Source organism: Neofelis nebulosa, chromosome 16 (assembly GCF_028018385.1).
Source record: "Neofelis nebulosa isolate mNeoNeb1 chromosome 16, mNeoNeb1.pri, whole genome shotgun sequence".
Classification (NCBI taxonomy): Eukaryota; Metazoa; Chordata; class Mammalia; order Carnivora; family Felidae; genus Neofelis; species Neofelis nebulosa.
Window position 1 is genome coordinate 30,048,833 of NC_080797.1, and position 260,262 is coordinate 30,309,094.

The 260,262-nt window shown below is 40.5% G+C and overlaps 2 protein-coding genes and 1 pseudogene across 11 annotated transcripts; 1 reads left to right on the top strand and 2 right to left on the bottom strand.

Moving 5' to 3' along the window:
- Positions 1–316: 316 nt before the first annotated feature.
- On the bottom strand, positions 317–185,823 carry EFCAB13 (EF-hand calcium binding domain 13). 9 transcript variants are annotated; one of them, XM_058702937.1, is made up of 41 exons: positions 185,714–185,823; positions 177,981–178,090; positions 173,471–173,631; positions 158,073–158,187; positions 155,425–155,555; positions 154,547–154,629; positions 152,324–152,467; positions 143,001–143,075; positions 137,839–137,982; positions 131,252–131,323; positions 124,708–125,202; positions 122,539–122,661; positions 121,225–121,296; positions 115,428–115,571; positions 111,777–111,851; positions 94,142–94,285; positions 92,443–92,514; positions 89,279–89,422; positions 88,634–88,705; positions 84,821–84,970; positions 83,253–83,303; positions 79,476–79,619; positions 77,630–77,701; positions 73,783–73,926; positions 69,836–69,907; positions 63,383–63,526; positions 62,981–63,049; positions 59,171–59,311; positions 55,136–55,207; positions 54,111–54,254; positions 53,570–53,641; positions 49,405–49,548; positions 41,316–41,387; positions 31,797–31,940; positions 30,838–30,909; positions 28,089–28,232; positions 18,572–18,634; positions 16,500–16,553; positions 12,933–13,037; positions 1,060–1,161; positions 317–394 (listed from the first exon to the last, which is right to left on the bottom strand). In XM_058702937.1, the coding sequence occupies exons 2-41, from the start codon at positions 178,008–178,010 to the stop codon at positions 330–332; spliced, it is 4,536 nt and encodes a 1,511-aa protein (XP_058558920.1). In that variant the 5' UTR covers positions 178,011–178,090; positions 185,714–185,823; the 3' UTR covers positions 317–329. The 9 variants fall into 9 exon arrangements, with proteins under 9 accessions (XP_058558920.1, XP_058558922.1, XP_058558921.1 ...); XM_058702939.1 differs by lacking the exon at positions 185,714–185,823 and adding an exon at positions 185,251–185,493 and having other exon boundaries at positions 173,471–173,627; positions 178,004–178,090; XM_058702938.1 differs by lacking the exon at positions 185,714–185,823 and adding an exon at positions 185,251–185,493 and having other exon boundaries at positions 124,708–125,199.
- On the top strand, positions 109,483–109,609 carry LOC131498684 (U4 spliceosomal RNA; annotated as a pseudogene).
- Positions 185,824–191,962: 6,139 nt separating the features above from the next.
- Positions 191,963–247,637, bottom strand: ITGB3 (integrin subunit beta 3). 2 transcript variants are annotated; one of them, XM_058705712.1, is made up of 15 exons: positions 247,481–247,636; positions 229,939–230,024; positions 222,236–222,431; positions 220,858–221,110; positions 219,142–219,304; positions 218,348–218,509; positions 215,681–215,776; positions 215,166–215,255; positions 214,321–214,460; positions 212,454–212,878; positions 205,795–206,017; positions 204,527–204,627; positions 202,259–202,378; positions 196,436–196,602; positions 191,963–195,102 (listed from the first exon to the last, which is right to left on the bottom strand). In XM_058705712.1, exons 1-15 carry the CDS (start codon positions 247,545–247,547, stop codon positions 195,037–195,039), a joined length of 2,355 nt encoding a protein of 784 aa, XP_058561695.1. In that variant the 5' UTR covers positions 247,548–247,636; the 3' UTR covers positions 191,963–195,036. The 2 variants fall into 2 exon arrangements, with proteins under 2 accessions (XP_058561695.1, XP_058561696.1); XM_058705713.1 differs by lacking the exons at positions 191,963–195,102; positions 196,436–196,602 and adding an exon at positions 198,904–199,109 and having other exon boundaries at positions 247,481–247,637.
- Positions 247,638–260,262: the final 12,625 nt, after the last annotated feature.

A 260,262-nucleotide genomic window follows, 5' to 3' on the forward strand; every position in this document is an offset into this window, starting at 1 on the left:
AATTTTAGCAGCAAAACTGCAAACATAATAGTTTTTTTTTATATAAACATTTATACAAGGAGATTCAGTTTGGTCACTGTATTTCAAGATATACTATCTTAAATTTTTATAGCTCGGCCTAAATTTTATTATTTCCATATCAAAAATCTAGGTAAACCTAAATATTTAGAACACCTTTTAAAAACAAGACAGAAAATTATTTAATCAGTATGAACATATGTGTGTATTAAAACTAATCGTGGAAATATATATGAGAATGGCAGGGGGCAATATTTAATAAGAAAAAAAGCAAAACACAAGAGTCTCAATCTGACATCTTTATTTGAATCTCACTCACCTTTTACATCTGCACAATTCAGCAAACTAGTCTTATATATTCTTCTACTAGCTGTAGCTGCAAGAAACACATAATTTAGGTCATAGAGAAAATATCTAGACATGCTAAAACAATATCAAATATCCAAGTTCAGAAATATACAGCATAAAATAATTTGCTCCTAAAATTTACCTAGTATCTTCTAGAAATAATAAAACAAAAAATGTAAACGAAATTCTTAATATGGTAAATCAATTCTTTAGCACCTGAGACAATTATTAATATTTACCAGGCCAAAGAAAAAACACTTCCTTATGTTGTATTTTTTCTGAGTCCACATTTGTACCCCTCTACTAGTAAGTATAGTTCTACATCTCTCCTCGTCCTCTTTTTTCCTAGAGGTCTTAACCCAAGGCATCTCAATGGAAGGAAAAATAACTATCAATATTCCTTAGTCCAGATGGCAAGATTGATGATTGATGAGCCTTTTGATTTAGACATATTTTTAAATGGTAATTTATGTATTCCTAAATATTAAAAATAATTATCTTTAGAATTATGGATATTTTTAACTCTAACTTCTAAGTGATCTAGAATAAACATGGAGATTTGGATTATAAAAAATTTTTAGGCTATAATTCTAATTCCCTCAAGATTCTACCTGATACTTGCAATGGATGAACAACTCCCTGAATGACCAAATTAACTCTCTTGAAGACTATTCTGATATTTGAAATGCCCACCATTAATTGGAAGTAATTTCTTTAGCTCCGAATGCTCTGGTGAGGACTCTATCCCCATATTTTGCAAGACATTTTCCAGGTCACTGAGGTCAACTTCTCCTCCTGCAGAACAAAAGAAGTAGAGAAAGATGACATTTTTAAAAATAGCATAATTTCCAATTATTAAAGAGAAATAAAGCATAATGATACCTGCTAAAAAATAAGCAGTCAGTTACAGACACAAAATGAACAGTGTTTCTTTAACACTGGTAAAAGAGATGCTCCCATAATAATGGTTATAAAGTAATATTTCACAATTGAATAAGGTTCATATAATTTAAAAATTATTAGAATAATAAAGATGATCGGTACAAATAACTTAATATAGGGTATGGAAATTAAGCTAGAAATCAATAGCAAAAGCTACTAGGAAACTCCCCTAACTTTGGAAACTGAAGAATGCCTCTCTAAATAAATCATGTGTCAAAAAAATAAACCATACTGGAAGTTAGAATATTTTGAATTGAGTAAAAATAATAATATTACATATTAAAACTTGTAGGATATGGTATGGTTGTGCTGAGGGAAATTCACAGCCTTAAATGCATGTAATAGAAAAGATGAAAAGATCAATAACCCAAGGTTCTATCTTAAAAAGTTAGGAAAGAACAGCAAATTAAACCCCTCAAAAGGAGAAGAAAAGTTCTAAGGACAAAAGCAGAAACTACTGAAATGAAAAGCAAACTTTAAATAAAATCAATACAGCCAAATGTTGGGTTTTGGAAAGACCAACAAAAGTGATACATACCTGCACTAAGACTGACAAAGGAAAAAAAGAGAGAAAGCACAAAGAATAAATATTTCTAATGACAAAAAGGACATTACTAAGAATAGCCAAGAAGAGTTTAAAGAAGTAAATAAAATTGGGAGGATTTATGCTTCAGATATCAAGACATATTAAATCTACATTAAAATAGTAGGTGTACTGGTGCAAGGACCAGCAAATAGACCAAAGAACAAAAAGAATAAAAAGTCCAGATATAGCAACACATTTATTATCTTCGATTTATGAAAAAGCTAGCCTTACATTAAAGTAGGGAAAGGATCACCTTGTCAATAAATGGTGAATATCCATTTAGAAGAAAAAGGGACCCTTATCCCACATCATATAGAAAAATCAATTGAGTGGATTATAGATCTAAATGTGAAAGGAAAATAATAAAGCTCCCAGAAGATAAAATAGGAGACGTTTTCATGACCACGGTGTATGGAAGGATTTCTTCAACAGGCTCCCAAACATTCTAACTATAAAAGAAAAAAGGTTGACTAATTCAACTACGTGTCAAAGAGAAACTTATGTTCATCAGAAGATAAAATACAAGAGGAGACACCACATAGCACTGCCAATGCCCCTGCGGAGAAGCTGAGATAACCACCGAATTTGAAATATTTAAAGTGGATACAAAATTGTTTCAGTAATGCAGACAATTAAGTGCGTTGTTGTGGGTGACGGTGCTGTTGGTAAAACATGTCTCCTGATATCCTACACAACAAACACATTTCCAAGGATGTACCTACTCTTGGTGACAACTATGCAGTCACCATTATGATCGATAGGGGGCCATACACTCTTGGACTTTCTGATACTGAGGGGCAAGAGGACTATGACAGATTACAACTGCCAAGTTATTCTACAAACGTATTTCAATGTATCTACAAATACATTTCTACAAATGTATTCCAGTCTGTTATTCAGTGAACTCTGCCTCCTCATTCGAAAATGTGAAGGAAATGTGGGTGCCTGAGATAACTTACCACTGTCCCAAGACTCCTTTCTTGCTTGTTGGGACCCAAATTGATCTTAAAGATGACTCCTCTACGATTGAGAAACTAAGAACAAAGAGAAGTCTATCCCTCCAGAGATTGCTGAAATGATGTGAAAAGCTGGCCCATGACCTGAAGGTTGTCAAATATGTGGCGGGTTCTGCACTCACAGAAAGGCCTAAAGAATGTATGTGACGAGGCAATATTGGCTGGCCTGGAGCCTCCAGAACCAAAGGAGAGCTGCTGCTATGAACAACTCTCCAGAGCCCTTTCTGCACTGCTGGTGTCAGCATTGTACTAAAAGCAATGTTAAACTAAAGATGAAAAATTAAAATTCATTTCTGCAATAATGACAAGTGCCTTGCACCTACAAACATGCACTTGTGTGAGACAAGGCCCATAGGTATGATTCCCTTCCCCTTCTCAATATTAGTTAATTCAGTAATTGTGTATTGTCAGAAAGTGATTAGTACTAGGTTTTTATCTTGTTGTTTCAAAAATATTTTTTTTGTTGTTTAAAAGCAAGGCATGCTTGTGATGACTCTGTAATCGACGAATTTGGGTTGTTAAATCTACTCCCAGGCTCCATCCACTCTCGAGTTGCAAATATTTATGTACCCAACATGAAAGCAGCCAAATACATAAAGCAACTATTAATAGATATGTAAAGGAAGAAATTGATAGCAATGAACTAACAGTAAAGGACTTTAACATCCCACTTATACCAAATATATAAAGCAACTATTATTCTGGAGAATAATCTGGGAAATCCAGTTTTTTCTTTTACCTTTATTGGGGGGGGGAGGAGAGAGTATGTGGGGAATTTGTTTTTATTTAGTCATGTTTTTTACATTCATTGGCCACTGGACAGCTCTTAGGAGGAAGAGGATGGACTGACTCCACATTCCATTTCCTAGATCAAGTTTAGAACACTTGTCCCCCACCTGGTGCTCTCAGGAAGGAGTATAGTAAATGCCTCATTTAATAACATACTCATAGTTAAAAGTTGCCTTTTCTCTCCACCCATGAGTAGGTCCAGTACTTGATGATATTCCTGAGAGTAGGGAGAACCTGTCTGGCCCCTCCTCTTTTCTAGGGTGTACTCTATATGTGACTGTGACTTTCAGGGAAATTTGATTGTCATATGCTATTTTTTTGACATTACTTTCTAACTTCTTTCACTGATAAATGAAGAAAAGTGTTTTGGGGGGTATTTTGAAATACATCCAATGGATTGAGTGTGTAATTAAAAAACATTTTTCCCTATCAAAAAAAAGAAGATAAAATATAAGTGAAAAGTCAAACTATACAGCAAGATATTTATAATTTATATAACCTGCAAGGGACTTGTATCTAGAGTACATTAAAAAAAACCAAACAGGTAAAAGATAAATGAAAAATGCAATATGAATTTCTGGGAAAGATGGCAAAGTAGGAGGATCCTAAGCTCATTTGTCTCATGGATACCCCTCGATACACCCGTATCAGTGTAACCAACCCAGAAAACAACCTGAAGACTGTCAGAACAGACCCTCCACAGTTAATTGAAGAGAAGAGGCCACAATGAAAAGAATGGGAGGAATAATGGAGATGTGGTTAGAACCAGACCCCCAGGAAAACCAACCACAGATGTGAGGGATGCCACGGAAAAGGGAGAGGAAGAGATCTCCTACCAGGCACCCCAGACATGGGTGACCTGCACTGTAAAGACAAACCCCCATAATATTTGTCTTTGAAAGACAGAGGGGCTTAACTTTTTTTTTTTTTAACTTTTACAATCACTGGAGCTTAACACCTAGAATTTTATTTTATTTTATTTTATTTTTTTTTTAAATTTTTTTTTTTCAACGTTTTTTATTTATTTTTTTTGGGACAGAGAGAGACAGAGCATGAACGGGGGAGGGGCAGAGAGAGAGGGAGACACAGAATCGGAAACAGGCTCCAGGCTCCGAGCCATCAGCCCAGAGCCCGACGCGGGGCTCGAACTCACGGACCGCGAGATCGTGACCTGGCTGAAGTCGGACGCTCAACCGACTGCGCCACCCAGGCGCCCCAACACCTAGAATTTTAAAAATCAGTTGGCTTGGCTCTGGGAGAGCTGGAGGGCAAGAGGAAACAGTCTCCATCCTTAAAGAGACAGCATAACAAACAGCCCTGCAGGGATACAGCATAGAAGCGGCAGTTTGAAAAGTGGCTGGGATATTGAGAAAGGAGATTTATTTACTAATCTCAGAACTTCTCCTGGAAGGGCAGGGATTTTTAGGAGACTTCTCCAAGAATAAAAGACCTGGCAGGCACCATTTCTCTCCCCTACCCCCACCCTAATCCAGATACCCAGACAGCTGCAGGAACCAGCTGGAACACTTGCCATGTAGCTTGCTAACACTGCTTCACCCACCCCTGCATTCTCCTGCAGGCTGCCCCCTCCAACCATCCCCACTGGGCAGGAGTCCATCCAAAGCAGCACTAGATGCCTCTCATTTTGTAAGCAGCAGGCAGCTCCAACACTGTCCAGGACCACTCCCAAGTGACTCTTGCCCTGGGAGAGGGAATATAATCACACACATCAGTTTGACTATATTCCCAGCTCTGGGATGGGTACAGACCTCTGACTGCCAGCTCTACCCACCAACGAAGAATCTCACAGCGGGCAGCAGAAAGTGAGCACCCTGAAGTTTGGTGCAACCACAGTTATGGCAAATGGGGTGAGGGCAGGCATCTGGTCTGACCCAACTCAAGCCCAAGGTGGCCCCAGACTGACCCTTTAACATCACAGGGACCAAACCTTGTCCACAACAGGCAAAGAAGGCCATTGCAGATGACAACTGATGGCAAACATGACTCAACAATCACAGCCCTAGGGCATGCAACACCCAGAGAAGACACCTGAAATGCTAGTTTTTGGTGAACAGGGGACATTACACAACAGGACACTACAGGGCCTCTTCTTCATAAGACTGCTTTTTTCAAGATCAGGGACATAGCTGACTTTCCCAATACATAGAAACAGACACAGGGAGTTAGACAAAATGAAACTGCGGCTTATGTCCCAAATGAAAGAACAGGTCAAAATCACAGCAAAAGAGCTAAATGAAACAGAGATAAGCAATATACCCAATAGAGAATTCAAAGTAATCGTCATGAAGATACTTACTGGATGTGAGAAAAGAGTAGAGGATCATAGTGAGAAATTCAACAAAGATATTAGAAAATATAAAAAAAGAACCAGAGATGAAGAACTCATTAACTAAAATTAAAAACACACTAGAGTGAATAAATAGTAGATAGAGGAAGCAAAAGAACAGATCATTACTGAAAGAACAGTAATGGAAAGCAACTAAGCTGAAAAGGAAAGAGTAAAAGAACAATATAAAATGAGAATAGAGAACTCAGTGACACCATCAAATGTAGTAACATTAGCATTATAGGGATCCCAGAAGGAGAAGAGAGAGAAAAGCGGCCAGAAAAGTTTGTTAGAAGAAATAATAGCTGAAAAATTCCCTAATGTGGAGAAGGAGACAAATCAAGATTCAGAAGACTCTGAGTCCCCAACAAAATAAACCCAAGGAAGTCTACACCAAGACACATAATAATTAAAATGGCAAAAAATAGTGGTAAAGAGAGAACTTTAAAAGCAGCAAGAGAAAAAAGTTATATGCAAGGGAAACTCCTTAAGTCTATCCGCTGATTTTTCAGAAGAAACTTTGCAGTCCAGAAGGGAGTGGTATGATATATTCAAAGTGCTGAAAGAAAAAAACCTGCAACCAAGAATACCCTATCCAGTAAGGCTATCATTCAGAATAGAAGGAGAGATAGAGTTTCCCAGACAAACAAAAGTAAAAGGCATTCCTCACCATTAAACCAGTCTTACAAGAAATGTTAAGAGGGATTCTTTGGAAAGGAAAGGCCATAATCAGGAGCAAGCAAATTAGGAAAGGAAAAAAATTCACGGGGGCATACAAACATAACCAAAGTGGTAGATCAATCACTTATAAAACCAGTATGGAAGTTAAAACATAAAAGCAGTAAAATCAATTATAGCTATAGAAATCAGTCAAGGAATTCACAAAATAAAAGGAAGTAAAATATGAAATCATACATATAAAATGTGTGTGTGTGTGTGGGGGGGTGAAATTTAGTGCTTTTAGAATGGGTTCAAACTTAAGCAACCAGTACCTAATATAGGCTGCTATATGCATAGGATATTATATATAAACCTGATGGCAACCACAAATAAAAAAACGTGTAATAGATACGCAAAAAACAAAAGAAAAAGATATCAAAGCATATCACTAAAGGCCATCAAACCACAACGGAAGAAAGCAAGAGAAGAAAGGAACAAAGAAGAACTACAAAAGCCACCAAAAGCTACTAGAACCGATAAATGAAATCAGCCAAGTTACAGGGTACAAAATCAATATACAGAAATCTGTTCCATTTCTACACGTTAATAATGAAGTAGCAGAAAGAGAAATTAAGAAAACAATCCCATTTTCAATTGCACTAAAAATAATAAAATATTTAGGAGTAAATTCAACCACAGAGGTGAAAGACCCATACATTGAAAACTATAAAATATTGATGAAAACATTTGAAGATGACATAAACAAATGGAAAGATATTCCATGCTCATGAAGTAGAAGAACAAATATTGTTAAAATGTCCATAGTATGCAAAGCAATCTACAGATTTAATGAATTCTCTATCAAAATACCAGTAACAACTATAACAAATAGTCCTAAAATTTATATGGAACCTCAGAAACCCCAAACAGCCAAAACAATCTTGAAAAAGAAGAACAAAGTGGGTGGTATCACAATTACAGATTTCAAGTTATACTACAAAGTGATAGCAATCAAAACAATATAGTACTGGTATAAAAGCAGACATATAGATCAACAGAAAAGGGTAGAAAGCATATAAAGCATATTTAGGCATATAATCCACAATTATATGGTCAATTAATCTTTGACAAAAGATTATACAATGGGAAAAAGACAATCTCTTCAACAAATGGTGCTGGGAAAACTGGACAGCTACATATAACAGAATGAAACTGGACCACTTTACACCCCACACCAAGGTATACTAAAATGGATTAAAGACCTAAATAGGAGACTTAATACTATAAAAATCTAGAAAAGAGCACAGGCAGTAATTTCTCTGACATCGGCTGTAGCAACATTTTTTCTAGATATGTCTCCTGAGGCAAGGGGAATAAAAGCAAAAATAAACTATTGGAATGCCATCAAAATAAAAACTTCTGCATAGCAAAGGAAATAATCAACAAAATTAGAAGACAACCTATTGAATGGGAGAAGATATTTGCAAATGATGTATCTGATAAAGAGTTAGTATCAAAATGTATAAAGAACTTACACCAAGTCAACATCAAAAAAACCCCAAATAAACCAATTAAAAAATGGGCAGAAGACACAAGCAGACATTTCTTCAAAGAAGACATACAGATGACCAACAGACATGTGAAAACAAGCTCAATATCACCTATCATCAGGGATACACAAATCAAAACTACAATGAGATATCACCTCACACCGGTCAGGATAGCTAAAATCAAAAACACAAGAAACAACAAGTGTTGGTGAGGATGTGGAAAAAAAGGAACTCTCGTGCACTGTTGGTGGGAATGCAAAGTGGTGCAGCCACTGTGGAAGACATTATGGAGAGTCCTCAAAAAAATTAAAAATAGACTACCCTATGATCCAGTAATCACATTACTGGGTATTTATCCAAAGAATACAAAAACACTAATTCAGAAGGATATGTGCACCTCTATGTTTATTGCAGCATTATTTACAATAACCATACCATAGAAGCAGCCCAAGTGTCCATCAGCTGATGAATGGATAAAGAAGATGTAGTGTGTGTGTGTGTGTGTGTGTGTGTGTGTGTGTATACACATACATACACACATACACATACATATATATATATATATATATATATATATATATATACATACATACACATACCTATGTATATATATATATATAATGGGTATATGGTATATATATATATATGTATATATATATAATGGAATATATATATATAATGGAAATTATATATATAATGGAATATATATAATGGAATATATATATAATGGAATATATATGTAATGGAATATTATTCAGCCATAAAAAGAATGAAATCTTGCCATTTGCAACAACATGGATGGAGCTAGAGACTATAATGCTAAGTGAAATAAGTCAATCAGAGAAAGACAAATATCAAAGGATTTCACTCATATGTGGAATTTAAGAAATAAACAAACAAAGAGAAAAAAAAAAGAGTGAGAGAAACTAAGGAACAGACTCTGAAGTACAGAGAACACACCGATGGTTACCAGGAGGCAGATGGGTGGGTGGGTTGGGGGATGAGTGAAGTAGGTAATGAGGATTGAAGAGTACACTTAGCTGATGAGCACTGAGTAATGTATAGAGCTGTTGAATAATGTATAGCTGTCACTAGAATGTACACCTGAAACTAATATAACACCTTATGATAAATATACTTGAATTTAAAAAACAAATAAAAAATGTTTTAAAAATTCAGTATGTAGAACACAGACATCCAAGCAAATAGGCAACAGACATGAAAGGAGCTTTATCATAGAGGTATCCAAATAACCAGTAAACATGAATGCTCAACATCATTAATCATTAGGGAAATCCAAAAATAACAGTGGGATACCACAGCATGCTCACCAGAATGGCTACAACGGAGAAGAGAGATAATAGCAAGTATTAGCAAGGATGTAAAGCAATTGTTGATGTGTCAAATGGTACAAATGCTTTAGAAAATGGATTGACAGTATCTAATCAAGTACACACAATCCCATCTTACAACAAAGAAATTTCATTTCTAGGTGGATGGCCTAGAATTGTGCACATATGTTCACCAAAAGGCATATACAAGAATATTCATAGCAATATGTTCTTCATAACTGCTCCAAACTAGAAATGTCCTGTGATGGTAGACTGGATACATATCTTGTGGTATACTGATGCAGTGGAATATCGCATGGCAATTCAGGTACAACGAGCTAGTCAGAAATCATTTTACCTACTAGCGCACATTCTCTAAAGATCTCCTTGACTGTAATTTGGTAGACTGTACAATATGCAGCAATGAAAATTAACAAACTGCCGCTACATGCAACAATGTGGACAAATCTCAGAGAATAAGATGTAATACAATGTTACATGAAAGAAGTCAGACATCATGGAACACAGATCAGATGACTGCATTTATACAAATTTCAAAAGCGGGTGAAACTAATCTGTGGTCCTAGAATACAGGATGCAGTTACCTCCAGAGAGTCCAGAGGACATGACTGTGAAGTGGTATAGTGGATCTTCTGTATTATTGATAATGTATTTCTTCATCCAGGTGATAGATAAATATGTATGTTCACTTTGTAATAATTCTTAAGCTGGACACATTATACAATGTAGTAATTACGTGTTTCATACTTCAGTAAAATATTTATCACAGGAAAAAATATAATTTAGTGTAGACTTGGGATCTCATATTTATAGTAATTTCTCACTGACCTGTAATAACTTGTACTGAATCTATCAATGTTTTTAGATCATTCTTCCCTTTAGCTAAAAAATACAAAGCAGTCTCTTTAAAAAATTATAAAATAAGAAACCAGAAATAAGCTGAATTTCATTATTCCACATCACCATTTGGGCTCACTTGAATTGCTTAATTCTTAGTTTTATGACATTGATTCTATGTTACTTTTTTAAATTTTTTTTAATGTTTTAATTTATTTTCCTTTGAGACAGAGAGAGACAGAGTATGAGCAGGGGAGGGGCAAAGAGAGGGAGACACAGAATCCAAAGCAGGCTCCAGGTTCTGAGCTGTCAGCACAGAGCCTGACGCAGGGCTCGAACTCACGGACTGTGAGATCATGACCTGAGCTGAAGTCGGACGCTTAACCGACTGAGCCACCCAGGTGCCCCAAGACATTGATTCTATTTTAGTAAGCTGGCCTTTGACCCTTGAACCATAAAGTCTGGCCCATGGAAAAATATGCTTTTACTCAGCTATTTTAGTCCTTATAAACAGGATAGAAAATACCGTCCATGCAAGTTAATTCTCTAAAGGCCCTCAATTCTGGTAATGCTATGACTCTTAAGTATGAGTCTCTAGTGAAGAAAAGTCTATTTTCATCTCTGGTTTATTGCTAATATACTCTGATTCTCCCTGTTGCTCAGAATTGCTGCAAATGATTACAATGTACTAGAAGTAAGTATTAGTGGCCCAACCAAAGGCAGTTTTTGTTTTCCTTAGGAATCATTCACTTTTTCGCTCATTTACTCTATCATCTCTCACTCAACATTTATAGGGTGCTTACTTATAGGCCAGACACTCTGCTAGGTACTAGATACAGAATAACCTTTTCTATTCTAAGGTCACATTAAAGTGACAAGACAGGCAAAGAAGCATACATTTACACAATGTGGCAATTATAATGAAAAATGTATGCAGTTATTGTGGAAACACAGAGAAGAGACATCTAATGGAGCCTGGGTATTTAAAGAACTTACTAGAAAAAGTGCCCTCAACTCTAATAAGCAATGGTGAGGAGTAGGTCAAACAAAGGGGAAGGGGAAACTCTGAATAGCGGGGAAAGTATAAACAAAATAAAGATGCAACAAAAAGCATGATATATGTATGCTTGGAATAAAAGTTCAATGTTAGTGAGGGTAAAATACTAGATTGGACAGATAAGGCCAACCCAGATAATGAAAGAACTTGTTTGCCATAAAAAGGACTTGAGACATTCCCAAGTACCAAACTGAAAGCCATTAAAGGATTTTAAATTGGTGCAGAATGTCATCAGATTTGCATCTTATATGGATCACTCTAATGTCCAATATTTTGTGGAAGCCTTGTAGTAGCTGAAGTGAGGAATGAAAGGACCTAAAATAGGGCAGTGGTAGCAGGGAATGAGAGAAACTGATGGACTTACATATGGGATTTTTTCCAATGGTTTATTATGAAAATTTGTAAACATATAGCAAAGTTGAAGGAACTGTGCAATAAACACCCATATGCCCACCATCTGATTCTACTATTTAACATTTTACTATACTTGGCTTGTCACATATCCACCCATCTACCCATCTGTGTGCAGTAATTTTTAAATTTAGGTTTATATAAAGGTAAAACTTACAAAATTAGGTGACAGATAATCCAGATCGTGGTTGACAGGAATTGGGGGAATCAAAAATGAATTCCATATATCTAGCTTAGGTGAATAGATGGATAGGGAGAGCACAAATGAGATTGAGAATACAGGACTAGGAGACTGGACAGGAAAATACTGAATTCAGTTCTAAATTCTAAATTCAGTTCAGTTGAGAAAAAGAAGCGTCCCACGGAATATCCAAGTAGAAATGTCTAGCAGGCATTTGGATACACCAGTCTGAAGCTGTATAGAAACACAGATTTACAGTCATAAGCATGTAGATGATAGGTTGAACAAAAGACAGTGATGAGATTACCCAGGTAGAGTATGCAAAATGAAAATCAAAAAATGAGAAGATCCAGGTTAGGAGGAAAAAAACACAGAAGCCAAAGGAGAATAATTTCAAGAAGGTGAGAATTATCACCGATACAAAAGACAGTAGAAAGCTCCAATAAAAAGTGAATAATGTCTAATGCAACTAGCAAATGGCAGGTTACTGGTGCCCAGAGAGAACTTTCAGTAGTATTATGGGGCTGTGTCAGAAGAGAGGAATGATGGGAAATGTGAGAAGGGTACACAGTGGGCTTGCATTTATTTCCTTTTCCGTCGTTTAACTGTGCTTCCTCAACATTCCCAGATGTGAAAGATGGTCTTGGAATCAATCTAGTCAAGTGCTTTGTATTCTATATACATTCAGAAAATGGAAGACAGGATTAGTTCTTGTTCTAGAACTACATTTTTCCCGAAGATTTTACATCACAAAATTAATCTGGTTTCAGAATAACTCTTACATAGACCCTCGAGACCAAATTTTCCTGAAAGACTTTTTATATCTAAAATGAGTCACCATAAAGTGGAAGTTTTCTTTTCATCTCTCCAGAATCTTCTTTGGTGAGTTCAAAGCCCATGTTCCCTAGTATCTTGTCCAGGTCTCTGACAGCTACTGTCTCTCCTTAGGGAAAGAGAAAAAAATATGAAAATGCCTACTAATGCTGAAATGTCCCATATATTTTACCCATTCATTATACACTTGGCAGAAATATGCAAGATCCATGGAACATGTTTCAGTTTAAGGCAGAGCTTCAATATGGTTAGAAGTAAGCTCACTTCTCTTAAACCTTTTTGGAAAAATAACCATATACCCCATAAACTTCTAAAGGAACAGAATTACTTTCCAGTGTATAATTTTTATGAAAGAAACAGGCAGGGGGCGCCTGGGTGGCTCCGTCAGTTAAGTGTCCGACTTCAGCTCAGGTCATGATCTCACAGTTCCTGGGTTCAAGCCCCACATCTAGTTCTGTGCTGACGGCTCAGAGCCTTGAGCCTGCTTCAGATTCTGTCTGTCTGTATGTCTCTCTCTCTCTCTCTCTCTCTCTCTCTCTCTCTCTCTCTCTCTGTCCCTCCCCCACTCATGCTCTGTCTCTGTCTCTCAAAAGAAACTAAATGTTAAAAATTTTAAGAAAAATAAATAGGCAGTTCCAGTGAAATGAGAAAATCACCATGGTTGGAGTGAGAACACAAGGGTTGAATATTGTTCTCTACTATTTATTATCTACTGGAACTTAGGTAAATAACCTAACTTTGAGTCCTAGTTTTCTGTTGTATGAAACAAAGATGAGACTATCTCGCAGAGCTTCTGTGGAGATAAAATAACACTTATGAAAAGATTTAGAACTCTGTCAGGTATGTAGCAGACGTTTGATATGTTTTTTTTTTTTTTACATTTATTTATTTTTTAGAGACAGAGCGAGACAGAGCAAAGCGGGGGAGGGGCAGAGAGCGAAGGAGACACAGAATCTGAAGCAGGCAAGCATTCAGCACAGAGCCCAACGTGGGGCTCGAACCCACGAACAGGGAGATCATGACCTGAGCTGAAGTCGGTCACCTAACCAACTGAGCCACCCAGGCGCCCCGCGTGATACATTTTAATAACTACATCTAAGCCAAAGTAGCATTTTTTTTTTTAGCTCTAACTAGATTCATTGCCTGTGCTAACCAAAATCACAGAATAATTACATTCTTATTCTGCGTTTCACAATTAACCTGCAATAATAAATTCTGTCTCTTGTCTTGGAAAATTTGTTAAAATTCATATCAATAAGATCAATATAAAAGCCCCAAAGAAAACAACCTACCAAGATAAAATAATTTCAATTATATTGAATCCATATGTTGGAGAGTATCAGGATTCTTTATCACATGATTAGGAAATAAGACAATAAGTGATACATTGCGAGTGGTTTGTTGATTCATCATCAATCTCACCTTGGAAAGGTAAGATTTCATAATGATACAGCTTCCTGTTAGCTAAAGACAAGGCAAAATTCAAATCACAGAGAAAGAGAAATGGAATTCATAAAACTGCTTAAGTTTCATAAAGAAACACTTTTCTGATTTGGCTTATACATCTGGAATACCTATCTCCATAATAATATAAAAGCTAGGTCAAAATCTTTTCCCCTTGAAGCAGCTGTGAGTGACATCCTGCCATGTTGAAACATGTGGTACAGGTATGACATTGTAAATTGTACTCATGTATTTTTCTTTTTCATATTCCTTTTCTTCCATAAAACTTTTCTATTCAGCCATAGAATTTATATAACTCAGAGGAAAGAGGGTTTTTTTTTTTAATTTTCAAAAGCTACTTTTTATAAAGCAAACCTGAAAATCTAACATTTCGTTTTACTGTGAACCAGAGGGTTGAAAGGGAAAAAAAAAAATGACACAAGGAAGCTCCCTTTCCTCCTTCTTCCCGTATCCTGTTTGGTAAGAAGAGGAGGGGAGAAGTCCGTTAACTACCTGAAGAGAGTGGGTGAGGGGAGGAGAAACAGTTTCACATCTGAAACTGGTATCACACTGTATGTTAACTAACTGGAATTTAAACAAAAACTTAAAAAATAGAGTTAACCTAGTTTCTTCCGGTTTAAAATAAAAAGTTCCTTTTTGGTTGACCTAGTTTATTTTGGGAAATTCTCAGTTTTTCAAACCTTTCCACACTTCCGCTCTGAGAGGCCTCCTCATAGTATCAGGGAAAGCTTGGGGGTCCTGCTGCCCGTAAAGGAGGGCGGCCAGACCTTGGGTTGCCCTCTGGATTCTCGATAGCCTCTTCAACAAAATCCACACTTCATGAGTCCTGACATCTCCTGCTGAAGCTGATGGCCTGAGAAACTTGTGGTCTGTGTCGTTGTGGTCTGTGTCATTGTTGTTTTGTTTTTTAGCAAAGTCAAGGTTCTTTGGTCCTTCCTTCACTAACTTGGTTGGCTAAGCCCTAGCATTCTCTGGTGATGAGGTCCTCTGTGTCTCAGTCAAGTATTCTATTAGTCCCCAGACCATACTGTCTACTCCATAGCCTCTGGAGGGATCACCTCTCCCTTTGACTTGGTGTCCCATGGCAGACCCACTGACCTCCATCTCTGAGAAACCTTCTACATTGCTTACTGGGAGTACGTGGGAAAACTGGATATCCTTCATACCACACAAAGCCAAAGGGGGCAAAGCGGTGGCCTGTTTCCAGCCCTCCCTCTGCCTAAGAACACCATACCGCAATATCTATTCTGGTGAAAATGGCATCCTGTCTGGACACTCAGTGAGGTGGTGACATCCCAGAGTTCCAAACAGGAAGCACGACAAAAGGTCTCCTTGGTTTTTTCTATACCCTCACTCCCATCCCATCAACACATCTAGAGTTTTTCTTCTATCTTACCTCCTATCAGGGTTTGATTAGAAAGAAGGGTTGAGGGTAGAGATGATGGGGGTGTGCAGCAGGCAGCAAGAACACTTAAACCTTCTTTTGAGAGAGAGAGAGAGAGAGAGAGATATCTTTATCTCTATTTCTCCCCCCAGTTGCACTTTCTTAAACCATAGATTCATAAATACAGAGAACAAACTGTTGGTTGTCAGAGGAAAGGGGAGTGGGGGGGATACATGAAATAGGTGAACAGAGTCACAAAGATGAAAAGTACAGCATAGGGAATATAGTCAGTAATATCATAATAACGTTGCATGATGACAGATGGTAACGACATTTACCATGGTGAGCAGTTAGTTAAGTAGATAATTATTGAACCACTACATTGCACACCTGAAACTAGTATAACGTTGTATGTCAACTATACTTCAACAATTTAAAAAATATTGCTGAGAATACTCTTGCAAAAATATGTTTTAAAAGCATTACTATCTCAGGTGCGCCTGGGTGGCTCAGTTGGTTAAGTGTCTGACTTCAGCTAAGGTCATGATCTCATGGTTCGTGGGTGTGAGCCCTGCATCTGGCTCTGTGCTAACAGCTCAGAGCTTGGAGCCTGCTTCTGATTCTGTGTCTCCCCATCTCTCTGCCCCTCCCCCCCTCGCAAATCAATAAAACATTAAAAAAAGTTTAAAGCATTGCTCTCTCAGTTTTATATCAACTTCTTACCTGTAACAGTTTCAGCTTTATTCATTAGTTTATTAGGTTCAACTCTTCCATCAGCTGTAAAATGAGGTAAAAATTACAGAGATCATAATGAGATGCAAACACATGAAATTCTTAACTGTGAAACAGCATAAGAAATCAACAATTTCCCATGATTTTTACTACAACTGTATTTCTCTCCCCCCCACCCCCACCCATGCCTTCATATTCTTTTCTATGCTCCACCCCACCAGGTACATAACCCCACACACCAGTATTTCCATTCAGAATGCTTTTATTACCTGCCCTGGTCTATAAAGTCCATGTTAGGACTATTTCACCTCTATTCCCACTTCTCTGCAAACTAGGGGGTCTGGGACATGAGCAGTCATCTCCCCTGTATAATTCTATTTTTACAGACTGATTCATTTAGTCCTGTTTCCTTCACATCCAGTTCCCTGTCGATGTCAGTTAGGCCCTTCGTCTTTCATGCTCCCCTTGCCTGTGGAACCCTGTCTGGTCCTAGCTATGGTTCCCATTGCTCGCTCATCACCCTCCTTGGTCAATCTCATGACTGTCCCAGGTATGATCATATCACCAAAAGGGGGGAGGCAAGATAAGGGCTTTTTATCACATTTTGATTTTTTTTAACATTTATTCATTTTTGAGAGACAGAGAGACAGAGCGTGAGAGGGGGAGGGGCAGAGAGAGAGGGAGACAGAATCCGAAGCAGGCTCCAGGCTCTGAGCTGTCAGCACAGAGCCCGAAGCGGGGCTCAAACTCACCGACCGCCAGGTCATGAACTGAGCTGAAGTCGGACACTAAACCGGCTGAGCCATGCAGGTGCCCGCCACATTTTGTAATCATATAAAAATAGTAGATAAATTGCTTAATGGTTAGGTTGTTCCACAACTTTCAACATTTTGATATTTTTTTAATCAGATTTCCAAGTTAAAGGATTTGTCAGTGTTGCCTTAAATAACAGTAATGCACGTTACCCTATGCATAAAATGTTCTTAGATTTATAAAGTTGAAACTCCTGCCTTTTAATATTGTAAAAAACACAAACTTGTATCTTGTAAATTTTTTCCTGCATTGAGCTATTTAATAGCAGTGTAATACAGCTGTATTTATTCTATAGCAATCCTTTTCTTCAGAAGCTGATTCTTCATCATGTCTTGATTCTGTTTTCAAAGTGCAGAATAGTATTTCAAAAGGAGAAAGGAGGAAAAATTGAAAAAAAAAGTTTAAAGAACAGAATGTTGTGTGCCAGGCCTTTCTTGGTGGATTGGACTGGGTATACATGGTAACGGTGGCAGTTTAGGGTGCTACCCCGCTCCCAAAGTTCGAGCCCTTCGTCGGGCTCGGTGCTGACAGCTCAGAGCCTGGAGCCTGCTTTGGGTTCTGTGTCTCCCTCTCTTTCTGCTCCTTCCCCGTTCATGCTCTGTCTCTCTCTCTGTCTCTCAAAAATAGAAAACATTAAAATTTGTTTTAAATAATAAAAAGAATATTGTGAGATCTTAATGATGCTTTTTGAATCAGTGATACAGAGGAAAGGTTGCCAAAGTATTCCTAGAAACGTAAGTTTGGATCTAAAGTACTAACATAGCAAATACATTTCCATCTTTCTTCCACACCTCCCAAATGGAACTTTTGGAAACCATAAAATTTATTCTCAAGGAGGAGAGCCTAAAGCATAACACTTAAGGTAATTTTTTTTTTTTTTTTTTTTTTGGGACAGAGAGAGACAGAGCACAAACGGGGGAGGGGCAGAGAGAGAGGGAGACACAGAATCGGAAACAGGCTCTAGGCTCCGAGCCATCAGCCCAGAGCCCGACGCGGGGCTCGAACTCACGGACCGCGAGATCGTGACCTGGCTGAAGTCGGACGCTTAACCGACTGCGCCACCCAGGCGCCCCTTAAGGTAATTTTTTTATTATTTTTATCATTTTCTATGGTTCTTTCTATAAGAATTTTATATCTAAGAAGTTTACATTAATAAAAAGACTTCTCACAACATGGAACCATGTGAACGATGTCTATGTAAATGTCACCTTCAACTGACAGGTGCTTCAGAATCTTACAAAATTCTTTACCTGACATCTCCATCTTCATGTTTCCTAGAAAAGTGTCTAAGTTGCTGTCATCAACCTTACTTCCTAGGAGAAAAATAGGAGCTGTAAAAGCTATGAGAATGGGAAATGCTAATAGTTTTCAATTTCAGAAAAATACTTCCTATTATCTTCACATCGCTATATTCCATTTCAGTGTGAAAAGAAGAGTCTTTTGACATGTATTCAGATGCACACTTTCAGTTCTTCTATCAGAAATAGAAACATGTTCTTTTGATCATTTTAAAGAGAATATGGCTATAAGCACAGGAACATTTAACCCAGTACAGCCCATATAATATTAGACAAGAAGTGTTACTGGCTGATGTTGAGGGAACAGTTAGGAGCCACTATGTAAAATGTGGTAGGGGCACCTGGGTGGCTCAGTCGGTTGAGCGTCCGACTTCGGCTCAGGCCATGATCTCACGGTCTGTAAGTTCGAGCCCTGTGTCGGGCTCTGTGCTGACAGCTCAGAGCCTGGAGCCCGCTTTGGATTCTGTGTCTCCCTGTCTCTCTGACCCTCCCCCGTTCATGCTCTGTCTCTCTCTGTCTCAAAAAAATAAATAAACATTAAAAAAATGTGGTAAATAAGGAGTCATGTAGCCATAGAATGGGGAATCAATTTTCTTTTTTTTTTTTTTATTATTTTTATTTATTTATTTATTTATTTATTTATTTATTTATTAATATATGAAATTTACTGTCAAATTGGTTTTCCATACAACACCCAGTGCTCATCCCAAAAGGTGCCCTCCTCAATACCCATCACCCACCCTGCCCTCCCTCCCACCCCCCATCAACCCTCAGTTTGTTCTCAGTTTTTAACAGTCTCTTATGCTTTGGCTCTCTCCCACTCTAACCTCTTTTTTTTTTTTTTCCCTTCCCCTCCCCCATGGGTTTCTGTTACGTTTCTCAGGATCCACATAAGAGTGAAACCATATGGTATCTGTCTTTCTCTGTATGGCTTATTTCACTTAGCATCACACTCTCCAGTTCCATCCACGTTGCTACAAAAGGCCATATTTCATTCTTTCTCATTGCCACGTAGTATTCCATTGTGTATATAAACCACAATTTCTTTATCCATTCATCAGTTGATGGACATTTAGGCTCTTTCCATAATTTGGCGATTGTTGAGAGTGCTGCTATAAACATTGGGGTACAAGTGCCCCTATGCATCAGTACTCCTGTATCCCTTGGATAAATTCCTAGCAGTGCTATTGCTGGGTCATAGGGTAGGTCTATTTTTAATTTTTTGAGGAACCTCCACACTGCTTTCCAGAGCGGCTGCACCAATTTGCATTCCCACCAACAGTGCAAGAGGGTTCCCGTCTCTCCACATCCTCTCCAGCATCTATAGTCTCCTGATTTCTTCATTTTGGCCACTCTGACTGGCGTGAGGTGGTATCTGAGTGTGGTTTTGATTTGTATTTCCCTGATGAGGAGCGACGTTGAACATCTTTTCATGTGCCTGTTGGCCATCCGGATGTCTTCTTTAGAGAAGTGTCTATTCATGTTTTCTGCCCATTTCTTCACTGGGTTATTTGTTTTTCGGGTGTGGAGTTTGATGAGCTCTTTATAGATTTTGGATACTAGCCCTTTGTCCGATGTGTCATTTGCAAATATCTTTTCCCATTCCGTTGGTTGCCTTTTAGTTTTGTTGGTTGTTTCCTTTGCTGTGCAGAAGCTTTTTATCTTCATAAGGTCCCAGTAATTCACTTTTGCTTTTAATTCCCTTGCCTTTGGGGATGTGCCGAGTAAGAGATTGCTACGGCTGAGGTCAGAGAGGTCTTTTCCTGCTTTCTCCTCTAAGGTTTTGATGGTTTCCTGTCTCACATTCAGGTCCTTTATCCATTTTGAGTTTATTTTTGTGAATGGTGTGAGAAAGTGGTCTAGTTTCAACCTTCTGCATGTTGCTGTCCAGTTCTCCCAGCACCATTTGTTAAAGAGACTGTCTTTTTTCCATTGGGTGTTCTTTCCTGCTTTGTCAAAAATGAGTTGGCCATACGTTTGTGGGTCTAGTTCTGGGGTTTCTATTCGATTCCATTGGTCTATGTGTCTGTTTTTATGCCAATACCATGCTGTCTTGATGATGACAGCTTTGTAGTAGAGGCTAAAGTCTGGGATTGTGATGCCTCCTGCTTTGGTCTTCTTCTTCAAAATTACTTTGGCTATTCGGGGCCTTTTGTGGTTCCATATGAATTTTAGGATGGCTTGTTCTAGTTTCGAGAAGAATGCTGGTGCAATTTTGATTGGGATTGCATTGAATGTGTAGATAGCTTTGGGTAGTATTGACATTTTGACAATATTTATTCTTCCGATCCATGAGCAGGGAATGTCTTTCCATTTCTTTATATCTTCTTCAATTACCTGCATAAGCTTTCTATAGTTTTCAGCATACAGATCTTTTACATCTTTGGTTAGATTTATTCCTAGGTATTTTATGCTTCTTGGTGCAATTGTGAATGGGATCAGTTTCTTTATTTGTCTCTCTGTTGCTTCATTGTTAGTGTATAAGAATGCAACTGATTTCTGTACATTGATTTTGTATCTGGCAACTTTGCTGAATTCATGTATCAGTTCTAGCAGACTTTTGGTGGAGTCTATCGGATTTTCCATGTATAATATCATGTCATCTGCAAAAAGCGAAAGCTTGACTTCATCTTTGCCAATTTGGATGCCTTTGATTTCCTTTTGTTGTCTGATTGCTGATGCTAGAACTTCCAGCACTATATTAAACAACAGCGGTGAGAGTGGGCATCCCTGTCGTGTTCCTGATCTCAGGGAAAAAGCTCTCAGTTTTTCCCCATTGAGGATGATGTTAGCTGTGGGCTTTTCATAAATGGCTTTTATGATCTTTAAGTATGTTCCTTCTATCCCGACTTTCTCAAGGGTTTTTATTAAGAAAGGGTGCTGGATTTTGTCAAAGGCCTTTTCTGCATCGATTGACAGGATCATATGGTTCTTCTCTTTTTTTTTGTTAATGTGATGTATCACGTTGATCGATTTGCGAATGTTGAACCAGCCCTGCATCCCAGGAATGAATCCCACTTGATCATGGTGAATAATTCTTTTTATATGCTGTTGAATTCGATTTGCTAGTATCTTATTGAGAATTTTTGCATCCATATTCATCAGGGATATTGGCCTGTAGTTCTCTTTTTTTACTGGGTCTCTGTCTGGTTTAGGAATCAAAGTAATACTGGCTTCATAGAATGAGTCTGGAAGTTTTCCTTCCCTTTCTATTTCTTGGAATAGCTTGAGAAGGATAGGTATTATCTCTGCTTTAAACGTCTGATAGAACTCCCCTGGGAAGCCATCTGGTCCTGGACTCTTATTTGTTGGGAGATTTTTGATAACCGATTCAATTTCTTCGCTGGTTATGGGTCTGTTCAAGCTTTCTATTTCCTCCTGATTGAGTTTTGGAAGAGTGTGGGTGTTTAGGAATTTGTCCATTTCTTCCAGGTTGTCCAATTTGTTGGCATATAATTTTTCATAGTATTCCCTGATAATTGTTTGTATCTCTGAGGGATTGGTTGTAATAATTCCATTTTCATTCATGATTTTATCTATTTGGGTCATCTCCCTTTTCTTTTTGAGAAGCCTGGCTAGAGGTTTGTCAATTTTGTTTATTTTTTCAAAAAACCAACTCTTGGTTTCGTTGATCTGCTCTACAGTTTTTTTAGATTCTATATTGTTTATTTCTGCTCTGATCTTTATTATTTCTCTTCTTCTGCTGGGTTTAGGCTGCCTTTGCTGTTCTGCCTCTATTTCCTTTAGGTGTGCTGTTAGATTTTGTATTTGGGATTTTTCTTGTTTCTTGAGATAGGCCTGGATTGCAATGTATTTTCCTCTCAGGACTGCCTTCGCTGCGTCCCAAAGCGTTTGGATTGTTGTATTTTCATTTTTGTTTGTTTCCATATATTTTTTAATTTCTTCTCTAATTGCCTGGTTGACCCACTCATTCGTTAGTAGGGTGTTCTTTAACCTCCATGCTTTTGGAGGTTTTCCAGACTTTTTCCTGTGGTTGATTTCAAGCTTCATAGCATTATGGTCTGAAAGTATGCATGGTATAATTTCAATTCTTGTAAACTTATGAAGGGCTGTTTTGTGACCCAGTATATGATCTATCTTGGAGAATGTTCCATGTGCACTCGAGAAGAAAGTATATTCTGTTGCTTTGGGATGCAGAGTTCTAAATATATCTGTCAAGTCCATCTGATCCAATGTATCATTCAGGGCCCTTGTTTCTTTATTGACTGTGTGTCTAGATGATCTATCCATTTCTGTAAGTGGTGTGTTAAAGTCCCCTGCAATGACCACATTCTTATCAATAAGGTTGCTTATGTTTATGAGTAACTGTTTTATATATCTGGGGGCTCCGGTATTTGGCGCATAGACATTTATAATTGTTAGCTCTTCCTGATGGATAGACCCTGTAATTATTATATAATGCCCTTCTTCATCTCTTGTTACAGCCTTTAATTTAAAGTCTAGTTTGTCTGATAGAAGTATGGCTACTCCAGCTTTCTTTTGGCTTCCAGTAGCATGATAAATAGTTCTCCATCCCCTCACTCTCAATCTAAAGGTGTCCTCAGATCTCAAATGAGTCTCTTGTAGACAGCAAATAGATGGGTCTTGTTTTTTTATCCATTCTGATACCCTATGTCTTTTGGTTGGCGCATTTAATCCATTTACATTCAGTGTTATTATAGAAAGATACGGGTTTAGAGTCATTGTGATGTCTGTATGTTTTATGCTTGTAGTGATGTCTCTGGTACTTTGTCTCACAGGATCCCCCTTAGGATCTCTTGTAGGGCTGGTTTCGTGGTGACAAATTCCTTCAGTTTTTGTTTGTTTGGGAAGACCTTTATCTCTCCTTCTATTCTAAATGACAGACTTGCTGGATAAAGGATTCTCGGCTGCATATTTTTTCTGTTTAGCACACTGAAGATATCGTGCCAAGCCTTTCTGGCCTGCCAAGTTTCAAAGGAGAGATCAGTCACGAGTCTTATAGGTCTCCCTTTATATGTGAGGGCATGTTTATCCCTTGCTGCTTTCAGAATTTTCTCTTTATCCTTGTATTTTGCCAGTTTCACTATGATATGTCGTGCAGAAGATCGATTCAAGTTACGTCTGAAGGGAGTTCTCTGTGCCTCTTGGATTTCAATGCCTTTTTCCTTCCCCAGTTCAGGGAAGTTCTCAGCTATAATTTCTTCAAGTACCCCTTCAGCACCTTTCCCTCTCTCTTCCTCCTCTGGGATACCAATTATGCGTATATTATTTCTTTTTAGTGTATCACTTAGTTCTCTAATTTTCCCCTCATACTCCTGGATTTTTTTATCTCTCTTTCTTTCAGCTTCCTCTTTCTCCATAACTTTATCTTCTAGTTCACCTATTCTCTCCTCTGCCTCTTCAATCCGAGCCGTCGTGGTTTCCATTTTGTTTTGCATTTCATTTAAAGCGTTTTTCAGCTCCTCGTGACTGTTCCTTAGTCCCTTGATCTCTGTGGCAAGAGATTCTCTGCTGTCCTGTATACTGTTTTCAAGCCCAGCGATTAATTTTATGACTATTATTCTAAATTCACTTTCTGTTATATTATTTAAATCCTTTTTGATCAGTTCATTAGCTGTTGTTATTTCCTGGAGATTCTTCTGAGGGGAATTCTTCCGTTTGGTCATTTTGGACAGTCCCTGGAGTGGTGAGGACCCGCAGGGCACTTCCCCCGTGCTGTGGTGTATAACTGGAGTTGGTGGGCGGGGCCGCAGTCCGACCTGATGTCTGCCCCCAGCCCACCGCTGGGGCCACAGTCAGACTGGTGTGTGCCTTCTCCTCCCCTCTCCTAGGGGCGGGATTCACTGTGGGGTGGTGTGGCCCGTCTGGTCTACTTGCACACTGCCAGGCTTGTGGTGCTGGGGAGCTGGCGTATTAGCTGGGGTGGGTAGGCAAGGTGCACGGGGGCGGGAGGGGCCGGCTTAGCTCGCTTCTCCTTAGGTGATCCACTTCAGGAGGGGCCCTGTGGCAGCGGGAGGGAGTCAGATCCGCTGCCGGAGGTTTGGCTCCGCAGAAGCACAGAGTTGGGTGTTTGCGCGGAGCGAGCAAGTTCCCTGGCAGGAACTGGTTCTCTTTGGGATTTTGGCTGGGGGATGGGCGGGGGAGATGGCGCTGGCGAGCGCCTTTGTTCCCCGCCAAGCTGAGCTCTGCCGTCCGGGGGCTCAGCAGCTCTCCCTCCCTTTGTCCTCCAGCCTTCCCGCTTTCTGAGCAGAGCTGTTAACTTCTGACCTCCCAGACGCTAAGTCGCGCTTGCTGTCGGAACACAGTCCGTCCGGCCCCTCCGCTTTTGCCAGCCCGACTCGGGGGCTCTGCTTGGCCGGCGAGCCGCCCCTCCGCCCCGGCTCCCTCCCGCCAGTCCGTGGAGCGCGCACCGCCTCGCCGCCCTTCCTACCCTCTTCCGTGGGCCTCTCGTCTGCGCTTGGCTCCGGAGACTCCGTTCTGCTAATCCTCTGGCGGTTTTCTGGGTTCTTTAGGCAGGTGTAGGTGGAATCTAAGTGATCAGCAGGACGCGCGGTGAGCCCAGCGTCCTCCTACGCCGCCATCTTCCGGAACTCCCGGGAATCATTTTCAGCCTGTACTCAGAGGAAAAAGTGATTTCTCTTCCAAAATGATACATTCGGGGGCGCCTGGGTGGCGCAGTCGGTTAAGCGTCCGACTTCAGCCAGGTCACGATCTCGCGGTCCGTGAGTTCGAGCCCCGCGTCAGGCTCTGGGCTGATGGCTCGGAGCCTGGAGCCTGTTTCCAATTCTGTGTCTCCCTCTCTCTCTGCCCCTCCCCCGTTCATGCTCTGTCTCTCTCTGTCCCAAAAATAAATAAAAAACGTTGAAAAAATAAATAAATAAAAACAAAATGATACATTCGGTATTCTCTGCCAGCCAATTCATCAGGAAGATATAACAATCATAAATGCAGATGAGCCAAATTAGAGAGTCTAAATAGTATATAACAGAACTGACAAAATTTCATGGAGAAATAGAAAATACAACAATCATAATTAGAAATGTGAGCATCAAAAACACATGAGAAAAAGGTAGTAAATAACAAACAAGGCCAACATGGTTAATAGTGCTTAAATATTAAGTTTAGATCTGAAACTTTTTGGAAGCTAAGGCATAAAGGGGAACTCGGGTTATTACCTACACAAAGAAGCACACTGGTCTTTGGAAGAGAGATTTTTTTTTTCTGATATTAAATTTCAAGGAGTGCCTGGGTGTCTCAGTCAGTTAAGCATCCAGCTCTTGATTTCAGCTCAGATCAGGATCTCATGGTCAATTGTGGGATGGAGAGCCACATCAGGCTTCATGATGGAGCCTACTTAAGATTCTTTCTCCCTCTCCCTCAGCCCCTCCCCTGCTGGTGAGCACACCTGCCCTGTCTCTCTCTAAAAAATCAATCAATCAATCAATCAATCATCTAAATTTCAAGACACTTTTCATCACTAAATAATCTAATGGGCAACATCTTCTGAAGATATAGTGACACTCTTGATATGGCCATTTTTAACACCAGTTCCCAAAAGCAGTTGATATATACTATTAGGAAGTTGTCTCAAAAAAGGCATTTCTAGGGACAACAGAGTGGCTCAATCAATTAAGCATCCGACTCTTGATCTCAGCTCAGGTCTGGATCCCAGGCATCTCTACAAAACATCTCTTCATAAATATTTTTTTGCTTATCAAAGCTACATATATGTGCTTATCCAAAAGTAGGTGGACATGGTCAAAGAAGTAAACCTTGAATTTCTGCAACCATAGAGGGCACTTAAAAATGGACGATATGAAGTGGTTTGAATGTGTGTATAATTTTGGCTTGGTGTCAGAGATATTCTTCTCACTTAAACGTGCAAAATGTAAATCATTCCTTCCTTTTCAGCACCATCGTGGCAAGAAAGGGCAGCTTATCAGAGAATTCAGAGGCCTAAGGTTACAGAAATACTATGCAAACCCAAAGAAGAAAAGGGTCCTTAACATTATAATTGACAAACATTGTGCTAAAATTAAACTTTGAATTAGTGTATAAAGAGAAACTAGGGGCAAAAACATGGAGCCCATACAAAGAAATAACCAAAGAAAACAACGTTGAAATAACAAAAGATGGGGCGCCTGGGTGGCTCAGTCGGTTAAGCGGCTGACTTCAGCTCAGGTCATGATCTCGCGGTCCGTGAGCTCGAGCCCCGTGTCGGGCTCTGGGCTGACCGCTCAGAGCCTGGAGCCTGTTTCAGATTCTGTGTCTCCCTCTCTCTCTGATCCTCCCCCGTTCATGCTCTGTCTCTCTCTGTCTCAAAAATAAATAAACGTTAAAAAAAATTAAAAAAAAAAAGAGAAAAAAAAGAAATAACAAAAGAAAAAAAAACAAACCTGAAGAAAAATTCTCCTAACAGTAACAAAGATTTTCACTCATTTCTTACAGAAGAATTATTGTAAATCAATATCAGGAACCCACTATTTATCATTTTAATATGTCTCACACAATTACACTTGAGTTAAAGTAGAGTAACTTGCAAACAGTGTAATTCTAAGTGCTGGTTTAGTCATTTTAATTAATGTGATTTTTTTCTTCACAAGGTCCTCAGTGGAAAGATAACTGCAGTTAAGACTCTGGTCTCAGACTAGGCAGAAGAGGTAACTAGAGCTCTCTAAAGGGCATGTTCTCATGTGCTACACACACATTTGACATGTGTGGAGTAAAGATACTAGACAATTATGCCAGTGGTAAATCAGTTTAAGACCATCTCAAAATCTAGCTAGGGTTTTCCCAAGAGATCTATAACCTACATATCATTAGCTATCTCCATTCAACTGAGAATTCTTACTTTCAGGTAGAAATGAAAATCCTGAATTGACTAAATTGCCAATGAACCCTTCTAAATTCACTTTCCCATCTTCTGAAAGAAAAAATGCATGTCAGAGAACAAGGAATATGAACAGAGATTGGCAACTGTAATTGCTATACTGAAAAACGTCTGATATTTTGTAGATTCCATCAAAAAGACAGACTCATGCGTATCATTCAGACACATACCCTCCTACCGTATAGATCCTCCTCTGTATGATGCTACTTAAAATAAGTAGAACCCTTGGGGCGCCTGGGTGGCGCAGTCGGTTGAGTGTCCGACTTCAGCCAGGTCACGATCTCGCGGTCCGTGAGTTCAAGCCCCGCGTCAGGCTCTGGGCTGATGGCTCGGAGCCTGGAGCCTGTTTCCGCTTCTGTGTCTCCCTCTCTCTCTGCCCCTCCCCCGTTCATGCTCTGTCTCTCTCTGTCCCAAAAATAAATAAAAAACGTTGAAAAAAAAATTTTTTTAAAAAAATAAGTAGAACCCAAGTGGGTAGTTGGTAGAAAAGAGCTCGGATAATCCATGAAGTGGATAAACCCTTTAAGGATTCTTGAAAAGTTCAAACACATGCATGTCAGCTAAGATAAAGGATACCTAGAAATGTTAAATGCTCACCCGTGATAGCCACATTCTTCAGGGATCTTTGAATCGCATCTTGGGGTAATGGAACTCCTATATTTTTCATCATGGAGTCTAGATCATCAGGAGTGACCTCATCTTTCCTAATGGCAGCCAAAGTTTTCAAGGGGCCTTCTTTTTCTATATTCAAAAAAATATGCAGTATACGAAGTTAAAAAATATGCAATATTCAGTGGGTCCTGAGTGACAATAATTACTACTAGTAGTACTACTACTGCTATTTCTACCACTTATTAAGTATTCAGCTTAGTGCTTGCTAAGCACTATGCTAAGTGCTTTATACACACCATCCCATTTTATCATTTAAAAAAAATTTTAGAATGTTTATTTACTTTTGAGAGAGACAGAGACAGAGTGAGAGTGGGGGAGGGGCTGAGAAAGAAGGAGACGCAGAATCTAAAGCAGGCTCCAGGCCCTGAGTTGTCAGCACAGAGCCCTAGGCGGGGCTTGAACCCACAAACCGCGAGATCATGACCTGAGCTGAAGTCGGATGCTTAACTGACTGAGCCACCCAGGCACCCCTCCACCATCCCATTTTAATACAAAGATTCTGTGAGGTTGTTACCAATATTTCCCTTATTTAACAGATAAGGAAACCTAGCCTTAGAGAGGCTAGTCTGTCTAAGCATACACAGTTATTAAATGTAAAGCCAAGTGTGAAGTGCAGGCTATCTGATTTCATAGAACGTTTAGGCGCTAGGCTAAACAGGGCATTGTAAATATTTAATTTGAGATTGAGGAATGATTACATATAAAGGAATCTCAGGACATCCGCTTATACTCATCTCTGGCATATCAGAGGCTGGGAATTCCATTAAAGCTAGGATAACTAAGCATAAAAGTAATTCTAGCAATTCTCTTGCCAAAAATTAGATAACCAGCCATAGTTTGATGTGACTATTCTTAATTTTTTTCATTCAGTGGATACTTGGATATATCCAACACATACATACAAAAAGTCCCCCAAATAATGGAAGGATCAGCACTGCTATCAATACCAAAAAAAGGTAACATTCATTTCTGAAAGTATCATGGTTCAATTGTTCAAGTAAGAAAACAAATTTTAAATGTATTATGATAAACACTATCATATCATAAACATTAATCCTGTAAGAGATTTGCTTATAAACCACATACCTAGGAGAGTTTTATAGATCCCATTCAGAAAACCAGAGATTAAGGACAAAATATTTTGTCAGTTGAAAAAACATACCATTTTGGTTACATCCTAAACACCTACAATCTAGGGAATAATTTCATTTTTGTAGCTACCTAAATTAGGCCTTCTGAATTTTGTTCAGTTTCAATCTTGGGAATTAAAATTTAGAGGAAATTAAGCCATTTCAATTAATCTCAAGAACAAAGGCTCCAAGGAGACCCAGAAGTTCCACAGATATCACAGATATCTCACAGTTGGAGATGTCAATTAAATGAACACATTAAAACCAGATTACATTCAATGCCTCATGGCTAAGGCAGTGGAATAATGAGAAGAATACCTCTTACAAAATATGGAGGAAGCTTGTATGTTTCAACATATTCCTACATGTTTCAATAGTTAATCTTCTCATGATAAAATCCCATTTTTATGAACATATAATAGGATAAAAAAAGAAAAGGTAACATTGATTTTTTTTTTTTTTAGTACAGCTGACACACAATGTTACATTAGTTCCAGGTATACAACTTAGTAATTTGACAAGTTTATACATTATGCTCTGTTCACCACAAGGGTAACCACCATCTGTCCCATTACATCACTATTACAATATCATTGACTGTATTCTTTATGCTGTGCCTTTTATTCCTGTGACTTATTCATTTCATAACTGGAGGCCTGTATCTCCCTCTCACCTTCACCCTTTTTGTCCAACCCTCAAGACCCTCCCTTCTGGCAACCACGAAGTTGTTTCTGTATTTATAGGTCTGATTCTGCTATTTGCTTATTTATTTATTTGTTGTTTGTTTGGCTTTATTTATTTATTTATTTATTTATTTATTTATTTATTTATAATTCTTTGTATTTTTAAGTGAACTCTACACCCAATTTGGGTCTTTTTTTTTTTTTAACATTTATTTATTTTTGAGACAGAGAGAGAGCATGAACAGGGGAGGGTCAGAGAAAGAGGGAGACACAGAATCTGAAACAGGCTCCAGGCTCTGAGCTGTCAGCACAGAGCCCGACGCGGGGCTCGAACCCACGGACCGTGAGATCATGACCTGAGCCAAAGTCGGACGCTTAACCGACTGAGCCACCCAGGCGCTCCCCCAATTTGGGTCTTGAACTTAAAAGCTTGAGATCAAGAGTCACATGCTCTACCAACTAAGCCAGCTAGGTGCCCCTGTTTGGCTTTTTTTTAGATTCCACTTATAATTTGAATCATATGGCATTCATCTTTCTCTGTCTGATTTATTCCACTTAGCATAATACCCTCTAGGTCCATCTATGTTGTCTCAAATGGCATGATCTCATCCTTTTTATGGTTTCATTATTCATTCAGCTCTTAACACTTAGTTAATCCCTTTTGAGTGATGGAAAAATACTATAAGTTCATAAAATTTAAGTCAAGAAAAGGTCAGGACTAGGATCCCTTACTGATTCATCATCCAGAGTACATTTGTTATATACATGATGTGCTTCAGCATTAGAAAACTGCACAAATGCATATAATCAAAACTAAAGGATTCCACTCAAAATTTTCATTGTTAAAAAATTCTCACTTACTTTGAACTTTTGTAAAATATGGTATTTTCATTAACTGAGTCAGGAAATCTTTTAAGTTCACTTTCCCCTCATCTGAAAATGAAACATCAAGAAATGAATGGTCTTTAACCCAAAGATACAAAGGGATGAGGTCAAAAGATATGCATGCTTACCAAATCTTCAGAACCAAGTTAGTCCTGTTTTCTAACTCTGATTCTGCTAAACACACCTCAGACTATAAAAAGGAACATGATTATGATAACTCTTGCAGTCTTTTTTGCTGTAGAGCCAATGAGTGTTTTATGAATTTTACATATATTTTAACCACTTGGGACCATTGTTTTTTAGTATGTGACATTCTCTGAATTTTTCAGCATTACAAGTCCTACTACCACTAACTATGTTACAAGGAAGAAGATATTCCCTACAAGTACCATAAACCAAACCCCAACCGAAATACCTAATGGAGACTATATATATACTTATAAGCAAAGATATATTAGTAAAGGAAGTGTGCATCTTTTGTTTTTTATTGGCCATGTATTTGGAACTGAAGAAGAAAAAAAGTACCCCTTTGCTTTGCATGTAAGTTAAACCTCCCACTGGCAGGATTCCAAAAACACCACTGTAGCCCTTTGAGGACTGTGGGGAAACCAAACTGGTAAGTGTGTGTCACCACACTAAGGCTTGGCCCTGCATTTCAGGGGCTTGAGAGAGCTGCACAGCTCCTGTCCAATAAAAACGTATGATTCAAACCTCAGGAGGCAAAGCAATGGGATGAAGACAGGAAGATTATACATCCCTAGGATAATTCACTATGAGAATAATCCAAAGCAAATTCTCACCCAAGCCTAATAGGGAAAATCTAATGTTGTTGAACTCACTGCATTTGATTCCTAATCAATCAGCTCTGTGGGTTTATGAGTGAAAGTAAACACAAGTGTGATATGTAATAAATGACTCAGAAAAGAAATACTTACTATCAAGAGAAATGGATGTAAGCATCTCCTGCAATTCTTCCTCTGGCAAATAAATCCCCAAGCCTTTCAGTATAGGTTTTATATCATCAACAACAACTTTTTCATTGGTGACTTTGTTTAAGGCCTTTGCAAGGTCATTAACCTCTATCAAGAGAAAATACTTTCAGTTTAGATGCAAATTCTAAACAATTAGCTTAAACTATGATTCAAAAAACTAATATAGATACCTAGCATTTTTTTTAAGCATTCACCTTAAATACTCTCTCGAGGTACATACACATCTAACTCTCATTTTATACCTACAAAATAGATCACTTATAGGGCAAACTCGTAGTAGAAATTAAGCCTTGATATCTGTCTCCTTCTGTCCATCTATCTTTGCCTCTCAAGTTTCTTACATCCTTTCTGTATGTGTCCAGGGATCTCTCTGCTGCCCCTAGTCACTGCCACCTCAAATCTGCCTCTTTCCCGTTCCTTTATTAAACTTAATTTGTCTTATACTGATTCTCTTGTACTTAGAGCTGAGAACCTTGGTATACACAAGTAACAGCTAATTAATCTGCTGATAGAATTGTTATTGTTTTTAATATATGAAATTTATTGTCAAATTGGTTTCCATACAACACCCAGTGCTCATCCCAAAAGATGCCCTCTTCAATACCCATCACCCACCCTCCCCTCCCTCCCATCCCCCATCAACCTAGAATTGTTATTTTTTAAATAATTTTTTAAATAATTTATTTTAAAAAATTTAATATTTTTAAATAATTTTTTAATAATTTAACAGTAATAATTGTTAACAGAAGAGAGAGCTTTGCTTCCCCCTCCATGTCAGTTTCCTTCTTATTTAATAACAATACTTTAATAGTGGCCTAAGATAGGTAATACAAAAGAATGTCTTAATGATAGTAATTTCTGATGCTGTGAAAGATCCTAGAGAGCTTTTTTTTTAGAGGTTAACTATCCTTCCTATCACTTTAAGTAGTGATGTATTCTGTCTAGGAAAAACCCGTATTTATTCTCTAATAGTATATAATCAATCTGAATTTAGCACTTTGGAATATGGATTTATAACTTCTGACTGTGATGACTGTACTTCCTAGGTACAAAATGTGCTGACACTGCCTTTGTATTCAGGTAAAACTTTTCTGCCTAGAAATAGACGCCTAAAAATATGATAGCTATAAGGTAGTTAGTAATTCCATTATGTATTTGGGGAAAGACAAACTCAGCCATATTATACTTTGCAATGTTATAAAGTAGGTATTTTATCATTCAGATTTTGTGCATTCCCAAATCTATCCCACATCTTTCTACTTTATTCCTCACAGACATCTAAGTCATTCTCACATGTTTTCTTTGGGCAGGCTAGCCTCCTCATCTAGAATATACATCTAAATTCTCTCCCCAGCCCAGCAACCAGTTCAAGCTCCATCTGCTCCTTTAGGCTTCCCCAGATTATCATAGTTCGTTCTGATATACCATTATATATAACAATGGCATAATATCAGTATATATAAGATGTATTCTTCTCATTATACTTAAATTCTTGTAGCTCTTATGGCTGGTGCCACATGATCTAGTATACAATCTTCTAAATGTCTTTTTTCTCTAATCTCACCATAATCTCCCTTGTGAGCACAAGACCCTTGTGCTATAATACTTCTACAATCTCTACTATGCATACCAAATAGACTCACTAATTGTTACTTGATTATTGACTATTTAATGTATTTTCTCCTCTGCTCCCTTAATGTTTCCATTCCTCTATCCTATTGTCATGCCTACCTACTATTCTACTTCCCTCCATTCTGTATTACTGAGCTTCCCAAATGAGTAATTTAGTATTTCTTGCCCCTATTTCATCACCCAGTCTCTATTTTAAGCTCCCATAGCTCTCTTGGAACAATACTACTTTACATTTGACACTTTTTATAACTTATGGGATACTTCTATATTAGTTCTTTTGACAGCCACAAAAAAATCTTATGAAATATATAGGACATGTACTATTATCTATAGTTCAGCACATATAGCTGTATTTTATATTTAGATGAAGTGATTTGTCCAAGATCATGAGGAAGAAAACATTAGACTACAGGTCAAACATTCTGATGCAGAGCACAATGCTTCTGCTATTACAAAGAACAGCAAATAACCTCTCAATCCCCTTCTTTGTCAGATCTAATAATCTTAGCCTTCACTGTCCTCTGTACAATTTGGGTAGCTGACTACCTGCCCTCACGTCTTAATTAGCCTCCTTCCTTCAAATCACAGAATTAGTACACGCCATGCCACGTGCTTAATGATTTACATTTTAACGGTGTTTGGTCTTAATACTCTTTAATATCAAGTTTCATTTCATTTAGCAATGTATTTTCAACATTTTCCCTTGTCAGCATATTATTCTAGGAGTATTATTTTTAAATGACCACATAGTATTCCACTGCATCCTATCTTTCTAAACCAAAATTCAGTGGAATCTTAATAATGAACCCTCTTAGAATTTTCTTTCAGAAGAATTGGCCCAATTTACACAAACACGTAGGTAGTGAAAAAAAAAAGCCATTCATTTCACCACATCCTTTCCAACTTCTATTTCCTCCTTATTCTCTTCTTATTCTTCTGGAAGAACTTTAAGATCATGCTGTCAATCATTTCCTCCAACACCTTCCCACAAAAACATCTCTTCAGGAATTATATTACATTTATCAATTAAAGAGAAGTGACTTATGTATGATATGCGACATCTATCCATAAAATGGTAAAATCTTTCTCATTTTACCTACCACAATCTTTCTCATTTTACCTTAGGGGGATTAGCATTAACTCAAAGATTGATAAAACAATCAAAGTAATGAAATTGACTAAACAGATTAAGAATCTAGGCTAGAAGGTCTTGGTCATTGCTTTTTCTTCTCTATATTATCTCTGAGATTTATTTCTCCTGATTGTTATCCAGCTGTTACCTCCATGAGGCAATTACATGGCCAAATTACATCTCCAGCTTTTCTCATGTGCCTATTTCTCTGGATAGTCTCTGAGGTACCATCATTGCTACTAACTTGAAATAAATATACTTTCAACTAGATTCATTCCTTCATTAACCTAAGTTGGAACCCATGGTTCTGTTTTCATTTGTTTCTCTCTAAACCCAGACACCACAGTTTTTTCCCCTTTTAGCATATCTCTTTCATTCATTTTTCCTTACTAGTCCATACTGAGGACCCTATTCAGGTCCTCACCTCCCCAGGCCTGTATTATTTCCAAATTTTTCTAAATACCATTAAATACCACTCTTTCCCTCTCTCAATCCAATCTCCACACTGCAACGGGAGTGACTAAATTGATCATATCACTGTGTTGTTTAAAATCATTTCATTGGGGGCATCTGGGTGGCTCAGTCAGTTAAGCCTCTGACTTCGGTTCAGGTTATAATCTCGTGGTCCGCAAGTTCGAGCCCCATATTGGCCTCTGTACTGACAGCTCAGAGCCTGGAGCCTGTTCAGATTGTGCCTTCCTCTCTCTCTGCCCCTCCCCTTCTTACTCTCTCTCTCTTTCAAAACTAAACATTAAAAAAAATAAAATAAAAACACTTCATTGGTTTCCATTATATTTTGAATTTGATTCAAATTCCTTACCTTTATTTTTTTTTCAATATATGAAATTTATTGTCAAATTGGTTTGCATACAACACCCAGTGCTCATTCCAAAAGGTGCCCTCCTCAATACCCATCACCCACCCTCCCCTCCCTTCCACCCCCCATCAACCCTCAGTTTGTTCTCAGTTTTTAACAGTCTCTTATGCTTTCACTAGACTTCAGCCAGAAAGGCCTTTCAGTTTCTTAAACATATGTGTTATTTCCTACCCTGGAACCATTCACAGCTTCTTCCTCTTGTCTGAAAGACACTTCTGCCAACTCTTCCAGCAGCTGATTCCTTCTAATCCTGTAGGTTTCAGCCTAAATGTCACATGTCAGAACATGCTTCTCTGGCCATCCTATTTAAATTAAGTCACTGCACCTTAACGCTCTACCTCCTCCTTGTACATTTTCTCCTTAACATTTAGCACAATTTGTAGTTATTTACTTGCTCATCTGTCTTTCTTCAGTGAATTCTCTGGGGTCAGAGACCAGTATTTACCCATCTTGGTTACCAGCATAGTGTCACTCATTTGCTGACTGAATGGATTAAATAAATGATCTTCCTGCTTCTAGTGGCTCCTTAGTCCAATCCACTGTTAAATCAATCTTTAGAGACAGCTTAGTACCTGACACTCTCTTGCCCAAAGACTATAGTGAGACCTGTTTTGAGCAAAACATTTAATATCTCCTCCAATGTAGACCTACCAACTATCTCTCATTTCATATCTTTCAAATCCTACTTACACCTCTGATCTTTTCTTCCCTTTTAAATCTCTAGGTGTCAATGTTTTTTGGCTTTCCCTCTACCTATCAAGCAAGATGCTACCCTTCCTTCACAGTTCCTCCATTTTTTTCATAGGAATCTAATCTTCACCTAAACTCTTTTTTTTTTTAATTTTTTTTTTTAACGTTTTTATTTTTGAGACAGAGAGAGACAGAGCATGAACGGGGGAGGGGCAGAGAGAGAGGGAGACACAGAATCTGAAGCAGGCTCCAGGCTCTGAGCCATCAGGCCAGAGCCCGACGCGGGGCTCGAACTCACGGACCGCGAGATCGTGACCTGAGCTGAAGTTGGCCGCTTAACCGACTGAGCCACCCAGGTGCCCCATTCACTTAAACTCTTAAAATAATATGCATCACTAATTTGCCCTTACAGAATACTAGTTATATTTTATGTAAATGACCTATTTTTTCATCTAGATTTTAAGATTTCTCATGGCCTACTTTATGCATATTTTTGTGTTCAATATATGTGTGCTAATCATGATAATATTATTCGGTAAGTTATAGCATTAAATGAATTTTGAAACTGAACCATTAACCTATAATACAGTAAAAGAAATAGCTGCATATGGAGTCCAACACTTGCTGTGGGGTCTTAGGTAAGGTACAATTTCCTCGAACTTTACTTTTCTCTTTCTTTATTGTAAGATTTCTACTGAACAGGATAGTCATAAAGAATAGTTAAAAAATAAATTATGTGAGGGGCGTCTGGGTGGCTCAGTTGGTTAAGCGTCCAACCTCGGCTGAGGTTATGATTTCACGACGATTTGTGAATTTGTGATTTCAAGCTCTGCATCAGGCTCTGTGCTGATAGCTCAGAGCCTGGAGACTGCTTTGGATTCTATGTCCCTCTCTCTGTCCCTCCTCTGCTCATAGTCTCTGTCCCTCTCAATATAAATATATATTTTTTAAAAAAGAATAATTATTAAAAAATAAATTATGTGAAAGTACTTGGTAAAACATCAAACACTATGCAAAAATATTTGCCAACCATTAATGATATTATTTGAAACGAAAGAAAATAAAGTATACCTTTAGAGACTATGAAATAAAACTATGTACTTTTGACCCTAAGATACTTTTAATACTAAAAATAAGAGTTAAAGAAGAGTTTTGGTAAGTTCATAAAACATTAGGCAATTAACTCATTTTTTTTCAATATATGATTTTTTGTCAAATTGGTTTCCATACAACACCCAGTGCTCATCCCAAAAGGTGCCCTCCTCAATACCCATCACCCACCCTCCCCTCCCTCCCACCCCCCATCAACCCTCAGTTTGTTCTCAGTTTTTAACAGTCTCTTATGCTTTGGCTCTCTCCCACTCTAAGCTTTTTTTTTTTTTCCTTCCCCTCCCCCATGGGTTTCTGTTACGTTTCTCAGGATCCACATAAGAGTGAAACCATATGGTATCTGTCTTTCTCTGTATGGCTTATTTCACTTAGCATCACACTCTCCAGTTCCATCCACGTTGCTACAAAGGGCCATATTTCGTTCTTTCTCATTGTCATGTAGTATTCCATTGTGTATATAAACCACAATTTCTTTCTCCATTCATCAGTTGATGGACATTTAGGCTCTTTCCATAATTTGGCTATTGTTGAGAGTGCTGCTATCAACATTGGGGTACAAGTGCCCCTATGCATCAGTACTCCTGTATCCCTTGGGTAAATTCCTAGCAGTGCTAATGCTGGGTCATAGGGTAGGTCTATTTTTAATTCTGAGGAACCTCCACACTGCTTTCCAGAGTGGCTGCACCAATTTGCATTCCTACCAACAGTGCAAGAGGGTTCCCGTTTCTCCACATCCTCTCCAGCATCTATAGTCTCCTGATTTCTTCATTTTGGCCACTCTGACTGGCGTGAGGTGATATCTGAGTGTGGTTTTGATTTGTATTTCCCTGATAAGGAGTGACGTTGAGCATCTTTTCATGTGCCTGTTGGCCATCCGGATGTCTTCTTTAGAGAAGTGTCTATTCATGTTTTCTGCCCATTTCTTCACTGGGTTACTTGTTTTTCGGGTGTGGAGTTTGGTGAGCTCTTTATAGATTTTGGATACTAGCCCTTTGTCCAATATGTCATTTGCAAATATCTTTTCCCATTCCGTTGGTTGCCTTTTAGTTTTGTTGGTTGTTTCCTTTGGTGTGCAGAAGCTTTTTATCTTCATAAGGTCCCAGTAGTTCATTTTTGCTTTTAATTCCCTTGGCTTTAGGCATGTGTCGAGTAAGAGTTTGCTATGGCTGAGGTCAGAGAGTTTTTTCTGCTTTCTCCTCTAGGGTTTTGATGGTTTCCTGTCTCACATTCAGGCCCTTTATCCATTTTGAGTTTATTTTTGTGAATGGTGTGAGAAAGTGGTCTTGTTTCATTCTTCTGCATGTTTCTGTCCAGTTCTCCCAGCACCATTTGTTAAAGAGACTTTTTTCCATTGGATGTTCTTTCCTGCTTTGTCAAAGATGAGTTGGCCATACGTTTATGGTTCTAGTTCTGGGGTTTCTATTCTATTCCATTGGTCTATGTGTCTGTTTTTGTGCCAATACCATGCTGTCTTGATGATTATAGCTTTGTAGTAGAGGCTAAAGTCTGGGATTGTGATGCCTCCTGCTTTGGTCTTCTTCAAAATTACTTTGGCTATTCGGGGCCTTTTGTGGTTCCATATGAATGTTAGAACTGCTTGTTCTAGTTTCGAGAAGAATGCTGGTGCAATTTTGATTGGGATTGCATTGAAAGTGTAGATAGCTTTGGGTAGTATTGACATTTTGACAATATTTATTCTTCCAATCCATGAGCAGGGAATGTCTTTCCATTTCTTTATATCTTCTTCAATTACCTTCATAAGCTTTCTATAGTTTTCAGCATACAGATCTTTTACATCTTTGGTTAGATTTATTCCTAGGTATGATGCATAGGGGCACTTGTACCCCAATGTTTATAGCAGCACTCTCAACAATAGCCAAATTATGGAAAGAGCCTAAATGTCCATCAACTGATGAATGGAGAAAGAAATTGTGGTTTATATACACAATGGAATACTACATGACAATGAGAAAAAATGAAATATGGCCTTTTGTAGCAACGTGGATGGAACTGGAGAGTGTGATGCTAAGTGAAATAAGCCATACAGAGAAAGACAGATACCATATAGTTTCACTCTTATGTGGATCCTGAGAAACGTAACAGAAACCCATGGGGGAGGGGAAGGAAAAAAAAAAAAAAAGAGGTTAGAGTGGGAGAGAGCCAAAGCATAAGAGACTGTTAAAAACTGAGAACAAACTGAGGGTTGATGGGGGGTGGGAGGGAGGGGAGGGTGGGTGGGTGATGGGTATTGAGGAGGGCACCTTTTGGGATGAGCACTGGGTGTTGTATGGAAACCAATTTGACAGTAAATTTCATATATTAAAAAAATAAATTAAAAAAAAAAGATTTATTCCTAGGTATTTTATGCTTCTTGGTGAAATTCAATTAACTCATTTTTAAAGTGAGTTAGATATTTTCAAAATTATACTCAAAAGTTAGATAATTCACACAGGGCATCCATCATGTGACGCTGCAAAATGTTTCTTGGTACCACAATCGAAAAGACAAAGATTCAAGTTGGAAGGATCACTGATCCCAATAAGTTAAATATATGAAGTTCCAAAGGGTGTCTGGGTGGCACAGTCAGTTGAGCGTCTGACTTTGGTTCAGGTCATGATCTCACGGTTCGTGAGTTCAAGCCCCATGTCGGGCTCTGTGCTGCCAGCTCAGAGCCTGGAGCCTGCTTCAGATTCTGTGTCTCCCTCTCTCTCTCTGCCCCTCCCCTGCTCACACTCTGCCTCTCTCTCTTTCCAAAATAAATAAACAAAAAAATTTTTTAAAAATAAAAATAAATTAAAAGAATAAATTTCCATCAGAATGAGAATTCACATGTTCTCTATGCAACTATAACAGGGAATAAGAAAGGCCTTTATATTCTGATATGAACAAATATCCAAAATATATTACTGTATTAAAAAATCAAGGATACAGAACAATGTACATATCATGCTCTCACGTAAAAAGTGAGGGAGGGATATATATATATATATATATATATATATATATATATATATATATACATATATATATATATATTCATACATATATATACATACATATATTCATATTTTCTTGAATGATCTAAGTACTTCCTGCCTCAAAAATAAATAAAACATTAACAAAAAATTAAAAAAAAAAGAAACTAGTTACTTATTAGTTACTGGGGAAAAGGAATAGGAACTGAATAGACCAGGCAAGAAGATTTTCATTGTGTATCTTTTTTTTTTTTTAAACATTTATTTTTGAGACAGAGAGAGACAGAGCATGAACGGGGGAGGGTCACAGAGAGAGGGAGACACAGAATCTGAAACAGGCTCCAGGCTCTGAGGTGTCGGCACAGAGCCCAACGCGGGGCTCGAACTCACAGACCACGAGATCGTGACCTGAGCCGAAGTCGGACGCTTAACCGACCAAGCCACCCAGGTGCCCCGCATTGTGTATCTTTAAATACTTTTTTACTTATTTTTACTTAAAAAATTTTTTTTAATGTTTTATTTTTATTTTTGAGACGGAGAGAGACAGAGCATGAGCAGGGGAGGGGCAGAGAGAGAGGGAGACACAGAATCCAAAGCAGGCTCCAGGCTCTGAGCTGTCAGCACAGAGCCTGATGCTGGGCTTGAACCCATGAATTGTGAGATCATGACCTGAGCCAAAGTCGGACGCTTAACCGACTGAGCCACCCAGGCACCCCAATACTTTTTTATTTATGATCTGTGTGAATGTATTACCTAATCAAAAACCTTAAATTTAGTAAAACATTTTTAGGGTCATGTATTTTTGGCAACCTTGTTAGAAGATATATTATTTGCTTCAATTACAAACTTGTAATGTTTCAAACTAGACTTACATGAACACAGGAAGCTCACCTTCATCTGAATACCCAAAATACTGAACGTATACCATTCATTTAATCTTGTAGCATATTAGTTATATGTTGATGTAAGTAGTCCATCACTTTTCAACAACTAGCTAAAAGTTTCCTATATTCTAACTGTGTTCAAAACTTCCTAATTATTCTCACCTCTAAAATCTCGAAAACGCTTAATGCTCTTCAGTGCTAAAAGGGCAGTCTTTAGAGAAGAATCTCCCTTTTCTGCGAAGACAAAAACAGAACAAAGAAAAATTAGTAGATTCAAGAAACATAAAGTACTTCCACAGTGAGCTAAATCGGTTCTCTTGCTGCCCCTTAAAGCATCTTATGGTTTTCTAGCTACGTAAACTTTTGTCCTGAATGCAATCTACAGTCTGCCTATTTAAATCCTATTCATGTCAAAACCAGCTCCTAAGTCTAGATTTCTAAAAAGCCTTCTGTTGAACCTAGATGATACCCTCTAACCACTACTCTTTCCTTTTCCTTTCCTTCCCAAACTATTTTCTGGAAAGAAATGTTCTTATTCATCATAATCATATTGTCATTCACACATCAAACTGGTCTTATCTAGCTTCCACCCTCTCAAAACTGCTTTTACCAAGTTCACCCATTAACTATTTATTGCCAAATCAATGAATACTTTTTTTTGGTCTTATTTAATACTTTCCTCTTTCATTCCCAAATTAATGAATACTTCTTAATTTGTTGGTCTTATCTAATACTTTCCTCCTTCAAACTCTTTTTTCTCTTTGTTTTGTTGCTATAGCTTTCTTTTGGTTTCTCTCCTACCGTTCGTTCTAGTTGCTTCCTGTTACGTCCTTTATAAACTATTCTTTCTCCACCGTTACTTAAATGTTAGCATTTCAATGTCCTTGGCCCTCTTCTTGTTGCACTCTATAAACCATTCCTGAATCCTCTTGTAACTACAAACTGTATGTTGCTGACTCTCAAGTTTCTATTTCTAGGCTAGACCATTGTCTACTGCACATCTTCAACTCCGTGTCCACTCCTTGCCCTCAAACACAGTATTTCCTTTTTGTGTGATATATTGAATGTGGTTCAATGAATTCAATGTGTGATATATTGAATGTGATTCAATGAATTCAGTGAATTCAAATGAACTGATGATTTTATTTCCATGCAAATAACAACTCTTTGGGACAGATCAGATACATTTTTTTACTCCCATATTGCTAAATTTTAATTTGATCAGTTCTATATTTATCCCCCTGTGGCAGCTGGAGCACTGACAGTAGACGGAAACTTTCCTCATTCCAGTCTATCAAGGAAAATCTGCAGTTAAAAACTTTGATCAGCAGGCATTCAGAGAATGGTAGGTGGCAAATAAAGATCCTAGTGGATTATTCTAATTGCATTTTGTTTTACCTTCATAACTTAAGAAGCTGTAAGAAAAGAGAGAGGACAACTTTCTGTGTGTGTGTTTTTTTAATATAATTTATTGTCAAGTTAGCTAACATTCAATGTATACAGTGTACTCTTGGCTTCAGGAGTAGAATCCATGATTCATCGCTTACATACAACAACATACAGTGCTCATCCCAATAAGTGCCCTCCTCAATGCCCATCACCCACTTTCCCCTGATCCCCACACCCCCATAAATCCTTAGTTTGTTCTGTGTATTTAAGAGTCTCTTATGGTTTGCCACCCTCTCTGTTTGAAACTACTTTTTCCCTTTCCCTTCCCCTATGATCTCTTGTTAAATTTCTCAAATTCCACGTGTGAGTGTACACATATATCTCTCTTTCCTTGACTGACTTATTTCACTTAGCATAATACCCTCCAGTTCCATCCACGTTGTTGCAAATGGCCAGATTTCATTCGTTTTCATTACCGAGTAGTATTCCACTGTATATATAAACCACATCTTCTTTATCCATTCATCAGTTGATGGACATTTGGGCTATTTCCATAATTTGGTTATTGTTGATAGTGCTGCTGTAAACATTGGGGTACATTTGCCCCTATGAATCAGCACTCCTGTATCCTTTGGATAAATTCCTAGTAGTGCTATTGCTGGGTCGTAGGGTATTCTGCTTTTAATTTTTTGAGGAACCTCCACACTGTTTTCCAGAGAGGCTGCACCAGTTTTCATTCCCACCAACAGTGCAAGAGAGTTCCCATTTCTCCACATCCTCACCCACATCTGTTGTTTCCTGAGTCATTAGTTTTAGCCACTCTGACCTGTGTGAGGTGGTATCTCAGTGTGGTTTTGATTTATATTTCTCTGATGATGAGTGATGTTGAGCATCTTTTCATGTGTCTGTTGGCCATCTGGATGTCTTCTTTGGAAACGTGTCTGTTTGTGTCTTTTGCCTGTTTCTTCACAGGATTATTTGTTTTTCATGTGTTGAGTTTGGTAACTTCTTTATAGATTTTGGATACTAGCCCTTTATCCAGTATGTCACTTGCAAATATCTTCTCCCATTCCATCAGTTGCCTTTCAGTTTTGTTGATTGTATCCTTTGCTGTACAGAAGCTTTTTATTTTGATGAGGTCCCAATAGTTCATTTTTGATTTTATTTCCCTTGCTTTTGGAACTCTCATCACTGTTATTTAACAGAGTGTTGGAAGTCCTAGCTCAAGCAATCAGACAACAAAATGAAATAAAAGGCACCCACGTTGGCTAAGAAGAAGTCAAACTTTCACTTTTTGCAGATGACATGATACTCTACGTGGAAAACCCGAAAAACTCCACCAAAAAGCTGCTAGAACTGATACATGAATTCAGTAAAGTCACAGGATATAAAATCAATGTACAGAAATTGGTTGCATTTCTATACACCAATAATGAAACAATAGAAAGAGAAAACAAGAAATCAATCCCATTTACAATTGCACCAAGAACCATAAAATACCTAGTAATAAACCTAACCAAAGATGTAAAAGATCTATATGCTGAAAACTACAGAAAACTTGTGAAAGAACTTGAAGAAGACACAAAGAAGTACATTCCATGCTCATGGATTGGAAAAACAAATATTGTTAAAATGTCGATACTACCCAAAGCAATCTACACATTCAAGGCAATCCCAATCAAAATTGCACCAGCATTCTTCTCAGTGCTAGAGCAAACAATGTTTCAATTTGGAGGGAACCACACAAGACCCTGAATAGCCAAAGTAATGTTGAACAGGAAAACCAAAGCAGGAGGCATCACAATCCCAGACTTCAGGCTCTACTACAAAGCTGTAAACATCAAGACAGTATGGTACTGGCACAAAAACAGACACATAGACCAATGGAATAGAATACAGAACCTAGAATTGGGCCCCCAAGTGTATAGCCAACTAATCTTTGACGAAGCAGGAAAGAGTATCCAATGGAAAAAAGACAGTCTCTTTAGCCAATGGTGCTGGGAGAACTGGACAGTAACATGCAGAAGAATGAAACTGGACCACTCTCTCACACCATACACAAAAATAAACTCAAAGCGGGTGAAAGACCTAAATGTGAGCCAGGAAACCATCAAAACCATAGAGGAGAAAACAGGCAACAACCTGTTTAACCTCAACCGCAGCAACTTCTTACTCGACATGGCTCTGAACTTTCTGTGGTTTTGACAGTTGTATTTACATCCTTCTTTAATGAACACTGTACGAAGTTTTCACAGACTCTAAGTATGAATCTAGTTTGAAGTGTCTAGTGTTAATTTGCACAATGGATGCAGAGAAAAAAGAACTAGGATAATTGGATGCGCTAGATATATAAAAGTATTGACTAATGTTATTACAAATTATTTTTATGATATTCTCTTATTTATTTTCACCACTTTCTTTACTGGTGTATTACTTTATATTGAAGACAGAAGAGGTAAACACAAAATTTAAATAAAAGAATGAAAAATTAAGATGAGGCAAAATTAGGTCTAAAACAAGCAATAACTGGATTAATTTGCATCTTCTTTTTAAAACAAAATCATTTTATTATAAATCAACCCCCCCATCTCAGTTTAAACTGTTATTTTGGGTTTTATAACATATATCTGAAAGGAATTAGTTTTCACATATTAATTGGTTAAAAGAATGAGCATTTCTGAGAAGTCAGTTTTAATGTAAACCAATGACTATTTGTCGAACATTTTCTTACTTTTTAAACAATTGAAAACAAGAAACTTGAAGATTCATCTAGGGGGCAAACTTTAAAAATGACCACCTACCCAGTGGTAGTGTAGTTCCTATTAATTTTTTTATGTTTTTATTTTATTTCTGAGAGAGAGAGAGAGAGAGAGAGAAAGGGGCAGAGAGATAGGGAGACACAGAATTCAAAGCAGGCTCCAGGCTCTGAGCTGTCAGCACAGAGCCCGACACGGGGCTCGAACTCACGAATGGTGAGATCATGGTCTGAGCTGAAGTCTGATGCTGAGCCTCCCAGGCACCCCTCCTGTTAAATTTTTTTAAAGCAATATGTACATATTGTATATTCAGAAATATGCAAGTACTTATATTTTTCCCGTTAGCTGGAAGAACCTGCAAAATAAATGAGATACTGTGATGTAGGTCAAAGTAAGTAGTGGAAACCCAAACAAAAACATATGTTTCTCATTTGATCTTTCTACCTACCTCACATTGTATTATGGCTGTAAATATTTAACCTGTTCTCCCCACAGAATACTTTTAATTTGCTTACAGTTTAAGTATTCATTTTTCATCAGTAACCAAATGCTCAAAATGTATCCTCTCCTCATAATTCTCACGGAAATTTCTCCAAAATAATATCACTTTTCTCAAACAGTTATAAAGCAAAATTGTCTCAATGATGCTAAACATGGCATGTTATTGAAATGTAAAAGGCTTCCCCATCTAACTGAATGAATTAAGAAAAGCTTCAAGGAGGTTACATTTTTACTGACTTGGCGGCATATTTGAAGGTTGACAGAAAGACTCATACGGAAAACGTATATAAGTGAGTATGATGCGTTCTGGAAACTATAAGTAGTTTTTTAATTTTGGATTTAGTTTAAATTATTCTATTTGTGTCTATTAAGTGTCTTGAGACCTTACAAAAGTGTGTCAGAAAGTTTGTGGGCAAAGGTTAATCTTAACAGGTCCAGTAACGGGAACTAGATTTAAAAAGACCTTGTGCATTTCGTGAAGGAATTTAGGTTTGTCTATTCTCATTTCAATCTCTTCCCTCCATCATGCCCTTCATCAAACACAATATATCCTAAGCTGAACTCATCTTTGCACTAAAGCCTCCTCCTATATTCCCCAGCTTATTAAAATGCATCACTTGGGTGCCTGGATGACTCGCTTAAGTGACCGACTCTTGATCTTGGCTCAGGTCATGATCTGATGGTTCGTAAGTTTGAGCCCCACATCAGCTCTGCGCTGAGAGGATGGAGCCTGCTTGGGATTCTCTCTTTCCTTCTCTTTCTGCCCCTAGCCAGCTCACACTCTTTCTCTCAAAAATAAATCAATACACTTAAAAAAAAAAAAAAAGACATCACCATGAAATGTCTCCCAAACCAGAAGTCTGTTAATCATTCTCAATTCCTCTCTCTTTTCCTTCCCTAACTTAACCAAACAATGAAGAAGTTCTGCCTCCTAGAATTCATATCTGTTCCCTTCTTCCCATCCCTGGAGCCAATGCCTTATATCAACACTCATTACTTTTAACCCGAATTCTTGCATGCCTTCTAAAATGTGTCCTTGCTTCCAATCTTGCCCCCCTCTGCTCTTTCTTAACACTGCTATCATAATGCCCATTACAAAGTGCAAAATTAGTCATGTCACTTTTCAAATTTGACTTCTTCAATGACTCCCTAGAGTCTTCAAGATAAAATTCAAACTCTGTTGCTCAGAGAACAACAAAGATAAAAACAAAACCCTTCTGGATCTGCTCTTGACTATATGGCAACTTCATTTCTTTCTTTTCCCACTCCTTCCACCACTATGCACCATCAAGTTGATAGTCAAACATCAACCTGACCTGTAAAGCTTGTTAAACACACACACACACACACACACACACACACACACACACACACACACACCTTGGCCATGATTCAGATATTCTGGGTTTTTAACAAATTCCTAGGTAGTTCTGATGTAAATCAGTCTGAGATCCAATGCTGTAAGTCCTTCTGGACTACTTAGAGTTCCTTGGCTTCTCCATGAGCTTTGTTCTTCTGTACTTTGTACATACTGAACATTCCTTCCTAACTCCTTTCAGCCCCTTTCCCTGCACCCGCAATTCTTGGCTAGTTCCTACTCATATTTCAAAACTCAACTCCAACAGCATCTCCTCCAAACAGCCTCTCTGACTACCCTGTCCAACCCTGTGTGGGTTAGGTACCTATTGTATACGTTCCCATAACACTCTGTTTACCTCTGTCGTGGTATTTAACAATTGGAATTCGCGTTGTTTGTCATCTTGACAGACTGTAAGCTCTTTTATCTTTATATACTTAGTGTCTAGCAAGCAACAGTGCTTAATAAACTTTCGTTGAATGAATGAAATAGCTCACCTCTGAACTCTCATACAACTCAGTATCATCACTTGTGGAGGAAAAACCTCAGTCCTCCTCCTGTGTTTCTTCTTTACTCTCACTCTACGGCCACACTTACAGCACTCTGACACCAGATATGTGGGGGGTTTTCTCCCACCAAGCAATCCTATGCAACACCAACTGAGTGTCATACAATTTAACACAATTCTGACACTATCTACCTAGAGATGGCATCAGGTCTCACAAGTTAAGGGCTCAGTCCCATGAGACTGCTCCCCCTCCACTGCAGATGCCAATCACAAGTAGTAGGTCCCCAGGTTACCTACAACGTCTGTCCAACTTGGCTACAAATTGGAGGTTCCCATGACTTTCTCTCCCTTGGACTCAATTATTTCCTAAAATAGTTCACAGAACTCAGGGAAATACTTAAAATTCATCAGTTTATTAAAGGATATGATAAAATATACAAATTAACAGCCAGATGAAGAGATACATAGGGTCTGGGAGGTCTGGGAGCATCCCAAGCACGGCAGCTCTGTCCCTGTGGAGTTGGGCCAGTTATCTTTCTGGTATGTAAATGTGTTCACCAACCTGGAAACTCCTCAAACCCCATACTATTGGGATTTTATGGAGACCTCCTCACATAGGTATAATCAATGATTCACTCCATTTCCAGACCCTCTCCCTTTTCTGAAGAATGGGGGTGGGGGACAGAGCTGAAAATTCCAAAGTTCCAATCATGGCTTATCCTTATGGTGACCAGTCCCCACCTAGAAACCAGAAGCCTTCCCAGAATCACCTATTAGAACAAAAGATGCCCCTAGAGTTCTCATCACTTAGGGATTTGCCAGTGTTTTAGGAGCTCCGTGCCAGGAATGGGGTTGAAGGGCAAATATATATTTCTTATTATAAATCACAACACATCACATCACTATGTCCCTGGCTATTATTCAAGTACTGCCATATACCATTGTAAATTCACTAAACTTTTATCTCTTATATTGTTATATACCCTTTTGTTATTTACAGCTTGCCTCACCAACTAGACTGAAAGCTTCCTATGAATATTTTATATTTACTTGATTATCTGACACATTACATGACCCCTTACATATAAAAGACACTCAGGATCAGGTCTGTCCCTAGCCATGGAGGCCAGGCACTGCCTAACACTGAAGGGTGCTGTTTACAAGCACCCATAAGTTGTGCTGTACAGTGGCTCCAGTCAATATGATTAATGAAACAATGCTTAAGCCCATTTAATAATGGAATAAAGAAAATACTTCTGGGAACTGAATTTAAATGAATAAAAGAACCACATAATAATTGGCAAAATTTGAAAATTATACATTGTTTTCTCTGAAACCTCTTAGGATTCACATTCAATTAATCTCCTCCCACAAATGTCTCCTGCAGAGGGGAGAAAGTCCTCCCTCAGTCTCTTCCTGGCTCAGAGCAGTTTCCCTTCAGCACAGCTTTCACAGAGAATGACCTTGCCTTCCCTGAAGATGCTAAAAACATACACAAAAATACACTCTGATGGAATCAACACAGGATACTTCATGGGTCGTAAAAAATCTTATTAATCTTATTCAAAGATTTTTCTGTCAAGATAAATCTGTGATCTCAGTAGACACGCTCTCTTAGAGTACTTTTTCTATTAGGATAATAAAGAAAAAAATTATTGGGGAGTGATGAATGGAGGATAGGGAAGGGGAATGGAAAATTTGCTATCACTGTATTTGGAAAGTCAACGTAGTTATATATACCATCAATATCAAGCGTTTTCACTAACATCTGGTGTTCTTCAGGCTTTACAGAAACATTGAGGTCATCAAAAGCATCTTTCAAGTCACCAATCTGAATTCTGTTGCAGTTCATCAAGTTGACAGTTTGGAGGGCAGTACATAAACCTGAAAACACAGGGGGATTCTATAGGTCATATATTTCAATTAATATTATCATTATGATTCCAAAATTAATAAGCCAAACATCCCTTTATTCCAAGCATATTTCCCTGAGATGTTCAGTTATTTTTGTCTCAAACTAAAAAAACTAAGATGACTCAGTTTTGTTTTTGTTTTTTAACTTAACTGCCTTACCAATGAGTTACACAAATCATCATACACTCAAGGTATCAGCTTCTCAAAAGTTAAAATAGGCCATTGCATCTTTTAGGGAAATGTTTCATTGTTATATCCATGAGACAGAATTTGGGGCTTACCTCTGTCTATATGAAATAGCCCAAATTTCAGAGTATAAAAATATTAGTCCTGAATTTTCTTCTGCTTATTTTGCTACTGCTTTCATTTTTTGCATATTCTTCATAACTTTCACTCTATTATTAGAAGTCCGCCAAGGAGTGTGGGAGTATTAAGGTGCCCCATTCCCAGCTCTTATCTAAAACCTCTAGGGATTTTCCCTTCTAAATGGGGTCCTTAGGATTAGAGCCAAGCCTCTGTCTGCCTTTTCAATGACTCACACAAATCATGGTACATTCAAGGCCACTGTTTGGATTATAATCTCTAGTTTATCTAAGAGAATATTTAAAAGGAGGCAAAGTACTGGTACTCAAAAGAATTGCAGGAAAGAGTTGTACTATTTAGTAAGACATTATTAGATACGACATTTTCCAACAAATCCTAATTCATGAGTGCCTTATTTCTCCAATAAATCCCAGCAGGTTTTTTTTGTAGAAATCACAAACTGATTCTAAAATCCACATGGCAGTGTAAAAGTCCTAGAATAGTCAAAACAACTTTTTTTTTTACATTTTTTTAATGTTTATTTTTGAGAGAGAGAGAGCGCGAGAGAGCGAGCGAGCAAGCAGGGGAGGGGCAGGGAGAGAGGGAGACACAGAATCCGAAGCAGGCTCCAGGCTCTGAGCTGTCAGCACAGAGCCTGACATGGGGCTCAAACCCACGAACCATGAGATCATGACCTGAGCTGAAGTCGGACGTTCAACTGACTGAGCCACCCAGGTGCCCCAGTCAAAACAACTTTTTTTTTTTAATTTTTTTTTTTTAATGTTTATTTATTTTTGAGACAGAGAGAGACAGAGCATGAATGGGGGAGGGGCAGAGAGAGAGGGAGACACAGAATCCGAAACAGGCTCCAGGCTCCGAGCCATCAGCCCAGAGCCCGACGCGGGGCTCGAACTCACGGACTGCAAGATGGTGACCTGAGCCAAAGTCGGAGGCTTAACCGACTGAGCCACCCAGGCGCCCCAAAACAACTTTTTAAAAGTAGAACAAAGTTAGAGGGCCAATACTACCTGAATGGTTTCAATGTTTACTGCAAAGCAACAGGAGTCAGACAATGTGGTTTGTGTAAAAACTGACAAAGATTAATAGAACAGAAGAGAGAATCCAGGAAATAAATATATATGTATATTTATATGATTTGTTACAAAACTACAAAGGAATTTCAGTATAGAAAGTATAGAGAAAATACAATCTTTTCAACAGTGGTGCTGGAACAAATGAAGGTCCATATGCAAAAACAAAACAAAACAAAAAGGAACTCTGATCCATACTTTATTCCACATATAAAGATTAACTCAAAATAGATCACAGAGCTAAAATACAAAACCAGAGGTGCCAGGGTGGCTCAGTAAGTTAAGCATCCGACTTCAGCTCAGGTCATGATCTCCCCGTGAGTTTGAGCCCCGCCTCAGGCTCTGTGCTGATAGCTCAGAGCCTGGAGTCTTGCTTTGGATTCTGTCGCCCTCTCTCTCTGCCCCTCCCCCACTTGTGCTTTCTCTCTCTCTCTCTCTCTCTCTCTCTCAAAAATAAATAAAAATATTTAAAAAAATATTTTTTAATGCAAAACCAAAACCCATAATACTTTTAGAAGAAAACATAATAAAACATTTGTAACCTTGGGTGAAGCAAAGATTTCATACATGTGACACCAAAAGCACAATATATAAAAGAAAAAAAAACTAATTAACTGGACTTCATCAAAATTAAAACTAATGCTCTTCTAAAGACACTTAAGAAAATGAAGACACTCAGAGAAAAATGTGCTCAGTAGAAGACTCGGTGAAAATATTTGCTAAGTATATATCTCATAAAGGACATGTATCCAGAATACAAACAGAAATACAAAAAAACCCATCCAACTTTATTTTTATTTTTTTTAACGTTTATTTATTTTTGAGACAGAGAGAGACAGAGCATGAACGGGGGAGGGTCAGAGAGAGAGAGGGAGACACAGAATCCGAAACAGGCTCCAGGTTCTGAGCTGTCAGCACAGAGCCTGACGCGGGGCTTGAATTCACGAACCGTGAGATCATGACCTGAGCCGAGTCGGACGCTTAACCGACTGAGCCACCCAAGTGCCCCAAAACCCATCCAACTTTTTAATTTTTTTTAACGTTTATTTATTTTTGAGACAGAGAGAGACAGAGCATGAATGGGGGAGGGGCAGAGAGAGAGGGAGACACAGAACTGGAAGCAGGCTCCAGGCTCCGAGCCATCAGCCCAGAGCCCAACGCAGGGCTCGAACTCACGGGCCGTGAGATCGTGACCTGAGCTGAAGTCAGACGCTTAACTGACTGAGCCACCCAGGCGCCCCCCCATCCAACATTAAAAACGGGCAAAAGATCTGTACAGACACTTTATAAAGATACACAGATGACAAATAAGCACATGAGAAGATGCTCAACATCATTAATCAGTGAGGAAACACAAATTAAAACCACAATGAGATACTACTACACACTTATTAGAATGATTAAAATTAAAAAGACTGACTCCACCAAGCACTCCCAAGGATATGGAAGAATTGGACCTCTTCATACACTGCTGGTGGAAATGCAAAATGGTGTGGCCACTCTGGAAACCAGTTGGCAGTTTCTTAAAAAGTTAAACATACACCTACCATGTGAACCAGCCAATCTTTGGTAACTACTCAAGAGAAAGGAAAGCATATACTCATACAATGAATTGTACACAACTGTTCATAACAGCTTTATTTATAAGAGCCCCAAACTGGAAATAGCCTAATGAGCCTCACCAGGTAAGTAGATAAACTTCAGTGTATCAGCAAAATGGAGTTCTATGCCAGTAATAAATGACAATGAACTGCTGATACATCCTACGTGGACGAATCTCAAAATAATTATGCTGAATGAAAGCATCTAGCAAAAAAGAATATACCCATTTTATAAAAGTCTGGTAAATGCCAATGGATCTATACTGGCAAAAAGCAGATCAGTGGTTGCCTACGGATGAGGAAGAGGATGGGAAAAAGGCAGGAGAGATTACAAAGGAGCATGAGGCAGTTTTGTGGGTCAGGGATGTGTTCATTACCTTGATTGTGATGACAGGTTTATAGGTGCGTGCATATGTCAAACTGTGTACTTTTAATTATAAAAATATACTGTTGCATCCACACAACTCCTGAAACAGAATGCTACAGGCACCAGTGACAGTCACAACAAAGTTTATTACAATGAGAGGCAAGGCCGACCGATAGGGACCAACACTCTTGATAAGAGTGCTGCCCCGAACAGCCGGGGGACAGAGTTTTTATAACCGATCACATCGTTTTATCATCACCTGGGAACAGAACAAAGAAACAGGTTCCAGATGAGTTAGAAACAGTTGCCTAATGAGGTGTTTACTTTAGACTTTCTGCCTCTAAGTTGCAACCAGTGGATCTCCTTGACCCTGCCTCTGATGCTCTTTTCTTTGAACTTTTGTTTCCTTAAGTGGTGAAGCCTAATTTACAAGGGTATGAGGCGTAGTTTACCAGAGCAAAGCAAGGCTGTTATCTCTTAACCTTCAGTGTCAACACAAAGCTGTTATTTTTCAAGCTAAGCATTAGCTCTACACTACAATTTAACCCTTACAATACAGCTTTTGAATATCATTTATAGCTCACAATACTGTTTAATAATAACAAAAGGCAATGGGAAATATGACCCACCTTCAAATTCAGGAGCTGGCTTATTTGTGTTCAAAGCCTCCAAAATTTGTTTGAGACTTACTTCACTATTTTCTAAAAAGTAACGTATAAGGATTATAAAATGGCAAGGTGTCAATGTTAATAATCATCATTAAAATAACCATGACAGGGAATGGTGTGTGTGTGTGGCGGGGGGTGGGGTGGGGGTGGGGGGGGACAAATTTTGTTAATGTCTGAAAATTAGCCAGATAAAAACTAATCAATTTAAAATAATTTTACCACGAATCTATTCCCTTAAAACAAGAAAAAATTCTAACTGTATTATTTGTCTTAATTAAATATTGATGTATACATTTTACAAATGTGATGCCAGACAGAGGGTAACTCTTAAAAATATTTCCAAGAGTAAAAAAATATTAATTTTAATTTGTTCTCAGTATGCCTACATTCTCATTATGTTTCTAAGACCTAGTTTATCTAAAACATACATATATAAAACATATCCCAAGCACACAGTAAAACTAGGACTTCAACAGAGATTGTTCTTTTAAAAAGGACTCACCATCAATAGATGCTTGACCCAGAATTTCCTGGAACGTCTTGTTGCTTAATAGAATTCTAGCCTTCCGGAGTTGGGACCTCAGCTCATTTATAGGCATCTTATCATTTCTGATCTTATCAAGAGTTGTAATCTCTTTAAATAAATCTGTAAACATGTCAAGAATAGAGAACTGATGAGGAAGTTGAGGCAAAGCCCTTTTTTAGACTTAACACCCTAACCTGCACAGAGTAGATGTATTACAAAAGGAATTCTGAGTTAGAGGGCTTTCAAAACATGTCAGTGGGCTCTGTTTTCAGAAGTCACTTAAACAATAAGCAAAATTTAACATACCCCTAGCCAGCTAAAAGTTGAGTTTCTGCAACATTTTGTAGAAGTTTGCTTTTATTTATTAACTATTTCTCCTCAAAGGTTTTTCTACTACATGCTCCAGTCTTTCATAGACTGTAAAGCATTTCAAGAACAGCTTGATAATAAATAGCTCTTAGAATGAAGTCAAATATCAAAAATAGAACCCAGCTAGTTGGCAAAAGGAAAACTGAAAAATATAAATCTGTTATGCACTGAAAAACAGTCACACCCTATCCTAGGCATTAGAAAGCCTCTCTTTCTTGCTAGCCTACCTACTAGTATTAAATGCAGTAAATCCTTTTTTGTGTGTGTACTTTTTTTTAATGTTTCAGTATAGGTGAGAAAAAGAAGCTTATGGAAATTATTGGAGGTGAGAGAAAATTGTATTAGATTCACCAGGGGAGAAAATGTGTACCTTATACTGGAGCATATACTGAGACAAACTTTTTTGCTTTAAGAAAGCATATTCTAGGAATGTAATTCTAAATAATTCATTATAGTCAAAGCACAGATTAAATATGATAAGGAATAAGAAAGCAGTTTATAACATCTTGATACAGCAAAGAAAACTTAAGGAATTAAAAATACAGGGGAAAACAAACTATATTTTAGAAAAAGAATATCATTGAATGATCTTAGAAATTTACTTTTAATTTTCATTCTTTTACTATACTTACTATTGAATGGTGTTGATGGTTTAGGTGAATTAATGAAAACATCAATTACATCTTTTAAGATCTTTTTACTTTCTGCAAAGTTAAGAAATAAAATGGAATTTAAATAGATTTTAAGCTCATTAAAGCAGGGATCTGGTATTGTTTCAATTTCATTCAGCTTTCAAACTTCTGTGACCATAATGCATGGTAAGAAATACACTTAGATTATGAGCATGTGCGTGTGCGCACACACACACACACGTACACACACACAAACAGGGAATGCAAGGAAACACAATCTGGGAATTGCAAGGTACAGTTACGATTCAGACCTCCCCATCCCCTGCCCCGAGGCAGGTCATAAGACACTCATGTGAGAGATGCCCTTGCTATACCCAGAGGGAGGGTGCATCCTTATCTCTGAAGACTGAGGGTTGGAGGGACACCAAGAAGAATCTGAACGAACAGACCTTACTAAGTTTCCCCTGGTTTACCACCCTCAGCTCATCTCATTTTGTCCTATCACAGTTTTCTACCACTTTCCACACTTCATCAAAGCTAACACCAAAACATTCAGCTTTAACAACTCCTTATGAATATTCCCCTTTCGTGTAAAATTTATATTAAATTTGAATGCTTTTCTCTTGTTGATCTGTCTCTTGTTACAGAGCTCCAGCTGGGAACCTAGAAGGGCAGAAGGAAAAGATTGTTTTCCCACTCCTACAGAAGCCTGCTTCAGGGGTCATAGGCTGGTAGCCCACAGACTGAATATAGCTGAGAGTCAGTCATGTTCATTGTCCTAGGGAGTGGTGGGGTTTTCTTTCCATTTGAATTTAACTATCTTCATCTAGGACACATGCTCTCAAGTTACCTTACAGTCCACACCCCTTCCTTTTGTCTTATAACCAACTCATTTTATTAATTTTGCATTACGTGCCTGGCTACCACAGGCATTTGAGTTAGCGGACTCTGCAGAGCCTGATTCAAAAGTTACCCTTCTCTATTGAAGTCTATTGTAATTTATCTAAATGGCAAATATTGGAGCTATGGCACTATACCTCTTGAAGTGGCAGGATAATTTGACCCATCTTTCCTATTCAAAGCAGTTAGCTTGGCCTTAAATATTTCCTCACTCCTGAGATTTTTGTAGACTGAGAGTTTTGGTAGGGACTGTGTTTGCAAAAACCTAGAGTCATTGAAGAAAATATGCCAAATGCCTAAATAGAGAGGAAGAGTTTGTCTGGAGACAGAGACAGAAGGAAAGAGAGGGACAGGGAGGGGTTGAGAGACTAGAGGTTTGATGGGAAAGAGTGAGAATTACCCTGTGGGAGCTTCCCTTCACACACATGCAGGATTACCACAGGCTCCAACAACAAAGCATCAGTAGAAACACAATGCAAGGAAGTTTTAAAAGCTCTTCCTCTGTCTCCCACATTATGGTGTGACTTTGGAATGGGAGAGGGTGCCAGTAATCAACCACCCTGCCCCCAGGGTCTGATTTAATTTAATTGAAAGAAAAAAATGATTTCAATTTCTGGTATTTAGTAGCTAGATATCTGGATCAGCCCTCCTACTAAAAACAACTAAAAATTCTAAATAAAATTATTGCTATAAAAAAAAATCTTGGGGCGCCAGGGTGGCTCAGTCGGTTAAGCGTCCGACTCCGGCTCAGGTCATGATCTCACAGTCCGTGAGTTCGAGCCCCGCGTCGGGCTCTGTGCCGACAGCTTGGAGTCTGGAGCCTGTTTCAGATTCTGTGTCTCCCTCTCTCTTTCTGACCCTCCCCGACTCATGCTCTGTCTCTCTCTGTCTCAAAAATAAATGTTAAAAAAAAATTTTTTTTTAAATCTTGAATTCATCAATGTGCTGCCAAGAAAGTAAGAAATTCCCAGACCAAACAACTGACGAAAGGCTGTAATCCAGAAACACGGCGACTGTTTTTACCCAAAGAGTGTTTGCCAAAGACAAAACAAAAACAAAACAAAATTGGATGAATTTTAGTTTGTAGTTTCAAAGGCTCAGACAAAGCCTAAGTTCCTCCCAAAGTGGAGGGGAACGTGGGGTGGTTATCCTCAATTTACAAAAATGTTTCTCTAGATTTCAAGACCCAGAAAAAAATATCAAGAATAAGAAAAAGTTCCTCCTTTATAGATAATTTGACTTTTCTCTCTAGCTACCTTTAAGATTTTTCTTTTTCTTTGGTATGTCACAGTTTCATCATGATAACCCTATGTATGGATTTCCTTTCATCTTATGTGGGATTCACTGGAATTCTTGTATTGGTAGGTTTAGGTCTTTCTCATTCTGGAAAATTCTCAGCTATAGTTCTCCAAATATTTTCTCTGCAACCACTCTGTCTCTTCTCTCCTGTGTGGATATATATCACATCTTTTCATTCTTTCTTTTTCTAGCTTTACTGAGATATAACTGACATGTAACATTATATTAGTTATAACTAATATATAACGTAATCAGATACACATATATATTTCAAACTGATTGCCATAATAAGTAGACCTCTTCATTCTGCCTTCCTTTTAGCTTCTTCTTCTTCTTCTTTTTAATGTTTATTTATTTGGGGGAGAGAGAGAGTAGGAGATGTGCAGAGAGGGAGACAGAGGATCTGAAGAGGGCTCCATGCTTACAGCAGTGAGCCCAATGCAGGGCTCTAACTCACAAACCACAAGATCATGACCTGAGCAGAAATCTGATACTCAATCAACTGAGCCACCCCAGCGCCACTAACCTCTTTCCTATATTCCAACTCTGTCTTTCTATGCTGCATTCTGTATAATTTCTTCAAACTCCTTTGCACTTCATATTTCTCTCTTCACCTATGTTTAATCTGCTAATATTGTTGTCTGCTAATTAATTTTAATTATTATATTTTTAATTTCTTTAAGTCCTGTTTCTTTCTTTTCAAATTTTAGTTTCCCTTACATGTTTTCAAATTTATCTTTTTTTAGAAGAGTACAGAAAGAGTGAAATTAAAAGAATAGAAAATACATATATATCCAAAAATATACTGTATTGCATATTTGCAGGTTGCTCAGAGAGTAAATCTTAAAATTTCTCAACATAAGAAAAAAACCCTTTTTTTAACTATGCATGGTGATGTGTTAACTAGATCTATCGTTGTGATCATTTCATTCTATATGTGAAATATATATACAAAATGTCACAAAATCAATGGTAGAGAAGAAAATGATACAGATGAAAACATAAATTGAGGAAACAATAAACACACACGATAGAGAGGATCGGAAAGCCAGGAATTAGTTAAGAGTTATTAAAATTGATAAACCACTAGCATAAATGACCTACAAAGAAAAAAGATGGGGTGCCTGGCTGGCTCAGTCGTTAAGCGTCTGACTTCGGCTCAGGTCATAATCTCGTGGTCCATGAGTCTGAGCCCCGCGTCAGGCTCTGTGCTGACACCTTAGAGCCTGGAGCCTGCTTCAGACTCTGTGTTCCCTCTCTCTGACCCTCCTCCACTCTCTCTCCCTCAAAAATAAATAAAAACATTTTTTAAAATCTTTAAAAAAGAAGTATCTGATTTTATTTATTTTTTAAAATGTTTGAAAACATCTTTTTAAACATTTTTTAATGGTTATTTATGTTTGAGAGGAAGAGAGAGAGGGAGAGAACAGGGGAAGGGCAGAGAGCAGAGAGAGAGAGAATCCCAGGCAGGCTCCGTCTGTCAGTGCAGAGCACTGTGAGATCGTGATCTCAAACCGTGAGATCATGACCTGAGCCAAAATCAAGAGTTGGACGCTTAACTGACTGAGCCACCCAGGCGCCCCAAGAAGTATCAGATTTTAAAACATGGATAAAACCAGTACTTGTTTCTACTAGTCTTCTCCAAATAAAGAAGAGTATCCACACACTTTCCAAAAGGGTTACAACAATTCTCAGTAACCAATTTATAAACATAGCAGTCCCATAACAATCTTCCTAAACCTATGGTATTAGTATTCTTAAAAAAAAAAAAAAAATGAGCCAGCATAAACACGTATAGTCTAAACAGGAAAACTGAGAGGTAACTCAAGAACTCACCATCTGTTTCAGAGTTCAGTAACACCTCAGGTTTTTCTTCATTTAAAGGTTTCTCCAGGCCCTCCAATGCAGATAAAAGGTCTTTAACTTCAACTTTCCTATCAAAGACACTATCAACAACGTTACATGCATCTTCTATTCCTAAACAGAGACATGACAAAATACAAAGATATCTAGTTGGTCAGTCTATACAGAGAAGCACATAACAACTTGATTTGGGTGAGATGTATTCATTTTCTAGAATACCCAGTCTTGAGAGATTTTGCCTCTCTGAAATATTCTCCAAACTGAAAGCTCTACAACATTTATAGGTTTACAATGCTTATATCAGAAAACAAGACACACTGAAATAGTTTACCTTACTAGTTCAACACAGGAAGCTAAACAAAACAACAAAATACCAAAATTATCTCTAAGAAAATAGTGCCATGATGGGGAAACAAAAGGGGGCACTTGGGTGGCTCAGTCAGTTAAGTGTCTGACTTTGGCTCAGGTCTTGATCTCACGGTTTGTGAGCTCGAGCCCCACATCAGGCTCTGTGCTGTCAGCGCAGAGCCAGCTTCAGATCTTCTGGCACTCTCTCTCTCTGCCCCTTCCCTACTCATGCTCGCTCACTCTCTCTCTCTCAAAAATAAATAAACAAACATTAAAAAAAGGCAGCCCTTTCTGTCTTTAAACATTTGGAAAGAATGACAGTCTTGTTGATGACATGCCAATAATTTGTTGTTTTACTAACTTAAGTGTTATTCATTTACATCTTTTAATCTCCCTTGTATCCAAGTTACAACTGTCTTATTATGTCCTCCCTATTTTTTCCCCTTCATCATACTTCCTAAAGAGTTCTTTATTAGTCTTTTGAAAGAAACAACTTTTGGTTATATGGATAAGTGTGTGTGTGTGTGTGTGTGTGTGTGTGCGCGTGTGTGTGCGTGTGCGTGTGTGTGTGTGTTCTATTTCACTAACTTCAACTTTCCACGTTGTTAGCTCCTGACTAGCACTTTTCAGGGGGATTGTACTGCTCTTTTGTTGTTTATGCTGCTGGTTAGCTCTGTAAACTGAGCGCTTAAGATAAATTGTTCTGGAGGCGCCTGGGTGCCTCAGTCGGTTAAGCGTCCCACTCTTCATTTTGGCCCAGGTCATGATCATGTCAGCTGCGCTGACATCAAGGTGCCTGCTTGGGATTCTGTCTCTCCTTCTCTCTCTCTGCTCTTCCCCCCCGTCATACGCACTCTCTCTCCGAAAATAAATAAACTTAAAAAAAGATAAATTATTTTTGATATTTCTTGTTTTCTAATAAAAGCATTTAATGCTATAAAATATCCTGTAAGATTGTTTTGGTCACACTCTACACGATTTGATACATAGTGCTTTCACTGTCATCATTTCTTCAACGTTTTTTTTTTTTTTTTTTAATTTATTTTTGGGACAGAGAGAGACAGAGCATGAACGGGGGAGGGGCAGAGAGAGAGGGAGACACAGAATCGGAAACAGGCTCCAGGCTCCGAGCCATCAGCCCAGAGCCTGACGCGGGGCTCGAACTCACGGACCGTGAGATCGTGACCTAGCTGAAGCCGGACGCTTAACCGACTGCGCCACCCAGGCGCCCCTCACTGTCATCATTTCTAAAATCTTTCAGGTTTCTTTTATTCTTCCACCAAGGAATTACTTACAAGGCAATTTGTTTTTCATCTTAAAAGCAACACTTTTCCTTTCTTTCACAAATAATTTTAATGTCACAACATCATGGTCAGACTATGTGGTCTGAATGACTTCTGATTTTTAGAATTCACTGAAATTTTTATTTGTGGCTTAAATACACCATCAATTTTTGTGGATATTCCATAAGTATTTGAAAAGAATGTGTATGTTTTTAGGATACAGAGTACTCTAATCTGTTTCTGAAGTCAACTTTGTTAATATTGTCACTTCAATCTCAATCTCTTTCTCAATTTCTTTCAATCCGTCTATTTCAATCTTATCTTTCTATTTAGAATTCAGTGTTTACCTGGAAATAGATATAAATATGGTTGTGTTTTATGGGCATTAGTAGAAATCCAACTTATATAAAGCATTCTTTGTTATACACGTATTCCATTTTTTCCTTTCTTCATGGAACCGTATTATTACTGAGGTCTCTCTCTGGTGCAAATGTAAATCTAGTTTACTGTTATGACGTGTATGTATGGACCATATTTTATTCAACCATTTCCCAAATCATGGACTCATAGATTGTTTTCATTTCTTCCCTCCCATAATGTTGCGGGGAGCATCCCTGTACATGTCTCTACAAGAAACTTCTCTGGGCTATTTATCTGAGAATAGAATTATTGGATCATAAGAAATATGCATACTGAATTTGACAAGTACTGCTAGATTGCAATCTGGAATGCTGTACCATTTTACCTACTCACTAACAATTTGTGAGTATTGCCAACTCTCTTTATACACATATTTAGCTATGTGGGTTTCTCCTCCTGTATACTAAGTCTTATATCCTTACTTATTTTTCCAATTGATTTCTTTCTTTCTACTGCTGATTTGCAGAATTCCCTTATATTTGAGATATTAATTTGTTGTTAGTTATCTTGTAATTATCTTCTTCCAGTCTGTTACATGTTTTAGAGTCCTTCATTTACCAGAAATCCTTAATTTTGATGTAATCAAATCCTTTTTTACCCCACGGTTGTGCTTTTGGGGAGTAACATCTTTAAGAAGGCATCCATAACCACAAGGCACAATAGTTTTTCTTACATTTTCTTCCAACAGCTTTATAGTTTAATCTTTGAGATCCATTTTAACATTCATTGGATTCTTTAAAGGTTATTTTTGTATATGGTATGACATAGGGATTCTACTTCATTTTCTCTGCATTGTAAGACAATTTTCTCAAATCAGAAGCCAAATAATACATCTTTTCCCCCACTAACTGATGATGTCATTTCTATCACATTCCGAGTTCCCATTAATAGAAGTCTCTACTGGGTTCCATATTGTGATGCACTGGTCTATTTTCACAGGTCTATATTAAAACAGCATTATGCTATGTACTAACATGTGACAAAGCAAGATCTTTATCTTTTTTTTCCCAAAAGGGTCTTAGCTATTCATAGATCTATAATCTTCTATAATGAATATAGCATTAATTTGTCAAGGTTCCCACCAAACTTATCCTGAGATAGTGAGTGGAACTGCATTCCAAGTACAGATTATTTAGAGAGAATCCACTTATTTCAATACTTCTTTTTAAAACCCCAGTTTTAGGACTACAATTCTCAATCTCAATGTCTGTGGTCCAAGGCTGTTTTAGTGTCCCCATGATAGAACTGTGCTGAAATTTCAAAACAAACCGAAAAAAGTTCAGCATTTAGCCAATGTTTTTCGCAAGGAGATAGAGAGCAAATGTAAAAATATATATATATGAAGAAATAAATAAGAAAGATAAGAATACAGAGGGGAAAAGTCATTAGATGTGATTTAAAAAACCAAACCTGATTACTTTGATTATAAGATGGATAACCCCATCAGCATTAGTAAGGACAAAAGAAAGAATATAGCAATAAAACACATGACAAGGAAGAAAGAGAGACAACAGAAATTTTTTTAAATAATTCAAGAATATTACAGTATGAAAGATATGCATCTATGTGTGAAAACCTAGAGTTTACAACATCAACTGAGTTTAAATGAGAAAATGCATAAAAGGGGGATTTGGTAGAGTATATATAAAGTCTATATACACACATACCTATACATACACCACCCCCCAAAAATGAAGTTTCTGTTCATATGCATTTTGAATTTCATACTTACTGTGGCACTCGATAAATTCATCACTGTTGTTCAATTCTCTGATGAAATCCTTAAAACTCGCCACTTCATCTTTTTTTAAAAAAGAAAAAAAGAAAGAATTTAGGTATTATTGTAAAAAGGACCATTTGATGTTATAACACCAGAGCTATAAACACAAAAATAATGGAGAGAACTGGTAATCCTATTGTGACACATGTGATATGCAGAATAGACCTAAAATAAAGCTGTCAGAGATGCACTTTGAACATCAATTCCTCTGATAAAAACCCATAAATTGATAGACAATAAACAACTTTTAATTTCTCTTTTAAAAGATATATGGCAGTATATTTCCTTTGGCATTTAGAGTGAAACTTCTGAAATACACAAAATTTGTTATTTTAAATTGAAGTAATTACTCACCATTAGGATTAGTGTTATCCAAAGTCTCCTTTATTTTATCATCTGTTAGATAGATTCCAATGGCATTTAAATTTTGCTGAAGTACAGGAATGTCTTTAAGTTCATTTTTGTAAATGTTGATGTTGTAAAATTGATTTTTATTTCCTGGGAAGAGATAATCACCTTCAGTTAGAAAGGAATTTTCATGTTTCTCCTTTATATTTTAATTTTTTTTTAATGTTTATTTATTTTTGACAAAGAGAGAGAGAAAGACAGAGCATGAGCTGGGGAGGGGCAGAGACAGAGGGAGACACAGAATCTGAAGCAGGCTCCAGGCTCTGAGCTGTCAGCACAGAGCCTGACACGGGGCTCGAACTCACAGACCGCGAGATCATGACCTGAGTTGAAGTCAGACGCTCAGCCGACTGAGCCACCCAGACACCTGTCTCCTTTATATTTAAAAAAAAGTGGGGAAAAAATCTCCCAAGATATAAAATTATACTTAAGAGAAAAGGCAGTATTTGTATTTATTTATGTACCTAAAATAATTTAAAATAGGTGACAATAGGTACACATAAATGTATAAATATAAGGAAACTGGGGGAAAGAAACAGAAGAGCAGCAAAAATAAGACAAAAGAGAGCAACAGATAAAGTACATTTCATAAGGTCATATACATTAAATTTTGCAACAATATCAAATGTGTATGCATCTAACAAGAGCCTTCCAAATATAGCAAAAACTTGCAGAATTAAAGGGAGGAATGCATGAACCCATAATCAGAACTGCAGATTTGAAAATCTTGCACTTAGTAATTAATAGAACAACTAGAATAAACATCAGGAAGAATTAAGGGCGCCTGGGTGGCTCAGTCAGTTAAGTGTCTGACTTTGGCTTAGGTCACGATCTCACAGTTCATGAGTTAGAGCCCTGTGTTGGGCTCTGTGCTGACAGCTCAGAGCCTGGAGCCTGCTTTGGATTCTGTGTTTCCCTCTCTCTCTGCCCTTCCCCTGCTCGTTCTCTTTCTCTCTCTCTCTCTCTCCCTCTCTCTCTCAAAAATAAATATTAAAACAAAAAAAATTTTAATGTTTAAAAAAAATCAGAAATTAGAATATCCAACAAAACTAGCAAACAATCTAACCAAATGATATTTACAGAACACTACCCAACAACTACAGAATATACATTCTTTCAAGTGCACATGGAATATTCACCTAGGTAGACCACATGCTAGTCTTTAAACCAAATCTTAATGAATTTAAAAGAATTTAAATTGTACGAAATAAATTCTCTGACCAAGGTGTATTAAGTTAGAAATCAGTAACAGGATCCCTAGCACATGTCCAAATATTTGGAAATTAAATAATATAGTTCTTTAATTTTTTTAATGTTTATTTATTTTTGAGAGACAGAGAGAGGCAGAGCGTGGGTGGGAGAGGGGCAGACAGAGAGGGAGACACAGAATCCGAAGCAGGCTCCAGGCTCTGAGCCGTCAGCACAGAGCCTGACACGAGGCTCCAACCCAGGAACCATGAGATCATGACCTGAGCCGAAGTCGGACACTTAACCAACTGAGCCACCCAGGTGCCCCTAAATAGTACATTTCTAAATAACTCATGTTTCAAATGAGATATCACAAGGTAAATTAGAAAATATTTTAAATAAGTGATTATCAAATCACAACATATAAAATTTTGTGAGATGCTGTGAAAGTGCTCAGAGGGAAATTTGTAGTTTTAAATGCTGGAAAGGTATAAAATCAGTAGTACAAAAAGCAGCGGTATGAAATTCTTTTTTCTTAATGTTTATTTTTGAAAGAGAGAGAGAGAGAGAGCATGAGCATGAGTAGGGGAGGGGCAGAGAGAGATGGAGACACAGAATCCAAGGCAGACTCCAGGCTGGCACGGGGCTTGAACCCATGAACCGTGAGATCATGACCTGAGCCAAAGTCGGACGCCTAACCGACTAAGTCATGCAGGCACCCCTGAAACTCCTTTTTAAAAAATTCTTTTTTATAGTTGTATAATACTCTACTGTACATAAAAACTAAAGTTTATTCAACTAACCTCCAATGTTTACACATTAAGTATTTTCATTATTTTGCCATCTCAAATAATTCTGTAATGAATAATCTTATGTATCTATATTTTCACATTGTTGGAAGGTATCTTCATGGAAAATTCCTAGAAGCAGGATTGCTGGGTCCAAAGGTAAAGGCATATGTAGTTTTGTTAGACATTGCCAAATTCCCTCCATTAGACTGGTAGCATGTTAAATGCCCACCAGCTATAGGTAAACGTCTTTTTCTCTACAACCTAACAGAGTATGCTGTGAAGGTTTTCAATTTTTGCCAATCTAATGGGTGAGAAATTGTATCTCCATTTAAATTTGCATATTTCTTATTATGAGTAAAATCAAACATCTCTTAATATGTTCATAAGCCATTTAAGATCTTTTTTATGATTTATATATCCATGACTTTTGCCCATTTTTCTATTTTTCTTCTGTGATATACATTATAGTTTCTACCATATTGTTATTTGTTCTTTGACTTTACCTATGATATTGTATTAATAGATAAAATTGTTTTTTTTTTAATTTTTTCCAAGATGGATCTCAGAGAGCTTACTGCCTATGTTTTTTCCTAGATTTTTTTTAAACGTTAAAAAAATTTTTTTTAACATTTTTCATTTGTTTTTGTGAGACAGAGAGAGAGAGAGAGAGAGCATGAGCCAGGGAGGGGAGGAGAGAGAGGGAGACACAGAATCCGAAGCAGGCTCCAGGCTCCGAGCTGTCAGCACAGAGCCCGACGCCCACAGACCGCGAGATCATGACCTGAGCCAAGCCAGACACTTACCTGAGTCACCCAGGCGCTCCTCTTCCAGGAGTTTTATGGTTTCAGGTCTTACAAGAGCAAGTATTTAATCATAGTCTAAGATAGGAATCCAGTTTCATTCTTTTGCATGTGGTTGTCTAGTTTTCCCAACACCACTTATTGAAGAATCTGTCCTTTCCCCACTATATATTCTTGCCTCGTTTGTCATAAATGAATTGACCGTATATGCAAGGGTTTATTTCTGAGCTCTCTGTTCTGTTCCACTGATGTCTGTTTTTATGCCAATATCATAGAGTTTTGATTACTATACTTTTGTAATAAAGTTTGGAATCAGAAAGTATGATGGCTCCAGCTTTATGGCTCCATACAAATTTTAGGATTGTTTGTTCTAAGTGTGAAAAATGCCATTGGAATTTTGATAGGGATTGCATTGAGCCCATATATCGCTTTGGGTAGTATGGACATTTTAACATTATTAATTCTTTGACTCCACAAGCATGGAATATCTTTCCATTCATTTGCATCATCTTCAATTTCTTTCTTCAATGTCTTATAGTTTTCAGTGTACAGGTCTTTCACCTCCTTGGTTAAATTTATTCTTAGGTATTTTATTCTTTTCAATGCAATTGTAATGGGATAGTTTTCTTAATTTCTTTCTGATAGTTTATTAGCAAATAGAAATGCAACTGGCTTTTCTATTTGATTTCATATGGTGCAACTTTACTGAATTTATTAGTTCTAACAGTTTTTTTTTTTAATAGGGCCTTTAGGGTTTTCTACATATAATGTTGTGTTATCTGCAAATAGTAACAGTTTTACTTCTTTCTTTCCAATTTGGATGACTTTTGTTTCCTTTTCTTGCCTAATTGTTCTCAGTAGGACTTCCAATACTATGAATACAAGTTGAGTGAAAGTAGTGAGAAAAATTACGGCATAGGGAATATAGTCAATAACACTGTAATAACATTTTATTGTGACAGATGATAACTACACTTATCATGGTGAGAAGTGAGCAATACATAGAATTATTGAACCACTATGTTGTATGCCTGAAACTAATATAACATTTTATGTAAACTATATTTTAGCAAACAAAACAAAACAAAAAAACTGGCAAGAATAGGCATCCTTGTCTTGTTCCTGATCTTAGAAGAAAAGCTTTCAGTTTTTCCCCATTGAGCATATATGTGGCCTTTCATATATGGCCTTCATTAAGCTGAGGTATGTTTCTTCTGTACACACTTTGTTGAGAGGTTTTTTTTAATCATAAATGGATGTTATCTATCATAAATTGATGTTTGGCAGTTTCTATCAATTTAAATATATATCCCAGCAATCCCATTTCTAGGTATTCAACTAGGAGAAATGAAAATATATGTCCACACAAATACCTGTACATAAATATTTATAGAAGCTTCACTCATAATCACCAAAACCCAGGAGACTTCAATAGTTTATCAATTGGTAAATATACAAACATTACATTCATGTAATGGAATAATACTCATCAATAAAAATAAACACACTGCATGCAAAAAGTTGATGAATGTAAAGTATAATATGCTATGTGAAAGAAGCCAGACTCAAATGAGCTTCATATGTTATGATTCCATTTACATGACATCCTAGAAAAGGCAAAACTTTAGAGTCAAAGAATAGATCAGGGGTCACCAGGAATGAGGGTTAGCGAAATGGATGGGCTACAAAAGGACACAAAGAAACTTCTGTGGTGATACAGTCTATGTGCTGTTTAGTAATGGTTACATGACATTATTTTTAAGAATTCAGGGGCGCCTGGGTGGCGCAGTCGGTTAAGTGTCCGACTTCAGCCAGGTCACGATCTCGCGGTCCGTGAGTTCGAGCCCCGCGTCAGGCTCTGGGCTGATGGCTCGGAGCCTGGAGCCTGTTTCCGATTCTGTGTCTCCCTCTCTCTCTGCCCCTGCCCCGTTCATGCTTTGTCTCTCTCTGTCCCAAAAATAAAATAAAAAAAACGTTGAAAAAAAAAAAGAATTCAAAAAACGATATACCTAAAAAAAGGTGAATTTTACTACATGCAAGTTATACTGCAATAAATATAAATTTGCTCCTCAAAAATATAGTCAAGAGAGTAGTTGAGAATACATAAAAACAGAAAAGATAGGTATAAAATCCACTTTGCTAGGTTGGTCAAAAGTTTTAAAGTTGTCTTCTTTTCATTTTTCAATTTTTTATTTAAATTCTAGTTAGTTAACATATAGTGTACTATTGGTTTCAGTAGAATTTAGTGATTCATCACTTACATATGACACCTAGTGTTCAACGTAACAAATGCCCTCCTTAATACCCATCATCCTTTTAGCCCATCCCCTGCCCACCTACCTCCATCAACCCTCAGTTTGTTCACTATAGTTAAGACTCTTTATATGGTTTGCTTCTCTCTCTTTCCCCCACCTTCCCCTATGTTCATCCGTTTTGTTTCTTAAATTCCACATGTGTGAAATCATAGGTATTTGTCTTTCTCTGCCTGACTTATCTCACTTAGCATAATCCAGTCTGGTTCCATCCACATTGTTGCAAATGGCAAGATTTCATTCTTTTGATGGCTGAGTAATATTCCATTACATATACATATACATACACCATAACTTCTTTATTCATTCATCAATCCATGGACATTTGGGTTTTCCCCATAATTTGGCAATTGTTGACAATGCTGCTATAAACATCAGGGTGCATGTGGCCCTTCAAATTAGTATTTGTATACCTTTTGTGTAAATACCTAGTAGTGAAATTGCTGGGTCATGGGGTAGTTCTATTTTTAACTTTTTGAGGAAACTCCATATTGTCTTCCACAGTGACTGCACCAATTTGCATTCTAATAATTATTTTCTCATTGTTTATAATATTCTAATAAATTCAGGTCAGATATACCTAGTGAATAATCTCAGAGAACAGTATATAATCTAATATTTTTCTAGCACTATCAAAGTAAAACCACCCATAACTTTGAGTTTGGGGTAAACTTAGCAGTCTTTGCCATATAATTCAAACACAAGTTATATAAACTAATACTGTATTGTTTTATCTTTTAAAAAATTTAATGTTTGTTTATTTTTGAGAAAGAGAGAGACAGGGAAACCGAGAGCGAGTGGGGGAGGAGCAGTGAGGGAGGGAGACACAGAATCCGAAGCAGGCTCCAGGCTCTGAGCTGTCAGCAGAGACCCTGATGGGGGGCTCCAACTCACAGACCACAAGATCATGACCTGAGCCGAAGTCTGACGCTTAAACAACTGAGCCACCAAGGTGCCCCTATATTGTTTTATCTTTATATTGTTTCTTACTTACCTGTGCTTTATCTAATCCTGTGTGTTTTTTAAAAGATTTTGTTTGTTTGTTTGTTTGCTATTTTAGGGAGAGAGAGAGCACAAGCTGGGGAGAAGGATGAAGGGAGAGAGGAAATCTTAAGCAGGCTTCATACTCAGCGCGAATGGATGCAGGTTGAGCCCATGACCCTGGAATCATGACCTGAGCCGAAGTCAAGAGTCAGTTGCTCAACCAACTGAGTGATGCAGACGCCCCAATCCTGTGTTGTTTTAACATGAAAACCACTGCCTGTCCTTCCACACGGAGCCAGTAGATACATATTAAGTGGAACTCACCTGAGGCTTTAGGCATGTTCAATGTATCACAGAACTTAATAAAAAATTCTTCAAAGGTAACCTTGCCATTTTCTGTAATGCAAAGTAAAATGTAGATGAAGGAATTACTGCTTCTGAATTAATCTGTCAGCAGTTAATAGTCAAGTTATAACAAAGGTGAAAAGCCCGGGGGTCAGCCTGTACTGTTCCTTCTTCCTTAACTTCTGCATACATATGATTATCAATTTCTGTTCAATTATTTCCAAATACTTCTTGAATATATCACTATATTAGTTAATGCCTATGCTATTACAATAGCATTGCTAAAAATCTATCGCATCAGTCTCATTTCTCTCCATTTATTTTAAACAATGCAGCAAGAGAGGTCTTTCTCTTTAAAAAAAAATCTGGTTACTCCTCTGAATAAAACCCTTCAGTAGCTCCTACTTGTCCAAAAACTACCAAAGCAAAACAAAACAAACACATGGTGGGCAGGCAAAGAGGCTATAGGCCAATATTCCTTACAAATGTGTTAACATCTAAGTGAAATTCTAGAAAATAGGGTTTAGCAGTATAAGCAGAAACTAAAGTTCTAGATACCTTTAGGACATGCATTTTCACTGAGGGTGATAGGCTTTCAGGAAGGAAAACAGGTTCTTGGAGGGGAAAAAAATCTTAGCCATTACAATGGTTTGTGGCCACAATACATAAGCAAATATTTATTTTTGGCATTAAACATTCATAGCGTGTGGGATGGTGAAAAAAGACAAAAATGTCTAAAAAGTCTCCTTAGGGGAGTGATATATTTTTTTAAAGGTTAAGAAACACTACTTTTAGGATAATGGTAACCACCTAAATTTACTCTGGAGAAATCTAAGAAAAAGGCTTAGAAATCCATAGGACCAAAGATGGCATCTTGATGTGGAACTCAGTGCATAGGATTTGGTGGTGAAGGAAAAGAAAGAAGCAGTTAAAGATGAAGTCCCTACTAAACAGTATCAAAATGTCAGAAGGCTCACTACCCCCACCTCCCACCCTCTGCCCCAAAGGTGCCATTAAAGTAAACGGACTTCACTTACTTCAGTAGAAACTGAAGACAGAGCTCCACACTGAATGTGCCGCCCAACACCCTCAACTCTTTCAACAAATCAGGATAGAAATGGACAAAGGAAGATTTGAGATGGGAGCCAACAACTCAGAAAATAGATTGTGTAGAAAGACCAAGTCAGCTCCAAAATAAAGACTCAAGTAAAGTAAAGGTACACAAGGTGGAATGGATGTGACAAACTATAGTAAGGGACATAAAGGATAGACATGAAAAGAACCAAAAGGGGGGGAAAAAAAAGGAGGGGGAGAGAGAAAAGGAAGAAAAAAAAAGACCAATGCAAAAAAAAAAAAAAAAGTAGAAAAGTTTACAGTAGAAGTGACAGAGCCCAGAAATAAACCCCCCATATGCTCAACTAATATTTGACGAGGCAGCCAAGAACATTCAATGGAGAAAGGATGGTCTCTTCAACAAATGGTGTTGGGAAACTGAATAACCACTTGGGATACTCCCCAAAATTACCTCAAAATGAATTAAAGATTTAATTGTAAGATCTGATACTGTAAAGAAAACATAAGGAAACAGCTTTCAGACATTGGTCTTGGCAATGATTTTTTGGACATGACACCAAAAGCACAAACAACAAAAGCAGAAATCAACAAGTAGAACTAGATCCAACTTAAGATTTTTCTTTTTTTTAATGTTTATTTATTTGTGAGAGAGAAAGACACAGAGCATGAGCAGGGAGGGGCAGAGAGAGAGGGAGACACAGAAACTGAAGCAAGCTCCAAGCCGTCAGCACAGAGCCCGACATGGTGCTTGAACTCAAGAATCATGAGATCAAGACCTGAAGTCGAAAGCTTAACTGGCTGTAGTCGGACGCTTAACCGACTGAGCCACCCAGGCACCCCAGAACTACATTCAACTTAAAAACTTTTGTACAGCAAAAGAAACAATCGGCAAAATGAAAAGGCAACCTACAGAATGAGAGAAAATATTTGCAAACCATATATCTGATAAAGGATTATTATCCAAAATATATAACAAAGAATTCACACAGCTCAATAACAAACAAGCAAATGAACTATTTTAAAAATGGGCAGAGCAATAGAATAGGCATTTTCCCAAAGAAGACATCCAAATGACCAACAGGTGCATGAAATGGTGTTCAACATCACTAACCATCAGGGAAATACAAATCATAACCACAATGAGATATTGCTCAAACCTGTTAGAATGGCTATTATCAGGAAGACCGGAGATCAGGATTTGTGATGATGTGGAGAATGGGAACCCTCATACACTGTTGGTGGCAATGTAAATTGGTGCAGCCACTATGGACAATAGTATAGAAATTCCCCTCAAAATTAAAAATAGAACTACAATATGAACCATCAATTCCCCTTATAAGTGTATATTCAAAGGAAACGAAAACAGGATCTTGAAGACATACTCCTGTGTCTATTTCAGCATTATTCACAATGGCTAAAATATGGAAACAATCTAAGTGCTCATCAACAGATGAATAAACAGAGGTAGTGTGAAAATATACAACAGAATATTTTTCAGCCATGAGAAAGAGAGAAATCCTGTCATTTGCAACAAGATGGTAGGATCTTGAAGTCCTTATGCTTAGAGGAGATAAGCCAAAGACAAATGTTGTATATATCGCTAATATGTGGAATCTAAAAAAGCCGATCTCACAGAAAGAGAGTAGAATGGTGGTTACCAAGGACTTAGGGAGTGGGGTGATTGGAGAGATACTGTTAAAAAGTACAAATTTGCAGTTAAAATGAATAAATTCTGGAAATCTAATGCTGTGCTGATCTAATACTGTATGACATAATTGAAAGTTGCTAAGAGACTAGATCTTAAATGTTCTCACCACAAAAAAAGAAATTGTGATAATTACGTGATGTGATAGAGGTGTTAGATAACATTACAGTGATAATTATATTGCAATATATAAATGTATCAAATCAACACATTGGACACCCTAAACTTACATAATGTTATTATATGCCCATTATATCTCAATTTTACAAAAAGGAAAAGAAAAACTCTGTGGAGGTGGAGTGGGGGGAAAAAAAAGCTCTAAGTCACTAATATTGAGGATGAAAATGAAGGTATCATTACAGATGAAGCAGAAATCAAAAAAGATAAAAAGCAGATGTCAAGGACAACTTTATCCAATACATTTGAAAAGTCAGATGAAATGGACAAATTCCTATAAAGACACAGCCTGCCAAAATTGACAGGAAAATAGAAATATTTTCTTGGTAATACCATACAATTTCAGAAATTAAATCAATAATCCAGAATTTTTCCATAAATAAAACTCTAGGCCCATAAGGCTTCACCTGTGAGTTCTGCTTAACATTTGAGGAAGAAAAAAATCTCTTACAGAGAATAGGAAAGTAAAGAATATTCCCCAACTCTTTTGAAAACGTAGCAAAAATGATATTCAACAATACCAGTCATTAAAATAACGCAGTTATTTTGTACATTTATAAACATCTGCTTCCCTGAGCCAATGCCGCAGGCAACACCCCCTGAGGTATTCCTGGATATCAGCATAGTTTACCTTCCAAAGGGTTAACACGTGGCGAAGGGCCTCACGGACTCTGTTGTACTCTGTGCATGGCATTCTGATTGAATACTGCCCGTGCCAGTCAGTTCACAAAGTGACCTCATCTCCCAAGTACCACCACCCACAGGGATAAAGTAGGCCCAGACTCACCCATCTGTTCAGTTTCACAGAGCTCAGGCTTGGCACACTATGGTGGCACTGGTGCTCACCAGTCATCTCACTGCAGCGCCCCCCCCCCAGGGTGCCCTCCATTGCTGTATATCCCATCCATACATCTCCCATCCCCACTGGTAGATGATGGCCTTTACAACTAGATGCATTCAGACTACTAACCATGTTCAGGTCCATGTCTTAATACTTCATCAAGTAAAACATTAGCTGCATGAAAGTCATTGTTCATCAATAATGCCTTGAGGCTAGAGACATCAATTAGATCATTCTGGAGAATTTGAATAGTAATGAAGAGTAGCTGTGTAACTGAGAAAAAAAAAAGAGCAAAAACATGCTTCAACAGCAGAAATAAGAGTACATTGTTCACTTTCACTTAATGGGCTTGAGTTGCATAAAAGAACTTTACATGAAATTACTAGTAGTTTTAAAAACCATTGTGTATTATAACAGCTAGCAGTTACTGAACACTAAGTGCTGGAGACTCTTCTGAGTACTTCTACTTTACCTATTTAAGTCTATTATTACCTATAATAATTCCAAGATAGGCATTATTATCCCCATTTTTCAGATGAAGGAATTGAGGTGAGATTTAAAAATTTTTTTTAATGTTTATTTATTTTTGAGAGAGAGAGAGAGACAGACAGACAGACAGACAGACAGACCATGAGCAGGGAAGGGTCAGAGAGAGACAAAGATGCAGAATCCGAAGCAGGCTCCGGGTTCTGAGCTGTCAGCACAGACTCCAACGTGGGGCTCAAACTCACTAACCACGAAATCATGACCTGAGCTGAAGTTGGGCGCTTAACCAACTGAGCCACCCAGGCGCCCCGAGGTTTGTGAGATTAAGTGATTTACTAAAGAATATACTGGTATTAAGTGGCAGGGCCAGGATTCAAATCCAGGCACGATATTTCCAAAGCCCATGCTCTTAACTACTGTGCCTTTCAAGTAGACGTATGTAACTGGTCAACCATGATGCCTACAGCTACATAATACTTCATATGTGGACCCTGAAATAATTGTGAAGCATTACAAAGAAGTTTACATCAGAACTTTATTGCCTTATTTCACTTAAAGTTATGTTACAGAGACAGAAGAAGAAGAAGAAGAAGAAGAAGAAGAAGAAGAAGAAGAAGAAGAAGAAGAAGAAGGAGGAGGTGCTGTTTCTGTAAGTCGTGCTCTTTATATTTATCTTATAGCCCCACAAATCTTGACAGCCTTGGTCACTTTCCAATGCCTTCAAACAGTTGTGGTTGTTGATGCTGTTTAATTTAGTCCACATTTTACCAGCTGTTCTCAGCAGGAGGGTTGGTTTCACATAAGCTACTCCATCATAGTCAGAAGTAGAACCAGGTAACTCAAGCTTTATAGGTAAATTTGATGCCCTGCTCTGGTTGAAAATTACTGTTTAGGTTATTACTTTACTACAAAGCTATAGTGATTAAGACCATGTGGCATAAGAATAAATAAAAATCAATGGAATGGAACTGGGAGTCTAGAAATAAATCCATACATTTCTGATCAATTGATTTTTTACAAGGATGGCAAAACCATTTATTTAAGGGGGAAAAGAATGATCTTGTCAACAAATGATGCTGGGGTAACTGGCTATCTGCATGCAAAAGAATTAAAGTGGACTCCCATCTCACACCACATACAAACATTAACTCAAAATGAATCAAAGATTGAAATTAAAAGGCTAAAACTATAAAATTCTTAGAAGAAAACATTAGTATAAATCTTAATGATCTTGGATTATGTTTAGACATGATATCAAAAGAAGTGACAAAAGAAAATATAAACTGGATTTCACCCAATTTAAAAACATTTGTGCTTCAGAGGACACCACCAAGAAAGAGAAAAGACCCATAAAATTGGAGAAAAGATTTGCAAATCATCTATCTGATAAAGCTATAGTATCCAGGATATAAGAACCCTAACAACGTGACAAATAACCCAATTTTAAAATAAGCAAAGGGTACATATCTCTAAATGGCCAGTAAACACATGTAAAGATGTTCAAAGTTATTAGCCATCAGGGAAATGCAAAACAAAACCACGGTGAGATACTTGTGAGACTAGGCTAGAATAAAAAAGACAGACAATGTAACAAGTACTGACAAGGATTTAAAAACTTTTTTTAAATTTTTTTAATGTTTTTATTTATTTTTGAGACAGAGACAGAGCATGAACGGGGGAGGGGCAGAGAGAGAGGGAGACACAGAATCGGAAGCAGGCTCCAGGCTCTGAGCCATCAGCCCAGAGCCCGACGCGGGGCTTGAACTCACGGACCACGAGATCGTGACCTGAGCCGAAGTCGGACACTTAACGACTGAGCCACCCAGGCGCCCCAGTACTGACAAGGATTTAAAGAAATGTACAATGCTGTTGGGAATGTAAAATGGGGCAGTTGCTTTGGAAAACATTCCAGCAGCTCCTCAAGTTGAATGTAAAGTTACCACGTGACCCAGCAGTTCCATTCCTAGGTAGGTACCTGAGAGAAATGTAAATGTACGTCCACACAAAAACCTGTACTCAAAAAAATGTACACATGTTCATAGCAGCATCATTCTTAGTGGCCAAAAAAGGGAAACAACCCAAATGTCTATGAACTGATAAATGGCCAAAGAAAATGTGGTATAACCACAGAATATTATTCTACCACGAAAAGGAATAAAGTACTCATTTATGTTATAATACAGGTGAACCTTAAAAACAGTATGCTGGGGCACCTGGGTGGCTCAGTCGGTTGAGCGGCCGACTTCAGGTCATGATCTCATGGTTTCGTGGGTTCGAGCCCCACATCATGCTGACAGCTCAGAGCCTGGAGCCTGTTTCAGATTCTGTGTCTCCCTCTCTCTCTGACCCTCCCCCGTTCATGCTGTCTCTCCCTGTCTCAAAAATAAACATTAAAAAAAAAAATTAAAAAAAAAAGGATGAGATTTTATGGTATGTGATTTATATCTCAGTAAAAATGTACATTTGATAAGTAGTGCCATTGATTATAAAGGTGTTCTAATTTTAGAGATACTCAAACGTGAAGAAAAAAAGACATTTGTTTCCCCAACGCATTTAGAAATACATTGTTGGCAGGGGTGTCTGCATTTGCGGAGAGTTCTTTGGTAGGTGTTCTCTGTAGACATGGGGGTTTAGGGAAAGATGCTGGTGTTGAAATGGTTTCCCTAATTTCAAGGAGCACGAGAGGAACTTTGGGGACAAAGACCAAGCAATTGTCTTTATGCAGCAGGGGCAAAATGATGTGGTTAGGCCACAGAAATGACATGGCTGTAAGAATGATACAGGGATTAATGGCCCAAACATTTAAAGAAACTAGATAGATGAAGCTAAGATTTCTATGAATGAAATCAATGGCCAGTCCATTTGGGTAAACCTGAAAACTCCAAAGGCCATGGGGCGCCTGGGTGGCGCAGTCGGTTGAGCGTCCGACTTCAGCCAGGTCACGATCTCGCGGTCCGTGAGTTCGAGCCCCGCGTCAGGCTCTGGGCTGATGGCTCAGAGCCTGGAGCCTGTTTCCGCTTCTGTGTCTCCCTCTCTCTCTGCCCCTCCCCCGTTCATGCTCTGTCTCTCTCTGTCCCAAAAATAAATTAAAAAAAAAAAAAAAAAAAAAAAGAAAACTCCAAAGGCCTGTCTTGAGACAGCACAGAGGGTAGTGGTCCCTCACCCAATTTCCACACCTGATTTAATTCATAGATCCAGAACCCCCTGAGTGAAGAAAAATTTATCCCCTCTTGAGGAAGGACTTTATATTAACAGCAAAGGTATTTACTGTGTATCTTCTTCAACCCTGTTTTATTTCTTTTCCCTCCTTTATAACTTTGCCCCATTTTCACTTGTTTTTTTTTTATATCGCATAAGCTGCTTGAAATCCTTTTTGAAACTATAGAGACTACAAATTAAACACTTGAAATCCATTTAGTGATTTTTTTTAAATGTGATTTCATTATCTTTATTTTACAGTCACTTCTTTAAACTGGAAGTATTCACTTACCTACGGACTCTCTGAAAGGTGGACTTCCTTTAATTCTTTCAAAGAAATCTTTTAAATTCACCTCATTATTATCTGGAAATATCAAAATCAAGCATATTGTCATTAAAACCCTGATACTCAGTCAGTACACAAAATAAAGGCTCTGATTAACAATACCTAAAATCTCATTCTACCTTATTTTCTCTCTCAACTGGCTGAAACTATTTCAATGTAATTTTTCATACTTTCAGGAACCACACCCATTGATCAGTTAATGATATTAATAGTTCACTTTTTTTGACTTCTTACTCAAAAGTAAGAACTTAAAATAACTTTTGAGTTCCTTATGTACACTAAGTATCCTTTTATGATGCTTCACATTTATTAACTAAAATATGCACAAGAATTCTATAACATGCTTGATGTGCCTATCCTTAAAAGATGAAAGCAAAGAGAAATTAAATAACTTGTCTAGGTCACAAGAGCCAGAAAGTGCTCGAGGCTATATTTGAACTAAGGCAGTCTAAGGCCAGAGGTGACAATGTTAACTATCGGGGGACACACACACACACACACAGAGGAAATAAAATGCAGTAATGTAACCACAGCAGAAAATATAGGGCTATACCTACAACGAAAAGACTTTAACTTATAACAAAATGGCAAGCTGGGTAGCACAGGAATGATTACAAATTCCTAAAGATGCTGTGTGAAATACTTTATTCTATAAATACATTATCAAGTTGTATGAAAAGGAAATAATAAAACGTTAAGTGGGCACAGAGATCCAGAGGGGAAAACCAAGTGAATACTAAGCCTACAGCTATTTGGGGATACATATTAGATCCAAAAGCAGCAAGGTGCTTGATTTAAATGTTCATGCATATTCATAAAAGAAAACTTGGGTCCTGCTACACGGAGAGTTTGAATTTAGATACCAAATGAAACTGGGATGCTTAAAGAATTTCAATCCAGTGAAAGGGAGGTTAAAATATTATATTCACTGGCCCATGTAAACACCAAGGTGACCTAAATCTTCCCAATTTTGAGAGGCAGTGGGTAAAAAAGATCACCTGTGAAAAATCTCCTGCATCTCATGTGGGCTTAGGGTCTAAATTTATACCACTCTCATGTATGAAAAACCCCAGGTCAAAACATAAAAATTGATTGAAGTCAATAATAATCTATGGCAAAAGCAATAACCAAACAATGCTGGGGAGGTACTCTTAAACCTAAGACATGCTCATGGGATTCCCATAGAAAAAACAAGCTGGTTAAGATAAACCCCAAATAAAAAGCCACCTAAAACTGGTAAAACTCACCAGCTTCTAGAAGTATTCCTACACGATTTGACACTTAAGAGTGGATGTAAATAGGAAAGGAGATCAAGTTCACAATACATGAAGTCAAAGATGGAAAACAAAGATAAATATGTGACCACTTGGAAACAATGATCAAGACTAAATAATTATTCTTCTGAGATGTAATGAAACTTTGGGTATTTCCTTTGGTTAAAAAAGCAGAATGGGACAAGCAAAATAAAAGGTGAAAGTGGGTCTCCTCTGAAGAAAGACTGCAGATCAAAATGAAGCTGCTGATGTCATGTCTTTGTTTTATTACATAATGGTATTTTCCCACCCATGCTTACAAGAAATGAATGCTAATTATCTAAATAAGCATATGTAGAGTATGAACAGATAGATATGGTCAGTAAATAAATTAGCAGACTATTTTGGCTCTAATTTATATCAACCTAAGCCTCACTGCGACTGCCTTTAGCATTTTACCTCCATATAAAACACTCTAAAACTGGTTCCTATAAACAGGGAAAAATTAGCAGAATCTCAAGCCAAAAAAAAATGCTCACCACTGATGTCACAATATTTAAGGGCTTCACTGACGTCCTCCTCAGCTAAATTAACATTCAAACTTTTCAGGGCATGCTCCAAGTTACGTATGCCAATCTTGCCATTATCAACACTTGTCAAGATATAAGCAGCTTCTTTAAATGCTACAAAGATAAATAAATATATATAAGATACTATTATTTTAAAAAATGCAAAATAGTTTGTCCAGAGTCCACTATAGGTGAACTCTCAATTTAAGTATATATATTTAACTAAAATCGCTGCAGAAAAAAAGCAAAGTATTTTCTACTTGTAACTGACAACCTATTTATTTCAAGCAGCATTTAAAAAAATTAAGGGCGCCTAGGTGGCTCAGTCGGTTAGGCATCCAACTTCAGCTCAGGTCATGATCTCATGGTTCCTGGGTTTAAGCCCCGCATTGGGCTCTGGGCTAAAAACTCAGAGCCTAGAGCCTGCTTCAGATTCTGTGTGTCTCTCTCTGCCCCTCTTCCACTTGTTCTCTCTCTCTCTCTCTGTCTCTCTGTCTCTTAAAACTAAACATTTTAAGAAAAGAAAAAATTAAACCAAAAAATTATATGCAGAATATGATGGGTTACCTGAATCCACTCATCCATTAAATACTGAGTAAGCTGTGACCCTTTCTTAAATAATAGTAATGTCCTGTACATGTAGATCTAAAGACTTCTATCAACTGATGAAATAAACGCAAAAAAAAATGCTAAAATTTGAGATTAAAGCTCTTGATCTCCAGGGCCACTACCAGTCTATATTGTGCTTTTGTGTGAATTGAAAAAAGGCACCCCTCTCTATGTATCAGTTACAAAGAGGCATACATTCCTCTAGGTAGCTGCAGTCTAGCATTGGTGGTCCCAGCCTGGAGAGCACAGTGGAATGTAGAATGCATTTCAGTCTCTACTTGTACCCTCTCAACCAGGCATCTTTGTGCAAGCACAACCCATACAACCAAATGTAGTCCTGTTGATACCACACCAATTTAAAATATAAAACATGATCATTACTGGGAGTTTCAATTTTTTGTCAATACCATTTCTCACCCCATTTCTCTCTCAACCCCAAAATGAAGTTGTCATGTATGTTTCCACAGTCCGGAAATCGTTGCATTATACTAACAGATCTAAACCTTCAGTTGGAAGGAATACCATAATACCATTTTAGACCTATATTCATCTTTACTAACATTTATTTTATAGCTACTAAGACCAACAATGAAAATTTCAGCCCTCTTAAAGAGTTTCCTTTAAATTCCTTGAAGACAGGGACTGAATTTGTCATGTCTGTAAATAAAATTATAATACATTATATAGTTGGTACTATGAGAAAAATGTGTGCCAGATATGAGCACTAAGCACTCAGATATAAAGCACTGAGACAGTTCACCTAACCTATAACTCTGAAAAGTCTTATGGGTTGAGGAGTGATGTTTGAGCTGAGTTTGGGGGAAAAAATGTGAATTTGTTTGACAGAAAATATACAGAAAGGAAACAGCACATGCAAATATATGGAACCAAAAGCACATGGAAGATATGGAACCAATTTAAATTATAATAAGTAATATGGTTACAGAATAAATACAAATGCAGAAGTGATGAGAGATGAGGCTAATGAGATAAGAAGACAGATTTATTGTCATTCTTTAATTCCATAAATATTCACAATTATATAAGTCAATAATATAAAAGATTTGAAACAATGCCTAGCACAGTAAATATCATCTAATATTAGCTATTAAATTAGCTATTAATAAGGGGCTTCTGAAAGCCAAAATTGTGCTAGGTTCTGGAGAAACAATGCTAGGACTTGTAGCAAAATGGAAACATGGTTCTTGGCCCAATGATGCTTCCAGGCACGTAAGAAAAAGAATCATTAGCCAAACAATCAAAAATATGACTAGAAAACAACCAGATTTTAACATGGGCAGAAGACCTAAATAGACATTTTTCTGAAGAAGACATACAGATGGCCAACAGACACACGAAAAGATATTCATCACCATCTCAGGGAAATGCAAATCAAAATAACAATGAGATATCACCTTACACGTGTCAGAATGACTAAAATCAAAAACATAAGAAGTAACAAGTGCTGGCGAGGACGTGGAGAAAAAGCAGCCCTTGTGCAATGTTGGTGGAATGTAAATTGGTACAGCTGATGTGGAAACAGTATGGAGGTTACTCAAAAAGTAAAAACAGAAATACTATTTGACCCAATAATTCCACTACTGGGTATTTACCCAAAGAGAACAAAAACACTAATTCAAAAAGGTATATGCACCCCTATATGTTTATTGCAGCATTATTTACAACAGCCATGATGTGGAAGTATCTCAACTATCTATCAATAGGTGAATGAATAAAGATGTGGTATATTATGGAATTTGACAAAACCATGGAAAAGAATGAGATTTTTTTTGCCATTTGCAACAACATGGATGGACCTAGAGGGTATCATACTAAGTGAAATATGTCAGACTGAGAAAGACAAACACCATATGATTGCACTCATATGTGGAATCTAAAAAACAAATAAAAAAAAGAAAAGCAAAATCAGACCTATAAATACAGGAACAAACTGATGGTGGCCGGAGAGAAAGGGGGATAATGGGTAAAATGGGTAAAGGAGAGTAGGAGATACAGGTTTCCAGGAATGTAATGACTATGTCATGGGAATAAAAGGCACAGGAAAGGGAATATAGTCAGTGATATTGTAATATTGTTGTATGGTGACAAATAGCTATGTTTGTGGTGAGCATAGCAAAATGTATAGAGAATCACTACACCTGAAACGAATATAACATTGTGTGCCCACCGTACTCAAATAAAAAAAGTTTAATGAGAAATTATATTATTTTGGTCTTAATGAATTAAGATAATTCAAAGTTCTCTAATATTTTTGCTACTTTTTTTCCTAAGTAAGCTCTACACCCAACATGGGGCTTGAACTCATGACCCTGAGGTCAAGAGTTGCATGTTCTACCAACTGAACCAGTCAGATGCTCCTACTTTTGTCACTTTATAAGCTAAAATATATTGAGCATTTCTAGTGTCATTTAAAAAAATATTAATGGGTATTTATAGTATGAAGTAAATGCTATGAAAAAGACATAGTTTAATGAAAGCTTATAATAAAAGAAGCTGACCTCGACTAGCAGATAATGACAGGCTCCCTAGAGGAAATTGACATTCATTCAATTTTTTTTTTAATGTCTATTTTTGAGACAGAGAAGGAGACACAGAATCTGAAGCAGGCTCCATGCTCTGAGCTGTCAGCACAAAGCTCAGCACAGGGCTCAGACTCACACACTACGACATCATGACCTGAGCCAAAGTGAGACACTTAACCAACTGAGTCACCCAGGCACCCCAACACTCATTTGAAAGATGAGTAAACATTAACTAGGCAAAGAGTGTCAGGGAAAACTATTCCAGGGAACAAAATACGCAAAAGCTTTGTAGTTGGATTTCTAAGGAAATGAAAGAAAGCCAATGTACTTGAAAATGCAGAAAGCAAGGGTAATGGTACAAAATTATGCCAGAGAGCTAGGACATGCAGGATTTTGATCTTTAACAATAATGGAAAATGTTTAAAGAGTTGAAAATAGGGGGACATCACACAATCAGATTACTTTTTTGAAAAAAAAAATTACTCTGGCTGGAGTGGGAAGAATGGACTAGGAATCCATTGGCACCTGGCAATGATCCTAAAAAATAACTCTTTCATAGGGAATGCTTTCTTGTATACATATATAAAGTCCTTACCATCTGCTGTTGGTAGTTTCAGATTTGAAGACAAAGCCTCTTTCCTAAAGTCTGCAAATTTAAATAGAGAGATTATGCCATAAGGAACGGCATCCTGATTTTACCCAGTTTGGAAGAAAACCAATGGATAAATTACATACTTCATTTCTCAATAACATTTAGCATTGACCATCCCCTTCTTCTCAAAATCCTCCACTAGCTTCCAGAATAACGTTCTCTACTCATCTTCCTCTTACTTCTTAGACTCCATGGATTCGTCAAGCTCCACCAAGCTTCTTAAATGTGGCTCAGATTCTAATGTTACAAATGCTTCCTTTATCCCTAAGAGAACAGCTTAATCCCCAGGCTCATATATTCAATAACATGTTTAATTATTAGTCTGAATTGTCCTTCTTTAGTCCTGCCTGCCTACCTATCTATCTAATTCTGGAGCTTTTCCTAAGGACAAGGTGCAGTTATACCCTTCATCCTATACATTTTCTACACAAATGAAAATTGATACAGAGATCTATTTGAGGGACAAGTGATAGAAACAAAATATGTCCATTTGCATAGATGGACCACATCGCAGTTAGAGAGTTTAGAATAACTCACAACTAGTACAGGTATTACCTTGAAGCAAAAGGAGGTTAGAATCAAGATACATTATATTTACATTAATTTTTAAAATGTGATCTAAGCAGGATTAAAAAAATATAACTAACCTATTAAAAAGTACTTTCAAAATAGTAGGTTTGGCACTTTTACAAGATAACTCTAAAACAGAATTTCTCAACCTGAGCAAAATTACATTTGGGGCCAGCTAATTATGTGGGGGAGTGCTGTCCTATACATTATAGGGTGGTTAGTAGCATCCCTCACCTCTACTCACCAGATCCCAGCATTCCTCCCCCATCAGTTTTGACAATCGAAACTGTCTTTGCAGATTGCCAGTTTTCCCTGAGACACAGATCTGATCTCATTTTTTAGCTGAAGTTAAATTTAAAGGCAGGAGATGGCTTTCCAAGTATTGATAAAATCCATCTGGGTATATCCCAGATAAGAATATGGATGGATCAGGTAAATTCTTTGTAAATAGAGCAAATAGCCAGATCAACACTTACACAGAATGTTATATAGACCAATGGTTTAATTGTTCAACAATAACTTGTATTTTTCAAAGAGCCTCTCACCTAAAAGAAAAAGAAAGCTAGACAACTATTAGGACCTCTCTAAAATTCATAAAAGGAAAGGGATTAACTTTGAAATGAAATTACTCTAGAAATAAACATTTTAAAGCCATATGACAACATATATAAATACTTTCAGACCAAGTTTACAATGCAGTCCAAGAGATCATCCAGGAATTTGATATTGTAATAACTAAATCTCCGTGAATATAGAATATAAGATATATCTCTAAATCTGATCTGTAGTAAATTGCATTTCAATACATTTACAGTAGTATTTAGGAACTAAGTATTAAGATTTAATTAAGTAAGTATTTGGTAAAATATTTTAAAACCTTGGATAAAATTTTAGAAGAAATTTTTATTACAAGTTGCTGGTTATCTGCTCAATCAACTCACCATCGAGCAAGGAATCATCCAGTACTTCTTGAAAACTATTATCAGTGAAATAAATTCTATTGGTGTTTCCAAGTACATCTGCATAGTTGTCCTTGCCAGACTGATCACTTTCCTCCATACATTCCAATGTACCGATGATGTCATTCAATGCTACAAACACAGAGAATATACATGCAACATGTAATTCAGTCCACGGATCTAAATTTTTGGAACATAACAGTAAAACTGATGGATTCTTCCAGTTTTGCACTGTCCAAAATGGCAGCCACTACCCACATGTGGCCATTTAAAAAGGTAGAGCAATCCATTCTCCATTATAGTTTTCTATAGCCCCTTATCTTTATTCTTAAAATTATTTTGTTAAAACTCCGGGTTCTGCGTGGGCTATTCCTTTATGAACAAAAAAGTATGCCAAAGTTTCTCTAGTTATTCTATTAACGAGCTCACCATTTCATAAAAAATACCATCCATTCGTCACAACTGCTCCCAAACTCCAATCCTTCCCTTTCAACTTTCTTTCCCTACACCCCTTGCTCTTGTCAGCTCACTTTACCCAATTTAGAGAATCAGCAAAGCCTATTATGTTTAGCATGATAATATCAAACATCTGAACTAGGAAATCCATGACTGACCACCCCCCCCCTTAATTAAAACAAACAAACAAAAACCTCTTCACATTTCTAAAGTACATGTCTAAAAAAATAATCTTTCAGAATTCATTAAGAGAAATATATAATAAATTACTTTAAAATTAGCTAATTTATGTGAAAGTATAATTTAATATATTATGTTGTTCCATGAGTTAGTCATTAGTCATTGGTAAGAAGTTTCAAAAATAGGCCATGTGAGGAATGGTTGAAGGGAAATCTGAGTCCAGAGAAAAGATGATTCAACATAAAAGAAAGAAAATATAAGAGCTCTCCTCCCATCCCTGGAGGGCTACTGACAGGGGGAAGAGTCCAAATGTTAAGTTTGGGAATGGAATTATAAGGCAGGATTTCCATCAAATATGTGGAACAATTGACTAGTTCTACAGCTGTCCAAAAATTATGGAATGGGCTGCTTCAAAAAGTCATAAGGATTTCCAAGACAAACAGGAGGATGAGTGTACATTACGATTAGCCTGTCCCTGAAACCCACTAATGTGGTTTTTTTTAATTTTTTTTTAATGTTTATTTCTGAGACAGAGAGAGACAGAGCATGAGTGGGGGAGGGGCAGAGAGAGAGGGAGACCCAGAATCTGAAGCAGGCTCCAGGCTCTGAGCTGTCAGCACAGAGCCCGATGCAGGGCTCGAACTCACAGACCGCGAGATCATGACCTGAGCCAAAGTCGGACGCTCAACCAACTGAGCCACCCAGGCGCCCCTAATGTGGTTTTTAAATAAACATGTAAAAATCGAAAAAACTCCATATCTAATTAACACAGAAACTATCAAATCCTCTACTATAGACCTCATTCTCTGACCACAGTAAACTAAAAATAAACAACAAAGAGAGGACAATAATGAAATTCAAATTTAAAATTTTTAAATTCATTTAAAATTTTTCAAATAATTGCTTTAAAATTTAAGGTTTTTCTCTTAAGCAACTCTTACATCAAGGAGAAAATCAAAATACAACTGAATATACTTAGAAAAAAACAAGAATAAAGACTTTGATAAACCAAAGTCTTACCGAAAATTGATAGTCTTAAACATTTATTTCTCAGTAAGAAGAAAAAAGTAAGTTCATAATTTAAACAACTTAGAAAAACTACAAAATGGACAAAAGGGAACACAATAGGACATCCTAAAGATAAAAGCAGAATTTTTTTTACTACAAATAGAAACACTAAAGATAAATCTAAGATGTAGAGTTTTAAAAAGCGAGATAATTAAAAGATCTGCTAGGAAATCTAGAAGAAGATATATATATCTTCTTTTGTGTGTGTGTGTGTGTGTGTATATATATGTATATATATATATATGTATATATATACACATATATGTATATATATACACACACAAATATATATACACAAATATATATACGTATTTGTATGTATATATATTTACATATATATATACATAGGCCACACACAAATATATATACATATTTAAGAATGAGAAAATAACCAGATACAAAAAAATCAAAAGAATTATCACTGCATAGGATTGTACTAATATTCCCAAAAAACACTTGAATAAAATAAATTTCCTAGGAGAATAAAAATTACCAAAACTGACAAAATAATACAGAGGATGGCAATAAGCAGTCCACCAAAATCAAAGTCAAAGATGAATAATAAACTAGAAAAAAATGGCAATAGACAAGACAGAACATTAATGTCCCTTATATATAAAGAGCTATTTATAAATTCATATGAAAAAGACAATCTAATTAAAATAAAAGCAAAGCATATTCGACAATCATATGAAAAATGTTTTACCTCACTAGTCATTAAAGACATGCATATTAAAACAATAATAGAATTCTTTTACCAGCAGAATTTTCAATAAATAATATCCATTACTGATAAAAGTGTGAATTTTTACAAACTTTTTGGAGGATAATTAAGCAGTAGCTGTTAACATCTCACATCTGCATATATTTCAGTCTAGCAGTGTGACTTCTGAGGATTTTATCCCCCAGGAGAACTTTATGCACATATATACATACAACAATGCTCATCAAAATGTTTCAGTGGTGAAAAATTGGCAAATTTTCAGATTTTTAATTGGCAAATATCATCAAAAGTGTTGTGGATAAAATGACAGTACATCCCCCAAATGGAATATTATTGCAGTCTTTAAAAAGAATGAGGTTGTAAAAAAAAAAAAAAAAAAAAAAGAATGAGGTTGTTTATGATACAATGGAACATGGAACAATATCTAAGATACACTGTTAATTTCTTTAAAACTGCAAGTCGTGGAATATTATGGACATGGTAATTTTATTTAAAATTTTTTTTTAACGTTTATTTATTTTTGAGACAGAGAGAGACAGAGCATGAACGGGGGAGGGGCAGAGAGAGAGGGAGACAGAATCGGAAGCAGTCTCCAGGCTCTGAGCCATCAGCCTGGAGCCCGACGCGGGGCTCGAACTCACGGACCGCGAGATCGTGACCCGGGCTGAAGTCGGACGCTTAACCGACTGAGCCACCCAGGCGCCCCCATGGTAATTTCATTTTAATTAATTATTAATTAATTTATTGATTTATTTAGAGAACAAGCAGGGGCAGAGAGAGAAGGAAACAGAGGATCTGAAGTGGGCTCTGTGCTGACAGCAGAGAGCCCAATGTGGGGCTTGAACTCACAAACCATGAGATCATAACCTGAGCCAAAATCAGACATTTAACCAACTGAGCCACCCAAGTGCGCCTAATTTTTAAATAATATCAGAATACACAAATATTCATAGATTCAAATAAAAAAGGCTAAAGGGATATTTACCACACTTTAACAGGGATATTTCCAGAAGGTGACATTACATGAGCCTTGCACTTTATATCTCTTACATTTCTGGTAACTAAATTTTTTTATAACAGTTTCAAAATTACCATTATTATATAATAAAATGTCCTTACTTTAGCTATTGGAAAACATTATAACCTTGTGATTTTCCCAATCTTTTCCATTCAAATACAAATTCTTAAATGAAAAACAAATGTAATCAAGTTTGCCATAACTGGAAGAGTTCAAATGTAGATGAAACAAACATTTGGCACAGATACTACAAAGAAGATCTGAGCACCAAATATAATGTTTGGCTACGTGACTTCTGAATGAGTCCTGTGTTGTTTGCCATTCAACAGTTTTACCATAAAGTTCTTACCAACAAAAGTGGAAAATTTCTGAGTGTCCTTCAAAGCCTTCATACAGTCTTTAACATTCACCATGTTGTCATCTGTAAGAGAGAGAGGGGTGGGGAACAGACAAGAATCCTGGAAAACGTAATATTAAAAAGCTCATATGAAAATCAAAACCAGCATACAATTTCTTTACTTTACATACAAGATACTTGGGATTCATTTTCACCCACTGTGCCTTGCAATTAACCTTACAAGATTGTAGATATACTAGTTCTGATTCTACCTGTAAGGCAACTAACCTACTAAGAAAGTTGTAAGTCCAATAACTTTACTTGGTACAAACCAGCAAAGCTAGGTTTTCTATTCACAGAGCTGGAATTTCCAAACTATGTGTTAGTCACTAAATCAAGATCTATCTAAAGAGAGTGGATACCAATGAGCCCACTCCCCCACAAAATTTCTACCTGCTTGCTAAGAGTATTCTCATTAACTGTAAAAAAGGACTGTAAAAGAAAGTCTCCTCTTTAAGGACATTTACAGCAAAACAAGCAAATACCTATAGATATTAGCTCAAAGGAGCCCTATTCGCTTGAACAAAAACCTTGCACACTTTCTTCAGCTACTCCTACCCAAAACAAAAAAATGGATAATAATATTTAAATGCTTACCAGAAACAAGACCTGACTGAAGAATTTTCTCTACCTCTTCTTCAGGTGACTTAATCCCAATATTGCCTAGAAAGCTCTCCAAGTTCTTCCCAGATATCATGTCACCTTCAAGCCCATCAAGAGCTAAGACAATGTCTTGTAACTCTAGAAACAGAAAAAAGTGATTCGGTAATTGAACTAACCTCTGACTTAAAAAAACAACAGTAGCCATCACTCAAGACTTTTGTCAGTGGTAGTCCATGATTTATGATCACCTCTTGAATAAGAAATCTCAGTGAAGAATCCAGCCCTCAGGAAATTCTAAGTCCAGCAAAACAATATGCTTGGTCTGCCATGTTTCTTTGGTGCTAATATAAAATTGGCACAACCAAAATGGTTGCTATGGCTGAATTTTTCACAGCAATGACACAAAGTAGTTATTTTACACTAGAGCTCTAATGGTAGCAAACAAAATTAACTCATCCTGGTGGAAGTGAAATAGATTTCAGAATCATGAGAAATGTAAAATTGTAAACACAAGTATCACAAAGACTCACTCACCTTTTCTTTTCAATTCTACCAAGATCCAGTTGTACTCTGGCATCTGGAATTTTGCTTTATTTCCAGCCCTTTCAAAGGAGGCAGTGTTAAGTACATTCAAATCCTGGCTCCAGGATTTGTGACCTGAAACTATCTGACCTTGAGCAAATTATTACTATTTAACCCCTCTATCAAATTCATTAGTCTTATATCTAAAATAATTTAATAATACTATCTACCTCACACAGTTAATATGGAGATTAAATATATGATGTATGAAAAACACTTAAAACATTAGGTATATAGCAAACACTAAGTGTCATATTAATAGCAATAAAGTTACTATTATTATTATTATTATTATTAAGCCATCAGGAATAGCTGCAAACAGTAATCACAGCTTCTTAGTACCTTCGATCCCGCTTCACTTTCTGTCCCCCTAACATCTCAGCGAGGCAACTGCAAATGACAGTCACCTAAAAACCTGTTATCAGCTCTGCTTGTTTTACCTAAAGCTTGGTTCCCTTTAAAATATGGTTTCTTTGCACAGACACCTTAAGAGGAGTCTGCTCATCCTCCCATGCTCCACATAGGACCAGGAAGCAGAGAAACACTCCTAAGATTCTGTTGTCTGGCTAATTTAGTTCCACCTTCAATCAAACCTATCCCTCCCCTGAGATTCGGGCCTGTCATTGACCTACACTACCCTCCGGACACCATCATCTACTGACTTTCTGATCACTCTTTCACCTTCTTGGAGGATCTTTGGTCACCCTGCTCATAATCCTCCCTCAGCCCCATTTCCCATTATCATCTGATGACAATAAGAATGACCTTGACCTCTCAACTCCAAAAACTTTCACTTCCTTTCCAAAGTCATCCAAATCAATGGCTATCCTTAATCCTCATCAGTACCTAGAACTGCCTGCCCAACCTCTAAAATCTTCAACTACAAGATCAGACACTGACCATAATCCCTTAAAACTGTGTGTATACTGAAGGAAAGCATAGAACTTGATCCACAATATGCCTATTTTCTCAGCCCCTCCAACTTTGTCAACAAATAGTCCAGGCACAGTGAACTTACCTTATCAGTCAGTAATGAAGGGAACATTCTGAGCATATGACAGTCAACCTTGCAAGCAGACTTTTCTAAAAAGAGCAGTTTCAAGCCTGCTATGTTAACACTTTTCTTCCAGGGTGGCCCTTCCTAACTCTTCCCTGTAATTATTGGCCTTTTCTTGCACTGGCTGACAGATTCCAGTGTCAACCCCCAATCATTATGACCAGCTCCCAGATTCAGGTACCTAAACTACACCTTTCTCCTTTTTCACTGTTCTCCTTTCTCAATGGTTTAGTTTCCATTTTTTTTCCTTCCTCCACATAAAAAGTTACCTGGCCTGAATACCAGTCTTTCTGAACTCTGTTTTCTGATTTCAAAATTAACTACCATTTACCAAGTATATAGTATGTGCCTAATAATTAGATTATGTGCTTTGTATGTGTTTTTGCAGTTGATCCTGACAACTCTAGGAGAAACGTGATTTTATTAGCTTCCTTGTTTTAAAGATGAGGAAACCAGAATGACCTACAGAGACTACCCAGCTGGTAAGTCAAAAATCCACAAACCACTGTGTATCAAACTCCATAGCCCATGTTCTTTTCTACCTGTATGCATTGTTTCCTATAGCACAGCTAATCTATTTCACTATACTATATTGATGCTAATTATGTTATGTGACCCAGGTAACATATTTATATGTCAACAGGGAATTATTAAGTACTTTTCTTAACCTAAAAGAGAAACAATGATGTTAAAAATTTTATACCAGGGCAGAGTGGTTATGAAAAATCTGAAAAGTATCTATCTACTTCTTTACACCCAGAAATGACTCCGCTTCTGTTTTCCTAAACATATACCTATGTTGTTATTCTTCTCCTGACAGCGCTCATTGACCAAATAGTCATTTGAATGTTATTCAAATAGATTACCAGTGATAATTAAGTTTTAAACTTATTTTCCCAATAGAAAAGTACACAAACTCCATGAGTATGATCTCCATTGGTTTTAGGTCTATGATTTTAACTTTTAAGCAAAAATGGAAGTCAAGTGGTAGGAAATAGCCATGGTACCAAAATGCACATGGCCACTCTTGTATGTTAACAAAATCCAAAGAAAGGAACATGAGGAATGTCTACTAAAGGAAGAGGTAGAAGATTTCTTAGAAATTCTATAATATATAAGCCTTTACACAGGGTAGAGTCCTAAGTCTGAGGCTAAAAATGGTATAGAAAATTTTCATATCTGAAAAATTGTAAAGCTAGTATCTGACTTTACATAAAGTCCAGAACAAAACACACACACACACACACACACACACACACACACACACACACACACAAATAACAACAACAAAAAGGAATTTAAAATAGGTTTACACAGGCCCCATTCCAGAAAAAGGCTTTTTTCTTTCATCATGGATGCTGCCAACTTTTAATCAAAATCAAGTTTTGCCTGCCTTAAAACAGATCAATGCCAACATGGTAAGCAGAAATTAACAGAACTAGAAATTCTAAAAAACAAAACACAAAGACATCCATTCAATAAAAGTAAATTTAACAGTCACAAATAATTTACTAGTTACCTTTTAACCTGGAGGCATCACGAATATCCTTTACCACTTGTCCAAATTCTTCTATTTGTACTTCATCATCTTCTGCAAGAAAAACATTTTTTTAAGTTTATTTATTTATTTTGGGGTGGGGGAGGGGAAGAGAGAGAGGGAGAGAGAGAATCCCAAGCAGGCTCCATCCTGTCAGCACAGAGCCAGACAAGGGGCTCAAGTCCACAACTGTGAGATCATGACCTGAGCTGAAATCAAGAGTTGGACAGTTAACTGATTGAGCCATTCAGGCACACCCCCACCCCACACCCCCCCCCCAGCCTTTTTCCTTTTTTAACATACACCATGGTCAAAAAGAGGATCCTAGGTCAGGAATGCTTACGTTCTTTCTCACGTTTCTAAAACTCTGTTGAAATACTTAAGCAGTTCACTTGGTCATTTCCCCCACTTTATTCAGAGAAACTCAACTTTTATGATTTATATATTGAGGGACTCTGTAAGATTTCATTTAGAAGAAAAGGATTCTACTGCTTTACCAGCACCAAATATAAATACAAAACCAAAAATAACAAGGTTCAAAACTTTGCAAACCACTGCATTAAAATAAGGATTAAATCACATTGTACTGAAGGTCCAATAAAAGGTCTCAGCAAAAGAGAGAGAAAAAAAATCGCTATTATCAGGTAGTATCATATTTTCATCAACCCTCCTCATCTCAAATATGTTAATAAACAAAACAACCAACACACTTAAAGTTCAAAATTACCAGTCTCACTTAAACAGGAGCTTAATGAAGAAAAAGGGGTAAGTAATCCTCACAGGGAAAGACAGTTCTTTGACAAAGACCGTAGACAGCATGCTCTTGTTACGAGGCTAGTTTTGCATAAACATTTCACATAAAAGAGTATAATAGTACATTTGTAACTTCAAGGTATGAAAAATACGAAGGAGTGGAAATGTTCACCTGTGGTTGTGTACTACCTGTCTCCTACATGCAGAACATCAGCAGTAAATGATAGTCTTATTTGAAAAACTGTAGAGGTGCCTGGGTGGCTCAGTTGGTTAAGCTTCCGACTTCGGCTCAGGTCATGATCTCATGGTTCATGAGTTTGAGGCCCGCAACGGGCTCTGTGCTGACAGCCCAGACCCTGGAACCTGCTTCTGATTCTATGTCTCCTTCTCTCTCTGCCCCGCCCCCCGCTCCTGCTCTGTCTCTCTCTGTCTCTCTCTCTCTCAGAAATAAATGCTAAAAAAAATTTTTTTAAGAAAAATTATAGTCCACGGTCTTTGTTTTACTTTGTAAACTCATTTTTGTTTGGTGTGAATCTTTTTTTACTTGCTAACTTAGTAGTGGTGCTGGCCACCACGAAGTCTATTTTACAGTATGGATATCTGAAGTCATGTTAATAAAAAAACAGGAATAGATCTCTTAACATTTCCTAACAGTCCCCTCTGTGTTCACGGGATATGCCATTTTCCAGTTGCATGTTACACAAGTTGAAAGTAATCAATGCATATTTGATCAATTTAGAGTAACAATAAATTAGATATTAACATTTTTTCTGTTGGACAACCAAACAATCTGAGATTTCTTTATATTTTCTAAGTGTATATATTGGCATATCAACCAAGTACAAGATACAAGGGGAAAAAAAAAGATTGACAAAAGGCAGACCCACAGTCTTATATATCTTTTAATTGTACTATTTGGAATACTTACCATCCACTGTTGTTAATTTCAGCGCAGCTAGGAATTCATTTTTTTTCAAGTTACTATTCAAGTTAGACAGAGTGGTCCACAGGTGAGAAATCTTCATCTTCCCTTTGCTGAGATTATGGAGGTTTTCAATAGCATCAGGCAATACTGAAAGGTAGATCACACACAAGTTCTACAACACCCTTGTCCAAGAAGTTAGTACAGTTAAACTATTACCTGGAACTGTCAGGAATTAAGGTTTTTATGGCTAAGAAGAATAACAAATACGTTATAAATGATTGCCAATTTTCAAATATTAAAACACAATAAAATATTGAACACCAAAATTAGTGTTTCTTTGAGGATTCTGAAATATTTCAAGAACTTATAGTGACCCACTGCTGAATAACCAATATAAAGAGTCATCTTCATTGACTTATAGATTTACAGAAGTCTGAATTCATAAACAACTCCAACTGATTAAACCATGAATTAAACCATGAAACCAAAATAGCTTTTGCTCTACATCTCCCCCGAACATTGTTCCCTGGATCTTACTTTCTCTTCAATCTACTACTGCAGACCATGGAAAGAAATTTTGTGGGGTTTTTTGTTTTGTTTTTGTTTTGTTTTTAATTCCAATGGAAAACCTTTGGAAGGTTTAAGGGGCAGGGAGTGAAATTATCTCATTACCAATGTGTAAAAGGATCACTCTACTACTGTATAGAGAACAGACTCTCTGGAAGATCAAGCAGTTAGGAAGCTAGTTCAGAGAAAAAGAGGACAGTGGCTTCAGCAAGGGTAACAGTGATGAGAACAAGAAGTGGACAAACATAGGATGTGTTTGGAGAATAAAACTGAAAGTATTTAAAAAAAATTTTTTTTAATTTGTTTAAGATTTTATTTTTAAGCAATCTCTACACCTGATTGTGGGGCTCAAACTTACAACCCAGAGATTAAAAGTCGCTCGCTTTATCAACTGCACCAGCCAGGTGCCCCAAGACTGAGAGTATTTAGTGAAGAATTGAATGAGAAGCTGGGGCCATGAAGAACTCCTAGGTTTAGAACTTAGCAGCTGAGTGGACAGTGGTGTTGAAAACTGAGGTAAGAGAGCCTAGGGAAAGAATAAGATCGTTGGACAGCAAGAATTCTTCTTTATACATATTAAGTATGAGATACATGGGGAGTCAAAAGAACAGCAATATTATTTAAAGCAATAAGATGATTCGGGAAGAGGCTTAGAGAATGGGACTCAGAATGGATCCTGGGATCATGGTAATATAAAATCCAGTCAGAAAAGAAGGAGCCAGAAAACAAGACCAAAAAAGAGCTAGGTCTACAATGGAATATTATTCCGTTATGAGAAAGAAGGAAATCCTGACATTAGGGACAAAAGAGTGACAAGCACTATGCTTGGTAAGATAAATCAGAGAAAGACAAATACTATAAGGTCTCACATCTGAAAAAGCAGAACTCAGAAACAGAGTAGAATGGTGGTTACCAGGAAATTAGGAAGAGGCTGGTCAAGGGTACTAATTTACAATTAGAAGATGAATAAGTTCTGGGCATCTAAGGCACAGCATTGTGATTATAGTTAGCAATACTATATTATATACTTGAATGTTGCTAAGAGAATAAATCTTGGTGTTCTCACCACAAAAAAAGAAATGATCATTATGTGATGTGATGATGCTGTTAGTTAACACTATGGTGGTAATCGTATTGCAATATATAAGTGTATCAAATCAACACTTTGTACACCTTAAATTCACACAATGTTATATGCCAATTATATCTCAATTTTAAAGAAAAAAAAGGAAGAGCCAATAAGGTGGGGAAAAAATGAGATGACGGTGTCACAGAAAACATAAGGAGAAGAATTTTGAAGAATAAACATATTAAATTAAAAATAATGGTTGAATCATTATGCTGCACACCTGAAACTAATGTAATACTGTATGTTAATTACACTTGAGTTAAAAAAAAAACTATAGAGGTAAACAAGATGAAAATAGAAAATTGGCAAATGGAGTTAACAAAGTGAGATTTAACTTTTGTAAAAAGCTAAGGTGGAATGTCAAGGTCAAAAACCTGAATGAGTGGGTTTTTTTAAGTTTATTTTATTTCTATTTTGAGAGAGACAGAGAGAATGAGAGCAGGGAAGGGACAGAGAGACAGTGGGAGACAGAGAGACAGCAGGCTCCATGCTGTCAGTCAGCACAGAGCCCAACATAGGGCTTGAACCCACGAAACTGTGAGACCATGACCCGAGCCAAAATCGAGAGTTGGATGCTCAACCAACGGAGCCACCAAGGCACCCCATGAATGAGTGTTTTTATTTTTTATTTTTGAATGTTTATTTTTGAGAGAGAGAGAGAGAGAGAGAGAGAGAGACAGAGCATGAGCTGGAGAGGGGCAGAGAGAGAGGGAGACACAGAATCTGAAGCAGGTTCCAGGCTCTGAGCTGTCAGCACAGAGCCTGACACAGGGCTCAAACAGCTCAAACAGCACAGAGCCTGACACAGGGCTCATGAACAGCATGATCATGACCTGAGGCAAAGTCGAACGCTTAGCCGACTAAGCCACCCAGGTGCCCCCTATAAAGAGAGAACTGGCAATATAGAATGACGATAGCCAGATTCCCCTTCAATTTCCAATGCAAAACACACTCTATACTGAGTTAAAATATCAATAAAAATAATATTTGGTGATGAATTGAATCAGGGAAGTGGAAGTGGTGGAGCTAGGGCCATAAGGAAAAAAAAGACCAAGAATGACTCCTAACTTTTCAGCCTAAACAACTGAGTGCTAAGCTCAATAGAAAGGAAAATCACCAGATGCCAGAAGTGAGGAAGAATTATTGTGTGTGTGCCTGAGCTGACGCCATGGCAGTCAGATGGTATAATGCATAAGTAGAGAACATAAGCTCTGAGTTGCTTTTTTTAAAAATTAATGCACTTATTTTGAGTGAGAGAGAGGGCATGCGGAAGGGGCAGAGAGAGGGAATCCCAAGCAAGCTTCTCACCGTTGCATGGAGCCTGATGCAGGGCTTGAGCTCACAAACTGTGAAATCATGACCTGAGGCGAAATCAACAGTCAGATGCTTAACTGACTGAGCCACCCAGGCGCCCCATGAGTTGCTTTTTTTTTTTGAGAGAGACAGAGTGTGTACATATGGGAGAGGGGCAGAGAGAGAGAGAGAATGCTTTTTTTTTTTAATATAACTTATTGTCAAGTTAGCTAACATACAGTGTGCTCTTGGCTTTAAGAGTAGATTCCCATGATTCATAGCTTACATACAACACCCAGTACTCATCCCAACAAGTACCCTCCTCAATGCCCATCACCCATTTTCCCCTCCCCCACAGTCTCCCCATCAATCCTCAGTCTGTTCTCTGTATTCAGGAGTCTCTTATGGTTTGCCTTCCTCCCTCTTTGTTTGAAACTATTTTTTTCCTCTTCCCTTCCCTCATGGTCGTTGGTTAAGTTTCTCAAATTCTACATATGAGTGAAAACATGATATCTCTCTTGCTCTGACTTATTTCACTTAACATAATACCCTCCAGTTCCATCCATGTTGTTGCAAATGGCAAGATTTCATTCTTTCTCATTGCCGGTAGTATTCTGGGGTGTGTGTGTGTGTGTGTGTGTGTGTGTGTGTGTGTATCACATCTTTTTTGTCCATTCATCAGTGGATGAACATTGGCTCTTTCCATAATGTGGCTATTGTTGATAGTGCTATTATAAACATTGGGGTACATGTGCCCCTATGAATCAGCACTCCTGCATCCTTTGGATAAATTCCTAGTAGTGCTATTGCTGGGTTGTAGGGTAATTCTATTTTTAATTTCTTGAGGAACCTCTACACTATTTTCCAGGGAGGCTGCACCAGTTTGCACTCCCACCAAAAGTGCAAGAGGGCTCCCATTTCTCCACATCCTCACCAACATCTGTTGTTTCCTGAGTTGTTAATTTTAGCCACTCTGACCTGTGTGAGGTGGTATCTCAGTGTGGTTTTGATTTGTATTTGCCTAATGATGAGCGATGTTGAGCATCTTTTCATGTGTCTGCTGGCCATCTGGATGTCTTCTTTGGAAAAGTGTCTGCTCATGTCATCTGTCCATTTCTTCACTGGTTTGTTTGTCGGGTGTTGAGCTTGGTAAGTTCTTTATAGATTTTGGATACTAACCCTTTATCTGATATGTCATTTGTAAATATCGTCTTCCATTCAATCAGTTGCCTTTTAGTTTTGTTGATTGTTTCCTTTGCTGTGCAGAAACTTTTTATCTTGATGAGGTCCCAATAGTTCATTTTTGCTTTTATCTCCCTTGCCTTCAGAGACGTATCAAGTAAGAAGTTGCTGTGGCTGAGGTCAAAGAGGTTGTTGACTGTTTTCCCCTCTAGAGTTTTGATGGTTTCCTGTCTCACATTTAGACCCTTCGTCCACTTTGAGTTTATTTTTGTGTATGGTGTGAGAGAGTGGTCCAGTTTCATTCTTCTGCATGTTACTGTACAGTTCTTCCAGCACCATTTTCTAGAGACTTTCTTTTTTTCCTTGGATACTCTTCCCTGCTTCATCAAAGATTAGTTGGCCATAAATTTGTGGGTACAATTCTGGGTTCTGTATTCTATTCCACTGGTCTATGTGCCTATTTTTGTGCCAATACCATACTGTCTTGATGATTACAGCTTTGTAGTAGAGGCTGAAGTCTGGGATTGTGATGCTTCCTACTTTGGTTTTCCTGTTCAACATTACTTTGGCTATTCAGGGTCTTGTGTGGTTCCCTACAAATTGAAAGATTGTTTGTTCTAGCTCTGAGAAGAATGCTGGTGCAATTTTGAGTGGATTACACTGAATGTGTAGATTGCTTTGGGTACTAACCACATTTTAACAATATTTTTTCTTCCAATCCATGAGCCTGGAATGCCTTTCCATTTCTTTGTGTCTTCTTCAATTTCTTTCATAAGTTTTCTACAGTTTTCAGCATACAGATCTTTTACCTCTTTGGTTAAACTTATTCCTAGGTATTTTATGGTTCTTGATACAATTGTAAATGGGATCGATTCTTTGATTTCTCTTACTATTGCTTCATTCTTGGTGTATAGAAATGCAACCAATTTCTGTACATTGGTTTTATATCCTGCGACTTTGCTGAATTCATGTATCAGTTCTAGAAGTTTTTTGGTGGAGTCTTTTGAGTTTTCCATGTAGAGTATCATGTCATCTGCAAAAAATGAAAGTTTGACTTCTTTGCCAATTTGGATGCCTTTTATTTCCTTTTGTTGTCTGATTGCTGAGGCTAGGACTTTCAACACTATATTAAACAACAGTGGTGAGAGTAGACATCCCTGTTGTATTCCTGATCTCAGGGGGTAAACTCTCAGTTTTTCCCCATTGAGGATGATATTAGCTTGGGCTCTTCATATGTAGATTTGATGATGTTAAGATATGTTCCTTCTATCCCAACTTTCTGGAGGGTTTTTACTAATGATGCTGTATTTTGTCAGATGCTTTTTCTGCATCTATTGACAGGATCATATTGTTCTTATCCTTTCTTCTATCGATGTGATATACCACATTGATTGATTTGCGAATAGTGAACCAGTCCTGCAGCCCAGGAATGAATCCAACTTGATCATGGTTAATAATTCTTTTAATATACTGTTGATTTCAATTTGCTAGTATCTTGTTGAGAATTTTTACATCCATGTTCATCGGGGATATTGGCCTGTAATTCTCCTTTTTAGTGGGGTCTCTGTCTGGTTTGGGAATCGAGGTAATGCTGGCTACATAGAATTAGTCCAGAAGCCTTCCTTCCATTTCTATTGTTTGGAACAGCTTGAGAAGAATAGGTACTAACTCTGCTTTAAATGTCTGGTAGAAGTCCCTTGGGTAGCCATCTGGCCCATTTGTTGGGGCTCATTTGTTGGGATATTTTCGATAACTGATTCAATTTCTTCACTGGTTGTGGGTCTGTTCAAATTTTCTATTTCTTCCAGTTTGAGTTTTGGTAGTGTGTGGGTGTCTAGGAATTTGTCCAATTTCTTACAGATTGTCCAGTTTGTTGGCATATAATTTTTCACAGTATTCTCTAATAATTGTTTGTATTTCTGTGGTGTTGGTTGTGATCTCTCCTCTTTCATCTGTGATTTTATCTATTTGGGTTCTCTCTCTTTTCTTTTTGAGAAGTCTGGCTAGGGTTTTATCAATTTTGTTTATTGTTTCCAAAAACCACCTCTTAGATTAATTGATCTATTCTACTGTGTTTTTTGTTTTTTGGGTTTTTTTGGATTCCATATTGTTTAGTTCTGCTCTAATCTTTATTATTTCTCTTCTTCTGCTGGCTTTGGGGTTTCTTTGCTGCTCTGCTTCTAGTTCCTTTAGGTGTGAGGGTAGATTCTGTATTTGGGATTTTTCTTGTTTCTTGAGATAGGCCTGGATTGCAGTGTATTTTCCTCTTAGGACTGCCTTTGCTGCATCCCAAAGGGTTGGGAATGTTATATTTTCATTTTCATTTGCTTCCATATATTTTCAAATTTCTTCTTTAACTGCCTAATTGACCCACTGATTCTTTAGTAGGATGTTCTTTAACCTCCATGCATTAGAAGGCTTTCCAAATTTTGTCTTGTGGTTGATTTCAAGTTTCATAGCATTGTGATCTGAAAATATGCATGGTATGATCGCAATCCTTTTATATTTATTTAGGGCTGCTTTGTGACCCAGTATGGGATCTATTTTGGAGCATGTTCCATGTGCACTCGAGAAGAATGTGTATTCTGCTGCTTTTGGATAAAAAGTTCTGAATATATATGTCAAGTCCATCTGGTCCAGTGTATCATTCAAGACCATTGTTTCTTTATTAATTTTCTGCCTAGGTCATCTCTCCATTACTGTAAGTGGAGTATTAAAGTCATCTACAGGGAAGATGGCGGCGTAGGAGGACGCTGGGCTCACCACATCCTGCTGATCATTTAGATTCCACCTACACCTGCCTAAATAACCCAGAAAACTGCCAGAAGACTAGCAGAACGGAGCCTCTGGAGCCAAGCGTAGACGAGAGGACCATGGAAGAGTGTAGGAAGGGCGGAGAGGCGGTGCGTGCTACAGACTGGCGGGAGGGAGTAGGGGCGGAGGGGCAGCCTGCTGGCCGAGCAGAGGCCCCGAGACTGGCTTGCAAAAGCAGAGGGGCCGGACGGAGTGTGTTCAGACAGCAAGCGGGACTTAACATCTGGAAGGTTATAAGTTAACAGCTCTGCTCAGAGAGCGGGAAGGCTGGAGGACAACGGGAGCGAGAGCTGTTGAGCCCCGGACGACAAAGCTCAGCTTGGTGGGGAAGAAAGGCGCTCGCCAGCGCCATCTCCCTTGCCCATCCCCCAGCCAAAATCCCAAAGGGAACCAGTTCCTGCCAGGGAATTTGCTTGCACCGCACAAACATCCAACGTTGTGCTTCTGCGGATCCATCCCACCAGCGGCGGGTCTGACTCCCTCTGGGTGCCGCAGGGCCCCTCCCAAAGCCGATCACAGAAGGATAAGCAAGCTGAGCCTGCCCCTCCCGCCCCTGTGCACCTTGCCGATCCACCACAGCTAATATTCCAGATCCCCAGCACCATAAGCCTGGCAGTGTGCAAGTACCCCAGATGGGCCACGCCACCCCACAGTGAATCCCGCCCCTAGGAGAGGGGAAGAGAAGGTACACACCAGTCTGACTGTGGCCACAGCAGTGGGCTGGGGGCAGATATCAGGTTTGACTGCGGCCCCACCCACCAACGCAAGTTATTCAAGACAGCACAGGGGAAGTGCCCTGCAGGCCCACACCACTCCAGGGACTATCCAAAATGACGAAACGGAAGAATTCCCCTCAAAAGAATCTCCAGGAAATAACAACAGCTAACAAACTGATCAAAAAGGATTTAAACAATATAACAGAAAGTGAATTTACAATAATAGTCATAAAATTAATCGCTGGGCTTGAAAACAGTATAGAGGACAGCAGAGAATCTATTGCTACAGAGATCAAGGGACTAAGGAACAGCCAGGAGGAGCTAAAATATGCTATAAATGAGCTGCAAAATAAAATGGAGACAACCACAGCTTGAAGAGGCAGAGGAGAGAATAGGTGAACTAGAAGATAAAATTATGGAAAAAGAGGAAGCTGAGAAAAAGATTTAAAAAATCCAGGAGTAAGAGGGGAAAATTAGAGAACTAAGTGATGCACTGAAGAGAAATAATCTACACATAATTGGTATTCCAGAGGAGGAAGAGAGAGGGAAAGGTGCTGAAGGTGTACTTGAAGAAATCATAGCTGAAACTTCCCTGATCTGGGGAAGGAAAAAGGCATAGAAATCCAAGAGGCACAGAGAACTCCCTTCAGACGTAACTTGAATCGATCTTCTACATGACATATCATAGTGAAACTGGCAAAATACAAGGATAAAGAGAAAATTCTGGAAGCAGCTAGGTATAAACATGCTCTTAATATAAAGGGAGACCTATAAGACTTGTGACCGATCTCTCTTCTGAAACTTGGCAGGCCAGAAAGGAATGGCAGGAGATCTTCAATGTGATGAACAGAAAAAAAAATATGCAGTCGAGAATCCTTTATCCAGCAAGTCTGTCATTTAGAATAGAAGGAGAGATAAAGGTCTTCCCAAGCAAACAAAAACTGAAGGAATTCGTCACCACTAAACCAGCCCTACAAGAGATCCTAAGGGGGATCCTGTGAGACAAAGTACCAGAGACATCGCTACAAGCATGAAACCTACAGACATCACAATGACTCTAAACCCATATCTTTCTATAATAACACTGAATGTAAATGGACTAAATGCGCCAACCAAAAGACACAGGGTATCAGAATGGATAAAAAAAAGCAAGAACCATCTATTTGTTTTCTACAAGAGACTCATTTTAGACCTGAGGACACCTTCAGATTGAGAGTGAGGGGATGGAGAAGTATTTATCATGCCACTGGAAGTCAAAAGAAAGCTGGAATAGCCATACTTATATCAGACAAACTAGACTTTAAATTAAAGGCTGTAACAAGAGATGAAGAAGGGCATGATATAATAATTACAGGGTCTATCCATCAGGAAGAGCTAACAATTATAAATGTCTATGCACCCAATACGGGAGCCCCCAAATATATACAACAATTACTCACAAACATAAGCAACCTTATTGATAAGAATGTGGTCATTGCAGGGGACTTTAACACCCCACTTACAGAAATGGATAGATCATCTAGACACACGGTCAATAAAGAAACAAGGGTCCTGAATGATACATTGGATCAGATGGACTTGACAGATATATTTAGAGCTCTGCATCCCAAAGCAAAAGAATATACTTTCTTCTCGAGTGCACATGGAACATTCTCCAAGATAGATCACACACTGGGTCACAAAACAGCCCTTCATAAGTATACAAGAATTGAAATTATACCATGCATACTTTCAGACCACAATGCTATGAAGCTTGAAATCAACCACAGGAAAAAGTCTGGAAAACCTCCAAAAGCATGGAGGTTAAAGAACACCCTACTAAACAATGTGTGGGTCAACCAGGCAATTAGAGAAGAAATTTAAAAATATATGGAAACAAACGAAAATGAAAATACAACAATCCAAACGCTTTGGGACGCAGCGAAGGCAGTCCTGAGAGGAAAATACATTGCAATCCAGGCCTATCTCAAGAAACAAGAAAAATCCCAAATACAAAATCTAACAGCAAACCTAAAGGAAATAGAAGCAGAACAGCAAAGGCAGCCTAAACCCAGAAGAAGAAGAGAAACAATAAAGATCAGAGCAGAAATAAACAATACAGAATCTAAAAAACTGTTGAGCAGATCAATGAAACCAAGAGTTGGTTTTTTGAAAAAATAAACAAAATTGAGAAACTTCCAGCCAGGCTTCTCAAAAAGAAAAGGGAGAAGACCCAAATAGACAAAATCATGAATGAAAATGGAATTATTACAACCAATCCCTCAGAGATACAAGCAATTATCAGGGAATACTATGAAAAATTATATGCCAACAAACTGGACAACCTGGAAGAAATGGACAAATTCCTAAACACCCACACACTTCCAAAACTCAATCAGGAGGAAATAGAAAGCTTGAACAGACCCATAACCAGTGACGACATTGAATCAGTTATCAAAAATCTCCCAACAAATAAGAGTCCAGGACCAGATGGCTTCACAGGGGAGTTCTACCAGACGTTTAAAGCAGAGATAATACCTATCCTTCTCAAGCTATTCCAAAAAGTAGAAAGGGAAGGAAAACTTCCAGACTCATTCTATGAAGCCAGTATTACTTTGATTCCTAAACCAGACAGAAACCCAGTAATAAAAGAGAACTATAGGCCAATATCCCTGATGAATATGGATGCAAAAATTCTCAATAAGATACTAGCGAATCGAATTCAACAGCATATAAAAAGAATTATTCACCATGATCAAGTGGGATTCATTCCTGGGCTGCAGGGCTGGTTCAACATTTGCAAATCAATCAATGTGATACATCACATTAATAAAAGAAAAGATAAGAACCATATGATCCTGTCAATCGATGCAGAAAATGCATTTGACAAAATTCAGCATCCTTTCCTAATAAAAACCCTCGAGAAAGTCGGGATAGAAGGAACATACTTAAACATCATAAAAGCCATCTATGAAAAGCCCACAGCTAACATCATCCGCAAAGGGGACAAACTGAGAGCTTTTTCCCTGAGATCAGGAACACGACAGGGATGTCCACTCTCACCGCTCTTGTTTAACACAGTGTTGGAAGTTCTAGCAACAGCAATCAGACAACAAAAGGAAATCAAAGGCATCAAAATTGGCAAAGATGAAGTTAAGCTTTTACTTTTTGCAGAAGACATGTTATTATACATGGAAAATCCGATAGACTCCACCAAAAGTCTGCTAGAACTGATACATGAATTCAGCAAAGTTGCAGGATACAAAATGTACAGAAATCAGTTGCATTCTTATATACTAATAATGAAGCAACAGAAAGACAAATAAAGAAACTGATCCCATTCACAATGGCACCAAGAAGCATAAAATACCCAGGGATAAATCTAACTAAAGATGTAAAAGATCTGTAAGCTGAAAATTATAGAAAGCTTATGAAGGAAATTGAAGAAGATATAAAGAAATGGAAAAACATTCTGTGCTCATGGATTGGAAGAATAAATATTGTCAAAATGTCAATACTACCCAAAGCTATCTACACATTCAATGCGATCCCAATCAAAATTGCACCAGCATTCTTCTGGAAGCTAGAACAAGCAATCCTAAAATTCATATGGAACCACAAAAGGCCCCGAATAGCCAAAGTAATTTTGAAGAAGACCAAAGCAGGAGGCATCACAATCGCAGACTTTAGCCTCTACTACAAAGCTATAATCATCAAGACAGCATGGTATTGGCACAAAAACAGACACATAGACCAATGGAATAGAATAGAAACCCCAGAACTAGACCCACAAATGTATGGCCAACTCATCTTTGACAAAGCAGGAAAGAACATCCAATGGAAAAAAAGACAGTCTCTTTAACAAATGGTGCTGGGAGAACTGGACAGCAACATGCAGAAGGATGAAACTAGACCACTTTCTCACACCATTCACAAAAATAAACTGAAAATGGATAAAGGACCTGAATGTGAGACATCAAAACCCTAGAGGAGAAAGCAGGAAAAGACCTCTCTGACCTCAGTCGTAGCAATTTCTTACTTGACACATCCCCAAAGGCAAGGGAATTAAAAGCAAAAATGAACTACTAGGACCTTATGAAGACAAAAAGCTTCTGCACAGCATAGGAAACAACCAACAAAACTAAAAGGCAACCAACAGAATGGGAAAATATATTTGCAAATGACACATCGGACAAAGGGCTAGTATCCAAAATCTATAAAGAGGTCACCAAACTCCACACCCGAAAAACAAATAACCCAGTGAAGAAATGGGCAGAAAACATGAATAGACACTTCTCTAAAGAAGACATCCGGATGGCCAACAGGCACATGAAAAGATGCTCAACGTCGCTCCTCATCAGGGAAATACAAATCAAAACCACACTCAGATATCACCTCACGCCAGTCAGAGTGGCCAAAATGAACAAGTCAGGAGACTACAGATGCTGGAGAGGATGTGGGGAAACGGGAACCCTCTTGCACTGCTAGTGGGAATGCAAATTGGTGCAGCCGCTCTGGAAAACAGTGTGGAGGTTCCTCAAAAAATTAAAAATAGACCTACCCTATGACCCAGCAATAGCACTGCTAGGAATTTACCCAAGGGATACAGGAGTACTGATGCATAGGGGCACTTGTACCCCAATGTTGATAGCAGCACTCTCAACAATAGCCAAATTATGGAAAGAGCCTAAATGTCCATCAACTGATGAATGGAGAAAGAAATTGTGGTTTATATACACACAATGTATGTGAGGTGGGAGGGAGGGGAGGGTGGGTGATGGGTATTGAGGAGGGCACCTTTTGGGATGAGCACTGGGTGTTGTATGGAAACCAATTTGACAATAAATTTCATATATTGAAAAAAATAAAGTCATCTACAATTACCGTATTATTATCAGTAAGATTGCTTATGTTTGTGATTAATTTATAAATTTGGATTCATCTAAGTTGGGGGCATAAACATTTACGATTGCTATCTCTTCTTGATGAATAGGCCCCTTAATTATGACAATAATGCCCTTCTTCATCATTTGCTACCATCTTTACTTTAAAATCTAGTTTGTCTGATTTAAGTATGGCTATTCCAGATTTCTTTTGACTTCCAGTAGCATGATATATGGTTCTCCATCCCCTCACTTCCAATTTTCAGGTGTCCTCAGGTCTAAAATGAGTGTCTTGTAGACAGCATATAGATGGAACTTGGTTTTTTACCCATTTTGATACCCTATGCCTTTTGATTGGGGCATTTAGCCCATTTACATTCAGAGTTATGACTGAAAGATATGGATTTAGTGTCATTGTGTTATCTGTAGGTTTCATGATTGTGGCAATGTTTCTGGTCCTTTGTAGTCTTTGCAGCATTCCACTCAGAGTGCATGCAGGGTTGGTTTAGTGGTCATGAATTCCTTCAGTTTTTGTTTGTCTGGAAAAGCCTTGATCTCTCCTTTCATTCTGAATGACAGCCTTGATGGATAAAGGATTCCTGGCTGCATATTTTTCCTATTCAGCACATTGAATATTTCCAGCTACTCCCTTCTGGCCTGCCAAGTTTCAGTGGACAGGTCTGCTACTACCCTTATGTGTCTGCCCTTGTAGGTTAAGGCCCCTTTGTCCCTAGCTGCTTTCAGAATTCTCTCTTTATCTTTGTATTTTGCCAATTTCACTATGATATGCCTTGGGGCTGACCTGTTTCTGTTAATTCTGAAGGGAGTTCTCTGTGCCTCCTGGACTTGGATGTCTGCTTCCTTCCCCAGATTAGGGAAGCTCTCAACTATAATTTGGTCAAATAAATGTTCTGCCCCTTTCTCTTTCTTCTTCTTCTGGAACTCCTATGATACAGATATTATTATATCTCATTGAATCACTTAGGTCTCTAATTCTCCCCTCGTGGTCTAATATTTTCCTCTCTCTTTTTCAGCTTCATCATTTTCCATGTTATCTTCTATTTCACTTATTCTTCCCTCTGCTCCTTCATCCTTGCTGTCTCTGCATCTAGTTTATTTTGCATCTCATTTACTGCATTTCTTAATTCATCATGACTATCTCTTGTGTCCTTGATCTCTGCAGCAATAGATTCTCTGCTGTCTTCTATAGTTTTTTCAAGCCCAGCTCTTAGTCTTATGATTATTATTCCAAATTCTTATTTAGAGATATTGTTTATATCTGTTTTGAGCAATTTTTCTGGCTGTCATTTCTTCCTAGAATTTTTGAGAATTCTTCTGTCTAGTCATTTTGTCTAGTTTTCTGTCTTTTACGTGTTTTAATAGTTTGTTATGTGTCCTGCCCCCGTGAGTACTACTATGTTAAAAAGGGGTCATATACTATCCAGGGCCTGACCCTTCAGGAGGTGTTTTTGGAGTGTGTCGCATGCTCTCTGTTGTTGTGACTCTGGTTGCTTTATACCCCTACTCGCAGTGGTGGTTTGGACCTTCCACCAGGCGTGCTTTGATTTGTTCATTGAAGTAACCCTGGAAAAAATTAAAAAGGGGAGGAGGTGGAAGAAGCCTTATCCCATAGAAAGAGGGAAATGACAGGGGCAGGGAAAGAGGAAAAAAAAGTGAGCAGGCAGAGAATCAGAGAAACTATACGGCTTAATCTAGAGAGAGAGAGAAAAATAAAGAAGGAGGAGATACAGAAGAGGTGTAAAATGCATAGATTAAAAATGCCTGCTTAAACAAATTAACAACCAGAATAGATAAGGGAAGGAAGAAGAAGAAGGAGAAAAGACAAGAAAAGAAAATATGTATTACCAAAAATCAAATCAGAAAATGAAAAACTGCTGGACCGTTGTCCGATGGTGCCCTGGAACCAGTGGTTGTGCTGGTCTGGAGGAGGGACCCTCTGGTTGGGTGTCAATTCTCCCTCCAGCAGATATGCAGTTGCCAGGCATGGTGAGGCAGGGTTTGGTATAAGCAGTCCAACCTCCACTGGGGGCCTGCTGTCCTGTTCCCTGAAGCCCCACCATTTTGGTGATTGGAGGAAAATGGCATCATTGCAGTTTCTCCTCCCTAGACCAAACCACCCTGTTCAGGCAGCCCTCACAGCACAGCACAGGCACGATCTGGTCAGTTTGTCCCGCTCCACAGTCTCCTGCACCTCCCAGGCACTCAGCTGGGATTCAAACCCCAACGTCTTAAAGGATCCCACTCCACACACCCGGGTTCTGGGGTGGCACCACTCTGCCAAGCTGACAAAGGGCCTCTCAAGACAGAATCTTAAGCAGGATCCATGCCCAGCACAGAGCCTGATGTGGGGCTCCATCTCACAACGCTGCGGTCATGACCTGAGCTAAAATCAAGAGTCGGACACTCAACTGACTGAACCAACCAGGCACCACTCTACCCGAGTTCTAATCTTAATTCTACCACATATTAGCTATGTGACTTCTTAACCTCTGTGCCGTGGTTTTCCCATCCATAAAATAAAAATAATAGAGTTAAGCGTCGAATTCAACTCAGGTCACGATCTCTCAGTTTGTGAGTTCGAGTCCCCCATTGGGCTCTGTGCTGACAGCTCAGAACCTGGAGCCTGTTTCGGATTCTGTGTCTCCCTCTCTCTCTGTCTATCCCCTGCTCGCACTTTGTCTCTTGCTCTCTCAAAAATAAACAAACATTAAAAAAAAAATTTTAATACAAAACAAACAAACAAACAAAAAGACAGGGCCCAGCTTTGCACAGTGGCAGTATCATAGCCAATGAGGTTTATCCGAGGTGCGATTATTGCTAATTGAAAACTTTTCCCAAAAAAGACAGGGCCCCGGAAAATCTTTCCATCTGAAAATTATTAATAAAAACACTTTAGTCACCTTTTTAGGAATTCAAGAAGAAAGCCTGTTCTCTGCCAGAGGTATGAATAGAAGGAATAAAATCTCCAATGATAACCTAAATCCCAAGGCTATCATGTGTGAGTGTCAGGTTCCAAATCAATTTATATAATACATAAATCTCAAAGAATTAATATAAAACTGTCACCAGCTAATATCTTTATGGAAAAAAATTAAATTGGATCCCAATTTCACTCTAAACATAAAAATCAATTTCAGGTGAATTAAAGACTTAACTATGAAAAAGAAAAACTTAAAAACTTTTAGGAGAAAATATTGGGAAATATCTTAACATCCTCAAAATAGTGACAGGCTTCTATTTTCCTTTTAAAGGCTAAGTTATCTGCTAAATGTGAGAAGGGCTAAGGTTGGAGTAGGAATGGAAGTTTGAGAGAATGGAGATTGTTAATTAGTTATTTCAGAGAGTAAAAGAATAAACTAACTGGGAGAGGGTGGGAATCACATAATTTCTAGGTAGTGCTGAGGGCCACCAGACACTGATGGTCAAGATTTCAAAGTGTTCAATCTGCTGAGCTATATAATTTTCTCTAGAAATGATGTCAGCCACGAGGAGAAGCCAGGGGTGGGAGTTTTGTCAGGTGCAACCAAAGGGAAATTTAGGGTACTGAAGACTTTAGGGTATTTGAGGTACACAGACCAGAGATTTTCAAGTGGATAAGGAAGAAAAGTGAAAACAGGGAGACTGGTGGGTAAGGATGAAATTGAGGGATAAATGGATAGAAGGTCCCAATGAGGTATACAGAACCAATAAGCTGGTGAAGAAATGAGCAGCCAGATGAAGAAAAAAGGAAAGCAGTGAATATAAACGTGCAATATTTAACAACAAGAAAGGAAATTTAACTATAGATACGAGTAAGATAATATACTATACAACTCTGTGCTAATAAAACTTTTTAACTCGGGGTGCCTGGGTGGATCAGTTGGTTAAGCATCCTACTTCAGCTTGGGTCATGACCTCGCTGTTTGTGAGTTTGAGCCCCACGTCGGGCTCTGTGCTGACAAGCTCAGAGCCTAGGGTCTGCTTAGATTCTGTGTTTCTGTCTCTTTCTGCCCCTCCCCGGCTCGTGCTCTATCTCTCTCTGTCTCTCAAAAATAATAAAAATGTTTAAAAACAAAAACAAAAACTTTTTATCTCCATGAAACTAAAATTCCCAGGATAAAGGAAGTGACTAACAATGCAAATAATCTCTTCATCCAATTAATCTATTATGTTCCACCTTGTATAGAAAGCAAATTAAATTGATTTCTAGTGTAAGGTAAAATAACTGTTACTTAAAATGCACTATTACCCAACAGCTAAGCACAAAATAACAAAATGCTACTTTTAGCTTCAATTTTTAAACTAGCTTCACTCCATTTAAAATATACATATAGGACCTTGTATTTCTTTACAGTGAGCTTCTGAGTGGCCAAGACTGTCTTTCTCATCTTAACAGCTCATCAGCTTAACAGAAAGCATATATAACAATGGCTCAGTAAATATTACTGAATAAATTGGAAGATGGAAAAAAATATATAAACAAATGAAAGAGGAAATTCTGCATATGAGTACTCAGCGCTAGTCACTAGATGGCATCACTTCCCCAAATTGGGAAGACGTTTTATATCTTCCAAAAAGGAATTTTATATACATGGTTCTAGCTCTTTATAGTAAGTGTGAGGATAAACAGGAAGCTTGTAAAAACTTTCAATTCATTTGCACGTGGCAGTGCTCGAGATTTAGAAATCATTAACAGAGAAGATTGAAACCAAACATCAGCAGTAAGCCAGGCATCTGTTTGGCTGATGACCTACAGGATGACTACCTCTTCTAGTCTGCTACACTCTTCTAAAGTTTGTCACACCAGTTGGTCCACTAAAAGCACAATATATGTTGGGGTGGGTGGCTCAGTCGGGTAAGTGTGTCCAACTCTTGAGTTCCGCTCAGGTCACGATCTCATGGTTTGTGAGATCGAGCTGTGCACTGGGCTCTGTAACTGACAGTGTGGAGTCTTCTTGGGATTCTCTCTCTCTCCCTTTCTCTCTCTCTGCCCTGCCCCTGCTCTTTCTCTGTCTCTCAAAATAAATAAATAAACTTGAAAAAGTAAATAAAAGCACAAAATGTGATGTTCTTACATAATTTTTCAGAGAAGCGTTCCGTATTGGTCATCATTGTATCAATGAAATCTTTAAAATTCACTTTTTTCGTTTCTAAGGAGAAAAGAATACTTTCTTCAATATCTTCAAATGTTAATTATGACAACTATTGACTTATGTAAAATAAATTATAGGGAGATAACATGATTATAGCCATCAGCTAATACCACTAAAAATATATGGTTCTAAGAGGAAAAAGCAATTCAACACACAAGGAGAAAGTAAAACTGAAAAATGCCAGGAAAGTTAATCAAAATCCTTCTAGTTAGAAGCGTACAACATTTTTAATTTTAACTTACATTATCTTGTCTTGGCCTGACAACAACTCAAAGATATGTCAGTAAAGAATTAGTGTATTATTTTATACATTTTTAAAAATACTTAGACATGATATCATGATTTTTTCCCCCAGGTCACAAAAGGAAATACGAGATCAGAGATTAGAAGTGAGCTTTCTTGACCTCTGGTTTCTCCCACCTCAGGCTACCATTCACATTGTTATCTTTATTCCAGTATACTTTTGAAACTATTAAACATTTTAATAGTCATTCTATACTTAGAAAATGTCTTTCCTTGATTATATATAATATCCCAATATTAGAATGGATAAAGATTTCTAAGAATTTTCTAAGGCCGCATATAAAGGTTTTATATAAATAGGATGAGCTTTTGATAACACTACTCCTTTGTTTATCCCACTAAAAAAATCAAATTCCAATTCTAATCTATAAAAGATCAGGCACAGCCTATTGCCTATTTCCAAGATAAAGAATCTTTGAGAAGTTTACTTTAAGGAGCACCAAATTACTTTGTATTCTTAACCAAATATTTAAAGACTTGAAAAAAATGAGACTTTGAAAAATTCTAGGCGAATGTTAGAGTTAATGAAGATTTACATTCACTAACAGGAACATATAACTTTCTAAAGCAATAGATTCCCTATTTTTGATAATGTCTATTTGATACACAAATGTTTTAGCTGAACCACTGAACCCACCTCCCATTTGAAGAACATTATTGTTTTAAGGACAAAATTACTATTTTTATTATTTTTTAATATAGTTTATTGTCAAATTGGTTTCCATACAACACCCAGTGCTCATCCCAATAAATGCCCTCCTCAATGCCCATCAGCCACTTTCCCCTCTCCCCCACCCCCATCAACCCTCAGTTTGTTCTCTGTATTTAAGAGTCCTTATGGTTTGCCTCACTCCCTCTCTGTAACATTTTTCCCCCTTCCTCTCCCTCACAGTTGAAGAACATTATTAACACCACCGCATCTGCTTCTGTGCTTCCCCCATTCTATTCTACTGCTTCTCTACAGAGAGAACATTGCTGAATTTTTTAAAATTAACCAAGGTCTTGCTTTTTTACATATACTTTTACACAGGATAAACAAAATATTCCTTAATTTTGTTTTACAGCTCTATAAAAATAATCACACTATAGCAACCTAGACTTGCTTTTTTCATTCAATATATTTCCAAGAACCATCCATATAGTATATTGCTATAGTTCATTTTCACTAATGTACACATTATCAGTATTTCATCATGCATCAGTGGTAAATACCACAATTTATTTATACATTCTATCACCGATCATGTTGTTTCTTTTTGTTCATTCTTTCCTTCCTTCCTTCCTTCCTTCCTTCCTTCCTTCCTTCCTTCCTTCTTCTATTAAGATCAGAGCTGCTATGAGCAAACATGTCTCCTTGCACATCAGTGCAGAGATTTTCTGGGATGTATCACTAAAAAATGGATTTTCTAAGCCATGAAGTATGAAAACCTTACAGAATACTACATAATGTTTTTCAAAGTTCTTTTACCACTTTTGCCTTATTTACCAACAATTAAATTAACAGACCTTAATTTTTGCCAATTTGGTCACTGCATTTCCCTGATTACTATGATGTATAAAAAGACTTCATATGATTATTAGCAACTTATGTTTCTTCATCTGGCAATGGCTGTTCTTGTAATTTGGCCATTTTTCTCTTGGGTTGTTAATTTATAGGGGTTTCCTATTTATTCTCCACAATGATCTTTCGCTGTTATGAGTGTTACAAATAATCTTTACTCTGGAATGCCTGGGTGGCCCAGTCGGTTAAGCATCCAACTTTGGCTCAGGTCATGATCTCACAATTCATGTGTTCAAGCCCCACTTAGGGCTCTGTGCTGACAGCTGGGAGCCTGGAGCCTGCTTCAGATTCTGTCTCCCTCTCTCTCTGCTCCTCCCCCACTCATACTCTGCACCTCTCTCTCTCTCTCAAAAATAAATAAACATTAAAAAAATTTTTTTAAATAATAATCTTTGCTACATTTGTGGCTTGTATTTTCATTCTGTTTGTATTACCTTTTAATAAAGAGAAGTTCTTATTTTTAATGTAGTCAGATGTATAAATCTTTTCTTTTCTGGTTAGTGATTTTGTATCTTAAAAATAATTCCTTGTAACTCTAAGTCAGAAAATTTTTCTTCTTTCTCTAAAGAGAATTTTAGTGTTCGTATCTGGAAATCATTACTGAATATGATATATAGGTAGGGATCCAATTCTATTTTTTACATTTGAATAATTAATTATTCCAGCACCATTTATTAACTGGTGCTTCCCCTCCCCCCCAGTAATCTGCCACCTCATTATATATGTTTCCTTATATGTGTGTAGATATATTTGGAAGTTACTTATCCTGTCCCATCAGTCAATTTCTCTATCCCTGTGCCATTTTCACACTGTTTTACTTACTGTAACTTTATAATGAGTCTTAATATCCAGGGTAGCAAGATCCCTCCAACACCACTCATACACCCTATCCACGTTTTTCTTCCTCAAGAGTGTTTTAGCTACTCTTGATCTTTGTTTATGCATACAAATATTAGAATCAATTCATCAAAAAAGTCAGGGTTTTATTAGAATTGCTTTAGATAAGTAAATTAATTATGAGAATTGGCAGACTTGGGGGTCTCTGAGTCCATTAATATGGGATATATTCCAATTTATTTAGGTATTCTATAATGTCTTTTAACAAAGTCTTATTTTCTCACGTAAGGCACATAACTTACATTTGTTCTATTCTTTTTTTGCTTTTCATTATGGAAAAATTTTAATACACACAAAATAAGAAATATATTGTAATAAAAGTTCACATACTCTTCCTGTACTCTTCACATACTCTTCATGGCCATTCTTATTTCATCGATAGCCCCACACACTTGTCTATCTCACAACCACCCTTTCTCTTTAGAAAAGATTCTGCTAAGTTATAAGGGTATAGATACTCAAAACTAGTACCTTCCTTATGAATTATAGGCTTTGGCATAATAAAGAGTCGTTTGTCCCATTTAATGACTTCTGTCCTGACCTCTTCCTTGTCAGAAAGCAAAACCACAAACTCTACTTTCTTTTTGTTTGTACTTTTGCCTATAGGAAAAAAAATGTCTGGAAAGACTGTTAATACTGGATATTTCTGGATCATGGGATTTTGTGTGTTTTGTTGTGCTTTTGAGTATTTTTCTGTATTGACTTCATTTTAATGGACTTTTTTCTAATCAAAAAAATAAAGTCATTATTCTGAGGGAAAAAAATAGCAAAGTGACCATCTTTTCACATGTGTCAACCCAGTTTTCACTTACTGTCAGCTTCAGTCAACTCTGTGATCTTCTCAAATTCTGGCTTAGAAAGGTAAACTCCAAAATGCTGAAGGCAAGTATTCATATCCTCATAATCAATATTTTCATCTTTAATTTTATCAATGGCTTTAATGACATCAGTCAACACTGAAAATAAAGCAGTATGCTAATGAGTATTAAATATAAGTCAAAAAGAAAACACCAATAGTAAGATGAATTTTAGTTCTAACACTAAATAAACAAGCATAGAAAATAACTTCAGAAATGTTACATATGAAAAGAATTACCAGAATCTTTAATACTGAAAACCAACAAAGTACAAAATGAGAGCCAAAAATATATTCTACTTTGCTATAATCTCTGTATCGAAGGAAGTGCCAATTTAATTGCAATTTAAGTGCACAGGAACAAAAATATTATACAATTTCCCCATTTAATTTTCTAACAATTTAAAATTTCTTAGTAGTCTATTTCTCGGTAGCAGATACAGAAATAAGTAGAAAACTTTCAATCCTGAATAATGAATTGGGGTAAGGTTTTGTAGCAATACATGGCTCAGTCCCTGGTTAATCTTAGTTTATCTTCTGTATACATAAATATTATCACTTGGAAATAACTATCCCACATGTCTTTTTATGATACTTTGGAATATATGCTTCACAAATTTGGGAAGTATTCCCTCCATTAAATTTAAACAAATTTGTACTGCAATGAAAGCTTTAATGTTTATTTTTGAGAGAGAGAGAAAGGCACAGCATGAGTCGGGGAGGGGCAGAGAGAGAGGGAGACACAGAATCTGAAGCAGGCTCCAGGCTGTCAACACAGAGCCAGACATGGGGCTCAAACTCAGGAACGGCGAGATCATGACCTGAGCCAAAGTGGACCCTCAATCAACTGAGCCACCCAGGTGCCCATGCAATAAAATTTTCTTAAAATAACTTACAAACACATAGAATTATTAAGGGGGTCGACAGGTATGCATGTGGGTGTGTTTTTGTGTAAATTTTGGAACAAACTAAACTCAAATAGATTTTCTCTAATAGAAGATTAGGATAGGTAAAGCGAGGAAGCTGGGCAGTGGAGGGCATTAAAGCCATTATCAGGAGTTAATCGACTTTAGGCAGTCACTGGACGTCATTATGGATTACTAAACAAAGAAATCATCAAAATGATGTCTGAATTAGATGATTCTTAAAATGATTCTTAAAAAGGTAATTTTTATGTATAAATATGTAGAACAAGATATATGATACTATCTTGTGAAAGGAATTTTTAGATGAAAAAAATTCTCACTTAAAAGTAAATAGCTGATGGGGCACCTGGGTGGCTCAGTTGGTTGGGCACCTGACGTCAGCTCACGTCATGATCTCATGACTCATGGGTTTAAGCTCTGTGTTGAGCACTGTGCTGACAGCTCAGAGCCTGAAACCTTCAGATTCTGTCTCCATCTCTCTCTGCCCCCTTCCACTCTCGTTCTCTCTCTCTCTCAAATATAAATAAACATTAAAACAATTTTTTTAAAAAAGTAAACAGCTTGTGAGTGATGTCAGTAAGATGGTTGAGTAGGACGCCCTGGACCCTTCTTCTCCCCACAAACACACTGATTCAGCAGAAATTAAAAAATAAATTCCTTTTGTGAGAAATTAGAAACTAACTGACAGGCTCTTGAATCCCAAGAGAATGCAAAACCAGACATACTGAAGCTGGTACAGAGATTTGGGACACCCTCCCACAAGTGCTGCCTCCAATGCAGCACCATATGATCCAAAAAAGACTCTAGCTCCCAGCTTCACCCAAGGGGAAGAAGAGTTTGGTCCACATATCCAGAAATTCAGCTTTTCCAAAATGCCTCCCCAGAAGATTGGCTTCTGTTTTGCCAGCCTTGGAGCTCTGATGGGTCTAGCACAGTCTAGTATTTTGGGTAGAATAAAGCGATGGCTTGGGCTGGTAGAAGGCAGTGATCCTCCCCTCTGTCCAGCACAGGATTAGATTAAAATTCCGAGCTCTTAGTTTCCTCCTGGAAAGGTAAAGAGTTTATCCAGCACGTCAACTTTTTCAGGGCGTCCCAAAGAACCATCAGCTATCTTGTCAGTCCTAGAGCCTGCGGAAGGAAAAAAGTGGTACAGGCCTAGGGCCTATCAGGCTGGGCTGATGGGTGGGGGTCTTCTCCTGTATAGGGACAGTATGTGAGGACTGGGAGAGCTGCCTGCTTTTTCTCTTGCACAAACACCAACACAGAAAGTCCAAATGTTGATTTAATGACTAAAAAATATGATGACTGAAATTAAAAGTTCAGTGGATGGACTCAACAGCTGAAAGGAGGAGAGAAAGGTAAGAATCAATGAATTGAAAGCAACTGAAATCATCCAATGAACAACACTGAGAAAATAAACTGAAGAAAAAAATGAACAGTTCCAGAGACCTGTAGGAATATAAAAATGATCTAACATTTGTGTCCATCAGAGTCCCAGAAGAAAAGAGACTTAAAAAGGCACTCAAAGAAATAATGCCTGCACACTTCCCAGATTTTTATCAAGAGACATTAACCTACAGATTCAAGACAAAAGTGGACTTCAAACAGGATAAATCCAAAGAAATCCATGTCAAGATCCATCATAATTAAACTTCTGAAAACTAAAGACAAGGGAACATTTTGAAAGCAGCCTAAGAAAAACACTATAGGGAAAGAAAACCAATTTGAATGACAGAATTTCCAGCAGAAACCATGGAAGCCAGAAATAAGTGACACAATATTTTTCAAGTGCTGAAAGTAAAGAACTATCAACGTAAAATCCCATATTCAGAAAAACTATTCTTCAGGAATGAAGAGGAAATCAAGATGTTCTCAGATGAGAGGAAACTAAAAGAATTTGTTGTCAGTAGACCTAAGAATGGATAAAGGAAGTTCTTAAACAGGAAATAAAGGATAAAACAAAAAAACTCTGGAATATCAAGAAGGAAAAAAGAAAATGGTAAGTCAAAATATGGGTAAATATAGTAGACTTTCCTTCTCTTGAATTTTTTAATCAAGTTTGATGGTTGAAGTAAAAATAATACCACCTGATGTGGTTTTAAATATATGTAAGGAAATATTTAAGGTAATTATATCATAAAGGAGGGAGGGATGTATATGGAGATAAGGCTTCTGTATTTCATTTGAACTGGCAAAATGATGACACCAATAGAGTGTGATGTTATGTATATATACCTGAAGCAACAACTTTAAAAGGTATACAAAGAGATATACTCTGAAACACTATAGATAAATCAAAATGGAATTCTAAATATGGGCAAAAGATTTGAATATATATTTCACCAAAGATATATGAACAGCTAGTAAGCATGTGCAAATAAACTTGACATCATCAGTCATTAGGGAAATGCAAAATTAAAACCATAATGAAATTCCACTACACAATTATTATAATGATTATAAACAAAAATATAATACCTAAATGTGGAGGGTAGGAAGAAACCAGAATCCTTACACATTGCTGGTGAGAATGAAAATGGTGTAGCCACTTTGGAAAACAGTTTGGTAATTTCTTTAAAAGTAAAACATAAATTTACCATATACACTAGCAATTATTCTCCTAGGAATCTACCCAAAAGAAATGGAAACATGTCCACAGAAAGACTGCAATGCAAATATTAATTTCAACATTATGCATACCAGTCCCAAACTGCAAATAAGCAAATGTCATAAATTGGTGAACCATCAACAAAATGGAATATACCTATAAAATGTAATATGGACTTATTTAACCATACAAAGGAACAAACTACTGATACATACAACAACATGAATTAGCCTCAAAAAAAGTGAAGTCAGGCACAAAAGACCACATGTTTTATGATTTCATTTATATTAAATGTTTTTTTAAAAAAAAGGCAACTTTATGGAAACAGAAATCAGATCAGTGGTTGCCTGGGAAGGGAGGTAGAGATTAACGGTAAATGGGCACAAGAGAATTTTAGGAGTGAAGGAAATGTTACAAACCTGGATTGTGTCCACTTCTGATTATATATCCCAAAGAATTGAAAGCAGGGGCTCAAAGAGGTATTTGCATACTCACATTCACAGCAGCACTAGTGACAATTGCCAACAGGTAGAAGTAACACAGGTGTCTATTAATGGATGAATGGACAAACAGAATGTGGCATATACATGCAATGTGATACTAGCACGAAAAGGAAAGAAAAATCTGGCACGTGCTACAACATGGGTGAATCCTGAGGGCATTATGATAAGTGAAATAAGCCATTCATTCATAAAGACAAATACTATACGATTCCACTCAAGTATCTGGAGTAGGCAAATTCACAGAAACAGAAAGTAGAATGATGGTTGTCAGAAGCTGGAGAGGCACGGATGGGTAGTTGTTGTTCACTGGGTATAGAGTTTCAGTTTCGCGAGATGAAAAAGTTCTAGAGATTCGTTGTACAACCGTGTGAATATACGTAACCCTAATGTTATTGAAGTGTACAGTTACAAATGGTTAAGATGGCAAATTTTATGTTACGTGTTAGATACCACCATTAAAAATAAATTTTAGGGGCACCTGGCTGGCTCAGTCCAAAGAGCATGAGACAATTGATCTTGGGGTTGTCAGTCTGAGCCCCATGTGGAGTGCAGAGATTATTTAAATAAATAAAACGTTAAAATAAGATAAATTTTAAAAACAGTATAATGGGGGAAATGGGAGGGAGGAGTCGGCTACAACCAAGACACTACTTCACAAAACAGCAATGAAACGGTGACTGAGTTCGTGAATGAATGATTACAAGGTAAACCACTCAAGAAATTTGCTAATAGTGTCTTTAAAAACACCACTTAAGCAATTCATCATAAGTGACAAATTATAACGTAGCTTTTTTTTTAAAGTTTATTTATTTTGAGAGAGAGAGAGAGAGAGAGAGAGCACACAGGGTAGGGGCGGAGAGAGAAAGAGAGAATCCCAAGCAGGCCCTGTGTTGTCCACAAGAAGTCCAACACAGGGCTTGAACTCACAAACTGTGAGATCATGACCAGAACCGAAACCAATTGTCGGACGCTTAACGGACTGAGCCACCTAGGCGCCACAATAATGTAGTTTTTAACATGAGACTTCATGTAAGTATAAGAGAAAAATCTCTTCCTTTGGATTAATTTTTCTCTATCTGAGAAATCCTTTGGGAAGACACAAAAAGCTTATCTTTCATTTTTAGCATATGAATAAACAAAAGGAAATAAAAACAGCAAGGCTTAGTATCTTTCATTTCTCATTTTAATCTTGCTGAAAAATATTTAATTATTTGCATAAAAACCCAAAATCATTGCAAGCAAAAATTTTTAACAAACTGATTGTGGTGTTGATTGTATGACTCTATACATTTCATGAAAATTAGTGCATGAGTGAGTTTTATGTATGTAAAATATAGCTTAATACAGTTTTTTTTTAGAAATGTTCTAAAACAAGGGAAACAAAACCAGTATTTCATTCAAACAAGTTCCTTATAAAAAAATTAAAAATCAAATCACCCATCAGTTGCTAAAAATGGGGCTAATCACCTGTTGGAATCCCTCATTACCTTACTATACATTTATGTAGTACTTTACAGTTTTTAAAATCCATCTAACAATTCTGTGAGGGAAGCAAGTTAGCTATCACTACCCTAATACATCAAGTTTTCATGGCTTGCCTGAGAATTTCAGAACTATTAAGTATCTACCCAAAAAACAAACTCAGTTCAGTTGAACCTCTTTTCAACCTAACCACTTCTTTCCTCCAAATCATTTTAAAATAAATTTCCTACCTACCATCACATTCAGGAAGACTTTGCTCCTTGGAGAGAGCGCTCATAAAGTCATCTAACTTCACCATTCCATTTCCTGTAAAATAAAGACTTTAGATCATGCATTCTTTATATTTTTGCATAAAAGGTAAATTCATAGTTTCATACAACTATGAAAAAAATTACTTCTTCACTTCATCATAATTCTATTTCTCCTTTCATATCCTGTCTCCCTAGATGAGTCTCTGAATTAGGTCAGTTCGTTTCATTTTGATAATTACTCAATAATTTTTAAATACCTATTATAAAGTCCAACGGACTGAGCTAGGTCCTCAATTTTTGATAGATATAGGAAAAAGGAAAGGTGACCATATAGATGGACCATGAGAAACTTAAGGAGTCTATTTCACACCATCATGAAAACCCAGTCAAAATGCTATCCATTAAGACACCTTGACAATACTGACCAATCCTGACAGACCCAAGTGTCCCCATTACTATCAGCTGATCCAATTAACTACCTATTTTTAGATATACACCCTCCACAGTGATCCTACCAATCCTGATAAGCAACATGAAAGGGCTCAATAATTTTAGTAGCACCTACACCTTAGGTTTTTTTTTTTTAATCTTCTTTCCCATTTGCCTTAGCTAAGAAATTTTCCTCAGGTTCTAAGAATTCATTTCTAACATATTCCCAAGTCAGTCTTTCCCCAAAATGTTGCCTCTGCCCTCTCCTCAGCTGAACTTCTGTTGTGGATGGGTCTTACTTAATGATAAAACAACTTCTCCAATACAAAAGCTCTTCCTGGAAACTTAAAATCTGCCTTGAACTTAGGCTGGTGACTGGGATATGCTATTTAACATCTAGATGCTAATCATCTGCCTTGATTGGTTAAGTACCATTAGCCCTAAATTCCTAGTTGTAGCACTTCCTTACCATTTTGGAATCTCCGGTTATTTCTTCTTGGATGCTTAGGCTATTTGCTCAGAGATTTTTGTACCCCTTGGATTTTGTGCTCTTATTGCCTGAACCTCCCTACAACTGGGCCAGCCTTTCCAGTACCTGTCCCATACGGGAAGGCATAGCTAGGGATAGTGATAGAGTGTTACATAACAATTCTGAGATATAAAAGGCCTAGTCCCTCCAAACCAATGCATTAGGGTAGATTTTCCAGGAATTTTTTTTTCCACTTTCCATTTTTATATCTGTTCTTTTAGAATCTTCTTTAGCATGGCCCATTCTATTCCATTCCTAGTTGAGAATTTACTCCATCATTTAATACTATCCCATAAAAGTATCTAATTTTTTCAAAAAGTTTGGTATTATCAGTCTCACCATTTTGAGTAGTCTTTGCCACAATCTCCTTGAACTCTTTGTCTGATAAAGTAACTCCTATTGAAGGCAAAATGGATTGAAGTTTTTCTGCAGCAATGTAATTTTCTTGGAGTTTATTGATAGCTTCACAGATGTTTTGTAAATATACAAAATGTAGAAGACTATTCAGCCACAGAATTTATGTGTCTTAAGCAATAATTAGCACCCAAAGTCTTTAGCAATTAGAAAACAAGTTTTATCTAATTATTATTACCTCATATGACTGCTTTTTTCTTCATATTTCTGTTGTAGCTTACATTATACCTAAATATTTCCCATATAGCTCAAACAGAAAACAATCTTGAAGTTCTATAAATGTTTATAAACTACTTGTTTGGAGGAACAGCCTGTTCCAGTGACCCAGCCAATGCTGCTTGGTTCTGATTAAAATATAATGAACGAGTTCAAGAGATCACAACAACAAAGTGTTTTGTTTAAATTCCAGGATTCCAAGCAAACAATGAGAGTTCTTCCCCTTCCCATCATTTCAGGCTACATGTTTTCAGTTCACAATCTTCAAAATCATAAAATCTTAGCAGTAGATACGCATGGCCGTCGTGAGTCCCCTAATATCATGCACTGAGATAGGCATAGTATCACTTCTCTGTAATTCCCACCAAAAATGCATAACCTGAACTTATGAAGAAATATAAGGAAAACCCAAAATGAGGGACATTTTACAAATTAACTAGTCAATACTCTTCGAAAGTGTCATGGTCATGAAACTATCCTAGATCAGAGGAGACTAAGGGACACATGACAACTGAATGTAATGTGTGATCCTAGATGAGACCTTGAACCAGGAAAAATACATTTATGGACCAATTGAAAAAAATTGAATAAGGTCTTCAGAATAGTAAATAATATTGTATCAGTGTCAAATTCCTGATTTAGTTCACTGTACTGTGATTACACAAGATCTTAATACCTGGGAAAATGAGATGAAGAGTATATAGAAATGTCTTTCCCTTTGTGTAATTCTTATGATTTAAAAATTATCATAACATGAAAAGTTAAAAATGTTTTTAAAATGTATATCAAATGACAGTCACATTTCAGAAATGTTCAATTACCATCAATTTATCTTGAGAAGTTATACCAGATAAACTATTTCACACTTCTCTTTACAAAGAATATTAAGTATGGCAAAGGTTGGCGACACCAGCAAGATAGATAAGCACTTTCTTCCACAGGCTTCTTCTACCCATGGGCTAAATGCCTACTATTCCACTGTTCCTTTAACAAGTGTTTTAATCTTACTGGAATATAAAGAACTCAGAATTAGGAATGAGGCACAGAGTAATAGTAGTGTATCAGTAAAGGAATCAGAAAGAACATTGTTGTGCCTCCTTAAAAGAGCACATTTTCTGTTCAACTGAGTTGTTTAAAATTTGTATTACTGCGTAAGAACCACTAGTATTTCACTAAGCACTCATTTTAACAATTACCTTCAATATTAAATGCAATAAAAAGATAAGTTTCTTTCAAGAAAATAAACAACTTAAGTAACTTCAGCCAAGGACTATAGGAAGGAGTATTTAATTAAGTTCCACACACAGGACTTCTGTGATAGAGGTACCACGGAAGGAGGAAACTATATATTGGTTGGAAAACCTTGCTCATCTTTGAGAAAGACCATAAAGCCCTGGGGACCCAAACTGTAAAATAGTAGTTATTTTATCTTTCTTCATATTCCCATGTCCAAAAGAGATGATATCTGAAGCATTATCATATCATATTAGATATGGATATCATATATTTAAATTATGGGACCTGAACAAAAATTTCACATAGACTCCTTACATATTTAGTTTAAAAATTATAAAATAAGCATTTCCAAAAGAAAACAGGCCCTCTATTTCTAGGGAACTTGAGTGAGTTGAATTAATCTCTGAATAAACTTCTTGGTCAAAGTTAGGCATCTGAAAAAGGGAACACAACCATCTAAAAAGGCACAACTTAAAACCACTGTGTTGTATACACTGATCTATATACCAGAAGTGGTGATTACTCAATAGCACTGACAAATGAAATGCAAACAACTGTCTAATCAATGGTTAATTCAGCTTGTTTCTGTGATGACTCAAGAACTCAAGGGCCTATATTTTGACTTACATATATGATACTGACCCAGAGCATTCACTGCAATCTTTTCTTTCGACGAAACCTGTTTTAGGGGGCTGGAATGCCTTCTCACAGCTGGCTTCTGAAGTTTGGGGATACTAAAATTATCACTTTTACCCAGAGACTTTTTGAGGCTTGTAATGCTCTTCAAGCTATGTGACGTAGACTTTGAGTCATGAATTTCAATCTTCTCTGAACTTTTCTTAAAGTTTATGCCATCCTTTGAATATGGTTCCCAGAATCCTGTATCACTGCTATCAACCCCATTTAGGAATTTTTTTATTTGCAAAGGATTTTTTGATCTTTTAAGTTCAAGGTAATCATTATCCTCCATAATTTTATGATATTGGAGGTGTTTTCCATTTAACTTTGGGAATAATGATGGTTCACGTAGTCTGGAAGAGAAACTGCTTTTCATCCTATACTGTGGATAACATTCTGATATATTTGATAACTTTCTGTTTGAAGTAGATTCATCCAAGGCTGATGATTCCATAACTGCTAAGCAAGAGAAACATATTTAATTATTCTATTTACCTGTACCATTTGTAATAGTTTTTAAAAAGTAACAACTAAGTCCTCATGAAAACTATTCAAGAAATTATCAATTACTTAAATAAACAAAGTTTAAAAACTTAAATAAGGTTAATATGTTGAAAAACTAACAGAGCTGATAACTAAGACTGAAATATTAACTAGGTTAAATATAATCTTCTGGTTTAATATATTTAAATTCTTTTATCCAAAGCTATTTGAAGTTACACCAAATCAAAAGTGATAGCCTACTGAAGGTTGTAGTTCTCATTCCCCACTCTGCCAATTTTGAAAGATTATAGGCTAAATATGCCAATACAGCTACAAATCCCTTAGTTATGAGCATACTGAAGTATAAGGAAGTTGGAGTGGGGAAATTTTTATTTATAAAATCAGAATACAGGGCACCTGGGTGGCTCAGTTCGTTGGGCATCCCACTTCGGCTCGGGTCATGATCTCACTGCTCATGGGTTTGAGCCCCACATTGGGCTCTGTGCTGACATCTCAGAGCCTGGAGCCTGCTTCAGATTCTGTCTCCCTCACTCTCTGCCCCTCCCCCACTCACGTTCTGTCTCCCTCTCTCTCAAAAATAAACATTAAAAAAATTGTTTTTAATTTAACATCAGAATACAAATATTTACTCTCCTAAAGATTCTCAGTACTTGTGGGAAAAAATAGTTTGTATATAAAATAACCTCTTCAGAAAAATATTAATACAATGTCCCACTAGGGCTTCCTTTATAAAATTCATCTGATGGCTCAGAATAGTACCTTACATTTGAATAACACATTTTAAAGTATTTCAAATGTTATAATACTTGATTTTATGATAGACTATTATTCTCCTCTTAGAAGTTTAAAATATGTTTGATCATTGAGGGCAAAACTTATAAAACATTGTCTGAAGTTTTCAGTGTGTATAGTGGTAATACATAATAAAATTACAGCTTAACAGAGGGAGGGTAAAAAGATCTATATAAGGGTAAAACTTCTATATTCCACTTGAAGTGGTAAAATATTTATTTTAGTATACTAGAAAAGGTTAAGTATGTATACTATAATCCTTAAAACAACCACTGGAAAAATACAGAGATATAGTGAAAATACATATAGAATAAATTCACATACTAAAAAAATGCTCCCCAAAAAAGAAGGGAGAAAATGGTTGAAAAACAGAGGAAAAAATAGAAAACAAATAATAATATGGTACACCTGGTCTGAATGTATAAGTAATTACATTACATATGATCTAAACACTCCAATTAAAATACAGGAATTATACAAATAAATACAAAAAACATCACCCAACTCTGTGTGGTTTACAAAATACTTCCAAACTGGTGATATAAGAAGGTTAAAAGTAAAAGGATGGAAAATACTTACCATCTAAGCACTAATCAAAAGAAAACTGGAGTTATATTAGAATCAGAAAAAGTAAACTTGAGAGAAAAGAAAATTACCAGTGATCACATACATATTGCATAATGATAAAAGAATCAGCTCACTAGAACTATTCTAAATGTGAATTCACCTAGCAACAGAGATTCAAAATGCATGAACCAAAACCTGAAAAAACTGAAAGGAGAAATAGACAAATCTACAATTATATTTGGAGACAATGTTCCTTTCTCTATAACAGAACTAGTAAAAAAAATCAGCAAAGATTCAGAAGAACATGAATTATTATGCATGGGAGTGGGTATGTGATTATTAGTAATATCTATGTCAGAAAAGAAAAATTAATGAAAAAACTTCCACATCAAAGACAAAATTAGAATTCAAAATAAAGTTTGAAACGTTCAGGTAATAATAGCAAATTGAACAGCCTTCAAACACTCCATTTCAACTAAGGAATTTTGGGGATGCCTGGGTGGCCCAGTCAGTTAGGTGTCCAACTTTAGCTCAGGCCATGACCTCGCAGTTTGTGAGTTGGAGCCCCACATCAGGCTCTGTACTAACAGCTTGAAGCCTGGAGCCTGCTTTGGATTCTGTGTCTTCCCCTCTCTCTGCCCTCCCCGGCTCTCTTTCTCTCTCTCTCTCTCTCTCTCTCTCTCTCTCTCAAAAATAAACTAAAGGAATTTTTAAAACATCACAAATCCATAATAACAAAAAGAAGAGGAAAAGAAACTACTACAATTAAACTTTGGAATCTGGAAAGCTGATGAACTTAGTAGACCTGAAAAGGCTGAACCATAAGGCAGAATGGGGAAAGCCAAGAAGCAACCCAATTCATAACACAAAAACTCCAAAAGCTCATAAATTAGTAGCATTTAGGTATCTCTAAAAGTGAGGGTAAGAGTGAAGCTAAAAAGAAAGAACTGGTTAAAATCCCTTTAAGTAGTAATTTGATACCTAGGGTCTCTTCACACGGCCAGATATTCACTTTTATCCACTGGGCACAGCCAGTTATTGATCTTCTCCTACTCCAGCAGGAAAGTGACAATTCATCAGAAAGGGTTAAACACAAGGTCTCTGGATTATGGAATACTAAACACAATAGAGGGTAGGAGTATTACCTGCAAAACTCGGAGGGAGGCTTACACTGAATAATGGGAACTTCAGTCTTTCGTCTTATTTAACACCTGGAATTCTATGAAGCAAGGCTATACCTCCAGGAAGGATATTCAAAGTTTCTTTGAACACTCTGACCATCTCAAAAGGAAATATACCCTAAAGACAGTCATATTAAGGGTTTTCCAGGCAAATAGCCCAGCCAGACCACCCAATAGCAGGGTTTCTCAATCTCAGCAGTACTGGCATTTTGAGACAGATACTTCTTTATTGAGAGAGCTGTCCTGTGTATTGTAGGATACTCAGAAGCATCCCTGGCCTCTCACCACTTGATGCCAGTAATACAGATTGTGATGACCAAAAATGTCTCCAAATGTTTCCAAATGTTCTTCCTGGGGGAAGGGGAAGTTCGGGGCGGGGGGCGGGGGAAATCTCCAAGTCATCTCTGGTTAAGAATCATTATCCTACAGCTCATAATCAGCTAGTTTTGCCCTCAGTCTCAGAGCTTCCAAATAGCTTTTGAGTTCACCATTCTCAAATATGAGTAGACAACCAAAGATCACCAGACATTTGAGGAACACTTCTAAAATGAAAAACAAACAGAAAAAAATACCTTGGAGGAGACAGAATATGAATGAAAAAGGAAATCTCAAAAGCATTGCAACAGAAGTTCTTAGTTGCAACAGAAGATATTGTTTGTGGAACAATAGAAATGCCCATGAAATAAGAGGAGGATATTATAATAAAATAACAGAGGGGAAAGAAATTATTAGAAATTTAAAAGTACAAATGAAAAATTAAATAGAAGCATTGGAAGATAAATTTAAGGAACTCTCTCAGAAAACATAACAAAGAGTGGCACCTGGGTGGCTCAGTCAGTTAAGCGTCCGACTCTTGTTTTCGGCCCAGGTCATGATCTCACAGTCGTGAGACTGAGCCCTATGTTGGGTTCTGCGCTGGGTGTGGAGCCTGCTTAAGATTCCCTCTCCCTCTCCCTTTGCCCCTCTTCCACTCTCACTCATGTAATAAATATAAATAAATAAATAATAAATAAATAAAGCATAACAAAGAGATAAGAGAAAAAGTTTAAAAAAAAAGGAATCATCCCATTATGTCACATATCCAAATATCAAGAGTTCCACAGAGACAGAAAAAATAGAGGAAAGGAAATCATCAACAAATTATTTTAATTTTCCAGAATCAAAGGACGCTGTATTCAGCACAATCGTTACAAAGAAACTTCTTTCAAGGAGACTTTCAGAAGACTAGAAAATATCCTATATGCTTGAAAAAAAAAAAATCAGTGTCAAAGTCAAGAGTCAGAAAATTTTGCACTTCAATGGCAATACTGAAAAGTAGAAAACATAGAAAATTATTTACAATCTAGAATTCTGTACCCAAACTATCAATAAAATATGAAGACAGAATCTGTCATAGGAGGAGAGAAGTGAAAAGTCTCCAGCATGTTAATGAAGAAACATCTCAAGATGACAGTTGCACACAAAATGTAGAGGGCAACAAATTCATACTGAAGAACATCAAAATACTCTAAAGAAGATTTCTTCAAGAAGACAAAACTACTAGAATACCTTGTGCAGACAAACTTACGAAGAGGATATTTAGACAGTTGGCAGAGTCTAAGCTTCAATCAGTAATATATATACTTTTTTTTTAAACCAAGCAAATAAGTAAATAAGACAACTCAAAGAGGGAAAAATTGTACAGAAAGAGAAAGCAGCCACAAGATACTTACATGTGGCTCAGCAGTGAATAGTGTGTACATAAATATATTAACATAAATACAGAATTAAAACTTAATTACCCTATGACTATATTAGGAGGATGGATAGGTATGGGAAGTGGATGTGGTGGGGACAGGGAAAATGAAAGAGCTAAATCCTTATTTTTCATATTAAGGAGTTTACTAGGTCTACCCAAAATTTTAAAAAATCAACAAGAAGCAATACAAACATGTTATTTACAGTCATGAAAACAAATATCAGGTAATCAGCTAAAATGTTTGCCTCTGGAGAAACTGAGGAAAGGATCAGGCAAGAGGCTGCTCTATTTGTAGCAAGTTTATTAGAACTATATAATTCTTTTTTTTAATCTTTTTTAATCTTTATTTTTTTTTTTTTTTTTTTTTACATTTTTTTTTTATTTATTTTTGGGACAGAGAGAGACAGAGCATGAACGGGGGAGGGGCAGAGAGAGAGGGAGACACAGAATCGGAAACAGGCTCCAGGCTCCGAGCCATCAGCCCAGAGCCTGACGCGGGGCTCGAACTCACGGACCGCGAGATCGTGACCTGGCTGAAGTCGGACGCTTAACCGACTGCGCCACCCAGGCGCCCCAATCTTTATTTATTTTTGAGAGAGGCAGAGACAGACTGTGAGCAGGGGAGGAAGAGAGAGAGAGGGAGACACAGAATCCGAAGCAGGCTCCAGGCTCTGAGCTGTCAGCACAGAGCCCAATGCGGGGCTCGAACTCACGAACCGTGAGATCACGACCTGAGCTGAAGTCAGACACTCAACCAACTGAGCCAAATTGAGCTTAAAATTATACACATAGATAATCTTGACCAAAGGATGTCTGGACAGAGAAAGAAAAGGGAGTGACACCATGTGTAATAGGAAGAGATTTTTAAAAACATACTTAATGGAGAAAAACAAAACTAATCATGAATGATACTGAATAATATACTAAAAACAATTTTTAAAAAATGTTTTAATGTTTATTTTTGAGACAGACAAAGCACAAGCAGGGGAGGGTCAGAGAGAGAGAGGGAGACACAGAATCTGCAGCAGCCTCCAGGCTCTGAGCAGTCAGCACAGAGCCTGATGAGGGGCTCGAGCTCATGGACCATGAGATCATAACCTGAGCCGAATTTGGACATTTAACTGACTGAGCCACTCAGGCACCCCTATATTAAAAATTTTTAACTGTCAATGTGAGGATGTCAGAATGACCCACAAATTGCAAATTACATTTTTTTCTTAGTGTTATTATTTTGTTTTAAAGTTGAACTTCATGTTGCAAAATATTAAGGGAAAGATAAAAGAAAATTATGGTAGTTACATAATCAATACTGATTAGGTATATTTAGGATTTAAACTTTTATCTACCTAACTAAAGAGTTAGAGTAATGGGGGGGGAGGGTGCACACGGGTGGCTCAGTCGGTTAAGCGTCCGACTTCAGCTCAGGTCGTGATCTCGCAGTCTGTGAGTTAGAACCCCATGTTGGGCTCTGTGTTGACAGCTCAGAGTCTGGAGCCTGTTTTGGATTCTGTGTCTCCCCCTCTCTTTCTGCCCCTCCCCAGCTCACGCTCTGTCTCTGTTGCTCTCAAAAAATAAATAAAACATAAAAAAAAAATTTTAAAGAGTTAGAGTAATGGGGTCAGAGAAGGCTTTCAGAGTCCATATGATAAAACCTACAAATTAGGATTTAATTTAAAGGCAATTTATTTATAAATAATACTTGCTGTAGCAACAAGAGCTCACTTACAAAAATCTTCATACTGGTGCTGTAGTTCATCCAAAATAAATAGAATATCTCTAATATCCACCATGTGGTTACCTGTAATAGAAAGAGTAAGTTCAAGTACTGTTATTTCTTTTTTGAACACAAATCTAGTTTCCATCCCATTCTAATACAAAAACAACACAGAGATGTGTGAAAGTAGGAACAGAGGTTGTGAATAATATCTAGAATTGTTAGTAGCTCAGTACACACTGAAACATAAAAGACCATTATTTTCTTTTTCCCTTAATAAAAGAGTTTCCCATCAAAAGAAATTACTCACATTTTAAGCTCCACAGCTAGGTAATCAGGTTAATATTTCATTCATTTAACAAATAGTGTTTTGGGAATTTACTATAGGTAGAATTTCAAGTTTTGGCTCTTTTGTCTTTCTCACTGGATTGTGAGCTCTTCAAGAGTACAGGATGTCATTTGTTTCCCCAATGCCTAGCAAATTATATACTTCCTAGCACTTAAAAACTAATTTTTTTGAGGGGCACCTGAGTGGCTCAGTCAGTTGAGTGTTTGACTCTTGATTTGGGCTCAGGTCATGATCTCAGAGTTCATGGGTTCGAGCCCCACGTTGGGCTCTGCGCTGACAGTGCAGAGCCTGCTTGGGATTCTCTCTTTCCCTCTCTCTCTGCCTCTCTCCCACTTGCACTGTCTCTCTCTCAAAATAAATAAATAAACTTTAAAAAAATTATTTTTTAAAAATTATTTTTGATAAAACAGGGAGGGGGACAAAACATAAGAGACTTGTAAGTATGGAGAACAAATTGAGGGTTACTGGAGGGGTTGTGGGAGAGAGGGTGGGCTAAACGGGAAAGGGGCACTAAGGAATCTACTCCAGAAGTCCTTGTTGCACTATATACTAACTAATTTGGACGTAAATTTAAAAAAATAAAAAATTAAATTAAAAAAAATATTTTTGAATGAATAAATATACTAAAGGCTGTAAAGAATCATGCAATGTCTACATTGTGGATAGCAGTAAACCATTTACTTAGCGTCTTACACATGTACAGCACTCCCATAATTATAACTTCCTACCATTCCTGCCCTTGCCTCTGTCTAAAACCACTTTCCTTCTTGGACAGTATATGACAGAGAATGGGGTCAGAGACAGTGATCTTAAATAATGTTGTTCCAATTGGACACCCAATAGTTCTTGCCTCCGAATGTTTGACTTCGCTTGACATCCAAGGTGAGAAAGACCAGGTGTTGACTTACCTACTTATAAAAATACTAGGTTTGTTCTTCAGCCTATGCCTAAAAAAATCAACTATTCAGTTATAAGCATAAGCAAAGACCCTGAAAAGAAGAGGCCAGTTTTTAATGTGCCTTTTGAGTCAAAGAATTATTATATACACTATGGTTTTGGTGTTGGGTAAGTGTGATTCATTCTGCTTCTTTGAAAATTGGTAAGCTATGTCAGGTCCAGGACTTTAAATCACTGCAAAGCAAGTAAGTATTTGACCCAACCAAAGAAGTGCTAGACCAATTGATGTTAAGTTGTCTTCTGATTAGAACTGCTTCTTACATTCTGGGTTGTTTTTTTTTTTAATTATTTTTAATGTTTATTTATTTTTGAGAGAGACAGAGACAGAATGCAAGTGGGTTGGGGCAGAGAGAGAGGGAGACACAGAATCTGAAGCAAGTTCCAGGCTCTGAGCTGTCAGCACAGAACCTGACGTGGGGCTTGAACTCACTAGCCACGAGATCATGACCTGAGCCGAAGTTGGACGCTTAACTGACTGAGCCACCCAGGCGCCACTCTTACATTCTGTTTTTTTATTTTCTTGGTATTTATTCTCATTCTGTTCTTGATTGTGGTTCTAACACCCCAGTGAACTTCTGGAACTTCTGTAGAGTCCATATCCCAAGTTCTTAGATCAAAGCATAAGTCCTAAAATAATTCAAGGCTTCAGCCCTCAAACTCCTGAATTTGATCAGTGAAAAGTATTCTGTTGCATCATCCATAAATTAATCCAATGGAGAAGGCTGTATTGTTTATATCTGGTCTCTACTTAAAGAACTCCCCTTTCTGGAAAGAGGTCCAACATTGACCAGTGAGCATGCAGTAGCCAACCATTTATAGATTTACTAGCTCTCGCTCAAATTTATTCCTTCTTCTATGCAATGACAAATACTTCTCACACACCTCTAAGGCAAATACTACCCATTTATATAGTCTCTGGTGGCCAAATAAGCATTACAGAATCTTAAATTACTATTTTGACCCCTATCTAGCTTATCAAAACCTCAATGAATAATTCCTGGTTGAGACTGAGATAATCAGTACAGTTACAGGTAGCATTTACTTCATAAGAGAAGTTCAAAACAGCTTCCCACTCTTACATTTGTCCTTCTGGAGGAAGCTCATATTGGAACTTTCCTTTCCATTCAACCTGGAAAATGTAACTATCTAATGTGAAAAAAAAGTATCCTAATCATCAAAGTCATATTCAAGGCAACACTACTTTGAAGGTGTAAAATGACTATTAACACATTTCCATAATCTCCACAATAGCTCCACAATATCAAAGACCTTCTCATCAAAAATCGTGCTAGTTACTACTTTTCACCCAGTTCAATTACTAGATCGGTAAATACCACGAGAGAAAAAACTACTGCACCAATATCCTATCTCAGAAACCAAACTACCAGAACTGTCATCAACTGATTTTCCATATTCCTCTTGCCAGATCTTAATGAAGCAAATGCTTGTTGGACTTCCTTGCAAATTCCAGCGGCATTCCTCTTCATCATGCATACTCATGAAGATATTCTCCATGTATCAGTATTGCTCCAAAAAACCAAACCAAATATAGAAACAAGATGTTAAAACAGTACCTATACCAGAGTGCTATGGCTTCTACTAGCAGGATAACTGACTTATATCACTCCTTACTTCAAAATTCTGTTACAGAAGAATCCATATCTCCTACCGGGGTAACCCAAAACTTTTGGCATTCTGAGGGTGTCCTTTCCTTTAATGTTTAAGTAAAATAGCCCCGACCCCACACCATACATTATATGAACAGCAATCAATACTCCCTCCAAAATTTGAGGATTCCTGAGTGTTTTATACTCTGGTGGTTGATTTTCGTTTTGTTTTCTATTCCCGTGGACTCCTGATCTCTCTCACATTATCACATCCTATAGGTGCTATCTTCTCTCCACCCCAAGCCTACCTAACACAGAACCTACAGACCTTTTTCCTTTAAATCCACCCACCACATGACTAACACAAGGCTATTGTATATAACCAACTCTTACTAGATAACTTGAAATTAATGAGAGTAAGGGATTTCTTTATAGCACAGCAAGCACTACAGAGTATCGTCCTAGAGTTCTACAGCCACTCTCTATTGATTGCTAGACCCCCATCCAATCTTAGGTTCCCTCAGTGTTCCTCTTCCAGCTGCCTATTAGCCACTGTTGTATTCTAAGTTCCTGTTGTTTTCTTATATAGAGTACTTTACCTTACCTTTTTGCTCAAACTAGGTATCTCCCAATAGGCTTTAGCTCTCATAATCAAACATACCTGTTAAAATGATTTTCCTAGTCAAAAGACAAGGACGTCCCCTTCATAAGAGAAGTTCAAAACAGCTTCCCACTCTTACATTTGTCCTTCTGGAGGAAGCTCATATTGGAACTTTCTTATATAGAGTATATAACTTTCTTATATAGAGTACTTTACCCTACCTTTTTGGAATTTTACCTTAAGTCACAACCAGGTTATTAAAAATGACAAAATGAAAAAATCTTATTCTCTCTGGTTGGAGGAGATGGAGTGAAGGGTGAGACTTATTAATTCATTCAACATATATTTGTTGAGCAGTTAATATGTGCCACAAGCACTGTATGGAGTACTGAGGATACAATATTGAGCAAAAGTACACATAATATCTGCTTTCTTGGTATTTAGTCTTATTTGAGATACAGATCTTCACAAAACAATAAGAAATAGGGGTACCTGGGTGGCTCAGTCGGTTGGGCGTCTGATTTTGGCTCAGGTCGTGATCTCGTGGTTTGTGAGTTCGAGCCCCGCATTGGGCTCTGTGCTGACAGCTCAGAGCCTGGACCTTGCTTCAGATTCTGTGTCTTCCTCTCTCTCCCTGCCTCTCCCTCACTCACACTCTGTTTCTCTATCTCTCTTAAAAATAAACAATGAAAAAAATTTTTAAAAATATAAGAAATAAAAATTGCAACTGTGATTAGTGCTGTGAGAGTGCATGAGAACTTGACCTAGTCAGAAAAGTCATGGAAGCATCCTTAAAATATAGAGTTGAGTTTAGATCCAAAGTATGAGTCGTAATTCACTAGGAGGGAAAGAATACTCCAGGAAAAGAAAAGAATATATGTAAAGGCTATGGCAGGAGGAAGCCTGGTATATAACTGAAACTCTAAGAAGGCACAGTAAGCAAAGCAGAATGTGGTCTGAGATGACGCTGGAGATCTAAGGTAAAGGCCAGACATTGCACGTCCTTGTACGTGACCTTAAAGGGCTCTTCATCCCAAGAAGTATTATTAGAGTTTATGCAAGGAGGTAACATGATCAGATGTGTGGGGTTTTTTTATTTTTTTATTATGTTTATTTATTTTTGAGAGGGGAGGTGGGGCAGAGAGAGAGAGGGAGACAGAATCCGAAGCAGGCTCCAGGCTTCGAACTGTCAACACAGAGCCCAACATGGGGCTTGAAACCACAAGCCTGAGATCATAACTTGAGCCAAAGTCGGACACTTAACTGACTGAGCCACCCAGGCACCCCACAGATGTGTGTTTTGAAAAGATCATTCTGGCCATAGTTTTAAGGGGGATAAGACTGGGTGTGGGTGGGGGCACCTGGGTGGCTCAGTCGGTTGAGCATCCGACTTCGGCTCAGGTCATGATCTCACAGCTCGTGAGTTCGAGCCCCCCGTTGGGCTCTGTGCTGGCAGCTCAGAGCCTGGAGACTGCTTTGGATTCTCCCTCTCTCTCTGCCCCTAACCCACTTGCATTCTGTCTCTCTCTCTCTCTCTCTCTCAAAAATAAACAACATTAAAAAAAAAAAAAAAAGACTGGATGTGGGTGGACTTGTTAGGATGAACAGTGATGGTCCTAAGGAAAAATTATGGTAACTTGGACTAAGGAAATGGTGGAAAATAGAGAGATTTAAGAGATATCTAGAAGTTTAAAATAATAGTAATTCACAACGGTTGCATGAGGAGAACAGAGAAAACAGAGTTGTCAAGGATAATTCCCAGGTTTCTGCTTCCTATTTCTTGAGACTATTCTAGTGCCAAAAGGTTCTATTTAATTCCTACAACAATCTATGAAATCAGCATAATTTTTCAGTTTAGCTCCCCAAGCACAAAGCCTGGAAATCCAGACCAGAATTCCATAAGCCAAAAAAAGAAAAAAAAAAAAAAAGCCACAGTGGTTTCATATGTAATTTCTGTTGCTTCTGGTAGAGCATGCCCTAAAGGCTATTTAATAATATGACTTGAGATTAAGCTTTAAAATCCCTATTTTATGGGCATCTTTATGCTCCAGAACATCCCTCCACTTATGTCTATCAACCCAGAACTCACCATAAATGACTACCTACTAAAATCCATGCAGCCTGGTTCTATCTTCACACTACATCCCAGCCACCAAAGACCCCCTAAAAGCCACCACTGACAAATGACAAAAACCTGTGGAAGCCCATGGAAAAGGATGCCATGTCTGATAATGTTCCTGCCATATTTACACAAACTGTTCCCTCAGTCTAAAATGTCTTTCTCATTCTTCATTACCACCTTCAACCAACTAACCCCTATTGATCCTTCAAGATTTAGCTCAGACATCACATTCTCTGATTATCTTTCCCTGGTGTTTCCAGTATACATTTGCAGCCTAACTACATTCTGTAACAGTATTTGCTATATACAACATTAAATTTTCATTTTATTTGACTCTTTCCACACTAGAATGTGAACTCCTTTGGAAAAAGAAATGTGTTCTATTCATCTCTGTATCACCTTGCATAGTTCCAAGCACAGTAGATATTAAATGACTGACTCATTAAATACATGGATAATCAATGAATCAATCATTTATCAATCCATTATTATCAGACACCCCTGGTGACATATAAACATGTAATACAAAACATCTGCTAAATATATTCATAATGGTTTTTTAAAAATCTACATTTTGCAAAGAGTAACTGAATAGCATGAGAAAATTGTGTAATCAAAGCTATCTAATAAAGTTAAAAATTCAAGAAATTTAGGTCTCCTAATTTGTGAAGCCAATGCCCTTGACATTAAAGAAACCATCTCTCCACAAACAAGAAATGGAAAAGAGAGGAAAGTTTGAAAAGAAAATAAATACATTTTTCTCTTAGATTTTTATCAAACATACCAAAATCTAATAATTTTAGAAATTTCTCATTTAATTTTTCTAGACCATCTCTTACCACAGACACCAGTAAGCAACGTTGATAGGTGGCAAGAGGTTAAGAATCAAGAAGGAGATAAAGGATGAATCAGAGCACTGATATCCAAGAAAGATATATTTACATAGTAATTCAAATAACTCACTGTCTATACTAGCATGTTTTATCACTTCCTGAAAAGTTTCAGGAATTACAGGAATATCCATGCTATCCAAAACAGCAGCCAGTTCATCAGTCGCAACTCGACCACTTTTTATCCTACAGAAAATCTTCAAGGCATTCTGGAATGCTGCAAAAATATAATAAACAAAGAAGTTATTTTATCATGAGAATCAACAGCTTTTCTTGGAGGGGCTGATTTTGTGTCAACAGCCTACCAGGGTACAATACCTTTACATAGGCATAGTGTTTTCTAAAAATTTACCTGCAAGTAGGCATTTGCCCAATTCCATTTGCCCAGTTTATATTAGGACCACATTCCTAATATAAAATGTAATTTTTGCTATTATCACTATTGGTATAATATTAGCAAAGATAGGTGGTATTTATTGAATGCTATCTATATGCCAAACATTGTGCTAAAAGCTATAGGCATCGTGCTAAAAAGCTCTGGATTATCTGATTATTCTGTATTCACCGCTTAGTTAAGCCTTGTAACTAAAATAATTTCATATCTATCAGTGGTATAATCTATAATAGCAAGGCAGCTTAATCTAAGATTTGAGGGCATCATTGTTTTAAAATGTAATTTAGAAAAAATAGTGTAAAAGAAAGAACAGAATAGATGCAAAATTTCTCTTCAGATTTTTTATATTACAAAGAGTTTAGCAATGGTTTAACCACTATTTAAAGGTCTTCTATTTCTCCACAGAAACTTCATTTTCTTATGCTAACAGTCCTTAACATCAAAAATGAATTGGAAAGATTTGCAACAATATGGATAGAACTAGAGTGTATTGTGTAAGTGAAATAAGTCAGTTAGAAGAAGACAAATATGTTTTCACTCATATATGGAATTTAAAAAACACAACAGATGAACATAGGGGAAGGAAAGGAAAAATAAGATAAAAACAATAAGAGACTCTTAAATACAGAGAACAAACTGAGGGTTGCTGGAGCGGAGGTGGATGGGGGATGGGCTAAATGGGTGAGGGGTATTAAGGAGGGCACCTGTTGGGATGAGCACTGGGTATTATATGTAAGTGATGAATCAGTGGGTTCTACTCCTGAAACCAATACAACACTGTATGTTAACTAATTTGACTTTAAATAAATAATTTTTTAAAAATGAATTGGAAAGAACACAGTTAAATGAAAATATTCATATTAATGAGAGAATTTTCCCTAAACAGATGTCCTCCTTAAAATCTAAACAGATTGATACCTGTGTCCTAATGCTAAATTTAAGTGATCCTCAGACTACCGCACCCCTTAATTTGATAAGGAAACACAATTCCCATAAACAACTTCAGAGAGCGAATCACTTTTTGTCAGACTACATTTTCTCGGAATTCAGGATATAACAAGCCTAGTGATCCACAAGTTCTTAGATTTGCACAGTCATGGAGGAAGAACTGGGCATTATTCACTCATCCAACCAACCAGTTGTTATTGACCAGGCGAGCAAAAGTAGCAGAGGAAGGACCTCTGAGAATCCTCTCCTCCATAAAAGCTGTGAGAACACGGACGCAAACTGTCAGAATCAACTTTTTTCAAAACTCTGGCTATAAATCAAAGGTTTAGAGTAATCCAAAGAGTGTTTTCTTTCAGAAAAACGGCTGAACCTCAGTAATAGTGAGCTTTGTGGCATTTTAGCTTGCCATTATTCCCATCTTACCATCCCAGCTTCCCAGGAGCCTTGAAAACTAAGAGCCTACCCTCATGATGAAAAACAGCAGCCTGACAGCCAATGGAGAAGAATGAGTTTGGAACTTCTTCAAAGCCCCATTCTCTAAGAACTGTCATTATTAGACCTGTCTTGTGGCTCCCTGGAAGACCCTACTTGCCAAGCTGCCTTATTTGACCGGACTCAAAGCTTGCCCAAGGCAAAGAGCCTTTTCCCTGGAAGTACTCCTCAAACACAATCAGAGGCAATTAGTTAACATTATAACTGTCTGAAGTGGTGGGTAATCATTGGAGCAAGCACTGGATGTTACATGTGAATGATGAAGCACTAAATTCCACTCCTGAAACCAGTATTATACTATATACTAACTAATTAGTTTAAGTAAAAACTTGAGACAAATGAACAAAAACCAGTCAGATTCAGGAGCCCTGCTCTTAAATGCTATTGCTGCTCTTCCAATGACATACTAATATTTTTTAGGATTAAAAAAAAATTTTTTTTTGGAGAGAGAGAGAGAACAGGGGAGAGGGGCAGAGGGAGGGAGGGAGGGAGGGAGAGAGAGAGAGACAGAGAGAGAAAGAGACAGAGAGAGAATCCCAAGCAGGCTCCATGCTTAATGTGGAGCTTGACTTGGGGCTTGATCCCACAACCCTGGGATTGTGACCTGAGCCAAAATCAAGAGTTAGATACTCCACTGACTAAGCCACCCAGGGGCCCCAACCCACTGATTTTTAAAAATCAAATAAACCCACAACTGTACAAAGAAGAAAGATAAAAGCAACACAAATTTCCCAACCAGGGCATGCAAAAAATGATGCATTTTGATTAATATCCTACTTGGATACCCTTCTATGTCTCTTTACGTTCATCAACGATTGTGAACATTTCACTCAATTAAAACAGTAAATATAGTATACTGCCTTTTCACTAAAAATATGCCATGGACCTATTTACAAGTCAATAAATGTAGATTCATGCCATTAAAAAAAAAACAATTGGGGCAAATAATAGGCCAGCAAACAAGCTTAAAAGGAAAATCTGGGAAATGAGACGTCTGTAGAGGCCTTTGAAAAGTTCCAACATATTCCTGAGCATCTAGATGGCCACACACATAAACAGGTCTGTACCCAGGAATACCAGAGTAGGTTCTGAACTCTCAGGTCTGGCTTACGTTAAGGATATACACACGCTGGAAGTGAAGGCTAAGGAAGAGTTGAAAACTATCTGTCTAAGTGTTGAAGGCATGCCCCAATGCACACATAGGGTCCCTCTGGTTCTCCTCTACCTAATAACTGGCAATTAATTTTGCCTTGAAAGGAACTTAAGGACACAAGCACACATATATAAACTATAATGTGAAAATAAATATGTATAAAATATAAAATATAAGAAAAGATATTCATTGTGAAAGTGTCTATAATAGGAAGATAATTAGAATCAATAAAGGATTAGTTAAATAAATTATAGTACATCTACATTTTTCAGACACCATGCAGCTATTAAAAAATAAAAGGATCGAGCACCTCAGTGGCTCAGTTGGTTAAGCATCCAACTATTTTGTCTCAGGTCATGACCTCATGGATTGTAAGATCAAGCCCCACATCAGGCTCTACACTGACAGCATGGAGCCTGCTTGGGATTCTATCTCCCTTACTTTCTGCCCTTCCCTCACTTGCTCTGTATCTCTCTCAAAATAAATAAAAATAAACTTAAAAACAATTTTTTTTAAGTAAAAGGCTGACCTACACTTACTGGCATGGGGAAAACTTTCCAAGACATATTACTCAGTTAAAAAAAAAATCATGCTAGACAACAAAGCACATAGCATGATCCCTTTCTCTTAAAGTACAAGATGATCATATTTTTCCCTTTTATTTTCTTAGGGTCTCTTGATTTCTAACTGTATGCTTGATCTTTTCACTTGCCTCTATAAGACCCAGGTACTCTAGTTCTCTTCTGCCTAGTAACTGATAACTCATTTTCTCTTACAAAATATGTAAATATATACATTCATAAATGCATATAATAAAAGATGCTAAAGTCAACATTAACTTTAATATAGGAAGGATTAAAGAGGGTATTTTACATTTATATACTATTATATTGCTTGGATATTTTACTAAAAATAGTGTATTTGAGAATTAGGCATACTGTTTTAAGAGGAAGCAAAGAAATTTGGCACTTCTTGGTTGGTCTCAGAACATTTGACCATAAATAATAAATAAGGTCAAAATAGAAAACCAGAACTTGAAAAACAAAGGAATACATGATAGCTCAACTGTGGCTCGACAAGCAGGCAGTACTTAGGTACCCAAACACACTTACAAATCTAGTCAAGAAAAAGCTATAACCTGAAAACCAAGTAGACAAAGAGGAAACCCAGTGCTATAGGAGTTAATCAAAATGCCAAGTAGGAAGAAATTCAAAGAGGGAAAGCAAGCCAAGCATCACATCTATATTGCTAATTGATGCATACGGTAATGTATTAAATAACATTCACTACATTAATGAATAAACATTAAAGAGTTTTTCTTGCCTCTTGCTTCTTATCCAGGTATATGAAGATTATCACATTCATATATCCTTGATGCCAAGAAAATACAGGCTGGTTGACAGAAATATATAATCCCAAGGACAGATCATAGGAATTTGATCTTGCCTAATGGCAAAACCAAGGAACTGGTTTTTGTTTTGATTTGTTTTAACCCAAAGAACTGTTAAAATTAGGTCACAAACCCTAGAGATCTCAGAATATTGGAAGCACTGTTTCTATCAGTAACATGAATATTTCTTCCAATCACTTTCTTTGCTATTTATAGGAGTGTAAACTAAAAGTTGTTAGGAGATCCATCAGTGTCGGAAATTTTTAGGGAGAAATACAAGCAGATTCCAAAGAGAGCAAAGAAAGTACTATTCACAATGGAGAAGAAAACAGATATGAGATTTCAAAGGGAAAAAAAGAAAAAAACACATGAACAAAGAAAGGCCTGGAAACAAGAATGAAATTGGCATGTATAGACATTTGTGTCTATAACTGGAGCATGGGGTTCTTGCCTGGAAAAGATTCTACCAAGAGGAAAGTGGCAAGAAAAATTATAAGGGGGTGAGGATGTCAAGCATAAGGGTTTGGACCACATTCATTTCATCACAGGAAAAGCATCTAAATTTTTGAGCAGGAGAATGATATGACAAAAATCGTGTGTTAAGAAAATCTAGCAGTTGCATGCAGGAATAAGTGGAGATTATGGATAGAAAATTAGGATACTAATTGGGGTGGACAGGTTTTTAGTGCCTTTTATGAAATAACTCGTGTCTAATTTTTCTCAACCTAGGCTACAGGGGAAAAAACTATGTAAGAGATCTGAAAAAAACATAAATTCATATAACCATCCCACCCTAAAATCAGTGACAATCAAAATCATTCTTTTCTGCAATTTTGAAGAATCGTTTTTTTTTTTTACCTGGATCCTGGGAGACCAAATAACAAACATCATTCACAGTCTTAAGGAAATGTGAAAAATCCAGCATTCCATTAACTATAATAATGGTTCAGAAACAGAAGGGAAAAAACTGCATTAGCAAACTCATTAAGAACATAAGATAAAAATGCAAACTAAAAATGTGAATAGAATTAACTGATAGTCTAGAGGAGCATTAACATTAAATATAGAATGTAAAAAGAAAACCTATCATAAAAACATAATTACACATTTTAATTATATAGTAAATAGTGCCCAGCAATAATCAAAATGATATAGATTAGAATTAAAATACTGCAATATTCTTTACTCAAAGCTCTAATTTTTATACTTGTCATTAGGTGCAAAAAAATCATGCAACTTGTCAATTTTACATATATAATGGTTTTACCTGAAAAGAATAGGACTGATTTCATTGTGTTCTAGCTAAGACCCTCTATACCAGTGGTTTTAGGGGAGATTACAGATCCAGATGAGACTCTAATGAAAGCTTTGCCTCAAATCATTCCATCTCCTTCTCTCCTCTCCTCCTTTCCTCTCTCTCTCTCTCTCTCTCTCTCTCTCTCTCTCATTACACACACACACACAAAATGCATTAAACAAATGCACAAAATATTGCACAATATTAAAATCTTCACCCAAAAAATCATCTCATTTATCACGCAAAAAGTAATGCCTATTTTTCAAAGGAAGAAAGAAATCTAAATTGTACAAATGAAAATTTCAGTAAGAAATTATTGCTTGGTTTGAATGAGAAGTTGAAATTATGGAGCTTTTTTTTCTGCATGTTAATGCACAGGTCATCTCTGATGAGCAGCTAGAGCTGAAAATCCAGATTTACAAAGTGTGACAAAACACAGAATAAAAAAAAAAAAAATACAAAAAAAAAAAATTTAAAAGGAGCGCCTGGGTGGTTCAGTCGGTTGAGCGTCCGACTTCGGCTCAGGTCACGATCTTGCGGTCCGTGAGTTCGAGCCCCGCGTCAGGCTCTGGGCTGATGGCCCGGAGCCTGGAGCCTGCTTCCGATTCTGTGTCTCCCTCTCTCTCTGCCCCTCCCCCGTTCATGCTCTGTCTCTGTCTCAAAAATAAATAAATGGTAAAAAAAAAAAAAAAAAAAAAAAAAAAAAAAAAAAAACACAGAATCAGGATTCTTCTGTCTCATTTTCTAGACAAGCATAGATCTGTGTCAAGGAACATCTGAATTTTTCAAGATTCTTCAAGTTAAATAACTCTAATGTCATTTTCCTCTTCATATAGTAAATGAGGCCAATTTTGAAAGGGTTTATCTGTGTTTGGAAGAAGCTTATTATAAATTTACATTTTACATTAATGTACTCTGAACAAAGTAACTTATAAAAGAACATTTCAGTGCTTCTGGTGGTCTGCAGGCTTCTACTTTCAGAGAAATTGACAAGGCTTAGTTGTTCTCATTTCTTTTTTTTTTTAATTTTTTTTTTCAACGTTTTTTATTTATTTTTGGGACAGAGAGAGACAGAGCATGAACGGGGGAGGGGCAGAGAGAGAGGGAGACACAGAATTGGAAACAGGCTCCAGGCTCCGAGCCATTAGCCCAGAGCCTGACGCGGGGCTCGAACTCACGGACCGCGAGATCGTGACCTGGCTGAAGTCGGACGCTTAACCGACTGCGCCCACCCAGGCGCCCCTAGTTGTTCTCATTTCTAAACCACAGAAACACTTTCTGGATTGGAAAATTTGTCAAGTTGTGTATCTCAAAATTTTTTTTTCAGTGTAATAACTTGAGAGTGGTTTCTCCTTTCCTTCAAAGAAACAATGAAACATCTGTGCAAATTTCAATTATTTTGATTTGTTTTCTGACTTCTATGTGACTTAGGTTTAAGCAAAAACCTTATAGATAAAACATCAAGAGCACAATCCACACAAGAAATAGTTGTAGACTAGACTTCTTCAGAAGTATGAACTTAAGTTGAAAGATATTCTTCAAAAATTGGGGTGGCTGGGTGGCTCAGCTGGTTAAATTCCGACTCTTGATTTTTCAGGTCATGATCTCAAAGTTGGTGAGTTCAAGCTCCGCATAGGGCTCTGTGCTGACAGGGCAGAGCCTGCTTGGGATTCTCTCTTTCCTCTCTGTTCCTCCCTTGCCTGTGCTCTCTCTCACATATCCAGTAAAGGACTCGTATTCAGAATATATACATTCAAAATGCAATAGTAGGAACACAAACACATTTTCAATGGGCATAAGATATACAGGTAGCAAAAAAGCACATGAAGATATATTCAAAATCATTTGATCATTCAGGAAATGCAAATTAAAACCACAATGAGAAAACACCATACATCTATTAGAGTGACAATTTTTAAAGGCTCACCAATTCCAGGATTGACAAGGATGAGAAGCATCTGAAACTGTCATAAATTGTTCATAACAATGTAAAATAATTCAGCTGCTTTGCAAGCACAGTTTAGCAGTTTCTAAAAAATTCAAATATACCTACCATATGACCCAGTTATCCTACCATCAGGTATTTACCCAAGATAAATGAAAGTATATGACTACACAAAGACACATAAATGAATGTTTACACCAGCTTTATTTGTAATAGCCAAAAACTAGAAACAATCCAAACATCATCAATTAATGAATGGATGAACAAATCATGGTACATCCATAAGAGAGAACGCTGTTTAGCAATAAAAAGAAATAAACCTGATATGTACCAAAGCATAGATGAATCTCAGTATAATTAAGCTGAGTGAAAGAAATCAAATGAAAAAAATGAGTACTTACTGCATGATATCATTTATATAAAGTTCTAGAAAATACAAACAATCTGTAGTGACAGAAGCAGGTTAGTGTTTGCTTGGGAAGTAGTGGGGGGGGGGGGGTTGTGGAAAGAGAATGGGGGCTTACAAAGGGGTATAATGGGATTGAGTTTTCCCAAGTATATACATATGTAGAAATTTTCAAATTGTATACTTTAAATATGCCAAGTATATACCTCAATAAAACTATAAAATATGCAGATAATTTAAAATCCATTGGAATAGCCAATTCCAAAAACAGTACAGAGGTTTTGTCTAAAAATTAAAAACAGAACTATCATATCATCCAGCAAGCTCACTTTTGGATATATACCCAAAGGAAATAAAAGCACTATCTCAAAGAGCTATGTGCACTTCAAACGTTGCAGCATTATGCACAATAGCCAAGAAATGGAAACAGCCTAAATGCTCACCAACAGATGAATAAAGAAAATGTAACCTCTATGTATATGACATATTCTGGAGGGTGGAGGGAATGGGCAGATGTTTGTCAAAGGATACAAACTTTAGGTATAAGATGAACAAGTTCTGGGAATCTGATGTACAGCATGGTGACTATAGTTAATAATACTATATTGTATCTTTGAAATTTGCTGAGAGACTATATCCTAAGAGAGTAGTGTTCTCATCACACACAAAAAAGGTAACTATGTGAGGTGATGGAGATGTTATTTACTTGATAGCTGGTAATCATTTCACAATGTATATGTATATCAAATCATTATGTTGTACACTTTAAATATATGCAATTTATATTTGTCAATTATATCTCAATAAAGCTGGACAAGATAACATGACTTGACATAAACCATGTTCCTATAGGTATATGCATATCCTATGACCCAGCTTCTTCATTTCTAGAAATCTATCCTATAAAAATATTTAACAAATGTGCAAGAATTGATGAACAAGGATGCTCTTTATAGCATTATTTGTAATAGCAAAAATTTTAGAGGTAACTTCACCATTAATCAATATGAGACCAATTAAAATGTATATAACAAATATCCAGGAAGAATACCTACCAAATTATTAACAGTGTGTACTATGAAGAATTGTAGTGAAAGATTGAGGTGAAGAGATAATTTTCATTTTGTAATTTGTAAACTTCTTTAAGCTAAAAATACTAACTTAAAACAAAAAAACCTTTATATTCAGTTATTAAACTTTTTCTTGTATTTGCAATTTTTACCAAGGTATTCAATATAGGTCTACATTTTTTTCAATGTAAAAATTAAGGAATAAAAATTTAAACTAACATATGTTATCTAAAATTGTTTGTATGGACACTAATAATGAAGCAGCAGAAAGAGAAATTAAGAAAACAATCCCATGTCCAAAAAATAATAAAATACCAAGAATAAACTTAAGCAAGGAGGTGAAAGATCTGTACTCAGAAAACTATAAAACATTGATGAAAGAATGTGAAGATAACACAAACAAAGGGAAAGACATTCCGGGCTCACGAATTAGAAGAATATTGTTAAAATATCCATACTACCCAAAGCAATCTACAAATGTAATGCAATCCCTATCAAAATACCAACAGCATTTCACAGAACTAGAACTAACAATCCTAAAATTTGTATGGAAACAGAAATGACTCCAAATAGCCAAAACAACCTTCAAAAATAAAAAGAAAGCTGGAGGTATCATAATTCCAGATTTCAAGTTATATTACAAAGCAGTAGTAATCAAAACAGTGTGGTACTGGCACAAAAATAGACACATAGATCAATGGAACAGAATAGAAAACACAGAAGTAAACATACAGTTAAATGGCCAATTAATCTTCAACAAAGGAGACAAGAATATGCATTTGGAAAAGAGAGTCCCTTCAACAAACGGTGTTGGGAAAACTGGACAGCAACATGCAACAGAATGAAACTGGACCACTTTCTTACACTATACACAAAAGTTCAAAATGGACTAAGAACTTAAATGTTAGACCTAAAACCATAAAAATCCTAATAGAGAGCAGAGGCAGTAATTTCTCTGACATCAGCCATAGCAACATCTTTTTAGATACATCTCCTGAGGCAAGGGAAACTAAAGTAAAAATAAACTACTGGGATTACCACAGAATAAAAAGCTTTGGTACAGCAAAGGAAACAACCAATAAAACTAAACAATAACCTACTGAATGGGATAAGATGTTTGCAAACGACATACCCAATAAAGGGTTAGTATCCAAAATATATAAAGAACTTATATAATTCAACACCACAAAAACAAATAATCCATTTTAAATGGGCAGAAGACAGGAACAGACATTTCTTCAAAGAAGACCTACATATGGCCAACAGACACATGAAAAGGTGTTCAACATCACTCATCATCAGGGAAATGCAAATCAAAACCACAATGAGATATCACCTCACATCTATCAAAATGGCTAAATTTAAAAACACAAGAAAAAACAAGTGTTGGCAATGATGTAGAAAAAAAAAGGAACCCTTGTGCATTGTTGGTGGGAATGCGAACTGGTGTAGCCACTGTGGAATACAGTATGGAGATTCCTCAAAAAATGAAAACTACCATATGATCCAGTAATCGCACCTCTGGGAATTTACCCAAAGAATACATAAACATTAATTCATAGGTATATAGGCATCCCTATGTTTATTGCAGCATTATTTAAAATAGCCAAATTAGGGGCGCCTGGGTGGCGCAGTCGGTTAAGCGTCCGACTTCAGCCAGGTCACGATCTCGCGGTCTGTGAGTTCGAGCCCCGCGTCAGGCTCTGGGCTGATGGCTCGGAGCCTGGAGCCTGTTTCCGATTCTGTGTCTCCCTCTCTCTCTGCCCCTCCCCCGTTCATGCTCTGTCTCTCTCTGTCCCAAAAATAAATAAAAAACGTTGAAAAAAAAATAAATTAAAAAAAAAAATAAAATAGCCAAATTATGGGAGCAGTTCAAATGTCCATCGATAGATGAATGAAGATGTGGTGTGTGTGTGTGTGTATATGTGTATATATATATATATATATATACATATATACACACAATGGAATATTATTCAGCCATAAAAAGAATTAAATCTTGCCATTTGCAAAAACATGGATGGAGCTAGGGAGTATAATGCTGAGTGAAATAAGCCAGAGAAACACAAATACCATATGATTTTACTCACATGTAGAATTTATGAAACAAAACAAATGAACAAAGTGGTGGGGGGCGGGGGTGGGGAACAGGACAAACCAACAAACATACTCTTAACTATAGAGAACAAACTGGGGGTTACCAGAGGGAAAGTGGATGAGGGGATGGATGAAATAGGTGAAGGGGATGAAAAGTATACTTATCTTGATGAGCACTGCATAATATAGGGAATTGCTGAGTCACTATATTGTACACCTGAAACTAATACAACACTGTATGCTAACTAACTGGAATTAAAATAAAATAAAAACAAATAAAATAAAATAGGTTGTATGGCTTTGGAGTAGACTTTTATCTTTCTGTCCCTCAGTTTCCCCAACTGTAAATCCAGGTAATTGGAAGAAACTCCATCTGAAGTCTTGAAATCTAAAGTTCTAAAGATTTATTGCTTTGAATTTCTAATAACAGTATTACTTAAAAGCCTTAAATGTTCACATCCTTTGACCTAGCAATTTCAATTTTAGTGACCTATCTTTTGTCTGATGAGATAAAGAGAAAAAACCCTGCTTATAACAGCAAAAATATTAGAAATAACATATTTAGATTATTTGTTATATAGCTTATTTTTCAAAACAATTTGTTTTTGTGCTTTGATCTGTTCCACAGAATAATTCACAGCTGCCAAAAGCCAAGCTCTCCAACCAGCCTGATGGCGGGGCCCGGGCGGTGGACGGATCGGGACTGCATGGCGGCACACCGACAGTGAAGCTTCTCGCACTCCTGCTTTTATGTAATTTGGCCTTAGCATTGGTCAGGGCAGCCCCCCTACCAATGAAAGTACCTGGGGATTTGTTGGTTGGGGAATTGCCCATGACAGGCCCCCTGGGAAAAGGACCACGGGGGGAAGAAATAAGATTCCGCAGGGAAATTATGCGGGCCTATATCCAGCCCTTGCCACCCCCTGTAAAGACTCCCCTACCTAAAGGAAGGATAGCTCCATACATTTCCCAGCCAGGGAAGGGGACAAATGGATTTGAAATCCCCACCCTGGCAACAAAGGAATGTATCTATGGATACAAATTACTCCAACCCCTAGGCCCACTTGGCCCCCAGGAGGCATTCCAGATGATAACTGGACCTGGTGGGTTAAGGTACAGAATGGTTCATTAGTTCCTAGGTATACACTGTCTCCCTGGGAGCGCATAAAGCGTGGGTTCCCAGGGCCCTCTTGGCTCCCTCCCGGCACCCCGGACCAAAGCGAATAACTTTTGTTCCTTATACACAAATGGTTCAAAGAAACAATTAAGAAGTAATGTCCCTGTAAATGTTCCACTTGAGGTGTTGAGAGATAGATGACCTTTCATGAAAATAGCAAAGCAAACGCTTTATAGACTATAAATAAACATAGATACATAATGAAAATAATATGAAGAAATTAATCAGTTTCTTGTAACGTTACAAGAAAATAACCATGTTGTCCCTTAATGGGTGATTACACAAAGGAACATTTTTAGAATTAGGTAAAGCCAAGAAACATAGATGACGCACGCTACAAGGAAATTGCTAACAAACATAATGCCATGTTTGCCGCAATAAAGCGGCCAGTCTAACACACTGTTGTTGTCCGTGTCCATTTGTTATTTTCGCCGACACAGTGAATCCTTCGGGAACCCCTGGACCTGCTGGGGCTGGACCCCGGCACACAGCCATTTAAAAAGGCAGTGTTGGGGTGCCTGGGTGGCTCAGTCGGTTAAGCGTCCAACCTCGGCTCAGGTCATGATCTCTCAGTTTGTGAGTTCGAGCCCCACGCCGGGCTTTGTGCTGACAGCTCAGAGCCTGGAGCCTGCTTCTGCTTCTGTGTCTCCCACTCTCTCTGCCCCTCCCCCACTCATGCTCTGTCTCTCTCTCAAAAATGAATAAATGTTAAAAAAAAAATTAAATATTTAAAAAGGCAGTGTGGATCTATATTTATTTACATGGAAAGTAGCCTAACATATAAAGTTAATAGAAAAAGGTAACAAAATTGTATGCATGTGAGTCAACATATATTTTTTCTAATTATGTGTTTATGCATATGTATATACCACAGTTACACACATACACGCACACACATGCTTAGAAAAATCCTAGAAAAATATATGTAAAAATACCAAAGTTCAGCTCTGGGTAGTGGGATTACACATAAGTTTTATTTTCTCCTTTCTATTCTCCTATGCTTTCAGAGAATAAAGTTATTTCCACTTTGAATAATTATTTTAATAATAAATCTCCAAAAAATTATATGTCAAGAGAATTAACATATGGATAAATAAACATGTCAGAAAAAATAGAGTTGCTTTTTAGTCTTTCTAAAAGTTAGATTTATATTTATTATTTTATTTTTATACCCTCTGAAAGTTGTGCACAGTAGACACTCAAAAAATGTTGGGGTGACTCGGATAGACGAATGCACGCTATTGTAACTTGTCAATTCCTGTTAGGTTGCTAAGTAACATTCTATTGGTGGTCCATTTGACTCCTAGTATTCTCCATCTACAAATTTTTTATAATAACCAATCCACATCTTTTATTTGAGTAGCTTGATGCTTTTAACCTCAGAGTATTACTGTGTCATTGTGGGTATTAAGTTTATTTTATTTCTGACCAATCCTTCAACTTATCTATACCATTTTTATTCTAAACTTATCTCTCCTCCTTAATAAGCTTGGAATGATCTGTAAATGTAATCAGTTCTCTATTATTTACTTCTTTAAGTATTGGACACTGACAACAAAAGAACAATTACTTTTCCAGAGGTTTTAAAATAAAATTATTAGGATTTTGATTTGCATTTTTTTGACTACTGAGGATGGAAAATATTTTTATATGATTATTGGCTACATATATTTTCTTGTATGTGATATTCTTATCCATGTGTCTTACTCACTTTTCTATTCCATTGTTTGTTACTAATTTGTATGAGTTCTTTACACATTCTGAAAACTAATCACTAGTCACTTCTGTGAATTGCAAATATTTCCAAGTTCATAACTTGTCTTTTTACTTTAAAGTGTCTTTTGATAAATAAAAGTTCTTAATTTTAACATAGTTGAATATATTAATCTGGTCTTTTATACTCAAACACTTTTGCCTTAAGAAATCTTCCCTATCGTATGCAAGTAGCAAAAATTAAAAGTCTAAAAATATTAGATGTTGATGAAAGTATGTCATAATCCAATCTAGTAATCAACCAATCCAAATATACCAGAGGCCCAATTTTTTATTATTATCGTAAATGTGCAAAAAAAGTTTTTAGAACATATTATAAAGCTTAGCTTTCCTATGATTTGTAATTAATCTGACCAACATATAACTTACCTCCATGTTTGCAAACCTTAAACTAATAATGAAAACACAAAACTTACCATCAATATCAACAGTCTTTAGTGCCTTTTGCATTTCCGAATCACTTATAAAAATCTTCAAGGTGTGATGGATCATTGGCAGATCATTCACATAAATTTTACCACTTTGAATTTTGCTAAAAATTTTACAGGCCTTCTGAAGTGCTAAATACACATGACAAAATGGTTAATTAATTCAAACGAATAATTATCGTCATCCCCGCTACACTCTCTCCCAATGGAAAAACAACAATGATCAGTAAAGGAAGAAAGAGGAGCAAGTCTTTGTGTTCTAATTCTTTGCTTTAAAATCAATCTCATGATTTCTTTAGGTATGTCTAGAGTAAATGACCTCCAAGTCTACAAGTTTCCTAAACAACTCTCAGAAACTGAGAAAAGTCATGCAAAGCTCACATAGCAAAGGCAGTCACAATTTTCCCTGGGAATGTTTAAATCCTTCTTCCATGCTCCCATATCACTTGGTACATATCTCAGACAAAGCTATTGGTATTGTGATTGCTTGCATGTCAATATCCCTCACTCAACTATCAGGCTCTAGGGGGCAAGATTTTTCATTCTTCAAGTGCCAGTGTCTACTTCAGAACAGATCCTCAAAAAATGTCTGTTGAATTAAACTGAATTTAGTTCAGTGGGTACTACCCTTAGTTTTCAGAAAAAGAGGTGCTAGACGACAGTGCTAAATACCAGAGAAAGGCTAACATATTGATAACAATGGGGTTTTTTTTAATGTTTATTTATTCTTAAGAGAGAGAGAAAAACAGAGTGCAAGCTGGGGAGGGGCAGAGAGAGAGCGCGGGAGACACAGAATCTGAAGCAGGCTCCAGGCTCTGAGCTGTCAGTACAACCTATGTGAGGCTCGAACCCATGAACTGCAAAATCATGACCAGGGCCGAAGTTGGACGCTTAACCGACTGAGCCACCCAGGCCCCCCACGATGGCTTTAATAACAGGAGTTTTAGTCGAGTATTAGGGGTGGAAACCAGGTTTCAGTGAAATGGGAAGTAAATAAATAATTAAGGAAACCAACTCTTTCAAGAAGCTTCTTTGAAAAACATAGAGTATAATACTGACACAGTCCCTGAGGAAGCAGAAGAAAATTCAATGAAAGAAAATTAAGAGTGAAGGGATTAGTGACATGAAAGGGACTCTTCTCCAATGAGAAAATAGGGAAGGCTATGGATGTTGTTTACAATCCTAACAGTTCTCCTCATGAGGAAAACTTTTTTTCCTTTTTTTCTGTATCTATATGAGATGATGGATATTAATTAAACTTACTGTGGTAATCATCTCACAATATATGTAAGTCAAGTCATTATGCTATACACCTTAAACTTACACAGTGCTACATCTTAATTATATCCCAATAAAACTGGAGGATAAAAGATGTCTGGGGCACATGGGTGAGTCAGTTGATTAAGCATCCGACTGCAGCTCAGGTCATAATCTCGTGGTTCGTGAGTTCAAGCCCCACATTGGGCTGTGTGCTGACAGCTCAGAGCCTGGAGCCTGCTTACGATTCTGTGTCTCCCTCTCGCTCTGCCCCTCCCCTGCTCACGTTCTGTCTGTCTCTCTCTCTCTCTCAAACATAAATAAACATTAAAAATTAAAAAAAAAAGAAAAGATGCCTAACATAGGGGCACCTGGCTGGCTCAGTTAGTAGAACACGCAACTTCTGATCTCAGGGTTGTGAGTTGAAGGCCCACGTTGAGCACAGAGATTACTTATGAAAAAAAAATAAAAAGATGCCTAATATGATGATCAGAAAGGAAAAATATGCTAAATGACTCCATAAATATAAAGGAGAGGCCCAAGATACGGGAGAGTTCAGTGTCAAGAAGTGAAGGGGGAAAAAAAAGAAGTGAAGGGTACTATGTACCAAGAACTAAATCCTAGTAAAATCAGTGACTCTAGTGCTTACTAATATATTCATTGGATGTAATATTCAGACTTTTTTCCCAAAATATTTTAACTAAAATAAGCACATATGTTACATTTTGCCTATCAATATAACAGAAGATATTTCTAAAAAAAGATATTTATGAATACTTATTTTACCTAGTTTCCTTATGCTTACTCACAGACTACAGCATTTGTCACATCATGTAATATTAGTTGATATCATATGCCATTAGGAGTAAAGAAAGCGACACTAATCACTGAAACAATTTCTAAACTGTACACAATCAGGTAACTTATTCAAGAAGTTCTAGAATCTATTATTACCGCTTAATTCTTGTGAGTGTAAGTGTCCTTGAGGTACTTCATTATATGATGTCTTGCAGAGGCTAGAAACCATTTCCCTTTTCCTGTCAAAGAAACAGCCACATTAGAAAGCAGCACAAAAACGAAACAAAACAAAACACCACACACACAAAATATTTATGCCATTTTCCCATTAAAATATTAGCAAGCCTATCAACAGTTTGAGATTCTCCAGTCTCTTACTCCATAAAAACCTTTATTAAAAGACCATCCAAGTGATAGTGAATTATATACTCTTCATTCCAGAATTCCCACCTTGCTTCTTTTAGACATCTCTCTATGGAGCAGAATTTACCCTGGTCAGTAAGCAGTGCCCATGATTCACTATCCTTTGGCTGTCGTCCAATTTTTGCTACTCTTAATTCAAGTCACAGCAAATTTTATAGAAAGTTATCATAGAAAGGAAAAACAAGAGTATCTTTAAATAGCAAAGAATCCCAGATTCCACAACCTGTCAGTAAAAATTTTTTGAAAAGATGATTTATCTAATCCCCTAACACGTAAATAACTCAAATCATAGAATGTTAGTGTTAGAAGAAATCTCAAGGGTCCGTCTAGTACAAGATTCTTGTACAGATGTGGAGACTGAGGCCCGGAGATATAAAGTGAATTGTACAAGAGCCTAAGCTAGCAAGCGAGGTCAATAAGGACCCAACGTCAAGTTTTTGAATTCCACATACAGTGATCTTAGCTCTACGCCACCCTCCCTAGAGCATAGACTTAGTTTGCACAAACTATTTTGCATACTTTATGTGGAAATGATAGATGATTCTGAAAAGAAAAACCCAAATCTTAATGCAAGATTTAAGGGAAAAAAAAAAAAACAATGATTTAAATACCGAATAATTGAGGAAGATGTACAAAGGGGTGATAAAGTCTTGTGAACACTGTACTGATTCGGAAACTTGAGTGAAGACCTTTCTTTCTTAGTCATCTTCTCCTTCAACAGCTTCACTGAGGAAGAGGCAATCTAGAGCCAAATGCAGGAATGTTAGTGCCTGAGATCACACTGGTAAACCAGCATTACTGGAAAATAAACCTCTTAAAAAGATAGCTAATCATATCTGGGTTCCTCACTGATGTAAAATTGCTTTTTGTAATGGAATTAGAGTTTACATACACTAAAATTTTAAATAAACTATAGAATTTTTTTTGCAGAGTCATGTTTTTCTAAGTATGCAACTAAACCATCTAATTAATGTCGTGTCAATTTAAAATAGTGGATTTCACAAAGCAGGGCAAATCTATGGTATAGTGAAGAGAAGACCACCAGATTCTAGGCTACATATATGGGCTTTGACTAGATGAGCAAAATAATGTGGAGAATCAACACAGTTATTCAAATAACACAGGTACTTATGCTTTAAATCATCCTCATGACTGAGAAAATTATCCACTTAACATGTATATGCATAAGCATGATTCAAAAGTGGCAAGTAGCTGGGTAGACAGAAAAGCATCACTTTAGAAAATGAGGACTGTAATAATAGGTGTCTTCAATTTTACGTGGAGCCTAGAACCTTGTTTACATGGAGTCTAGGCCCCTTTTGAAGCACAGAAGTATGCAGAGTAAAATCTGTCTTTGTCTCAGCTCCAGGCTGGAAAAAAAAGAGAGAGAGAGAGAAGAAAGAGTACTCCTCTGGATTAGTTATAGTGATAGATCTACCCACACATGAGTACAGAACTCAAATCTACACTAAATATGTGGGGTAGGAGAATAGAAACCAAAAAAGTCATTTAAAGTTGTCCCATGTTCATCACATCTCTGAAGTGCAGTGCAGAAGAGAATTCAAATTCTCTTGGAGGAGAATACTCTAGATCCAGACTCACGTGAGATTCCCACAGATTTAGATCAACAATATATGAGAAAATAAACAAAAAGTACAAAGCACCCAAGGACATAAGTTAATGAGTAAGAAGCAGACAAAGCAATAAACAGAAGATTTAGATCCACCAGGGACTTTATATTATATTTATCAGGTATCAGTCTTGAAACAACTAAAGAACATGACCAAAAAACACGACATAAGGCAGATTATAAGAAGAACCAAATGGGGGTTCCAGGGTGGCTCAGTCGGTTGAGCGTCTGACTTTGGCTCGGGTCATGATCTGGCGGTTTGTGAGTTCAAGCCCCGCGTCAGGCTCTGTGCGCAAAGCTCAAAGCCTGGAGCCTGCTTCAGATTCTGTGTCTCCCTCTCTCTCTGCCTCTCCCCTGCTCATGCTCTGTCTCTCTCTGTCTCTCAAAAATAAATAAATGTTAAAAAAAAAATTCTTTTTAAAAAGAAGAACCAGGGGCGCCTGGGTGGCTCGGTCGGTTGAACGTCCGACTTTGGCTCAAGTCATGATCTCGCGGTCCATGAGTTCCAGCCCCGCATCGGGCCCTGTGCTGACTGACAGCTCAGAGCCTGGAGCCTGTTTCAGATTCTGTGTCTCCCTCTCTCTCTGACCCTCCCCCGTTCATGCTCTGTCTCGCTCTGTCTCAAAAATAAATAAACGTTAAAAAAAAATTTTTTTTGTAATTAAAAAAAAAGAAGAACCAAATAAAGTTTCTAGAGGTAAAAAATATAAGCACTGAAATGAAATTCTCAATAGACAATTTAAACTAGAGATTATATTCAGCTGGAGAAAGATAAACGAGAAAGCAGATGGGAGAAATTACCCAGATGAGATAGACAGTATATCTAAGTACATCATATAGTGAATGAAGCAGGCTGAATGGTGGCCCCAAAAAGATAGGTCCATGTCCTAATCCTTGGAACCTGTATATGTGACTTTATTTGGATAAAAGGTCTGTGGAGAGGGAACAAAGTTAAGGATCTCAAGATGAGATATACAATGAAGTGTTTATAAAAATGGAAGGAGACTTGAGATATAAACACAGGGGAGAAGACCATATATAGAGCAAGATGGGGGCCAAGATTAAAGTTATGCTGCCACAGCCAAGGAATGCTCAGGGTCACTGTTACAACAGCAGAAGTGTTAACAGAGAGTATAGTAATAAAAATAAAGATCTAATGGAGAAGGAAGGGGAAAATGTCATATTCTTCTGAATGGGTTCCTTGTTACATTTTTTGTAAAAAAAAAAAAAAAAGAAGAAGAAGAAGAAGGAGGAGGAGGAGGAGGAGGAAAAAGAGGAGGAACAGGGGAAGGAAGAGAAAGAAGAAGAAATATTTAAGATTGTGACATTTCAGGGGTACCTAGGTGGCTCAGTAGGTTAAGTGCACAAATTTCAGTTAAGGTCATGATCTCATGGTCATGAGATCAAGTCCACGTCAGGCTCCAGGCTGGGTGTGGAGCCTGCTTAGGATTCTCTCTCTCCCTTTTCCTCTGCCCCTCTGCCCCTTTCCCCTGCTCACACTCTTTCTCTCTTCTCAAAAAAAAATGATTTTGATTGATGTGACATTTCAATACTTGGACTAAAATGTGATGGAATGTTTGAAAGCTAAAAACAATGCTCAAAAGTAAAACATTTTCAGATCATATGTACCTCAGTTCTTTCAGTATGCAACTGTACTTGTAAACTTTTCTTTCTTCTGAACTTTTTCTCTCCTGAAAAATCAGAGGATTTCTCTTCTCCACAGAGGAATATTGATGTTTCATACCTAAATTGCACAGAAAATTGGAATAATTCCTGAGTTGCTTTTTTTCTTACTTTTTCTTTTTTTCATCTTTTACCTATAGAAAATTTCAAGCATATACAAAAGTAGACAGACTAATGTGATGATTGCGGCGACTGGGTGGGTCAGTCGGTTAAGTGACTTTGGTTCAGATCATGATCTCATGGTTCATGGGTTGGAGCCCCGCATTGGGCTCTGTGCTGACAGTTCAGGGTCTGGAGCCTGCTTCAGATTCTGTGTCTCCCTCTCTCTCTGTCCCTCCCCCACTCATGCTCTGTCTCTGTCTCTCAAAAATAAATAGACGTGAAAAAGAATAATGTGACAATCTTCCCATGTACCCATCACCCAGCTTCAATAATAGGCAATCCTATTTCAGCTATATCCCTACTCCAGTTTCTTATTATTTTGAAGCAAATTCCAACATCATATTATTTCATGAGTGAAAATTTTAATATTAATTTCTACAAGGTGTTTTTTCTTTTATTTTTGAAAAAAAAAATTAATGTTTATTTGTGAGAGAGGCAGCGCACAAGCAGAGGAAGGGCAGAGAGAGAGAGAGAGAAAGAGAGACAGAATCCGAAGCAGGCCCCAGGCTCCCAACGCAGGGCTCGAACTCACAAACTGCGAGATCATGACCTGAGCAGAAGTCAGACGCTTAATAAGCCACCCAGGTGCCCCAAGGTGTTTTTTCTTTTAAAAAACCACATTTAAAACACAATTATGACACCCTAAAAGTTAACAATAATTTCTTAGTATCATCAAACATGGTCAGTGTTCAAATTTCCAATTGTTTCATAAATGTCAAAATTTATTAACACTCTGCATAACGATTCAGTAAGGTCACCATTACAGTTTGTTGATTGATGTGTCTTTTAGATCTCTTTTTTTTATCTATAGGCTCCTTTTCCATGTCTTTTATCATCCTCATTATCACTATTGCCAGGCAATTTGTACTATAGATTTTCCACAGTCTGGATTTTGCTAATTATATCACCATGGTTGTAGAATTTTAAAGACTTGATCAGATTAACTTCAACAGATTAAGTGTTGAACCACTAAATTGTACACCTAAAACTAGTATTATACTATATGTTAACTGGAATTCAAATTAAAACTTAAAAAAGATAGCCAGGTGATTTTAACGTGTAGATAGATTTGATAGTTACTAGGCAAACCACAGGCTTGTTCCTATTCAGAACTCCCATCAATTGGTCTATAACTCAGTATTTTATAAGAAATACCTTATTCTTCCTTATAAAGGAACTAAAAGCAAAACTAAAAGCTCTTTAGCAGAAGTGGCTCCTTCTTTTTAGAGTAACCTGCTATACAAGGGCTACTTAAGTAATACAAAGGACAATGAATGGATTGAATCTATAACATCTTCAGATGAATTTGGCCCCAAGCAAAATTGTGATGTAGAGGTAATTTTTATCATGCACCTACCTCACTGCCCTTCCTTAGCAGGTACCTTGCCCTTTTGACTCTCTATCCCTTTAAATCTAATCCCATGAATTCCTGCCCTGAGAGTGCCATTACCTTGCTCTTAGCCCCCCTGAATCTGCCCTATTATTAGTCTCCTCTGCAGTCCTCCACTCACAAAGGGAATGACTTTAACTCTTTTGATTACGACCCAGAGTATAAAATACATTTCTATTGACATGTAGTACACATATACAAAGAGAGAGAACTGAAGTAATTTCACAAAATAATACTTATTATGTGAAAAACACTCTAGTGTCTTCAATATTATTCAAATTTCTTTTTAAACAAAATACCGGTTAGTGACCTCCTAAGTTGATTTTATAACACACAAGTGAGTCATAATCTAGAATCTACTGCTACTTTATATCACCCATCCTCTCCCCATATATCTCCATTGAGATCTTCATATTTCTGGAATAATTATGATTTCCACATTACTACATGATTTTTCAAATCCTTTATTATTTTTCTAAAGTATAAGTGTGTTTATGTTATGAGCTGCCTCAAACATTTTACAGAATTGGGATGACTTACTATAAATAATGAATAAGTGAAAACATTTGTTCTGTATCCTATTCTTCTAAGGCATTGTGTCTCCCAGGTAACCTAGTTTACACAGTGCTAATGAAAGAATGTAAAGGAACACTTCCACCATCTCCCATTCCTTCCTAGGTGACAAGTTTTATTGCGATGTTCTAAAAATAATTATTTTGCCTTTTGTCACTGAACATAAAGGAATAGTGGGATTCTCCATGAGATTATCACCAGATTTGTCAGCAGGAACCTTGCAGGCCAGAAGGCAGTGGTATGGTATATTTAAAATCCTGGGGGCAAAAAAAACCAAAAACAAAAACTTGCCAACCAAGAGTACTCTACCCCCCAAAGCTGTCCTACAGAACCGAAAGACAGATAGTTTCCCAGACAAAAAAAAAAAAAAAAGGCTAAAGGAGTTCATCACACTAGATAGACTGACCTTATAAGAAATGTTAAAGTGGGGGTGCCGGGGTGGCTCAGTCGGTTGAACGTCCACCTTCAGCTCAGGTCACGATCGCATAGCTCATGAGTTCGAGCCCCATGTCAGGTTCTGTGCTCAAAGCTCAGAGCCTGGAGCCTGCTTCAGATTCTGTGTCTCCCTCTCTCTCTGCCTTTCCCTTGCTCACACTGTCTCTCTCTCTCTCTCAAAAATAAATAAACATTAAAAAAGAAAAAAGAAATGTTAAAGGGAGTTCTTCAAGCTAAAATGAAAGGATGCTAATTAGTAACATGAAAACAAATGAAAGTGGGGCGCCTGGGTGGCGCAGTCGGTTAAGCGTCCGACTTCAGCCAGGTCACGATCTCGCGGTCCGTGAGTTCAAGCCCCGCGTCGGGCTCTGGGCTGATGGCTCGGAGCCTGGAGCCTGTTTCCGATTCTGTGTCTCCCTCTCTCTCTGCCCCTCCCCCGTTCATGCTCTGTCTCTCTCTGTCCCAAAAATAAATAAAAAACGTTGAAAAAAAAAAAAGAAAACAAATGAAAGTGTAAATCTCACTGGTAGAGGTAAACATATAGTTAAATTCAGAATACTGAAATCTTGTAATGGTGGAAGGTAAATCACATATAACTCTCACATAAAGGTTAAAAGATAAATGTATTAAAAACAACAATAATCTGTTAATGGATACACAAATATAAAAAGATGTAAGTGGTGACATCAAAAACAAAATGAGAGTGAGGTGTTAAAATGCTGAACTTTTGTATACATTTGAAGTTAAGTTGTTACCAGTTTAAAATAGGCTTATAAGATGTTTTAAAATTTTTTTTTAACGTTTATTTATTTTTGAGACAGAGAGAGATAGAGCATGAACGTGAGTGTCAGAGAGAGGGAGACACAGAATCTGAAACAGGCTCCAGGCTCTGAGCTGTCAGCACAGAGCCCGACGCGGGGCTCGAACTCACGGACCGCGAGATCATGACCTGAGCCGAAGTCGGGCACTTAACCGAATGAGCCACCCAGGCGCCCCAATGTTTTATATAAGCCTATGGTAACCACAAAGCAAAAACCTACAGTAAATATACAAAAGATAAAAAGAAAGGAATCAAAGTATATCACTAGAAGGGCACCTGGCTGGCTCAGTCAGTGGAACATGTGATTCTTGATCTTGAGGTTGTAAGTTTGAGCCCCACATTGGTTGTAAAGATTACTTAAAAGTTAAAAAATATAATTTTAAGTGTATCACTAGAGAAAATCATCAAATCACAAAGGGAGAGAGTAAGAGGAAGAAAGGAACAAAGAAAACAAGCAACCAAGCCAGAAAACAAGCAACAAAATGGCAACAGTAAGTCCATACCTATCAATAATCACCTTCAATGTAAATGGACTAAATTCTCCAATCAAAAGACAGAGTGGCTGAATAGATTAAAAGAAAAAAAAAAAAAAGGCCCAAATATCTGCTGCCTCCTAGAGACTCCCTGCAGCTTTAAGGACACTTATAGACTGAAAGTGAAGGGATGGAAAAAGATATTCCATGAAAATGGAAACCAAAAGAGGGCAAATCTAGCTATATTCATATTAGACAAAATAAATTTCAATAAATATTTTTTGTTCTTTGCTTTAATTTTTTTAATGTTTGTTTATTTTTGAGAGAGAGAGACACACAGAGAGTGAGCGGGGGAGGGACAGAGACAGAGGGAGACACTGAATCCAAAGCAGGCTCCAGGCTCTGAGCTGTCAGCACAGAGAGCAACACAGGGCTCAAACCCATGAACCATGGGATCATGGCCTGAGCGAACGTCAGTCACTTAACCAACTGAGCCACCCAGGCACCCCTCAATACGTGTTTTTTTTTAATGTTTATTTTTGAGAGAGAGAGACAGAGCATGATTGAGGGAGGGGCGGAGAGAGAGAGGGAGACACAGAATCTGAATCTGAGCTGTCAGCACAGAACCCCATGTGGAGCTCCAATTCACGAACTGTGAGAGCATGAACTGAGCTGAAGTTGGACGCTTAACTGACTGAGCCACCCAGGTGCTCCCATCAATGTATGTTGTTTTTTTTTTAACGTTTATTTATTTTTGAGAGAGACAGAGACAGAATGCAAGTGGGTTAGGGGCAGAAAGACAGGGAGACACAGAACCCGAAGCAGATTCCAGGCTCTGAGCTGTCAGTACAGAGCCTGATGCGGGGCTCAAACCCACGAGCTGTGAGATCATGACCTGAGCCAAAGTCGGACGCTCAACCGACTGAGCCACTCATGTGTCCCTCAATGTATGTTTTTAAGCCAAAAATTACAACAAGAGACAAACAAGAATCATTACATAATGATAAAGGGGTGAATTAATCAAGAGGATATAGCAATTGCAGTGTTTATGTATCCAATATTAGAGCATCTAAACATATAAAACAAATACTAACAGATCTGAAGGGAGAAATAGACAGCAATGCAGCAATAGTAAGGGACACTTAAATACCCCACTTTCAACAGTAGATAGACTAACTAGAGAAAAATGAAGGAGAACATTGAACTTCAACTATACTGGAAACCAAATGGACCTAACAGACATATAGAGAACATTCTATCCAACAGCAGCAGCATATACATTCTCCTCAAGCACACATGCAACATTCTCCAGGATAGATAATTTGTTAGGCCACAAAACAAGTCTTTAAAATCTTAAGAAGATTGAAATCATATCAAGCATCTTCTGTGACCACAAAGGTATAAAACAAGAAATCAATTACAAGAAAAAAACTGAAAAAAATCACATATGTAGCAATTAAACAATATGTTCCTGAACAACCAATTGGTCAAAGAGAAAATCAAAAGGGAAATAAAAAATACCTGGAGACAAAGTAAATGAAAACACAATATACCAAAACTTATTGGATGCAGCAAAAGCTGTTCTAAGAAAAATGTTTATAGAGATAAACACCTACATAAAGAAAAAAGAGGGGCACCTGGGTGGCTCAGTTGGTTGAGAGTCCGATAGGCTCAGGTCATGATCTCACATGACAGCTGATAGCACAGAGCCTGCTTTGGATTCTGTGTCTCCCTCTCTCTCTGCCCCTCCCCCACTCACACTCTGTCTCTGTGTCTCAAAAATGAATAAACATTAAAAAATAAAACTTAAAAAAAAGAAAAAAGAAAGATCTCAAATAAACAACTTAATTTTATACCTCAAGGAACTGGAAGGAAAAAAGGAACTAAGCCCAAAGTTAATAGAAGGAAGGAAATAACAAAGCTCAGAAATATAGACTAAAAAGACAATAGAAAAGATAAAAGAAGCTAAGAGTTTGTCTTTTGAAAAAATAATCAAAATTGACAAATCTTACTAGACTAAGAAAAAAAGAAAAGTCTCAAATAAAATCAGAAATAAAGAGGAGACATTCAACTGATAACAGAAATACTAAAGCTCATAAGAAATTACTATGAACAATTATATGCCAAAAAATTAGATAACCTAAAAGAAATTTATAAATTTCTAGAAACATACAAGACTGAATCATGAAGACATAGAAAATGTGAACAGACCAATTATTAGTAAGGAGATTGAATCAGTAATCAAAGACCTCCCAACAAAGTCCAAGATGGCTTCACTGGTGATTTCTACTAAACATTTAAGAATTAACACCAATCCTTCTCAAACTCTTCCCAAAAACTGAAGAGGAGGGAACACTTCCAAACTTGTTTTATGAGGCCAACATTACAGGTAACAAAACCAGACAAGGACACTACAAGAAAAGAAATCTGCCGTCCAATATCCCTGATAAACATAGATGCAAAAATTCTCAACGCAATATTTCAATAGTACATTATATTAGTACAATATTAGTACAATACAATATTAATACTAATTAGTACAATACAATACTAATATTGTACAGTATTAGTACAATATACTAATATTTCAATTGTACATTAAGAGGATCATAGACCATGATCTAGTGGGATTTACTTCTGGAATTCAAGGATGGTTCAACATAGGCAAAAAGGTAAATGTGATACCCCACAATATAGGGAAAAACCCATTCTTCTTCTGTGTTTCTCCTTTACTCCTCCACGACTACCACACTCACAACACTTCTGACACCAGATGTGTGAGGTATTCTTCCCCACCACCAAGCAATTCTCTGCCACACCAACTGGGTGTGGCACCAACTGGGTCCTACAATTTACCTCAATTCTAACACTATCTACCTGGATATACTGTCAGATTCCACAGGTTAAGGGATCAGTCCCACAAGACTGCTCCCACCCCACTTGTGCCAATCACAACTCCAGATTGTGACCTGTGCTTCGGACTCATCACCTATAAATGAGAGGCTCCCAAAAGACCCTCCTTGGATTTGATTAATTTGCTAGAAGAGCTCACAGAACTTAGAAAAATAGTTACATATGCTTACCAGTTTATTTTTTAAAATATGATAAAAGATACAGGTGAATAGCCAGATGAAGGGACACATAGGGCAATGTCTGGCAGGATCTTAGCACAGGAGCTTCTGTCCCCAAGGATTTGGGAGGACATCAGCCTCCTGGTATGTGGATGTGTTTACCAACCTGGAAGATCTCTGAATAGGCCTATACTATTGAGATTTTTATGGAGGCTTATTCATGTAGGTAGGATCAATTATTAATTCCATTTCCAGTCCCCTTCCCCTCTCTGGAGAACTTCTAGGTTGGTGAACACATCCACAGACTAGGAGGGTGACACATCCCAACCCCATGGGGACAGAAGCTCCTGTGCTTGGGACCCTCCCAAACCTCACCCAATGAATATCTTCATGTGACTATTCTTCTGTATACTCAGTCATGTCCTTTAATAAACTGCTGAACATAAATGTTTCCCTGAGTTCTGTGAGATGCTCTAGCAATTAATTAAACCTGAGTAGGGGTCATGGGAACCTCTGATTTGTACCCAAGTCAAACAGATTACAAAATCAATAGACAAAAATCAGTTGTATTTCTATACACTAACAAGAAACTATCAGAAAGATAAATTAAGAAAACAATCCCATTTACAATAGCATCAAAAAACAAAATACTTAGAAACAGATTTAACCAAGGAGGTGAAAGATGAGTACACCGAAAACCATAAAACATTAATGAAAAACACTGAAGAAGACACAAATAAATGGCAGGATGTTTTGTGTTTGTGGACTGGAAGAATTAATATTTTTAAAATGTCTTATACTACCCAAAGTGATTTATATATTAAATGCAATTCCTGTCCAAATTCCACTGGCATTTTTTGCACAGAAGTAGAATAAATAATCCTAAAATTTGTATAGAATCACAAGAGACCTCAAAGAGCTAAAGCAATTTTGAAAATGAAACAGTAACACTTGTAGAACATAGTAAGCTCTTCGACATTGGACAATAATGTTTTGGATTTGACACAAAAAGCAAAGGCAACAAAAGCAAAATTAACAAGTGGGACTACATCAAACTAAAAAGTTTCTGGACAGTAAAGGAAACCATCAGCAAAATGAAACGGGAATCTATAGAATGGGAGAAAATATTTGCAAACCATATATCTGATGAGTCAATATTCAAATATACAAGGAATTCATACAACTCAATAACATAAATAATCCAATTTTAAAAGGACTTGAATAGACATTTTTCCAAAAAAAGACATACAAATGGCCAACAGGTACATGAAATGGCTCACAATTGCTCATCATCAGGGAAATGCAAATCAAAACCATAATGACGTATCATCTCACACCTGTTAGAATAGCTGTTTTCAAGGAGACAAGAAACAAGTATTGGCAAGAATGTGGAGGAAAGGAAACACTTGTGCACTGCTGGTGGGAATGTAAATTGGTGCAGCCACTATGGAAAACAATGTGGAGTTTCCTCAAAAAATTAAAAATATAACTACAATATGATCCTGCAATTCCATTTCTGGCTATATATCTGAAGGCAATGAAAACACTCTCAAAGAGATATCTGCACTCCTATATTCATCACAGCATTATTCACAACAGCCAAGGTATGGAAACAATATAAATGTCAATCAACAGATAAATGGCTAAAGATGTGTCATCTCACACACACACACACACACACACACACACACACACACACACACAGGAATACTACCCAGCCATGCAACATGGATGGACCTTGAGGGCATCATGTGAAGTAAAACAGGTCAGAGATGATGCTGAATAGTCCGGAAGATGGCGGCGTAGGAGGACGCTGGGCTCACCGCGCGTCCTGCTGATCACTTAGATTCCGCCTACACCTGCCTAAAGAACCCAGAAAACCGCCAGAGGATTAGCAGAACGGAGTCTCCGGAGCCAAGCGCAGACGAGAGGCCCACGGAAGAGGGTAGGAAGGGCGGCGAGGCGGTGCGCGCTCCACGGACTGGCGGGAGGGAGCTGGGGCGGAGGGGCGGCTCGCCGGCCAAGCAGAGCCCCCGAGTCCGGCTGGCAAAAGCGGAGGGGCCGGACAGACTGTGTTCCGACAGCAAGCGCGACTTAGCGTCTGGGAGGTCAGAAGTTAACAGCTCTGCTCAGAAAGCGGGAAGGCTGGAGGACAAAGGGAGGGAGAGCTGCTGAGCCCCCGGACGGCAGAGCTCAGCTTGGCGGGGAACAAAGGCGCTCGCCAGCGCCATCTCCCCCGCCCATCCCCCAGCCAAAATCCCAAAGAGAACCAGTTCCTGCCAGGGAACTTGCTCGCTCCGCGCAAACACCCAACTCTGTGCTTCTGCGGAGCCAAACCTCCGTCAGCGGATCTGACTCCCTCCCGCTGCCACAGGGCCCCTCCTGAAGTGGATCACCTAAGGAGAAGCGAGCTAAGCCTGCCCCTCCCGCCCCCGTGCACCTTGCCTACCCACCCCAGCTAATACGCCAGCTCCCCAGCACCACAAGCCTGGCAGTGTGCAAGTAGACCAGACGGGCCACACCACCCCACAGTGAATCCCGCCCCTAGGAGAGGGGAGGAGAAGGCACACACCAGTCTGACTGTGGCCCCAGCGGTGGGCTGGGGGCAGACATCAGGTCGGACTGCGGCCCCGCCCACCAACTCCAGTTATACACCACAGCACGGGGGAAGTGCCCTGCGGGTCCTCACCACTCCAGGGACTGTCCAAAATGACCAAACGGAAGAATTCCCCTCAGAAGAATCTCCAGGAAATAACAACAGCTAATGAACTGATCAAAAAGGATTTAAATAATATAACAGAAAGTGAATTTAGAATAATAGTCATAAAATTAATCGCTGGGCTTGAAAACAGTATACAGGACAGCAGAGAATCTCTTGCTACAGAGATCAAGGGACTAAGGCACAGTCACGAGGAGCTGAAAAACGCTTTAAACGAAATGCAAAACAAAATGGAAACCACGACGGCTCGGATTGAAGAGGCAGAGGAGAGAATAGGTGAACTAGAAGATAAAGTTATGGAGAAAGAGGAAGCTGAAAGAAAGAGAGATAAAAAAATCCAGGAGTATGAGGGGAAAATTAGAGAACTAAGTGATACACTAAAAAGAAATAATATACGCATAATTGGTATCACAGAGGAGGAAGAGAGAGGGAAAGGTGCTGAAGGGGTACTTGAAGAAATTATAGCTGAGAACTTCCCTGAACTGGGGAAGGAAAAAGGCATTGAAATCCAAGAGGCACAGAGAACTCCCTTCAGACGTAACTTGAATCGATCTTCTGCACGACATATCATAGTGAAACTGGCAAAATACAAGGATAAAGAGAAAATTCTGAAAGCAGCAAGGGATAAACGTGCCCTCACATATAAAGGGAGACCTATAAGACTCGTGACTGATCTCTCCTTTGAAACTTGGCAGGCCAGAAAGGCTTGGCACGATATCTTCAGTGTGCTAAACAGAAAAAATATGCAGCCGAGAATCCTTTATCCAGCAAGTCTGTCATTTAGAATAGAAGGAGAGATAAAGGTCTTCCCAAACAAACAAAAACTGAAGGAATTTGTCACCACGAAACCAGCCCTACAAGAGATCCTAAGGGGGATCCTGTGAGACAAAGTACCAGAGACATCACTACAAGCATAAAACATACAGACATCACAATGACTCTAAACCCGTATCTTTCTATAATAACACTGAATGTAAATGGATTAAATGCGCCAACCAAAAGACATAGGGTATCAGAATGGATAAAAAAACAAGACCCATCTATTTGCTGTCTACAAGAGACCCATTTTAGATCTGAGGACACCTTTAGATTGAGAGTGAGGGGATGGAGAACTATTTATCATGCTACTGGAAGCCAAAAGAAAGCTGGAGTAGCCATACTTCTATCAGACAAACTAGACTTTAAATTAAAGGCTGTAACAAGAGATGAAGAAGGGCATTATATAATAATTACAGGGTCTATCCATCAGGAAGAGCTAACAATTATAAATGTCTATGCGCCAAATACCGGAGCCCCCAGATATATAAAACAGTTACTCATAAACATAAGCAACCTTATTGATAAGAATGTGGTCATTGCAGGGGACTTTAACACACCACTTACAGAAATGGATAGATCATCTAGACACACAGTCAATAAAGAAACAAGGGCCCTGAATGATACATTGGATCAGATGGACTTGACAGATATATTTAGAACTCTGCATCCCAAAGCAACAGAATATACTTTCTTCTCGAGTGCACATGGAACATTCTCCAAGATAGATCATATACTGGGTCACAAAACAGCCCTTCATAAGTTTACAAGAATTGAAATTATACCATGCATACTTTCAGACCACAATGCTATGAAGCTTGAAATCAACCACACGAAAAAGTCTGGAAAACCTCCAAAAGCATGGAGGTTAAAGAACACCCTACTAACGAATGAGTGGGTCAACCAGGCAATTAGAGAAGAAATTAAAAAATATATGGAAACAAACGAAAATGAAAATACAACAATCCAAACGCTTTGGGACGCAGCGAAGGCAGTCCTGAGAGGAAAATACATTGCAATCCAGGCCTATCTCAAGAAACAAGAAAAATCCCAAATACAAAATCTAACAGCAAACCTAAAGGAAATAGAAGCAGAACAGCAAAGGCAGCCTAAACCCAGCAGAAGAAGAGAAATCATAAAGATCAGAGCAGAAATAAACAATATAGAATCTAAAAAAACTGTAGAGCAGATCAACGAAACCAAGAGTTGGTTTTTTGAAAAAATAAACAAAATTGACAAACCTCTAGCCAGGCTTCTCAAAAAGAAAAGGGAGATGACCCAAATAGATAAAATCATGAATGAAAATGGAATGATTACAACCAATCCCTCAGAGATACAAACAATTATCAGGGAATACTATGAAAAATTATATGCCAACAAATTGGACAACCTGGAAGAAATGGACAAATTCCTAAACACCCACACTCTTCCAAAACTCAATCAGGAGGAAATAGAAAGCTTGAACAGACCCATAACCAGCGAAGAAATTGAATCGGTTATCAAAAATCTCCCAACAAATAAGAGTCCAGGACCAGATGGCTTCCCAGGGGAGTTCTACCAGACGTTTAAAGCAGAGATAATACCTATCCTTCTCAAGCTATTCCAAGAAATAGAAAGGGAAGGAAAACTTCCAGACTCATTCTATGAAGCCAGTATTACTTTGATTCCTAAACCAGACAGAGACCCAGTAAAAAAAGAGAACCACAGACCAATATCTCTGATGAATATGGATGCAAAAATTCTCAATAAGATACTAGCAAATCGAATTCAACAGCATATAAAAAGAATTATTCACCATGATCAAGTGGGATTCATTCCTGGGATGCAGGGCTGGTTCAACATTCGCAAATCGATCAACGTGATACATCACATTAACAAAAAAAAAGAGAAGAACCATATGATCCTGTCAATCGATGCAGAAAAGGCCTTTGACAAAATCCAGCACCCTTTCTTAATAAAAACCCTGGAGAAAGTCGGGATAGAAGGAACATACTTAAAGATCATAAAAGCCATTTATGAAAAGCCCACAGCTAACATCATCCTCAATGGGGAAAAACTGAGAGCTTTTTCCCTGAGATCAGGAACACGACAGGGATGCCCACTCTCACCGCTGCTGTTTAATATAGTGCTGGAAGTTCTAGCATCAGCAATCAGACAACAAAAGGAAATCAAAGGCATCCAAATTGGCAAAGATGAAGTCAAGCTTTCGCTTTTTGCAGATGACATGATATTATACATGGAAAATCCGATAGACTCCACCAAAAGTCTGCTAGAACTGATACATGAATTAAGCAAAGTTGCCGGATACAAAATCAATGTACAGAAATCAGTTGCATTCTTATACACTAACAATGAAGCAACAGAAAGACAAATAAAGAAACTGATCCCATTCACAATTGCACCAAGAAGCATAAAATACCTAGGAATAAATCTAACCAAAGATGTAAAAGATCTGTATGCTGAAAACTATAGAAAGCTTATGCAGGTAATTGAAGAAGATATAAAGAAATGGAAAGACATTCCCTGCTCATGGATTGGAAGAATAAATATTGTGAAAATGTCAATACTACCCAAAGCTATCTACACATTCAATGCAATCCCAATCAAAATTGCACCAGCATTCTTCTCGAAACTAGAACAAGCAATCCTAAAATTCATATGGAACCACAAAAGGCCCCGAATAGCCAAAGTAATTTTGAAGAAGAAGACCAAAGCAGGAGGCATCACAATCCCAGACTTTAGCCTCTACTACAAAGCTGTCATCATCAAGACAGCATGGTATTGGCATAAAAACAGACACATAGACCAATGGAATCGAATAGAAACCCCAGAACTAGACCCACAAACGTATGGCCAACTCATTTTTGACAAAGCAGGAAAGAACATCCAATGGAAAAAAGACAGTCTCTTTAACAAATGGTGCTGGGAGAACTGGACAGCAACATGCAGAAGGTTGAAACTAGACCACTTTCTCACACCATTCACAAAAATAAACTCAAAATGGATAAAGGACCTGAATGTGAGACAGGAAACCATCAAAACCTTAGAGGAGAAAGCAGGAAAAGACCTCTCTGACCTCAGCCGTAGCAATCTCTTACTCGGCACATCCCCAAAGGCAAGGGAATTAAAAGCAAAAGTGAATTACTGGGACCTTATGAAGATAAAAAGCTTCTGCACAGCAAAGGAAACAACCAACAAAACTAAAAGGCAACCAACGGAATGGGAAAAGATATTTGCAAATGACACATCGGACAAAGGGCTAGTATCCAAAAGCTATAAAGAGCTCATCAAACTCCACACCCGAAAAACAAATAATCCAGTGAAGAAATGGGCAGAAAACATGAATAGACACTTCTCTAAAGAAGACATCCGGATGGCCAACAGGCACATGAAAAGATGTTCAACGTCGCTCCTCATCAGGGAAATACAAATCAAAACCACACTCAGATACCACCTCACGCCAGTCAGAGTGGCCAAAATGAAGAAATCAGGAGACTATAGATGCTGGAGAGGATGTGGAGAGACGGGAACCCTCTTGCACTGTTGGTGGGAATGCAAATTGGTGCAGCCGCTCTGGAAAGCAGTGTGGAGGTTCCTCAGAAAATTAAAAATAGACCTACCCTATGACCCAGCAATAGCACTGCTAGGAATTTATCCAAGGGATACAGGAGTACTGATGCATAGGGGCACTTGTACCCCAATGTTTATAGCAGCACTCTCAACAATCGCCAAAGTATGGAAAGAGCCTAAATGTCCATCAACTGATGAATGGATAAAGAAATTGTGGTTTATATACACAATGGAATACTACGTGGCAATGAGAAAGAATGAAATATGGCCTTTTGTAGCAACGTGGATGGAACTGGAGAGTGTGATGCTAAGTGAAATAAGCCATACAGAGAAAGACAGATACCATATGGTTTCACTCTTATGTGGATCCTGAGAAACGTAACAGAAACCCATGGGGGAGGGGAAGAAAAAAAAAAAGAAAAGAGGTTAGAGTGGGAGAGAGCCAAAGCATAAGAGACTGTTAAAAACTGAGAACAAACTGAGGGTTGATGGGGGGTGGGAGGGAGGGCAGGGTGGGTGATGGGTATTGAGGAGGGCACCTTTTGGGATGAGCACTGGGTGTTGTATGGAAACCAATTTGACAGTAAATTTCATATATTAAAAAATAAATAAATAAATAAATAAATAAATAAATAAAAATAAATAAATAAATAAATAAAACAGGTCAGACATAGAAAGGCAAATACTGGATGATCTTATATATATATGTGGACTCTAAAAAAGCCAAATTCATAGAAGCAGAAAGTAGAAGGGTGGTTTCCGAGGATGGAGGTGGGGGAAATAAGAAAAGGGAGAGGCTGGTAAAAGGGTAGAAACTTTCAGTTAAAAGATAAATAAGGTCTGTGGGCCTAATGTATAAGATGGCTATAGTTGATAACACTATATTGCATAATGGAAATTTGCTAAGAGAGTAGAACCTAAGTGTTCTCACCAACATAGTAAGTAAATAAGGTAAATATGTGAAATGAGTAAAAGGTGGTAATCATTTCACAATGTAAACATATATTAAATCTTCACATTGTAGACTTAAATACATTATTTTGTCAAAAAAGACAAACTTGCAGGCATATGGATAATTGCTCTGCTATAACTAGAAGCCCATGGTGGCTTATAAGCTTCCACATAGCTGTGAGAGAAATGAGAAAAAAAATAAAAAGAACGGCTACCTAGGAGTTAAAACTACACCAAAAGAAAGGCCACAAATATGCATGATCCTCCACACTTAGTACCTTATGAGAACACAGGAGCTACATTTTTGGTTCTCTCAAGCTTGCAGCAGTATAATTCAATTAAGTGAGTTCAGAGTTTAACTTACCTTTTTGTGTGCTCTAGCCTCAAACCCCTAATTTCATGTGAAATTGTCTTCTGTGTCATTTGAGAAAACTTGATGTCTTTCTTGTTGTCAATATGTCTCAATGGCAAGTTGGTTGCAAGAGAATTACAGCCTTCATCTGATAAATCGCTCTTTTCTTCTGCCTGGGGAGTAACCAAGAGCCACAGTCAACCATGTTTTCTTTGCACAGGTAAGTTCAGTATGACCTTCTGGGTCAAATAATTCATTGTAGATAAATATTTTCTCTAAAGTGATGCTACCAGACAGAATTTTGTTGAAAAGGATTTAATTATCAGTGCATTAGTTCAGATTAGGTACATGTTCTAAATGTCACCAACTATCCTTAGTGCATTATGCAGCTATAAAATGCCCAGCATTCGTGAACATACCTAACAGTTGTGGAATCTAGTTCTTAAGGCATCTTTAAACTTACTTCATTAAATTAAAAACTCTTCTCCATGAACATAAGGGAAGGGAAGTGAAAATAATATAAAAACAGGGAGGGGGACGAAACATAAGAGACTCTTAAATATGGAGAACAAACAGAGGGTTACTGGAGGGGTTGGGGGAGGGGAGATGGGCTAAATGGGTAAGGGGCATTAAGGAGTCTCCTCCTGAAATCACTATTGCACTATATGCTAACTAACTTGGATGCAAATTAAAAATATATAAAGTAAAATTTTAAAAAATAATTAAAAAGAAATAAAAACTCTTCTCTACATCCACTATCAAGAGGATGAGAAGACAAGCCACAGACTGAGAGTAAATACTTAGAAAAGACATATCTGATAATGGGCTGTACTCAAAGTACTGTTATTCTGTATATTCAAAAATATATACAAAGAACTCTTAACAATAAGAAAAAGCACAACCCAACTTAAAAATGGGCAAAAGATCTTAACAGACATCTTACCAAAGAAGACGTGCAGATGGCAAACAAGCAAATGAAAAGATCATTTGCTCAACATCATGTCAATAGGAAAGTGCAAATTAAAACATCAAGATACCACTACACATCTGTTAAAATGGCCAAATCCAAAATACTGACAAAACCAAATGCTGGCAAGGATGTGGAGCAAGAGGAACTCTTATTCGTTGCTGGTGGGAATGCAAAATGGTACAACCACTTTGAAAGACAGTACTAAACATACTTATACCACATTTTGCAGCAATTACACCTTATTTTTATTTACCAAAGGAGTAGAAAACATATATCCACACAAAAACCTGCACACAGACATTTAAAACAGCTTTATTCAGAATTGCCAAAACTTGGGGAAAAAAACAGTGCCCTTCAGCAGATGAATGGCAGTAGATTCAGTACATGAACTGTGGTACATCTAGAAAATGGAATACTATCTGGCACTAAAAAGAAAGGAACTATCAAGCCATGAAAAGACATGGAGGAAACTTAAATACATATTGCTAAGTAAAATAAGCCCATCTGCAAAGGCTACATACTATATGATTCCAACTATACGACATTCTGAATAGGTTAAACTATGAAGACTACAGAGACCAGCGGTACTCAGTGGAGGAGGGGGAAAACGAATAAGCAGAGCACAGAAGATATGTAGGGCAGTGAAACTATTCTATATACTATAATAATGGCTACATGTCACTATACATTTGTCCAAACTCACAGAGTGCACAATACTGAATCAACCCCAATGTAAAGTATGGACTTTGGGTGATAAAGATATGTCTGTGTAGGTTTATTGATTGTAACAAATGTACCACGGTGGTGTAGGATGTTGATAGTGGAGGAGGCTGCACATGTATAGAGGCAGGGAGTATATGGGAACTCCCCACTCAACTTTGCTGTGAATCTAAAACTGCTCTAAAAAATAAAAGTCTATCGAGAAAAAAAATAAAGCAGCTATATTGCTTCTAAACAGACACCTCCCCCTCCAAAAAAGAACTAGGGCCTAGGAGCAATGCACATGTTTAGAAAAAGAGGAATGAAGTGAGAAATATACTCTTGAAATGTGGCTGTTTGCAGGTCATCTGGGTAGCTCAGTGGGTTGAGCATCCAGCTCTTGGTTTCAGCTTAGGACATGATCTCACAGTTCATGAGTTCTAGCCCTGCATCGGGCTCTTTGCTGACAGTGCAGAGCCTGCTTGGGATTCTCTCTCTCCTTCTCTCTCTCTGCCCCTCCACTGTTCATCCTCACTTTCTCTCTCTCTGTCTCTCTCTCTCAAAAATAAAGAAACTTAAAACAACAAAAAAAAAAAAAACATGGCTGCTTGCTTAAAACAACAGGACTGCATCTAGCTGATCAAAGGTATATTAGTTTTTAACCCCTGAACAAATTACAAAGACAATGTATAAAGCAGATCACTAAGGGAGTTTAGAGAATCTCTATCTCTACACAAAATGTAAATTAAGGGAACTATTTCAGTGACTTTTAGGGTCTGCGTACATTCATCTTACAACAGAGGCACACCTTTAACAACCTGCTTCAAAAAGGCAATCTGATTTGCTGCCCTAATATTTATTAGGAATGATGAAAAGTTTCCTAGAGATGTTGAGAAAAATGACTCAAAACAGAAACCAGGAAAATAAAAGGAGGAAGATCTAAAAAGACAGAGAGGCACAAAAACCTGTTATCAAAGACCAGATGAACAGAAGCAGTCAAATAGTGAACAGAAACTTTGATGATACAGAAAAGGAAGAAAATAATCTCTGAAATTCTGTGGTTAAAGGTGAACTGTCTGTGAAGTATAAACTACACAGCGTAAGGAAGACAAACTGGTATGATATATTAATGCTGTTAATTATTTTAACTTTTAAGAATCAGCTCTTCCAAATCAGCTCATGAGGATACAATCAACTAAGTATTAGGTATAAAAAAGTGGAACAGGTTAGTAGACATATCACACTTCTTGGTACTTAGCAAGAAGCCTTGAAATTGTTTGTTTGTTTTTTTTGCGGGGGTGGGGGGGCGCCTGAGTGGCTCAGTTGGTTAAACATCTGACTTTTGTTTTTAATTTTTTTAATGTTTATTTATTTTTGAGAGAAAAAGAGACACAGATGAGTGGGAGAGTGGCAGAGAGAGAGGAAGACACAGAATCCAAAGCAGGCTCCAGGCTCTGAGCTGTCAGCACATAGCCGGTCGTGGGGCTTGAACCCAAGAACCATGAGATCATGATCTGAACCAAAGATGGATGCTTAACCGACTGAGCTGCCCAGGTGCCCCTAACTTTTGATTTCAGCTCAGGTCATGATCTCACAGTTTGTGAGATCCAGCCTCACACTACGCTGCCTGCTGACAGCACAGAGCCTGCTTGGGATCCTCTCTCTACTTCTCTCTGCCCCTCTCCCACTCATGTTCTCTCTAGCGCACATGTGCTCTCTCTCAAAATAAATAAATAAACGTTAAAAAAATTTTTTTTTAATTTCTTTCGGATTACAGTATAGGTACATGTCATATGGTAGCACCAGATCCATTGAAAGCATAAATTTAAAAGGTTAAGACTCTCAGTTGACAATGTTGAATTTTTCCTGAGCCTTGTGCTCCTGGAAAACAGTGAAGATTAAAGGAATCCCTTCACCCTTTTGTGTTCTGAAAAATGGCTTGCTGCAAGGAATCACCCTCTTCCCCCATAAGTTTTAGATAAAACTCACAGATGCCCCCTTGTTTACCTATGACAAGGTCAAATACCTTCAAAACTCCTTTTCTTTGCTCTACGAAATGATTAGCTAAACTGTTTTAACCCCACTGATTAATTAGAACAAAAGGATTATTAGCCAAACTGTGGTTAAGCTTTCCTCCTTCCTCCAGGCCCCTAAAACATTCTCTGATCTGTTTATCTCATCATGCCACTCTTTCATCCCACTTCCCCAAATCCAGTTCCTAGCCTTGTTGACTCCTCTCCATGAAAGAAAAGCCATTTTTGCCTAGCCCTTGAGCTCCTTGAAGATCTTATGGTCACAGCCTTCCCTCTCCTATTTCAATAAATAGTCCCTTTCCTCCCTTGGAATAATCCTTTCGAATAAAGTCTCTCCTTACTAAGTCCAGGTTTGTTTTTTGTTTGACACAATACTGGCCAATGGATAAGAACATCCCCTGAATCACAGTACTAGAGACACTTGGTATCTTTTAGATTACCTTCTGGTTAGACTCCCACATCATTAATTATGTTACCTACAACCGTTTATGTAGGTTTAAATCCTTTATTCTCCTAAAAAATTATCCCAGTCCCCTACCCCGCAAAATACTCTCAACATACACCACAGACCTCTTGATATTGCTGGGATGAAAGTTCATTTTATGCCCACTAAAAGAACTCAAAACTCACCTTAGTTATTAAAAGATCCTATAATTATATTGCTCTATGAATCTGCTTACTGATTATGGGTGTGAGATAAATATAAACTAATTTTTTAATGTAAACTATTTTTAAAGAAGAAGAAGAAGAAGAAGAAGAAGAAGAAGAAGAAGAAGAAAAAGAAGAAGAGGCCTTTAGAAACTATTTTTGAAAAAAATACCTGGCAGAATAAAGGTACTTTACTTTCCATTTTTCAGTTTAGAGATAAATTCGGCCCTTGAGGACTCAAAGGTCTTGATGAACAAGTATGAATGAGCACAAAAGGATTTCCTGCCCAAAAAAAAAAAAAAGATAAGAAAAAAATCATATGCCTGCTTAAGAGACTTAATTACATTTACCTACCTGGTTATCCCTGTAATGTAACACAGTATAATACCAAATAGATATTCCCCAAGCCATATATGTGTACAAAAACTAGAAAAAGCAGTTAGTAGATTGTAATTCGCAGGAGATCACACCGTCCCTTAATTTTACCTTTTGTGGTATAAGAAGTAAAGAAATCCAAAACAAATGACATAAAAGGCAGAGAAATCCAGTTATATTTATTTATTCAAATAAACCCAGAGAAACAGAACTACTAACATAGCAGCAATTCCCAATGTTATTAAATGCTTACTATATACTAGACATTATGATGAACACTTTAACATAAATTATTTCATTTATTCCTTACAGATATTTTTTTAAGGAATTATCATTTTCTTTATTTTACAGATGAGGAAAATAAAGACTCAGATCAAGTTGTCCAAGATTAAACCGCCAACAAATAGCAGAGTCAGAATTTGAAGTCAGACAGCCTAACTCAAGAGCCATGGTCTTCAGCACCCTATAACATCGCCTCTCAAAAAAATACTATTGTAAACAAAAGATGCCTTAGCCTGTTTTAAATCAAAGACTTCCACATCACATACCAACCAATTTTCAAAATTCCTCTCATTTTCACAGGTTTTTTTTACTTATATCTGAGTTACAGTGGATGTGCTATTTATTACATTGCTAGTTATATTACATTGTTACAATTTTCAGGGTCATTTGCATACCATGAAGTTTTACTGCAAGTATTAATATTCTTAACAGAGATAGTACTTTAAAATCACTTACTTCTGAAATGTTATACTAATTACTGCTGAATGTGGTATGTCCAACATTCCTGGAATTCAAACCATGTTAAAAATCAAATGAAACCTTGTGACAAATAGCCATCTCAGAAGACATTAGGTGGCTATGCAGATTTCCCCAGCAACCCACTCGATGTAACCTCTTCGAGGTCTTCTCTAATGAGCTCAATCTTTACTTAGCAACTATTTGGTATAGTATGGTCTCCACCATTGTTACTGTCTTCACTATTCAACTGGCATTAATCATTTGCCTTGTATTTTTATTTGCCACATATACATCTCCTATATCAACTATAACTTATATTTCATGGATGGACTGAAAGATTGGATTGGTATCTTATCATTCTTTGAATTATTTCTCACAATAACAAGCACAATGCTATATGTATAAAACAAAGGAAGGAAAGAAAGAAAGGAGGGGGAAGAGAGGGAGGAGGGAAGAAAAAGGAAAGGAAAGGAAAGGAAAGGAAAGGAAAGGAAAGGAAAGGAAAGGAAAGGAAAGGAAAGGAGAGAAGGCATGCCTTCCTTATGGCGCTTACTCACCAACAGCTTAAGTTATCAAAGTACCTAATTAAGCACTGTAAGCTTTATTTAAAAAAAACCATGAGGGGCGCCTGGGTGGCGCAGTCGGTTGGGCGTCCGACTTCAGCCAGGTCACGATCTCACGGTCCGTGAGTTCGAGCCCCGCGTCAGGCTCTGGGCTGATGGCTCGGAGCCTGGAGCCTGTTTCCGATTCTGTGTCTCCCTCTCTCTCTGCCCCTCCCCCATTCATGCTCTGTCTCTCTCTGTCCCAAAAATAAATAAAAAACGTTGAAAAAAAAATTTTTTAAAAACCATGAAAGGAGGAATTGTTTCATAATTTTTTGACCTATCAAAAAGTTGACTGGTTTTAATCTGCTGGATGAATCAAATACTACATAACCCTCTCCAAGCTAAGAGAAAAAATAGTACAGGAAGTCCCTTCCCCATAAATCTGACAAAAGATGTCTCGAGTCTTTCAATCCTATGATACATATATGAACTTGCAAGGACAAACCAAGAGAAATGAACTTGTATTTCTCTTGTCCAATCTATCCGTTGGTCTCTCCATCCATGAATTCAACACATATATACTTCATGCTTACTATGTACTAAGCTCTCCTCCAGGCTGAAAACAGAGACAACAGGGATATAGCAGTGAAAAAACAGGAAAAAATAAATCCTGTTTATTTATTCGGCTCCTCATGGAGCTTACATCCTAGTCAAGGAGTATGTTATCTGTGATAAGTACTAAAGGGGAAAAAAATGTAAAGTAGGGAAAAAAGTGAAGTACGATGTTAAGGAAGAGAAGCAGGGAACAGATAGGGTAGCCAAGAAAGACCTTACTGAGAGGGAGACTTGTGCATACAGATCTGAAGGAATGAAAGTAGGAAGCCAATGAATATCTTAGGGGACAGCACTTCAGCCAGAGAAAAGCAAGTACCTAGGCTCAGAAGTAAGAAGCAGCTTCATTGTTCAAGGAACAGTGGGAAAGCCCATAAAGCTGAAGCAGAAAAAGCAAAGTGAAAGAAGTGGGAATCAGAGGGGTCAAGGAAGGGGGGCAGAAATAGAGGGCCCTTAAACCATTGTAAAAACTTTGGCTTGTGCTCTGAGATGGGAAGCCATGAGAGCGTTTTGAGAAGGGAGATGACATGATATAAAGTCCTTTCTGAAAGGATCACTCTAGTCGTCACAAAGAGGAAAATCAGCTGGGGCTAGATTCCTAAAAGCCAAGTGGAAAAAAGTACTCCAAAAGAAGAATGAGTAATTAATTGCCTGGGTGGCTCAGTTGGTTAAGGGCCTGACTCTTGATTTCAGCTCAGGTCATGATCTCAAGGTTCATGAGGTCCAGCCCCTCATCAGGCTCTGCACTGACAGTGCAGAGCCTGCTTGGGATTCTCTCTTTCCCTCTCTCTCTCTGCCCCTACCCTGCTCCCTCTCTCTGTCTCTGTCTCTCTCAAAATAAATTTCAAAAAAAGAAGAATGAGTAATCAGCTGTGACAAACGCTGCCAACAGGTGAAGTGAGAGGAGTACTGAATGGCTGATTAGGTTTTCCAACATGGAGGACACCAACGACCCTAAGAGGAGCCATTTGGGTAGTATGGTAAGGAAATAATGTCCTTGGAGTGAGTTCAAGAGAGAACGGAGGAGAGAAAACAGAGACAAACAGAAGAGAGGACTCTTTCAAAGAGTATGCTTTAAAGGGGAAAAGAAATGAGGTGGCAGCTCAGGGGCAAAGGGGTTACGAGGGTTGAAGATGGGGGAAAATAAAGGCATGTTCATACGCTGATTAGAATAATCTAGTAGAGGGGCGCCTGGGTGGCGCAGTCGGTTAAGCGTCCGACTTCAGCCAGGTCACGATCTCGCGGTCCGTGAGTTCGAGCCCCGCGTCAGGCTCTGGGCTGATGGCTCGGAGCCTGGAGCCTGCTTCTGACTCTGTGTCTCCCTCTCTCTCTGCCCCTCCCCCGTTCATGCTATGTCTCTCTCTGTCCCAAAAATAAAAAAAAATAAAAAAAAAAAAAAAGAATAATCTAGTAGAGAAGCAAAAATTGATCACACTGGAGGGGAGAATTACTGAAACAATATTCTCAAGTAGGATAAAGGAGATGAGATTTAGGGCACAAGGGCAGGGTCTGTCCTTAGCTGAGAATATACTTACAATAATAGGAGACATGACAGAGTAATTGGGCTTAATTACATGAAGACCAAGTAAGTAGATGTGGTTGTAGAGGCTTGTGAAAATCATCTGATTGCTGTGAGTTTTCTTTTATTATTTAATATCTATATTATATATATAAACTTTTATTTTAAGATGGAAATCATCTGATTGCTGAGTTCTCTTTTATTATTTGATATATAGATAAGCTTTTATTATTTCATATGCATACATATGCTTTTAAGTAGGCTCCACAACCCTGAGATCGAGACTCATATGCTTTACTGACTGAGCCAGCCAGCCGCTCTCGATTGCTTTAGTTTTCTTAGTGAAGCAGGAAGCAGCATAATCAACTGAGAACAAGGATGTGAGAGAAGATGCTAGAGGTTTGAGGACAAAGGTATTGTTATAGAACAGTCATCTAGGAGAATGGGAGAATTAATAGCCCAGGGGCACCTGATAAAGTTGTTGGGCAGCCTCAAGGGTCCCTTGAGGAAAGGACAGTGAATTTAAAGTGAAACCAGGAAGCATGGTTGTGGTTTTTTTCTCTAGCTGTGTTCAATGCAGAGATCTAGATTTAATCTAAGATTATGATTTAGCCAAGAAAGTAAAATGAACTGAAAATGTGATAAGGAAACTGGGGGGAAATGCAAGGGAATGGTTTTAATTATCGACCATGTAACAAACGGAGTAGGTGGGTGGGAAATAAGTATGAGAGACGGTGAGTGACATCTAAAAAGAAAAAAAAATAAAAGGTAGACTGAAGATCCTGGTGGGGTCCAAGGATTATTAGAGTCAGAGTGAGCCTGAAAGACAGGAATGTGATGGCTGGAGAATGGCACACACAGTATTCCCCCACCTTATGCATGGAGACCTGTTCACAGACCCCCGATGGAAGCCTCAAACTACAGAGTACCAAACCCAGTATATATTGTTTTTACCTAAACACAAATGCCTACAATAAAGTTTAATTTCCAAATAAGGCACAGTAAGAAATTAGCAGTAATTAATAAGTTAATTGAGAATTAATTTTTCACACTGAGAATACGAAAAAGGGAACAAGTGACTGAGGAAAGGTTAAATAATTGTAGGAAGACCGGAACTGAGAGATCAGAGTACTGGAAGGATCATCTACATGAATGCTAAAGTCACAAGAATCATGACAGGAGTACAGTTAGAGCAGCAGAAAGCCAGGAGCTGAAATTTAACTAAAGCAACAAGGAGTGACAGTGGGTGGTATAATCTGACAACGCGAGATGCAAAACTGAGCATTTTGAAAATGGAACGAAGAAATGTCTGGAAGCACCTATGAGAATCAAGAAGGGGTCATCTACTCACCCTCTCGTCCCGGTAGTACTAGGAGAGCGAGAGAGAAAACCACCACCACCAGCCATACGTATGTTCTGCCCACCACATTCCCAGATACACAGTCTTTTCTCATTTTCCCTTACATCTTGGTGGTCACTATCTGATTCATCAAAAACTCCCAAAAAGAAGGAAATTCAAAACCGTCTGATACATCACAAGTATTTTTTAAAGTATCATGACTGATTCAGTCCCCGTGTAGATCAAGCTATCATATTATTATTAAAGGGTTTTCCATTCCTTGGCAGAGTATAGAATTTTCAAAATTTTATAACTTAATACATACATTAAAATTAGGGGAGGAAGACATACAGATGGCCAAAAGACACATGAAAAGATGCTCAACATCACTCATCATCAGGGAAATACAGATCAAAAGCACAATGAGATATCACATCACACCTGTCAGAATGGCTAAATTCAAAAACACAAGAAACAAATGTTAGTGAGGATATAGAGAAAAAGGAATCCTTGTGCACTGTTGGTGGGAATGCAAGTTGGTGCAGCCACTATGGAAAACAGTATGGAGGTTCCTTAAAAAGTTAAAAGTAGAATTACCATATGATCCAGTATCAGACGATTCGATATTTACCGAAAGAATACAAAAACAGTAATTCAAAAAGATATATGGGGGTACCTGGGCGGCTCAGTCAGTTAAGCAACCAATTTGGTTCAGGTCATGGTCTCGTGGTTTGTGGGTTCAAGCTCCACATTGATTGGTCTCTGTACTGACAGCTCAGACCCTGGAGCCTGCTTCAGATTCTGTGTCTCCCTTTCTCTCTGCCCCTCCCCTGCTTGTGCTCAGTCTCTCTCTAAAATAAACATTAATTTTTTTTTAAAACTATATGCACCCCTATGTTTACTGCAGCATTATCTACAATAGCCAAATTTTGGAAGCAGCTCAAGTGTTAGCAGCCCATCTATCCATTGATAGATGAATGGATAAAGGGGTGGTATACATACACACACACTGGAATATTACTCAGCCATAAAAAAGAATGAATAATCTTGCCATTTGCAACAGCACGAATGGAGCTAGACAGTATAATGCTAAGTGAAATGTGTCAGAAAAGACAAATACCACAAGATTTCACTCATATGTTATGAAACAAAGGGAAAAAAAGGGACAAACCAAGAAACACTCTTAACTATAGAAAATAAACTAATGGTTACAAGAGGGGAGGTGGGTGCAGAATGGGTCAAATAGCTGAAGGGATTAAGAGTACACTTATCATGATGAGCACTAAGTAATGTATACAATTGCTGAATATTGTACACCTAAAACTAACACTTTATGTTAACGATATTGAAATTTAAATAAACAAACTTTAAAAGCCGTAAATGAAGTCGGGGAGGAGTGCTTATCGTTACATGAAATCATAGAATCCACAACAGAGCTAGGATGATTTCAGAAATCTTTCTGGTCAGGGGTGACTGAGTGGCTCAGTGGGTTAAGCTTCTGACTTCAGCTCAGCTCATGATCTTACGGGGCGGGGGGGGGGGGGGGGGGGGGGGGTTCGAGCCCCACATCGGGCTCTGTGCTGACAATTCAGAGTCTGAGGGCTGCTGCTGCAGATTCTGTGTCTTCCTCTCTCTCTGCCCCTGCCGCACTTGTACTCTCTCTCTCAAAAATAAACAAACATTTAAAAAAAAGACATCTTTCCGGTCTAATACCTTAATTATATACAAGGAAGCTGATACACAGAAAGATTGTGATTTGCTCACACAACGTACACAAAATAGTAGCAAAATTCAGGTCCCTGACTCCCAAATCCAGGGATACTTTCACTAAATTTACACTGCTGCTTAACCCAGAGGCACAGCTAGGCAGAAATATGGAGACTCTTAACTTTATTTTGTTTTTAGCGCTCTGATGTTTGCACTGCGCTTTCACAACTGCACTTTCTCACTTGCTGAGTTACCACCACCTCCACATCTGCTTCCCTCCCATCACCCACCACTTCTGCAAAGTACTTTCTACTCTTGCCATTTGGGTTCCCTTCCAAACCGCCCCCTCACTTCCTCCCTCACTTCCCTTGCAGCGATGACCGCAAACGTCCATTAACAGCAACTGCAGACACCTCTTCACCGCACCTGTTGCCCTTAACGTTCACACATGACCGGCACCACCCCCAACGACCACCTTTAACAATACTGACTGAACTTCCACTTCATGGAAGAACCTGTGCTGTGGAACATTCCAACAGGCCCTGCTCGTTTAGCCTTCTGGCGAAGAAAGTGAGTAGACCTGTGAACACGTTAAACCACTCACCAGATGAAAACAAGTGCTCTACTAGAGGTCTGAGAGTTTGCTCAAGAAGCAGGGAAGCGTCCCAGCCACCACGACCTCCACCCTTCTAGAACCACCACCATTTCTGAGGCACCACGGGATCCAGCCGCGTCTGCCCCTTTAGTGCCCGGCCCGCCCAGTCACATCGCTGCCCCTTCTGGAACCTTCGTCCATCTCCGTAATTGTTCTACTCTGTCCCTCGCACCGGGTGGCACGCCCCTCGGCAAGTCTTGCCTCTCCACCTGTGTCCCCCCCGGGGGGTCCCACCGTGAACCCCCTCGGGCTCCCAAGGGTGTCCCCGTCCTCCCGCCTCACGGGCCGAGGCCCTAGCCCAACGGGATCCGAAGGTCCTAGCAGCAGGCCGCTCAGCCCCCCGCGTGGCCCGGCGCTCTCGCTGCGCCGCCTTCCCGGGCTCCCACGCGACGAAGCCCCGCCCCCAGGTCACCTGACCGAGGCCGACGCTCCGCCCACTGAGAGGCCCGCGCTGGAAGAGCGCGGGACCCAGGGCACGGCCACCGCCACCGCCTCCGCCACCGCGCAGGGGCTCCGGGGCAGCGGGGAGCGGCTGAGCTCGCCGCCGCCTCCGCGCCGACTGGACGGCGCTGCGGCCCCGCGGCTCCACCCCACCTCACAAGGGCCTGTGACCTCACCTGGCCCCGCTCGGCGGCCCAGACGCGAGCTCCTCCCCGCGCGCTGTCCTCCCGGCACCTGGATTTCGCCGTCCATCCCGCACTCCCTACCCTTCCTGCAGCTCTCTTCGTTCCCTGGTGCAGTGTCCCGCCCCAGTCTGACATCTTTTCAGGATTATCCTGTATCCATCCTTTGAATACTTCCCGCCCTGCCTTCGAAAACATTCCATCCTTCTTGGTTTCTACCGCTCTGTACCGGACAACAGCGCAGAGCTCTTTGTCCCGACACTTTGCTGAAATCTGTTCCAGACTGCCCTTCAGAGGACTGACGCTCACTTTGGGAAGAGATGCTTTGTGTTTCTTCGAAGATCAATTTCTTGTGTGTGTGCGTGCTGCAGATGAAATGTTACTGGTAAAAGACAACAAAGCGATTTTTCACGGCTTGCCCCAAATATTATGTCGCTAAAACGTTGTACGAATCCAAGACAGTGAAATTAATCATTTTTAAGGTTTTTGCTACACTAGAGTCGTAAATGTTCTGTCAAGCGGAGAGCGTTTTGCAAATATTTTCCCCCTAAAGCTCATGATTTGAGGTGTAAAGGTAGATTTTCAAAAAGGTAAAATTCACATTGATTGAGCCAACCTGAGCTCTCCGTTGTTAACGTTGTGGTGAGCAGCGTGGGCTTTAGAGCTGGATCTATGCAAATTCAATTATTGAGTCAATTATCCTAATTATTTACTGTATGCTGTGGGGCAAACTAAGCTCTCTAAGCCTCAGTTTTCTCATTCGTTCAGAATTGTGATAATTCAAAAATGTTTATGCAGTGCTCAAAAAATGTTAAAACATTTAATTACTTCAGAGATACTTGTGCCCATTTATATCTCAAATCCTGTTGTGTAGGCATTCTTTAGTATTCTTTAGTATTTTTAGTATTCTTTAGTATTTTAACATGTACATGTTTTATCTCCCTAAACAGTCTCTAAGTAATGAGTGCTGAGACCATGTCTTTTATTTTTGTAAACACCCCACCCTCCATTCCCTACTTCCCCACCTACCCACACACACTGTTTACAGTCCACCTCTGTTAATGAGCTGAGCCCATTTTCCATCTATTCATAAGACATCAACTTCTAACGTGTAAGGATTATAATGGTTTCAGTCTGTCTGATCACCAGATTGTGGACGCTTCACAATCTTGAGCACTTGTAGTTTGTTAGTACTGAGTCTATTGATGAGTTAGTTACTGTATTAGTCAGTTTCAGAGACGCTCACCAAATAGCACCAAGAGTATAGTAGTTAGGATTAGATTCTTTCACCTAACAGAAAATCCCTAAATAACAGTGGCCTAAGCAAGATAGAATTTTATTTCTCACATTCAAGAGGTTCAGAGATGGTCACTCAAGGGTGAATATTGCTAACCATAGTTGCAAGGACACAGTCTTCTATTTTACTGCTCCACTGGCATTTTTTCCAGTGGTGGCTTAAGGGAGATATCACAGGCAAAAGACTCTCAAAAGATTTTAAGGTTATGCTTCTTGGATCTTCTCATTCAAATAATATGGCTTCTAAGAAGCTTAAGGCTTTTGTCCTTCTGCAGAAGCCCGAGGTAGCAAAAGATTTAGCTCAAAGATATTTATGGGTAGGGCTTTTATTTTATGGGACTGAAACCCAATCAAGATTTGCAGGAGATTCATAATTTTTTTTTTAAAGAGTATTGTAATTGTCAGAAACACTGCCAGCTTGGGCTGAAGGAGTCAGAGCATGAAAAGGAAAGAGGTCTTTGGACCAAGCTCTATAATCAGGAAGCAGGCTGAGAAAACTATTTCCATGTAAATATATGCTACCTTTAATGGAATAAAGATGGCTTAAAGGGTAAAACCAAAAGCCTAGAAGATAGAATGAAAATCCATGGAGAATTATTCCCAGGCCTTTCATATGGAACTGCCAGCCTATACCCAAGTGACTTTCAGAACTGCTATGGGCTGGGGGGCTTCTGCAAACCTGTTTTCTGCCCCTTGAAACTGGAATGCCTCCCTATCTGTCCTGCCATTTTTTTTTTCAACATTTTTTTTTTTTTTTTTTTTTTTATTTATTTTGGGACAGAGAGAGACAGAGCATGAACGGGGGAGGGGCAGAGAGAGAGGGAGACACAGAATCGGAAACAGGCTCCAGGCTCCGAGCCATCAGCCCAGAGCCTGACGCGGGGCTCGAACTCACGGACCGCGAGATCGTGACCTGGCTGAAGTCGGACGCTTAACCGACTGCGCCACCCAGGCGCCCCTCTGTCCTGCCATTTTAATTGGTTGTTGCAGGAAGAGAGCATATAGCTTTTTCCTTTAGTTCACAGGACTTCAAATTAAGAGGCACTATACTCAAGTAGCCAAATGTAAGGAACTATATCCAAGAAGACTCCTCTGCCCCAGGACCTATTTAGAGGACAAGACTCTGGACTTCCAGTGAATGCTATAATGAGATAAGACGGGGGGGTCCTTGGGAAGGGGGAGCACTTGTTGCAAGTGAGGGAACTAGGAATAAGTAGTGACCAGAGGGTGGACTGTGGCAGTTTTGAACTATGTCCACAAGTTCTTTGTGTATTAGTTTCTTGTTACTGTAACAACTTACCACAAACTTCAACAACAATGTATTACATTTCTGGAGGTCAGAAGTCCAAAATTGGCCTTACAAAGGCTGCATTTCTGGAGGCTCTAAAGGAAAATCTACTCCTTACCTTTTCCCGCTTCTAGAGGCTTCTGCATCCCTTGACTCGTGGCAACCTCACACTGACCTGTTTCCATCATTACATTTCCTATTCTCACTCTGACCCCCTCATGATTGTATTAAGGCTATCCACATAATCCATGAAATTTCCCAGTTTCTGCCCTTAATTACATCTGCGAAATTCTTTATTCCATGCCAGGTAACATATCCGCTGGTTCTGGGGATTAGAACATGGGTGCCTTTGGGAGAGGGGGATGGGCAGGGGCAACAATTTTATCTACCAGGGCGCTCATACCTTCCTAGGTTCATGAGTTCTAGCCCTGCGTCAGGCTCTGTGCTGACAGCTCAGAGCCTGGAGCCTGCTTCAGATTCTGTGTCTCCCTCTCTCTCTTTCTGCCCCTTCCCCACTCATACTCTGTCTCTGTCTCTGTCTCTCTCTCAAAGCGTAAACATTTAAAACAATTAAAAAAAAAAAAGTGGCATCTGGTCCACGCTTCTTGCATGTGGACTAGTGGTAGCGGGCTACTTAACAACGAATAGAGTATGGTGGGAAATGCTGACGTGACACGTACAAAACTACGTCACAAGAGATATTGCAGCTTCCTCCTGGCTCGCTCTTGGCTTCCGCACTTTGGGAGAAGCCAGCTAACATGCCGCAAAAACTGCAAGATCGCGTTTGTGGTTTTAAGCTGCTAAATCGTGGGGTAATTTGTTATGCAGCAATAGATAACTACCACAATCCCTCAGGTCCCATCCGGATTCGTGAGGTCTGCTTAAGTTCTAGCTATTATCTCTACAGTTGGCCTACCTGAAGAAGGAAGGCGAGAGGGGAGGCATGCTCCCTTCTTAAATGGCACGCGATGGAAGTGGTATGCACCTCTTCCATTCACATCTGTCTACAAGATGGACAGGGCAGCCTAGCTGCACCGAGAAGCTTGGAGACATAGCATCTATTCCAGGCAGCCATGTGTCCAACTGGAAATTAGGAGTTCTGACTATGTGAGAAGAGGAAAACACATAGGGGGGCACAATTAGCAACCTCTGTCACAATGGGGGATTATAAGGGTCAGGAGAAGCAAAGTTGAGCACAGATCCATTAACATTTTTCCTAACCAATCTCTTCATTGGCCACCGAATGACATTTACACACCCAGCACTGTGATCTCTCCAAAGAAATCATGCCAATTGTATGAGTCACAGGAAAACCCAACTAATAGAAAAAAAAAAAAAAAAAAACCACAATGAATTGTGAAATTTTTTTTTTCTTACAAAGCTCTTTTCAGGGACACTGATAAAGAATAATTTACTGTGGAGATTTTGCCTGAAGGCTGTTAAATCTCCTAAATGTTGCTTTCTAAATGCTTCTATTCTGTGAGCATTCTCCCGTGTATTGTCAGAAAATACACAGCTGATGGAAAATGTCTCCTCTGTGCAAAAGTTTAGAGAGACAGCACTATGGCAGCAATCGCAAGGAACACAATCATGTTAACTGACCTATAGTTTTCTTTTCACATGCTAACTATTCTTGGATAGTCTCATTAAGTGGATTTTTAAAAAATGTTTTTAAGTTTATTTTTGTGAAAGAGACAGAGCAAGTGGGGGAGGGGCAGAGAGAGAGGGAGAGAGAGAGAATCCCAAGCAGGCTCTGCACCATCAGCACAGAGCCCAATGTGGGGCTCAAACTCACAAACCGTGAGATCATGACCTAAGCCAAAACCAAGAGTCGGACACTTAACCGACTGGGCCATCCAGGCGCCCCTTAAAATTTAACAATATAGATAACCCCAATCACAAGCATTTAAAACTGCCTGTGTGCTTTAGTCAAACTACAAACTATCAGAAATAGATATTTCAAGAAATATGTTACAAAACCAAATAGAAATTATTTTTCAACAAGCATTAAATGGTTTTCTTGCACAGCACATGTTACTGTTTCCTTACATCAGTGTGAAAAATGAAAATTATAGTTGCACTATAATTCCAAGGCAACTTGCTTGTAATTGATCCCAGTGGTCATTACATGGCTGTTACTATAGAGTTCAGACTACACAGGCCAAGAGTTAGGGGATTACAAATATGATTTGATATATAGCTTTTCATTTCATTTTCACATAAAGTCCTCCATTTTACCCAGATATGTAGTCATCAGTTACCATGAAGTAAATAAAACACAGTGTACCTACAAAATTTCACCATAAAAGGTCTCAGTGTGTGTTCACATAATCCTTTTATGACGTCATGCACTGTCATGTTTTTTAAAAATGCACGTTATTTAAGGAATGTAAGACCCAAAGGCAAAGATGATGAGTGTGCCGTAAAGTACTTCAACCCCACACTGTCAATGCTCAATACATTTTAAATAGCAAAAAGTGAAGTTGCAAATTCTAGAGTCTTACCCTATAAAGTGATAATGCTAATAATTTCGATATTCATCCCATCTCCTGTGAATCAAGTTTTCTTAGATGCCTGCTAAGTATCCTGTTAGTTGGGTTTCTTTCCCTGTGATTTTGATCTAGTGCTTCTTTTAGTTTTTCATGGGAATTTGTGGCTGTGAGGGAACCAGAAGCCTCTGATCACTTAATTTGGAAAATGGATCAAAAATGGATTTTCATTTTGTGTGGGTAGATATTTGGTTCTCTTAATATACCCGCCAAGCTATATTCATAATCTTTTAGTAACCGAGATGACTTAACTGCAAACTTAGTAAGCCAGAAGGACAGGTAAGTGACTTCTTAAGTCAGTGGTTCTCAAACTTGAGTAAGCAGCAGAATCACAGGGAGGGCTTTGCTGAAATAGAACACTGGGCCCGGCCCCATCTCAGATTTTCTGAGTTAGTAGCCCTGGGGCGTGCCTGTGCATTTTTATTCCTAACAACTTCCCAGGTGATATGGAGGCTGCTGGTCCTCAAACCACATTTTGAGACCCAATTCCTTAAATAAAAGTTGGGCATTTTTCCCCCTAAAGCTGGGCATTTAAATGATCCTGTCAATAATTTGCCATCAAGCCTTTATTGTACTGATTTATGCCTCCTGCAAACAAAACCTAGGCCAAACTGACAGTCTGTTCTATTGAGATTGCACAAGTTCCTAAAAAATCCCCAATTAAAAGACAAAAAACTCCAACTCTTAGAACAGCAATAACCTACTCAGTTTGAAAACATTACGAAAGTCTAAAGAAATGCTCTGGGTTCTGGAGTAAACTTCAGTCCCCGTGGTGGTCATCATTTGGTTACATTTGGAAACAGGCTTTTTCTAAAATAATCATTTTTGAGGCGATGACATTTACTCTTTTCACCCAAAGAAAACAGAAATAACAACACAGGAAGAACTGGGCAGCCTTAGGTCAATTCTTTTTGGAAAGCACATTTAATTTACTGTTGCACAATTCAAACAGAGGGGGTGGTTAGGAAGTCAGGAAGGCACTTAAGTCATTTCAACCAGGAATACCTAACAAAGAGAGGGATCTTGAAATCATGGATGGTCTAGGAATATCTGAGAGAGAAAGAAGGGATTCGTTATGTGACAACTTGTCAGGAGCATCCCAAGCTTCCCATTACTATCCACACACCCTGAGACTGAACATAAATTCTCTCCAGATGAGCTGAGCACAAATAAATAACTTCTTTGGGCTGTGCTGATACCAAAATACTACTTAGATGTTCACCCTACGTGATGCCCAAACTGACTGCCATTTGCTGTCTTGTGAACGCAGCTACAGGTTCTCCCCGCATACAAAGAGTATTGGTCTTTTTTTTTTTTTTTAATCTTTATTTATTTTTGAGAGAGTGTGAACAGAGAAGGAACAGAGAGAGAGGGAGACACAGAATCCGAAGCAGGCTCCAGGCTCTGAGCTGTCAGCACAGAGACTGATGTGGGTCTGGAACTCACGAAATGCGAGTTCATGACCTCAGCCAAAGTCAAACACCTAACTGAACCACCCAGCACCTTTTTAAAGCCTAGGAGTCTCCTTCCAGAAGCTCAGAGAAGAGTCCTACTGATTTTTTCATCCTTTAAATATATGTTCTTCCTCCTTTGATATAGTGTCTTCATATAAACCATCTTATCTAAAGAAAAGGTCCAACTACTGCTTTAATGGACTCTTGTCTCAATAGCCAAAGGGTATAGTTAGGTTCTAAACTTCTTGGATTCATTATCGACCCTCCCCTCCCCCATTTACCCCTCTACTGTACTACCATCCCTTTCAGTAAAGAGTAATCCATGGGTGAGACAAGGCTCAGTCATTTGCCCTACTCCTAATTCCAGGGCTTATTCTCAGTGTTAACACACGAATACAGAATACACATTTCAGCTACTTCTTAATGGATTCCTCTCCCTTATATGTGGATGCAAACGTGTGCAAAGTGAGCTAAGGAATAATAAACTAAGTGGAGCTTAAGTGCTACCTTAGGAAATGTGACTGCTAACAAACATTGGAGAAGGGGCTCTAGGAGAGGACAGAATGAGGCTTTTTCATTGAGAAAGGTGATGTGGAATGACATCTGCTCTTGCAAAAGCTGGTCTCTCAGATCTCCCAACTTAACAACAAAAAAAGTAGTATCAACATCTCATGGAATCTTGACTGTATGTCTGATGCCACAGTAAGTCCCAGCATCTCAGATTCTCAATATTGAAAGACACCTTCCAGACTGGCTGGTCCAAACTATCATTTTTCAAACTAGAAAACTGAGCCCCGAAGGGAAGGAAGAGAGGCTTGCCTTAATTAAGGGTAAAGCTTCCTCAGCTGCAACAATGAGGCGAGGACTTACATTTTCCGATCGTCAGACCACTGTCTATAGCTCTTTCCTTTTTCTTGATGAATGGGGGGTGAGGGTGGTTGTTAATGTTTAGACCAATGTGAACACCAAGGAAGCAACTGCTAGGAGAAAAGAACCACTTGTACCCCTCCTGCTCAGAAATGGCCCAGCATGCCCGTGGGGCCATCCCCACAGGCTCCCAGGATGAGAGAGCCCCTACAGATCCAGCAAATGGGCAGCAACTCCCTATGAATGATGCCAAGTGGGAGGGTCTGTATCCATCCCAAGTCTATGTGGGGTTGTTTGTTTGTTTGTTTGTTTTTAAATATGCTCCTTCCTCCTCAAATAAAACTACAAAATATAATGCAAATGTGTTTCTGTACATGTTCCTTTAGATTAAGCAAGCCTCATCATGGTTTCAGGTGACCCAATGAGAAAAATAAAATAAAATTGCACTTGTGGCCTCTCAGATTAAAGACTGAGTTAAAATGAGGTTGCCCAGCCCATAGGAGAATAGGCCACACACGCTGATACAACTGGCCCATCATTCTAAATGTGGCACATATGCCCAGCAGACTCAGAGACCCATGGGAATGATTCCTTCACAAGACAGCCAAGAGGTAGATAAGTGCAATCAGCCCCATGGATGGATGTAGCACACAGAAGCACCAGATTGGGTGTAGGGGCGGGGGGGGGGGGGGGTGCCTTGGACAAGGGGCAGAGGGCCTGAAGGGTGGGGCCAGATCTCTGGCTCTCATCACAGCACTCTCCCTGGGAGGAAAAGTGTCCGGTCATGAAAGAAATTCCCAGTATGTAGCAAATGTCTACAGCAGTGAGAGTGTGGACGTAGAAGGTAAAGAGGTGATGCTGGTCTAAGGGTAACACACGCGTCCTCCAATCGAACTTCTAGGGTGGGGTGCCAAGGAGACAAATCTGAAGGGTGATGATTATGAACTGGGGGACTCTGGCACATTCATCCAGGCCATGCATGACCCCTGAGTGGCCTTCCCATCCTCACTCCCAACAGAATTGCTGGCAAGGGCTCCCCTTGTGAGAGAACCATACTGGATTGAGGGGATAGCAAAAGACATAGGCAACTCCAATGGCTCCTCTTGCTTCTGATTTCTCCTTCAGCCTGAGGGAAGGCAAAGGAGATCAAAGTCCAGATGACACAACAAGGCTGCAGAGCCTAGCATTTGCTATCAGAGCTGCTGAGCGTCGGACCCAAGAACCGTCAACTCAAGGCAGAGTCAAGGCCCCTTCCTCTGGAATGAGAGGCTCAGCCCTGCCCTTCTCTTCGGGAGAAATGGCCGGAAAAGAAAAGCTGGCTTCTCAGTGAGGTAATGAACAGTACCTGCTCAGCTACGTGGGTCGCCCTAAGGTTAAGCAGGAAGGATCCCTGAAGGAGGCATTCTGCGGACAAAGGCTGAGGAGCTCCACGTGTCTGGACACACCTCAAGTTTTAAATTACACACTCCCCCACATGCAGCACACTCACGCGTACACACGCACAGAGACCCACACCTCCACATACTGACATTCTTGTAACCCACCCCACTCCCAGCCCCCGATCCTGCCCCACAGATTTCGTTCCCTGTAAACATGACAGCAGATGTGTCCACAATTCTGGGACAGCCTGACAGTGAACTGAGGATGACTGCTTGTCATTAAGTGCCCCGGTAGGTGATGTTGGTGAAGGTGGATGTGGCCTCTTTATACAGTGGGTTGTTGGCCTGCGGAGAGAACAGAAATGTGTCTTACAGTGAATTCCTCAATTCTTCCCTGCCCTCAATGATTACATTTCGCCTGAAGAGTTTACCCAAGACACCTTTCTCCGGGCTACACCATCCATGAATTGCTTGATGCTCATTGTAACCCCACATTCGCTCCTGAGATGGGAGTGGGTAGGAAATAAGAGGAGAGAGAAAGCGGAATGCCATTGTGCTGCTGTTTCGAAGGGGTTGAATTCAACCCATTACTTTTTGGTGATCCCCAAACACCTCAGTACCACTTGTAGCCAGTATCTATTTCCTGCTTCTCTCCTGAACTCTCTCTTTTGCCCTTCTCCAATTTTTTTCTTCTTTTGTTGTGACTATGCTGGGGGATGCGGGCAGAGACGAGAAATGTAGCAGGTGGTAGCTGAAACAGAGAGGATAGCTTTCACTCAAAATAATTTTAATTTGTTCTCATCTCATCCTTCCAAGCACTACCCACTGTCATGTTAGCAGGAAAAAATAAGACCCTCACTGGGTTGCCCAAATTATTTTCTAACAAAAAGTGATGAATCCCATAAGATCTGGCCGTCTTTAGGAGTCCCATTTCAAGAAATACAACACATTCTCATGTGCCGCTGAGATTCCAGATTTCTACACTGTACGAACAGAAACATCTCAAGTTTCTTGGGACCCTTGAGTACCAAGGCCTGAGGTGACCATCAAATGAGAACAAACTTTCAGCCTCCCGCTAGACATTCATAGAGTCAAACAGCCATTTTGGAAGGTCCAGAAAAAAAAGTCAGAATGTGGAAGATGAGCCAAAGGAGAACAGAGCAAAATTAAGTATATAGAAAGTTCTCAATAGATGCTTGATTGAATGCAATCAGAATAAATTGCAGAGAGGATATGTTTTAAGAGGCTGGCCCAAAGAGTCATTTCTATCATAACTTGATTCTCTCCCACAATTGGGCAAGCTGTTGAACGTCTCTGTGCTCAGTTTTCTTATCTACAAACTGGCAATAATAACGTTCCCCACCCCCCAGCATTTGTCCTGTCTTCCTCAATTAGAGAATATGTTCCCTTTTGATTATGTCAGTGTCCAGAGCAGAGCTGGGCCCTACCTGTACTCGGTCAGTTCTCACCTATGGGACCTATGGTCACTGTGTGGCAGGGAGAGACTCAGGTGGTTTTCAGGAATAATAAAGACAACAGGACCATCTCCCAATTTCCACAACAGAGACTAACTGGGAAATTATGGTGCTGGCTGAACCTGGCTCCCCTAAGTACCTACTATTTCCAGTTGAGGCTCTCAAACCAATGACTTAAGAAAATGCCCAGCCCCGACTCTTACTGTGTCCCATTTTGCTCTGGCTCGCTCTTCCTCAAATTTAGCAAACTCCTTCCGGTCATGGATGGTGATGAGGAGCTTCCAGATGAGCAGAGTAGCAAGGCCGATGAGCAAAATGGCCCCCATCACTGAGAGTAGGACCACCAGGATGTCAGGACCCTTGGGACACTCTGTCAGGAGAGAGCACAGAGCAGGGACGTTGTAAAGGCAGCCTGACCAAGTAAGAAATTACTAGAAATCTCTCTGAGGGAAACAGGGCTTACAAAATAAATCAAATTTTTTAAAGGGGGGGGGGGGAGCACCAATATTTAAGACAGCAATAATCTGTCCTGAGTAGTTTAAATTAGAGGTCATAAGCAGGTCACCCCCGGTAGAATCTAACCTACTCAAGTGTTTATTAAAAAGTTGATTTTATGTTAACTCTACTGGATTTAAAACAAAAGCTTGATTAAATTTTTATTTTGTTGGCAGCATGGAATAATCAGGAGATTATCCCCCTAAAACTTCAGATTCTTCTTCTTCCCTTTAAAAACATGAATAAATAGAGGCGCCTGGGTGGCTCAGTCGATTGAGCGTCTGACTTCGGCTCAGGTCATGATCTCACACTTTGTGGGTTTGAGCCCCGTATCAGGCTCTGTGCTGACTGCTTGCTCAGAGCCTGGAGCCTGCTTCAGATTCTGTGTCTCCTTCTCTCTCTGCCCCTCCCCTGCTCACGCTTTGTCTCACTCTGTTTCTCAAAAATAAATAAAAGTAAAAAAAAAAATTTTAAACATAAATAAAAAGGTCTGGAAACACTGCACCCACAGGGCAGCTCTGGTTAGATGTGAGTAGCTGTTGTCCCCTTTAGATGGGACACATTTTCTAGTTTGCCAGACTTGTCACCACCCTCTTTTCTCCACTAAACAGAGGCAACATGTTAACTTGTCATGGAGGCTGTGCTACTGTGGGTTCTGGAGCTAGACCGCCAGGGTTCGAATCCTGGCTGACAACTTACTTTGCTATGTGACCTTTGATAAACTATTTAACCTTTCTGGGTGTCTGTTTCCTATCTCTCCATGTTTAAAATGGAGGAAGTAATAGCACTGAATTCCAAAACTTATGAAGAATAGTTAAGTTAAATATATACTTTTAAAAATTGTTTTTAACGTTTATTTATTTTTGAGAGAGACAGAGCATGTATGGGGGAGGGGCAGAGAGACAGGGAGACAGAATCCGAAGCAGGCTCCGGACTCCGAGCTGTCAGCACAGAGCCCAACGCGGGGCTCGATCTCACGAACTGTGAGATCATGACCTGAGCTGAAGTCGAACACCCGCTGCGCCACCCAGGCACCCCAACTTATTTATTTTTTTAATGATTATTTATTTTTTAGAGAGAGTGCGTATGAGTGGGGGAGGAGCAGAGAGAGAGGGAGACACAGAATTTGAAGCAGGATCCGGGCTCTGAGCTGTCAGCACAGAGCCCAATAGGGGCTTGAACCCACGAACTGCGAGGTCGTGAGCTGAGCTGAAGTAGGACGCCTAACCAACTGAGCCACCCAGGCATCGGGCTCCATGCTGATCATGAAGCCTGCTTGGGATTCTCTCTCCCTCTCTCTCTGCCCCTCTCCCCAACTCGTGCACGCGCTCTCTCTCTCTCTCTCTCTCTCTCCCACAAAATAAATATTTTAAAAAAAAAGAAACCTGTAAAAATAAACAAATAGGTTAAATATGTTTAAAGAACTCAGAACACTGCCTAGCACAGACTCAGTGCTCAATAACTATCAGCTACCATCATTACTCTTGTTCTTGTCACACCTGTTTTCACTAATTTATTTACCTAGCTCCTTAGACATTTGTTTTTGTTTCTCTGGTTTGGATATGTACATCTCTGAGGGCTGGGAACCTAATGTCCTTGTTAGCACAGAGACCAGGAAGCCTGCCAACCCAGACAATATTTTGGGTTCCTTCCCAAAATATTTCATCATCTTTAATCCTAACCCTATTGAAAGCCGACTTCCTGTTCAACCCTAGTCAACAACCAACACAGACAGAGGTGCATCACCCCTCTGAAGACCAAGCTGACTGTGCTCTGCAGAGCTCTGCTTCCCATAAACCACAGGTGTCTGATGGGTGACCTCACTCCAGTAACTTCTCAGGTGTTATGTAATTAGGTGTTTGAATATACGGGTATTGATGGGTCTGGAGAGGCGGTCATGCCCACTTTCCACACTGTCTCCCACCTTCTTCTCTAAACATACACCCTATGCTCACCACACATGACCCAAAAACAACCACCGATGCAGACCCAAGCTGGCTATTTCCCAAGCTACCAAATTATAACCTGTCTATAATTAAAGGAGCATCTGGAGAGAGGCTGTGAGGTTCCAGTGTCTGAGTTCCCAGGAGTGAAGGGCACCAGCTCTTCCGGGAACAACAATTATGAATTCTTGGGAAGAGAGGGCTGACCCTCAAACCCCAGAGTGAAATCTCTTCAATTCTGCATGTCAGTATGGGCAGGACAAGTAGAATGTCAAGAGGTCTTCAGGCAAAAACATCTATTAAGCATTTGTCCTGAAAGGAGTAGATGGCAGGATTCCTGGAAGAAGATGATGAGATCAGCTGGTCTCTAGAGAGCTCTCTCAGCCATGGTGATGAGGACCCATCGTGGAGACCCAAGGTCAGGAAAGACTGGGCAGGGCTGGCAGGTTTGACAAAAGCACAGGAAATCTAGTTAAACTTGAATTTCAGATAAAAAATAATTTTTCAGCCTAAGTAGGTACTAAATGTTGAATGGGACATATTGTATTCGACGAGGCAACTCTATCTGGGAGTGATAAGGACCCAGCTCAGCAGAGCCCACTCCACATAGTAGGCTGAACACCACCCAGTCAAGGCCAAGCCCTTTGGCAGTGCTGTCTCTACTGCCTTGCAGTGGCCCAGCCCTTCAGGGAGACCATCCACAAAGGCATGAGTTGGGGAAGAGAATGAGAATAATTCCCCTCCTATGCTCTGGGACCTCAGATGACACATTCTGCACAAAGCCAGAACCCCTGAAAATAGTTGGGGGCGGTAGGTGAGAAGAGAGGTCAAATTCAGAATTCCAGGGCAACAAGATAGGGAATATGGGTCTGGGGTCCCATCTCCTCATGTGGAGGATGGAATCTACATCAGAAAAGCTACTCCACCCCCCACCCTGGGGGGTTATTTGTACCAGCTCAGGTTATCACCATCTTTCTGCCCCATAATTCCAGGTAGTGGATTCCATCTAAGAATATCAAGCCAAAAGATTTTGGTGTTACAGCAGAAGCACCTGCAAGGATTGTTATACCAGAGATGAAGTAACGTTAAACCCCAAAGCAAGAACGTACTGCCCTTCAGAAATGAGAAAGCACAAAGGTGCAAATAGGGCGGGTGTGGAAAAATCCATGAAACGTGTTAACACAGGTGGGCGGGAAAGTGTGAGGGGTCATGGCCAAATAATCCACATGTGCTCCCCCACAGATACATACCCAGACTCTGCCCTCTCCCCTTCCCATGTCAGCTTTCCCTTGAGTTGCTAAATAAAATTAAGGTCATACCCTTTCCTTTACCTTCCTTCTCCCTTCTGAAGGGTGAGAGCCCTGGGAAAGGCAGGTGAACAATATCACGGTAGGGGGCGCCATGCTCTCCGGTACCCATGCAGCCAGCAACACCCTGGCTGACCCGGATGTAGTAGAGCTTCTTTCCACTGTCACCCGCTTCCTTCTCCAAGCAGCCAAAGTTCTCCGAGCAGGTTATCAACATGTATGCAAGCCCGCCTGTCAACTCGAATAATCAGTCCTAGTAACTCATTCAAAACCCATTTACTAAGTATCTTCTCTGTAGATGACTGAGCCAAGTATGGAGATATAACGATAGATAAGACAGATGGTTCGTGTGTTCGTGGGGCACGTGATCTACTGAGGGAGATGGGTGATTAAAGAAGCAAGTTAATGGTGGAATGAAGGCCCATCTAAGGGAAACACAGCTGCTCTGGGACTCAAACAGGAGCACCCAACCGAATCAGAAGAAAGGATGATGGAGGAGGTCTGAGAAGGCTCACTAGGGGAAGTGATGTGTCCAAAGCAGAGGCAGTCAAATATTGGGGCGTCTCACAACTGCCAGGAGCATTATTCAAGAACACAGAGGCTGGGGACACCTGGGTGGCTCAGTCGGTTAAGTGTCTGACTTTGGCTCAGGTCATGATCTCACAGTTCATGGGTTCGAGCCCTGCGTTGGGCTCAGAGCCTGGAGCCTGCTTGGATTCTGTGTCTCCCTCTCCCTCTGCCCCTCCCATCTTTCTCTCGACTCGTGCTCCATCTTTCTCTCAAAAAATGAATAAACATTTAAAAATGTAATAAAAAATCAAATAAAAAGAACATAGAGGCTCATGGAAGCAGCATGGGGCTCAGGACTCTCGATTTTTTAGCAAGGGGAACATAGAAAAGTTTGATACCCACTTTCCTAAATCAGGGGCCAGCAAGCTATTGTCTGGGAGCCAAATGTGGCTTGCCACCTGTCTTTCTAAATATACTTAGGCTTGTGCATTAAATATAGACTATGGCTGCCTTCCTGTTACAATGGCAGAGTAGTCATGGCAGAGACCACAAGGCCCACAAAGCCTAAAATATTTATTTTGAGAGAGAGAAAGCACGAGTGGGTGAGGGGCAGAGAGAGAGAGAGAGAGAGACAGAGACAGAGAGACAGAGAGAATCCCAAGCAGGCTCCACACTGTCAGTGTGGAGCACAATGTGGGGCTCAAACCGATGAACCGTGAGATCATGACCTGAGCTGAAATCAGGAGTCAGACACCTAACCAACTGAGCCGCCCAGGTGCCGCCAAAGCCTAAAATATTTAACCCCTGGCCCTGAACAGAAAGTGGTTGCTGGACCCTGGTCTGAAGGAGGATTTGAAGAAATTTCTACAGCTGTAGGAATCAACTGGCGAGCAAGCAACTGACTTAGTCTCTGCCTTCAGACATTGTTCCTTCACTCATAGAAGCTCCTGTCTACCCCCCGCCTTGGCACAGCCCTTGTCCCTCAGCAGTATCACTATCAATTTACATGTCCCTCTCCCCCTGGCCTGTGAGTGCCACATCTGCTTGATTTATTGTTATATTCCCAGCACCTAGTCTACCGGCTGATATACAATAAGTACTCGAAAATATTTTCTAGTGATTCATCGCTTCGTCTGTTGTGTAAGAGAAAGGAAGGAGACAGGGGTGGTAAGGGGAAGCGAGCTAATCTACTACACTGGATGGCGACAAACCTGTGGTTGGTCTGTGTATGACGGATGAGCTCCTCCTGCTTCCAGAAGGCTGTGAGAGCAAGCACTATCTTTTCAGTGCTCAGAACACCTTGGTTTGGTGCCTCAAAGCCAGTACTGTGTCTCATGGTGACCCTGATAAGGTCAACACCTCAAAGCATCAGGCCTTCCTCTGAAGCAGCGAACAGGTTGCCCTTGGCAACCACCTGACTTTAAGTGGAGTGGATGCTGAAGAGTCCCAGACTTTAAATTCCTCACTTCTTAATACTGTCACCTCAAAAAAATGCCAGGATGTATTTTGTCCCTTCGTGGGATCCATATCTACCTTCTTCCTTTCCTTACCCACCTTCTTTTTCTGTCTCCTCAATTAGCAAGTCACTTTCTCACGAAGATTGGTATTTAAATATCCCCCACCCCCAGATGACAGGCCCTAACTTACCACTTGTAAGGTAGTCTTAACTTGGCTGTTCTGTGTAAGAGGCGTAATGGGTGGAAATTGCTGCCTAACATGGCTCTCCCTCTCCCTATAGGTGCAGCGTCAGGGGCCCTGGCGGTTCACGCACCTGGCTCCTCTACCACATAGAGAATGGACTTTCCACTGGAGTCTTCATAGTACTGGAATCTGACAACACAGTCATCTTCATTCTTGTACGTGCAGTTCACTGCATCCTTGCCAGTATCCTCTGAGGAAGGGGAAAATATGGGAGAGTGAAACACAAGGCAATTCCTGGAAGACGGGGCCATCCCCAAACCCCAGTCATGGGACTTCTGAGAAAGTATGCAACAGGAAACCCTATGCCTGACATTAGGCAAGATGCCTAGACTTGAGATGGCTGTTGTGCCTGGCAATTGCCTCTAGATGACCCTCGCTGCTGAATTTTGTCCCTCCCAGACCCTTTTTGGTTCGTATTCCTTCCCCTGGAAGGGACATGACAGAACACATGACACAGTGTGATTCAAAGCCTGGCTGTACCACCTGTCAGCTGCATAATATTGGGGAAGTTACTTGACCTCGCTGGCTCTTTCTTCATCGATGAAAGGAAAAGGATAACCCACCTCACAACACTGGTAGAGAACTAAATGACGTCAAGTGAACAGTACCTAATACAGAAGGGTGTTCCCTTCCCTCTCTTTCCTTTCCCTCCTGGCTCAACTATTCTCAATAGTTTGTCGGCAAAGCCCTTACATTTCTTCCGTTTCTGCGTCTGATCCAGTGTTCCTCTCCAGAGCCAGCCTCTCTTCTCTGACTCCCATCACTTTTTTGTAGGCTTCACCCCTTCTAATTCTGAAGCCTCTTATTCTGACAGGGAAACTATAGGTGCCCCTCTATCATTTGAACCACGTCCTATAGTGATGCAACCAGACAGGTAAAACTGACACACGATGACGTTAAGCAAATGCACCAAGATCACAACACAAGTACGTGATGGAACAGAACTAAAACAGGAGTCTCAGAGCACACCAGACTTGAACTCAATGATTGTTTCTCGGCCTTTTGGCTAAGATCAAGTGTAGTATGAGACTTGAACTCAATGAGCCGCCCAAAAACTAGTGGTGTAAGAGTACAGTGGAAAGAGTAAGGATTTCCAGATTCATTCTAAGCTTAACTTGTTTGGGCAAGTTGTGTAGCTTTCCTGAGATTCAGTTTCCTCATCTGCAAAATGAAGATAACAACCGTACCACAGTTCTACTCTACTAGGTGGCTGAGAAAAGGACAAGATCATGTGTATGAAAAGATACTTGCCTAACTTTTATAAGTTACACAGTTCCATACAGAACAAGCATTTACCTTTATGATTATCATGGCACGGGGGTAGGGGGTAAGAGAAATATGTTCAGCTAACCTGAGATTCCCCTCTGGTCTAGGTAATAAAAACATCTCACATCTCTCTCAGCAGTCTCGCCCGCCTGAGCTAATCACAGCATACCGATTCTCCTCAGGAGGAAAAGCCGTCTCTTCAAACTCAATCCCCAAATCACGCCCCTCACCCCCCACCACCACCAGCCCCACTTCTGATATTAGCCAAAGGATCCAGAGAGCTGACCCTTTTCTGTAACACCCCCAGCCAGAAGCCGACTGACTGGCTGTGTCTCACTGTGGCTCTCACTGAAAACATGTTTCCTGCCTTCGTGAGAGACAGCTATCTCAGGAGAGATTGCCATCTCCCTAGACCAACCAATGCCTCGCTGACCCAGATAACATCAGATGTGCTGACAGCAACAAAGATTATCCCCTTTTCGGTCAAGGTGAAATTCAAACTACAATGACCGCAGGCAAGAGTTTTGCTCACCACTGTATTTTTATCTGTCTTATTCTAGGAAGGGCTCCAGAGAGCCAAAAAAGGCTACAGCATTATGATTTTAGCTAAAATCCATAAGGGTGAAGGTTTCCCTCCAAACCAGCAGAGCAGTATGCCTGGGCATTGCTGAACACTCTCAGTTAAGTAAACTCAGTAAATGGTTACTAGCCTCCTAAACTGACGTCACCTAGCCTAGGTTTCTTCATCCGTAAAATGGGATGCATTGTCTTCCTCTCCCTGGGGAGGTCAAGTTAGGGTTGATTTCTACATACTTTAAAAGTCTTGCTGAGTCTGTGGGTGCCGGGAAGCAGCAGAATGGGGAGGGACTGTGGAACAAATTAGCAGAGGGCACAAGAGGACTCAGGGAAGCTGGCCTTTATTAAGTGCCTAGTGTGCATCAGGTCTGTACAACATGCCTTTGAGGCAGGGATTACTCTTCCATTTTACTGATGAGACATAGACACGTTTTGGGATCAAATGAAAACTTCAGCAGCCGCATATGTGCGCAATTCTAAGACATGCTGAACTTACTGAGCTCCTTCACAGACTCAATCTCATCACGACAGTAACGGCTGCACGTATTTTCTTTATGTAGGTCTCCTCGGTCAAATTTCTTACACTCCACACACTTCCTAAAAGAGAGACGACACAGAGATTAAGACAAGGGAGGAGAGGGACGCCTGGGTGGCTCAGTCAGTTAAGCATCCGACTTCGGCTCAGGTCATGATCTCGCCATCTTCGAGTTCGAGCCCCGTGAGTTCGAGCCCCGCGTCAGGCTCTGCGCTGACAGCTCAGAGTCTGGAGTCTGTTTGAGATTCTATGTGTCCCTCTCTCTGCCCCTCCCCAATTGCACTCTCTCTCTCTCTCTCTCTCTCTCTCTCTCTCAAAAATAAACAAACAAAAAAGACGAGAGAGGAGCAAACCTATGTGTGTGTCAGTCCAGCTCTGACATCCACACACCAGAAAGCTGCCCCACCTCGGAAAACAAACACCAAAACAAAAACCCCTGTAAGACAATTCTGGGGGACCCAGAGGGTCGGGTCTGGAGTTCAGGGGTGGGAGTTCCTCCTCACCCAGAGGCAGGGCCTGGCAGGCAGAAGGCCCCAGTCCCCTCATTAAACTTCTTCATGTCCCATCCGAGAGTGTGACAGGAGGTGAGGTGTGTGCCACTTCGAGGAGCCTTAAAGGCAGAACCGGTCATGTAATCTGGGGACCCAGCACAAAAGAAGATGTCAGGCTCAAAAATCCCTAAGCATTACAAGACAGTGCCAGCAGAGCGGTAAACCAAGCATGGGGCCCTTCTAAGCACAGGGCTCTGTACAAATGCACAGGTTGCATGCCTATGAGCCCAGCCCTGCTGAAAGTGGCAAGAGAAACGGCAGGAGCTTCCCCTGACCCCAGATGAGTGCAGTTTGTACTAGCGAACATCTCCTGTTTCACAGAATCCTTCATAACTCCAGCCCAACTCTCCCACAGGATCGGAACATGAGAACGTTCCCCAGAAGCTCCCTGGTTTAGCCTTCCTCCCAACTCAGGGATTCAGGATGCCATCCCAGGAGAGGGGTTTCTCCAACTGGAGTCCAGCGGGTGCTACTTTGGCCCCTGCGTGGTTGGCTCTCCCTCCATCTTTGCCCAGACTTTTCCGTGGGAAGAGGAAAGCTGGCCTCTTAGCTGCAGCGGACGCCTCCTCCTGAAGCTTTGGTGAGTAAGAACCTGGAGGGTTGGGGATTCTAGCCTGGGGGACCCCCTCCCTCCTTCTAGCACCCGACTGGCTCCAACTCACTTCCCTGCCCACTCACTTCTTAAAGGTGCAGGCGTCAGGGCAGGTGGGGCACTTCTCACAGGTGTCCCCGTAGGAGCCGGGCTGGATACACATGCAGCTGCCGCACTCACACTCGCCCCGGCCGCTGCACAGCAGCCCGTTGCTGGACATGCAGGTGTCGGTGCGCGTGGTGCAGTTGCAGTAGAAGCCGGTCCAGTCGGAGTCACACAGACAGTCCCCACAGCTGCACTGGCCGTGACCTGAAAGCACACAGCCCGAGGGGGCGGGCAGCAGGTGAGGGGCCCCAACCCGTGGCTCAGCCTGCTCTCCAGCTTTAGCCTCATCCACCCTCCTCCCACGGCCACGCACTAACACCCCACGGAAGCGTCGCCACCTTCTATCCTTCTAGCCTCCTGCTGCTAGCTCTGCCTTGACACCCTTTCGTCCTGTGATCGCTACCAAACTCCCACTTACCTTTCGAAGCTCAACTCAAAAGCTCCTTCCCCTCCATGACTTTTTCTGACCTCCCCAGAGCAAATCGTCTACTACGTGTTCTCCCAGCACTTACATATACCTCTATTTTAACCCTCATGACCAGCCCATTTGCTTGCCTATCTGTTTCTCTTTCTAGATTTTGAGCTCCACAGTGAGAGAGGACATATCAATTTGTCCGTCGGCAGGGATTAGCGTAACGTCTGAAATACAGCAGGCATGCAATTAATGTTTCTTTATCCATTTATGCAACAAATATTTATTGAGCTCACACTGGGCACTGGGGATTCGGCAGTGAATGAGACAGGAAAGGTCCCTATTACCGTGGAGCTTATGTCCTAGTTAAGTTCCTGGGTAGGGTGCCTGGTGGCTCAGTTGGTTAGGCATCTGACTCTTGATTTCAGCTCAGGTCACGATCTCACGGTTTGGTTAGTGAGGTCAAGCCCTGCGTCAGGCTCTGGGCTGACAGCCTGGAGCCTGCTTGGGATTCTCTCTGTCCCTCTCTCTCTCTCACACACACAAAATAAGTAAATAAACATTAAAAAAGAAAAAAAAAATCCTGGGAACCACACACACATTCACCAGCATGTGCCCTGTGTTGTATCATCACAGTACCGCAGAGAGCCATCAGCCCTAGTAGGAAAGACCTACTCACTTTACTGCATGAACGTAGGAATGGGAAAGAGAGATTGGGGTGGGGGGTAGATTGGTTAAATGCAGGTGTTAACTCTCAGTGCTACATCCCCCTAATCACTCAACAAGGCTTGAAAACTTGGCTCTCCCAAACTCAGAAGAAAGTGTGACTCATTCTCAAGGATTCCGAATCAGGAAGAAGTGGACGAATGATAAAAATCCGACTGCTAATCAGAGGAAAGGCAGGGAGCCAAGGGGAAGTGACCTCAACGGGTCTGAAAATCATGTCACTGTGTGAGCGGATGGGCCCCAAGATGGTGGAGGAGAGCGAGGTGCATAGGCTCCAACAGACACTAGCCGGCATCTTCTGCTCCCCAGGGACCCCAGTGGGTCTGACTAGAGGCCCTTGGTCAATGAGTCTCTCTGCCAGTGATCCTAGCACCATCCTCTATTCAAGACTCAGACACACCTTCGCTGCCTTGGAAAGAGATGTCTGCTTCTTTCTGGATGGTAAACATAAGGTCAGCTGCCCCAGCTCCAAATACCTGGAGAGTGGAGCCCGCTCCACCTGGAGGCAAAGGGAATGGTCTTGTGTAACCTTTGTCCACCAGTCATTGGCCCAGGTCTGAGGGCAAGACAGCTCCTGCCAGCTGAAGATAATTCCAAGGAAGGGGCAGCTGTGAGCCATTATCAGCAGCCCTAACAGCAGCTGGAGGGGCCCCACAGTGTCTACTACAAGCAGCTTTCAGTGATGGCTCCCGAACAGGGAAAGGCAGACGCCACAGAGGTCCGGCAGCACCCGGAGGCCTCCGCCTCCTCAGAAACCCTTGTCCCATAGTGTTTCCTTTGTGAGGCCAAACAAAGTAACCTTTGAGAAGATGGTCTGCCAGGCCAGCCACGGAGCGAGGCTGGAAGTAGAGTGGCGGGCCGGAGCCGGCAGGCCGAGCCCGAGCCCGGGCAGGGTCAGCCCTCAGAAGGAAGCTACAGTGCGGTAATGTCACAGGACTGGCATCCCTCCGGCAAAAGGGTGGCTGAGCCTGGGTTCACAGCAAAGTCAGAGGAGGAGGGTGAGAAATGAAGAGAGAGTGTAAGAAAGAGGAGGGGAATAGAAAAGCAGGCAGCAGGGGAGGGGTGGAGTTGAGGGAGGGGGAGGGGTAAGGGAGGAGCAGGTATTTTAGGTCAGAGGGAATGACCTCTCCCTATAGGGCGTGACTCCCAGGCCGATGCTCAGCCCCACTCCTCTCTGCCTTATGAGCCGACCCTTTGTCTGACATCCTACTTCCTCCATGAAGCCACCCAGGCCTCGTCTGTTCACACTGAGTCTCTCTCCAGGAGACTCCTATAACATTCCCCAGGGACAACTCACTTCTTTTCTTTAATTTTTTTTTTTTTTTAATTTTTTTTTTTTTTCAACGTTTATTTATTTTTTTGGGACAGAGAGAGACAGAGCATGAACGGGGGAGGGACAGAGAGAGAGGGAGACACAGAATCTGAAACAGGCTCCAGGCTCTGAGCCATCAGCCCAGAGCCTGACGCGGGGCTCGAACTCACGGACCGTGAGATCGTGACCTGGCTGAAGTCGGACGCTTAACCGACTGCGCCACCCAGGCGCCCCTCTTTAATTTTTTTAAAATGTTTTATTTATTTTTGAGAGACAGAGTGAGAGTGGGTGGAGGGGCAGAGAGAGGGGAAGACACAGAATCGGAAGCAGGCTCCAGGCTCTGAGCTGTCAACACAGAGCCCAACGCGGGGTTCAAACTCACAAACCACGAGATCATGACCTGAGCCGAAGTTGGACGCTTAACCAACTGAGCCACCGAGGCGCCCCAAGGACGCCTCATTTCTAAGATCTGGCACGTTCTGCCTCATGTTGTGAATTATCCTCAGGTAAGTTAATTAAGGGCAAAACTGTCTTATTCATGCCTCCCTATCCCACAACACTACAGCACAGAACCTGGCTCAGGGGTGTCTGATCAATCTATGCTCATGGATGTCCCTCAGGGAGAAGGATGAGTCCCTCGGGGAGTCCCTCGGGGAGAAGGATGCACTCCCTGATGTTTCCTACGGAAGTGCTGATAACAGATGACCACAAAAGACCATGCCTCCAGCGGGGAGGGGGAAGGCCAGAGGCTGGGGAAATGGCTAAGTCATAGCATGCCCCCCTCGTGAGCCACTGCTTGCAGCAAAGAACAGACCAGGCCAGCAGCCCAGGGAAGAGACAATGGTGAACTGGTCTACAAACTGAGTGGTCAGGAATCACGCATGCCCCCTGTTCACCCGTGTGGACTGAGCGCCTGGCACAGAACAGGTGCTCAATAAGTGTGTGTCCCTGAGCATCCGTCACTGGGGAGTGTGACGGCAGCACCACAGGATCCAGACCTGCAGCCAGTAGGCACACAACACCCGGGCTGGCAGTGGGGGAGGGAGGCCTCTGAGCGGCTGCCTGGGGTTCCCTCGTGAATTGGGTGGAGCGCATTGCTGACGAGCTGTGCTTGCACCAGTGAGAGGCAGGAAGCAGGCTGCTGAACCCGATGGTTTTGTTTCGCAGCATCATCGGTGGGGCCAGCAGCTGAAGGAAACACACTCTGCCCGCGGTCCCTCCCACCCTGCCTCATACCAGACCAGGAACCAGGAGGCTTGGAGAAGTGGCCCTCCCTCTGTCCCTGGTGCCCCCAAGGGGCTCTGTGTAGGCCTCACGTAGGACAACCCTCTTCCCCTCAGCCCCACCCTACTCCCCGTGGTCTCCCACATCAAACTTACCATTCCTTTTGGTACTCTGAATATGATGTAAGTACTATTCACTAGTAAAATGAGCTGAAATGCCTCCCTCACCCTCTAATTCAAACTGCTGTTGAGGGGTCCATGCCTGATCTCTTTCTCCCCTAATCTCCCTGCTACCATTTTTTTCCAATCTCTGTCAAATTTTGCTGACATGAATAAAGGAAACAATGTTGTAGATAATAAAAAGAAGTAGTCTTTTTTATGTGACTTGGGCATGCTTTAGAATGACATAGATTTATGGGGCACCTGGGTGGCTCAGTCAGTTAAGCCTCCGACTTCAGCTCAGGTCATGATCTTATGGTTTGTGAGTTCGAGCCCCATGTCGGGCTCTGTGCTGACAGCTTAGAACCTGGAGCCCACTTCGGATTCTGTGTCTCCCTCCCTCTCTCTCTCTCTCTGCCTCTCTCTCTCTCTCTCTCTCTCAAGAATAAATAAACATTAAAAAAAATTTTAAGTTTTTTTAGAATTAAATTGTTTTTTTAACATTTCTTATTGAGAGACAGAGACAGAGCATGGGCACAGGAGGAGCAAAGAGAGAGGGAGACACAGAATCTGAAGCAGGCTCCAGGCTCTGAGCAGTCAGCACAGAGCCCGATGCAGGGCTGAAACTCACAAACTGCAAGATCATGACCCGAGCTGAAGTAGGATGCTTAACCAACTGAGCCACCAGGGCTGAAGTAGGATGCTTAACCAACTGAGCCACCAGGTGCCCCCTTTTTAATTTTTTTTTTAAAAGAATGACATAGATTTACCTTTCTAATCAAGCTTTCATATACATATATATATATACATATATATATATTTATATATATATATATGTATATATATATTTATATATAAATTTTAAAGTTTATTTATTTGAGAGAGAGAGCGAGCTCAAGCAGGAGAGGGGCAGACAGAGAGGGAGAGAGAATCCTAAGCAAGCTCCACAGTGTCAGCGAGGAGCCCATCGTGGGGCTTAAACTCACAAACCCTGAGATTGTGACCTGAGCCGAAATCAAGAGTCAGTTAACCATCTGAACCACACTGGCAGCCCTTTCTAATCAAGCTTTCTTAAAGACAGATGTTAAAGTGAACATCTGGTTGGATTAGTTTGGCTCCTTTAAACCCCATTGCAAAGGAAGCCAATCTGCGCCATAGATTTGATCACCAAAGAAGCCAATTATAATCTGTGTTAATTAACCACACAATACACCCATAAACCAATCCTAAACAACTTGCAAATGTCTTTGATCTCTCTGTCACAAGAGGAATCAAGCCTCAGAGACCATAATCCAGCGAAAACCTATCCCCAGTGCCCCAGGAACTACTCAGGCTGCCTAGTTGCCTCTGCGAGGATTGTCAGCACATACAGACAACGTTCACATTAGTTCCACTTGGTCTAGCTGGGGAAGTAGCCTCAGACCAGGTTGAGATTTTCCGTGGGCCTCAAGACTTTACTGAATTTTGTAATGAGAAGGACAAAAAGTATCCTGCAGATACTGTAGGATATGTAGAAGGAGCCAAAATCGTAACCCCCAGTTTGCAGGCTGGGCCTCTCAATGGCAATCCTTTCCCATGTCTGTGCTGTCCAGCATGCCACGAGCCACGTGGAGCTCCTGAGCAACAGAGGAAATGAATTTTTCATTTTTCATTTATTTTTTTAATTTTTTTTTTTAAATTTTTTTTTCAACGTTTTTTATTTATTTTTGGGACAGAGAGAGACAGAGCATGAACGGGGGAGGGGCAGAGAGAGAGGGAGACACAGAATGGGAAACAGCCTCCAGGCTCCGAGCCATCAGCCCAGAGCCTGACGCGGGGCTCGAACTCACGGAGCGCGAGATCGTGACCTGGCTGAAGTCGGACGCTTAACCGACTGCGCCACCCAGGCGCCCCTATTTTTTTAATTTTTTTAAGTTCATTTGAGAGAGAGGGGAAAAAAAAAAACCTCCAATGGGGGAGGGGCAGAGAGAGAGAGAATCCCAAGCGGGCTCTATGCAGTCAACACCCTGGCAGTGCAGTCAGAGCTTTAACCTACTGAGCCACCCAAGGGCCCCTCATTTTTCATTTAACTTAAATTTATTTAAATTTTATTTAAGTTATAATTCAATGTGACTAATTTACAAATAAATAGCCACACGGGGCTACTATATCTGACAGCACAGATCTAGAATCCAAAACGTTATAGTGCCAATAGCGATAACAAAATAGTGCCAGCATGTAAAAAGAGCTTATGATTTTCCACTCATTGTTCCGAGTGTATTGGCTGTTAAACGTGCTCCATTGCCTTGCTTTTTTACTATTTTCCAAGTCTTGTCATGAAAAGACAAATTCATGTAAAATAATTACTACCAACTTTACTACGTATTCTGATACCATGCAGTTTCCAAATCTGTAACTACTAAAAATCTAATTACCAGCAGCCAGAGATTTTTTTTTTTAACCTAAAAAGGGAGTTGTTCCGCATTCTTGAAATGATCAAGAGCCAGTGATTTAAAGTATTAGCAGGATGGCAGGTGGAAGAAAAGAAAATAACGGTCTTCACCTTCAGGCTCCCCCACTCGTTCCCATGCTCCAGGAGAGCAGAGGCTCACTTCCGCTGTGTACCCCAGGAGCAAGGACGCGGGGAGCAGAGCGGAATTACAGAGAACCTCCTTCCGGTCTTCTGCCGTTGGAGTGGAAGGACCATCCACTCAGTTCTGCCTGCTGGGCCTTCCTGTGCCCACCTAAGCCCCGGCCTAAGTTTCCAGAGGCTGTGGATGTGCGAGCGAGCGTGGGTACAGGGGCGGGAGGGTGTGCAGTTTCACTCACCTGAGCACATCTCCCCCTTATAGCGGACGCAGGAGAAGTCATCACACTCGCAGTACTTGCCCGTGATCTTGCCAAAGTCACTGCTGTGGCAGACGCACTGGCCACACAGGCACTCGCCCCGCTGGCTGCAGGCGGGCTGGCCCTCCCGGGGGCTGCACTCTTCCTGCTGCGAGGGGCGGTAGTCCTCTTCGGAGCACTCGCACTGGGACCCCAGCCACCCGGGCCCGCAGCGGCACACCCCACACTCAAAGGTCCCGTTGCCATTGTTGCAGCGGCGGCTGTAAGGCTCAGCATGGGCCTGGCACGCACAGTCACAGTCGAAGGTGACCTGAACGGTGAGGCTGTCTTTGAAGCCTACAGGCTTGATGGTGAAGGACTTCTCCCTCTCCTGCGGGCAGCCTCGCACCTTGGCCTCAATGCTGAAGCTCACCTGGGTGGAAAGGAAGACCGCATTCAAACACAGGCACACCCTGTTATCACTCCAGCCCTGGAGGGAAAGAAGCCCCGCCCTGCCCGGGAATATCCAAACTGGGTGTCTCATCCCCCAGCAACCTGGAGTTCCTCAGCCTCCAAATGACCAAGGTCTGCAAAGCAAAAAGAAAAGCCTGGGAACAGTTGTCCAGTTGTATCTGGTTGGGGGCACAGACATAATTTACAGTCAGGAGAGAGGTTGGTTGTTTTTTTTTTTTAATATATATTTATTTTTTGGGAGACTGCAAGTGGGGGAAGGGCAGAGAGAAGGACAGAGGATCTGAAGCAGGCTCTGCGCTGACAGACTGACAGCAGTGAGCCTGAGGTGGGGCTCGAACTCACAAACTACAAGATTATGACCTGAGCTGAAGTTGGATGCTCAACCAACTGAGCCACCCAGGTGCCCCTGGATGTGTGTGTGTGTGTGTGTGTGTGTGTGTGTGTGTGTGTGTGTGTGTTTTAATTCCACCTGTGAAATAAGCCAGCTCAAGCAGAACAGAACCTGTGATCTTATAAAAATTCTTCTCTGGCCAACGAAGCCAGCTGGACTGATTATACGCAAGGTCAGTCAGCCAGACACACAAAGCACTATATGGCACCACACGATGCCACACAGTGACCAAAGGCTCAGGATCTACTGTTTAATTTCCATATAGTACATCATCACTTGTGCAGTCAAACACCTTTCCGGCCAATATTTCTTAGACAGGATATGTGCACATGTTCTAGAATATAGATAGGTGTACGGACAGATGGATGGACCTAGATACAGAAATGATAGAGATACAGATGATACCGGTGATAGAGATATAGCTATCCCCCTTTCTGCTTCCCTCCCTCTTCACCAACCCCTCCCCCCATCGGCAGAAGCAGAAGAGAACCAGTAAGGAAAGAAAGCCATAGAGGCCACAGAGGGACCTGAGGGGCAAAATGAACATTTGCGTTCTGGAAGTCTATGACAGTGGGTATTTGGTATTTTTGCCTGTTCCATTTGCTGTTGAATCTCCAGCAGCGAATGATGCCTGGCACAAAGTTGGCACTCAGCAACTATCGGTAGATGTGACTGCCATTTCACATTGTAGAGGAAAGACAGGTATTACCGTAGGGGAGGCTGGAGACTGGGCCAAAGGTAAGAAATATTTTCATTTGCAATCAGCTGTGTGTAAACAAACAGAGGTAAGCTAAACGCAAGTTTTTTAAAAATCTCCGCATAGTGGAGAAGTTTAGACAACAGGAGTCTCAGAGGAAAAGGTTGGCAGCTCCATTATATCCAACTTGTAATGACCTTCGGGAAGAAGGTGCAGGGGAGGAATGGAAGGGTGCCCACAGATGCTCAGGGGCAAAGGCCAGGGTCAGAGCTGAAGCTTCAGCCCCTGCCCAGCCCAGCCCAGCCCACCTCACCGTGTCTCCAATCTTGAGTCCGACACAAGACTTGAGGCCAGGGATGACCTCGTTGTTGAGACAGGTGGCGTTGAAGGATAGAGACAGCTCCTCGGGGAGGTCCCGCACTTCCAGCTCTACTTTAGAGCGGATTTTCTGAGCAGAAAGGGGGCAAAAGAAGGTTAAGGAGATGAGCCGAGAGGAAGTAGATAGGAACCAATTCCACCCCAAGTAAAATATCGGGTGGCCATGGACTCACCGCGGCAGTGCTGGGTGCTGGGGTTTGCTTAGAAGCTGCCAGAGGAGAGCATCCTTAGGAGCCTATTTCTTATAATATTTCCTGCCCAAGGCCTGCTCCTCTCTCTCTCTCTCTGTCCCCCCTGGTGTCTAGTTGAATCTGGGTAAAATCTAAACCAGCCACACCCTCCTGCAAGCCTCAGAGACATGCAAAAAGGGAGGGCTAGCACTGGTCACCTTGGATAGTAGCTTTTTTTACCTACTTTTTAACCAATCTCATCTTCCCCTTGGCTCAGCTCCCTCTTCTCTCTATTGTTGGAGCCCTATCCCTCACCCTGTCCTTCCTCATCACCATCCCCAACCTCTCTTTCCTTTCCACCTTCTCTAAGCTCTTCCACCCACTGCTCCTGACACTCCCTGGCATTTCTTTCTGAGCCATTTCCCTCTCAGAAGGCTGCATTCCTCCCAGTGCTGGCCATCAGCCAGCCTCTAGAAGAATAAGAGGAAGGCAGTGAAGGCTGCATCGTGGACTCACATCCAGGACTCCAAAATCTGCGTTCCCTCCTGGGGAATGCCGAGTGAGGTGGATTCTTAGCAGACCCAACCCCAGTGCGAGACACTTACCCCATAAGCATCAACAATGAGCTGAAGGACGTTGCTGGAATTGGCAGACAGAACCCCCACTGTCGTCCCTGGGATGAGCTCGCTATAGTTCTAGAAGGTAAGACAGAGAGATGTGCAAGGCTGACTAAATGAAGAGGGTGATCTCAAAAGCCCTCCCCAAATCAGAATGAGGGTCTTGAAACGAAGATTGAGGGAAGGATGGGATATTTTACTTGTCACTTCCAGGAACAAATCTAGCAGTTTTGCAGCCCTGAGAAAAATTATAAAGAACTTCTCACACCCCTCTCCCCCAATAAATTACTCCCCTCCAGCACCACAAACACCAACATACCCATCCCGTGAGGTTCAAGGTTGGAGGAGAGAGACCATAAAAAGGAACCATTTGCCCCTGGGAATAGGCTGGAGGAGGGGCTTTCCTGGTTGGGAAGCATGGCCCGTGCTAGTGTGCCCGGGTTCCCAGAGACAGCTCCACCCAATACAGACCCCACTCCCGAAATCCCTGAAGGCACAGTCACCTGGTAGAGACTGACTACATTTTCCGTTACAGCAAAGATCAAATTGATGTTTTTCTGGGATAGCTTCTCGGTCATCAGCCCCAGAGAGGGATAATCCTGTAAAATGGGAGGATGTGGAAGTCAGTTAAGAATTCACCTGAATTCTACACCTTAGAACTTGGCTGATTTGGGCTGTGGCCCAGACGGTGGTGGTGCTTAAACCTTTTCACGCCATGATCAGTGTGAGGCAATGGACTAAGTGGCAACACAAACCCAGTTGTGAACTCCAGGGACAGATGAAGAGGCAAAGGCTGGTCAAAGCCAAGCATCTCAGGGCACCCGGCTGGCTCAGTTGGTTGAGTGTCTGACTCTTGATTTTGGCTTAGGTCATGATCTCACAGTTCATGAGACTGATTCCCGCATCAGGCTCTGCACTGACAGCGTGGAGCCTACTTGGGATTCTCGCTCCCTCCCTCCCTCTCTGCCCCTCCCTGCACACTGCGTGTGCTCTCTCTTTCTCTCAAAATAAATAAATAAACATTAAAGAGAACCCAGGTGGCTCAGTTGGTTGACGGGGTCATGATCTCACGGTTTGTGAGTTCAAGGCCCTCATCAGGCTTGCTGCTGTCTGCACAGAGCCCACTTCTGATTCTCTGTCTCCGTCTTTCTGCCCCTACCCCACCCATGCATGCGCACACGCGCTCTCTCTCTCTCTCTCTCTCTCTCTCTCTCTCTCAAAATTAAATAAAACATTTAAAATAAATAAGCATAGGGGTGCCTGGGTGGCTCAGTCGGTTGAGCGTCCGACTTCGGCTCAGGTCATGATCTCACGGTCCGTGAGTTCAAGCCCCGCATAGGGCTCTGTGCTGACAGCTCAGAGCCTGGAGCCTGCTTCTGATTCTGTCTCTCTCTCTCTCTGCTCCTCCCCCACTCACACTGTCTCTCTCTCCTTCAAAAATAAATAAACATTAAAAAAATTTTTTTTAAATAAAATAAATAAGCATAGAAAGAAAGAAAGGAAGAAAGGAAACCAAGCATCTTTCTTCCTACTGGACTTTGATGCATTCACACCAGTTAGTTGTCAGGCCTCGTTTTTCCCCCCACTAATTCGCTTAACAAACATTTATTGAATGATACACATATTACAGTCTCTGCTGCCAAGGAGCTCAGAGTCTAGTGCCGAAGCCGGGTACATATGACACAAAGCGAAGTGCAGAGAGGGGCATTGCAAGGGAATGTTGGGGCTCCGAGGAGAGAGGGGCGGGTGACGAGCGGGAAGGAAGGAGGGAGCTGCAAGGCAGAACTCCGAGTCTCCCTACCCACTGCTCTCCATCCAGCATGTGTCAAGCCCCATTTTGAAGCTTCTTCTTGTTTTGCAACTACTGACAAACGCCTCAGCCTGGCGTGCGTAATCCTCCCCAACGTGGTCTCAGCCTTCTGGTCCACACGGCATACACCTCTCTCCCTCTTCCACTGACCACTGAGCTGCCCTCCCCCCTCCCCGCCATGGACTGGCCTTCTTTCTGGTAACCCTCCTCCTTCCTTAGGACCCAGCTCAGGTCCCACCTTCTCTGAGAGTCCTTCCTTGACTATCCCAGTTCATGATGAGCTTTCCCCCTTTGAATACCTAAAGCCCTTATTGAGCGTGCTACCTCACTGCACACTAATCAATCATGTATCTTGTATTATTGGTAGCACATCTCCTCAACTAAACCAAAAAGGGTAGGACCTTACGTAGTCCCTTTATCCCCCTCAGCCCCTGGTAAGGTGCCTTGCATACATTAGGTGTCAATGATTACTGACTCACCCAGTGCCCGGTCCTGCCCACTTGGACATGGCTGACACCAAAGAACCCAAGCCACAGTGGGGATGCTGGTGAACTGCGAACATGTCCCTGGGATCCTAGACCTTGCAGAGAACTCATGAGATCATCCAGCTTGGGGGCGGGGGCGGGGGGCGGGGGGCGGGGAACTCCCGCCTTTACACAGGTGTACCGTTAAGCCACCTAGACAAGGAGGGGCTATACTGTCTTTAAGAGACGTAGAGTTCACACCTCCCCCCAGATGCCCAGGTATCAGTATTCTGAGGGTCTTACATTTCTTCCTGGCTTACAGCCACTTAACTCCTCTCCTGTTACTTGACCTACTAAGGCCATAGAAAACAACTTAGAAGAAGTCGTCTTCTGTATCAGCTACATCATCCTTTCACCTTCTTCCTTTTTGTCCCTTTAACCTTTCCTCACAGGAACAGATCGCCATTCTTCAGATGATCTTTGTCTCTTTTTCCTCTGTCTTCTTCCAATAATCACAAGTGAGCGCGGTATTCCAAGAAGAGGCTAATCTGTGCACGGTAGACAGGAAGGCCCGCTTCCCAGCTGGGCCTGCAAAAGTCCTTTGGGTCCATTCTGGATGCCATGCTGCTGCCGCTGCTGTTGCTTCTGCTGCTGGAGGCAGGGGAGGTGGTGGCGACAGTGCCACAGCCAGGACCACTTATAATGGCTGTGCAGGCCGTACCGGGGGTGAGGGTGTCCAGCTGGTATGCCGGGCAGCGGGAGGACAGGCTGAAACAAGCCTTGCACCCTGCCCAGGGGAAGTGCCGCCATTTCCACATTCACACAAAGACTCTGCCTGGGTTAGGGCAGCCTTGGCCAGAGTGAATTGGGACCATAGGTGGTACCAAGAATCTCACCATGGTAGTGGAGGCAGAGTAATGGTTGTCACTGCCAACGTGGCACTGCCCATCATTGGGCTGGACAATGCCTGCCAGCCTTCCATCCAGCGCAATATGGGTCTTGGCATCAGTGGTAAACACCAGCAAGTGGGAGGCATCATTCCTCCAGCCAATCTTCTCCTGTTAAAAAAAAAAAAAAAAAACAGCAAAAGAGAGAAAGCAACTTAAGCCACATCATTGGTAGAAAACAAAGATCCAAGGACTTCCACGCGTGAAGGGCTGAACAAGTCGTCTCGAAGAGGGGCCTCAGTCCCAGTCCTCAGAACACAAGCCAGAGCTTTTCCAAGTTGAAGGTTTCTGTCTCTTAGGAAAAGAGTCTCAGCTGATTAGTTCAGGCAGCTGAAAGACACCTACTTCAACTCCAAATATAACTTTTCCAGTGATAATCACATGGCCCATCTAGAAAGCCACCGGCAAGTACGAGCCCGGGCTGGGCTAGAGAAATCCCAACTGAACACCTGCCCGCTTTGCTAAGGTTCATCCAGCCTGGACTCTGACACCCTTCTAGAAAAGGTGGGAAGATGCTCTTCCCAGAAAACATCTGGGATCACTGAGGTTCAGAAAAACGTCTGCTCTGGCCAGGGAACGATACAAACAAAGGCTGCATAACAGGAGAAATGTGCTGCTCATACTATACAAAACTCTTTGTTCCTCTCTCTTATTTCGCACAGAAACCCCCACAGTTGGACCACCTTCTTCCCCATTTTAATCTACGCCAACCACACCCGCCACTCCCTGCCGTCCAAACTCACATCACAGACTGTAGCCTGCATGATGGCATCGAAGCCACCCTCTGGGGCATCTCGGTTCCGCGACACACTCTGCTTCTTCACTTCCTCATTGAAGCGGGTCACCTGGTCAGTTAGTGTCAGCACATGTTTGTAGCCAAACATAGGCAAGCAGGTGTTCTTCATACTGGTGGAGGGAGGGAGATAATTGAAGCAGAAACCCTAACTGGAAAAGGCTGCATGAGGAGTAAGAGGGAGAAAGGGGGAGACAAGCATGGGTAGCACAAGGCCCAGGCCGATTCCATACAACCGCCACTACCCAGACTGTTCAGACTCCAAACCCCTCTAATGACCCAAGTCATCATGGTGGCTTTGCCTCCAGCTGGCCTCCAAGATAAGATAGTGAGCTATGGAACCAGTCTGCCTGGGTTCAAGTCCCAGCTCCTCCACTTACTAGCCATGAGACTGTCATATGATAGGTCAAAATGAGAGGGTCAAAATGATAGGTCATATCTCCTAAGAGTTATTGTGAGGCTTCCATGAGTTGACTCATGGAAAGCGCTTATATCAGAGTGAGGCTCCAGTTGTTACCATCACCTTGGACTTAACACCTCTCCAAGGTAACACTGACACAACAATAAAGCAAAAGCTCATCAACAACTTCATATCCGTGAACCACCAACAAATTGATAGATCTGCAGCAGACTAAACCAACCAACAGTTTAACTGATGGCTGACATCTCTACTGGGGAACTTAACAACCCAGACAGAAAGTCAAAAGGGTACCTCGTATAACTCTGAAAACGAAAAGGTAAATTCATCCATTGTCTGGCTCAGTAACCATCCTTTGAAATGATTACACTCCATGGATGTTCAGAGTCTTTACCAATTAAATAAGTCATTCAGTTATAAGCCAAAGTGTCAACAGAAACACACATATCAATTTTCAGACTATTAGAGAGTTCAATAAATATCGTTTCCACTCTTTTTATATTCCTCCAGGACTTAATCCCCCTTGCATTTTAACTCTGTAGTACTCATAACCTTGATGATGAGGAGACAATGGAATCAATCCTTCCGAAATTATAATTCCTCTATTTATTCATCCATAAATGTCTCTCTACTTTTTATCTCCTTTCCCTCTCGTTTTCACTTGTCTCCTACTTCTTTGTAACAAGACCAAGAAGCTGATGAGTTTTCTTTCTGGAAATTCTCCACCCTTTTTTTTTTTTTTTTTTTGAATTTTTTTTTAATGTTTTATTTTTGAGAGAGAGAGAGAGACAGAGTGCGAGCCGGGGAGGGGCAGAGAGAGAGGGAGACACAGAATCCGTAGCAGGCTCCAGGCCCTGAGCTGTCAGCACAGAGCCCGATGCAGGGCTCGAACCCACGAACTGTGAGATCATGACCTGAGCCAAAGTCGGACACTCAACCGACTGAGCCACCCAGGCGCCCCAATTCTCCACCCTTTCTAAATGCCCATCTGTCTAATCCTCTTCCCAAGAGTCACAAAGATTTTGGCAGTTACTACACTCCAAACAGCCTTGGATTCTACTGCCACAATGCTCCGGATCAACAGGCCAGCTCACTTGCCAGACAGGAAGACCAAGGTAGAAAACAGACAGGATTTGGCCAGACGGCAGCCAACGAATCTACCCCAGAGCTAGAAACAGGCAACAGGACTTGCACCTGCCTGAGACAAAGGCAAGTGATGCTGCCCTGGCTTCTCAGAGAGGGACTTACTCATAGCAGGGGTTTTTGAGGGCCTCTGGTGGGGAGATGTACATGTATGGTGACACAGGCTTGTCCACAAAAGCCCCAAAGCCAATCCGCAAGTTACTGGTGAGCTTGCGCATCTGGGAGGCCAGCTTGGTGCCCAGGTTCTGGATGCTCCACAGATCATCCTTCATGGAGTAAGACAGGTCCATCAAGTAGTAGATGTCCACAGGGTAATCCTCCACCTGCCGGACTTGGACGGAGAAAATCTTCGAATCATCTGGAAGGCAAGAGGATGTTTGTTTTTCTCCTTTTCCCGCTCTAAGACTTAATAAGTGGATTTGGACACAGTTGAGATTGAGTAACTTCTTGATCAAACCAGACTGGAAAGCCCTGGTCCTTTCTCTTCCTCCCTAATTCTATTCCTCTTACAATTCTTGATCCTCTTATTTTATTAATTAATTAATTAATTAATTTATTTATTTATTTAGAGAATGAGCAGGGGAGGGGCAGAGGGAGAGAGAAAGAGAGAGAGAGTGAGCGAGAGAGAGAGAGACCCAAGCAGGCTCCATGTTTCACGCTGAGCCAAACACGGGGCTTGATCCCACAACCGTGAGATCATGAGCTGTGCCAAAATCAAGAGTGGGATCCTTAACCAACTGAGCCACCCAGGCACCCCAATCCTCTTATTTTAACCTCTTTTTTTTTTTCCACCTAAAATTCTCCACCCTTTCTAAATGCCCATCTGTCTAACCCTCTAGGTCCCAAGGGTCACAGAGGTTTTGGCAGTCACAACACTTTCAACTCTGTAAAAGGCACGAACTATGTCCCACCCTCCTCTGAACCCCCTAGCACCTAACACATGCCTTGCATGAAGAGGGTACTTGGTAAAATTCTTCTTGATGTAATTGGAGAGTCTAAATCAATGCTTCAAAAAGCCTGTCTCAGCCTAATCCTTGTCCCCCGAAAGTCTCCTGCCCCTATTTTATCTGCTGCCATGCCTTTGCCCTAATCTTACCTGGAGAGGGGGCTTACAATTACAGATTACTTTCTCATTTTGTATCTCATCGGAGCCTCAACACAAAGCTATAAGTTAGGTAAAACAAGCATTGGGAAAAGAAGAAATAAACATTTTTTCCAGTTCCTAATATCTTAGAAGAGTTAAGTAACTTGCGCAAGGTCAGATAGCTAATATATGGGGCAGTCAAGATTCAAACTCAGATATTTCTGATTTGAAGTCCCAATACCTTTCATTTTCTTCTGTTCTCCTGCCCATACCACCCCCAACATCCTTCTCTTCCCACCCCATTTCCATTGTGAGCTACATCCCCAAGGTTCAGGCCTCCACCTTGTACCCTGTGCCCATCTGTCCGGGATCTCTCCCCAGAAAGAGCCCCATCCCTACCTGGCCGGAGCCGGAGCGCAATCCTCTGGGGGCTGACTTGAGTAATCTGGGAGCTGTCTCCAGAGCCCTTGTCGCTGAGGGGCCTGGCCTCTAAGATGCGGGCCTCACTGATGGGGAACTCGATGGACTCCAACGCACAGTTATCCTTCAGCAGATTCTCTTTCAGGTTACAGCGGGGCGAGCCCAGAGGGAGGGCCTGTAAGACAAGAGCCCAAGGTGAGGCCCTGTGGTCAGAGCCATGTGGCTCTCTGCATCCTCCAGGCTTTGCCAACTCCCAACAGCCTAGAGTTTACCCAGCACTCCGGAGCTAAACCAGCATAAATGAACTCGGGTGGTCCCTCCTAAGAGAGCCCATTGTACAGAAGGGGGAAATTGAGGTACCGGAAATGCTGGGTGAGCGCCTGTTGGTGGATTGATAGCTAGGAAGAGGGCCAGTAGAGTAGGATGCCTGCTAGACCAGCAGTTTTCAAACAGAAATGCAACCCGCACATGAGTCCCAGAAATCAATGTAGAGGATCTCAACCATCAATGTATTAAATAAAGTACAGAGCACAGGAGTAGACTGGCAGAGACACTTCAGCACTGCCTCTTACTAGCTGGCTCCGAGGGCAAGTCACGGAAGCTCTCCATGCCTCGATTCCTCAGCTGTCATGTGAAGATAATAATAGCCCCCCACACAGGGATGTTATGCAGGACTAAATAAGACAATGCACATGAAACACAGAGTATAGTGCCTGCCTGAGGATAAGTGCTCAATAAAAGGTAGCTATTGTTATGAGATGCTCTATAAATAGTTCCTGGATAAATCGGTTATAAATAAACTCCACAAGCTGGGGCAAATCCCATGATGCCAGGCACTGACCAGAGCCTCCCCTATCACTTTAAGCTTCCTCCCTTACCCTGGACACAGGGCATTGAGCGCCCTTCCAAAAACCCTGGCGTATATCCCACGGCCCTCGGAAGCTCTGTGTGTGTCTACACTGGAGTACTGAGTGGGGGGCATGCTGCACTGGAAAGAAATCAGGAAACAGGCTCAATCCTAGGTCTACCACTAATGAGCACGTGACCCCAGATAAGTCATTTCACGCCTTTGAGCCTCAGTTTCCTCACCTGTGGGATGAGGGGGTCAGGTGACATGGTGTTTTCAGTTCCTTCCTGCCCTGACGTCCAGCACATTTAGCCAGCACTGTGTGGGCACAGATCCAGGAGGGCTCCTTGCCAGGTTGGGAGAACTGGCCGGAAAGCCGGAAAGCCCTTCCCTGGACCTATTTCACAATATTTAGGCCTTCAGGCCCTCGATCCTCACCCCCATCCCTACCCACTCCCTCTCATAACCATTTCCAGAAGTCAGCTGAACAGCCCGCACCAATATCCCAGAAAAACTGGTGTTAACATTTACTGAGAACTCACCACATATCCCGCACAGCGACACGCACTTTATGTGGACACAGCTCTGGTTACAGTTCCCTCGTGCCGGAACTGTTGTTATTTTCTAAGTGAAAAACCTGAGGCCCGGAGGCTTCACAAATGAGGAACCCGATCTTGCAGGAAAGACATCTAAGGCTTGGAGAAGTTAAGTAACTTGCCCAAAGTTACAGAGCTAAGAATGGCAGAAGAGAGGTCTAACTAGATTATCTGACTGTAATTATCCTCTTAAAGTGATAGTTTGTATTAAATTCTGTATAGAGTGAGGAACAAGGCAGAGAAACAGGAGTGTGGAAGCGACGGTCCTGGGAAGAGTCACACATGAGAAGGCCCGGGTAGGGAACAGAATGCAGGATGGGGATGTGGCTGGTGTGGGAAGGATAGATAATGTTCTGCCTCCTTAGCCCCTGCAGGTGACTAGTAGCCATATTGCCAAGGGAGGGATGTGGCCACAAGGAACCATCCATACTCAAAAAATCAGGACTCTGTAGCCTAAAACTCCTCCTGATGCTTGAAGTCTCTCTCCCTCTCATGCCCAGCCCTTGCCTGATAGACTGAAAGTCTTCCCCATGTGGAGGGAAACATGAAACCAATAATGCTATAGACTGAATGCCTGTATCCCCCCCAGAACTCACATGTTAAACCCTAACCCCCAAGGTATTAGGAGGTTGGGCCTTGAGAGGTGATTAGGTCTTGAGGTGGAGCCCTCATGATGGGAGTAGTACCCTTAGAAAAAAGGCCCCATGGGGCACCTGGGTGGCTCTGTCAGTTAAGCATCTGACTTCGGCTCAGGTCATGGTCTCACGGTTCGTGAGTTCGAGCCCCGTGTCGGGCTCTGTGCTGACAGCTCAGAGCCTAGAGCCTGCTTCGGATTCTGTGTCTCCCTCTCTCTGTGCCCCACACACACACTCTCTCTCTCTCAAAAATAAATAAAACATTAAAAAAAAATTTTTTTTAAGAAAAAAGGTCCCAGAGAGCTCCCTGGCCCCTTCTGCCATGTCATAGCAAAAAGACAGCCACTATGACACAAAATTTGCTGGTACCTTGATCTTGGACTTCTCAGCCTCCAGAATTATGGGAAATAAATGTTCTCAAGCCATCCAGCCTGTGGTATTTTAAGTTTATTTATTTATTTCGAGAGAGAAAGAAAGAGTTAGCATGGGGGGTGGGGGGCAGAGGAGCAGAGAAAGAGAGAGAGAGACCTGATGCAGGGCTCGATCTCACAAACCGTGAGATCATGACCTGAGCCAAAACCAAGGGACGCTTAACCGACTGAGCCACCCAGGCCCCCTATGGTATTTTTGTTACAGCTGCCTGAATAGACTAAGAGAAATGGAATGAGGACCATCCTGGCCTAGGCAAAAAGTGGAAAAAGCTTCTGGAAGTTGGCAGCTTCCTTCTTTCCCTCTCAGCTTCATGAGTATGAGGTGATTAAATGACATCAGCAGTGGGAAACAGTGCAAAGGACTTAAGCTTCTTGGCCCAAAAGATTCCAATGGGGACATCACAGATCCTCCAAATCTCTGGGATAGATGAAAATGTCCTCTCCGCTCCCAGCCCTGGCCAAGGACAGATGGCGGAGTGAACTTAGGGGCACTTGGAGTTTTTGTGCCCAATCTTCTCTGGCTGCCCCTGCACATCTCTCCCAACCCCTCTCCCCCAGGAAACATCCTCCTGCTCACAGTGCTCCCTACCTTATCTCTGAGCCCAGCTACCCACAAAGCCCCAGGGAGAAAACCTTCCAAAAAAGGCAATGACTGGAGAGACCAAGATGCACGGAGGAGCTGACCCTTTCCAGTACTAAGACATTTGCCAAAGGAGAGAGCAAAGGGGAGACCAGGGAACTGAAGGAGAGCAGCAAGGCCTTCGTGGGTCTTTAAGCTGCACCCTTGAAGGCGGGGTTTCTTGAGTGCCCATTTCCCAATATGACAGTGCTTATTACGAGAAGGTTTGAAGTACTAAGCCCTGCTGATAGTCCTTATGGTTTGTTATGAATTTCCTTAGAAATAGAAACACTGACAAACAAAAACTGTCTCCCTCCCTCCTTCTGCGGTCACTGACATCAGAGGTCAGGAACATAACAGGCGGGCCCTTCAGCCACGCTCTCCCAGAGAGCCTCCTGTCCCGGGAGGATACCAAGGTGGTGACCTCAACACACTTGGGCAACATTCCCTTTCTTAATAACCCAGATTAGGAAGGTAGAAGGAACGTCTCTAGGTTACTCAGAGAAAAAAACTGAAAGGAGGGAGGACGAAGGTTAAAGTTCCAGTTCCTGGTGAAACCGGATGTGACACAAAAAGGACAGAAATAACCAAGACCCAGGGGAAGATCCTGAGCACAGAGGTGGGAGGTTCCAGCCCACATGCTGTGTGAGCTGAATCCCCTCCCTCTCCTGGGAGACTGATGCATGCTATTAGTCCTATTCTCCATTCATCCTGATTTGGAAACTGCGAAAGTACAGCATGAATAACTCTCATTATCCTACCTCTCTCACAGGCTTGGTCAGGGGATAAAATAAGACTGTGAGCACGAAATGCTTTCAAAATATGAAAAATCTCAATAGAAGTCAAATATACTCAAATTCTTTTGATATGATATAAACCAATAAATGCAAATAGAAGGTGACTGTTTGGGGGGGCACCTGGGCGGCTCAGTTGGCTAAGCATCCAACTCTTGGCTTTGGCTCAGATCATGATCTCACAGTTTCATGAGTTCAAGCCCCCCATCAGGCTCTGCGTTGGCAGAGCGGAGCTTGCTTGGGATTTTCTCATTCCCTACCCCTCCCCTACGCACAATGTCTCTCTCGCTCTCTTTCTCTCTCTCAAATAAAGTTAAAAAAAAAAAAGAGGGTGACTCTTTTCTACCAAATGCCTCCAACCCAAAGAAATTAACATTGTTTTCTTGATTGACATCCAGTGAGGACAAGAAATGGCTTGACCATACAGTGACAAAAGTGTGGAAGGGACAGAAAGAAGGAGAGGAAAAGAAAAGCACTTTAGTTTATGATTATTGGTATCCATACCCCATTGTTTATGGGAAGGGGAACACTTTCAATATTATACCTTTTATTTTTACAATAACACATTTAGCAAAACTCTCAAGATGAACATTTACCCTCCAGATTAAAAGAAAACTAGAAAGAAAAAGCAGCAGAGAAGTGAGAACAAAATTATAATGCGACTGAAAAAGAATTCAATAGTAGCCTCAAACCTTTCCCCAATAGATGCAGAGAAGAAAATAAGTCACCTCTACTGGAGTCTTCTACTTAGCTAAACCCAAACCCATTCCTCTTCTTTCATCCTCGGTTGTCAGGCTGAGTGTCAGCTGGTCCACCTTCTGATGTAAACTCAGGACTACAGAAGAATTTCTAGTACCTCCCCTCTACTTAGAGTTGCCAAATGTAGCAAATACCTGGGACATACTTACATTAAAAATTATTTGTTATTTAATTCTAATTTTACTGGGTGTCTTGAATTTTAGCTGGCTGCCTTAACTCCACCTCCACCGACCATGACCCCAGTGATCAGCCCCTTTGATCAGGAGTATTTGCCAAACTTGCTACTATAAGAACCCATGCTGGTGCAAAAGGTCCAGGATCCATCCGGGGAACCTTGATATTTAAAAAGCACCCCAGGTGGTTCTTACAACGAGGCAAGTTTGGAAGGTTCTAGATTCCAACATGGCGCCACGGAGGCCGAGACCATGAGTTGAATCTCTGGGGGAGCTTGGCCTCTTTGTTATATTCACATCCCAGAGACAGTACACCGCCCCCACCCGTATCAGTATCCAATCCTCCAGGAACACACCCTGTGCAGATGGACCCAAAACTGCACTCATCCACTTTGGCTATGTTTTCCTATTACCCGGCCAAACACTTGTGATACACACCCAGAGCTGCTGTCCTCTAGGACCAAGGGAAAGCTGAGCCCAACCAGTTGTTTTTCCAGGCACTGCCAACCCTTCCTGCAATGGCTAAGGTAAGGGAGGCAGAGGCAGAGGGCCCTCTAGGGTCAATTATTCAACAAGTCACATACAAAATGGCCCAGATGGTTCACTTCTGGGTTTTTAAGCCGACAGCCAAGACACTTTCAGCAGTTAAACTTGGCCTGTGTAGGGGAAGCCCTCGGGCAAAAAAAAAAAAAAAAAAAAACAACCACCACCAGCAGTCATGTTCAGGTTACAGGCTGGGATTCCCACCCCCCCCCCCACTCCTCCCTGGCTGACACACTTTGCCTCATACTGGGCTCCTCCGCTATCTCTCCTCCCCTCCTCCCCCTTTCTCAGAGATAGTTGTAGTCATTCTCTAACCCCTTGGCCTCCCCCACTTTCCTGTTTATATTCCATTCTCCCAGAGAATATCTTATTGGACCTTCTACTTCTACTCATTAGTTTTCTTTGGTCCTTGATACACTCATTTCCTCTCTGACTCACCCCATCCCCCCCCACCACCACCACCATTCCTAGGCAGGTCCTACCTTACGCTTTGATCCTACCCTCACCTTCCTGCTCCCTCCATCCTCCCCTGGTCTGCCCCAGGAGACAAAATTCACCACGGTCATCCATAAATATTCTGCACTTGCATTTCCAAAATCTGGTCACATGACCTACGGGCTTTGTCTGGTTCGGCCTCAACATACCTCAGCTACAGGGCATGTCCTTATGCAGAGCAAAAGGGGTGACGGACACTCCAACAATATGTTTTCTTTTTCCCCAGATGCCTCTTGGCCACAGTTGCCTGCATTTTCTCTCACTTTGGGTTGAAAAGGAGGGAAAGGGGATGGGAGCATCCTTTGAGTGACACTAGGGCTTCTCCCCTGGCTACCCATCTGCTCCAGCCAGCTTCAGGCCATCCAATCCAAGAAGGAGGCATCCACCCCATCCAGCTCTCCCTTCTTCTGGGATGCAGTTGCAGAATTCCAACTTCCTTACAAGAGCGGCTGAGTGATATTATGATCGCAACCAAGGGAAGGAGGACATGGCAAAGGACAAGGGAGGAGGCCCCATCACACTGGAGCAGCCAGCTCAGCCCAGAGGGGTGGAGAACCTATGGGGGTGGGGGGAGGGAGGATGGATTCACCCGCCCCCTCCCCACCTCTCCCTCCCAGCCCCAGGGAATGTTTCGTTTGCTAAATGAAGTCAATGTGGCCCAGATGTTGGGCAGCTGCCTCTGGAAGCAGTTCCTGTGCTGAACTGTACAGAGGCAAAGTAGTGTGTTGGGCTGGCCCCCGCAGCTCTGGCAGTCCTCCTGTCTAAGGATAAACACAGCCTCCCAGCTCCCACTCTCTCTCCCCACACCCCCACCAGCCTGCCAGGGAGGTTGCCTTTTTAGGAAACTCAGCAGATCAGGAAGAGAAGCAAAGGGATGAGGAGGCTGGGTTAGAGCAGTCAGAAAACTGCAGAGGGCAGAGAGGTGCTGTGGTGACAGAGAGGGCGCCTCAGGTAGTGGGGAAGCAGCCAGGCCAGAAGTTCAGGTAAACACCTGCCGGGGGCCAGGCCAATGACTCAGTCTCGGTCTGTAATCACTGGACTCCCTCCAGCCACACTCACCCCCCAGCTCTCACCAGCTCCAAATTCCCGTCCCAGCCACAAACATAGCCATTCCCTCAGACACACTCATTCCCTAGGGCCCCAGACACAACAAACCCTCTGCCTAGACACAGCTAACCCTTTCCTATCACCCTTGTATCCTCACCAAATGGGCCCAGCGCCTTCCCTCATTGACACCTAAGGGAGGGAAGGAAGGAGGAAAATAAGAGAGAGAGGAGCAGGTAAAGCTGCGGGGGTCCAGACATCACAGAGGAAAAGGGAAGAGAAAAGATCTTCTGACTGAACGTCCCCCATCCCTGCCATGTTAAGTGTAAGATTCTTCTTTTACCGGTCTTTTAAAAACTCTAGGATGTTTGTATGCCAGCATCCCCTCTATACCAATAACCCTCTGCTGCCTCTCTTTTTGATACCCTGCTTTCCCGGGGTGCTCCACCCCAACAAAAAAGCAATCAAAGTGTGGCAAAGGGAGACAATGGCTACAGTGACGCCAGGAGCCTAACCACATTGGCTCGTGCTGGGGGTCACACCGCAGAGTCTGGACGGCGTTCCCGGCAACAACCCCATGACAGCTCACGTTAACATCTACCAATTTGAAGGCTTCCTTCTAGTTCTGCTCAGAAGGGACACGGGGCTTGTGTATTTAGCAGGGAGGAGATAACCCTATGGGTCCATTCCTGCACAAAAGCAGCGAAGCCTGGGTTAAGAAGGAAGGTCAGATGTCCTCTCCTTACCTCATCTGAGCACCAGGCACACGCAGGACTCACAGCCAGACACTCCTGGCAGGAGTGGATGCCTCGTGTGGTACAGATGTTGGACACTGCAAAGGAGACAAAGGCGTTAGCAACCGACTTGGCCTGACAGGGTAACTGGCCTGCCCCATCCTTCCCAACTTCCCCAAATGCTCAGATGTATAGCTCTCAGATGCACACAGCAGGTCTGACCATACCATAGACCTTCACCAAACACAGGCTGTTTCGTAAGGAGGAAAGAGAACGAGAAAGGTCAGGAGAAACTCATCGCCACCCTCACTGATGAGGCCCCAGTGATGACAAGCTTTGGAGCAAGATGGACCCACAGTGTCAGATCATAACAGATGGAAAGGCTTTCATTAACAACTGGTTTGACACCCACATTGTGCACAGGAAAATCTGAGGCCCAGAGCAATGCAGTGTGCCCTCTCTCCAATTATTCGTGCGACAGATTCACAGCCACTACGTGGGGATCCCAGGCCCTGATGTACTAACATTAACACACAGCCTAAATATGGTGGGGGGCAGTGGTGGGGGTCACTGCCAGGCAGTGTTCCACTGGCCTTCCAGGACAAAGCAAATCTTCTGAAGCCCTCTCAAGACTCCCAATACATATATCAAGGTGTCAGGGTGTAGAATGGTCCAGGGAGAATGCCAGAAATGTCAGAAAAGGCTGAGTGAGATAAGCTGGAAGAGCAGGAATTGGAGTTGGAAGGCCTGTATTTGAATTATTTTTTAATTTTTAAGTTTTCATATTCAGGGGCACCTGGGTGGCTCAGTCAGCTGAGCATCTGACTTCAGCTCAGGTCGTGATCTCCCACTCCGTGGGTTCAAGCCCTGCATCAGGCTCTGTGCTGACAGCTCAGAGCCTGGAGCCTGCTTTGGATTCTGTGTCTCCCTCTCTCTCCACCCCTCCTCCGCTTGTGCTCTGTCTCTCTCACTCTCCTTCAAAATAAATAAATAAATAAACAAACAAACAAACAAACGTATAAAAAAAGTTTTTATGTATTTATCTTGAAAGAGAGAGAGAGACAGACAGCAGGGGAGGGGCAAAGAGAAAGGGAGAGAGAGAATCCCAAGCAGGGAGAGCCCGATGTCAGAACTGTCAGAGCAGAGCCCGATGTGGGGCTTGAACCCATGAACCATGAGATCATGACCTGAGCCAAAATCAAGAGTCGGACACTAAACCGACTGAGCAACCCAGGCACCCCTGTATTTGAATTCTGAATGCTCCTTTTACTAGCTGTACCAGGACTAACTGAGCTGTTCAGTTAACCTTTATGAAATGGTAACACCCACCTCACAGGATTTGTGCAAAGAATTCAGGGAGGTGAAGGAGAAGCACTCAGCACATGACAAAAAGCCATTCGAATGTGAACAGTTTTCACATTGTCATGGGACAGAGAAAAGCCTGGGGTGTGGGGAGGGAGGAGGAAGAGCAGAGGCCACCACAGAGACCAAAATAACCCAGAGAAGCCTAGCCAGGAAGCAAACCCCAGGCATTGGCTTGGGCGGAAGCTCTCATCCTCCCTGCTTCCCCTAGTTCAGCCTTTCTGGGCTCAGCCAGGTAAACCTCCTCCCTTCCGCAGTGGTCCCCAGGAAGGCTTTTTCCAATGTAAGGAACATACTGAGGAAGATACATTACTCTCCATGACCCAGGTCCTTCATCCAATTTCCTAAAGTAGTCCCTTTGCTCCCGGCTGGTAAGACCAGCAAATCTATTTTTAGGGAAATCAGCCTGATCAAAAAAAGATTGTTTTTTTTTTCCCAGTGCCCCCAAAACTTCCTATCAAGCTGAATGTCTCAAGTCTATTTTATTATAACGTGTGTGAACTCCCTTCCAACACCTAGACAAAACATACCCAGAAAATGTGTGTATACACACACATACACACACACACACACACACACACACACACACAGAATATTGTCAAGAAAAATTATCCATTGTTATCTGTTGTATCCAGTGTTGACAAGTAGACCCACCATACTTAGGGATTATCTGATTTTCTAGGAGTGCATACCTTTGTTTGACTTCTATTGATTAGGACATTTTAGAACTCTATAAAAGTAGAGGTTAACTTGTAGAAAACCAGTAACAATAGAAATGATTCTTGGGGTGCCCGGGTAGCTCAGTCGGTTAAGTGTCTGACTCTTGATTTCAGCTCAGGTCACGATCTCATGGTTTGTGAGTTCAAGCCCTGCACGGGGCACTGTGCTGACAGCATGGAGCCTGCTTGGGATTCTGTCTCCTTCTCTTTCTGCCCCTCCCCTGCTTGCTCTCTGTATCTTTCCCAAAATAAATAAAAATAAACAAACAAAAAGAAATGATTCTTGATAATAACAGTGTATATGGTTCTTATCCAACAGCGATACAAATGATTTCTGTCTGGTTTTATTGCCTTTAACCAATTTTGAAAATATTAGGTAACTGATTTCAGCATTCCTTTCAACTACCAACTATAAATCTCCCTTCCCTGAATTTTCTAAAGATTGTTTTAAATTATTTTTAATTAATCTCTCCACCCAACGTGGGGTTTGAACTTAAAACCCTGAGATCAAGAGTCGCATGTCCTATGCCCTGAGCCAGCCAGGCGCCCCTCCCTTCCCTGAATTTTCTTTTGAATTAACCTGACTCCCTCATTAATTAAGCTGAATAAAATCTTTGGCACATGTGCGTGTTACACTTGTATGGTAACGTACTTTTACCTCTTTAAAAAATTACGTTTTACCGATATCCATCTCAGGGCCTCACCAGGGGGCGGAGGGAGCTAACAGAAGAGGGAAGCATGCAATCAGTGGACTGCGGTCCTCGTTGAGTCACCACTGCTAACGTGGCCTTGGGAGAGTATGCATCTCCTCTTAGCCTGTTTCTTCACTCGTAACTCCTAACGTTACAATAGTTCATCTATCTATCTTAACAACACTGCCACCCAATAGATTTTAATAAGCCTCTTGAGGCTTGCCCCGTCCAGCCCCATCCAGTCCCGTCCAGCCCCGTCCAGCCCCGATCCTTGCTCACAGGAGATGCTCCATAGATATACAGTGGAGCAAATTGAAAGGCACTGGCCTGGATCAGTTATATTTTGTGTTTTTAAGCAACCAAGCTCACGTCTCCAAATTATGCATTGAGTTCCATTATAAAACATGCAAATGCATTGAAACAGTGCCTGTGACAATTTAAACTTCCACTGTTCTCCTAAAAACACCAGCATCACATGTGGAATCCTGGAAGCCCCAGACTTCCTCAGAGCTCGAGTCTAACTTTCAAAGGCTTTTCCCAAATCCACAGTTCCCCAAGTGGGGTGCCGCTACCAGCCCATGAGGAACCTCTGGGCCCCCGGCTCTGACTTGACTGACACTCTCACCGAGCGAGCGCGAGGACCGTGTCGTGGGAATCACAGCAGTGGCTCCCGGCCTGGCCCTGAGCTACCAAGGCCACCTCTGAGTTGGGGCAGCCCTCAGCCACGCATTGTCTATAATGGAAGGAAGGTAGCCAGGAGCTGCTGGCCTCAGAGGACCTCACAGTTCAGAATCCACGAGGCAACCAGGAGGCCTCCCCTTGCGAGGACTGCCTGGCCATGTCTCAGCTCGTGGTGGCTCTTTCCCTGGCCAGATGTGAGCACACACACCCCGCCCCCCCCCCTCCACCTTTACTGCCTTACTGGAAGCATAGCTCAAAATGTTTTAGGTCTCTGTCTCCCTCCTCAAAGTTTCCATGGGAATCAGCATGGAGGGGGGTAATTCCAGACATAAATGCCATCGGTTTTCACTGGGGTTGGGGGGAAGAGGCAGGGGGAGACCTCGGGAAGAGTGAGACTAGAGAAGAGGACCATGGGAGGTGTGGGCACCTCCAATTATTTTTGAAAACTCTCCCCAGGCTATCCATTTTTCCACCCATTCACTCTCAAATTAGCATGTATTTGCCTAGGAGCCCTTGACTCTCCTAGCCACAATAGAAAGCCTTGCCAGATGGGAAATAAATAACAGCAGGCCCCCTCCCGGTGAATGGGCAGCCCATGACCCCAGAGGATGAGACAAGCCGCTGGGATCTGTTCTTTAGGAAGTCATGCCCGGGGAGTCATGAGAGCCCGTTCCCCTTTCCTCTCTTAGTGAATCATAGGTTGATTTCATGAGAACCAGTGATTCCCCCCACAATACCCCCCACCAAGACCTACCACCAAAGGCAGGTTCCCCGGATCGCCGTGGCTAAAAGTGACTGACTCATCAGAAGTTTCTGCGCCTGGGCCACGCTGATTCAATGAGCTTCAGCTCTGAGACCACCCCTCCCTCCTGAACATGTGGAAGGAGTTTGGGCCTCTGTTTCCAGCCATTCATAAGGCATGTGTTCTTGCTCAGCCTCAAGGGCCCAGACTCAGCCCTGCCAGAGAAGTGGCAATCTTCATCAGAACTTTGTCGCTGAAAACAATCAGCAACCCCACCACCCATTTCCTCTGATGGTTTAGCCAGAGCAAGCAAACAGGGCCCTGGTCCTCACAGGGTGGCTGTAAGGATTAAATGAAACAAGTCCCTGTCAAACTCTGAGCACAAAGGGCTGGCACACAGGAAGCACTCCCTAAAGGCTGCTGCTGCTGCTACAGTGGCTGTCGTTTATGTCCTTGCTGTTTTCATCCTGAGTCCCAAGCTGTTTGAGGCAGGTGAATGTTTTACTTTCTTCTTACTTTTTCCCTGAAGCCACTCTTCTACATGACACTAGACACACTGCTGAGCATGCCCTGAACAGGGGGTGGTGGGAGCACAGAGCCAGAAAGCATCAGACTACAGTAAAACAATCAGTTGTCAGATCTAACTTCTAAATGGAGTCAGGAATATTAGTGTTCGAAAATCCAGTCCAGGAAGGGATGGCCAAGAGGAGAAGGCCAAGTAGAAAACAGAGAGAGGGGCGCCTGGGTGGCTCAGCCGGTGAAGCATCCAACTCTTGATTTCAGCTCAGGTCATGATCTCACCGTTCGTGAGATCGAGCCCCACGTCATGCTCTGTGCTGGTGGCTTGGAGCCTGCTTGGGATTCAATCTCTCTCTCTCTCTCTCAAAGTAAATAAATAAACATTAAAAAAGAAAGAAAGAAAATATAGACAAGACCGCCAAGAAGTTTGCCTGAAAAGCAGTGGAAGGAAAGGCTGTGGTTTGGCACGTCAGCCCAATTCACAAAACCAGAAGAGAGACAAAGGATGGGGAAAATGGGGGAAAAAAGAGGAACTAGGAAGGGAGTTGGAACAAGTGGAAGTCATAATGCGTCAATGAGAGCTATTTTGAGGACACACTGTCCAATGAGCCAGGATACCAGAATGCAGGAATGGGCCACCCTAGTGAAGCCAGGGTGCTTCAGGAAAGGGCTAAGTCAAAAGGAGAGGTGTTTAGTGGGAAGGGAGGGTGATCCACACTGCATACACCACGGACTGTCTTACTATCTGCCAGAAAGGAGGTCTGGCCTGGCTCTCCAGCCCTGCCACTGACCTTTGACTAGTCACTTCCCAATTAGGTCCACGGGGACACCGGCTGACTTGGTGGGGCCTGATCTTCCATTGCAGTCACCTGGCTGAGTGAGTCATCCAAGAACAAAACATCTCATGCTACTGCCATATGGATCCACAAGTTTCTCTAGAACTTTCTTAGAGCAATCTGCTAAGAAAGTTTATTTTATTTTTGTTCCTTCATTACATGTAGCAGCAGCTCAGTAATCTAAGGAAGGAGAAGGGGAAGGGGAAGGGAAAAGTGAAGTTCAAGGTAACACGCACCTCTGAGCATAAAGCTCCAGGAAGCATCACCCAAAATGGCAGGAAATCCAAATTTCCACGTTTCACCATATCTAAGACTATGGATGTAGGATGTACCATAATTTCAGAGATTTAAAAAAGTGCATCACAGTCGTTAAATATGGCATGTGACATCAGAAGGCATTTGTGTATAATTTGCCTCTACCAATATTAAAATGTGTTATGGGTTGAATTCTGTGCCCCCAGAAAAATATGCTGACGTCCTAACCCCCAGTGCCTACCACTGTGACCTTATTTGGAAACAAGATCTTTGCAGATATAATCAAGATAAGGTCCTTAGGGGAGGCCTAACCCAGCCTGACTGATGTCCTTGCAGGGGGAAAACACCATGTGAAGACAAACATACAGAGAAAATGCCATGTGATGACAGAGGCAGAGATCGGAGTGATCCAACTGGAAGGGAAGGAATGCCAGAGTACCAGCAACCACCAGGAGACAGGAAGCAGCAGGGAAGGATTCTATCCAGAGTCTCTGAGAAAGCAGGGCCCTGCTGACACCTTGCCTCCAGTTTTCTAGCCTCCAGGGAGACTAGAATAAAGTTCATTGCGTTAAGCCCCACAGTTGTAGCACCCCTAAGAAGATAATACAAAAAGGTCTTGCATTTCTATAGCATATATGACACGATTTCGAGAAACACTGCCCTTAAATACTTTATGTGATTGAGAAAAAAAAAAGCCATTCTGGAATGAAAATTTTGCTATGGTTAATCCATCTATAGATAATAGGAACATGGCCACTTCAGCTTTATACTTTTATACTAATATACATCATTGGTGTTGGTGTTCATTCATTCATTTACTCAACAACAATTCATGAAGCACCTACCTATGCCTGGCGCTCTCCTAGGCACTGGAGACATATTGTGGAACGAAACAAGCCCCCTAGTCTTGTGGAGCTCAAATTTTAGTGCAAAAACAAAAACAAAAACTTACAACAAAAATGGACAATTTCAACCAGTGGCAAATGCTTTTAAAAAAAACAAAAGGAGAATAAAAGAATAACATCAATGAGGGGAAGAAGTCTCTTCTAGAGAACATGGTCAAGAAAGGCTTCTCTGGACCTGAATAAGCATTTTTCCAGAGACCTACAGATGGCCAACAGACACATGAAAAGGTGCTCAACATCACTCATTATCAAGGAAATGCAAATCAAAACTACAATAAGATATCACCTCACACCTGTCAGAATGGCTAAAATCAAAAAGACAAGAAATAACACATGTTGATGAGGATGTGGAGAAAAAGGAACCCTCATTCACTCTTGGTAGGAATGTAAGTTGGTGCAGCCACTATGGAAAACAGTAGGGAGGTTCCTCAAAAATTAAGAACAGAAACATCATATGATCCAATAATTCCACTACTGGGTATTTACCCAAGAAAACAAAAACACTAATTCAAAAAGATACATGCACCCCTATGTTTACTGAAGCATTATCTACAATACCCAACTTTGGAAGCAACTTAAGTGTCCATCAATAGATAAGTGGATAAAGAAGATGTAATACACACACACACACACACACACACACACACACACACACACACTAGAATATTGCACAGCCATAAAAAAGGATGAGATCTTGCCATTGGTGATAACATGGATGGACCCAGAGGGTATTATGCTAAGTGAAATAAATCAGACTGAGAAAGACAAATGCTATATGATTCACTTATATGTGGAATCTTGAAAACAAATTAATGAACGAACAAAAAGCAGAATCAGACCTATAAATACAGAGAACAAACAATGTTTGCTAGAGGGAAAAGGGGATAAGTGGATGGGCAAAATGGGTGAAGGGGACTGGGAGATAGAGGCTTCCAGCATTGAGATGAGTAAGTCATGGGAATAGGGAATACAGTCGATGGTATTACAATGGCGTCGCATGGGGACAATGGGCGGCTACACTCGGGAATGTAGCATAATGTATAGAGATGTTGAATCACTACGTTGCACACCTGAAACTAATGTAACATGTATGTCAAGTGTACTCAAATAAAAAAAACAATTAAGGAAAGGGGGAAAAAAGAGAAAAAGAAAGGCCTCTCTGAGTTGACATTTCAAAATGATACGAGTGGGTCATGAGAAGATCTAGGGGACAAGCATTCCAGAAAGAATCCACAAGTGCGAGATGGACTTCAGCCTGTTAAAGAAGTAGCAGGAAGAGAGAGGGAGGAGGAAAGAGGCAGAGAAGTGGCTGGAGAAGCAGTCAGGGACCAAAACGCTAGAAAGCTACAACCATGGTAAGGAGTATGGCTTTCATTCTCCATATGATGGAAAGCCACGAGAGGAATTTGAGCAAATGTGAGTAGAGAAAAGGTCCTCCTGGCCACTGAAAGGAAGGCAGACCTAAGGGGAACAAGATGAAAAGAAACCGGTTAGGAAGCTATTACAATAATTCAGGCAACAGACGGCAGGGATTTGGATTGGGATAGTAACGGTGTTAACAGTGTGGTCAGACCCTAGACATGTTCCAAGGACTTACTGCCGGATGACATGTGGGGCACGGTAGAAAGACAGGTTTGCTCCCTAGCAAGTGGACCTGCTTGGACAAAGTTCGAATGTTTTCACCACCGGCCATACCCTTTCACTGACTCTTCAGCCAGTAGGCCCTGCCCTCGTAAGTAAAGCCAGATCATGCCTGGTTTGCATCTCCAACTGGGTTAATGAGGTAGCCGTGTGCACAACACTGCAGAAGGCCCCTCCTCGGACCGAGTCCTACCTTCTGTATGGTTGTCATATAACATTAACACCCAGTCCCTGAGCAACACCATAGGGCAGCCATGGTAAAATCAATGATCATTATTATTGCATAACAGTGAACGTGGTGGGGAAAACAAGCAGAACTGTAGGCAGGGGATCTCAGGTCCAAAGCCACTTCTTTGCCATTCCGCCAGCTGGGTAGCCTCCAGCAGGCCCATTCGTCTCCCTGGGGCTTCGACAACAGTGACTCTTGTATTCTCTACTCAAGGACTCGTAATTGCTCATTGGTATTTAAAGGGCCTAATGCAGCCACATCAGCCAAACACGGGAGACCCCAAATGGCTGCTTCCTTTCCCCATGCTCCCAAATATGGACATAGTACTTATCTCAGGCGTTGTTAGGATTAAATGAGATAATTTATGTGGAAGAACCACCTGTGGTGGATGCTCAGTAAATGTTGGCTTCCTTCCTCCTCACCTTCCCTCTAACTGCTTCCTGCGTTAGGAATGCCATCCCCACCGCTGCCCCAGCCCTGCCCCAGGGTCAGACTCACAGGACCCTCTGCCTCTAAAAGGATATGCTGAAGAAATCGCTGGCCTGGAGACAAGAGCCCCCAGGGCTAGAGCCTACCAATGCCACTAAACGAGCTGTATGACCTTGGGAGGGTCCCTTCAACGCTCAGGGTCTCCCTTTCTCCTTCTCTGTAAAGCAAACAGTGTTGGGTTAGAAGATCTTCAAGGTTCCACCAGTCCTGGACGTCTATATTCCAGCCAGAAAGCATCACGAGTGACTCCCAGTCTAGGAGGCCTAGCATCCCTGGGCCCAAGACCACTCACACAATGCACAAACGCCCATTTCTTCTTAATAGCTTGACAGACACTTGATTCAAATGCTGCATCTCAAGCTCTGGAAAATGTTATCAGCACAGGCCCCACCTCCCAAGTGACACACTCAGCACAGAGAAGAAGCGAGCTGGTACCAAGCTCTGTTTGAGGCCCAGCCCAGCGGTGCCCTGTTGGTGATCTCCTTGGCATGCAGCTGTCCAGTTCTGCTACTCCTCCTCCTCCTCCAGCTCACGTCTGGTGGGTACGGACAGCAGGCAATGGTCCTCACGGTCCCCACCCCCTCTCCTCCCCATCCCGTCTTGGTAGGAAGGCAAATCACTCCCACCGTTTTGGAAAACAACTCAGCAAAACCTATTACAATTAGATGTAAAACATTCATGTCCTTTGACCCAGCAGCTTCGGTTCAAGAAATTGAACCTGTAGAAACACTTGAACAAAGGTGCAGACAATGAACAAGGAGAGTCCCTGCTGCTTTATTTGTAGTAGCAAATACATGGGAATGATCCCAAAGTCTGCCAGCAGGGAATCCATTAAGTAAATTCTGCTACATCCATATAACAGTATGCCTTCTGGCAAGAATTATATCTCTTAGGATAAATAATGGAAAGATATAAACTGACATAAAACATGCTTCGAGGGGCGCCTGGGTGGCTCAGTCGGTTAAGCGTCTTGACTTCGGCTCATGTCACGATCTCACAGTTCACGAGTTCGAGCGCCGGGTCGGTCTCTGTGCCGACAGCTCAGAGCCTGGAGCCTGCTTCGGACTCTACGCCTCCCTCTCTCTCTGCCCCTGCACAGCTTGTACTGTCTCTCTCTCAAAACAGGTTTTAAAATTTTTTTTAAAGAAATAACAATAAGAATAAATAACTGCATATGGTGACACACATGGGGGAAAAACTGAAGTAACTATTAACAGCGGGTATCTTTAAGGACAAGACTACAAAGGACTTGGTACTTTGCATTATCCTACTTCTGCACTGCTTCAACTTTTTTTTTTTTTTACAAGCGGAATTACTTTTATAAGCTAAAAAAAAAAAATTAAAGCTAATTCTGAATGTCCTCAGTCCTGTCTCCTTTTGTACACTGGCATTCACCTACATGTAGGCTCCCCAGAGCATGCCAGGCTTCCTACAAGCCGGGACATCTGCAGCATCAGCACCCGTTAGCCTCTTTGAATCTGAAATCCAGCGGGAACTCAGGAATAGACTTTGGCCCACTCCCTTCAGGAACCGCCCGGGAGAGAGCAGGGTATGGTCTGTTCTCAATATGTAGCAGTCCCAGATCGCTCATCAGTCTCAATATGTAGCCACGTTCCCCTCATCTCAGAGAGGTGGTCACACCCGCCCTCCCGGAGCTTACCTCGTGTAGTAGCTAAAGCAAGGGTTTGAAACCACGGGTGGATCTCACAGGCCCGGGGTTTCTCGACCCAGGAATCCCATTTAGCACAGAGATTTAGGTTAACTACGGGGACTTCTTTTTTTTTTTTTTTTTAATTTTTTTTTCAACGTTTTTTATTTATTTTTGGGACAGAGAGAGACAGAGCATGAACGGGGGAGGGGCAGAGAGAGAGGGAGACACAGAATCGGAAACAGGCTCCAGGCTCCGGGCCGTCAGCCCAGAGCCTGACGCGGGGCTCGAACTCACAGACCGCGAGATCGTGACCTGGCTGAAGTCGGACGCTTAACCGACTGCGCCACCCAGGCGCCCCATAACTACGGGGAATTCTTAAAGTGGCTACTGAATGTGCCTTTTGCCAAACCTCTGGAGCTCTCTTCTGGTGCGAAATTTTTCAAGCCTGTTTTTAACTGTAGATCTCCCTCTTCCCTGCCCCCCGCCCCCCACAAAGAAATCTTTACATGGAGTTCCATGATATGAATTAGTTAAAGGAAAAGCTTCTCCAGTTGAAGGTGAGGAGGGGCAGGTGTGAACCAGTCTCTCCCTCCATCTCCTTCCATTTTGCAGCCCCTGAGACACCAAGAGCCCGACCAGGTTCAGGGGGAAGATGGCTTGTGCAAAGTCACCCAGCAAACGGATGAAAAAGCTTGCACAGCTGGGAATCGAATATAGGTTTCTCAGTTTCCGACCCGCAGATCTTTTCACACTGACTTTTTTCTTTTTTCTGCATGAAAGGAGGTGTTTTTTGTAAGCTTAAAAAAAGAAATAGCACAAGTTTAGGTAGAGGTATAGGAACACACATGAGAATTATTATATATACATGGAGGAAAATCTGAATTGAGCACACCACCTGGGGGCACTGGGGCGGATCAGTCGGTTAAGCGTCTGACTCTTGATTTCTGCTCAGGTCATGATCTCACACAGTTCATGAATCCGAGCCCTGCATTGGGGCTGTGTCCTGACCCTGCAGAGCCTGCCTGAGATTCTCTCTCTCCCTCTCTCACTCTCTCTCTCTCTCTCTCTCTCTCTCTCTCGCCCTCTCTCTGTCCCTTCCCCCAGTTGTGGTCGAGCACGCGTGCTCTATCTCAAAATAAATAAACATTAAAAAAAATAGAACACACCATCTATTTAATATTGAACGTTATGGGAGAACAGAATTAAAGGGAAACTAGCCATTTTACTCTCCAATGTTTGACTTTCTTAAAATGAGCACATATCACCTCATTCTCTCCTTGAATGTCTGAATGTCTTCACCAATTGAGCTAAGAAATGCTGGGGGGGGGGGTGGGGGGCGGGGAAGGAGACTAGTCTTTTTGTGGGAATATGACTAAAAACCAGAAAGAAGACTTATTATTTTCAGATATGCTATCAAAAATTTTAATTAAACATTTTTAAAAAATTTTTTAATGTTTTTTTAAATTTATTTTTAAGAAAGAAAGACAAAGTGTGAATGGGGGAGGGGCAGAGAGAGAGAGAGGGAGACACAGAATCCAAAGCAGGCTCCAGGCTGTGAGCTGCCAGCACAGAGCCCAACGCAGGGCTCCAACCCACGAACCACAAGATCATGACCTGAGGTGAAGACCAACGCTTAACCAATTGAGCCACTCAGGTGCCCCCCACCCCCGCAAAAAAATTTTAAAAGGTAGAATAGCTCCAGGTTTACTTAACAAGGATTGTGATGTACCATATTTGGCCACAAAATACGCATTCCTTTCCAGACTAATAATAAAAGTGCTGGTTGCTGCAAAGTCCTCTCCAATATCCTGAAGACATCACTACTTAGCACTGGGGAAATCAAATGGGTTATACATGGCTCAAAGGCATTGATCCCGTTAGAAAATTTAGAAATGGAAAGTTGCATCTGGGTTTCATTCACATGGTCCCCTGCTTTCTTTTCTTTTTTAATTTTTTTAATGTTTTTATTTATTTTTGAGACAGAGACAGAGTCCGAAGCAGTCTCCAGGCTCTGAGCTGTCAGCACAGAGCCTGATGCAGGGCTCGAACTCATGGACTGTGAGATCATGACCTGAGCTGAAGTCGGATGCTTAACAGACTGAGCCACCCAGGCGCCCCATCAGGGTAACCGCCTCAGCACCTGAGGAAGATGAAGTAGACCTAGATAACCCCCGGGCTTTCTGGGGTTCTCCACAACATGGATGAATCTCAGATGTGTCACGCTATGTGAAAGAAGCCAGACTTAATGGGCTGACTTCATTTATATGACGTTCCATTAAAGGTAGGACTGTAAGGACGGGAAACAGATCAGAGGTTGCCAGGAACTAAAGGTGGGGATAGGGTACTGATGACAAAGGAGTTCAAGGGAACCTTTTGGGATGATGGGGATGATGGAAATATTCTGTATCTTGATCATGGTGATGGATACTTGATTAAACGTGTGTCACAATTCAAAAAACCATATACCTAAAAAGGATGGATTTTATTGCATGTAAATTACCCTTCAGTAAACCTCACTTTAAAAAGAGTGTTCCTGGAGGGGCATCTGGGTGGCTCAGTCAGTTAAGTGTCTGACTCTTAATATTGGCTCAGGTTACCATCCCAAGGTTATGGGATGGAGCCCCCAGCCAAGCCCCACATTGGGCTCTGTACTGAGCGTGGAGGTTGCTTAAGATTTTCTCTCTCTCTCTCTCTCTCTCTCTCTCTCTGCCCCTTCCCTACCTCCTGCCCCCCCTCCTGCTTGTATGTGCACACTCTCTCTCTAAAAAATAAATAAATAATAAAAAGAGTGTTCCCGGAGACACTATGTACATGGGGGGAAAAGGCAGATTTTACACATTTCTTTTGCTGGATAGTTTCACGTTGCAATAAACAGCAGCAGCTTACACAGGAAGAATAGACAGTATCATTCTCCCACTCCCACCTGCATTGGCACTCAGGAACCGAGTTCCTTCAAACACAATGATCTTCCCATCTAGGAACGGGCAGAGCTCAGGGGCAAGGAGGCGAGGCGATGGGGTGAAGTAGCAGGCCAGCTCTGTGGGCAGCAGAGGGGGCTGGCTCAGGCCAAGTGGTTTATCCCTGAAGCTGCTCAGTCACTCCCCCAGTTAATTATCTGTCTGCTGATTCATGAGTTGTGGTTCCTGTGGGCATGCTTCTTGGCTATTTCTGCCAACAGAGGCAGAAGGATTCGCAGGGCTGGGAGGGGATGATAACCAGAGATCCTGAGTGTGGTGGGGAGTTACAGAGGAAGAATTTCTATTAGGAAATTCCAGAGTCATATCCATTTTCCCCCTCCTCACTGTCGCCTCCTTACCCCATCTTATGCTGTCCCCAGGAGATCTCTACCACTCACATGGTTTTGAGGGAGGTAAAGGAGAAAGCTTCCCTCCTGAGTGTCTCCTCCCAGGAGAGAGGGGAAAAAAAGCAGACAATCCACAGAGGGTCCCCTGAGAACAGAGGTCTAAGGCACCATAGTGCAGAGATCCAAATGCCCAAAGAATTCATGGTCTCAGCTGTATTCTAAAAATCTCCAGAATGCCCAGATGGAACACTGGAGGCTCCTCTGTGAATCAGTGCAGATATTCAAATACTGGGTTTCTTGCAATGAGGCACATCACCTCCAGATGCCTTTTGCTAGCCTTCCCTAGGTATTTATTTTGGCTGCCAGGGTGCCAGTCACTGGGCCTACAGCACTGAACAAAACAGACATGTCCTTCTCCTCACAGCACCTGAAATCTTGTGAATGTCTTTCACTTTCCTCTTTTCCCAGAGACAGAACTTAAGGTTTCCTAGTATATAAAGCAAATGATGGGCCTCTTTCCTCCTTGGTCTCTTCTGTGGCTTCTTGCTGGGTGAGAGTGGCTGAGATATGCCACACCACCAATGGAGGAATGTCACAAGGGTATGGAATAAGGGACTCCATTGGTCTCATTCTGGGAGCCTGGGTTGCATGCCTGCATGAAGCAGTAATAGGTCTTGTCTCCAACACATGGTAGGTACCATGGATAGGAATAATGGCAATAGTAAACGCCATTTGGGGTGCCTGAGTGGCTCAGTCGGTTGCACGTTTGACCCTTGATTCAGCTCAGGTCATAATCCCAGGGTCATGGGATCGAGCCCCACATCCAGACCCGTGTAGGGCTCTGTGCTGATTCTCTCTCTCCCTCTGCCCGATCCCCTACTCACGTTCTCTCTCTCTAAAATAATAACTGATAATAATAAAATAGTAAATGCCATTTGTTGAATGCTTATTTTGTGCCTTTATCTCATTTAATTGGCATAATCATCGAAGTACTGTTTTCTCCACTTTACAGATGAGGAAACTGAGATTCCCAAGAGATGAAGTAACTTGCCCAAGGTCACACAGCCAATAAGAGGCAAAATCAAGAATTAAACATGCATCTGGCTGGTTTTAAACCATAGCTGTCCCTTTCCCCAGCCAACAAGCCTTCCTGCCATGTCTCTCCATGCCCTGAAGGTTCCTGCAGAAGCTTCATCTGGAGAGTTTCCAGGATATAAACTCAGAAGAAGAAATTAGCACTTCAGCTCAGAACTAATCAACTTAGATGGTGACAGCAAACAAAACTAGTTATCCCTCAGGTCTCAGGTTAGAATAAAGACTTAAACTCGGGAAGCCACAAAACCCAATACCTCTTGGGTGAAGCCAGAAAGATCATCTTTGCATGTAAATTCCAAATTTCAATTCTACCCTCAAACGACCTCGCTTCTCCCCATACCAGACTCTCCTATTCTGGGACAGCCTCTCTGTGCCACCACCCAGCTCTTTCTGTGTGTCCCTTCAACACTGTGTGGACCAACAACCCTCTTCTGCTCTCATCCTAACCTCCTGCTTCCCCAGGAATCTGACAACACCTGCAACCCAGCAGCGGGGGATTCAACCCTGGGGTAGGGGATTTAAACGTAATTGAAATTGCTTTTACCAGGAGTCTATTATTTTGGAGGTCTGACTCTAGAGAGCAAGCTCTTAAATACTTCTCCACCCTGGCTCTCAGAAGGAGTCTGGGGCTGGCTCAGCACAACCCATCATAACAGCTGGAATGATCCCAATGAACGACAAATCTGTGAACAGATCTCCCAAAGGATATTTAATGCAAACTTAAGTATGTCAATGTGGTGTATCCTATATGGATCATTACAACTCTGTAAACCAGATCTACAAAAAAGACCAGGAGGGAGGGGTGGAGGAAGAGACACCAAAATGACAGGTACACTCCTCATCTTCACTAATACTGGCACCTGCACGATGCTAGGCTGTACCTTAGGTTACTTTATTTCCTTCTAAGACTATAAGAATATAATGATTAGACTCAGAAATCATTCAGAAATTCAGAAAGCTGTAGACGTAAAAAGAAAATGCTTTAAGTTCACGGAAGGAGACAGCCCCACTGCCCTCATCGACACCAGGCAGCATCTGAACCACGGCTCTAACACCTCCCAGGACACAAGGCTGGAGATGTGTATTTCTGTCCTATGGTCACCAGGCTGCTCACTGTAGGCTGAAGACATCAGTTGACATGTTTGAGCATCTATCGCATGGGAAGCTTCGGCAAAAACAGCTTAGTCCCCTATAAATGATCTGTAACTCCCCCATCACATCATTCATACAGATTGTGGGGATGGTTTCCTGGGGGTACTTTTATCTACAAACTCATCAAGTCATATACATTAAATATATACAGCTTTTTGTATGTCAACCATACATTAAAGTGTTTTTTTTTTAATATTGTTGCCTTGTCCTGTATAATCTCTTACACACACACACACACACACACACAAGATCTTGAAGGCAGTCATCAAAGTATTTCTGAAGAGCTATCTTTGATATGGACTTATCTCTTTTAAATACCTTCTGCAGGATTTAAATTGTCTTACAAGGAGTACTACCGGTTTCATTAAGAGTACATATATGTACACATGGGTGTCCTCTGCAGAGGAACGCCCTAGCGGACCAGGAGCCAGAGTTCTCCCTGGCAAGGTCACTAGGGCTCCGGAAGGACCACGGGCAGCATCCCTAGACTGTAATCTCTGCCCCTCCACCCGCTCCCCAGGTCCAATGAGGCCGAATCGAATGCTAACCGCCTTGGCATGGTGTGTGCAACAGCAGGAGAGACAAAGCCAGGGATCGAAGCCAGTAACAGGGACCCGTGGTGTGGCTCCTCGCATATACTGGAGGGCGATCCCGGAAGCGGAGGCACTGCTGTAACTCAGGACCCAGGAGGAGGGTGGGAGCCAGAGCCCTCACCCTCCTCCGAACCGCTCCTGCCGGGAGCCACCAAGGAAAAAGAAGAAAAGAAAACTTGGGAGAAAGTGTAACCCAAGGAGAGAGAGGAATGTGCAGGAGCGGGCACACCCGCGCGCGCACACACTCTCATCCCGAGCAGCTACAACCACATCCCTCGACAGCGCGCGGGAACAGCCCCGGGAAGCCGCAGCTCGCCGCGCCCACCCGAGCCAGCCGGCCTCCGCGCGCCCCAGACCACGTGCGATGCGCGCCGCCCCGAAGGTGCGCCCGCCACCCCCCGCGCGCGCGCGCGCCGAGGCTGCCGGGGGCAGGCGCCCGACTCCCCTAAGGGCTCCGGCGTCCTGGTGGACCTGCCCCTAGGTGGCCTCTGAGCCCTGCTACCGCGGGGTCGAGAAGCTCCCCGGCTGCCGGCTCCGGCGGCCCAGCCTGGCCCCGCGCACTCGGAGCGCAGACGCGTGGGGGCGGCCCGCGGGTTTCCCGGCTCCGAGTCCGCAGACACCGCGGCGGCAGGATGCGCGGCGCGGATCTCCGGGGAGCAGCGTCCCCGCAGCGCGGGAGCCTCACCCACCTCCGACACCGACGCCCGCCAGCGCCCCCAGCACCAGCACGGCGGCCCAGAGCGGCCGCGCTCGCATCTCGTCCACCGCCGCCGCCGCCGCGCCCGCCCCACAACGAGTAGCGGCGCCCGCGGCCACTTTTCCCGCAGCGGGAGGGGAGGGGAGGGGAGCGGACGCGGTGGGTGGGACAAACGGGGCGGGCCGCCGACTAGCGCTTCCTCCCCTCCCGCTCTTTTCTGGACCCTGCGCCGGCAAGGGGGTGGTGGGAAACCTCGGCTCCTCTCCCCCTGCCTGGCCGGGACCCGCCTCGAGAGGCGAGGCTGGGACCGGAGCGGGGTCGTGGGCACGTTCTCCGCAGACATCCTGGTCCCGGGGTCCGCGTCCGGATCCCGGGTATGCTTAGAAAAGCCAGGAGCCTGTGGCCCGTCTCCTGACCCAGTCTCACCTTCTGAGGGCTTTCTCTTTCACCTGAACTCCCGGGCACTTTCCCTCTGTACCTTGAGTTTCATTCATGCACACTTTAATTTGTTTATTTGACAACCTTTTGAATGCTTACTCTATGCCAAGCACCGGTCTAGTCCTTCGTTATTCACTGTTTTTCCCCCTTTGGGTTACTTTGGTTTTCCAGAAAGCCTCTTGACAAGACCGCATCTCAAGCTTGTGTAAGCAATGATGTCCATAAAGGGCCTCTCTCTACAAATACTGGGCTTGCGTATGGAAAGTGATCAACGTTTCAGGACAGGGGCCAATACACTTCCTCCAAACGCAAACTCACAGGCTTTGCAGCTTTATCGTATTTTCCTCCAAGGTTTCCTTCCCACTCTCTGCCTGCCCCCCCCCCCTTCCCCCGCCAATCCCTCCCCTGGGTCTCTGGGTCTTTCCCAAGACCAGAAACCAGCCGGCTCAGAGGGGCAAAACGCCGTGGATGTGAGCAGCAGACCGCCAGGGGCTGGGGCTGGTGCTCCTGACGCAATGGATAGCTCTAATGACATAAAAACCAAACCTGATGCATCAAAGAGGATATGGAAGTCTCTCCAGCTCCTGGGCTCCCCTAAGGGCTTTCAGCCTGCCCCTGGGCTTCCCTAAGCCCTCTCTTGAGACACGCAAGATACCTGAAACCTGGCCCTGACTCAGCTTTCCAGCCTCATCTCCCACCCTAGCCCAGGAAGTTAACTTGGCATTCTCAGACACTCCATGGCTTTCCATCTGACTGACCTTCCTAAATCTTCCACCTGGAAAATTACACTTCTCTTTCAAAATATCCCCGATGTAATCTCTTCCAGGTAGGCTTGTCTGGGCCCGTTCCTCCAGCCCCACCCTCTGCAGAGGTGGGCACTTCCTCCTCAGACCTCCTAAACATTAGGATACAGCAAAAGAGCAGCACCCATCAGCAGAAATGTCACTAGCAAGTTGAAGGGGACAGAGGAGGAGCCAGCCCACAAAGGGTAGCTGGGCTTCCCGACCCGGGGTTTGAGACACCAGCTGCACATGCCTCTCTCAGCTGGGGAAGAGTCTCTAAACCATGTTCACAGTGCTGTCCTTGCCCTGGCACAAAATCCAGATCACACGGCCTGGTCACATGTCTGCCCACGTATTTACTTATTTGCTCAATTCCCACAATTATAACCAATCTCCCAATCGCCCAGGTGTCTCCTCAGCCTAGCTCTGTTGGCACCAGAGATTCAACAAACCTGCTGTCCCACTCCCCAGCCCCTTCAGCCTGAAAAACTTCCTTTAACAAACCTTGCAGTGAAGGTCTCCTGGCAACAAATATGCTCAATATTCATTCGTTTCCTGCTCGTTTGCAATATTTCTTAGATCTACATTTCTATGTTGACAGCGGTAGGGGAGGTGGTTTTCTTGTACTTTAAAGATGTCGTTCCACTGTTTTCTGGCCTCCACTGTTTCTTATGAGCAGTCAGCCACCCCTAACATTGTGGTTCCCCTGTCTTTTCCCTCTGGTTTTGGTTTTGGTTTTTGTTTATTTGTTTTGAAATCATTTACAGAAAAATTACAAAATACTAAAGACTTCTCTCCAATCCTTCACCCGGTTTCCTCTAATGTCCACATCTTATTACCAAGTCCTAATTATCAGACGCAGGAAATTAACATAGACACAATAGTATTAACGAATCGAGATACAGTATTTGGATTTTGCCAATCTTCCCACTAAGGTCCTTTTTCCAGTCCAGGATCCAACGTGACATCTTCTCAGCCTATTTCTTTCCTCACCTTGACACTTTTGTGTCAATTGTTAGGCCAGTTATTTTACAGTATGTTTCCCGGTTTGGGTTGGTCTGATGTTTTCTCATGATTGTATTGAGGGATTCTAGACAGAATACCACAGTAATGATGTACTTGTGGACACGTCATATCAGGTGGTACCTGATGACAGTATGTCTTGTTACTTACAATGTTAACCTCGGTCATTGGTTAACCTTGGTCAATGTTAACCACAATGTTAACCTCGGTCACATGGTTCAGGTGGTGTGTGCCAGACTTCTTCACCATAAAGTTACTGCTTTCCTTTTTGTAATTAATAAATGTTTTATGGAAAGACACTTCAATTCTATACAAATATGTTTTTCTTCATACTTTCAATAATTTTAGCACCTGTTAATGGTTCTTGACTGCTATCGGTCCCATGGTGTTTGATTAAGAGTGATCTCTACTTCCTTTTTTTCCTTTCACTGCTAGCAATTGGAGTTCCACAATAAGGAAGAGTTGCCCCTTTTCTCTTATTTTAAAATTTCAATTATTGGGACGCCTGGGTGCTTCAGTCAGTCAAACGACTGACTTCGGCTCAGGTCATGATCTCACAGTTTGTGAGTTCGAGCTCCTCATTGGGCTTTGTGCTGACAGCTCAGAGCCTAAAGCCTGCTTTGGATTCTGTGTCTCTGTCTCTCTCTGCCCCTCTCCCACTCATGCTCTCTCTCTCTCAAAAATAAAGATGTTAAAAACATTTTAATAAATAAAATAAAATTTCAGTTATTTACTTATATCAGTATGAATTCGTGGATATTTATTTTATTCCACAAGTCATAATGCAGGGCCATCATTATTTTGTTGCTCAAACTGTCTCAGGATGGTCTCCAGTTGCTTTTAAGTTTTCTCTTTATCTTTGCTTTTTTTACCAGCTTGACTATAAGGCGAATAGGTGTTGTTTTCTTGGTATTTATCCTGCTTTGGGCTGATGAGTCTTTTGAATATGTAAGTGGCTTATTTTTCAACAAATATAGGAACTTTCTTAAAAATATTTTTTTTATTTTGAGAGAGAGAGACACAGAGCGTGTGCATGGGGGAGAAGGGCAGAGGGAGAGGGAGAGAGAATCCTAAGCAGGCTCCACTCTGTCAGCGCAGAGCCCGATGCAGGGCTCAGTCTCACCAACCATGAGGTCATGACCTGAGCCAAAATTGAGAGTCTGATGCTTAACCAACTGAGCCACCCAGGCACTCCAATCACCAAATATAGGAACTTTTAAGCTATTATTTCTTCAAATATTTTTTCTGCTCATTCTCTCTCCTTATCTTCTGAAATTCCAATTACACATATTTTAGATGTCATCTAAATATTTATAATTATATAATATATATATATTATCCCACAGACCACTGAGGCACTATTCTTTTTTTTTAATCCCTTTTTTCTTTTTGTTTTTCAGATTAGACTATTGATCTCTCTTTAAGTCTCTCAATTCTATATTTTGCAGTCTCTAATATGCCGCTAAGCCTATCCAGGGAATTTTTCAGACATTGTGTTTTTAAGTTCGAATAATTTCCCTTCACTTCTCTTTCATAGTTTCAGTTTCTCTGCTGAAATTCACCATATCTTCAGTTATTATATCTATGTTTCCTTTTATGTCCTTAAGCATGTTTATAATCCTTCAAAAATGCCTGTCTGCTCATTCTGACTCCTCTCAGGGACTGTTTTACTTGATTGCTTTTTTTAAAAACTGTGGGTCCCAATTTCCTGCTTCTTCAAATATATAGTAATATTAGACTGCATACTACACATTGTAGATGATTCATTTTAGAGTTTATGTGATCTTCCCTCGAAGAGCGTTGAGTGTCATCCTATTAGGCATTTAAATTACTGGCAAATAATCTTGATGCAGTCAAGCTTGGTTTTATTCGTTTACAAGACTAGTCTTTTATATATATTTTTAATTTTTAGTCGTTTTTATTTTTGACTATAGAACACGGTCCTTACTCCTAAAGTGTGTAGACCTCCTGTATCATCTAGGGACCCAGGTTGTTCAGTGAGGTCTCTGCACTCCGACTGAGCTGAAACTCCAACGTCTCTAGGCGATGTGCAACTTCTGTTCAGCTCCCAGCTGCCTTCTGCTAAGACTTCCAGAACCTCACCATGTACATGTGCTGCTTCTCCCTCATCCAAAGACCCCGGAGGACACCCATGCAGACTTCTGGGGGTGCCTCTCCAGTCAGCCACTTCCACTCTAAGAACCTTCCCCACAGATGACAGCCCCCTCAGCAGCCTCCAGCTCTAAGCTGTGCTCTTGGGTGAGACCGCCATGCACTTCTTAGGTTCACTTCCTCGCAATGCCATCCAGACAGTCCCCCCAAGCAGAAAGTGGGGCAGCCATAGGGCTCACCGCACGTGTTTCCCTTCCCTCAGTGGTTTTAGTTCGGCGTCCAAAGCAGCTCCTCAAACATTTTGTCTAAATGTATTGTTTAACATGGGAGAGAGAGCCCCATACCACTTTGTCAGAGTCAGAAGCAGAAGTTCTGTGATTATGAGTTTTTTCACGCTCACCTCTCCATCGCTGCTGAACAATGAGCTCCTGGAGAGCGGGAACTGTAGTTCGTTATCTTTACATTGCCCAGTAGGACCTCAGCATGTAAGAGAATCTCTTCTATTTTTTTTTCTTACTTTCTTAGCAACTAATTTTAACCACTAATTACTTTCTACTAATTTCTTAACTAATTTTCATAAAATATTGGGGCGCCTACGGGGGCTCAGTCGGTTAAGCGCCCGACTTCGGCTCAGGTCATGATCTTGTGGTCCATGAGCTCCAGCCCCGCGTGGAGCTCTGTGCTGACAGCTCAGAACGTGGAGCCTGTTTCGGATTCTGTGTCCCCCCCCCTCACCACCTTCTCTCTCCACCCCTCCCCTGCTCGTGCTCTGTCTCTTAAAAATAAACAAATGTTAAAAATTTTAATTAAATAAATAAATAATGAAATAAAATATTGATTGAGCAACAATGGTGGACACAGAGCGTCCATTCTGTGGTCTTCTTGAGAGTCTGTGGATGGAGGGGAGGGGTGTTGAAGGCATGACATGTAGATCTTCTCCAAGACTTTTGCCCCTTTAAGAGGCAAAAATCATGTTATCTGGCCCCTTGCCTGACCATAGCTGAGCTGACACCAAACTAGGGATCCTTTACCTGTGCTCTCACCAGTTATCTGCCCCACTGGGGAAGCCCCACCCCTGTTCAGATCTTCATTGGAGGAACCAGGTTTTGGCCATTTCCTAGACCTCTTGCCTTAAAAGTCATGCTTGCCTTAAAAGTCATACTAGTTACGTGATCTTGAAAAAGTCCAAATCTTCTCTATAGTCATTTCCTGTATCTGTAAAAAATAACCCATCTGGCCCCTGCCCTTTTCCTCACCACCAATCCCACTCTAACTCTAACCCCCGCCCTTCAACACACACACATCGTTATGAGGTTCTATGAGACTATGGATGTGAAAGCCCTTTGGACTCTGAAAAGCACAGAGGAATATGTAATTATTATTGTTACTATTTGTGGAAAGACTGTAGATCTCTCAATGCAAATCCATTCCTGTAGTTAAGGAGACTAAGTGTGGAGTCGCAAATTGGCTCAGAATCTTCTCCTCCTACACATTTGGCAGAGGTCCTTCTGTCCATTGAGAAAAGGCTGACCTAGCTGTTCCTTTGGCTTGAAGGAAAATGGGCTTTTTAGAGTCCAAAATGACTAAAACTGGTATAGCTTGGAATGTCTGGACTCCGGGGAGCTCTCTGAGAAAGTACTCCTAGATTTTATGAGGATAGTTGGGGAGAGAGGAGCTCAGCCTTGGCATTTTACATTCATTCACTAGCACATATCAAGTACCTGCTATGTTCCAGGTCCTTCTCGAGATACAGTAGCAAAGCACACCAGGGCCCCGCCCTCCTGGGGCTTGAGCCCAGTTGGGCCCAAGACAATCAACTTCTGTCTTGGGGTGCATCCTCTCATGAACCAGGACTATCTCTGCTGAGAAAAAAAAAAAGTGAGAGCCAAGGACTTTGCATCCCAGCTCAGCATACAAGGTACCACCTGGCCAAGACTCAAGGATTCAGGCTCTATGCCCATAGAAGGCATCGCGTAACTGCTTACACTCCATCTGAAACCAATTCAGGCCCTTTCCCCAACCAACCCTGAAGCCAGGGTAACACCATGTTCTGATAACAGAGCTGCTGCTTGGCTTCTGGCACCCAATCCCTGTTTTGTGTCTTTCTAAATCCCCAGTCATTGAGTCTCTGCTCCAGTGAATACAAGCTTGCAGCTGGGCTCCAGACACATGTCTTAGCCTTTTCAGGCTCTCCTTACCCCCTCTTAAGAGAGAGTAATGTCAGGATTGAACTCACCATAGTCCGGTGGCCAGGATTCAAAAACTAGCTCTGCCATTTGTTAGTAACCTGGGGCAAGTTACTTAACTTCACTCGGCCTCAGTTTCCTCATCTGCAAGATGGGAGTTAGATGGGAAAAAAATTAACGTAAGACAGCACAGTCACTGGCATGTAGTAAGTAGTCAATAAATGTGAGTTAGCTTTTCCACCTTAGGATCAACTCATCTCTGCTGGATTCCTAGACAAAATCCCCAGATTCTGCCTAGAAGTCAAGACACCCATCTGCTTCTTCATTGCTCCTATCGCTAGACCCCTGGGCAATGTTGGCCCAGTTAAGGTGGGAGGACATTATAGGCTATGGGTGAGGCTGTTGCTGGTCAAACTGAGCATCCTCTGACAGCTCCTAGGTCAGATTCCCTGCCCCTGTACCGATCCATGGGTGATCTTTGGCACATATACAATAGTACATTGCATATTTACCCTCCTCTTTTTGTATACCTCCTTCTTTACAAATATTGATCATCTTCCTTAATCCTCATAATAATCGCATAATAACTTTTAAGAGGCAGAAAGTAAGGCTTGGAGGGATAAAGAGGCAATTAGTAGCAGTAGTAGTCAAGGCACCCGGGTGGAAGGTAGTAAAGCTAGAACGAAGAACAGGTTGATCTGGGGTGCCTGGGTGGCTCAGTCGGTGGAGCATCTGACTTTGGCTCAGGTCATGATCTCACAGTTTGGGAGTTTGAGCCCCGCACTGGGCTCTGTGCTGACAGCTCAGAGCCTGGAGCCTGCTTTGAATCCTGTATCTCTCTCTCTTTCTGCCCCTCTCCCACTCATGCTCTGTCCCCTCTCTCTCTCTTTCTCTCTCTCTCTCTCTCTCTCTCTCTCTCTCTCAAAAATAAATGAACGTTACAAAAAAAAAAAAAACAAAACCGGTTGACCTGATTCTACAACCCATTGTCTCCCTCACACTAAGTGTGGGTACAGGATGGCAGACACCCCCAAATGTTTCAGGTGGGCATTGCCATGTTAATGGGAGAAATTCCTATTGGAATACAACATTCTCGCGCTGCCCATTTCTGAGATAAAACTGGGAAATCTACAAAGAAACAGTTACCCGTAGGGTCTCTGCAGTCCAGGTCAAGCCCAGGAAGTCTATGCAAGGGAATTATGGCCCATGGAGGCACCCAAGGCCTTTTTCCACCAGAAAAGCCTTCTCCCTACCCTCCCACCCCCTAGGACTGCTCTATTTCCAGGTCCTGACCACTTCCTGTCTTGACAATTATAAGAAGTTCTCAGCCATGCCCGGCTGACTTCTGAGATACGGCAGCCACACCGGAAAAACCTGGGCACTAGACCAAGGTCTGGGCCGAACAGAGGGCCCCTGGGATTCAGCTTTTCCCTGAAAGGATGACAAAGAGTGGGATGATGGTGAGCTGGGAGTGTGATCAGCAGTATGGCTCACTTCCTCATGGCTCTTGTTGTTTCCAACCCAGTAAGACCTGCGGTCCTAGGCCCTGACTTGGAAGCCACGAGGCCTGAGGAACTGAGGAAGGTGTGGAAGGGGAGAGTCATGCCTCCTTCACCCTCACCAGGACCCCTGGCAGGAGAACACCTCCACTTCTCTGGCCCTCCCTCCCCCCCACTCGCCTCTCCACCCCTCTTGCTCCATTCTCCTCCCCTCAGGGGCTCACACTTGTGACCACCCCAAGGGCCTTATTCCCCATCTCTCGCTAGTTTCTCCCAACCACCTTTCATCTGTCCTCCTGATCCTGTTTCTTTGGTCCTTCCCTAGGAGCTTGCACCCTCACCCCCAACCCTCAAATGCTCAGCGGAACTTGTACGTGATCAAATCTTCAACTGAAACCATCCTACTTTAATGAATGCCCTGTTCTTTCTGGAGCTTTCCTTTGCCCGGATCACAAAATGTGATGTTTCCCCTTGCCTCAGAACTATTACTGGGCAATCCACTGAACAAGGCAAGATGACAGAGTGGTAACAACTTCATAGCCAACGTTTATTAAGGGTTTATTTTGTTGTTCTTCAAAGCTTATTTATTTTTGAGATAGAGAGAGTCAGAGCACGAGCAGGGGTGGGGCAGAGAGAGAGGGAGACATAGAATCCAAAGGAGGTTCCAGGCTCCAAGCTGTCAGCACAGAGCCCGACGTAGGGCTCGAACCCACGAATCGTGAGACCATGACCTGAGCCGAAGTCGGACGCTTAACCAGCTGAGCCACCCAGGCGCCCCAATTGAGGGCTTTATTATGTCACAGCCACTGTGCTAAATGCTTCATACATGTTACCTTGTAAAATCCTCACAGAACCCCTCAGCGAGATGAGTATTGTTTTTATCCCCATTTCTCAGATGAGGACAATAAAGTACAGAAAGGAACAGTCCACTCACCCAAGCTCATTCATTGATAAACCATAGTCCTCAGCGTCAAACCCTGGCATTCCAACTCCCAAGCCCAAACATTCAATTAACAAGCTACACCCAGGACCCTTCAATGCCTACGCCCACCAAAAGTGGTTGATAATGGACATTTGGGACACTCTGGCAGGGACATGGGTGCCCTTTGAGGCAAGGGGACAGAACTTTCAAAGTCCCTCAAAAACTAATTGGAGTGTGGCAACACATGGAGGACAAGCACATGATAAACTCGCCGAAGATTCAAGAAACGAGCTACGTGGGCTCTAAGCCGTAAGTCCCAGCCCTATCTACCTGCAGCAATTTTTAATTGTATTTCTTATCGAGATAGAAAAAAAAAAAAAAGGCAAATAAATGCTGGAGTGATTGTGTATCAGGACTACTCCTAACAAGTCCAAACCTGCAGGAAAAAAGAAATTTAGTAACCTATCCACCCAAGCAGCAGATCTTATCACACCAGTGACTCACTGCCTCTCCGACTCTGCCCTGGAATACTCTCTTCCTGTCCCATCTCCCCCACCCAGCAACCCTCAAATTCAGCTCAACCAGACACCTCAGATGCTACAAAGAAAGGGACAGGGTCACCGGGGAGGCGTCCCCTCCTCTCACTTTCTCAACTGGAGCCCGGAGTACCATTCCCCGGTTCCTTTGAGGTCTGCTCCCTGGAAAGGGTCTCTGGTCACTTCCTTATTCCAAATCACCTTGGTATTTTGGAGTTTGTAGCCGTGGTTTGTTTGTTTGTTTGTTTGTTTGTTTGTTTGTTTGTTTGTTTTAACCTGCTGGCAGGTTTGTATATGCAAAGCTGTGGGGTGAAGGACTCAGGGGTGGGGAAGGGGGATCCAAGGAAGGCAAGGAGACTATAGCTAGAAACTCAACCCAGGCTTAGGCAGTAAACGGATGCGGGTCTGATTCCTGAAGTTTCTGCTCGCTCTCTAAGTGCTCTTGTGATACTTAGTCTCTATCAGCCTCAGTTTCCTCATTTGTAGAATGGGGATAATCATGCCTGCCCCAGGAAGAGTACTGGAAAGAAGAAATGGGGCGCCTGGGTGGCTCAGTCGGTTAAGCGTCTGACTCTTGATTTTGGCTCAGGTCAGGAGCTCATGGTTTGCGAGATCGAGCCCTGCCTCAGGGTCTGTGCAGACAGCACAGAGCCTCCTTGGGATTCTCTCTCTCTCTCTCTCTCTCTCTTTCTCTCTCTCTCTCTGTCTGACAGCTCACAGCCTGGAGCCTGCTTCAGATTCTGTGTCTCTGTCTCTCTCTGCCCCTCCTCCACGTGCACTCTGTCTCTCTCTCTCTCTCTCTCAAAAATAAACTTTTTTTAAAAAAATCTTAATTAAAAAAAAAACAGTAAATGAACATTGCATGGAAAGCACAGAAGAGAATTAGCACAGGATAGGTATGCAGTAAAGGCAATTGTATTCTAATGAACATTATTTCTTCTCCATTTGTTTGCAAGGTATTTTTATTATTTTGGTATATTTATTACTTTTATCATTATTTTATTATTCCCAAAAGAATAGTAGCTCTTGAGTGCACTTGCCATGGTGAGCACTGGGTGATATATGGAATTGTTGAATCAGTATCTTGTACACCTGAAACCAATATAACACCATATGATAATTACACTGGAATTAATTTTTTTTTTTAAAGAAGAATTGTTCTTCCATTTTCCTTCTTTTGCTGGAGTTGTTCCCTCTTCCTAGAATATTCTTCTCCCCTAGAGAGCTAATAGTTACTGAATCCTTCAAACAGTGACAGACAGTGTTTTAAGTGTTTTACATGTATTCATTCACTAATCCATCTCCTAATAACCAAATGAGGTCAGTACTACTGTTATCTCCATTTTGTAGATTGGGAAATTGAGGCTCAGAGAGGTTGAGAAACTTGCTGGAGGTCACACCACTCCTGAGCATAGACCCATTGTGACCCTGAGACTATATTCTTTTTTTTTTTTTTAATGTTTATTCATTTTTGAGAGGGAGAGCATGTGCAGGGGAGGGGCAGAGAGAGAGAGGGAGACAGAGGATCTGAAGTGGGCTCTGCGCTGACAGCCACACGCCCGATGCGGGGCTCGAACTCACAAACCATGAGGTCATGACCTGAGCTGAAGTCGGACATTCAACCGACTGAGTGACCCAAGTGCTTGGGATCTACTCCCTTGAGATTCTACTCTTAACCCACTGCTCTACCGCTTCTGTGGGTGTGGATCAAAACCACCCCCCCCCCACCTCTACTCTTTCAATGCCAGCTCCTCCTCCTCCAACGAGCTTTCTGTGATCTCCTAACTGGAAATAAGCCTGCTTCTCCCTCTCAAGCTCCCCCCCCCCCCACTTCTTTGCAAGTATCAGTCTTACAAGCCTTTGCCTTCTGCTTGATGTTTTCGTGTTTGTGCACAAAACATGTCTTAGCTTACCCATCAGTCTCGATATTCCTTGAGGGCAAGGACCAGATTCTATTCAATTTCCTAAACAACAAAGTCCTGGCACCATGCCAGCTTTTTCAGTACAAGAGACTAGACCCTGGCAAACTGTCACAAAGACGAAATTCTAAGGCAAACGAAAAGTTGCAGTACCAGCAGTAAAACGCATGAAGTCGGTGTGGAACTCTTCACATTCCAACTGGTAACCGCGCTGTCAACGCTGGTTGTTTGGCCCTGGCTTCTCCATAGCATGTAGGGCACAGAGGAGCTGAGTTCAGAGAGTGAGCCTGGGTTGGGATGGAATGGGAGAAGGGGTGGTAGGGCCCAGGGGGCTACCTTTAAATCTCCTTTGAAGCCTGAGGGTCAGGAGGCTGAGGGAGCCCTGAGACCAGCCCAGCCAGATGTGCGGTTCCCAGTCCTCAAAGGCTGGGACCAAAGTCTCACGTGCCACAGAGAAAACTGAGATGCAGACAACCCCAAGCCCCTATCTCCACACTGACTGTGGCCCTTAGTTGCCAGAGGCACCAGGTAAGATTCATATAAACACAGAATGACTAAGTTCTTGTAGAAATTGCACATATTGTCTTGGGGATGACCAAAAATTTATGAGATGGGATTCATCTCCATTTGACAATGGACTCTGTCTAAGAAAAATGAAACTGGTAGGAGAGTAGGCATGAGAATACTGACCACCAAGAAGACTCACATCCACAGGGAACCCACTGTCTGGAAGCCCAGAGGAGGCCATCGAATGTGATAAGGGAAGAGAAGTGACGGTAGAAATTCAACGAGCTCAAGCTGGGAGGGGGGCAGTGGTGCACACCCACGTGGGTCCAGCTTGGTAGGAACATTTAGTCAGCTCAAAGGGGGGCCACAGAGGAAGTGGAATTGCCTCTTTAAACCTAGGTGTGACTCAGGGATGTCTGGGAGAGAGGCAGAAGTGAAGAGAGTCCTTCGAGAAGGGGGTGAGCTATCTTAGAGGTCATGGTAGTCTGGAAGGAACTCTGGCCACACCAGATGCAATGTCAAAACATTGAGGGAAAAGATAAACAGAATCCCACAAAGACTGTGAAACAATGGTTATTAACCTTTTCTGGGTCTCTGACCCCTTTGAAAATATGGTGAAAAGTATAAATCTTCTTGGAAAAAGAGCATGAATGTGCCCACAAGGGCCTTTTATGGTTAAATCTCTGTTCCTAGCACCAGCAAAATGGATGGTATTCAAAAGCAAATCACAAACAACTAAATAAGGAAAAAGGTGGGGAAGGAGCTCCAAAGAGGCTGATGGAGCTGAGGAAAGAGGTTCTGAGGGTTCTTATCCGTAAAGGTGGAAGGAGGGGCAGCTGAGGGCTGATTG

Excerpts from the sequence above, each read along its gene's own strand:
- EFCAB13 (XM_058702937.1), bottom strand. The coding sequence starts at position 178,010 with ATGGAAAGTAAAGTACCTTTATTCTGCCAG. Across the intron at positions 131,324-137,838 it reads AAAACATGCTAGTATAGACA|GTAACCACATGGTGGATATT; the intron begins GTGAGTTATTTG and ends TTTCTATTACAG. Across the intron at positions 89,423-92,442 it reads TGATGCCTCCAGGTTAAAAG|AGTTACAAGACATTGTCTTA; the intron begins GTAACTAGTAAA and ends TTCTGTTTCTAG.
- ITGB3 (XM_058705712.1), bottom strand. The coding sequence starts at position 247,547 with ATGCGAGCGCGGCCGCTCTGGGCCGCCGTGCTGGTGCTGGGGGCGCTG. Across the intron at positions 212,879-214,320 it reads AAGATTGGAGACACGGTGAG|CTTCAGCATTGAGGCCAAGG; the intron begins GTGGGCTGGGCT and ends CACCCAGGTGAG. Across the intron at positions 195,103-196,435 it reads CCAGAGCAAAATGGGACACA|GCCAACAACCCACTGTATAA; the intron begins GTAAGAGTCGGG and ends TTCTCTCCGCAG.